Consider the following 288,358-nt stretch of genomic DNA (forward strand, 5'->3'; position numbering starts at 1 on the left):
CCACTTACAGAAGTGCTTCCCCATTCACCCACTCTGGTATTTGGTACAGGCTTAACTAACCTCAGAGCAAAAAGACTTGGAAGAGTTGGATCTCTTGTCAGAAGTCCCACAATCAGTGACTGGCAAATCTGGAATGTGGTTAAGACATCAAGGGTGTTATCTACTCTGCTACCACTGCCCTCCTCAGCTAAAAGATTTATCAATTTTCAGTTACTCTGGAAACTGACTCCACCGACTGAAACTCTAATACACAATTGAATGATAATGACTTTCCTAATACAGAGAAATGATTACCTAAGTCATAACCAAAACACCTATAAAGAAGTCAAATTTCCTGTTAAAACCTGGAGCCTCGCCCTGGCCGGTTGGCTCAGCGGTAGAGCGTCGGCCTAGCGTGCGGAGGACCCGGGTTCGATTCCCGGCCAGGGCACACAGGAGAAGCGCCCATTTGCTTCTCCACCCCTCCGCCGCGCTTTCCTCTCTGTCTCTCTCTTCCCCTCCTGCAGCCAAGGCTCCATTGGAGCAAAGATGGCCCGGGCGCTGGGGATGGCTCTGTGGCCTCTGCCTCAGGCGCTAGAGTGGCTCTGGTCGCAACATGGCGACACCCAGGATGGGCAGAGCATCGCCCCCTGGTGGGCAGAGCGTCGCCCCCTGGTGGGCGTGCCGGGTGGATCCCGGTCGGGCGCATGCGGGAGTCTGTCTGACTGTCTCTCCCCGTCTCCAGCTTCAGAAAAATGAAAAAAAAAAATAAAACCTGGAGCCTCAAGAAACACATTATATTTCCAGGATCAATTAACTAGAAAGAAAGGTTAATGTGATCTGGGTTGTGTTTCTTAGAACTAGAAATTATCCCTGTTGGAATAAGAGGGGGAAATAAGTGGCTGAATGTTGTGTATGTAAGCCCATAAGAATGCTAAAGGACTTTGAATACTGCAAAACTCAGGTACCACTGTAGCAGTGACACACTTGCATAGTGCTAAGCACTAGATTCATGGTCATTTACTTTGCTCATAATCTGAAAAGTCAAGTACAAATGGCTCTAATTCTCTGTGGTAGAAATATGAGAAAAGTACTGTGGGAGAATAGATTAAAGTGAATACATTGTGCCTGAGACAGATTAGACCTGAAAGTGAGTTCTGATTTGGGGCTTGACGTATGAGAGGATTTGCCCCAGTAGTGAGATTCAGCCAGTTTGCACAAGTTTGGCAGAACCAATAACTAATTTTTTGTGGAGTTTAGCGAACTGGTTGTTAAAATGGCACTTGTAATCATGGTTCTAAGGTGGGTTTTTTCAAAGATGAACATAGGGAGTCCCAGGTTCGATCCCCGGCCAGGGCACACAGGAGAAGCACCCATCAGCTTCTCCACCCCTCCCCCTCTCCTTCCTCTCTGTCTCTCTCTTTCTCCTCCCACAGCCAAGGCTCCATTGGAGCAAAGATGGCCCAGGCGCTGAGGATGGTTCCATGGCCTCTGCCTCAGGCGCTAGAATGGCTCTGGTTGCAACAGAGCAACGCCCCAGATGGGCAGAGCATCGCCCCCTGGTGGGCGTGCCAAGTGGATCCCGGTCAGGCGCATGTGGGAGTCTGACTGCCTCCCTGTTTCCAACTTCAGAAAAATACAAAACAAACAAAGATAAACATAGCATGTTCAGAGAAGTTACCTGTTCCTAATATATCAAACATAATGACTATTAGTCTAATCGGCCTACCTCTAAAGGAATGGGATCCTACTCCTACAGTGAAAAGATGGTGAGGATAAATCACACAGCTGACAATACTCAAATAAAAGTGAAGAAAATTGCAAGTGAGGACAACGCCAATTAAGAAGCAATATGGAAATATCTTAGTTTTATTTTTTTTGTCAGGTATTATTTGATATTTGTTCATTAATATTTTAAAACTTGTAACAATCTAGTTTTGTGTACCTTTTATGGTACATATTTAAGTATTAAATGCATGAAATGATAAACTACCTTTCAGTATATATTTTTTATATTTAAAACGGTCATGCCTGACCATGTGGTGGCGCAGTGGATGGAGCGTCAGACTGGGATGCGGAAGACCCAGGTTCGAGACCCTAAGGTTGCCAGCTTGAGTGTGGGCTCATCTGGTTTGAGCAAAAATTCACCAGCTTGGACCCAAGATCGCTGGCTCAAGCAAGGGGTTACTCGGTCTGCTGAAGACCCGTGGTCAAGGCACATATGAGAAAACAATCAATGAACATCTAAGGTGTCATAATGCACAATGAAAAACTAATGATCGATGCTTCTCATCTCTCCGTTCCTGTCTGTCTGTCCCTATCTATCCCTCACTCCGACTTTCTCTTTGTCTCTGTAAAAAAACAAAATAAAATAAAAATTTAAAACGGTCATTAGGGCAGAGGACCAGTTGTTAAATTATTTGAACCCCACCACTGATTTGCCTTACAGTAAAAGGGGATTGAAGAGGTCCCTGGAGGCAGAGGGTAGAAAGAGAGAGGTGTGTGAGAATGAGTAGGAAGATGCCATGAAACACACTCAGAGAATGGAGTACTTCAGAATTGCCAGAATGCAGGGAGAAATAACAAAAGCAGATGAGAAAAGAAAGGCTGTTTAGGGTCAGGTAATTAAGGGCCATTGTACTTATCCTATATTTACCAGCAGATTGTGTGAACCATCAGATGCTTTAAAACAGGTGACAAGAATAGATCTAAGTTTTAGAAACATCACTCAAGGTCCTGGTCGACCTGGCGTGTGGTTGTCCCAGGTGTGATTCAGTCAGTGCACACAGAAGCGACCATCTGCTTCACGCCCCCTCTCCTCTCTCTTCTCCTTCTGCAGCCATGGCTGAAGCAAGTGAACCCCGGGCACTGAGGATGGCTCCGTGGCCTCACCGCAAGCACTCAGCTGCTGAGCAATAGAGCAATGGCCCCAGATTGGCAGAGCATCACCCTATGTGGTGCTGGCTGAGTGGATCCCAGTTGGGCGCATGCGGGAATCTCTTTGCCTCCCTGCTTCTTATTCAAGGAAAAAGGAGAAACAAAAAAACAAGAAACATCACTCTAACCTTCCATTTAAAGACGGAATTCAACACATGACCTGGGGTCTCTTCTGTCAAGGATGGCACAACAATAAATCCCCTCCTGCATATTCTTCTAACAGTGTGAATTTGACACTCTTCCCATTGAGTTGTGGAGTATGTATCCCTTTCCTATGATCCTGGACAGACCTTTTTTTTTTTTTAAGCATGAGAGAGAGACAGACATACAGACTGGAAGGGAGATAAGAATCATCAGTTTTTCATTGCAGCACCTTAATTGTTCATTGGTTTCTCATATGTGCCTTGATGGGGGGACTCCAGCCACACCAGTGACCCCTAGCTCAAGTCAGTAATCTTTGGCTCAAGCCAGCAACCTCGGGGTTTTGAACCTAGGTTCTCAGCATCCCAGTCTGACATTCTATCCACTGTGCCACTGCCTGGTCAGGCCTGGACAGACCTTTCTGATAGCTCAATAAGAAGCAAACAGAGGTAGTGACTCCATTTAAATATCAGTTCTCTTGTGACACTTGCTTTTGGAATACCATGCTATAAGCAAGCCTAGGCCACAAGGATAGGCCACACGTCAGTGTTCACACTGCCAGCCAGCCTCAACCACTAGATATACAAGGAAGCCTTTCAGACTCCAGCTTCAGCCATTCACTATCTGACTTCATGAGAAGCCCTGAGAAAGAACTTCCTAATTGAGCCCCCTAGAACTGCAAAATAATACTAGGTGATTTTTGGTTTCTAAGACAGTATTTGGATGTGATTAGTTATGAAGTGATAACCAGGACACATGCATTTCTTGGCTCCCTCCCAAAACCCACTAAAAGGGCAGTAAATGAATAAAGATATAACCTAAAGGACAAAGAAAATACAAGAGGCATAGAATTTGAAAACTTAATTTTGGAGGGTCTAACATGTATGGACAGTAGCAGCTATCCTGGCAGAAGAGAAAGATATCAACAAAGGGCCTGCAGGAAGGGACACCAATGAAATACAAGAAACCTGCTCCTGGAGAGGCTCAGAAACTGGAGCAACAAATGTCTGGGAAGGCGAGGGTGAGACTAAAAACAAAATCCCAGTACTCAGATCCCCTAGCCCTACCCTATACAGGCAAGTGACTGTCCTTCTCTAGAAAAAAACAACTACAAGAGGAACATGCCCCAACCTCTGACACACATACACATACTGACTCCCTTTGGATTCAGTCTGTAGACATGGACTACTGTTTCTGGTCTGCAAGCTACCTCTCCATGACAGATCAACATATATGCCCAATAGAATCAAAATGCTTACTGAATTCTACCATGTTTTTATCGGAAGACTATCATTAAATGATCCTCTAATCTCAAGGCAGCTGAAAAGACCAACTGTGAAGGACCTCCAATGGCCCTGGCTCAGAATTTGGATTTTATCTGACTGGTCAGAAGTCAGAAACTGGTTTTAAGGCCCAGAACTATGCTTAAGATGCTGATTGGCCTGCAGTTTAAAAGCCATTCGTAAATTGCCAGTACTTAAGAGATTTCACATGTACAAATCTGGATTTGTGCCTTCTCTTGAGAAATCATAAAATATATCATCTCTGAGCAACATTTCAAATGCAGATGGCCTGCCCCTTTAAGAGTGTACTGAGACCTCCAGGTGTCACTTTGACTATTTAACATACTAATGATGTTTACATCAGCTTCTTAACCTCCTTTAGATTACCTGCTAGACTCAACCTTCCCCCAATTGACCCCCACTGCCCTCACCCTCATCAAAGTTTTCACTTCAGACCTAAGCAATGCAGAATCATTAAACAACTTTATAAATAGAAGAGGGCTAGGAATGGCTGTTTCAAGACACTAGGCAGCAGGAGAGAGAGAGGAAAGGGAGGGGAAGGAAAGAATGGGTGGGGAGGCGGCAGCTGGTCCATGTGGTTAGGAAATCAATGCAGTGGGATAGATAAAACCACACTAGGAAATTGTGGGGGAGGGACCAGAGTGAGGGGAGAACCTAGAGGCTTTGGTGTTGTTTAGACCCTCAATTCTGACTGTACCCAGAGCATCCTGAAAGTCAAAAGCCACAGGATAGCATCTCAACTCTCCCCAAGGTGAAGGGCAAAATCCAAAGCAAAGCCCAGAAAAGCCTTTTTCAGGGAACCTTCGGCTTCAAGGTGCATGTCCTGACCTGTGGGGTTGAAATAATCTCTTCATTAGGAAACTCATACAAGGTCAATCAATGAATGCGTAAGAACAAACAATGTTTTCTCCGGTAACAATTTTTTAAAAAGAATAAAACTCAAGGAACACTATTCAACTTTTAGATTTTGAATGAAAGCCAGCAGTCCCAAAGTGGCTTAAATCTTGAGGTGGTGCTGGGCTAGTATAGAACTACCACGTCTCAAGATTTTCTAATTAGATGACCTTTAAAAATAAAAACATCCTGTGCTGACCCACCCCTCGTTGGAGGAGCTACTCCCACTGGCCATCACACAATCTTCCCTAAAAAAGACTTTAGTTTCTTTTTTTGTTATGAAGCAAAAAGGTAAATGCCATCTGTAGATCTTCATTTAACTGGTAGCATGTTCCAAGCAGATATTTTGAAACATAAAAAGACTTGGCTTATATAGCAAGAACTTAAGTGACTTGGTTATACTTTGTGTCAAAGTGTCTCTTTAAAAAATAATAAAATTTGGCCCTGGCCAGTTGGCTCAGTGATGGAGCGTCGGCTGGGTGTGTGGAAGTCCCATGTTTGATCCTGGTCAGGGCACATGGGAGAAGCGCCCCTCTGCTTCTCCACCCTTCTCCCTCTCCTTCCTCTGTCTCTCTCTCCCTCTCCCACAGCCAAGGCTCCACTGGAGCAAAGTTGGCCCGGGCACAGAGGACGGCTCCATGGCCTCAGCCTCAGGCGCTGGAATTGCTTGGGTGGCAACAGAACAATGCCCCAAATGGGCAGAGCATTGTCTCCTGGTGGGGATGCCAGGCGGATCCCCGGTTGGGCACATGCCGGAGTCTGACTGCCTCCCTGCTTCTAACTTCGGGGGGGGGGGGATAATAAAATAAAAAGTAAAAGATTTTATTTATTCATTTCAGAGAGGAGAGAGAGAGAAAGGGGGGAGGAACAGGAAGCATCAACTCCCAAATGTGCTTTGACCATGCAAGGCCAGGGTTTCAAACCAGTGACCTCAGCATTCCAGGTCATCACTTTATCCACTGCGCCACTACAGGTCAGGCAAATAAAATTTAAAAACAAAAGTCTTCTAAACAATCCATAACCTAAACAGGGCACTGAGGGTAGGTGCATTTTTTGGGAAGATAATTTTTTTTTTTTTTTTGCATTTTTCTGAAGCTGGAAACGGGGAGGCAGTCAAACAGACTCCTGCATGCGCCCGACCCGGGATCCACCCAGCATGCCCATCAGGGGGTGATGCTCTGCCCGTCTGGGGCATTGCTCTGTTGCATCCAGAGCCATTCTAACACCTGAGGAAGAGGCCACAGAGCCATCCTCAGCGCCTGGGCCAACTTTGCTCCAATGGAGCCCTCGGCTGCGGGAGGGGAAGAGAGAGACAGAGGAAGGAGAGGGGGAGGGGTGGAGAAGCATATGGGCATGTCTCCTGTGTGCCCTGGCTGGGAATCAAACCCGGGACTCCTGCACGCCAGGCCGGCGCTCTACCACTAAGCCAACCGGCCAGGGCTGGGAAGATAATCTATTTTTAACATCATACTACAAGATATTTGAGCCAAGTACAACTTGGAAATAGCACTTTTTTTTTGTATTTTTCTGAAGCTGGAAACGGGGAGAGACAGTCAGACAGACTCCCGCATGCGCCCAACCGGGATCCACCCGGCGCGCCCACCAGGGGGCGATGCTCTGCCCTTCCCGGGCGTCGCTCTGTTGTGACCAGAGCCACTCTAGCGCCTGGGGCAGAGGCCAAGGAGCCATCCCCAGTGCCCGGGCCATCTTTGCTCCAATGGAGCCTCGCTGCGGGAGGGAAAGAGAGAGACAGAGAGGAAGGAGAGGGGGAGGGGTGGAGAAGCAGATGGGTGCTTCTCCTGTGTGCCCTGGCCGGGAATCGAACCCGGGACCTCTGCACGCCAGGCCGACGCTCCACCACTGAGCCAACCGGCCAGGGCCGGAAATAGCACCTTTTTAAAACTCAGGAAAAGTCAGGTCAGAAACTAAACGGACATGACTCTCGGTAGAAAGTCATGCTGGATGGGCGGGCCTCTGGCACTCACTCTTCCAGTGTTTCTGTGTACCACACCTCCCCCATGACCAGTTCACCACAGGCTGTCTTTCTCTTTTCTCTTCCTGGGAAGAACAAGGGCCATTTTTATAGAAGTTAAGACCTCTCCCAAGTAGTTTTTTACTGTGACAAAGCTTGACTTTGACAGAATCATGGAAATGGATAGAAGTGGGTTTTCTTCTTCTCAAAGTCCTTAAGGACAGAAGAAATAATCAGAAACAATAAACATTCCACCACTTGCTAGCAGTGTGACTTTGGAGTCATTCTCCCTCTATGATCTCAGCCTCTTTAACTGTGAAAACAAGATAATTATTGTGGAGGTTAAACAGGGTAATATGTAAGTATAAGGAACATGCAATCTGGCATTCTGCAATTACATCTGTTCAGATTCCTAATTGTTAAAAAATAAAGCTAATAACAATTATAGGTTTAAAAGTTTATTTTATAGACATGTCATAATTATATGATATAAACAGAAGTTTCATAAATTATTATACATAGTAATAAAGCATAAGCCATTACAGAAAATTTGATACAAAGATGTATATAAGTACTTATGAAGGTAATTATTAAACCTTCCCAGTCTGTGAAAATAAAAAGGAAAACCATTAATACTACCACAAAAGCAGTACTCTTACAAATGAAATAAATCTCCTCTTGATAATAGTAACTTAGTGCATCTGTAACTATCAATCAAAATTTGATTTTCATTAACTCAACATTTATCACTTAAATGCATATTTAAAATAAACAACCTTGGATAGCATAACATGTTTATTCTGTGCTACATACAAAACAAAACCACACAATAGTTCCTACTCTCTAAAAGCTCAAAGTCAAGTCAATTAATGATTGCAGAACAGACTGGTTGTGTGGGAGAGAAAAAAAAAATGACCTTCACATAGGACCTCAGAACACCTGGGTCTCATTCAGAGCCCCCACTCATATCCTAGCTCAGGGAAGTCATCAAACCTTTGTTAATCTGGTTGAAAAAAAAAGGGGGTGGGAAGACAATGATATGAATATTGTTTTCCATGCATTGTTGCTGGGTAAAGCATTATTTTCAAAAATGTCCATTTCATATCACTTTGTACTAGGTACTGTGTTAAGGGCTGAGATTGAGAAGGGCAAGACACATTTGGCTACAGGGCTCACAGTTCAGATAGGAGCCAGGGCAATGTAAGCACACACAAGGGCTGGGTACTGTCAGATATGTCATCAATCCTATGGAGCCCCTGTCCCTGTGAATAATTTTCAGGCATTGTCTAAGAGCTGGAAAAAAAAATTATTCTAACTTGCATTCCAAATAGTGAAACAAAAGGTTTTTTGTTTTTGTTTTGCCAGTTTTTGAAATTAGATCAGTGAGTGATTAAGGCTTGGTAAAAGTGCTTAAATGCCAGGCCCTAACCAAAGCCTACTGCTTCAAAACCCCTGGGGGCCTGGCAGTTCCCCAGTCAAAAACTCTTCATTTGAAAGGTGACAAATCAATGTTAAAAGTGTCATTAATGAAATATGAATACTGTACTTCTTAACAGTAAAAAAGGAAAGAAAGGTACAGCTAGTAGAATACAACTTGAATTCTTTTGTGTGATTTCAAATCCATCGAGTGTTACAAAGCCACTTAAAGAGTTATTAGTAGGCCCTGGCTAGTTAGTTCAGTCGGTTAAGAGTGTGGCCTCAGGCCCTGGCCGGTTGGCTCAGTGGTAGAGCATCGGCCTGGCGTGCAGGAGTCCCGGGTTCAATTCCCGGCCAGGGCACACAGGAGAAGCGCCCATCTGCTTCTCCACCCCCCCCCCCTCCTTCCTCTCTGTCTCTCTCTTCCCCTCCTGCAGCCAAGGCTCCATTGGAGCAAAGTTGGCCCGGGCGCTGAGGATGGCTCCATGGCCTCTGCCTCAGGCGCTAGAATGGCTCTGGTTGCAGCAGAGCAACGCCTCAGGTGGGCAGAGCCGGGGTGGATCCTGGTCGGGCACATGTGGGAGTCTGTCTGACTGCCTCCCCGTTTCCAGCTTCGGAAAAATACAAAAAAAGAAAAAAAAAGAGTGTGACCTCAGAACACCAATGCTGTAGGTTTGACCCCTGGTCAGGGCCTATATGAGAAGCAATTGATGAATGCACAACTAAATGAAACATGAATGCTTTCTTCTCTCTCCTTTTCTCTCTCTAAAAAAAAATTGTTTCATTTAACTTTAGAGAGGGGAAGAGGAAGGAAAAGAGAGACAGGAACATCAATCTGTTCCTGTATGTGCCCTGCCTGGGGATCAAATGAGCTATCTGGCCAGCGCTTAATCAAAATTTTTCTAAAAAATAAAAAAATAAATGAATAAATTACTAAAAAGACTTCTGGCAAAAACACAATGGAGCAAGATATAGCACTGCGGCAGTGCTGACCTCAGCTGCAGAGGGCTGTTACCTGCTGATGTTATTTGCAATCTGTTTTCAGGGGAAGAAAAGCTGCTCAAGTAGCTCAAGATTATGAACCATTGCTACTATTTTTAATATGAAACAACTAACGCTTAAATGAGAATTTACTGAATACTATTATAAACAGGAGAAACTGATATAGCAAAATTTACAGTATAAACCTTAAGGTCAAACTAGATAGGAGCCTGGGGTTAACTTACTGCATCAGTAGCATTTGGGCATTGGGCAGGTCGCCTAACCTATCTGGGCCTCAGTTCCTGCACCTCAGTAAAATGGAAATGACAATGCCTTGTTCACAGAGCTGCTGAATGAAATAAAAAACCACCACAGAAACGTTAATTATTGTTTAGTATTCATTTCAAATCTAGTATAATTGTAATGTTTGCAAAAAAACCCCACAAAACCTCACCAAAATTCATTGGCAAATTTTTATACTATATATAGAAGCAACATTTAACATTAAAAAGTTGCTTTGAAAAAGAATCCACAATTGCAAAGCAGTTCACATGGACATATCATTAAAATACTGTTACCTTAGGTACATCACTTGACTTTCTGGTTCTTAAGCATCTCTCCTGTAAAATCTTCTTGCCAGAAGAGGATTTGACCATATCATCTCTTGAGGCCCTCTTGAGGCCCCTTGCAGTTCGGGATCTGGGGTTCACCATGACATTACAAAATTTAACTGTTCCTCCATTCCCCTTACTTCCTTGCAAGATGAGAACAAGAAAGAAGAGAAAATTGAAGTCTAAAGCATTTCCTATCAAACAGAAATAAGATTAAGGACAAAATATTCAAAGTTTGGGTCACCCTGATAAAAGGCAAAATGACTAAGAAAAAAGATCTTGGAGACAGTACTTTCATAATAAACAAGAAAAAAATTAGTTAGTAGAGGATCTTTGGCCTACAAAGAATTATAATCAAGGAGAGAGTCCAGCCTAAACACATCAGGGCATCTGGGATAAATAAGCGGTCTGCACCCTCCACAAAGCAAGTCAAAACCATAACTCAAAAGAGAAATACCTAAGGAAAACCTACAACCCAAGGTTTTTAGGATCAAGAGAACAACTTCTTTATATATTTAAACGGTGTTGCAAAGAGTTGCTTTAATATATCACTGTATACTAGTTCCAAATCGCGAGGGAAAGAGGCATGGACTTAAGACATGAATTAAATGTTCGTTAAAAAAACATAAACAATAGGTTTGGGAGGGTTTGACCACTTTACCCGATACTACCAGAAGCTGGTGCATCCTCGGACCTGTAAAACTTAAATAAAAAAACTATCTGTACGGAGTAGGGCCCAAACAATTAGATACCTACCCAAAATACCACCCCCTTCCGACCTACAGGCGCTCTGCTGTTTGATCTTCACTCAACAAAAACAGGTTTCAGTTCGGCGAGAGGCCATGGTGGAGGACGTCCCAGCGAGAACACTGCTCCCGCCTATCCTCCAGGCTCGCAGTACCTCGGGGAACGCTGCCTCGGACCGAAATAACGGTGCCCCACATTTTTAGTTTTTTTAAAACGACCAACCCACCTTTTACCTTAAGAACGGCGGCACCCGCGCCATTTAAATTCCATATTCGTCTGACTGCAATGCCGACCGCGTCGCAGGGTCCCCAGGCGTTTGAGGTCCCCCAGCGGCCGCCGGGCAGCGGCGACGAACGGAACCGCGAGGGGCCGGAGGAAGCAGCGCCGGCCGCGGCGTTCCGGTGCGCGCGCGTGGCTCAGCCAATCGCGTGCTCGCCCGCCCCCCACGGCCACGGCGAGGCTGGCGCTGGGAAGAGGAAGAAGAACATTCGCCCTCCTCCTACCAGCGCACGGGCGGCGGCGGCGGCGGCACCGGGGTCACGAACTCTGACCTTTCACTGACAAAAACAATAACAACCCCCCCCCATCCCTGCGACCCCAGCGGCGCCCACGGGCCCGCCCCTGCTTCCACTTCGGCGTCTCGTCTCTCTCCTGCTGCCCCGCGAGCCTGCGGCCTCGGGGCTCCCGCCATCCGCCAACGCCGGGAGCCCGGCCTCCCCGCGCCCTGCCTCCGCGCCGGGGGTCGCCCGCCGCCGACACGGGACCAGCTTCGAGGCCGCTTTGGCGCCAAATCCTGAGGTAAAATTGAAAAAGGGCCGGGGCGGGGTCGGTCCGGCGGCGGAGGGGGCGGGCCTGGCGCGCGGACATGGAGGCGCCGTGGCTGCGGCTGAACTCGACCCTTTTACCTTTGCCATGGGGCGGTGGCGGCGCCGGACGCTTTGCATAGTGGGCCGGGCCGCTCCCCTCCCTTCCCCGCCCGCGCCGGGAGCAGCGAGCGGGCTCCCCCTGACCGGCCCGGCCGTCGCGAGGGTGGGGGAAGAGGGGGAATGGCCGCGGCCCCGCCTCACACTTGGCCCTTCGCCAGCGCCGCCATTTTGTTCTCGATGGAGATAGCTCTGGCTGGGCCGGACTTGCCTCTTCTTCCTGTCAGCCTCCTCCTCCTTGCAGTCCCTCCTTCCCTCATTCCCCGACTCCTCGCCCCTCCGCTGCTTTTGTGCCGTTGGTGGCCGCCGCGGCCCAACCGCTGTTTTTTCAGAAGGGGGGGTGTAAGGCGGTGCGGAGTGCGACTTCGTGAGCGACGGCTTTTCCGACCAGTTGGTGCCCAGAAGGAGGGCCGGGGCCTGTGGCTCCGCCCACTGAAGCTTTGCTGACTGGCTCCTGCAGGAGAGGGCGGTCCTCGTGGGTCGCTGGAGTCCTGGCGGGCGGGAGCCGAGGCCCGGGGGCGCGGCCTGGGGCCCTGGGGGCGCGGCCGGGGCTAGAGTCTGGGGCGTTCGGGATCCGTGCAGGGGCCTGGCGGCTTCCCCTGACCTGGAGCGCGTCGGAATGAGAAATGAAGAACTGTATAGCAATAAGGATGGGGAAGCATCTTGAATCCACGGCGCTGACTCGTGGGAAGGATTTTTTGGGATCTAGACACTTTTCAGGGCTCCTTCCCGTATTTCTGGCGCAGCCGCGGGCAAATCCTCTGAAGTTCAATTTCATAGATTGTAAAATGAGGAGAATGGGCGTTTTGCCAGGTCGGACCTCCCTTCTCAGGATTGTTGAGGTGCTGGACTCAGGAAATGGAGTCCAGGCTGCTTTGTGAAACCCAAAGCAATGTAAAAATGGTGTTATTGTTGAAAATCGTTAGTAGAAGATCCAGGAGTGAAAAGCTATAGTGTATTGAGAGCTTGAGAGAACACAGGTGAATCAGGTAATTCTCTTTTCGCACGTTAATTAAGTGCTTACTTGTTTAGTTTAGGGCACTGGGAGTACATCCAGAGAACCAGCTAGACCAGGCCTCGCTGCCCTCCTAGAATTGGGGTTGGGGGTGAATAGACAAATAAGGAGATGATTTCAGGGAATGATGAATTTCCGGGAAAGAAATGAAATGAAACTGAATAGTGTATTAAAGACGGCATTTAGGTTGGGTAGTCAGAAAAGGCTTCTGTAAGGAGGTGATGTCTGAACGGAGGAACCCAAGGAAATAACGTAATGAATAGAGAGAGAACCACAAGTGGTTCTCAAGGACCGGGAGGGGAAGCATTTGGTGTCATTAAGAACAGGCCGGCTGTTGGCTAGAGAATGGTTGAAACTAGTTGATTGTTTTTTTTCATTATCCCACTCTGTCTTCCAAGCTAAGGTCTGTGAAATATGACAAGGGTAACAGTCAACTTAATAAAAAAGAATCAAGGAAAATATAGTCGTTAAGTGAACTGCTGATGAATATGTGACTGGGGGAAAAGCCTCACAAAATCACTTCCAGATTTAAATCCTTCATCAGCCCCTTATGACCATCTTCAATTTATTATTTGCTGAGTCCCAGGAACTAGGTGCTAGACTGGGAATTGCAGAGATGGCTGAGACATTGATAGATCTTCTCAAGTATAGGAATGTGGTTCTGTACAGGAGTTGCCCCATACACACACACACACACACACAAAATGTTTTAAGCAAAAGCTAATTAGTGTGTTGGTTATCAGGGCCAACATTTACTAGCTGTGTGACTTTGGGTAAGTTAACTCTTTTGAGCTTTAGTTTCCTCATCTGGACAATAATAGGACCTTTCTTCTAGAATTGAGGATAAACTGAGTTAATATAAATAAAGAGTTTAGAAAAGTGCTTTGCATATAGTAAATACTCATAATTGGGGTTACTGTCACAGTGAAGCACTAGCTGTTAGAGATATCGGTCTAGTTAAAAGATATAAACAATGAAATTGTTAGGCAGTGTGGTATAGAGGCAAAACACTAGAACACTTGGGTTCTAGTTTTGACTCTTCTGCTTTTGGTTATTGGCATTCAGACCAAAAATTTATTTAGAAAACAAACTAGTGGAACTAACAAAAAAGTATGGATGGGGTGGTTCACAATTTACAAGTCTTGAACAAGCATTACATTGTTCAAGCCCCAGTAGAACCAGTGTAATTGTGGAGGTCCATTTCCTGCTCTCTATTTAAAAACCTTTCTAAGATGTTTCATCATTTCTTATCCCTGTACTCCTAGCCCCTTGTGCTATAAACATACTGATTTGCCTTTAACTTCCTTGGCGCTGTAGCTTACCTTAACCTCAGGCTCTTCCCTCAGCCTGGAATCCTCACATGCCCTCTCCCATCCCCAACTCCACACCCACACATACCCCACTCCTGCAGATCTCAGCTCATTCATCACTTCCTCAGCGTAGCCCTCTCTGATGCCCAGTGCCAGTTTAGATCAGATTCTTTCACTTAACTATGTTGTTTTTTTCTGTTATAACCTTTGTCTAACTTTTTAATTATACTCCATTATATGATTTTTAAAATATTTTAATTGAATTTATTGGGGGTGACATTGGTTAATAAAATATACAGGCTTCAAGTGTACAATTCTTCTATGTATACATCATCTGTATGTTGCATTGTGTGTTCACCACCCCAAGTCAAGTCTCCATCACCATCTGTCCCCCCTCTACCCTTCTCCACCTCCCTCCTGTACGATTGCTTGATATTTGTTCCCCCATCATATGATAAGCTTAATAAGAGCAGAAATTATTTTGCTCATCGTTATATTTTCAGCACTTAACAGAGTGCCTGGCACTATTTGTTGAGTGAATGAATAGATAATGTATGATATAAATTATCAAACCTTTTTGTGTGTGGGCTTGTTTGGCAATAAAATGTCTGTTATACCATTTGGATGAATTTAGGAAGTGGTCCCTTACAGATGTAGCACTGAATGGATACATGAATATGCATCAGATAACCCAAATGAATCTCTTTTTACTCATATGTTGATTTTATGGTTAGTTTTTTTCAAGAAAAGAAATAGCTAACTTAATGATTATTTGAATCTCAAAGTTACATGAAAGTTAATGAGTTTATATGGAATTCATTAATAAACAGATAGCTCAAATATATTTGTGTCATTTACTTTAACTGAAGAAAGAAAAGCACCAAAGTGATTTTCTTGAAATTAAAAAGGCTAGTCTTTGTTTCTCTATCAGTGGGGATAAGAGAACAGAAAGAAGCCTTTGGTAGGTTTGCAGGAAGTTGAGAACTGAAAGTCTCTGTAGCCATTGGTTTTGAATATTTATCTTTCCAAAGATAAATTGGTTCATATACAGAATTTTTGAAAATCACTTAATTGTTTTACCAAAGTTAAAGCAGACTTCAGAAAGTATGTATATATCAAGCTCTTCTGCTGGGAAGTCTGGTAAATAGAACATTTTTGCTGATATTTTATATATTAACTGATTTAAGAATAAAATGTTAAAGTATTATAAAACCAGTAACAGTCACACTTTTCTTTTTTTTTTTTTTTTGTATTTTTCTGAAGTTGGAAACCGGGAGGCAGTCAGACTCCCGCATGTGCCCGACTGGGATCCACCCGGCATGTCCACCAGGGGGCGATGCTCTGCCCATCTGGGGCGTTGCTCTGTTGTAACCAGAGCCATTCTAGCGCCTGAGGCAGAGGCCATAGAGCCATCCTCAGTGCACGGACCAACTTTGCGCCAATGGAGCCTCGGCTGCGGGAGGGGAAGAGAGAGACAGGAAGGAGAGGGGGAGGGATGGAGAAGCAGATGGGCGCTTCTCCTGTGTGCCCTGGCCGGGAATCAAACCCAGGACTCCTGCACACCAGGCGGATGCTCTACCACTGAGCCAACCCGCCAGGGCCAACAAGTCACACTTTTATTTAAACCTTTGGTTATGATTTTTTTTTTCTATCCTGTTACAGGATTTTTTTTGGTATCAGTTGTTTACTCAATAATTTTAATTCCTTGAATTAATTACCCAGTAACCAAAGAACTGACAGTTTAATGAAAAAGCTATATATTGTCTTACAACATTAAATTACTTATTTATTGCTTTCAACAGATTTTTTAAAAATGATTTTGAAATTTTGTTTTTATGAATATGCCTTTACAGGAAAAAGAAAAACCATACGTGTAATAACCTCATTTTATTAGGAATTTTAGGAAGTCTAACATTTGTCTCCAAGGAGTCAAGTAACAGTTCAGTGCCTGTTTCTACAACCTTGAGTGGGTAGCATCTTGGAGGCTTATACATTTCCCACTATTAAAATGGGATGGGGGAGCCAACACTGAGATTGGGGGCAGTAGTAGGGGTAACTTGTCCAAATGACATAGAGCAGTCATTTCAGCCGCCTGTCCGCCAGAAATTTCATGTCAGTCCACAAAAGAGTTAACCACCCTGATGTTGTATGAAGATTATAGACCTAATGCTCTTAGTTAAATTTGCTTATGTTCAGGGTAATTTCTGCCTTAGCTGTCTAAAAAATAATTCTATTTTCACCGGTTCCCAAGTGTAAAAACATTGAAAACCACTGACATAGAGAACAAGGCAGGTGGGCCTGTGTGTAGCAGAATCCCTTCAACCTTGGCACTGAAACAGTAACCTTTTGTGTCTAGCTGCTTTAGTGTCTCCACATATTAAAGGCTCTGATTTGGAGGTTCACCTTTGTTGATCTCTTACCTATGTACCATATGCTCCTTTACTACCAAAGCATCTCTTAAAACAGATACTAATTTCCCTTAATACTACATAGGAGGACTCTGTGAAGGACTCCATCTTAGAGTTCAAATCCAGCCTCACACCTGATGCAAAACTCCTCTGCCAGAGTTTAGATCTTTTCACTGGTTATGGGGAACTGAAATCCTGTTGACTTTTCCTTCATATATGATTATCATCTTTAACCTAATGGACACATTCGTGTTTCTGTCACACATTCCTTATTTGTTGAAGTTTAACTTGCTTGAAACCTAATGACTAGAGGCTAAGATTTTCTTTGTAATTCTGTCCCATCCTGTCATTCCTTCCCCATATCCTTGTCACTTTTTTCTGTTACCTGCTCACTCACCCCTGTCTTCAGGTGCCCTGAGTACTAGAGTGTTTTAAGCAAAAGGAGCTCTATACCAAAAGTCAGGACTGCCTAGGACCTGCAACTCAACTAGCAGAGCTCATAATGATGATGAGTAGTAGATAGGATGAAAGTCCAGCTCAGGGTGTTGGCATAGCATTATGTGGAGATTCATATCCCTCGTATCTGGGAGTCTTGGAACAGAGGGATGGGAAGTGAACTGTTAGGATGAGAAAGGAATAGGTGAGCTCAGACACTCAACTGTCTTTTCTGATATACTCCTGGACTCCAGGTAGCTTATAATGATGAAAGCCAATCTCAGGGACAAATAAAAATGATTTCTTCTACTGTAATAGGAGACCTGAAGCCCCTAAATAGGAGGTGAAACCTTTCATTCCATAATTATTTTTAAATTTTTTCCTTTGATTTGAGAGAGAGAGAAGCATCAATTCATTATTCCACTCAGTTCTTCCATTTAGTTGTGCACTCACTCACTGGTCAGTTCCCTGACTGGGGTTTGAACCTGTGACTTTGGCATGTTGGTATTACGCTCCATCCACTTAGCAACCTGGCCAGGACCTCATTCCATAATATTGACAGTAACTCCTAATTAGATTTTTTTTTAAGCGTGCACCCAAGAGAGAGAGATGAGAAGCATCAATTCGTAGTTTTGTCACTTTAGTTGTTCATTGATTGCTTTTCATACATGCCTTGACCAGGGTGCTCAATCCAGTGACCATGGGATCCTATCGATGATCCCATGCTCAAGCTGGCGACTTTGGGGTTTCAAACCTGGGACCTCAGCACCCCACTGGTCAGGCAGTAATCCCAAAGAGTCTAATTGCTGGAAATGTTAACATGTTGATAGAGAAGAATTTTGTTCCAAGTATAAAAGAGGATCTCATTATGTTCTTTTTGGATTAGTGGGAAGTGTGAAAAAAGGTATGGGGGCCTGGAAAATTGGGTGAATGCGGCTGAAGGGTGAGGTGGAAAAATGAAAAGCTGGCAGTGCTAGACTCAAACTTGAAGGCTTTATGATTTTACTGGGAACCACCTCATTTACTTTTATTGTTCATGTATTGATAGAAGCTATGCAAAAATAAAAATAAAAAACATTTCTTACCTGGCTGCCCACAAATGCACTTCAGTAACTGCCTGCCTCTGTGTACCGCCTTCATTTTCTTTCTCTCACCCTCCTCTATTGCTTCTGCGATAGTGCATCTTTTTGGTAGGTTGATTAGGTGAGTAAACTTGGACTTATGAAAATTCATGTTTACCAAGCGCATACTGCAGAGTCTAGGTCAGCCCTTGGCTGAAAAACCTGGTAATTAGAACATGTTTGTTGACTTATTTAATGCAATGCAGATTTTTTAAAATGAAGTTTATGTTTAATTTCTGAAGTAAAAGACATTTTTAAAATTTTTATTTTATTGATTTTTAGAGAGAAAAAGGGAGGGAAAAAGAGACAGGAACATCGATACTGTTTCCATAGGCAGTATCTGTACTTCGGGACAGAGGTCTAACCCAGTGGTCCCCAACCCGTGGGCCGCAGACCGGTACCGTTCCGTGGGCCATTTGGTACCGGTCCACAGAGAAAGAATAAATAACTTACGTTATTTCTGTTTTATTTATATTTAAGTCTGAACGATGTTTTATTTTTTAAAAATGACCAGATTTCCTCTGTTACATCTGTCTAAGACTCACTCTTGATGCTTGTCTCGGTCATGTGATACATTTATCCGTCCCACCCTAAAGGCTGGTCCGTGAAAATATTTTCTGACATGAAACCAGTCCGTGGCCTAAAAAAGGTTGGGGACCACTGCTCTAACCAACCGAGCTATCTGGCCAGGGCTAAAAGACAGCTTTTTTAGAAAGGAAAATTTTCAAATGAAAAGATAACATTGCATCAGAAGGCATATTAAGGCCCTGACCCGGTAGTTCAGTTGGTTGGAACATTATTTTGCTAAGCCAAGGTTGTTGATTCAATCCCTGGTCAGGGCACATACAGGAAACAACCAACGAATGAATGGATAAGTCAAGCAGCTAATCAATATTTCCCTCTCCCTCTCTCTCTCTCTCTAAGTCAATAAAAAATTTTTATGGCACGTACAAAAATGTTTATATGGGTAGGAGTCCTAAGAGCTCCAAACTAGAAACAAGATGTTTATTAGCTATAAAATGGATCAATTGTGGTGTATGTACACACTATAATACTACACACAATGAAAATGCACTAACTACTCATGGTTTTCACAAAAATAATGAGCTAAAGAAGCCAGATGCACAAAAAATATATTAGATAAACTCAAAAACAAGTAAAGTTGGTCCATGGTAATAAAAGTCAGGAAAGGAGAAGGAAAATACAGTAAATGACTATAGGGAGAGGGAGTATAAAGGAGACTTTAGGGGTGCTAGTAATGTTTTATAGATCTGAGTGGTGTTTACATTTGTGTTCACTTAGTGAATATTCATTGAGCTGTTTCATTTATGATTTGTGCACCTTTATTTATTTTTATTTTATTTTTTTTTACAGGGACGGGGGGGGGGGGGTGGATAGACAGGGACAGACAGGAACAGAGAGAAATGAGAAGCACCAATCATTAGTTTTTTTCGTTGTGATGCCTTAGTTGTTCATTGATTGCTTTCTCATATGTGCCTTGACCGCAGGCCTTCAGCAGACCGAGTAACCCCTTGCTTGAGCCAGTGACCTTGGGTCCAAGCTGGTGAGCCTTCCTCAAACCAGATGAGCCTGCACTCAAGCTGGCTACCTCAGTCTTGAACCTGGGTCCTCTGCATCCTAGTCCGATCACTGCGCCACTGCCTGGTCAGGTGATTTGTGCACCTTTATATTTGCATGTTGTACTTCAGTAACAATTTTCACTTTAAAAAAGACAGTAAAATTGCCTGGCCTGTGGTGGCACAGTGGATAAACCTTCGGCCTGGAGTGCCAAGGTTGCCGGTTCGAAACCCTGGGCTGCCCTGGCCAAGGCACATACAACAAGCGAGCAATGAACAACTAACATGAAGCACCTATGAGTTGATACTTCCCAATCCATGCTCCCCTTTCTCTCCTGTCTCTGTAAAATCAATAAATAAAGTATTAAAAAAAAAAAAGACAATAAAATTAATCTTACTATTTTAATCACTTTATTATGTAGGTAAAATTTTACTGGAAAAGTATGTTCAAGTGTCAAAAGAATCATTGTATTACTATCTTGGTGAAGCTGGATCAGAAATTTCTGAGAGCAATACTGAAACATAAAGCACATACATTATTAAGTCCTCAACAGTTGTCAGTAGATTCTGCAACTTTAAGTGAAACATAATGAAACCAATTTTACCATAGATAGGTAATTTGATATAAACAAGAGTTAAGTTTGGGCATCTCATCAATGTTACAACAAAATGACATTATTTGAGGGCCTGCTATATTTAGGAATTAGTGGTTGTATAAACGAGTTATTAAATGATATAGTTTTTTGATATGGGCAGTTTGTTCCCTAAGATAATTTAACTGGTCCCCTTTTACTTTTTAAAATCTTTTCCTGTTTTTTTTGGAAATAATTTTGAAGGGCACTGTGGTACAGATGGTATATTGTGTTCTTAGAGTCAAAGAGGCCTGAGTTAGAATCCTAGGTATACTTCTTACAAGCTGGAAAACTTGAAACAGTGATTAAACTTGAGTCTCCGTTTTTTTCTGTATGTATCAGGAGAGCTAACAATACCTCCTCAGAAAGTATTTTAAGGATTAAATGATGCCTAGTTTGATGTAAGGCACATTGTGGATTCTCAATAAGTCTATTGCTTTCCTTTCATCCATCTATCCCTTTCTCACACTAATGGAAATAAAGAGTTACACTTGAGCCCTTGGGAAGGAGAGGAAAATTATCTACAGTGTACAATGATTTTTTTTCTTTAAGGAAAATCTCCACACAGAAAGTTGTAGCGTTGCTACTCCACTGCTCCAGCCCCCACACATGTATATCATTGCTGTCCCTTTCTTATAGTCCAGACTTATAAGTTTCTTGTGGAGGGCAGAAAGTCACCTGACCCAAAAGCAAGTTATGTTGGTCTAAGTAGGGGCAGGGTTTCTGATGATATAAAGATGTATACTGCCCTGGCCGGTTGGCTCAGTGGTAGAGCATCGGCCTGGCTTGCAGAAGTCCTGGGTTTGATTCCCGGCCAGGGCACACAGGAGAAGCACCCATCTGCTTCTCCACCCCTCCCCCTCTCCTTCCTCTCTGTCTCTCTTCCCCTCCCGCAGCCGAGGCTCCATTGGAGCAAAGATGGCCCGGGCGCTGGGGATGGCTCCTTGGCCTCTGCCCCAGGCGCTAGAGTGGCTCTGGTCGCAACAGAGCGATGCCCCGAGGGGCAGAGCATCGCCCCCTGGTGGGCATGCCAGGTGGATCCTGGTCGGGCTCATGCGGGAGTCTGTCTGACTGTCTCTTCCTGTTTCCAGCTTCAGGAAAATACAAAAAAAAAGAAAAAAAGATGTATACTGAACTTGACCTTAGAGGCATTCCCATGAATCTCTTTTCTTTTGATGAACATTATACTAAATTATATTAAATCTGCCACTTGATTTCCATTTCCTGGTTTCAAGTCTTGAGCTATGTATTTCTCATTTTTTAAAATTCTTTCAGGTTATCTAGATTCTTTAGTTTTTATTTTCCCATGAGAATAAATAGAAAGACTGACAGTCACAGCATAACAGAATTTACATTGAATACCTTGGACCTATCAAGAATTCTGTACCCATGTACTAGTTTGCAAATAGTTATTAGGTATTGGGTTTTTGTTTGTTTTTTTTTATTTAGAAAATTAAATTTAAAGGGGTCACATCGATCTGTAAGAGTATATAGGTTTCACCAGACCAGGCAGTGGCGTAATGAATAGAGCATTGGCCTGGGATGCTGAGGACCCAGGTTCAAAACCCCAAGGTCACTGGCTTGAGCAAGGGGTTACTGGCTCAGCTGGAGGCCCTCGCTCTTGGTTAAGACACAAATAAGAAAGCAGTCAGTGACCAACTAAGATGCCACAACTACAAGTTGATGCTTCTCATCTCTCTCCCTTGCTGTCTGTCCTTGTCTGTCTTTGTCCCTCTCTCCCTCTCTCTCTCTTCTCTCTTCTCTCTTGCTCGCTTAAAAAAAAATGTTTCAGGTAAACATTTCTATAGTATTTGAACTGTTGATTATGTTGTGTACTCATCACCCAAAGTCAAATAATTTTCCGTCACTGTATATTTGTCCCTCTTTACTCCCCCCTTCCCGTAAGCACTTCACTTTTATCTATGTCTGTAAGTCTCAGTTTTATATGCTTCTGTGTGTGAAATCATATAGTTCTTGGCTTTTTCTGATTTGCTTATTTCACTCAGTATAATGTTCTCAAGGTCCATCCATGTTGTCATAAATGGCAATATGTCATCATTTCTTATGGCTGAGTAGTATTCCATTGAATATATGTACCACATCTTCTTTATCCAGGCCTCTATCAAAGGACACTTTGGTTGTTTCCATGTTGTGGCCACTGTGAATAATGCTGCGATGAACATGGGGATATTGGTTTATTTTTCAATATTTGTGAGATTTATCCTAGTTCAGTCCTTCCATTTTAACCAGTTATACAATTTAACAATGAATTCCAAATGCTGTGTCAGCATGTGATACATAGAAGTATAGATAAATTTCATGTGCATCTTATGTCAAAATGAGAAACCTAGTCCTGAATAGAGTATGCATTTAATAGTTCGCATTATTGCTTTCAAATTTATTTGATAAAGTGGCACCATTTCCTTTTACTGATAGTAGCTTCCATGTTTTACATGTCTGCTGTGTGCCAGTCATCTGCATATTTAAGGTCTAATCTTCACAGTAACCTCATGTGGTCTAGTATCAGAGAGATCAGCTTAGCACCAGAACCTGAGAACATAGTTTATTTGTTTAGATGAGAATTATCAAGACAGTAGATTTTTTGATGTTATATAATTATGGGCCATGTAATACATAAATATGTGAATAAATTGATTGTGAAGGGAAAGGCAGACTCACTCATTCCTATCAATAAAGACAGAGTTTCTTTGTCTCCGTGCTTATTTATTGCCATTTGTATACTGACTACTAAACCTGCCCCTGTGGGGAACATAGCTGAGCTGTCCTGGCGAATTACTGAGTATTCAGGTGTTTCTAGTCAGAGCCCAGCTTTCACTGCAGTAGCTCTACTTTAATAAAGAAACCCTGGTTGCAAAATTTGTTTAGCTGTACACATTATGTGAGTCTACAAGAGCTGATTCAAGGTCACCATAGTGTTCTCTGCTTCTTGTTAAAAGAGTAATTGTGATCTCATTGTATTTGAAAGAATTTGTTATAAAACCTACACCGGCATAGGCCAACCAATAATAGTTTTATTTCCATCATCCTGTGGTCTTCATTATAGTTTTTATATACTATGCCTTGTTGTCATAAGTGTGCTGTACCAGAAGAACATTCAAATTAAGTTTAAGACTACACCTTTATCCCTAATCTTTGTCACCACTTTGTAACTGGTCCTCCATGTATAGTCTTTCCTTCTCTGTCATCTGCACACTGTTGCCTAAAAGAGTTTTTGAAGATCCAGATCACTTCATTTTTCTGCCAAACCTCTGATAGTTCTCTGTTGTCTACAATGTCAGCCTCTCTCCTCTCCTGACCTCTCTGACTTCCCCACCAGTTTTCTGTTGTTTCTCAGATATGCCCTACTCCTTCATACCTGCCAGTTTGTATGAGCTGTCCTCTCTGCATAGTACTTTCCCTGTCTTCCTTCTCTTTGCTTGTTGAATTTCTACTCTTCCTTCAAGACCCAGCTCCTTTCCTGTAAAATTGTCATTGGCCCCCACAGGCAGAGGGAGATGCTTCTTCTTTGGACACTCTTCGTAGCATTTACATTGCATAGCTTTTCTTGGTTTCCTTGTAAAGTTCTTCAAGAAAAAGAACTTTCTCCTCCTCCTTCTCTTATTGTTGTTAATTCTCAACAGTCAGTTCATTTACTATTTTATAGCAATGGCATAAAAAGGATTGGTGATGATTGAACTTGATTATTTTAAAGCTACCATAGAGAAATATTCTATTGCAGTTTGGGTCTTTTCCAGGAGCCTTATTGTGTGTGGAAGCAATCTTCAGGAGTTAGGGAGCTGAACAGGTCAAGGACCAATCTTTGAAGACCTCAGGTTTTTGTACCAAGTACTGTGTTGTTTTGTCCATAGTGCTTATTAATATAGTGCCTTGGTGTATTGTAATCAGTATATGTTAGTTACTATCAGTATTATCATGCTTAGCTCTACCAACCACGAAGATTTTTTTTTAAGTGCTTTGTCTAGTTTGTAGTGTCAAAGCAATAGATTTTTTTCTTTTCAGACTTCAAATGCAAAGTTATATGTGCTAGTGACTGGTTTTTCAAACTATGTATGGACACAACAGACTTTTCCCTGGAGCTTCTCATTCTAGGGGGATGCCTCCTAATTGACAGCCATTGTTAAAGTGCTCTACCTTTCCTTCCTACTATGTGGTCTTTTTGTCTTTAGGAGTGCCTGTGGCTGTGGTAGCAGTGAGAGAAGCCTTCAGGTGAGAGTCTTACCCCTGACATTCTCTTTGTTTTTAACCTATGCACGTGAGTTAAATGTTTTCCCTCACTTTCTGATATCACCTGAGAATTTTGTTTTTACGTTGAGATATCCTTGAAGAAGCCTCTGTCTTTCTTATTTATATGAGGATAGACTGTGGTTTGTGACAATATATTTTCAAAAATGATGAAGTGGAAATTTTTTTTTTAATTAAGTGAAAGGCAGGGAGGCAGAGACAGACTCCCACATGTAACCCGACCGGGATCCACTCAGCAAGCCCCCTACCCTGCGATGCTTTGCCTGTCAGGGCTCCTACTGCGTTGCTTGGCTCCTGAGCTATTTTAGCGCCTGAGGCAAGGCCATGGAACCATCCTCTGCACCCGGGCCAACTTCACTGGAACCAATTCAAGCCATAGCTGCAAGAGGAGAAGAGAGAGAGAGACAGGGCGGAGGAGGGGTGGAAAAGCAGATGGTCACTTCTCCTGTGTGCCCTGACCAGGAATCGAACCCGGGAAAATATTTTTTTGAAATTATCCTCTCACTTACCTGCTGTCACAGGATTTAAATCTTTATTGATGCCCTGGCTGGTTGGCTTAGTGGATAGAGCATTGGCCTGGTGTGCGGACGTCCCGGATTCGATCATGGGTCAGGGCATACAGGAGAACGATCATCTGCTTCTCTTCCCCTCCTTCTCTTCCTTCTCTCTCTCCTTTTCTCTCACAGCCAGTGGCTTGATTGGTTTGAGCTGTCAGCCTCAGCACTGAGGATGGCTCTCCTGGTCTGAGCTTTGGCCTTAGGCTCTAGGGATCTGCCCCAGATGGAGATTTTTAGGTGGATCCCAGTGGGGTGCATGCAGGAGTCAGTCTCTCTGTTTCCCCTCCTCTCACTTAAAAAAAAAAAATCTTTATCGAAAATACTTGCTTTTCAGAGTTTCTCTTTCAACTTCTTTCTCTCACTGTTTTTCTTACTCTTTGTCTTTGCTTGTTTTTCCAGAAGATTTTTCTTACTCATTATCTTTGCTTGTTTTTCCAGAAGGTGCACATTCCTTCTTGTTCATTTTTAAGCAGTTTCAAAGCTGCTGTTGATGTTGCCTGAAGCTGTTTTGGAGGCAGAAAACCAAGAGTGAAATCAAGAATTGGAAGAATTCAAGTGTATAAAGAAAGGTTGCGCCTGACCTGTGGTGGCGCAGTGGGATAAAGCGTCGACCTGGAACACTGAGGTCGCCAGTTCGAAACCTTGGGCTTGCCTGGTCAAGGCACATATGGGAGTCGAAGCTTCCTGCTCCTCCCCCTTTCTCTCTCTCTCTGTCTCTCTCTCTCACTCCTCTCTCTCTAAAAAATCAATAAATAAAATATTAAAAAAAAAAAAAAGGAGAATTGCCTGTCAATCTCATTAAAAAAAAAAAGAAAGGTTGCTGCTCCAAGTCTTGAGTGTTCTAGATCAGGGGTCCCCAAACTACAGCCCGCGGGCCACATGCTGCCCCCTGAGGCCATTTATCTGGCCCCGCTGCACTTCCGGAAGGGGCACCTCTTTCATTGGTGGTCAATGAAAGGAGCACATTGACCATCTCATTAGCCAAAAGCAGGCCCATAGTTCCCATTGAAATACTGGTCAGTTTCTTGATTTAAATTTACTTGTTTTTTATTTTAAATACTGTATTTGTTCCCGTTTTGTTTTTTTTACTTTAAAATAAGATATGTGCAGTGTGCATAGGGATTTGTTCCTAGTTTTTTTTATAGTCCGGCCCTCCAACGGTCTGAGGGACAGTGAACTGGCCCCCTGTGTAAAAAGTTTGGGGACCCCTATTCTAGATGGTCCAGAAAATTGGTGTAGGAAAGAGAGCAAGAGGATGGTGGGGCTGAGAGCAAGATTTATTATAAAGTTGCAGTAGTGAGATAATGATAGTGGCACTGAGAAAGATAAGTAGAACAGTAGTGGAATAGAATAGAGAACCTAGAATTACATCCACACATGGAGGGAAGCCTGAGGTAACAGGCAGAGGTAACATTGAAGATTAGTGGGAAAAAGGATAGATTGTTTTAAAACTTTCTTCTCATCAAACTCAAGAATCAATTTTTAGCCTGACCTGTGGTGGCGCAGTGGATAAAAGCGTCGACCTGGAATGCTGAGGTTGCCAGTTTGAAACTGTGGACTTGCCTGGTCAAGGCACAAATGGGAGTTGATGCTTCCTGCTTCTCTTCACCTCTCTCTCTCCTCTCTGAAATGAATAAATAAAAAATAAAAATTAAACCATGTTTCTCTCACTACAATCTTTAAAAAAATAAATTAAAAAATTAAAATAATTACATAAAAAATCAATTTTTAGATTGAGAACATAAATGTTAGAGACAAAATTTTTTTTTTTTTTTTTTTTTTTTTTTACAGAGACAGAGAGTCAGAGAGAGGGATGGATAGGGACAGACAGACAGGAATGGAGAGAGATGAGAAGCATCAATCATCAGTTTTTCGTTGCGACGCGTTAGTTGTTCATTGATTGCTTCCTCATATGTGCCTGTGACGGGGGGGGGGGGGGGGCTACAGCAGACCGAGTAACCCCTTGCTGGAGCCAGTGACCTTGGGTCCAAGCTGGTGACCTTGGGGTCTCGAACCTTGGTCCTCCACATCCCAGTCCTACGCTCTATCCACTGCGCCACCGCCTGGTCAGGCAGGACAAAATTTTTAAACATTTATAATACATAAAATGGTACTTTAGACCAGGGTAGTCAACCTTTTTATACCTACTGCCCACTTTTGTATCTCTGTTAGTAGTAAAATTTTCTAACCGCTCACCAGTTCCACAGTAATGGTGATTTATAAAGTAGGGAAGTAACTTTACTTTTATAAAGCAGAGTTACAGCAAGTTAAAACATATAATAATAATTACTTACCAAGTACTTTATGTCAGATTTTCGCTAAGTTTGGCAGAATAAATCTTTATAAAAACAACTTACTATAGTTAAACCTATCTTTTTATTTATACTTTGGTTGCTCCGCTACTGCCCACCATGAAAGCTAGAACACCCACTAGTGGGCAGTAGGGACCAGGTTGACTACCACTGCTTTTGACCCTCGGGTAGAACAGGATTTTTATAAATAAAACATAAAAATACTAACTATAAAAGAAAATATTGTCTGACCTGTGGTGTTGCAGCATGGACCTGGAATGCTGAGGTCACTGGTTCAAAATCCCAGGCTTGCCTGGGCAAGGCACATATGGCAGTTGATGCGTCCTGCTCCTCCCCCCTTTTTTTCTCTTTCCCCCTCTTTCCCTCTGTCCCTCCCTCTGTCCCTCTCCTCTCCCCTCTTAAATAAATAATAAATACATTTTAAAAAATATTGACAAATTCAGCCTTACTAAATTTAAGAACTTGCCCTGGCCAGGCAGCTCAGTTGTTTGAGCGTCGTTTGATACACCAAGGTTCCAAGTTTGATCCCAGTTAAGACACATACAATAATCAACCAATGAATTCACAAATAAGTGGAACTACAAATTGATGTCTTTCTCTGTCTCTACTCCTCCCCCCTCTCCTTCCTCCTCCCTCCCTCTCTCTCTTCTCCTCCCTCCTCCTCCTTCTCTTCCTCTCCCTTCATCACTCTAAAACCTAAAAACTTAATTTTGTTTAAAGAACTTCTGTTCACCAAAATACCATAATGTAAACAGATGTGCTACAGAGTAGAAGATATTTATAATTTATGTAATAATGAAGAATTACTATTTAGAATATTTAGCTTTTCTAAGCTAAATGTGTTAGTTACTACTTCTGTGACCTAATATCTATAATCACTGGTTGTTAGCAATATCTTGTGAGGTTGACTGGTCCTGTAAATTTAGTGTTAAAGCGAGTCATAGACAGTTTTCTGAGTTACTAAGTTGTCTTTATCAAGCAGTCGGTCATCTATATATTAAATCCATTTCAACCTAAAACTTGAAGAATCAACCTTCCTCTTTTAGGGAAACCCAATACAAAAATATGCCATTACTCTTATTTCTATACTACTCAGTAATGATATTCCCTAATGATATTTCTGTGATATTCAAATTCATATATTCCTTCATCAAACTGCAGTTAATAACAGCAACAGATATGCTTAACAACACCTAAAAGTGATAAAATTAAATGTTGCAGCTGCATGTTTGGATTTTATTTCTAAATATATAATATACCTATTGTATATATTTATCCATTTTGTTTGAAAAAGAAATGGAACTCTAGACTTCATACATGTAATAATTGTGTTTTTAACAATAGTTAACTTTTCTGGTACATGTGAAGTGATGCTTTTTCCCTCTATTTCTATTAGTTGGAACCAAATTGTAATTAAGGGAAGAGTCTAGAGCAGGGGTCGGGAACCTTTTTGGCTGAGAGAGCCATGAACGCCACATATTTTAAAATGTAATTCCGTGAGAGCCATACAACGACCTGTGTACGTTATGCATTATCCAATAAAAATTTGGTGTTGTCCCCGAGGACAGCTGTGATTGGCTCCAGCCACCCGCAACCGTGAACATAAGCGGTAGGAAATGAATGGATTGTAATACATGAGAATGTTTTATATTTTTACGTTATTATTATTTTTATTAAAGATTTGCCTGCGAGCCAGATGCAGCCATAAAAAGAGCCACATCTGGCTCGCGAGCCGTAGGTTCCCAAACCCTGGACTAGAGTGTTTCTCTACGCTTTTTCTTCTGGAAACAAGGAAAAGTAAGCAAATAAAAGTTAAAAGTCTTAACTACTTATTAAAAAGAATAAATAACCAAAAACACTACCTCCTTTATTTCACACCATGTACTGTTATATGAAGATGAATCACTGACACTGGTGACCTTGTTTCTTGTGGCAGTTGGTACAGTACCTGCTCTTATAGGATTTTGACTCCTTGAAAGCAGGGACCAGTTATTTTATATTTGTCAATCACGGTTTCATGCTCCTATTTCTCTCTCATTACAATTTTGGTAATAAAATAATCTGAAGGGGAATTAAGATCATTGAAGGGGCTAATAGTGGATATAGAATAATGTAGAAAGTCACTAGAGAGTGAAAGATGTTCATAGAGATCAGTGATTATAAGACTTTAGGTAAGAACTATGGGAAAATATAAAATAACATTGCAAAATAGTCCAACTTGTGATTGAGGAAGGGCCAAGCGAATGAACTGTATGCATTTGTGTATATTATACACTCTTGTAGTAACATAGTTTTTTATATAAATACATACTGGAAATAAATACCAGAGCTTTGTTCTCCTAGTAACCATGGGACCTGTGCAGTCAATAATGAAGTTCTTATTTGTTCAGAAATTAGGTGCAAAGTGGAATCCCTTTATCCTGAATTCTTTGTGGCTAGAGTATTATAATGGAAAGGGTTTAGGGACCATTCAGGATAGCTATGTTTTATGACCTGAAGAGACTAGAGTGTCTGTTTAATTAAAAGTGCTACTACTCAAATGATCTTGATCAGGAGACTAACACAATTTTTTATCCTTATATGCTCTTTCTCAATTTTTACAAATGATCACACTCCCCCCCCCCTATTTTTGGAAGAACGAATTGTCTATTTTTGTAATTTAATGGAGACTTAAAAATATAAATTGATGATAAATTTAGGAATACCGTGTTCTTAGCCTACTTTAGTAATGTAATGTCCTTACTTCTTTTCTTTGTTATAGTATTTGCCTTTTAACTTAAGAGTGAGGTGTGTTAACACCTGGCCAGCATTCTCACAGTGCCACTAGTAATAGAAGTACGTTTAGTTGATGATAGCAATCTAGTGCTCTGTATTCAAAGTTGATCTCAGATAGCCACCTTCTTTTTCAGCCTAAGGTGACAGGGAGCTAAACAAAAGGGTGTGAGATTCCCACGTCCTTGAGAGGTGAAATAAGCTTTTTCAACCTGAGATCTGATCATTAAAGTTCCAAATTCTTCTTTGTCTATATTTACCAGAGGAAGTCTTGCTTCCAAATTGAAATGTTTCTATTAATTAATTTTGGTACCTGTAATTGAAGAAGTTAGTGCAGTATATCCAGCTACACTTAGCCTGCTAGCTCTGTCTTCTCTAGAGGGCAAAATATGCACAAAACAATACCAAAGATGAATTTTGATTGCTGATATTTTTCAAGTAGCCTGGTTTCTCCCCACCTGATAGAAGTTGCTGCATTTTTCCAAACAGGTTCTCTAATGATCTTGCTTCACCATGGCTACAAATATGGAGGGGCTGGTTCAGCACAGAGTGGGGACCCAGCAGGTGGCTGAGGTGAGTGACGGGCTAGCACAATAGCTGGCACCCTTGCTTTTGAAAGGATAAGTACATCAGTGTGTTCTGTTGTTTGAAAACAGTCCCAATGAAGTCAGCATGTGATTAAAATCCAAAGCAGGATGCTACCATGGAAAAAAATGAAAATGACAAGAACATTTACTCCTACAGTTCTTTGCAAGAGTAGGGTGACCTGGCTGCATATAATAGGTGACTTAAAAATTTCACCTTGAACTAAAAGAATCTGATATTTATCAAACATGTGAGTACAGGTTTAACTCCAAGGCTTTCTCTTATTCCACATTTGACACTTTGTTAATATTTTGGTATGGTGGAAAACCTGATTCTGTGCATTCTGCAGTCATTATTGACCATCTACCATGTACGTACTGGGGATTTTGCTCAGTGCATTCTCAGAACCTGGTTAAAAAGTAATTATAAAACAGGCTGAGAACTATAGCTCTGTGTGAGGAATGTAATACTGGAATTTTTATTTTTATTTTTAGATTTTATTGATTTGAGAGAGAGAAAAGGGATGGGGGCGCTGAGCAAGAAGCATTAACTTGTAGCAGTTGCTTTTCACATGTGCCCTGACTGGGCAAGCCCAGGGCCTTGAACTGGTGACCTTAGCACTCCAGGTCAACTCCCAGTCCACTGTGCCACCACAGGTCAGGTGGAAGTGGATCTTCAATGACAAGTAAACATTTGTCAGACAGACCTGAGGAAGAGGGGTGGCAGAAATCAGAAATCTGTAAAAGACATTAAATTACCTTGGTATGTTTAGGCAACTTGAGGTGTAAAGAAGGGAAATAGGGCCAGATCTTTTCACTCTGTACCGGGTCCTGTGTGTAAGGTCTTCAGCCATCAGTACAACCTTATGAGGTTGGTTTGATCATTATTCCCATTTCACAAGTGAGGAAACCAAGGCTTAAAGACAAGTAATTGGCCAAGGGCACACTGATCCAGTTCTGTTTCACTTTTTCCAAAAGCTTCTCCAGTAAACCATGTATCATACTACTACCAGGAACCATTAGGATTCAAATTTGTATTTTTGAACCAGTACTTATATTTCTAGGGTAAAGATGCAAATTTATCAAACAATGAGCATTTAAAGAAGAGATTTTTAAAAATAAAAACTAAGTACATCCATGCCCATTTAAACCAATAATAGTAGTGAGGAGATTTTCCAGATTTTAGATCAACCATTACCTTGAAAGCAACAGTGTAACTAATCATCCCCTTCCTCAAGCAAATAATGATTAATATTAACTAAAGATGATGATAGCAGATGGATTTCACACATTTTTTAGTATTATATTTTTATAAGCCTATCGGCTGTTAAAAAGTTTGTGGTTATTTGTTGCTTTAGTTTCTGATTGGGATAATTATTTGCGATTATTTTGCATTTAATACAGTTTTCAGTTGAGGCTGATTCAGAGACTAGTTTTAGCTCTCTTCCATAAAGAGGTCATCATTAATTCTTCAGAATAGTTTAGTAATCCATAGGGCTAACCTATAGTAACTTATAGGTTAATACATTTTGTGTGTGAATTCAGAAAGATTAGTAGCTAAAAATTTTTGTCAGGTACCTTATTTCCTTCAGGAAATGGAATTTCATATAGTATTAACTTAGTGCAGCTATTGTTTTCCCATCTTAAAAAATGTAGTTTTAGGAGATATCCAAAATAATAGAAGAGGAGGATGGAGGAAGGAAAAGAGAAGCAGATGGTCACTTCTTATGTGTGCCCTGACTGGGGATCAAACCTAGGAATGTCCATGCCCTGGGCTGAGGCTCCATCCATTGAGCCAACTGGCCAGGGCCTTCTTTGAAATTTTGAGCTAATAACTTTGAACTACATATTTTAATAACTACAATCATGTACCACTTAACAATGGGGAGTATGTTCTGAGAAATTTTTTTAAGCAAGAGAGAGAGACAGACAGGGAGAGAAATGAGAAACACCAACTTACAATTGCAGCACTTTAATTGTTCATTGATTGCTTTTCATACATACCTAGAGGGAAGTGGCTCCAGCTCAAACCAGTAACCCTTTGCTCAAGCCAGTGACCTGTGGGCTCAAGTCAGCAACCATGGATTATGTCTATGATCCCACGCTCAAGCTGGTGACCCCCCGCTGAAGCTGGTGAGCCTGTGCTCAAGCCGGGGACCTCAGAGTTTTGAACTTGAGACTTCTGTGTCCCAGATCGATGCTCTGTTCACTGTGCCAACACTGGTCAAGTCATTTTGAGAAATTCTTTTAAATTTATATATTTATATAGTTAAAGATTTTATTTATTGATTTTAGAGAGAGGATAGAGAGATAAAGGCAGGGAGGAGGAGTGGGAAGCATCAACTCATAGTTGCTTCCTGTATTTTTCCTGACTAGGCTAGCCCAGGGTTTTGAACTGGCGACTTCAGCATTCTAGGTTGATGATTTATCCACTGCACCACCACAGGTTAGGCACGTTCTGAGAAATCTGTTAGGTGATTTTGTTGTACAATATCATCATGTACTTACACAAACCTGGATGGTATAGCCTACATATTATGTGCACACCTGGGCTATATGTTACAGTCCAGTGATTTTTCAACCTCTTTCATCTCTTGGCACACAAACTCATTACCAAACTACTTCAGCAAACCAAAAAATTTATTTATTTTTTGCCAATCTGATAAAAAACTGATATAATTTTGATTCTTTCACACCAGATGGCTATTGTGTTTGCCATTGTCATTTTTTTATTTGACAATCTAAGGGGAAAGAGATCAGTGTGCCTGATTTAATAGTCAAGTATTGCCGGTTTCAAAAGTCATGCCGCACACCAGTTGAAAACCACTGGTATAGTCTATTGCTCCTAGACTACAAGTCTATACAGCATGTTACAAAATAACACAAAATTAAATCAAGAGAAAAGGATATAATCAAGAGAAATGGTAAACATGAGATGTATAAGGCTGCTGTAGGCATTAACACTCTTCTGTTTTACCAGCAGACTTTATAAGTAAAAAATGTATACTCTAAAATAATGATAGAAAGTATAGTAAATACATAAATCAATAACATAGTTGCTTATTATCATTATCAAGTATTAATTATTGTACATGTTGTATGTGCCATACTTTGATACAACTGACAGTTTTTCACCAGCATCATAACGAACATGAGTAATGCAGTCATTAGGCAATAGGAATTTTTCACCTCCATTATAATTACTTGGGACCACTGTTTTATATTTTTGGACCAAAATGTTGTCATGCAGTGTATGACTTTATATATGGGGTGGGCAAAAGTAGATCTACAGTTGTTTGTATTAAAATAATACAAATAAAGCCTGACCAAGTGGTGGCACAGTGGATAGAGCATTGTACTGGGACACAGAGGACCTAGGTTTGAAACCCTGAGGTCACTCGCTCAAGCACAGGGTCGCTGGCTTGAGCATAGGATCATGGACATGACCCTATGGTTGCTGGCTTGAGCCCAAGGTCACTGGCTTGAGCAAGGGATCACTCTCTTTGCTGTGCACCCCCCCCCCATCAAGGCACATGAGAAAGCAATCACTGAACAAATAAGGTGCCACAATGAAGACTTGATGCTTCTCATCTCTCTCCCTGTCTTTCTGTCTCTCCTTTCTGTCTGTCTCTCTCTTTGTCACAAAAAAAAGAAAAAAAGAAATTAATACAATATTTAATAAAGATTTTGTGCACTCCAGCTGTAAGCCTACTTTTGCCCACCCCTGTATATTAGAACTATTAAACAAGAGAACCTACAGTTCATCATTTCAGTGCTTAATGGTAATTGAGTGGGAATAAAGTATCTAAACTGAGGTGTTTTTAACAAGTCAGTTTTGGATAGCTGTTTATTTACTTTGCAAACAGTGAAGGAGCAAATCCCTTCTTTCCTGCTCATCAGCCAAAGAAGGCACACAGGTGAATAATAGGACTCAGTATTTGCTTACCAAGAGCTCTGTGTCACAGGGTCAAACATGAGATACGGGCCTCACTAGAGGTGTGGCTTTCTATAGTGGAAAGAAGACTATAGGGATTTGACAGATTGGGTTTAAATCCAGGCCCTCCCATTTGCTACCTGGGTGACTACCTTGGGCATAAATTTTCCCATCTAGAAAATGGGAGTAATAATAGTACCTATCTCATGGGATTGTTGTGAGACATCATTGAAATAAAAATATATAAAAAGCTGCCCTGCTTTTTTTGTTCCATTAGTGAAATGCAGTAACATTTTCAATTATGTAAGTTATTTTCTCTTGAGTCCCTAGATCAGCCTTTTTTGTATTCTACTACTGTGTGTAAAGTCATGGTGCACTTTTGACTGGTTACAGGAAAGCAACAAAAGACGATAGAAATGTGAAATCTGCACCAATTAAAGGGAAACTCTCCCAGTTTCACACCTATTCAGTGCAGTTCGATGCGGGATCACGCACAGATTTTTTAGGGCTCCTTAGGTAGTTATCCCGTATAGCCTCTACAGACTCATCACTGACTGATGGCCTACCAGAAGGGGCTTTCTCCACCAAACTGCCTACCAGAAGGGGCTTTCTCCACCAAACTGCCGGTTTCCTTCAACTGCTTATTCCACCGAGTAATGTTATTCCTATGTGGTGGTGCTTCCTTATAAACGCACCAATATTCACATTGCACTTTGGTCACGGATTTGAATTTAGCGAGCCACAGAACACACTGAACTTTCCTCTGTACTGTCCACATCTTGACTGGCATGGCCGTGGGCTGCTCCGCTGTATACACGGTGTTACGTCATCATCTGCGCATGTGCACATGCTGCCACATCATCCTACAGAAACTGGGAGGGCTTTCCTTTTATTTGATGCAGATTTCACATTTCTATCGTCTTTTGTTGCTTTCCTGTGACCGGTCAAAAGTGCACCATGACTTTACGGACACAGTGTATATAGACTAGGTAAATCACAGATTCCAAGGTAAAGTACAAAAGTTTATAATACAAGTTAACAAATTGATGTCCTGTAATGTGTTCAAATTTATTCAGTTATTCAAAGAGATGAGTAGACTCTGGAACCGGATTGCCTAGATTTAAATTCTGGCCTTGCCAATCAAGAAGCCAAACTAGGTGGCTTCTTTGTTTTTTGGAATTATTTATGAAGAATTTGTATCAATTTTTTAGTCAGATAATTTTTCATGGAAAGATGATAATTGAGTTGGGTTTTTATTTTAATACTCTTTTTTAAACGTCTGGCATAATTCAGTAGTAAAGCCATCTGGGCACAGGCTTTTCTTTTTGGGTAGTTTTTTGGTTACTAATTCAGTCTGTTTGCTTGCTATAGGTCTATTTATACAGTCTATTTCTTCTTGAGACAGTTTCAGTAATTTGTATCTTTTTGAGAATTTATTCATTTTATCAAAGTTATCTAATTTGTTGGCATACAATTTTTCACAGCATTTCTTTATAATCCATTTTATTCCTATAAGGTCAGTTGCAATTTCTCCTCATTCATTTTGGATTCTAGTATGGTAATTTGAATCTTTTTCTTGGTCACTCTAGTTAAAGGTTTGATGATTTGATCTTTTCAAAGAACTGGCTTTTGATGTCACTGATTTTTTTCCTCCATTGTTATTGTATCTTTTATTTCATTAGTTCCCACTCTAATCAAAACCACAATGAGATACAATTCCACATCCACTAGAATGGTTATAAATAAAAAGTCAGATAACAAGTATTGATGAGGAAGTAAAGAAATTGGAAATCTACATCACTAGTGGGAATATAAAATGGCTGGAGCCACTTTGGAAAACAGCCTGACAGTTTCTCAAAAAGTTAAATATAGAGTTTTGTATCCTGCAACTTTGCTGAATTTGTTTATTGGTTCTAACTTTTGTGTGTATGTATCTTTAGGATTTTCTATATGGATGGTATCTGTGAAGAGAGATTTCACTTCCCCAGTTTGGATGCCTTGTATTTATTTTTCTTGCCTAATTGCTCTTTATCTTTATTTTTTATTTTAGAGGCAGGGGGAGTAGCGGGAAGCATCAACTTGTAGTAATTGCTTCACATATGCGCCTTGACCAAACAAGCCCAGGGTTTCATGTTACATAATCTTTTAAATATGCTGCTACATCAGTTTGCTAGTATTTTGTTAAGGAATTTTACACAGTGTTCTTAAGGAATATTGATGTGTTTTCTTTTTTTGTGTGACAGAGAGAGGGACTGATAGGGACAGACAGACAGGAAGGGAGAGAGATGAGAAACATCAATTATTTGTTGTGGCACCTTAGTTGTTCATTGATTGCTTTCTCATAATGTGCCTTGAACGGGGGTGGGGTGGGCAGGTGGGTGCTACAGCAGAGTAAGTGACCCCTTGCCTCAACCCAGCGACCTTGGGCATCAAGCCAGCAAGCAACTATGGGGTCATTTCTATGACCCCACGCTCAAGCCAGTGACCCTGCACTCAAGCTGGTGAGCCCACGCTCAAGCCAGATGATCCTGTGCATCCCAGTCCAATGCTCTATCCACTGCGCCACCTCCTGGTCAGGCCCTTTTTTTAAAAAAGTAAAGATTTTATTTATTGATTTTAGAGAGAGTGAGAGAAAGGAGGTGGGGAAAGAGAAGGAAGCATCAACTCATAGCTATAGCTTCTCATAATGTGCCTTGACTGGGCAAGTCTGGGGTTTCAAACCAGCAACCTCAGCATTCCAGGTTGATACTTTACCCACTGTACTACCACAGGTCAGGCTGGTGTGGTTTTCTTTTGTCTTTATCTGATGCTGGTGTCGTCAGGGCAGTACTGGCCTCATAAGAAGTTTAGGAGTGTTCTCTTTTCATTTTGGGGGAAGAGTTTGAGGAGGATTGGTGTTACAGTGGTCATTCGTCTATCATGGGAGTTAGGTTCCAGAACCCCCACAATAGGTGAAAATCTGTGAAGTAACCACTTTATATTTATTTTATTATTTATATATATTTTAAGGCTTTATAAACCCTCCCCACACTCTTATAAACACTTCCTGTGCTCTTAAACACGTTCTACACTCTTAAACCTACGTAATTTTAACAACATATAAAATTCTATATGGGAAAATGATGAATTAGCTGTGCAGTTCTGTTGATGATGAAGGTGGTGATGATGAGATGAATGTACTGCACAGCCAAGAAGAGCATTACAGCTCATCTGCTGTACGCTATGTATTTTATTTTGATTTAATATTCTTTTAATGTTTTAATATTTTTTATATTTTCAGTTTTTTTAGGCTAGAAAATGCTTAATTTACTGCAAAAATAATTAAAATAATAAGTATATAAAAATACCTATATACTGCAAAATCCCACGACATAGCAAAAAATCTGCAATGCAAAATTATATATATACAAAATTTAAATATCCATGAAAAGTGAACCATGACATGGCAAGGGACGACTGTAATTCTTCTTTAAATGTTTGGTAGAATTCACTAGGCCTGATCTTGGACTTGTGAGGGCAAATCTTCTTACTAGTTATTGGTCTATTCAGATTTTCTGTTTCTTAATTATTCAATCTTGGTAGGTCATATGTTTCTAGGAATTTGTCCACTGTATCCAGGTTATCCAGTTTTTCAGGTATACTATTATCATACTTTTGTAGTCCTTTTTATTTCTGCAAAATCAGTAGTGTTTCTGTTTATTTTTTTATTTTAGAGAGAAAAGAAAGAGGTGAGGGGAAGAGCAAGAAGGATCAACTTGTAGTTGCTTCCTATATGTACCTTGACCAGGCAAATCCAGGGTTTTGAACCGTAGACCTAAGCATTCCAGGTCAACACCTTATCCCACCGTGCCACCACAGGTCAGGCATGTTTCTGTTTTGATTTTGAGGGTTAGACATATTTTTTGCCTTACCATTATGGATGAAGAAACTTTAGTTTTCTTTCAGTGCCTCACACTCCACATCTGTTCCCTTCATTTTCCCAATAAAATTAGATCCTCTTTGCATAAACTAATGTTTTATGACCTAATTATGACACTATCATGTACTTCCTGCTATCTCCAAAACAGTTGTACAATCCTCTAAATACTTTTTCTCATACAGATACATCAGAGGACTTTTTAGTTTCCTTTGTTCCCCCCTGTGAAAACATTCCTTCTAAAAGCCTTTTGACCTTTTTGTATAGTCCTTACTAATTGTTTCTTAAGCGTGCTCCACAACTGTCATGCGTTACATCCCTTCTGTGTTGGACTCTGTTTCCTTAAACCAGGGGTTGGGAATCTATAGCTTGCGAGCCAGATCTGGCTCTTTTGATGGCTGCATTTGGGTCGCAGACAAATCTTTAATAAAAAAAATAATATTAAAAATATAAAACATTCTCATGTGTTACAATCCATTCATTTCCTACCGCTCATGTTCATGGTTGTGGGTGGCTGGAGCCAATCACAGCTGTCCTCCGGGACAACACTAGATTTTTATTAGATAATGCGTAACGTACACGGGTCGTTGTATGGCTCTCACAGAATTACATTTTAAAATATGTGGCATTCATGACTCTCTCAGCCAAAAAGGTGCCCAACCCCTGCCTTAAACCCATGTTTTTTCCCTTTTTTTTTTTAATGGCAATAACATGCTCTAATAGCTTCCTAGGGAAGTCTACATCAGAGGTGAAGTATTCTTAGATCTTATATGTCTAAATATGCCTTTACACAGATATGTCTGATTGATATATAGTTTGGGAATAGAAATCTAAGTTGAAAATAACTTAAACTCAATTTTTTTTATAATATCTTTTTTTTTTTTTTTAACAGGGACAGAGAGAGAGTCAGAGAGAAGGATAGACAGGGACAGACAGACAAGAACGGAGAGAGATGTGAAGCAGCAATCATCAGTTTTTCGTTAAGACATCTTAGTTGTTCATTGATTGCTTTCTCATATGTGCCTTGACCGCGGGCCTTCAGCAGACCGAGTAACCCCTTGCTCGAGCCAGCAACCTTGGGTCCAAACTGGTGAGCTTTTTGCTCAAGCCAGATGAGCCCGCACTCAAGCTGGTGACCTCGGGGTCTTGAACCTGGGTCCTCTGCGTCCCAGTCTGACGCTCTATCCACTGCGCCCCCTCCTGGTCAGGCTTTAACTCAAATTCTAAGGCATCATTTTATTGTCTTGCAGCTTTGTATTACACTAGAGAAAGCCATTCATATTCTTGATTCTTGTAGGTTTGTGTGTGTGTGTCTTTATTTTTTTAATATATATTTAATTTAATTTTATTTTTTTGTGAGTTAGAGAGGAAGGGGGGAGGGAGATGAGAAGCATCATCTTCCCAGCTGTTCATTGATTCATCGATTGCCTCTCACACATTCCCTAACCAGGGACTCAAGCTGAGCCAGCTACTTTGGGCTAAAGCCAGAGACCCTACACTCAAGCTGGTGACCCTGCACTCAAGCAGGATGAGCCCGCACATAAGCTGGCAATGTTGGGCTTCAAACCTGAGACCCCAGCATTCCAGGTCAACACTTCATCCACTGCACCACCACCAGCCAGGCTGTCTTTCTCTTTTATTCTCTCTGCTTTTACCTCTCTACCCCTTTGTCAAGATCTTTTTCTTCATTCCTGTTTTTCTGAAATTTCACAATAATGTCTCAGAGTGTACTTATTTTTCATACATTGTATTGGCACTTAGTGAGTCCTTTCAATCTAGAAACTCATGTCTTCATGTTCTAGGAAATTGTTCTATATTAGTTCTCTGATAGTTCCGTCCCTCAATATTTTTCTAATCTCTTTCCAAAATTCCTCATTGATTGGATGCTGGATCTCTTGAACTAATCCTTCCATTTCCTCATCTTTTCTGTCCAATTTCCCACTTCGCTGCTTCTATTTTCAGGGAGATTTCTTGATTTTTTTAACTTATTTATTTTTTTAGAGAGGAGCCAGGGGAGAGAGAGAGAAGCAGGGGAGCATCAACTCCCATATGTGCCTTGACCAGGCAAGCCTGGGATTTCGAACCGGCGACTCAGCGTTCCAGGTCTTCATTTTGTCCACTGTACCACCATGGGTCAGGCAGGGAGATCTCCTGGTTTATATCTCTCTTCAAAACTTAACAGTTGCTTGGGTATTATTTAACCTTGCTGTGCCAGTTTCTCAAACTGACAAGTGGGGTAATCACTGTACTTATTTTAGAGTGTATTGTGAGAATAAAATTAATACATATTAAAGCATGACATATAGCAAATAGTAAATTGTGGCAAATAGTAAGTTCCTGCTGCTGCTGTTGTTTCTTAAAACTTTGTTTTCATTTTTTGCTAGCTTATTTTTTAATTTTAGAAATTTCTTTTATAGCAACTTTAAGAATTTTTTTAATAATTGAAATTTTAGTGGTTGTTTAGAATGATTACATAGACATTTTTCAACTTGAACATAATTCTAAATAGCTAAGAACCATATAAGTTGTGATTCTTTCCTAAACAGTTTTTCCAACTTAAAATTTGGAAGCAAATTTTCCTTTAGAGAAAGTCAAGTACCAGTATCTTCAAATGTTGATAAGCTGTTCCATCATAAGTCACCATTTAATATCATATGTGTACTCATATTTTCAATCTTTCACAATAACAAAGTTACTAGGAAAACTGGACTAGCACCACCCAAAGATGTAATAGAGTGCATGCAATTCTGACAGGGAGAGCCAAGAACAAGGAGTAGTTTTCTTTAGAAAACAATTATAAAACAACATGGGAATAGGAACAAGTTAAAATGTTCAAGGCATAGTAAATGCAGCACTGTAACTTGCCATTTAGTGTATGCTTTGTATAACAGGATATAAAAACTACCCTCGTCTATAAAATGTGAAGCTGACATGAAAGGCAATCCAAGCTCCTACATTCAGTATCCCACTATTTTCTGGTTGTGCCAAAAAGGAATCAATCAAATGATTTTACCTCTCAAAAATTTTTTTTTACACTTTAAAAATGGGATAAGATTAAAAATGTTTCTAGAACTACTAAAAAACTTGCAACAAATCAGTAAAACTATCCCTCTTCATTTTCCAAGAAGGGAGAAAAAGACCATTGATGAGAGCCAAGTTTATTGATTTTAATGAGACTTGGCTTCATTCCTGCTTCACCAGAGGCTGGACTCGCCTTGTTTTTAGTTTCTCTTTTTCTGCAGGTGAACCTTTATATAGTTTCTTGTTTAGACACTTCTGCCTATTTTCCCTTTTGTTTGTACTTTTTTTGTCTGCCTTTTTCTGCCTTTTTTGGGGGGAGCTTGTTTCCACTTTAGCAGGAGCATATTTAGCTGACAACCTTGCTGATCTTTTGGGCTTTTATGCCCCTGCTTCTTCCCCGGAACTGACTTTCCTTCCGGCATGGTAGTGGCCAGGTGGGAGGTGAGGGGCAGTCCTTGAGGGAGGAGCTAGTCTGGAGCCTGTGCCAGAGCTTTGGGGAAAGCTGGGCCTGCCCGGCTGCTGCGAAAATCTCGGCTGCGGGAGAACTAACTGGATGGAACCATATGACGATTTCTCCTTGTTTGATGGATGAATAGCTTAGCGTGTCTTATTTCTGTGAGGATGTTAACTGCAGGTTTTGGCTAGGGGAGATTGCTCTTTTTTATTTTCCTTTGCATTTTACATAGTTGCCATTTTATTCAAGTTTCTTGTCTATCCTTTCCTGTGGAAGCTTTCTTTAAATGGCTTGCGATTCTTTTTGTTGGTTCACATTTTAAAGGATGAAACACTTAAAACTAAAAACACAGAAGACTTTTTGTACACGGCTAAGACTTGTCAGCTAGTTTGGTATAACCTTAATTTGAGGTGATTAGATAGGCACCCACACATTTTGTTTAGTGGTGCCCCAGAAGTCACGATATGTTTCTTTTCTGGGGCTTTTTGGTTTTCCCAGGCAAATTCTTCAGTTTCCTGTCTGGGGGTATATGCCTTGTTGCCAGTATTTTTATTGTTTGTTTTAAAGCTGTAGCCTTCCTCATCTTAAAAGGAATGCTTTCAACAATTTGTTATTAGGTATGATTTTGCTATGAGCCTTTATTCTGTTTCTAGTTCAAAGAAAAGCTCTATTTAGCAGGTGTTGGATTTTATGAAACACTTTTTTTTTCATCTACTGAGATGCTCATAATTTCTCTCTTTTGATCACTTTAGTATGGTGAGTTGGATTCATTTTATAATGTTAAACACATCTTGTTCTGGGATTAATCTCAACTTACTTATGATTTTTACACACACATTTTAGATAAAGTTTATTAACATTTTGTTTAGGAATTTTCCATCTGTTCATGAGTGAAATTGACTTTTTTTTATGTTTTGGTATCAAGGTTATACTAGCCTAATAAAATGAATTGTGAAAAGGTTCCTTCCTTTTCTATTTTCTGTAATAATTTATATAAATTGGAATTATTTGGTCCTTGAATGCTTGTAGAACTCACCAGTAAAACTATTAGGACTTGGAAAGATTTTTTTTTTTAATATTATACATTTAAAAAAATTTTTTTTTAATTTTATTTATTCATTTTAGAGAGGAAAGAGAGAGGGAGAAAGAGAGAGAGAGAGAGAGAGAGAGAGAGAGAGAGAGAAAGGGGGGAGGAGCTGGAAGCATCAACTCCCATATGTGCCTTGACCAGGCAAGCCCAGGGTTTCAAACTGGCGACCTCAGCATTTCCAGGTCGACGCTTTATCTACTGCGCCACCACAGGTCAGGCAGGACTTGGAAAGATTTTTAACCACTGAATTAATTTATTTAATGGTGAAAGGATTCCTTAGATACTTTATTTGTAAATTGACTATTTTAATGTTACACCTTTTTTCTAAGAATTTTTGTGTTGCCTAAGTTTTCAAATTGATTAGTATATAGTTGTTCAGAATAACTTTATTTTTTAATGCTTGAAGAATCTCTAGTTATAGCCCTTTTCACTCTTAATATTATTTGTGTCATCTCTTTTTTTTTCATGATTGGTTTCATCAAAGTTGTTTTATCTTCAAATTTTTTATACTTTTCTAGTGTTTTTTTTTTTTTAACTGATTTTAGAGAGAAGGGAGAGAGCAGGAAATAGAAAGAAATATCTGTTTCTGTTTGTGCCCTGAGAGGGAATCGAACAGGCAATCTATGTGCTTCAGGACAATGCTCAACCAAGCTATCCGGCCAGGGCTACCCTCAACTAATTTCTGTCTTTATTTTTCCTTCTACTTTCTTTACAATTATCTGGATATTCTTTTTCTAAATTCTTAGAATGGATCTTTTCTTTTTTAAAATATTTTATTTATTGATTTTTAAAGAGGAGAGATAGAGAAAGGAGCAGCAAGTATCAACTCGTACTTGTTTCTCTTATGTGCCTTGACCTGGCAAGCCCCGGGTTCTGAACTAGTGACTTCAGCATTAATAGAGGTCTACTCTTTATCCACTGCTCTACCATAGGTGAGGCCTTAGGATGGATCTCAGCTTGTTGATTTCACAGCCTTTCTTCTTTTCTAATATAAGCACCGAACTGACATATATTATTGTCTTCTCAGTACAGCTCTAGCCACCAGTAATTATCTTTCTATTATTATAGGTTATTTTGCATTTTCTAGAATTTTCTATGAAAGGAATCATATATGTACCCTTTTATGGCCTGGCTTTTTTCATTCAGCATAATTATTTGAGATTCATCCATGTTATTGTATGTATCAATAGTTTGTTCTTTTTTATAGTAATTCATTGTATAGATACACAATTTCTTTTTAATCCATTTTCCTATTGATGGACATTTGGGTTGTTTTCATTTTACTATTAAAACTAAAGATGCTGTGAGCACTGTAATTGTGAGAACTCATTCTTTTATTTCTCTTGGGTAGATACCTAGGAATAGACTTGCTGGATCACATGGTAATTTTTCAGAAACTGCCAGGTTGCTTTTTAAAGGAGTTGAACATTTTATATTTCTGTCATCAGTGTACAAAAGTTCTAGTTGGTCTGTGTCCTTGTCAGCACTTGCTATGGTCAGTCTTTTTGATATTAGGCATTTTGGTAGATGTGTACTCATTTTTTTTTTTTTTTTACAGAGACAGAGAGTCAGAGAGAGGGATAGGGACAGACAAACAGGAACGTAGATAGATGAGAAGCATCAATCATTAGTTTCTTGTTGCGACACCTTAGTTGTTCATTGATTGCTTTCTCATATATGCCTTGACCGCAGGCCTTCAGCAGACCGAGTAACCCCTTGCTTGAGCCAGCGACCTTGGGTCCAAGCTGGTGAGCTTTGCTCAAACCAGATAAGCCCACGCTCAAGCTGGTGACCTTGGGGTCCCAAACCTGGGTCTTCGGCATCCCAGTCTGACGCTCTATCCACTGCGCCACCGCCTGGTCAGGCTGTACTCATTTTTCATTGTAGTTTTTATTTGCATTTCTCTAATGACTAATGATGTAGAACATCTTTACATGTGCTTGTTTGCCATCCATGTCTCATCTTTGATGAACTGTCTGTTAAATCCTTTGCCTATTTTTTTGAATTAAGTTGTATGCTTTTTTATTGAGTGTTTTTTTAATTTTTAGATTTATTCATTTTTATAGAGAGAGGAGAGAGAGAGAGAGAAAGAGAGAGAGAGCAAAGGGGCAGGAGCAGGAAGCATCAACTCCCATATATGCCTTGACCAGGCAAGCCCAGGGTTTTGAACTGGTGACCTCAGTGTTCCAGGTCAACGCTTTATCCACTGCACCACCACAGGTCAGGCTCTTTTATTGAGTTTTTACAGTTCTTTCTATATCTGTATATGTGTCCTTTGTCAGGTATATGGTTTCCAAGTATTTTCTCTTGGTCCTTTCATTCTCTTAACAGTGTCTTTTGAAGAGCAGATTTTTATTTTTATATTGATGGTCTAATTCACCAATTTTTAAATTTTATAAATCATGCTGTTGATGTCATATTTTAAAATCTTTATGTAACCCAAGACCATAAGATTTTCTCCTGTGTTTTCTCTGGAAGTTTTAATGTTTGTTTTATTAATTTGGGAGGTAGAGGAAGGAGGGAGATAGATAAGAGACAGGAACATCAAGCTGTTCCTGTATATGCTCTGACCAGGAATTAAACTGGCAACCTCTTTGCTTCGGGATGATGCTCCAACCAACTGAGCTTTCCAGCCAGGGCTCTCTAGAAGTTTTATAGCTCTCGGTTTTACATTTATAATTCTCTTTTTGTTATTTTTAATTTTTTTTACTTAATCACATTGTAAGCAGAATATCTGATCTGGTGTGTTACCTCTCTAAGTATTTATGTTCATGAATATTTTACCATAGAACTTTATAGGTTTTAAAATTTAACATAAATGGAATCACACTAAATATGGTATGTAAGTTGCTTTATTTTTTAATTTGGCTCAGATATACCAATGTATGTAGTTCTTTTTTACTATAATATAGAATTGCACATAGATTAGAGCTATTTAGCCACTTCAGTCTAGAAGCAAATTTAACTTGTTTCCATGTTTTCTTGAACATTAATAGTGCTACAACAAACATCTTTCTGTATGATGCCTCCTTGGGCTCACATGTGGGTGTATATGTCTATAGACTATGGAAATAGAATTGCTGAATAAAAAGTTATCTAGGTTGAATTTCATCTTCAAAGTTTTTGCTTTCTTACTTTTGGGGGGGGGTATTTTCTGAAGTTGGAAACGGGGAGGTAGTCAGACAGACTCCCGCATGCGCCCGACCAGGATCCACCCGGCATGCCCACCAGGGGGCAATGCTCTGCCCATCTGGGGCGTTGCTCTGTTGCAACCAGAGTCATTCTAGCGCCGGAGGCAGAGGCCATAGAGCCATCCTCAGTGCCCGGGCCAACTTTGCTCCAATGGAGCCTTGGCTGTGGGAGGGGAAGAGAGAGACAGAGAGGAAGGAGAGGGGGAGGGGTGGAGAAGCAGATGGGTGCTTCTCCTGTATGCCCTGGCCAGAAATTGAACCTGGGAATCCTGCACGCCAGGCTGACACTCTACCACTGAGCCTACCGGCCAGGGCCACTTTTTTACTTTTTAAACAAACTTTTAGCAATCCTATAGCCATATGCAAGTAGCTGGACCATTAATTAGTTCAGTGATTTATTCAGCAAGCATTTATTGAGAACTGTTAGGGTTTTTTAAGAAATTAAATTTAATGAGAACATGTGATGCCTCCTTCTAGGGGTTTTCAATTTCTTCATAACCAGTGCCCCCTTTTTATTGCAGTATATATATTTTAATGACTCTTTCACTATAACAAAATGATATTCATAGGAAATAAAATTATTCATACACAAATAACTTCAAAAAATCAATATACAGTAGTATAATAACTATATGCAAGATAAATAAAAGGAAAGCAGTTTGTTATAAAGTAATGTGTATTATCTGTAAATGATCAGACACAGCTGTCTTAGAAGATATAGTGGAGAGGTCAGATGGTTGTTCATAAATAAGATACGATTTTAAGAGTAGTAAGAAGGTGAAATTATTTTTGAGATAAAATATGAACAGTGCAACTGGAATGAAATTAGTGTTAGAATAAGAAAGACTAGTATTATTTGTAATATAGTAGAAAAAAGTAGTTGACGAGGAATTGTCAAAAGGAGAAAATGAGGAAGTATGATGTCCTTGTACCTTATGTAGAAGTATTCCACCAAAATAATTTCCTATGTTATGTTTTGGGACAGATTAGTGATGATCTGTCACAGAAAATATCTTTCTTAAAATCTCCCTGCATTCGAGGTATATACCTTTAATGCAGGGGTCCCCAAACTTTTCACATAGGGGGCCAGTTCACTGTCCCTCAGACCATTGGGGGGCCACCACATACAATGCTCCTCTCACCACCAATGAAAGAGGTGCCCCGCCCTGGCCGGTTGGCTCAGCGGTAGAGCGTCGGCCTGGCGTGCGGGGGACCTGGGTTCGATTCCCGGCCAGGGCACATAGGAGAAGCACCCATTTGCTTCTCCACCTCCCCCCTTCCTCTCTGTGTCTCTCTTCCCCTCCCACAGCCAAGGCTCCATTGGAGCAAAGATGGCCCGGGCACTGGGGATGGCTCCTTGGCCTCTGCCCCAGGCGCTAGAGTGGCTCTGGTCGCGGCAGAGCGACGCCCCGGAGGGGCAGAGCATCGCCCCCTGGTGGGCAGAGCGTCGCCCCTGGTGGGCGTGCCGGGTGGATCCCGGTTGGGCACATGCAGGAATCTGTCTGACTGTCTCTCCCTGTTTCCAGCTTCAGAAAAAAAAAAAAAAAAAAAAGGAGGTGCCCCTTCCGGAAGTGCGGCAGGAGGCCGAATAAATGGCCTCAGGGGGCTGCATGCAGCCAGCGGGCTGTAGTTTGGGGACACCTGCTTTAATGTCTGATATTTTTAAAAAATTTAAGACACCAGCCTGACTGGTAGTTGTGCAATGGATAGTGTCGACCCAGAATGCTGAGGACCTAGGTTGGAAACCCTGAGGTTACTGGTTTAAGTGCATGCTCACCAGCTTGTGCACAGGAGTTGCTGACTTATGTGTGGGATTACACATATGATCCCATGGTCACTGGCCTGAGCCTAGAGGTCACCAGCTTAAAGCTCAAGGGTGCTTGCTTGAGCCCAAGGTTGCTGGGTTCAGCAACGGGTCACAGGCTCTGATTGAACCCCCTGGTCAGGGCACATTTGAGAAGCAATCAATGAACCACTAAAGTGATGCAGCTATGAGTTGATGTTTCTCAACTCCCTTCCAGTCTCTCTGGCTCAAAAAAAAAAATTTTTAGAGACCTATTCTTCTATTGGTCTTAGGAAATAGAGAATTAGAAACAAAACCATTTTGTCCATCAATAAAACAAAACATTCAGCCCTGGCCGGTTGGCTCAGTGGTAGAGCGTCGGCCTGGCGTGCAGGAGTCCTGGGTTCGATTCCTGGCCAGGGCACACAGGAGAAGCGCCCATCTGCTTCTCTACTCTTCTCCCTCTCCTCCTTCTCTGTCTCTCTCTTCCCCTCCCGCAGCCAAGACTCCACTGGAGCAAAATTGGCCCAGGTGCTGAGGATGGCTCCATGGCCTCTGCCTCAGGCGCTAGAATGGCCCTGGTTGCAACAGAGCAATGCCCCAGATAGGCAGAGCATTGCCCCCTGGTGGGTATGCCGGGTGGATCCTGGTCGGGCGCATGTGGGAGTCTGTCTGACTGCCTCCCCGTTTCCAACTTCAGAAAAATACAAAAATAAATAAATAAATAAAATAAAACATTCACAAAAAGCAAGCATTTGTTATATTGTTATAGGAGGAGATAACATCTCACATTCATAGATTTAGTACCGCACTTGATTTTCTCAGAGAAATTGTCATAGAAATGCCCCATATTTATATAATACAGAGGTTGGCAAAGGTAGGTTTACCGTTGTGAGTAGACAAAACACACTTTATCCTTGTATTATTATTTATTGTTGTATTTTTTATTTGTATTACAACTTTAAACCTACTTTTGCCCACCCCTGGTATATTCATTGCCTTATGTAAGCCTCACAGTATCCTGTGAGGTCAGAGATAATCAACCTCGGTTTCACAAATGAGTAAACAGAGACTTAGAACAATTAAGGGACTTATCCAAAGCCAAACAATAAGAGCTGACATTTTATCTAAGTGTGCCTAACAGGATGATTCAGTTTAGATTTTTAGTTTCAGAAAATAGCCTAGTTTTAAAATATCATCAGTAGCAGTTCTTTAATAGGCAAGGAGGGCAAGGAGACTGAGAATTATTTTTCACAATAGAGTTTTATCTTATCTTACAGAAAAAAAATTTCCTTATTTTTTTCTTAAATGAGTAGAAGAGGAGTTTTTCTTTTTAAAATGAGGAAAAGAAGTATAAGGTGTAAGGTATTTTTCCCCGCCGAGAAGGAAGGAAGGGTCTGGAGCCACGAAGTGTGAAATAGTAAAAGGCTTTATTGAGTACAGAGCACGCTTCCCGCCTGATGAGGTTCCCTGGCCCCGAGGAAAGATGGAGGCCAGGGAAGTTGCAAGGAGTGACCCGTGTGAGGGATATTTAAAGGGTCCCTAGGGTGGTTGAGCTAATATGACATGGTGAAATCTCACTGGCTGGCAGACAGTCGCTTTTCTCCAAAGGACTCCTGGGAAGTTTCTTTTGGCATGCTTGGTTGTGGGCGGTCTTAGCCAAAGTTCACGGGTCTGACCTTTCCCCATTATCCACCGACCTTACATAAGGAATACTCATTATTTGGGTTGAAAATAAGATCACTCATGCCTTGGACTGTTGGCTCAGTGGTAGAGCATCAGCCCGATGTGTGTAAGTCCTGGGTTCGATTCCCAGTTAGAGCACATAAGCGACCATCTGCTTCTCTACTCCTCCCCCTCCTTCCCTCCCCCCTTACTCTCCTGCAACCATGGCTCAGATGGGTTCAAGCAAGTTGGCCCGGGGCGCTGAGGATGGCTTCATGGCCTAAAGTTGCTCGGTTGCTAAGCAACAGAGCAGCGGCTCTAGATGGGCAGAGCATTGCCCTGTAGGCAGCTTGCCAGGTAGATCCTGGTCAGGTACATGTGGGAGTGTGTCTTTCTGCATCCCTGCCTCTCACTTAATAAAAAAATAATAATAATAAATCACTCATGATACCAATTTCTAGCAATATTTGCAGGTTTTAAAAGGTAACTTTGGGCCTGACCTGTGGTGGCGCAGTGGATAAAGCGTCGACCTGGAAATGCTGAGGTCGCCGGTTCGAAACCCTGGGCTTGCCTGGTCAAGGCACATATGGGAGTTGATGCTTCCAGCTCCTCCCCACCTTCTCTCGCTCTCTCTCCCTCTCTGTCTCTCTCTCTCCCTTTCTCTCTCCTCTCTAAAATGAATAAATAAAATTAAAAAAAAAAAGGTAACTTTGGGCCCTGGCCGGTTTGCTCAGTGGTAGAGCGTCGGCCTGGTGTGCAGGAGTCCTGGGTTCGATTCCTGGCCAGGGCACACAGGAGAAGCGCCCATCTGCTTCTCCACCCCTCCCCCCCCTTCCTCTCTGTCTCTCTCTTCCCCTTTAGCAGCCAAGGCTCCATTGGAGCAAAGTTGGCCCGGGCGCTGAGGATGGCTCTATCGCCTCTGCCTCAGGCGCTAGAATGGCCCTGGTTGTAACAGAGCAATGACCCAGATGGGCAGAGCATTGCCCCCTGGTGGGCATGCCGGGTGGATCCTGGTTGGGCACATGCGGGAGTTTGTCTGCCTCCCCGTTTCCAACTTCAGAAAAATACAAAAAGAAAAAAAAAGAAAAGTAACTGTTTTGGAAACTTCTTTTTTAAATTTATTATAAAAATGGTATGACATTCTGAAAAAATTTAAAAGGAAAAGAAAGCCATATTTCCACCATTTTAACACATCTATCACTATTAATTTACTTTTTTACCTCTCTATATAAAATAACCATTCCCACTTCTACTTCTTTCACTCTTTATTCTCCTTAATATTAGTTTTCTCCATGATGCTTATCACTATCTAACAAACATGTATACCTGTTATTTAGCACACCAGAATGTAAATTGTGAAGGCAGGAGCTTTGTTTTGTTAGCTGTTTGTTCCCAGTGTCTCAAACGGTGCCTGGAATCATTAAAGTTGCTTCTGTCCTTTCTCTGTTATAAATTAACACTGATAAATATATGCTTTACCAGTCAAGGGAACTAATTGCAAACCAGCTGTTTATGGTTTAAACCTGAAATGGGATTTTTAAAAGACATTTGAAATAAAATATGTGAGGAAGGAAGGACAGATGGGTGGGTGGGTGGATGGATGGATAACTTGGCAGTTACCAGGAGGACTGGATAAATAGCTTTGTAGTTAGGAACTATACCCAGATCTTACTGAAGCGCCTGTCCCTTGAACCCACAAGTGGGTTCGCCACTTGTGGTGCTCTATTAAAAATGTGGTATTGCAAGGTCCTTTTATTTTCTTGAGCAAGTAAAGGAGACAAGATTCATATTCAAAGTTCTGCCTTCCTGAAGGGAGGCTTAGCCATTGCTTATATACAGTATTTGGTTAATTACATATTGATTGATTTCTTGGCCACATTTATCCTATTGAGTACTTGTTAGCTCATCTTGTTCTTACAGCTGTATCTGCAAAATACTGTTACATTTTAACATTAGGAAGAAATAACATTTAGTAAGAATGGCCCCGACCTTGAGACCCTTGTCCTACCTAACACTCCTGCTGCCAGTGCAAAGTCTCAGGCTTGTGCATCTGATTGACCCCCTGCCTTCTTGCAGACACCAGGCCTGCAAGTATCTGTCATTTTCTGCTTCTACTGGTGGAGGTGGGCTCTGCCTGATGTGGACCCACTGAGAGTGGGAATTCCTATGTTCCACAGAAAAATAATTTAGGACCACACATTGATAAAGTGTTAGATGGATTTCCCGAAGTAGAATTAGCAGGTCACAGGGTATGAACAAATTTTTATGACAAGAGGAGCAGCCGTATTGACCTCAACAGTTGAACCTTGGAGCTTTTTGCTTACTTGGATTAATCTTTCCTTTTATACATTATTTATTGGCTGTACTTAGTGATTAGAGTATTATGTTTCTTCAAACTTGAAAAAGTTGAGATGGAGCCGGACTGTAGTCTCCCTTTTATTAGTTTTTTTTTTTTCTGTGTGCATTGTAACACCTTAGTTGTTCATTGATTGCTTTCTCATATGTGCCTTGACCACGGGCCTTTAGCAGACCGAGTAACCCCTTGCTGGAGCCAGCAACCTTGGGTCCAAGCTGGTGAGCTTTTTACTCAAACCAATGAGCCCTTGCTCAAGCTGGCGACCTTGAGGTCTCGAACCTGGGTCTTCGGCATCCCAGTCCGACACTCTGTCCACTGCGCCACTGCCTGGTCAGGCTGTAGTCTCCCTTTTAAAAGAGGAGACTCATCTCTTTTTTTCCATTTTGATTAGTTTTTCTCTTGTGGGTTGGGTGCCTAGGTTTGTGCTAAAATTTGAAAAATGGATGATGTATTCTCTCAACTTAGATTTTTTTAAGTTAGTACATATACTGTACAAACTTTTAGCAGTGTGAAGAACTACTGTAGTTTTCTTCCTCTCTAGCCCCTCTCCCATCCTATATATAAAGTAAATATTCAGAAAACCTTTCTTTCCAACCTTCCCCCAGACTTTTGGTGACTGACCAGTATTTGCTTCATGTTGTTTGTCAGGGTGTTAAAACAGATGACTCTTTATGTCAAACAGGAGGCTACAGGTTGGTTTTAGTGGCAGGTGCTTTTGGCTGGTAGCCAGAGAATCTGGGTATTAGTTCCAGCCCCACCTCTAATTTACTGTGACTTTGGGAGCTCCCTTTTCTCTACAGCCTTATGGTAAAGGTGAGGCTTAAACACTTGAAGCTATTCCATGGCCTGTTACAGTGCTGTCTTTGCACTGTCTATGCTTATCTTCCTGCCAGAATAGGAGGCTGCAGGAGCTAAAACTTTGGCCCAGGGGTCCCCAAACTTTTTACACAGGGGGCCAGTTCACTGTCCCTCAGACCGTTGGAGGGCCGGACTATAAAAAAAAAACTATAAACAAATCCCTATGCACACTGCACATATCTTATTTTAAAGTAAAAAACAAAACGGGAACAAATACAATATTTAAAATAAAGAAGTAAATTTAAATCAACAAACTGACCAGTATTTCAATGGGAACTATGCTCCTCTCACTGACCACCAATGAAAGAGATGCCCCTTCCGGAAGTGCTGCGAGGGCCGGATAAATGGCCTCAGGGGGCCGCAGTTTGGGGACCCCTGCTTTGGCCTGTATTCACATGCTAAGTGGATGCAGTCAAATATTTGTTAAGTGATTTCAGTTCTTTTATTCTTGTGGGTTTTTATTTGTTTGTTTTTACAGAGTATATGTTGTTGACTTCCCTTTGAATGAACAAGGAACTTGCAAAGACCCCATATCTTTAAAAATATTGGTTTAATATACTGCGAAGTGAAAATGCTGTGTGCAGAATGTGATATTTTTGAGTTCTCCAAATCTCCCTTCCACTCCTTAATAGTTTAAAACTATTTTGGGTTGTTTGGACTCTATGGTAACATTCTTCTGAGCTCTAAGTTTCAGGAAAGGTGGTCTTTAAGGGGAAAGGCGGCGGGGGGGGGGGGGGGGGATTTAGCAAAGGCAACAATCTAGGTGAAGGGAGAACTTTTGTAAAGCAAAGTACATCTTCCCTTGAAGCAATTATTCATATTATTAGACAGACTGCTTCAGCAGCTGGTGAAACAGCAGGAACATGTCAATTTTGCTTCCTTAGTTACAGGGAGTGATAGTGTACTTGACCTTCAGCAGAGCAGGGTCATAGAAAGGACATCTTTAAACAGCTCTGTCTGGTTTTGGTGAATGGAATCTGCAGTGGCAGTTTGAAAGCAAATGCCTGTGAGTTCCCTCAACTAACCCCTGGCTATTTGGGTTGGACTCTCTGGTCTGGGAGGTTGCTGAGGGAAAATGTAAATAAAGCTGCAGGGATCCATTAGCATGGTAAGTAAGTGTAAGGGTCCTGAAGAAAACAAGACTGTGATATTTGAAACTTTTTCTCATTCTGTTTCTGTAGGGAAATCTTGTAATGCAGTCTATTACATAGGCATTTTTTTTAGAGCAGTTGGTAAAATAGCAGTGGATTTAGACACCTGTTTGAAGGAGTTTGTAATTTAGTGTCTATTGCTGTGTTTTGCACCTAGCAAATTATTTCTTTATAGGCGTTTATATACTGCTCACAAAAATTAGGGGATATTTCAAAATGAATATAAAGCAATAAAAAAAGCATTTGATTTTTTTATTAAACAAAAACATCAGAAAAGCAAACAAGAAGTCAAAGAAAGTTGTTCGATTGTGCAAATAAAATGCAAAACCAACTTTTATTTCATTTGTGAAAATGCACTATACAAAAGGCTGAAAGTACTGGAGTATCTGCATGTTCCCTGATCCCCTAATTTTTGTGAGCAGTGTATTTGAGTATGCTGGGTAAATTTAGATGGGACAAAATTGTTTGTTTATTGGTTTTTTTCAGAAGGTTAATCTGCCTATGAATACAGAGTTTGAACCATGTTGCTCTTAAACATTTCATTGTTTTATGTAATTGTAGGTGATGGTTGTTGATTTTGGATCTTTGCTTTTGTGCCAGGAAATTTAGGGCTGTAGTTTCCTCTTTTTAAGCATATTATCACCTGGAAAAATGGTTAATCAGTTTTGGTATAAATGAGGCTGATTTATAATGTTCAGCTTTGGTTCCTTCTTTGACTTTATTTATGCCCCTAAAGAAGAGCTGGAGTTATCAGTCATAAAGAGAAGTAATTCTTTAGGAACATGGCACAAAGGCATTATAAGGTTTTAATTTTTTGTGTGTGAGGTAAGGGTAAGCACTTTTAAAGACAGTTTCTGTGGATTCTTCCTTCTGTGATTCAAGTTGTAGCACAAAGAGGGTTTAACTCTGCCCATTGATCTTTCACTACATTTGTTATTTAATGGTCCTTTGAAATAAAAATATAAGGAGGATGTGGTACATTTCATTTCAGACTGGAAGTGTCTCCTACCTTAAACCCACTTCAGCATTTACATTGTTCATTTTTTCACTGGGAATGTTATGGAAAAGTCGGAAGTTTCTGATTGAGATTTGTAACATTCAGTCTGAGTGATCTGGTATTTTTCCCACAGAGTGTGGACTTTGTTTCCCTATTAATAACCTATGGAAATGTTGCAGCCAAAACCCATACTAAGTTACAGTTTAGAAACTCTTCTTTAGTATTTGCTCATTGGCCCATTACTGTCTGTGAACATTCTCTTCACTCTAGCTCAGAGGTCAGGAACCTATGGCTCCCGAGCCAGATGTGGCTCTTTTGATGGCTGCATCTGGCTCACAGACAAATCTTTAATAAAAAAAATAATGTTAAAAATATAAAACATGCCTGACCAGGCGGTGGTGCAGTGGATAGAGCGTCGGATTGGGATGTGGAGAACCCAGGTTTGAAACCCTGAGGTCCTCAGCTTGAGTGTGGGCTCATCTGGTTTGAGCAAAGCTCAGCAGCTTGGACCCAAGGTCACTGGCTCGAGCAAGGGGTTTACTCAGTCTGCTGAAGGCCTGCGGTCAAGGCACATATGAGAAAGCAATCAATGAACAACTAAGGTGTCGCAACGAAAAACTGATGATTGATGCTTCTCATCTCTCTCCGTTCCTGTCTGTCTGCCCCTATCTATCCCTCCCTCTGACACTCTCTCTGTCTCTATATTTAAAAAAAATAAAAAATAAAACATTCTCATGTATTACAATCCATTCATTTCCATGGTTGCAGGTGGCTGGAGCCAATCACAGCTGTCCTCTGGGACAACACCAAATTTTTATTGGATGATGCATAACATACACGGGTCGTTGTATGGCTCTCACTGAATTACATTTTAAAATATGTGGCGTTCATGGGTCTCTCAGCCAAAAAGGTTCCTGACCCCTGCTCTAATTGTTCATCTTTTAGCAAATGACTTTGTGTAAAACCACAGAAAATTTTCCTAAGAATTATTTCCTTTAAAAATGCTACCAAGACAATGTTATGTTATGATGGAATAGAGGTTCTCACTCCACATAGAAAATTTATGAACTTTCCCATTGACCTCATAAACCCAGGTATTATCAGTGGAAGCCAGTACTCCTTGGTTTATATAATAAACTTTGAAGGTAGGTGTTGTGCGGTACATACATACAGGATGTCTGTGTAGCAGACAGGCACAGAGTAGAGTAAAACAAAGAAAAGGCTAGGCAGAGTCCTAGGATCAAGTAGTGTAAAAAAAAAAAAAGACATTATTTGTTCCTAAAATTTAAGAATGTCCACTCACTAAGCAATCATTGTGGACCTAATATATGCCTGGCCTTGGGAATAAAAGAATTAGGAAATATACCCACCTGCCATCTGGGGTAGGCTTCAACAGGCAGTTACAGTTAGTGCCCTCGGGAGAGTGCTGTGATGCAGGAGCTCTGGGAGCTCACAGCAAGATGTGTATACCATCCTGAGGGATCAGGAAAGGCTGGTCAGAGGAGCAGGGCTTCTACATATTAAAAGTCTTCGGACAGTAAACATTTGTGTGTTTTCCTTACACACTAAACATTTGTGTTAGGCAAACATGTTAACTCTAGAACAGATATGCAATGGCACTGCTGATTTTACCCTTTAAGCACAATTCAGAAACCATGCCTTGAAGACCTGTGTCTAAACATATATACTTTTACATCCAGCTTGCTCATGATTTAGTTGAGTCCTTTGGACTAGCAGTTTTCTTGTCACAGTGCAAGTATTCTGGCCAGATTATTGTACTTGGCCAGAACACCTGGGTGTTTGTCAGGCATTTATCTTTCGGTGTGAACTAAAAGAACCTTTCTGTTGTAATTTGAGCAGGTTGAAGGAGTAGACAGTAGGATAAGGTAAGAGCCAAGATTGTTATCAGGCACTGAAATGTAGGCAGTAGAAAATGGAAAGCATATACTTCAAATAGTTGTAAATGCATCTAATATTTTAATGTCCTGTTACCAAATTGACTTTTTATCACTGTGCTAAATGATATTTAACAAGTGCTTCTGGGGAAAAAGTAATTTTTCACCTTGATGTCTGTTCATAATACTGAGCTCTAATCTGTAGCTGCAGAATTTTTGAGAGATCCCATCATAGCATCACTTTGCCTTCAAGCCAGATCATATCTAACTGCCCCTGGTGTGACTAGAACACACTTGTCTTTTTAAAGACCATAGGAGTAGGGGATCCCAAGTATTTTTCCATTAACCTGTCACTTCTCAAGTTAAGCATCTCTCTGCTGAATCCCAGGAATATTTAAGGCTGTTCACCCAGTCTAAATTTATTACTGAACTACAGAGGGCTCAATGCCAACATGACCCATACCCCTTCTTAGGCAAATTTGTATAGGTTTTTGGGCTTCTCATATAAAAGGAATTATGAAATCTGCAAGTGTATCCCTAAACAGGTGAGGAAGCCAGAATCCAGGGAGATTAAACTAGTGCAGACAAGGTTGCAAAGCTGGCAAATACCAGTCTCAGTGCCCAATCCACACCTCTTCTCCTGTAACCATCTATCCCTACCCAACTCCACCCACCCCGAGATAACGTGAAGAAAGCAAGGCCACTTTTGATTTGAATTTCCAAAATGACTAATGATGTTGAGCATCTTTTCGTGGACTTATTTGCTCTATGTATATATTTGGAGAAATGTCTATTCAACTCTGCCCATTTTTTGTTTTTGGTATGCTTATTATTAAATTATAAGGGTTCTTTATATATATATTCTCAATACAACTAACTCCCTTGTCATATATATGATTTGTAAATATTTTCTCCCATTCTGTGGGTTTCTTCTCACTTTGCACAAAAGTTTTCAATTTTGACAAAGTTCATTTTATCTATTTTTTAATTTATTATTTATTGTGCTTTAAGTATAATAGCTAAGAAATCATTGCCTAATTCAAGGTCATGAAGATTTACATCTATGTTTTCTGATTCTTTTTATATGATGTGAAGTAGGGTTTAATATTATTTATAATAAAATAAAAAGAATTTTCTGTTCAAAGAGAGCCTTGGTGAGCCTTACTAATACAGTTTATCATATGTAACAAAACATTTATACACTGTTTATAATTCAAGCTTTAGAAAAAAATTTTAGGAAGTTTTTGACAGTATTATTAACTACTGTGTGCTAAATGGAATTAATACTTGACATATTATGCATTAACTCTCTCATCAGTCCCACAAAGTAATAACAATATATCCATGTTGAATTTGAGGAAACCAAAGTCTAGAGGGTTTATGTGACTTGCTCATGGTGACAGTACGTGTTTCAGAGCCTGAGTCTATCTGATTCCATAGCCTATTGATTGCTTTAAAACTTCTTACAGGTAAAGTGAGTATCTAATTCAGAAAGTCGGCATATTATTCCATCAGTTAAGAATTCTAGCCTGACTAGGCGGTGGCACAGTGGATAGAGTATGGGACTGGAATGCGGAGGACTCAGGTTTGAAAACCTGAGGTCTCTGGCTTGCACATGGGCTCATCTGGCTTGAGCAGAGGCTAACCAGCTTGAGCGAGGGGTCGCTGGCTTGAGTGTGAGATCATAGACATGACCCCATGGTTGCTGGCTTGAGCCCAGAGGTCGCTGGCTTGAGCCCAAGGTCGCTGGCTTGAGCAAGGGGTCACTCGTTCTGCTGTAGCCCTCCCCCTTGGCCCCCCGCAGTTAAGGCACATATGAGAAAGTAATCACTGAACAACTAAGGAGCTGCAACGAAAAATTGATGCTTCTCATCTCTCTCCCTTCCTGTCTGTCCCTATCTGTCCCTCTCTCTGACTCTCTCTCTGTCTTTGTAAAAAAAAAAATTTTAAAAAAGCTAAATATAAAATTATAGAATTAATTTGCAACACGTACTGTCACCATGAGCAAGTCACATAAACCCTCTAAACTTTGGTTTCCTCAAATTCAACATGGATATATTGTTATTACTTTGTGGGACTGATGAGAGAGTTAATGCATAATATGTTAATTTAAAAAAAATTTTTTTACTTAAATGTTAATTATTATTATAATTATTTTAAAAGATTTTAGTTATTGATTTTACAGGGGCAGGGTTAACAAGAAGTAGTTGCTTCACTCTAGCTGTTCATTGGTTGCTTGTCGTATGTGCCTTGACCCAGCAAGCCCAGGGTTTCAAACCAGCAACCACAGCATTCCAGATTGGCACTATCCACTGTACCACCACAGGCCAGGCTTAAATGTTAATTATTAAAGAAGGATTTAATAAGTGTATTCTGATGAAGTAATCAGCCAGCCTTTTCTTCTTAATTACAAATAGTAAACAGAGCTAGCAAATATATGTAAATGGATTATAGAAAATATATTCTACAGGATTTGAGCCTCATCACACCTCCAAAGTAGTTTGTCTAGCCTACCTATGTCTTAGCTAGGAGAGAATTAATTTATATAAAGCATTTTGTAAACTGAAAATCACAATAAGAATATTGGATTCAGTTGTCTTTATATTAAGTCTATAATATATAGTGAAGTTTTTGTTGATAAAATTAATGCTTATGAAAGAAAATATTTTTATAACTTCCAGTAATTAATGAATCATGATATGCTTTATAAAATTAAGCTATAATTCACTTACCATAAAATTCACCCTTTTAAAGTATACAGTTTAGTTTTTGGTATGTTCACAAAGATATACAGCCATCACCTCCTTTTAATTCGTAACATTTTCGTAATCAAAAAAAACTTCATACCTTTTAGCAGTTCTTTCCCCTTCTGTTTTACCCTCAGTCCTTGGCAATCACTAATCTACTTTCTATTCCTATGGGTTTACCTAGTCTGGACATTTTATATAAATGGATTCATAGAATATGTGATCTTTTGTGACTGTTTGTTTGTTTTTTGAGGGGTGGGGAGAGGCAGGAAAAGAGAGAGACAGGAACATCAGGCTGCTCCAGTATGTGCCTTTACTGGGGAATAGAACCAACAACCTCTGTGCTCCAGGTCAGTGTTCCAGCCCAATGGAGTTCGACAGCCAGGGCTTAATATATATATAAGCCCTGAATATATATATATATTTTTTAAGACTGAATAATATTTCATTTTGTTTATCTGTTATTTGTACATGGACAGGTGGGGCACTTCTGCCCCTTGACCCTGGGGAATAATGCTACTATGAACTCGTGTGTACAAATACCCCTTTGGGGCACTGCTTTCAGTTCTTTTGTGCATGTACCCAGAAGTAGAATTGCTATATCATATGGTAGTTCTATGTGTGTTTTGTTTTGTTTTGTTTTTTACAGAGACAGAGCAAAAGTCAGAAAGAGGGTTAGACAGGAATGCAGGGAGATGAGAAGCATCAATCATCAGTTTTTCGTTGTGGCACTGTATATAATATATATATTATAAACAGAGAGAGGAAGGAGAGAGATGAAAAGCATCAACTTGTAGTTGCGTCGCTTTAGTTTATTGATTGCTTTTCATATGTGCCTTGACCCAGGGGGCTCAAACCAAGCCAGCGACCTTGGGCTTCAAACCAGTGACCTTGGAACCATGTTGATGATCCTAGCTCAAATCAGATGAACCCACGCTCAAGCCGGTGACCTCGGGGTTTCAAACCTGGGGCCTCAGTATCCCAGGTTGATGACTATCTACTTCACCACCACCTGTAAGGCACTTTATTCCTTCTTGTTGCCAAATAATATTCTAGTGCATGGATATATACCACATTTTACTTATCCATTCATCACTTGATAGACATTTGAGTTGTTTCTACTTTTGAGCTATTATGAATAACAGGATGTGAACATTTTTGTACAGGTTTTTGTGTGGACATATAATTTGCCTTCCTCTTGAGTATATATATACCTAGGAATAGAATGGTTGGTTCATATGGCAACTCAATGTTTAACCTTTGAGGATTAGCCATTCTATATTTCTGCCAGCAGTGTATGAGAGTTTCAGTTTCTCCACATTTATGTCAACATTTGTTATTATCCATCTTTTTTATTGTAGCCATTCTGATGGATGTGAGGTAGTATCTCATTGTGGTTTTGATTTGCATTTCCTTAATAACTAATGATGTTCACTATCTCATGTGCTATTGGTCATTTGTAGATTGTCGGGGAACTTTCTGTTCAACTTCTTTGCCCATTTTTAATTTTTTTGTCTTTTTAATAAGTTGTAATACTTTATATTCTGTATATGTGTGTCCATGTATCAGATATATAATTTGCAAAACTTTACTCCCTTTGGTAAGCTGTCTTTTCACTTTCTAGAAGGTGTCCTTTAAAGCACAAAATTTTAATTTTGATGATGTCCACTTTATCTAATTTTTCTTTTGTGCTTATGCTTTTGGTGTCATATCCAAGAAACCATCACCTAATCTAAGTTCACTAAGATTTATACCAATTTTTTCTTATAGTTTTTTTTTTTTTTTTTTGTATTTTTCTGAAGCTGGAAACAGGGAGAGACAGTCAGACAGACTCCCGCATGCGCCCGACCGGGATCCACTCGGCACGCCCACCAGGGGCGACGCTCTGCCCACCAGGGAGCGATGCTCTGCCCCTTCGGGGCGTCGCTCTGCCATGACCAGAGCCACTCTAGCGCCTGGGGCAGAGGCCAAGGAGCCATCCCCAGCGCCCGGGCCATCTTTGCTCCAATGGAGCCTTGGCTGCGGGAGGGGAAGAGAGAGACAGAGAGGAAGGAGGGAGTGGGGGTGGAGAAGCAAATGGGCGCTTCTCCTATGTGCCCTGGCCGGGAATCGAACCCGGGTCCCCCGCACGCCAGGCCAACGCTCTACTGCTGAGCCAACCGGCCAGGGCCATCTTCTAGTTTTATATTGTACTTTTAGCACTTACATTTAAATCTTTGATTCATTTCAGTTTATTTTTCCTTTTAGTGATTACACATAACAAAATTTAACATCTTAACTATATTTAAGTATGCAGGTTAGTGGTATTAAATACATTAATAATATGCAAACCTTCACCATCATCTGTCTTCATAACTCTATGTTGTAAAACTCAAACTCTGCCCATTAAACACTGATATTCCCCCCCCCTCCAGCCTCCAAGATTCTACTTTCTGTTTCTATGAATTTGAGTATTGGCACCTCACATAAGTAGTCATATGATATTTGTCTTTTCGTGACTGGCTTATTTCACTTGCCAGAATTTTAAGACTGAATAATATTTCATTTTGTTTATCTGTTATTTGTACATGGACAGGTGGGGCACTTCTGCCCCTTGACCCTGGGGAATAATGCTACTATGAACTCGTGTGTACAAATACCCCTTTGGGGCACTGCTTTCAGTTCTTTTGTGCATGTACCCAGAAGTAGAATTGCTATATCATATGGTAGTTCTATGTGTGTTTTGTTTTGTTTTGTTTTTTACAGAGACAGAGCAAAAGTCAGAAAGAGGGATAGACAGGAATGCAGGGAGATGAGAAGCATCAATCATCAGTTTTTCATTGTGGCACTTCAGTTGTTCATTGATTGTTTTTTCATATGTGCCTTGACTGTGGGGCTACAGCAGACCGAGTAACCCCTTGCTCAAGCCAGTGACCTTGGGTCCAAGCTGGTGAGCTTTGCTGAAACCAGATGAGCCCGCGCTCAAGCTGCGACCTCGAGGTCTCGAACCTGGGTCCTCTGCATCCCAGTCTGACACTCTATCCACTGCGCCACTGCTTGGTCAGGCTCTATGTTTAATTTTTAAAGGGACCTCCATCTTGTTTGCCTCGCAGCTGTACCATTTTACATTCTCACAAACTAAACAAGTATCCCAGTTTCTCTACACCCTCACCAACACTTTATTTTCTGGGGTTTTTTATAGTAGCCATTCTAATGGATATGAGATGGTATCTCATTGTAGTTTTGATATTTATTTCCCTAGACTAGTGATGGTGAGCAGTTTTTCATGTGCTTATTAGCCATTTGTATATCTTCTTGGAGAAATGACTATTCAAATCCTCTGCCCATTCATTAACTAGCTTGGGTGTTTTTTTTTTATGTTGCGTTTTAGGAGTTCTTCATATGATTTGCAAATATTTTCTCCTCTTCTGTTGGTTGCCTTTTTTTTACCATTCACAATGTCTTTCAATGCACAAATATTTTTATAAAGTTCAACTTGTCTTTTTTGTTGTTGTTGTTGCCAGTGCCTTTAGTATCATATCCATGAAATCATTGCTAAATCCAATACTGTGATACTTTTCTCCTATATTTTCTTATAAGAATTTCATAATTTGGGCCTTAAATTTAGGTCTTTGATCCATTTTGAATTAACTTTTGTATATGCTGTGTGTTAGGTAAAAATACAATTTCATTCTTTTGTATATGGATATCCAGTTTTTCCAGCACATTTGTTGAAAAGATTATCCTTTCCCCCATTGAATGGTCTTAGCACCCTTGTCAAAAATCTTTTAACCATATATGTGAGGGTTATTTCTATTCTCTTTTATTTCTTTGGTCTATATGTCTGTCTTTATGCCAGTATCACACAGTACTGATGACTAGCTTAGTGGCAAATGTTGAAGTCAGAAAGTGTGAGCCCTCCAGCTTTGTTCTTTTTTTTTTTTTCCTGTATTTTTCTGAAGCTGGAAACAGGGAGGCAGTCAAATAGACTCCCGCATACGCCTGACCGGGATCCACCTGGCATGCCCACCAGGGGGTGATGCTCCGCCCATCTGGGGCATTGCTCTGTTGCAACCGGAGCCATTCTAGCACCTGAGGCAGAGGCCATGGATCCATCCTCAGCGCCCAGGCCAACTTTGCTCCAATGGAGCCTTGGCTGCAGGAGGGGAAGAGAGAGAGAGAAAGGAGAGAGGGAAGGATGGAGAAGCAGATGGGCGCTTCTCCTGTGTGCCTTGACTGAGAATCAAACCCGAGACTTTGACACGCCGGGCTGATGCTCCACCACTGAGCCAACTGGCCAGGGCCTCATTGGTTGATTCTTGTATGTGCCCTGACCAGGGATCAAACCCTCAACCTTGGTATATTGGGACGACATTCTAACAAACTGAACTACCCCGCCAGGGAGAATGCTACTAATTTTTGTGTGTTGATTTTTTATCCTGCTACTTTCCTGAATTTATTTATTCTAACAGGGTTTTGTGTGGGTGTGGGGATATGTGTATGTTGTATCCTGCTACTTTGCTGAACTCGTTTATATTAATAGGGTTTTGTATGAGTATGCTTGTGTGTAATTATGAGTTTTTTATGTATAAAATCATATCATCTACAAACAATTTTACTTCTTTCCAATTTCGATGCCCCTCCCCTTTTTTTGTCTAATTGCTCTGACTAGAATTTTAAGTGCTATGTTAAGTAGAAGGGTTGAAAGGCATTCTTGTCTTGTTCCTCATCTTAGAGCAGTGGTCCCCAACCTTTTTTGGGCCACGGACCAGTTTAATGTCAGAAAATATTTTCACGGACCAGCCTTTAGGGTGGGACGGATAAATGCACAAAATAAAATTATGCGACCGGTGTAAAAGCTGTGGTATTTTTAAATATAATTGTCAAACTTACAAGACAAGCATCAAGAGTGAGTCTTAGACGGATGTAACGGGGAATCTGGTCATTTTTAAAAAATAAAACATCGTTCAGACTTAAATATAAATAAAACGGAAATAATGTAAGTTATTTATTCTTTCTCTGCAAACCGGTACTAAATGGCTACCGGTCCGCAGCCTGGGGGTTGGGGACCACTGTCTTAGAGGAAAAGCTTTCAGTCTTTCACCATTGAGTATGATGTATGCTGAGGGTTTTTCATACATGACTTTTACTATGTGAGGGTAGTTTTCTTCTGTTTCTAGTTTGTTGAATGTTTATCATGACAGAATGCTGAATTTTGTCAAATGCTTTTTCTGCATCGAGATGAAAATTTGTTTATTTCCCCCTTTATTCTGTTAACATGGTGTATTATACTAATAATGGTTTTATATGTTGAGTCATTCTTGTATTCCAGGAATAAATCCCACTGGTTGTACTGTATAATTCTTTTAATGTACTGCTGATACCAGTTTGCTAGTATTTTGTTGAGTTCATGGGCGGTATTGGTCTGTAGTTTTCTTTTCTTTTAAGGTTTTTTCTGGTTTTGGTAACAGAGTGATGCTGCCCTTTCAGGATAAGTTAGAAAGTGTTCCTTTTTTCCCCACTTTTTGAATAAGTTTGAGAAACTTGGTATTAATTCTTCTTTAAATGTTTGATAGAAATTATCAGTAAAGCCATAGGTCTAGGAGTTTTCTTTGTGGGTAGTTATAGGTCTGTTTACATTTTCTGTTTTTTCATGATTTAGTCATAAAAGGTTTCTGGGAATTTGTCCATTTCATCTAAGTTATCCAATTGGTTGGGATACAAATGTTCATAGTATTCTCTTATAATCCTTTATGTTTCTGTAGAATCAATAATAATGACCTCACTTTCAGTTCTGATTTTATTAATTTGAGTATTTGTTTTTCCTTGGTCCATCTAGCTAAAGGTTTGTTGATTTTGTTGATCTTTTCAAAGAACTAACTTTGATTTTGTTGAATTTCTCTACTGTTTTTCTATATTTCTTGTATCTCATCTGTGATCTTTATTATTTCCTTTCTCCTGCTAGCTTTGGGTTTATTTACTTTTATTCTAGTTCTTTAAGTTGTAAGAAGTAACATTGTTCATTTGAGACCTTTCTTTTTTTAATGTAAACATTTATAGCTGATAAATTTCTTATTATTTTATTGATTTTTAGAGAGAGAAAGGGAGACAGCAGGAGAGAGACAGGAACATCTGTTACTGTATGTGCCCTGACTGGAGGTCATACAGGCAACCTCTGTGCTTCAGGGCAGTGCTCTAACCAATTGAGCTGTCTGGCCAGGGCATATATTTTTCTTTCTTTTTTTTTTTTCTTTTTTTTTTTCTTTTTTTTTGTGGCAGAGGCAGAGAGTCAGAGAGAGGGACAGATAGGGACAGACAGGAAGGGAGAGAGATAAGAAACATCAATTCTTCCTTGCGGTTCCTTAGTTGTTTATTGATTGACTAGAAAGCCCGGCGGTCATACGAAATGACCGCTGTTCTAGATATTATAAATTGTAATTAAAATGATTTGTGCAAAGGTGTCTGCTAATTCAAACTGAATTACCCAGGGCAGGCGGCGAGGACGTCCCTTTGCTTAGTGCCCCACGGGGTTTCCCCCTTCTACTTGCTTAATTGCTTAAAGTAGAGTGCAATGAAGGAAACCACTGGCGGTACATTTCTTAAGAGCCACCACTAGCTCAATAAATAAAGGTGATTTAAATAATAAAATGTTAATTTACATGTCAAAGATCCTGGTCCAGGCAAGTCAATTGGTTTGTTTCCCATGGACGCAAAAGCACTATTAATGGATCGAATGCTATCCATGTACTGTTTGCTATTTGGATGCTGATTAGTCAATAATTTATTCAAGAGTGGTGGATAATTCTCAATTAGTGGAACTACAGTGTTTCCGTACTTGCAACATTGAGAAAATCCTTTCTTGCCACGGTCAAATCGATTAGTTTCTAACTTGAAGTTTAAGGACTGACAGTGTTCACATTTAATATTCATGTCACCAGAGGAATGCTCAAAAATTAAAGTTTCTCCGTTTGAAACTGTTTTAATCCTTTTTGCATTTCGGTCAGCATTACTCTGTCGTTTTTTTGCATTTCTCTCCTGCCTTTGTTCAAGGGACTCATTTTGTCGAGACAGGCTTTTTTGTCTTGCATCTGAGGCAAGCCTTGTTTCTCTATGCTCATCAGTCTCATTTTGCCGAGAAAGACGCATTTGCTCTGCAACTGAAGCAAGCCTTGTCTTTGTCTGCTCAGTGGTTTCTTTTTGTCGAGAAAGCCGTTTTTGTGCAGCTTTAGCTCCTTTTCTCTCCTCTTCAGTGCTGTATTTTCTAGGAGGCATTCTTAAAAGAAATTACGTTAAGATGTAGTTTTTATGTAAAACAGATGATTGCCAATGCAAACAAATGTTCACCTTCCCCCTGACACGCTCAATTTGCATTCAGCCTTAAACTGTTTCAAAAGCAGATGATTGCCAATGCAAACAAATGTTCACCTTCCCCCTGACACGCTCAATTTGCATTCAGCCGTGGCAATTTCACCCCATTGGCTAATACAGTTACGCAAGCAACCAAATAAGCTATCCGTGACAAACAGACACTTAAGCCGCATATAATAAAGATTTCTCATATGTGCCTTGACCCGGGGGGGCTACAGCAGACTGAGTAACTTCTTGCTTGAGCCAGTGACCTTGGGCTCAAACCAGTGAGCCTTGCTCAAACCAGATCAACCTGCGCTCAAGCTGGCAAACTCGGGGTCTCGAACCTGGGTCCTCCACATCCCAGTCCAATGCTCTATCCACTGCGCCACCGCCTGGTCAGGCCATAAATTTCTTTCTTAACACCACTTATACTGTGCCCCATAAATTTTTTTTTATAATAGTGTGGGGGGGGTTGTTGTTTTTATTGATTTTAGCAAGAGAGGATAAGAGGGCGAGAGAGAGAGAGAGAGAGAGAGAGAGAGAGAGAGAGAGGAACATCCATCTGTTCTGTATGTGCTCTGACTGGAATTGAACTGGCAACCAAGCTATCTGACCAGGGTCCACAATTATTTATATTATGTATTTCATTTATATTCATCTCAAGTTTTTTCTGATTTCCTTTGTGATATCCTCTTTGATTCATTGGTTGTTAATTGCCACAAATTTGTGAATATTCCAGTCTCCTTCTGTTGCTGATTTCTAACTATATCCTGTTTTGGTTGTAAAAGGTGCTTTGTATGATATATATCTTTTGAACTTTATTGAGATTCAGTTTCTTGCCTAACATGTGGTCTGTCCTGAAGAATGTCCAGTGTGCACTTGAGAAGATTATTTGTTGTTTCTGGGTAAATGTTCTGTATAATATGTTAGGTCTATTTTGCTTATTGTGTTAAGTTCTCTATTTCCTTATATAACTTTTCTGGTTATTCTGTCCATTATTTAGATTGCGGTATTGAATTCTCTAACTATTATTGCAGAACTCTATTTCTGTTTTTCAGTTCTTTTAGTTTTTGCTTACATATTTTTCTGATTTGTTGTTAGGTGTGTAAATCTTATAATTGTTATATCTTAATGCTGTATTGAACCTTTTGTTAATACATAGTGTCGTTTTTTGTTTCTTTTAACAGCTTAAAATTTAAAAGTCTGTTTTATTTTATATTAGTACAGCCACCTCAGCTCTCTTTTGGTTATTATTTGCATGCATATCATGTCTTTCTTTCATTTTTAGTCTGCTTATGTCTTTGGTTCTAAAGTGAGTCTCTTGTGGTGGTGCCATGAATAGTGTGGATCTAGAATACTGAGATCACTGGTTCAAAACCCTGGGCTTGCCTAGTCAAGGTACATATGATAAGAATAAATCAAATGAATAACTAAAGTGAAAGAACTATGAGTTGGTATTTCTCACTCCCTGTCCTTCTCTCTCTCTCTTTCTCTCTCTCTCTCAAATCAGTAAATCTTTAAAAAAATAAAATGAAAATAAAGTGAGTCTCTTGTAGACAGCATATAGTTGGATCATGGGTTTCTATACATTCTGCCAATTTTTCTTTTGATTGGAAAGTTTAATTTGCATTTAATTACAGATGAGAAGAAATTTATATCATTTTGTTATTTGTTTATATATAGCCTATAGCTCTTTTGTCTCATTTCCTGAATTTCTGTCTTTTGTCTTTAGTTGATTTTTTTGTAGTGAAATATTTAATTCTTTTCATTTCCTTTTGTATGTATTCTAAAGCTATTTTCTTTGGGGTTAATATGGGGAGTACATTTCATATCCTAAAGTTATAACAAAACTCTAATTTGAATTTATTTTATTCCCGCTTAACTTCAGTGACATGCAAAAACTTTTCTCCTTTAAATCTCTGTCCCATCAATTTTGGTTGTTTATGTCACAAAATTTTATTTTTATACATTGTGTACCCAAAACTTAATGTAATGATTCTTTTAAATGCATTAGTCTACTAAATGATGTAGAGAAAAGATTTGGAGTTTCAAAGTTACTATAATACTATATTTTAAATTAACAGTTTTTTTTCTTTAACCATATTAATCTCTTAATCATATAAGGAAAATATACAGTTCCAAGCCACCATTACAATAATACCAGCTTTTATAATTGCGCACATATTTTCCTTTATTGAGATCTTTATTTTTCCATTCAGCTTTGAATTTCTGTGTAGGGTTCTTTTATTTCACTTTGCAGGACTTCCTTGAATATTTTTTATGGAACAGGTCTAATGATTGTGAATTCTCTCTGCTCTTGTTTATCTGGGAACGATTCAATTTCTCCCTCACTTTTGAAGAACAGTTTTGCCAGGTACAGAATTCTTGATTGATGGACTTTTTTCCTTTTTCTTTTTTTTTAAATTTATTGATTTTAGAGATAGGGAAAGAGACAGAAATATCAATCTGTTTCTGTACATGCCCTGACCAGGGATCGGATTGGCAACCTCTGTGCATTGAATGATGCTCTAGCCAACCAAGATATTCTGTCAGGGCTAGATATTTTTCTTTGAGTACTTTTAGTATATCAGACCACTATCTTCTGGCCTTCAAAATTTCTGCTGAGAAATCTGTAAATAATCTAACTGAGGATCCCTTGTATGTGATGAATTGCTTCTTGCTACTTTCTAGATTCTCTTTTTGTCTTTTAAAAGTTAGACTATAATGTCTTTTTTACTTACTTGGATGTCATTGAGCTTCTTGAATGTTTTTATTAATGTTTTTCTTTAAAATTGGGAAGTTTTCAGTTCTTCTTCAAATATTCTGTCTGCTCTGTCTTTCTTCTTCTTCCAGATTCCCACAAAGCATCTGTTGCCTCAGTTGTTGTCTACAAGCCCCTTAGGCTCTGGTTACTTTTCAGTTTTTTTCTTTCTGTTCTTTAGACTTAGTAATTTCTGTCATTCTGTCTTCAACATCACAAATTCTTCTGGCTGCTCAAATCTGCTTTTAAGCCCTGGCCCATTGGCTCAGTGGTAGAGCGTCAGCCCAGTTTGTGGAAGTCCCAGGTTCAATTCCTGGTCAGGGCACACAGGAGAAGCGCCTATCTACTTCTCCACCCTTCCCCCTCTCCTTTCTCTCTTCCTCTCTCTCTCTCTCTTTCTCTCTCTTCACCTTCCGCAGCCTAGGCTCCATTGGAGCAAAGTTGGCTCGGGTGCTGAGGAGGGCTCCATGGCCTCCACCTCAGGTGCTAGAATGGCTCCAATTGCAACGGAGCATCACCCCAGATGGGCAGAGCATCGCCCCCTAGTGGGCATGCGGGTGGATCCAGTCGGGCACGTGTAGGAGTCTGTCTGACTGCCTCCCCACTTCTCACTTTGGAAAAATACAAAAAAAAAAAAGAGAGAGAGAGAGAGAAAATCTTCTTTTAAATCTCTCTAAATGAATATTTTATATCAGTTATTTTACTTTTCAGCTTCAGAATTGGGGGGGGTCAGTTTTTATTGAAGTTTCCATTTTGTTAATACATCAGTTTTTTACTTTTTCTACATCTTCCTTTAGTTCTTTGAGCATCATTTAGACAGTTCTCTGAAAGTCTTTGCCTAGTATATCTGACATATCTTTTTCAGGGATAATTTCTGTTACTTTATCTTTTTTCTTTGAATAGGTCATAATTTCCTATTTTTTGTTGTTGTTGAAAACTGGACATTTCAATCTAGTAATGTGTAGTATCTCTGAAAATCAGATTCTCTACCTTTCCCAGGATTTGCTGGGTTTTATTACTATTTTTGTTGTTGTTGTTGTCATCAGATGTCTTTATGCCAAGGATTATCCTGACATGTAAACTTAAGGCCTAAGGCCTTTTCAGACTTGTGTTTTCCCCTAGGCATGTACAGTCCTTTTCTAATTTCTTCCTTTATATGCAGTTGTTTTTGAATGTCCTAGTCTTTAATGTCTGGCTCCTAAAGAGGAAAAAGAGAAAAATGGAGAGATGGGGAGGTGGGAAGAAACAACCCAGTTCTTTAAGTCCCCTGGAATTCACTTCAGCCAAAGATGGAGGGGCTTGCAACAGTAGGGGGAAGTACAATGACAGCCTTCTCTGTGCCTGCACATCTGTAATCAGAAGCAGCAGGCAGCATATCTGGAGGACAAGGGTCCTTTTTGCCCACCTCGGCTGCCACAAACTGTGTGCAGGCTGCTGCAGGAACACAGTGCACAGCTGCTTTCTTCAGCTGGGTGGGGTTGGGGGATAGGTAGCTGCTGTTGTTCTGAGAGCTGAAATTGAACAAAATTAACTGCAGTTTATTGTCCAGGCCTACTCTTTATCAGGTTGAGAGCATCCCTTCTAGTCATAGTTGAATGTTTTTTACCATGGAAGGGTGTTGGATTTTGTGAAATACTTTTTCTGTATTCAGCAAGATGATCATGTGGCTTTTGTCTAATTCTTTTAATGTGGTGTATTAACATTGTTTGATTCATATGTTGAACCACTTAGTCATGGTGTATAATCCTTTATATGCTTCTGTTTGATAGTGTTTTGTTGAAGATTGTTACGCCTATGTTCATAAGGAATATTGGTCTGTAGTTTTCTTGTGATATTTTAGAGTTTGTAGGAGCACTGGTTCATGATATACTTTTATTCAAGGAAAAATACAATACCTGCTCATTTCAGGTGCCCAGGTGACCCCCTCACAACTTTGAGTCTTTTCTTTGATGAGTATTGACTAAGTTCCAGATCCTTGTGTTACTGATGGGGTTTTCTTAGCACCATCCCAGTAGGGCTGGGAGGTTGCCAGGACTCTTTTATAGGTACTAATCCCAATAGTTTTCAGTGCAGTGCCAGTTCTGTTTGCCATCTTCTACAGTTTTGTTAGAGCATTCCTTCAGAAACTGTCATCTTAAAGAAGTGATTTATAGCTAGCTTTGGAGACAGTGAAAATATCCAAAGATCATCTCTAAAAAGTCAATTTTGTTAACTTTTTGTTTGAAATAGTACAGAGTAGAACTGAAATTTTCTTTGTGGTTTTTTTCTTACGTTTACAACATTAGAAACAGCTATTTTATGGTTGTATTTTCTTTGTGCCATCCTGTATCAGTATCTCATTGATTCCTTTATCACCCTGGGTCCATACTCTAAAAATACACTAGTTTATCATTCAAAGCCACTGTGAAAGCAAAAGGCATTGCCCTCAGGCCACTGCTGGCATCTTTCTGAGCCCCTGTTTGATCCAGCCCACTTTTTTATTCACAGGTACCACGTACACAGACTTCTCGGCCAGAATCTCCAGGGATGACCAGCCCCTCCCCACGCATCCAGATAATCTCCACCGACTCTGCGGTAGCCTCACCTCAGCGCATTCAGGTACCTGCACCACTCCCACTTGGTTCTAGCTACCTGTCTAAGGGTTTCACTAAGTAGTTGTACCTTGGGCATCAAGTACAATACAACTTTTTTTTAAAAGATTTTATTTATTGATTTTAGAAAAGAGAGGGGCAGGGGAGCAGGAAGCATCATCTTGCAGTAGTTGCTTCTTATGTATATGCTTTGACTGGGCAAGCACATGGTTTTGAACTAGTGACCTCAGCATTCTAGGTCGAGGCTTTATCCACTACACCAGCACAGGTCAGGCACAACTTTATTCTTTAAAAAATAAAAGAAGAGGCCTAACCTGTGGTGGTGCAGTGGGTAAAGTGTGGACCTGGAATGCTGAGGTCGCTGGTTTTGAAATTCTGGGCTTGCCTGGTTATGGCACATATGGGAGTTGATGCTTCCTGCTCCTCCCCGTCCCCCCTCCCTAAAGTGAATAAAGTCTTTAAAAATAAATAAATAAATAAATAAATAAAGAAGTTAACATTTTTTTGAATTGTTTGAATTATGTACATAATAATAATACCTCAGGCCCTGGCCGGTTGGCTCGGTGGTAGAGCATCGGCCTGGCGTGCAGGAGTCCTGGGTTCGATTCCCGGCCAGGGCACACAGGAGAAGCGCCCATCTGCTTCTCTACCCGTCCCCTTCTCCTTCCTTTCTGTCTCTCTCTTTTCCTCCCGCAGCCAAGGCTCCATTGGAGCAAAGTTGCCTGGGCACTGAGGATGGCTCCATGGCCTCTGCTTCAGGTGCTAGAATGGCTCTGGTTGCAGCAGAGCAACGCCCCAGATGGGCAGAGCATCGCCCCCTGGTGGGCATGCTAGGTGGATCCCGGTCGGGCGCATGCGGGAGTCTGTCTGACTGCCTCCCCGTTTCCAGCTTTGGAAAAATACAAAAAATAAATAAATAAATAAATATACATATATTATATATATATATAATATATAATACCTCATAAGGCTTTTGTCAGGAATCAATAGTATATTGCTTGTAAAGTGCTTAGAATAGTGCCTGGCACATACTAATGGTTAGTATGTACTTAATTCTATGTAATAACTATTATTACCAGTATTATTGTTGTTATTAACTAATCAATACTCACTTATAGGAAGTTTAATCTTCCCCAAGGCTCTGAACCTGCCCCTGGCTCACTGAACAAAGAGAAGCTTTACGTATTGAAAGTATTGTAGGATCAACAAACTGAGGTTAAAAATTCAGTTATCTCAACAAGCTGAATCAAAAGGCCCATCGCCCCAAAAAAACCATGAATAGAGATAAATGGCAGAAAAAAACATTACTTATGAGTTTGAGAGAATACCAGAGTGGACAGGTATTTGAGTGAATAAGTAAAAGAATTGCTTTCATTTACAATTTTTTTTTTCTTTTTTTCTTTTTTTCTTTTTTTTTTTGTATTTTTCTGAAGCTGGAAACGGGGAGAGACAGTCAGAGACTCCCGTATGCGCCCAACCGGGACCCACCCGGCACGCCCACCAGGGGCCACACTCTGCCCACCAGGGGGCGTCGCTCTGCCACGACCAGAGCCACTCTAGCGCCTGGGGCAGCAGCCAAGGAGCCATCCCCAGCGCCTGGGCCATCTTTGCTCCAATGGAGCCTTGGCTGCGGGAGGGGAAGAGAGAGACAGAGAGGGGGGGGGGTGGAGAAGCAAATGGGCGCTTCTCCTGTGTGCCCTGGCCGGGAATCGAACCCGGGTCCCCTGCATGCCAGGCCGACGCTCTACTGCTGAGCCAACCGGCCAGGGCCCTGATTGTATGTATATATATATTTTCTGAATCATTTGAGAATTAGAGACATCATACCTTTTTGCCATGGATACTTCAGTACTTTAAGACATTCTCTTACATAATCACAGTAATAGTTATCAAAATCAGGAGATTTAATATTGAAACATGCCATTATTTAATCCACAGTCCATATATTAAAATGTATCAGTTATCCCAGTTAAATACTTTATAGCTATATTTTTCCATTCCAGGATATTTTTCCATTCCAGGATTTATATTACTGATTTTTAATAATGATAATTAAGGTGTGGCAATCAGTACAAGACCAAAATAATCTAGTTATGCAGGCCAATGGAAGGTGAACTGAAACAGACTCATGTTCACCAGTATTGTTATCCTAATGGCTGTAAAAGGGCTTTGGGGCCAAGTAGGAAAGGTGTCAGTTCACAGAGTGAGATTGGGAGGTAGCCTTGTAGCTGGGGTTGAGAGCTGTTGTTTTTTGGGATACAGGGTTCTAGCATGGGAATTGTGGGAGGAGATGGGGGATTAAGAAGAGTCATAGGAGAACACCACTTATCTGAGAATGAAGCTTGATTTGTGGCATTGAATCACAACAAAGCTTTCAGTAAATCTCATAGGTTTTCATCATGTACATCATTCCAGGCCCATGGTTTTCAAATTGTGTTCCTTATTGCTTCCCAGATTACATAAACATTAGATTCAAATTTTATTTTTTAGTCTATCTTTCAAAGTGATTATGATAGATTTAAAGAAAAATATACTTGGACATGTCATGTAACAAATGTGACACATTGGAGAGCATCAGTGCACTCACTTGTACTGCTGTGTTTATTCTCCTTGGAGAAGACCTTGGTTTAAAACTTCTCTTGCCACCTTTGTGTATTTTTTTTCCTTCTTTTCCAAGTTGAGAAGAGGGAAGGGAGAGAGACAGACTCCTACATGCACCTTGACTGGGATCCGCCCAGCAGCCCCCATCTGGGGCTGATGCTCTGCCCATCTGGGGCCATGCTCGCAACTAAGCTGTTTTTAGTGCCTGAGGCAAAGGCTCCACAGAGCCATCCTCAGTGCTGTGGCCAATGTGCTAGAACCAAGTGAGCTATGGCTGTGAGAAGGAGAGGTGCGAGGTGAAAAAGCAGATGGTTGCTTCTCCTGTGTGCCCTGACCAGGAATCAAAATTGGGATATCTACATGCCAAGCCAACGCTCTACCACTGAGCCAACCAGCCAGGGCCTCCACGTTTGTGTTTTTAAGGTTTTCCTGAGATAGTTTTCCATACTCCCCATTTCAAGTTAGTATTTTTCAGGAGAGCATCATTGTACTCATTGTTTGACCTAAGGTAATGTTTAAATTTGAGCTTATAAAATACATATATATTATAAAATAATTCTTTTAGCTACTTAAAATGTTTCACGTTTTACTAAAAGAACTTCTGCTGTTTATATATTTATTTTTTAATTTTTCAATCTTTATTACGATCCCCTGAGGAAGGCATCTTGGGCTCTTATAACACTCCCTTTTACCTACGTCTCCCTTTTACCAGTTTTTTTATTCCTATACATCCCTTCTTTGAGCTACCTGTACCTGTTCTCTGCCATTTCCACATCCACAACCATCTTATGTTTTCTTTCTCACTCTTATGTTCTAGTGGACCCCCTCAGGTACTGCTAGAAGCTGTTACTTTGTTTGTAGGCATTGAATGGCTAATAGTGCATGCCATTAAAAAAATCACACCAAACAGGGTACAGAGTAAAAGATGAGTCTACTTTTCCTCTTCTTCCCTGTTTCCTAAGAGGTAACCACTGTTACCATATTACTATTTTCAGAGACAGGCTCTGCATATGCACTAACAAGCACATATATAAAAACATACAGCATATATATATTTTTGTTTTGTTTGTATTTTTCTGAAGTTAGAAGCTGGGAGGCAGTCAGACAGACTCCAGCATGTGCCTGACTAGGATCCACGATCCACCCAGCATACCCACCAGGGGGCGATGCTCTGCTCATATGGGGCATTGCTCCATTGTGGCCAGAGCCATTCTAGTGCCTGGGTCATGGAGCCTCTAGTGCAGAGGTCATGGAGCCATCCTCAGTGCCCGGGCCAACTTTGCTCCAGTGTAGCCTTGGCTGCGGGAGGGGAAGAGAGAGAGAGAGAAGAAGAAGGAGAGAGGGAAGGGTAGAGAAGCATATGGTTGCTTCTCCTGTGTGCCCTGACTGGAAATCGAACCTGGGACTTCCACACACTGGGCCAACACTCTACCGCTGAGCCAACTGGCCAGGGCCTACAGCATATTTTTACATGTGTGTCAACGTTTTGCCCACATTTTTTTACACTTTACTCTTTTTCCTTAATCTCTTTTCCTCTTTTTCGTAAGTGGTGATTTGATGTCCCATTTCATGGATACTGCAGTTGAATAACCTGCTTAATTTAGCACATGTGAGAGTATTTCTGTACAGTTAATTCCTCAAAGTAAGATTGCTGGGAGAAAAGGCATGTCCATGTGTAAATTTTTTTATTGAGTATACAGTAGGTCCTCACTTAACATCATCAATAGGTTCTGCAACTTTAAGTGAAACAATGTGTAACAAAACCAACTTTACCACAGGCTAATTGATAGAAACAAGAGTTTAATTCTTACAGCATTTCATCAACATTTTAAGGAAACAACCTTGAATGTTGTTGGGGGGGGGGCACTGTAATTGACATACAGCATATTAGTTTTCAGGTATGCAACATAATGATTTGATATTTGCCTATATTGGGAAATGATTACCATAGTAAACCTAGTTATTATTTATCACCATACATAGTTACATTTTTTTCTTGTGATGAGAACTTTTAAGGTAACTTTCATACATACAATAAAGTATTATTAACAGTAGTCACTATGTTATACATTACATCCCCATGATTTACTTATTTTATAACTGCAAGTTTGTACCTTTTGACCAGCTTTACCCATAGCACTCACTCCAAACTGCTGCTTCTGGCAGTCATCAAACTGTGCTCTTTATCTATGAGTTTGTGGAGATTTTTTATTTGTTTTGTTTCTAAGATTCCACAGGTAAGTGAGAATATACAGTATTTGGACATTTTATTAATTTTTAATTCATGAGCATGTAATATCTTTCCATTTATTTATGTCTTTGATTATTTTTTTATTAGTGTCTTACAGTTTTCAGTATATAGATCTTTCACCTCCTTGGTTAAATTAATTCCTTGGTATTATATTCTTTTTGATGCAATTGGAAATGGGATTGTTTTCTTAATTTCTCTTTATGATAGTACATCATTAGTGTGTATAGAAATGCAACAGGTTTTTGTATATTGGTTGTCTGGCCTGCAACACTACTAAAGTTGTTTATTATTTCTAACAGTTTTTTTGATGGGGTCTTTAGGATTTCTTATATATAATATAATGTCATCTGCAAATAGTGACAGTTTTTCTTCCTTTGCAATTCGGACGCTTTATTTTTTCCCTTGCCTAATTACACTGACCAGGACTGCCAATACCATGTGAGATAAAAATGATATGAGTAGGTATCCTTGTGTTGTTGTTCCTGATCTTAGAGGAAAAGCTTTCAGCTTTCACGATTGAATATGCTGTTAGCTCTGTGTCCATGTGTAATTTTGACAGTCATTGCCAGTGTGCCTTCCAAAGAGGTTGTACCAACTTCTACCAGCCTGATACGAGAGTATTTCTTTCCCCACACACCCAACTGTATACTGTGTTTCATATGCTTTTTTAAAAAAAACTTTATTTTTCTATTATAGTTGACATACAATGTATTAGTTTCAGGTGTACAACCCAGTGATTAGACATTATATGACTTACTAAGTGATCATCCTGATAACTCTCACATACATCTGACATCATATATAGTTATTACAATACTGTTAACTATTTTCCCTATGCTGTACTTTATATCCCTGTGACTATTCTGTAACTACCAATTTGTACTTCTAATCCTGTCAACTTTTTCACCCATCCCCCTAGCACCTCTCCTGTCTGACAACTGTCAGAATGTTCTCCGAGTCTGTTTCTGTTCTGCTTGTTCATTTATTTTGTTTTTAGATTCAATTGTTAATATATTAGTATTTATTGCCATTTTATTGTTCATATTTTTTATCTTTTTTCTTCTTCTTAAAGATCATTTTAACATTTCATGAATATTGGTTTTTTTTATTGTTTGTTTGTTTTTTTTCTTAAGCTGGAAACGGGGAGAGACAGTCAGACAGACTCCCGCATGCCCCCAACCGGGATCCACCTGGCACGCCCACCAGGGGCAACGCTCTTCCCACCAGGGGGCAATGCTCTGCCGCAACCAGAGCCACTCTAGCGCCAGGGGCAGAGACCAAGGAGCCATCCCCAGCGCCCGGGCCATCTTTGCTCCAATGGAGCCTCGGCTGCGGGAGGGGAAGAGAGACAGAGAGGAAGGAGGGGGTGGGGGTGGAGAAGCAAATGGGCGCTTCTCCTATGTGCCCTGGCCGGGAATCGAACCCAGGTCCCCCGCACGCCAGGCCGACGCTCTACCGCTGAGCCAACCAGCCAGGGCCATGAATATTGTTTTGATTATGGTGAACTCTTTTAGCTTTCTGGGAAGCTCTTTATTTTTCCTTCAATTTTAAATGATAGCTTTGCTGGTTAGAGTAATCTTGGTTGTAGGACCTTGCTTTTCATTACTTTGAATATTTCTTACCAACCCCTTCTGTCCTACAAAGTTTTTCTTCAGAAATCAGCTGACAGTCTTATGGGAGCTCCCTAGTAGGTAACTAACTGATTTCCTCTTGCTGCTTTTCGGATTCTCTCTTTGTCTTTAACCTTTTGCCTTGTAGTTATGATGTGTCTGGTGTGGAACTGTTTCTGTTAATTATTTGGGGGACTCTGTGCTTCCTGCACTTGTATGTCTATTTCCTAACCCCCTGGTTAGGGAAGTTTTCTGTCATTATTTTTTCAAATAGGTTTTCAGTTTCTTCTCTCTCTTCTCCATCCAGCACCTCTATGATACAAATGTTGGTGTGCTTGAAGTTGTCATAGAGGCTCCTTATACTATCTTCATTTTGGGGGTGTTTTATCTGTTTTGATTGGATGTGTTTTGCTTCCTTATATTCCAGACAGCTGATTTGATACTTGGAACCATCTACATTACTGTTGATTCCCTCTAAATTATTATTATTTTTTTAAAAACTGATGGAGATTCAGAGATAGGGACAGACAGACAAGAAGGGTGAGATGAGAAGCATCAATTCTTTGTTGTGGCACCTTGTTCATTGATTGCTCTCTCATATGTGCCTTGTCTGGGCACTACAGCAGAGCAAGTGACCCCTTGCTCAAGCCAATGACCTTGGGCCTAAGCCAGCAACCTTGGGCTTCAAGCCAGCGACCTTTAGGCACAAGCCAGTGACCATAGGGTCATGTCTATGGCTCAAGCCAGCAACCCCGCGCTCAAGCCAGTGACCTCGGGGTTTCAAATCTGGGCCCTGTGCGTCCCAGTCTGACGCTCTATCCACTGTGCCACTGCCTGGTCTGGCCAAATTATTTTTCATCTCAATTAGTATAGCCTTCATTTCTGACTGATCCTTTTTTATGGTTTCTATATCCTTTTTCATGCTGCTGAAATTCTCCCTAAATTCCTGAGCATCCTTATAACCATTGTTTTGAACTCTGTATCTGGCAGCTTGGTTGCCTTCATTTCATTTAATTCTTTTGTTTGTTTGTTTGTTTTGTTTTTTTTAAATGAGAGGAGGGGAGATAGTAAGCAGATTCCCGCATGCACCCCGTCCAGGATCCACCTGGCAACCCCATCTGGGGCCAATGCTTGAATCAACCAATCTATCCTCAGTGCTTGGGGCCAATGCTCGAACCATTCAAGCCATTTGCTGTAAGAATGGAAGAGAGAAAGAAACGGAGAAAGGAAGGGGAAGAGAAGCAGATGGTGTCTTCTCACCTGTGCCCTGACTGGGAATTGAACCTTGGACTTTGGGTAGGCCCGCAATTTGGGTTGGGCAGGGTGTCAGGGAATCAATCACCTGGGCAGGGTCAACATTGACAGCTAGTTTGAGGAAACTCAGATATGTTGCCCGCCTGCTGGCTCTGTGAGTGGATGGAGGTATCAGAAAAGGAACAGTCGCCTCTGCCAGCACTTTTGTCTGGCAGAAAGCTGCCCTCCCAGCTCTTACATTGATGCCAGACAATCTGGTTCCTCCCTGTATGTCCCTGGTTCCTTTCAAGCTGCTGCCCCAGTGCTTGAGCTCAGAAGGAATGAGTCCAAGTAAGTCCACATGTGGGTCCTTTAAGAGGACTGCCTGGGATTCCTGCAGCCCTTCATTTTACTTAGCCACAATCCCTGTTGGTTTTTACAGCCAAAAGTTATGGGGAATTTTCCTCCTGGCTCTAGAACCTCATCTGGGGGGCCTGGTGTGGGGCTGGGATCCATTGCTCCTCAGGAGGGACCTCTGTAGCAGAGATATCCCTCTTGATTTTTAATCCATCACACGTGGGTGTGGGACCAGCCCATTCCACGTTGCTACCCCTCTTACCAGTTTCCATGTGGCTTCTTCAATCTCCTAGTTCAGGGGTCGGGAACCTTTTTGGCTGAGAGAGCCATGAACACCACATATTTTAAAATGTAATTCCGTGAGAGCCATACAACGACCCGTGTACGTTACACATTATCCAATAAAAATTTGGCGTTGTCCCGGAGGACAGCTGTGATTGGCTCCAGCCACCCACAACCATAACATGAGTGGTAGGAAATGAATGGATTGTAATACATGAGAATGTTTTATATTTTTAACATTATTTTTTTAATTAAAGATCTGTCTGCGAGCCAGATGCAGCCATCAAAAGAGCCACATCTGGCTCACAAGCCATAGGTTCCCAACCCTTGCCCTAGTTGTAGGACTTCCGTTCAGCCAGATTTCAGGGGGTTCTGAATAATGGTTGTTCTGTAGTTACTTGTACTTTTGATGTGTTTGTGGAAAGATTGGAGTACCTTGTTTACCTAGGCTGCCATTTTGACTGGAAGTGTGTGTATGTGTGTATATATATATATATATATATATATGCCTTTTAATCTTTATCAGTTTTCTAAGTGAAGTGATACATCATTGCTTTATAAATTTTGCATTTCTATTATTTATTCTGTTTTTGAATATCCAAGCTGCTACTCAAATTTTATATAATTATAATAAGAGAAGGCTCTTTTCCCCATCCTTTTCTGTACCACTTCCCATTTACTTTTCAATCAATAGGCTTCTTAAAATTTTGTCTTAATTTTATTTTGATTATCTTATTACATTAGATGTACTTTATAATCCAAAGGCAAGTATATATATCAAAATATTAGGTTTTTTCAGAACCACTGATCTGCAACATTTCAGATTAGTCAGTCAGCTAAGTATCTGTTTTATAGGAGAATTCATATTCATAAAACTTACAGGAAATAATTCTGGGCTAATTTTTATGGTATTGACTAATTATTTCTTGCACCTTTTCTGCTGGACTGCTCTATGTTGGTGTTTCTCAGAATTCTGTTCTGGGTCCACTTTCTCCTGTCTGTATTTTTCTAGGTGAACCCATGGCTTTTAAATGCCATTCTTTCTATGGTCCAGACCTCTGTTGTGAGCCCCATTTAGTTAAAAATATTTAAAATTTTTCTTTGAGACTTTTTTTTTGACCCATGTGTTATTCAATAGCGTGTTAATTTCTAAATATTTGGGGATTTTTCTAGCTATCTATTACTGCTTTTTTAAAGATGTATTTTGTGGCTCAGAATATGATGTCTTAGTGAATGTTCCGCACAAGCTTGAGAAGAATGTGTATTCTGATGTTATTATTTGGATTATTTTATAAATGTCAGCTATTAATAATGCTATTCTGGTCCACTATATCTTTATTTTCTGCCTGCTTTCTTATTAATTACTGACAGAGAAGCAGTGGCATCTCCAGCTGTAATATATACTTGATTTCTCTGTTTCTCCTTGGCAGTTCTATCAGTTTTTGCCTCACATATTTTGAAGCTTCACATATTTTGAATGCATACACATTTAGAGTTATTATGTCTTTTGGGGGAATTGAGCTATTATCATCATGCAATGTCCCTCTTTATTCCTGATATTTTCCTTGTTTGACATTTACTTTGTCTTTAAATTAATTTTTAATATAGACACTCCAGCTGTCTTTTAGTCTTAGCATGGTATCTTTATCTCTGCACTTTTTTTTTTTCTAATTCAGTGAGAGGAGAGGAGGCAGAGAGACAGACTTTTACATGTGCCCCAACTGGGATCCACCTGGCAAGCCCATGAGGGGCAATGCTCTGCCCATCTGGAATGTTGCTCCTCATTGAGCTTATCTTAGAGTCTGATGCCGAGGCCATGGAGCCATCATCAGGGCCACGGGCTAACTCGCTCCAATCGAGCCATGGCTGCAGAAGAGGAAGAAAGAGAGAGAGAGAGAAGCAAGAGGGGGAGTAGTAGAAAAACAAATGCGTGCTTCTCCTGTGTGCCCTGACAGGGAATCAAACTCTGGACTTCCACACACTAGACCAATGCTCTACCACTGAGCCAACAGGCCAGGGCCTATCCCTTTGCTTTTAATTTATCTGTGTCTAGGGTTTCCCATAGATAATTTATAGTTGGGTCTTCTTTTTTTAGCCATATGCTGACCATTCACATTTGAAGTGATTTTGGATATACTTGGATTAATTTTTTTTATTAAATTTTTTATTTTATTGTGTTAACATGGATTCAAGTGTCCCACTCAATATAACACCCCCAACCACAAGCCCCCCATTACAAACCCTTTGCCCACTTCCCCCTAACTCCCTCCCGCCCCCCTTTCCTCTGGGATTTGCTCTCCTGTTATCTGTATCTATGTGTTATATAGATATAATTTCACTAATCCCTTCACCTTCTCTGATCCCGTCCCCTCATCCCCCTTCCCTCCGACAGCTGTCCCTCTGCTTCCCCTACCCTGCCTCTGCCTCTATTCTGTTCCTCAATTCACCTTGTTCATTAGATTACTTGGATTAATATGAACACATATGTGTAACTGTTTTCTATTTGTTGCCAGAGGCTTCTTTTTCTGCCTTCTCTGGTTTTGATTGAGCAATTTTTTAAAATTTTATTATTTTTTTTTAGAGAGAGAGACAGGAAGGGAGAGAGATGAGAAGCATCAACTCATAGTTGTATCACTTTAGTTGTTCATTGATTGCTTCTTATATGTGCCTTGACCAGGGGGCTCAGGCCAAACCAGTGTTCCCGAGCTCAAGCCAGTGACCTCAGGGTTTTGAACCTGAGTCCTCAATATTCCTGGTTGATGCTCTATCCACTGTGCCACCACCAGTCAGGCTGATTGAGCAATTTATATGATCTCTTTTATTTCTTCTGTTAGTGTATAAGATACACTTTACAAATGTTTTTAGTTGTCCTAGAGTTTGCAATAAACACTTTTAACTAATCTAAGTCTACCTTCAAATAACACTATTCTGTTTCCTTTATAATACAGGTACAGTACCTTGTAACAGGATTTCCAGTTCCCTCCTCCCTCCCATTCCTTGTGACATTGTTGTCATTTATTTCACTTATCCACATGCTCTAATTACCCAGTACATTGGTATTATTAACTTAATTTAAACAATTATTTTTAGATGATTAAGAATAAGAAAGAAAAGATTTTTACTTTACCTTCACTTAATTGAGAAAGGGAGACCAACTTCATTTTTTTTGCAAGGGAGAGAGATGAGAATCATCAACTTGTAGTTGTGGCACTTTTCATTGTTCATTGATTTCAGTGGGGGGGTCTCCAACTGGACTAGTGACCCCTTGCTTAAGCCAGCGACCTGGGCTCAAGCTAGTGACCTTGGGATCATGTCAATGATCCCACACGTAGGCCAGGGACCCCGTGCTCCAGCTGACAATCTCAGGGTTTCGAACCTGGCACCTCATTGTCCCAGGTTGACACCCTATCCACTGCTACCCCACCTGTCAGGCAGAAACAAAATTCTTACATCTTTATGACAGGAAGTAGTTTGAAAATGGGAGCAAGTTGGCCCTGGCCGGTTGGCTTAGCGGTAGAGCGTCGGCCTGGCGTGCGGGGGACCCGGGTTCGATTCCCGGCCAGGGCACATAGGAGAAGCGCCCATTTGCTTCTCCACCCCCCCCCCTCCTTCCTCTCTGTCTCTCTCTTCCCCTCTCGCAGCCAAGGCTCCATTGGAGCAAAGATGGCCCGGGTGCTGGGGATGGCTCCTTGGCCTCTGCCCCAGGCGCTAGAGTGGCTCTGGTCGTGGCAGAGCGATGCCCCGGAGGGGCAGAGCATTGCCCCCTGGTGGGCAGAGCATCGCCCCTGGTGGGCGTGCCGGGTGGATCCCGGTCGGGCGCATGCGGGAGTCTGTCTGACTGTCTCTCCCCGTTTCCAGCTTCAGAAAATGGGAGCAAGTTGCCCACCTAGTTAGATTCTTTATCTTCCACAGATGGCAAGGTAAGACAACTTTCTCTTTTGTAGTTTGCATTTTGAAAAGATGGCTTCCAAGTCCTTGAGAAAACATTCCTAAGTTTTAAGACTGATAAGAGACTTATCTAACCATTATGAAGATTTACTTATATATGAAAAGGATATAGCAAGAAGTTCTAAAAGGAAAGGAAGAGGGGAGAGAAGTCTCTTCTCTTATTTTCAACAGGGAGAACTAAGCCTCTTATCTTGAATTTGTATTTGGCCTTATAAACAGGATGTGCCTAGATATAGTTTTCAGCATTTTTCTGTTTGGATGTCTTAAGCTTCATGGATCTCTGGTTTGATGGTCTTGCATTAATTTTATAAAGTTCTCAGTCATTATTACATCAAATATTTCTTCTTTATTCTTTTTCTGGTATTTCAGTTATGTGTATGTTACTGTATTTCCCCATGTATAAGATGATCCCATGTATAAGATGCACCTTAATTTTGGGGCGCAAAATTTGAGAAGAAATGTGTTATATAAAGTTATCGACCTCAAGTTTTATTCATCATAAAATTCATACAATTCTTCATCACTGTCAAAACTCCCATCCATTAGCTTGTCCTCATCTGTGTCTGATGACAAATCACTGTCTTCAGCAATGAGTGCAAAAACAAGTGCGAAAAAGCAGGAGATGCAAGTAAAAAAAATCTATAACCACTGTATAAGATGCACCCAATTTTTAGACCCCACATTTTTTGAAAAGGGGTACGTCTTATACATGGGGAAATATGGTATACTTTTAAATTGTTCCATAGTTCTTGGATTTCCTGTTCCTTTTTTTTTCTTATTTCATTTTTTTCCCCTTTGCATTTTAGTTAGGGAAGTTTCTATTGACCTATCTTCAGGCTCACTGATTCTTTCCTTGGTTGTATTTAGTGTGCTGATAAGCCATCAAAGCATTCTTTATTTCTATTACATTGTTTTTGAATTCTGCCATTTTCTACTTTCTGAGAATTTCCACTTCAGCTTACATTTCTCATCCATTTTTGTGTGTTGTCAACTTTTTTCCTTTAGAGGCCTTAACAGGATTAATCATGGTTATTTTAAATTCCTGGTCTCATCATTCCAACATTTATGTCCTATCTGAGTCTGGTTCTGATGCTTATCTTGTCTCTTCAGAATATGTTTTTCTTGCCTTTTGGCATGTCTTGTACATTTTTTATTAAGGATAGATATTATCAGCTATATTAGGTAATAGGAGCTGAGGTAAAGCCTCTAGTTATGAGAATCTGTGTTAATCTGGCTAGGAGTTGAGCTGTTTAAAGTTTGCTGTAGCTGTAGGTACCTGAAGCTTCAAATTCCTCTAGTGTCTTTGTTTTTGTCTTCCCTGTTGAGTTAGGGCTTCCTTTAGATATTCCTCCTCAGAGAGTCTATGTGTTGAAGCTCTTTGAGCTGTAACCTCTGTTATACTGTAGCCCTGTTGGTGTGATGGGAGAGGAAGCATTCTGTAATCTTGTGATGAAATCTCAGTTTTTTTGGTGGTCCTGTGTCCTTGGGATATGACCTTTACAAGTGTTTCTTAATTACCCCTACCCACCCTTCATGAGTCAGCAAGGCTAGAGGGGCCTAGAGTTTTCCCAGGTGGAATAAGACTGCGGTAAAGTCTTTCCCATTGGCGAATAGGCCTTGGTTATGGAGAACACTCTTGAGTTAATTTTACAAAAAATTACTTTTCTCCTTCCCCTGCCAGAGCCACCAGGGGATCTTTCTCACCTCTTCCCAGTGAAAACCAAATGGGGTCCCTGGAGCTAAGACTGTGACTCCCTATTAGTCCATGCTAAATATCCAGCAATTCATTATAATTATCATTTGCATGTCCTTCCAGTTTAGCTTCTGCTCCAAATAAGCAGATCTCAGACTTTGTGAATTTACCTCTGCAGATTTCAGGATGGAGTTTGCTTTGCCCAAAGAAAGTCATTGATTGGCTGCAGTGATAACTTCTTTGTTTTTTACATGTTGAAGTTGAAACTAGAAGCTTACTTTGAGCTCCAAGCTCATTTATCTGGTAGTTTACTGCATATATGTACTTGGATATCTCATATTTGGCAAGCCAAAACCAGACATCTGAATTCTTACCAACACATGCCTCTCTACCACCCCATTACTCAGGCTAGAAACCTGAGAATCATTCCTGACTCTTCATTCTCCAATCGTCACATCTTTACCTACCTGCACATGTTGTAGCTCTGCCCTCAAGTGTATATGTATCTCACAGTGATCCTCTTTTTTCCAGGCCCACTGTCAGCTTTCACTCTAGTGGCATGCCAACAGTTCCTCAGCTTCCACTTTTTTTGTTTTGCTATTTTTTTTCATCCAGCATCTAGGAAGATCTGTTTAAAATGTAAAGCATTTATCATTCCCTTAGTTAAAACACTGAATCTTTTTAGAAAACACTTTTATGTTATTATTATTATTATTATTATTATTATTTGTATTTTTCTGAAGCCGGAAACGGGGAGGCAGTCAGACAGACTCCTGTATGGGCCCGACCGGGATCCACCCGGCATGTCCACCAGGGGGCGATGCTCTGCCCATCTGGGGCGTCGCTCTGTCGCAACCAGAGCCATTCCAGTGCCCGAGACAGAGGCCACAGAGCCATTCTCAGCGCCTGGGTCAACCTTGCTCCAGTGGAGTCTTGGCTATGGGAGGGGAAGAGAGAGACAGAGAGGAAGGAGGGGTGGAGAAGCAGATGGGCGCTTCTCCTGTGTGCCCTAGCCGGGAATCGAACCCGGGACTCCTGCATGCCAGGCCGACACTCTACCACTGAGCCAACCGGCCAGGGCCTCTTTTATGTTATTCAGGGAAGAAAGCTGTGTCAAATTACATATATAGCCACGTAAACTTTGTAGGAATTGATTTAGTGGGGCTAAATGGAGAAGTTAACTTGTTTGATCATTGACTATGAGCAACACTATTCGTATGAGTTAAAATTTATATTTAAATAAGATTCATTTACCTTTTTTTCAGTCTGTTGAGATTTTTAAACAGCTTGGTTTTTTAAAGTATTGATTTTAGAGAGAGAAAGAAACATCGATTTGTTGTACCACTTCTTTATGCATTCATTGGTTAATTCTGGTATGTGCCCTGAATAGGGATTGAACCCACAACCTTGTTGTTATCAGAACAGTGCTCCAGCCAACTGAGCTACCTGGCCTAGGCCTGATTTCATTTACCATTTTTTGCATAGGTCAAAAACATTTTTTGTTTCTTTTTTTCCCCCTTAAGTGACAAGCAGGGAGGCAGAGTGACAGACTCCCGCACATGCCCTAACTGGGATCCACCCAGCAAGCCCCTGCTAGGGTTTGCTCTGCCCATCTGGAGCACCTGAGGTGCCGCCAGGGAACCATCCTCAGCACCCGGGGCCAACTTGCTCCAACCAAGCCATGGCTGCAGGAGGGGAAGAGAGAGATATAGATAGAGAGAAGAGAAAGGAGGAGGGGTGGAGAAGCAGATGGTGGCTTCTCCTGTGTGCCCTGACTGGGAATTGAAACCCAGGATGTCCATACACCAGGCCAACACTTTACCACTAGCCAACCAGCCAGGGCCTCAAAAACATTTTAAAACAGATTTCTTTTACTCTTTATTTTTAATTTAATCATCTCTATTATTTTCTGTTATGCTCTAATATACTCTGACCTGTATGATCTGACAAATTTTGTATATATTTGTATACATGTGTGTGTGTGTGTGTGTGTGTGTGTCTGTATGTTATGTAAGAGAGATATAAAATAGTAAAAGAAACTCAAAGACCTGATTTTAGGAGGGAAGATCCTCTTGAATAGCTCTCACTGTACTTTGAAATTCAAATTCCCAGCTGGGCAGCCCATATCCCTCTCTGGGCTCCTTGGGTCACTCTTAATTGTCCATGGGCTTTAGATCAACTCTGAGTTCCTTCCTCTTAGGGCTTTCTATATGTCAGAACATTTCCTATTTACTTCAATGGTTTTCCTTAAACCTTTATCTTCAGTCTTGAATCTTTTTTTAAATGCCACTTCCTCCCAGAGGCCTTCCCTTGACCTCTCTAAAGTTAAGTGCCTGTGTTATTCTCTTACCCCAACCTGATCTTTTCACTCATGTATCATAAACTGAAATTGCTAACTACTTGATGTTTATTATTTTTTTCATCTTTTCCACTAAACTAAAAGCTTCATGAGAGCAGGAACCATCTTTACAATGCTTCTAATCTAGCAAAACACCTAGCCCAGAATAGACCCCTGTAAGTATTTGAGGAATGAATGAAAGAGTGAGGTGAGCTGCAGTAGCAAGTTTTGATTTTACCTCTGAGAGAGAAAGACATGAGCTGAAAAGGCTAAGACAAGACTTCCCAAGTGAGGAGAGAGTATTTGAGGGCTTAGAGAGAGGAAGTACTTTAATCAAGGTCCTATTATGTTCTGGGCAGTGTACCAACTACTTTTACACACATCTTATCATTTCACTTTCCTAGTAATCCTTTTTTTATAGCTATGTAAACAGAGGCTCAGACAGCTCGTATAACTGCTCCACACCAACACAATTAGAAAGCCGTAGAGCAGCGGTTCTCAACCTGTGGGTCGCGACCCGGCGGGGTTGCCTAAAGCCATCGGAAAATACATAATGCATATCAGGTATTTACATTCCGAATCATAACTGTAGCAAAATTACAGTTATGAAGTAGCCACCAAAATTATTTTTTGGTTTGGGGTCACTGCAACATGAGGAACTGTATTGCGGGGTCACGGCATCAGAAAGGTTGAGAACCACTGCCGTAGAGCAAGCATTTCATCTGTGGCTCTAGCTGCAAAGCTCTATCTCAGAATCCCAAACTCAGGTGTTTATAGGACCAGGTGGCCAAGGTAGGGCTTGGGATGAACCAGAGAGCCTGTGCTCCATTTAAAGATCTAAAGAGGCGGCTATGCCCAACCAACCAATGCCGGGGGGGGGGGGGGGGGGGGGGGGGGGGGGGGGGGGACGACTTGGCCCTGGATGGCCAGAGCTTCCAGTTTATCAGGAAAGCTGTAGATATGGTTTTTATAGTAAATACTCTATTTTTAGATTTTGGCAAGCAGTTTTTTAAATTTTTTAACTTTGGGAAACCAAAACAAAAGTTATCCATTGGCTGGATTTTGCCTTCAGCAGTCCATTTACAGGCTTTTCTTTACAACAAACATGATGAGCCCAGTCTGGCTGGAGCTGAGTGTGGAAATAGCAGTGTGTCAGGTCACACTGAGGTTCTTTGAGAACAGAACTAGAGGGCCTTGGGCTAGTAGAAAACAGCTCTGCTGTAATGTGACAATGCATTTCTAAAATTTCCCACGCTATTCAAAATTGTGCAGTGGAAACCACAGAGTTTATGAGAACCTCTGTTGTCACATGACCTTTTTATAAGGACACCAGTCATTGGATTTAGGGCCCACCCTAACACCCTAATTCCAATGTGACCTCATACCAACTTTGATTACATCTGCAAAGGCCTTGTCTCCAAATAAGGTAACATTCACAGGTCCTGGCAGTTAGGACTTAACCATCCCTTTTTGAGGGAGCATGATTCACCCCATAGTACCGCTCCTCCACTCCTCCATAGGAGACTTAAATGTTAATGAGTCTGGATACATCCTCCCAATCTGGTTTTTCCTTGGTCCCATTAAACAGGCGTATACTTGGTCATGTTTGTTAGCAAGGTCTTGGTTTGCCTAATGGTCGGTCACCTTAGGGTTCCATTAGGTTGTTTGGGGTTTGTTTGGTTTTTTCTGCATACATGTTTAGTTTTTTTCATAGAGGTGATCTCTGAATGGAAGATGTAAATGTCTTGGGAGGGAAGAATAAAAAGATTTTTAAATGTTTGTAAATAATTCATTGAACTCATGTGAGCCTGAATCTTTGGGGAGAAAAAGGAAAATCTGGGCTTTGGGATATATTATATAGTCACCAACAGCAACTGTCTCTGTCTAGACCCAGTCACCCCCCCCCCCAATCTAGCCCCATACCTGCCTTGCCTCAACCAAGAGTACTAGGGAATAGAGAATAAAAGGAAGTAACATCCCAGTTACTTTGTGTGCTCGGTTGCAGCATGCATTTTTTCTGAACATGTGAAGGGCAAAGGACTTACTAGCCTTCCCTTGGTTATAGTTGGTAACTGAAGACCCGTCTCCATTACCCGTTTCATTTCTCAACAGGGAAAACAGTTTAGGAAGGAAGTAAGAAGTGATAGACTTGAAAAGGAAGGTCAGACATTTGACTCAGATCTCAATGTAATAAGGGCCTTTCAAAGACCATATGCTTATCTGTTAACTAAGGCACAAGTCCCTTCTGTGGAGTCTTGAGAGAAGTGTTTGTCATTCACTCTGCAGCCATTTAGTTGAGCATTGGGTAGGAAAAATTTTTTTAAAGAGAATTCTTTAATTATCTTTTTGTTTTATTTATTTATTTATTTACAGGGACAGAGAGAGAGAGTCAGAGAGAGGGACAGATAGGGATAGACAGACAGGAACGGAGAGAGATGAGAAGCATCAATCATCAGTTTTTCGTTGCGACACCTTAGTTGTTCATTCATTGCTTTCTCATATGTGCCTTGACCGTGGGCCTTCAGCTCCTTGCTGGAGCCAGCGACCTTGGGTCCAAGCTGGTAAGCTTTGCTCAAGCCAGATGAGCCTGCACTCAAGCTGGTGACCTCGGGGTCTCGAACCTGGATCCTTCCGCATCCCAGTCCAACGCTCTATCCACTGCGCCACTACGCCACCGCCTGGTCAGGCAAAGAGAATTCTTTTTAAAAGATTTTGTCTGATGTTTTACTGTTCCGGGGGACTCTAGGTATGCCACAGATAATAAGAGTGAAAGGTACTTCTTTTGCTTCTGTCTAAATCTGTTCTTCCTCAGCCTTAAAGATTTTTTGACCTGTAAGTTGAAAATGATGATTTACTGAGATTTGTGCCCAGCCATCAGCTAAAGGTTTGTTTTGCCTCTGCTGTCCCCAGTCTGCTGGTCTTTCTGGTCTTGCATTTGCTCTGCCCTCAGCTTGTAGCACGCTTTGCCCATCTCTGCGCAGCTTCCTTCCTTCATTCAGGTCTTTGCTCAGCATCACTCCCTCAGAGAAGTCTTCCTCAAGTTGCCCCTTGGCTACTTCATGGCACGCTCTGTCCATTTACCTAGCTTTTTAGTTTTCTCCATGGCACTTACACTGACTGATATTCTATAATATCAATGTTCATGGTCTGTTTCCCTTGCTAAAAGTTCAGCTTCACAAGGTAGGACTTGAGTGGTATTCATGTTTCTATCCATAGTACTGAGAACAGTGCTTGACACATAGGGTGCTCAATAGATGTGTTAAGTGATTGCATCTTTTTTGTCTGTGTCATTTTCTTTTGAACCAACCAGCATCATCTAATTTTCTGTATTGAACAGTTGGCAAAGCTCTGTGTTACATTCAAATTTCCTGCCCAACTGTGGAATTCCATATCACAAAGCAACATCGATAAAGATGTGGCGCAGATGCCAGACCTGCCCATAAATGTGCTACAGGGAACTGAGTTCAGCCTGAAATGCAGCACAATTCCACTTGCTCAAGGCTGTGCCACAGCAACCCCAAGACTCCTGTTTGAGGTGAGGGCCTGTTGGTATCCTCAGGGAGAAGATAGGCAGTGCTCTAAGCCAGGCACTTAGCCTGGGAGAGAGCAGGACATGGCCTGTAACAGCTTCAAAGAACTTTATGAGTGGGAATAAGAGAAGTTACTCTTGGCCAGAGCAGCTGTTTTAATTGTGATTGATGCATGCAGCAGCGACTCTTGGAAGAGGCGGTCTCTGACAGCTGGGCTTCTGAGTGGAGGGAGTCCCAGGAGGAATAAGGGTCAGGACTTCAGCAGAGTTAGCACCTTCACTGCTTCCACATGTACACTATTATTAAAGTCTTCTTTCCATGGGCTGGCCCTAGGGAGATAGCCCTGAATGAGGCGTGATCCCTGTCCTTAAAGACCTCTGAGTCAGAAAGTGGGAGACAGTGGTATATGTCAGCAAGGGACTTCCTGTAGTCTGACACCGCAAGGCAAGGTTATTTACAGGACCTTCCCTTCAGAAACAGCCCTTCTTGAAAATGGTCATTTCCAGGTATTTGTATTTTGTTGGTCAGCATTATTTCAAAAAAGTTGTTTACATTTTTTATTAGGCCCAGAACCAGAAAATTATTTTTTAAGTTAAACCTATCACCTACTATTTATTACTGTCTTCATTTTATTTCTAAAAAGGCTTTTCTTTTTCCAGTTTTATTGAGATATCATTGACATGCAGCACTGTATAAGTTTAAGGTGCGCAACATAATGACTTGACTTCCATGCATTGTGAAATGATACCACTGTAAATTAACACTCATTATTGCATGTAGGTTCAGAAAAAAGAAAAAGAATTATTTTTTCCTTGCAATGAGAACTCTTAGGATCTACTCTCTTAATAACTTTCAAATATACCGTTCAGCAGAGTTAACTGTACTTGTCATTACCAATGTACTTACCAATTCCCCTCTCCTTACCCCCAAAAGACATTTTAATCCTAAAAATAGTGGGATTGATACCATCCTAGAATAAAGTTAGCTTTATGAAAATTATATTCTGAAAAGTTCACTTTTGGGTTTTTTCTCATTTCACTATGCACTGGTGAAACTGCATCTTGGACCAGCATTGAATCCAGGACAGCATTTGGGCAGTCACCACTTTGAGCATCACCTGCAAAGTGCCTAAGTGGCACGATGCTCCGTGAGAGCAGCCTCCATGTTGTGTCTTGTAGATTGTGACAGACCAGCAGACAGGACAGAAGATTCAGATAGTCACCGCAGTGGACACCTCTGGATCCCCCAAGCAGCAGTTCATCTTGACCAGCCCAGATGGAGCTGGAACTGGGAAGGTGATCCTGGCGTCACCAGAGACACCCAGTGCCAAGCAGCTCATATTCACCACCTCGGACAACCTCGTCCCTGGCAGGATCCAGGTAAGTAAGGCCTTTTGACAGATTACTTTCCACACTTCTGCTACTAGACTTGTTCCTGACTCTAACCTCTGCCTTGGAGGCCAAATCCATCTCTGGAAGGTCCTTTGGGGACTGGCAAACATGCCAAGTTGCTGCCTTGGGTAAAGTAAAAAATCAGCTAATGAGGCCCTAGCCAGTTGGCTCAGTGGTAGAGCATCGGCCTGGTATGTGGAAATCCTAGATTCGATTCCTAGTCAAGGAACACAGGAGAAGCACCCCCTTTCCCCTCTCCTTTCTCTCTGTCTCTGTCTCTCTTCCCCTCCCACAGCCAAGGCTCCATTGGAACAAAGTTGGCCCAGGTGCTGAGAATGGCTCCATGGCCTCTACCTCAGGCACTAGAATGGCTCCAGTTGCAACAGAGCAATGCCCCAGATGGGCAGAGCATCGCCCCCTGATGGGTTTGCCAGGTGGATCCTGGTTGGGCACAAGTGGGAGTCTGTCTCTCTGCCTCCCCGCTTCTCACTTTAGAAAATTACAAAAATAAATGAATAAATAAATAAATAAATAAATAAATTTTAAAAATCTGCTAATGAATGGCAAGACCCAAAAGGCAGCCAGCTATAGTGCTTAGATGGGGTAAGAGTTGAGCTGGACAAAATTAGTGGTGCACAGGATGACTGTTACGAGCAAGCCGCACTGAGGCCACTTAGTTTTTAACCAAGGCCACATGGTGGCAGCCCTTACTTAGCCCAAGATATTTTAGGGATACTACTTGGGGCTGACCAGTCAGACAAAGACTGACTTGTTTCTAACTCTCACCTTATCCTTGTCAAGATGGTCAGGCTGGGTCCAGCTCTTCATTGTGTCCACATTTGCCCCTTTGAACTGCTGTTTCTGAAACCCTCTGCTCTCATCTCCATCTCTGCCCTGCTTCTCCCTGCTCTGGCAGGGTGGGGTGGGCACAAGGGCAGGAATAAGAAGGGGAAGAGCAGGGCTTAAAGGAAAGCAGAGTTGTTGGGAAGCACTGAATTTCCTATCTCAACACTTAAAGGAACAAGACACGTGAGGGCAGTGTCCCATTGTGGCCAAGCATGGAAAGTGTTTAGTCAGGGTCAAGTTAGATAGAATTTATATTTTTGTTTGTTTTTAATTTGTTAAAATTTTGTAGTAAAGTATAACAAAATTTACCATCTTAATCATTTTTAAATGTTCAGGTCAGTGGCATGTAGTACATTCACACTGTTGTGCAACTACCACCACCATTCATCTCCAGAACTCTTTCTTATCTTCCCAAACTGAAACTTTGTGCCCATTAAACACTAACTCCCATTCCATCCTCCCCACTCCACCCCCAGCCTCTGGCAACCACCATTCTACTTTCTATGAATTTGTCTGCTCTGGGGACCTCAAGTAAGTGGAATCCTAGAATAATTGTCCTTTTGTGAATGCCTTATTTTATTTATCGTAATGTTTCAGGATTCATCTGTATCATAACAGGTATCAGAATTTCTTTCCTTTTTAAAGCTAAATAACATTCTATTGTATGTATATACCTCACTTTATCTCTTCATCTGTTGGGGTACACTTGGGTTGCTTTTACCTTTGGGATGCTACAAATAATGCTGCTAAGAATCTATATGTTTAGGGGTGGACTTTCTACTATGGAGAAAATTAAGGATGGAAAGGATTTTTTTTTCTTCTGATAGAGCTGGGTTTAGAACACCAATATGCTCAACTTTCAGAAATGTGCTTTTGAGACACTGCATAGTGCAGTTAGTAAATACTGCCTCGTCCTTCCTTTCTCACAATACACTCTGATCATTTAAAGTCAGAATTCCTCACTGCTTTATAAAAAATTTTACTGATTGATTGATTTTAGAGAAACAGTGAGGAAGGGAGAGAGAGAGGTGGGGAGAGGGAAGCATTTTATATGTTGTTCCCCTTAGTTGTGCATTTATTGGCCGCTTCCTATATGTGCCCTGAATGGGGATCAAACCCACAACCTTGGCATTTCAAGATGACACTTTAACTAACTGAGCTAACCAGCCAGGGACTGCTTATTTAGACTACTACTTAATTGTGAAAGGATGGCTGTTGATCTTGCAGTGTGTTTTACATAATGATTTCTGAATATCCTCCAACCATACACATATATCATTCTAAGGCTTATATTTGGTACATTTTTTAATGGTGGCAGTTTTCACTTTGTCATGTTGGTATCAGTTACATATTCTTCTAGATGAGTAGCACTGTTTATCACATAGAAAGTCACCTACAAGTGAAAAAAATAGCAGGTTTTGGAGATCACCTGTTTTTGTTATTCTACTCCCAGCTGCCTCAATGAGAGACCTACTTCATTAATACAGTTTGATTATTTTTCTGCCAAATGTACCTTTCTGCATACTTTTAAGTTGTTTCATGGGTATAGAGAGGCAACCAGGGAGACCTTCGGCATTTTCATATCGAGTCTTCTGTGATTCCCCACTTAGCTCTGATAGGAGAGCAGATAAGTGAAAACCAGTGCTTGACCCTGGACCAACCCTTCCAGTGATGAGGTACAGTTCAGATAAGCAGCAGGGCCATTCTGGGTATCATATTAAGTGGTCACGTGGAACTTTTTCAGTTCTGCCCATATCATCTCTCCTGAGTATCAGGCAAGCATCTATAGAAGCTCTAGTTTCCCTCCCAGCTTATGACACCATTTGCCCTATGAGAGGTGTCCTGCTTAGAAACCCAAGATTTATAGTTAACCATTACTTTGCTTAGTAATCTATTTTTTATTATTATTGATTATAGAGAAAGAGGAAGGAAGACAGACAAAAACATCAATCTGTTCCTGTATGTACCCTGACTGAGGATTAAACCCACAACCCTGGGGTATTGGGACAATGTTCTAACTGACCAAGCTATCCAGCTAGAGCAGTTATCTAGGTTTTAATCTGAATCCTGCTTGTTTCCTGATTCTTCTTAGATCGTCACAGACTCTGCTTCTGTGGAGCGTTTGCTGGGGAAGGCTGATGTCCAGCGACCCCAGGTGGTAGAGTACTGTGTGGTCTGTGGTGACAAAGCCTCTGGTAAGTAACCCTAGGTCATGCTAGGTGCACATTATGGACCAATGTTATAGACCAAATCAGTGGGGGGAGGGTGGAGAGAGAACATTTTCTATAGGGTTGTAGGTTTCAGAACGTGAACCCCACTTTTCTTACTATGGTAATAATACATGTAAGCAAACCAGTTTGTGAGATTATTAGCCTCAAACAGGAAAGTCAGAAAACTATTTCTGTGATTTGTAAATCATGGTAGAGTAGTACTGAATATGTATTACTAAGAAAGTAATCATTTTCTTGAATCTAGATAGTATTTGCACAGTGCTTTACTATTTCACAAGATGTGTTATTTGTTCCTCCTTCATCCCATAAACTGTCTCTGTCATCCCTTCGCTGTAACCTAGTGTGATAGACTGCTGAAATGGAGGAGATGGACACATGTGATTCTGGCTGCAGTTTCAAGGTTAGGAAAGGCCCCCAAAGGCAGTCACATCTGTGAGCCTTGGAGGTTGAGTGTGGTTGTGTCAGGCAAAGCAGAAGGGCATTCCAACTGGTAGAGCCAGGACTCAATTTGAAGTCCACACTTACGGTGTCTTTGGGGAAAAGCTCCTGGACATATATGATGGGTACAAGGAGAATATAGATGATGTCTAGCCCAAAAGTTCAGACTTTGGCCTGCTGACACTGAAGACTGTAGAAGATAAGTGAGGCAGAGAGGAAGGAATGGAGAAATATTTAATAAATGTCCAGTTCCAGTGATACTGGTGCCACAGGCCTGAGTTCTGTGGTGGCTGCATGGTTCTATGTTATTCTGTGGTCACAAAATTCAAAGGGACTTTGGATGCTTTGTAGTTTTGTTTGTTTGTTTTAAGGAGTTTGGACCAAGCCTCTTAGGAAGAGAGTATCAGGCAAGCATCTATAGAAGCTCTAGTTTCCCTCCCAGCTTATGACACCATTTGCCCTATGAGAGGTGTCCTGCCTCTGCTCCCACCCCTTTCTTGATAAACCTAGCCCATCCTACCCCTTTGAAGCCCTCACCTTGCTTCCTCTGTCCTCATCCCCCTTTTATACAGACCTTGATGAGCATTTGTTGCTTTCTTAAAGGCCTGTTTTGTTTCTTAAAGGCCTGTCTTTCCCACCAGAATATGCTCTTTTTGTTAGAGCAAGACCATGTCTATTTCCCTACCTTCTTGCTCAGCAAGGAGAGATACTCTGCAAACTTTTGAACAAATGAATGAAGCATGAACATAAGGTAAAGGGCACAGGATCTGCTTAGCTTCCCTGTTTGTCCATCCCTTCTGGGGTATAGGAACAACCTAGTCACAGTGCCATTTTTTCCATATATTAGAGGCCTCTCTAAGGGCCAGAAAGCTCAAGGAAATACCTGCAAAGAAGGAAAAATAATGCTTACATAGTAAGATTCTTTTAATACAACTGTTCATATATATATATATAAAATTTATAAATCTTTTAAAGATTTTATTTATTGTTTTAGAAGAGGGAATGAGAGAGAAAGAGGAAGAGTAGGAGAAATGGGAAAGATCAACTTGCAGTAGTTGCTTCTTGTGTGTGCGTTGACTGGGGAAGTAGAGGGTTGCCATTTACCAGGTGTCATGTCACCTGTCTGGGTTTAAGTTTTTCAATCATGACCTCCCAGAGATGCTATAAAGATTGTAGAGAAATTATGTGAAGGACCTGGGCTCCATGTTTAATGACCAGATCTGTGGCTGTCCACATAGCACTGGCATCTGACACTATATACATTGTCTTAAGAACAGGACCTGTGAGCCTAGCCTGCGATGGTGCAGTGGATCAAGTGTCAACCTGGAATACTGAAGTTGCCAATTTGAAACCCTTGGCTTGCCCAGTCAAGGCACATACGACAAGCAACAAGCAAGCAATGAACAACTAAAGTGAAGCAACTATGAGTTGATACTTCTCGTTACTTCCTCCACCTCTGTAAAAATCAATAAATAAAATCTTAAAAAAAAAAAAAAGAACAGGGCCTATGACAGGTCACTTCTCTTGGTGAACTGCTTCATGCACTCCTTATCCTTTTAGGTCGTCACTATGGGGCCGTCAGTTGTGAAGGGTGCAAAGGTTTCTTCAAAAGGAGCGTAAGGAAAAATTTGACCTACAGCTGCCGGAGCAACCAAGACTGCATCATCAATAAGCACCACCGGAATCGCTGTCAGTTTTGCCGGCTGAAAAAGTGCTTAGAGATGGGCATGAAAATGGAATGTGAGTAGCAGTATAAAGAAGCCACATGAATTAACAAGGAGGGAGAAAGTGAACATGAGTCTATTAAATAAGGTTTCCAAATCTTGCTTTAAAATACTAAGAAAAACTCATTTAGGCCCTGGACAGATAGCTTGGTTGGAGCACTGACCTGAAGCACAGAAGTTGCTGGTTTACTGCCCGGTCAGGGCACATATGCTAACAGATCAGTGTTCCTGTCTCTCTCTCACTCTCTCCCTTCCTCTCTCTAAAATCAGTAAAATAAACACTAAAAAATATATATATATCCATTCAGGCTTCGTGTTTGTTTACCTCCTAGATCAGCTCAGTGCTTCAGCACCAACACTGCTGATGTTGTTCAGTTCCCGTGGTGTGTGGAAACCTATCCCCAGTAAACCAGGAGGCAGCACTGTGGAGTAGGGTGAATGCAGGCTTTGAAGTAAAGCTGATCAGATCAAACTACAGCTCTGCCACTTAGGAGCTGTGAGGCCTAGGGAAGACATGTAGCTTCTCTAAGCCACAGGAGCCACCTCTGTAAAATAGAACACCTTACCTTACTTAACATATTGGATCTGAGGTTCAATCTTTCTTTTAAAAGATCTTTATTTTCTCCAGTTGTTTCTGGCATGTATACCTTTTATTTTTCTTTTAAAATCTCATTTATTGATTTTACAGAAGGCAGGGGGAGCAAGAAGTAGTTGCTTCACTCTAGCTGATTCACTGGTTTCTTGTCATATGTGCCGTGACCAGGCAAGTCCAGGGCTTCGAACCGGCAACCTCCGTGTTCCACGTCAGCACTCTGTCCATTGTGCCATGACGAGCCAGGCATGCATATCTATTCTTATACCAGACTACTGAAGGGAGAAGTTGCTAGGTTGCTAGAAAACTGATACCACTAAACAGTTTGCAGAAGTCATGCAGGTTTGAGGTGGACGTTAGAATTGTTCCTCTACTATGTATGGCATTGGACAAGCTCTCTGTTAGAGACCCACTTGAAGATGGGTATTTCTCATCCTGGAGAAAGTCCCTTTTGTTACTAAATTAAAGTAAAAGCCCAGAGGGCTCTGTATGGCCCCACAGGGCTGTACAGATGCTGTGCCACAGTTCTTCGCAGGTAGTGCCCACCCTCTTGAGCTCTTTTTTCCCACCTTTAGATTTGATGAGATTGCTTAGCTCCGACCCTTTCTTTCCTTTGGCTGAGAAGTCCACTGTGAAAATTGAGCTTGACTTTCTAAGTAAGACCCCTTTAAATGAAGGATATGGTTTTTATTGATTCAAATCTCTCCTCTAAATATGAATATTTATGTTATGATTTAAGCTGTACAGAGTGAACGGAAGCCCTTTGATGTACAACGGGAGAAACCAAGCAATTGTGCTGCTTCAACTGAGAAAATCTATATCCGCAAGGACCTGAGAAGTCCTCTGATTGCCACTCCCACATTTGTGGCAGATAAAGATGGAGCAAGGTCAGTCTGGTTTTGACAAAGGGTAACACTACCATCAGCCTCTGTTCTGATCAGAGGAGGAACCGATGTCTCTCGGAAAGGGGGCATATACGGCTCCCCGCCTGCCACAGCCATCAGCCTTGTCTTGCCTCATCCTACCCTTTTTGGAGTTGCTCCAGTCAAATCTGTATAGTCCTGAGGATGGCTGATGGGTCAGAATTTTTTAAGGGCTCAGATTATGTCCTGTAGTTGGCATTATTCATATAGGAAAACAGTTCTGTAATTCAAGATTGGGACTTTTTTGCAGTTTAAACAAAAGGTCTAGTCCCAGATAGTGCCACAAGTTAATTTATATGTTCTTTTAAATTAAATCTATTGAATTGAATTTAAAAGGAACTGAGAGAGGGGAAAAAAAGAAAGCCAAATATCTAGAACTAGAGTTGAGAATACCTTGATGATATTCTGAAGATCAAGTTAATGTTATTTGGCAGAGCAGCCAGAGTCCACAGTCAGCATAGAAGCCCTGGGGGTATGCATCTCTGTCATTCTGTCTCAGGCTATAGACCTGGCTGTGTGCACATCTCATTGCAGAGAGAAGGGGGGTTGTTCAGTCACTGGCTGGCTGAGTCTAGTTAGAGCTTTTCTGGTGCTCAGCCCCACAGATGTAGAAGGGACAGGGAAATAGAGCATGATCATACTGTGCATTAAATGTTGGAAGCTACTCTGGGTTTCTTTATGTCTTAAATAGACAAACAGGTCTTCTTGATCCAGGGATGCTTGTGAACATCCAGCAACCTTTGATACGTGAGGATGGTACTGTGCTCCTGGCCACAGATTGCAAGGTGATCTTATGCCCTCTCCCTCACCCCTATGTTGCAGTGCACACTGCTTTTCTAAATGTGTGCGCCACCTTCTTGGCTTTCAGAGACCATGTTGAAAGCATGTCCTTCTGCTTCTCAATTTACTTCATGTGATTCAGCTCCCTGTGATTTGTTTTAGAAATGCTGATGGATTTTCAGAAAGTCAGTCAGGACTAGCTGGTCATAGTCATTATAACAGGGTCTAGAGTTCTATGGTTCTATTAAGACTTTTTCCACCTGATACACACATTGGCAAACTACTAGCATGCTGAAAAAATAGCTATTTATCCTAAGATGGCCTTTTACAGAAGCCTCTAGTTCCTTTATATTAGATGATCAGCAGGAGCAAGTTTAGCCAGGATTCTAACAGTTCTAAAACTGCTAGGGCAAATCAGTCATACGGAATTTAACTTGTTGAGAACAGAGATGTTTGTCAGTCTGAAAGAGAAACATCTGGCTCCTTTGAAGATAATGAAAGAAGAGGGTTTTATCCAGGCTATGGAATCCATTGTCTTTCTCATCTTGTTCCTGGTGTGATCCAAGTAATGAAGTAGCAGCCAGCCACAGCTGAGGTTTGATTTTCCTTCTCTAAAAGGAGTGACTCGGTAACAAAGCACTACTGGCATTGCTGCTGTCCCTAGAGCCATAGCTGTGCACATTGATGTGCACACTTGGTATATTAAAGAGCTTCCTCTTTGGGGAAAGAAAAGGCAAAAATGAGAACCATTGGTTGGCACAGAGAGCTGCCCTCCACCCCGTGATCTTCAGGCTGGCTTTGAGCTTCCTGTCTTTGGTCAGTGGTAGTATGTATGGCGTGGGAATTACAACTGGCTGATTGCTGTCACCAAGGAAACATTTGGACAGTTACTGACTGGCTAGTGGAGTGGGGAGGAAACTGAGACTGAAAGAAAAGTACGAATAACCTTAAAACTCCTGACTACCAAAGGTTTTTACAGCAACTGTTATGTTGTGCCTTTTTATTAATAACATGATTTTAAATGGCTATACCACATTTTATTTATCCATTCATCAGCTAATGAATACTTGGGTTGTTTCTACTTTGTGTGTGTTATGTATAGTGTTGCTATTAACATTTGTGTACAAGCTTTTTTGTGGACATGTTTTCATTTCTCTTATGTATATACTTAGAAGTAGAATTTCTGGTCATATGGTAACTCTGTGTTTAAACTTTTGAGGAACTGTCGGACTCTTTTCCTCAGTGATTGCACCATTTTACATTCCCACCAGCTCTGTTTGAGGGTTTCAGTTTCTCCACAGCCTCTCCAACACTTTGTTGTCTTGTCTTTTTTATTACAGCCATCCTAGTGGGTGTGAAGTGGTATCTCATTGTGGTTTTGATTGATATTTCCAGTGATGTTGGGCATCTTTTCATGACTTATTTGTATGTCTTCTCTGAAGAAATGTCTACTTAAATCCGTTGCCCATTGTTTAGCTGGCTTATTTGTTTTTTTAAGTTGTAAGAGTTGTTTTTCTTAGATATTTTGACAGCTAATTATCAGATGTATGATTTGCAAATACTTCCTCCCATTCTCTGGGTTGTCTTGTGTGTGTATGGGGTGGTCTTTTACTTTCTTCATGTCTTTTGAAGCACAAAAGTTTAAGTTTTGGTGATGTCTAGCTTATCTTTTTTTGATCTGTCATTTTATCACATGTGTAGGTCTGTGTAACTACCACCACAGTCAAGATATAGAACTAATCTATCACCGAAAAGATCTTCCTCCTGCCACCCCGATGTAGTCATACCCCTATAGAAGCTGTTTTTAAACCAACATTGTACATACTTCATTGGCCTGAGAGTCATTTGTGTGCGCCTGTGTGTATTCATCTTTAATCTTAATACTTTTTGTTTATAGGCTGAAACAAGCCAGGGAGCTCTGGGTACACTGGCAAATGTAGTAACCTCTCTTGCCAACCTAAGTGAATCCCTTAACAATGGTGACACTTCAGAAATGCAGCCGGAGGACCAGTCTGCAAGTGAGATTACTCGGTATGAATCCATGAGGGTAGAGGAGTCCCTCCTGACATTCATAGTCACTGCATTGTGAGGGTGGGTGGCAACAGCATTTTGACACCTATCCTTTATTTAATCAAGGATTGTAAAATTGTCACAATATCCCTGCATATCTGTCTCCTTTCACATTTTAAATATGGGAATATGGAAACACGTATATGATAAAAAAAAACAATCAAAATTGCTTTTCATTCCAAAGAGTGAAAAAAGACATTGAGTAACTCATTGGAAGAAGGGAGACATCTTCAGTGGACAGCTGTTACTTCTATCAGTCACTGTTTATTGTGCTTGAATATTAATAGCTCACCCCCTTTTCTCAATTCTGTCTTAACCTTTTTACTTTTCATGAATATTTTTTCCAGCTAGTAAGCCTAGAGCTTACATCTATTGGGATAGGTAGATACTACCTGACAAATAGTGTTAACTGGTTCCAGATGTCTGCAGCTGGCCTCTGAGGGTATTTCTTCACTGCAGCATGGCTCTTGTGTTTGCACCTTCCCTATGGGAGTGGCCATTCCTACCCATCTTACCAGGCCAAGCAGGCACACTTTTTTTTTTTTTTTTTTTTGTAATTTTCCAAAGTTAGAAGTGAGGAGGCAGTCAGACAGACTTCCTGCATGCACCCAACCAGGATCCACCCAGCAAGCCTACCAGGGGGCGATGCTCTGCCCATCTGGGCTGTTGCTTTGCTGCAACTGAAGCCATTCTAGCACCTGAGGTGGAGGTCATGGAGCTATCCTCAGTGCCCAGGCCAACTTTGCTCCTGTGGAGCCTTTGCTGTGGGAGGGAAAGAGAGAGACTGAGAGAAAGGAGAGGGGGTGGGGTGGAGAAGCAGATGGGCACTTATCCTGTGTGCCCTGATCAGGAATCGAACCCAGGACTTCCACACACCGGGCTAATGCTCTACCACTGAGCCAACCTGCCAGAGCCTAGGTGCACTCTTGACCACACAAGTGTGCTGGTTCTTATATTCACTTTTTTTGTTTGTTTGTTTTGGTTTGGTTTTTTGTATTTTTCTGAAGTTGGAAATGGGAAGGCAGTCAGACTCCTGCATGCACCCGACTGGGATCCACCCGGCATGCCCACCAGGGGGCGATGTTCTGCCCATCTGGAGCGTTGCTCTGTTGCGAACAGAGCCATTCTATTGCCTGAGGCAGAGGCCATGGAGCCATCCTCAGCGCCTGGGCCAACTTTGCTCCAATGGAGCCTCAGCTGTGGGAGGGGAAGAGAGAGACAGAGAGGAAGGAGAGAGGGAGGGGTAGAGAAGCAGATGGGTGCTTCTCTTGTGTGCCCTGGCCGGGAATCGAACCCGGGACTCCTGCATGCCAGGCTGACGCTCTACCACTGAGCCAACCAGCCAGGGCCCTTACATTCACTTTTGATCTGATAGCAAAACTTAGATCTGATCCAAGGAAAGAGTATGGGATTTGAGTTAAGGTAGAATTCTGGTTCTACCACTTAAAATGTGGTTAGTCTTAGGAAAGTTACTTAGCCTTTTTAAACCTTAGCCTTCACATCTGTAAAATGGAAAAAATTCTACCTTGGAGAGTAGTGGTAAAAAATTAAAAATTTCATACAGAAATAGTAATATGTAGCTTAGTGCCCAAGGTGATCTATAGACAATACAAAGAAGCTTTCATTGTTGGCCCTTCTCTCAGCAGGTAGAACTTAATTATCTTTCCCCAGTGCATTGTTTTTTTAAATTATATCTAGCTAGAGTTCATGTCCCCTAAAAGCTGTGGATTTACAACACTTACTTGCTTCAATTTTGCTCACAGGGCATTTGATACCTTAGCTAAAGCACTTAATACCACAGACAGCTCCTCACCTCCAAGCCTGGCAGATGGGATAGACACTAGTGGAGGAGGAAGCATCCATGTCATCAGCAGAGACCAGTCCACCCCCATCATTGAAGTTGAAGGCCCCCTCCTTTCAGACACTCACGTCACATTTAAGGTGAGTGTATTAAACATAATCACATGCCCCCAGCCTGCTGACAGAGGGGCTCTATACCAAAGCTGATCTCAACTTAAAAGTCAATTTGAACCGAGCTCATTTTCTTATTGTGGCATCTGATCAGGTTATTGTATTCTAACCCTTTGAGTAGTGAGATTTTTTCATGTTCGCTGACCCCAGGAGTGAGGGGTTTTTTTTTTCAAAAAATGAAATTAGTTCCAGTTACAGTTTTATTAACTTAAAATCATGTTTGTTTGATAACCAATTTATGGAAACAAGAAGAACATACATTTGCCTTTTTTTAATGTTGCCTTACACATTTTTAAAATAAATTGATCGTACTCTGGATGGTCAGAAGGCCAAAGATGTACATGAACATTCGTACTACTCAAAGGGCTAGAACTGTATGCCCATTATGAAGCATTTTCACACATCTTTTGTTCATAGTGGTATTTGGCGCTAAAGGTAACCCTGACAGGCTGATGTGGCCTTCTGATGGTGACCTGGCTCCAGTATGGACTGAGGCAGGTCCCTTTGTCTGCCCACTGGTCCTGACCACTTGCCCTCTAGTACTGTAGAAGGTGACTTCAGGTATTCTTGAAGGGTACTGCGAGGTCCTCATAGGTCTTCCTCATACTCCCCTCCACTAGCCTCACTTCTAAGGACACTTCCAGCTTCCCTGAAGCCCTCTTAGTCTGTAGGGCTCCAGATTGAATCTTCCTGTTCTCCCAGCGTTCTTTACTAGAAAGATCTGTTTAGTCACTTAGGAAGATTGGGTCCTTGTCCAGAGGTACCGAGGACACAGATCACCAGTGGGATTCAAGCTTCAAAGGCATTAGAGCTCCGTCAGTGAAGCCCCTGAAACCCGGGCCTGACATTTTGCTGGTAGGATCTTCTCCTCCTACCATCTGGACTTCTGCTCACCTCTCACTCACTGTTGCCTTGAGGCCACCTTCCAAATGTCTACTAATCCGAGAAGTTGACCTCTTTCTCCCCAATTTGATTTAGACTTTAACCTGTGACTCAAAATGGAGTGCTTTGGTTGAGGCAAGAGTTGAAAAGAAGTCCTTGTATGGGTAAGCTGGGGGGATCCCCATCATTCCACATTCCGAGGACCATCAAACCCTAGTTCACTGGGCAAGAAACCATGGGGAGCTGATACCAGCACCTCCTGCAGAGGACACAGGCTTCCTAGAATCGGTCCGCATAGGACCCTCAACATCAGAGATAGTGGCTCTGGCTGCTGTGATGTTGAAATGCAACAGGAATTTGTACTAACAAACCAGGCTATACCCTGTCCTTCCATCACCTCCTGTGCTCTACCTTTTCTTCTCCAGCTAACGATGCCCAGCCCAATGCCAGAGTACCTCAACGTGCACTACATCTGTGAGTCTGCATCCCGCCTGCTCTTCCTCTCCATGCACTGGGCCAGGTCAATCCCAGCTTTTCAGGCACTTGGGTAAGTGGCATTCCCCTCTGTAGGAGTAGCCTGGAAGATCTCTGAGAACCCTTCCAGTTTGTTCCTATAACCTAATTTTCTTATTAGTCAGTGGACTAGTAGCAGAGAACCATGGTTGCCACTTCTGCAGTGTTCCTCAAATCTCTATCAAGCCTCCTCCATGTGCTAAGGACTTAGAGCTAAGAGCTGGGGATAGAGTGGAATAGAGGCAGGAGTCATCCTAAAATCTGGAGACACATAGGAGCATGCTGTATCTGGGGGGGTGTCTGAGATAAGGAAATACAGTTTTGCAGTGCACCAGCCATGTTATCCTAAGTATAAATTACCCAAGGCAGGGCTAAAAGCTGACTTGGATGCCCCTTCTTCCCAGCCCCTCCTCGGCAGGGTTTGTGACCCTCTGTTACCATGCGTAGGTGTGGGGTATGTCTCCTCTCTTCAGTCTACACTCAGCTTAGTCCTTTGATTGCTGCATCCTCTCATGACAGAGCCACGTCAGGACAGCTTCAGATTTAGATGGCTGTATTAAATGATGGTTCAGTCATACCTATTGAAGTTTTTCATTACTTAAGTTCAAAGAATCTTTTTTAAGAGAATAGTTTATCCTTAGAGGAACTTAGAGATCCTTAGACAGTAGTGTTCTTAGAGAATGATCCCGTATAAACCATAGACCCTCAGCACATACTTGGTGAATCCACTTGTTTGGGGCATGCTGGGGTTTGGAGAAGTGCCAACTTGCACCTGCACTCACCCTCACCTCTGTGTACCCAGGCAGGACTGCAACACCAGTCTGGTGCGGGCCTGCTGGAATGAGCTCTTCACCCTTGGCTTGGCCCAGTGTGCCCAGGTCATGAGTCTCTCCACTATCCTGGCAGCCATCGTCAACCACCTACAGAACAGCATCCAGGAAGGTAGGGCCGGGATGTGGGGGAGTATGTCTCTGTCTAGGCTGGCCTGTTGCAATTTGGCTAGTCTTAGTGTCCCACACCATCCATAGGCAGAAGGAGGTTGAACTTTCAAGTAATAGGACCTTCACCAGTCAGAACATTTACATTTCTACCTGATTGGCTTTTTTATATATAATGAATATGAAAGATAGGGGAGGGAGGATAATTGAAAAAAGTTGGCAACTTCCTGCTACACAGTCATGTAATGATGTGTTCAAAATAATCACAATTTATGTTTTTATCTTCATTAACATGTATAATAGCTCATAAATCCTCACAACTCTGTAAAGTAGACACTGTCATCTCAGTGTTACATATGGGGAAAATGAGGTTTGGGTAAGGTCCCTAGCTTGTCCCAAATGAAATAGCAAGAAGAAAAGCTGAGGCATCAACCTAGGTCGTGTAGACCCTCTGGTCTAGGACAGTTACCTCACCCAGCTCCTTGTGAACAATGACTCTCTTCTAAGATCTGTGACAGCCACCTAACATTTGGTTGTCAGATCCCAGTGTGTCAGGACAGCCAGTGCAGTCTCTCCACATGTTGTATGTCCTCAACACACTGAAGACATTGACTAAGTGGAGCATTTCCAGGGTTCAAGACTAACACTGACAGTCTAAACTTGCAGCTGAAGGGAAATTCAACTGTATTGTAATTGAGCAGCCCAGGTGTTGACATCAAGTACTGTCAGTTACCTCATCACACCTTTGTTTTTGTAGTTATTCCTTTGGAATAGTTATAAAAAAGGTAATTTTGTTTTTAAACCCTGAAACATTTTATTGAATTTAAGTTAGATTAGTTCACTAATGAGCTTTGAGTTTTATTTTTAACTGAGAATAATACTGATACCCCTCAGCAAAAGATTATCTTAAGGGTAAATTAGATAACATATAGTTATTTTGACAACTAAAATGCCAACATTTCAGGTTGGCAAATATTTATTACATGCCTGCAGAGACTTAGAAAACCTAACCATTAATAAGGATGCATGTAATGATCTTAAGCATGGAATAAAAGGAATTACCAATTATACTACAGACCAGACATGCTGCCCAGGGTGGAGAATCGCTGGTCCAGGGGTTTAGTATGGAGGCCGAGTATGTAACAGTGGAATTGGGGTACATGTTGTCGTATCCCGTTCAACTGGAAAATAAAGATCTTAACCACCTTAAGATAACTGGTTTTTCATTAAAACATGAAATTATTCTTTTTCCCTCCTCTCACCCAAGTACTAACCAGGCCTGACCCTGCTTAGCTTCCGAGATCAGACGAAATCGGGCACGTTCAGGGTGGTATGGCCATAGACTTTTTCCTCCCTCAAAGAAGCTTGCGTTACTGTTCTTATCAACCTTTCTTAGGGAATCTGTGATGTTGATTTCTAGATAAACTTTCTGGCGACCGGATAAAGCAAGTCATGGAGCACATCTGGAAACTTCAGGAGTTCTGTAACAGCATGGCGAAGCTGGATATAGACGGCTATGAGTATGCATACCTTAAAGCTATAGTTCTCTTTAGCCCCGGTAAGATATGCGATGGTGGCGCATGACTGTTTTCCACCTATGTCCACTGATGTTTGTCAGCATGAATATATTGTGAAGTCTGCGGTATACAGAGCCCTGCAACATTGTGACTTAATGTTCTCATAATAGGTGTGCTTTGCTAGCTTACATATATTCTTTTAAATTCTTGCCTGTACAGTCCCAAAGAAATGGCTTTATATTCTGAATAGACTTAATCCATATCCTAGTTAAACCACTGGCCAAACAGGACTATAGCATACAAAATAGTTTTTTTACCATTCTGTATCCTTTTTGTTTTGATTTTTGTTTTGCTCTTTGCCAATTTTCAGGTTATGTTAGCATATATAAAACATTACAGATCGAAACTGCACAAGTTTACCCATAGTCTCTGTGGAGGGCAGTAGCAGCAGCTGCTACAGGGCACACAAAAAGGTGTGGTCACAGCAGGTAAAGAAGAAACAGCAGGACTGGTGGTGGAAAGAGATGGCTGAGACGGCCTCACTCACTTCCCCTTAGCTGTTAGGCTGTTACCTCGGAGCCTCCTGGGAGGTCACTTGGGAGACTGTTGACCTTAGCATTGTGCTCAACAGCTGGGGTTCTACACAGCCTAACCTTTCCCTTCCTCCTCAACCCTCCTTACATAAACAACAAAATAACTAATAAAAATAGGGAAAATTATGTGATATCTAGAAAATAAATTTCTAATTTCATGTGATAGTTTTAAAATCAATGTGTTTTTTTAAAGAGTAATGGGAAGTGAATGTCCAGAACTAGCAGCTGGGGCACTTCCTGGCCTTGGCTTAGCACAGGAAAATCCAGAGTTCTAACCATAACTTTCAGACACGATCAGCCTTCATAGTTCAATCTGCTGTACTTGAGAAATGTGTCAGAAGTTTGGTTAAAAATAAGCACTAAGAAATCTGGGCCCTGGCCAGTGGTTCAGTGGATAGCGTCAGCCTGGTATAGACATCCCGGGTTTATTCCTCCGTCAGGAAAAGCGACCATCTGCTTCTCTTCCCCTTCCTCTCCTTCTTTCCCTCCCACAGCCAGTGGCTCAATTGATTCAAGCATGGCCCCAGGCGCTGAGGATAGCTCCAGTGGAGCCCTATCAGCCTCACGCACTAAAAATACTCGGTACTTGAGCATCGGTCCCAGATGGGGTTGCCGGGTAGATTCCGGTCAGGGCACAAGGAGGAGCCTGCCTCAATATCTCCCCTCCTCTCACCTTAAAAAATAAAAAATAAAAATCTGTGAGGTTTTCCAAACAGAGGGCAATTTGGGGGCACTTTTCTCTTTTTAGATCATCCAGGTTTGACCGGCACAAGCCAGATTGAAAAATTCCAAGAAAAGGCTCAGATGGAGTTGCAGGACTATGTTCAGAAAACCTACTCGGAAGACACCTACCGGTGAGATGCACAGGCACCCACTCTTGCTCGGGGCAGGGAGGAGTGTGATTGGATCTATAGTTGCAAATATAAATTGTTAGCCTTCCCATTTCTAGCAGCCTGGTAAAGCCTCCATTTGATGACGCTTTAATTCTTAAATTTTATAGGTGGTAATGAAGTACAGAAAGTGCCAGTGGGGAAGGGTCAGGAATATCAGGCCATCCCAGTGTTGCTGGGTAACGGTGGGCATAGAGACCTTGGGTTGCTCCTCTGTGATTTGTGGTTAGAGTCGATGCTGTCTGGTCTCCTCTGGGCCTAACATTATGCATGAGGCTTGAGTCCTCATGGAGACACCCTGGTCCAGAACCGCTGGAAGCTCTGCCCTTCTGGTTCGCATCCACTCAAGAGGCAATGCTAGAATACTTGACAGAAAAGTTTTCGTTGACAGAAACCAGATCTGACCCCTGTAAAGCAGTGAGTGGGTTGTATAAAATAGTCATTTTATCCTTAGATAAATTGACTTTAGAAAATTAATTTGTATTATTTGTAATGGTTGGGCAGCAGGCTTTCTCATGCAGACTTGAACAGGAAAGTTCTGAAATTGGGCAGAGTGCTTAGAAGGCTTTTCAGCTGAGGACTGGAGGAGCTCTTGCACTTCCAACCCACTGGAGGCTACATGAATTTCTGGGGCCCTATCAAGCAAATTATTTTCTTTTCCCTCCCCATCCTGTCTCCTTGAAATACATGCTAGAGTAAGGGAAGGTGCCTGGGCTCCACCTTCCCCAATTTGCATCTCAAGCCCAGGGGAACCATTTCTCTGGTGTGATTGGGGATGGGGGGTTGTGGCTTGCCCTGCTAGCAGAGAACCTACCTTTGCTTTAGGCACACCTCCATGGCTCACAGGCAGCTTTGCCAAAGCCGGATCCATTTTCTATTGAGATCACTAAATACCTCATCATGAATCTAGAATAAATTCTTTAGCTTCAATACATACAGATTGACTGTCAAGTAATGCACTCAACCTGGAACGCATCCATCCAACCAGGCAAGGCAAGCTATCCCCTGAAGAGGCCATGGGCCTACTCCTACATAGTGTCTATAGCCAGAAGAGGCTAAAAATATTCCTCTAAGGGCTGCTGGCAGAGCCACAGCATGCTACAATCACCTTGACAATAGCAACTCTTTTGTCTTTGAAAGTAGATATTCTGAAAAAAATCCTGAGTCACTCCTTGTCCAGTCAGGGACCCAGGGGGAGAAGGGAGCAAGCGAAGTGATTTGGGACCAAAAATGAGAGAAGGGAGTCTTTCTCATAGAATTCAGAAACTTACCCAAAGACAGTTCCCTTAGGAACAGCCCTAGAATGGTTTACATCCTGTTTATACATTCATCTTATTTTTACATTCTGCCTTTCCCATCCTTATGCTTTTTTTCATACTGTTTGTTCTTCCTGAAATACCCTTATTTCTCCCATTCTTTGCATCTCTGCTGATAGACATTTTAGCCAGCCTCTAAGGCCCAACTGAGATGTAGCATGCTCCAGGAAGTCCTTCTTGATTTGCCTTTGCTGGCTTCCTGACACCCTACAGCTGGTCAATCCCTCCAGGTCTGTGGTGGTAACCCCTTACACCTTTGTGCGCCCTGCAAGACTCAGTGGTTGGATGAATGGATGATGGTGAGGGAATGTTGCTTGCATAATACGGAGATAAATATATAATTTTTTTTAAACAACATACAATGTTCACTGTAGAAAAAGATTAGAACATTCTGGAAAGCAAAAAAATAATAATTTAACTGGAAATACCACTGTCTAGATACCTGTTAACATTTTATGTACTTCCAGAAGTTTTTCATGTATGTGTAATTAGCATCATAAAATACAATGTTTTATAACCATTTTAAAAAATAGTGAGTATACATATTACTCTTCTTCATTTTCTGTGGCAGTGGAGATACTGTAATTTAAGATTTCCTGCTGATGAGAACATAGGTTGTTTCCTGATAGGCCAGCACTGCCGTGCGTGTTCTCACACACTGCTGTGTGTACTGGCTGTAGAATGGCTTAGACAGTGTCCTGTGACCCTCCAGGAGAGGATCATGGTGTGCCCTCCCAACCCAGAGTTTCTTCAAAACAAAAATAATTTTACTGTTTTATTTTAAATTATAAAGCTAAATGAATACTGGAAGATAGGGCAGTGCAGAACAAGTTTTTATATGGAATATCACTTTAACTCCCAGTAGAGGCCAACCATTAGCATTCTAGTGCACAGCCTCCTGAATACTCTTTGCTCATGTGCACAGAAATAAATATGCACAAGTGCCATTGTGCTTGTTTGCTGTTTCACAACCTCCTTTCAAGTTTTTATTCAGCTACATGTCATGGATTTCTTTCCTTATTAATGAACATAGATCTTTATTGTCCTCTGCAATGAGTATATATTGGTCCCATTATATAAGACACCTGTCCTCTATTAATAGATTTCCACATTTTTTTTTTGGTTGGGTTGAGGAGAGCTGTTATAAACAATGAAGGAAATATATTTGTACATACATCTATCTTTGCACTCACTTTTACTTCTTTTTCTCATGATAAACTCCTACAAGAGAAACTGCTGAAACCAGAAAAACGAGAAGTGGATAGTGGATGGATCTGTTGTTTGGTTCAATACTGAGCAGTGCAGATAGAGCCCCTGGGAGCCTGTCCAGGACAAAGTCCTGGAATCCCCCGTTCTCTAATGACCCCCCCTCTTACAGATTGGCCCGGATTCTCGTCCGCCTGCCGGCACTCAGGCTGATGAGCTCCAACATAACAGAAGAACTTTTTTTTACTGGTCTCATTGGCAATGTTTCGATAGACAGCATAATCCCCTACATCCTCAAGATGGAGACGGCAGAGTACAATGGCCAGATCACCGGAGCCAGTCTATAGTGCGCCCCACACAGCTGCTGAGGAGCAAAGGGTCCTCCTGGGATGGCTCAGAGACACAGAAAATGAAGTAGTAGTATTTTGGTATGTGCAAATATTTCCAGTATGTTCATTACTTCCTACCTGGTTTCTTCTTATCTTTTAATCCCTGACAATAGCAACTAAAAGACTAGTAGGATCCTTTCCTGCCATAAGAAATGTTTTAATGCCTTTTGATGAAGCAGCAGGTTTTGGAACAATCTTTTAACTCAATTTGTATTTAGAAATTCTCAAAGGGCAAAAAACAAAGTTTTATAATGTCAAGAGACTAGTATTAAAACTAAAAGAACCTAAGAGAACAGTATGTGTGTATATATAGTAAAAATGTCCTTGGAATTAATAGCTACTAATTACCAGGGTAATAACATTAGCACTTTCTAAGCACTTCTTTTTGATGCAGAAAGTTAGCAACATCTTGTCTATGCGCAGGGCAAATGGAAAATTGTATACATCTTGCCAAAATGCTAATGATTTTTGTGAAAATGCAATAGGGTACAGGAGACAATCATTTACTTTTAAAAGAAGGCATCATTCCTAATTGTGTGCACACTTTGGTGGTATTGAACTAAATTCCTGTGAGCAAATGAAAATGTGCTTATCTGTATCATGCAGAAAGTGGGAGTGTGCTAGCACAATTGGTGGCGACCCAGCCAAAAGCTTCCTCAGTCAGAGCTGATGCTTGTCAGGTTCCCTGACCTCTGGTCCTGGTCTGTGAGAGGCATCTTCTGATGACTGATTCTCAGAATTGGATTGTGACCAAACATTAACTGCCAATTCCTGCAGCAATTGACACCATCCCCAAATTACCTCCACCATTATGGACAATGAAGCCTTCTGACCAAAAAGTGCAAGTTGGGCATTTTGAACCCTTAATAGTAGAATTTCTTGAATACAATCTGAGGGTGGCTGCAATTTTCAGATGGAGGGATGTAGCCTCCCTAGAAGTGTGAGGGTTCCCCTCTGGGATTCTATTCCAGATGCCCCTTGAAAAAGGCCTGTTTTCCTGCAGTTCAATAATACTATGGGGGTGGGGTATGTATACAGGATCTTGCTGCCTGGTTAGGGCAGTGGTGGTGAAGCTGAATGGAAGGGTGCTCTCTTGACCTTAAATATCAGGGTTTTTCAGAATGTCTCCAGACTCAGCATCTCTGCTGGCAAGTCTTTTAATGGTACTGGCCCACCGTGCACTTTGATTCCCCCAGGTGTGTGCCAGCAAACCCTGGAGCATTTAGATGACGGATGCAGAAGCAGGCTGCCTGCTCCTTATAAAATAACCCTTAATTCCCAAAGTTATCTTCTTTTTCATAACTTGTAGCAACCATCGTTTACAAGAACTGAATGTGGTTATAAGGAAGTTCTATCTAGAGAAGAGCACCCATAAATACCCATGGAAGTGAGCTGCAGCGAGCATTTCCTATTTGGGAAAGGTGTTGTGCCCAAGACTGAGACAGGTACTTTGCATTTTCTTTTTGTATAGCCCAGAATAAGAAACTACAATGTAAGGTTAAGTTTGCATCTCTTAAATCTTTTGATCAGATGATATCCAAAAAGGTCACAGTGCACTCCCTGCCTCCTGGGCACTCTGGGTCTGGTTCAGGCCCTCAGTCATGGTGGGCACTTCACAAGTTGTGTGTGGGTGTTGGTCAAGCCAGCCACTGGCTTACATCATAACGGGATGCTTTATTCTGAAGTGTTAGCAGCACTTTATGAAAGTCATTAGTGAGAATTAAGTGGGAGCAGTCTATCCAGTTCTAATTCCAGTTTGGATCTATCATTTATAGTTCATGCCTTGGAAGCAAATTTTGAAGAATAGTGAGGTGCCCATTATAAAATAATGGAAAGGATTTAATCTTCCTGGCTTAAATTTTTGGTTTTCTAACTATGAAATGATTTAAATTTCAAAATTAAAACAAAAACTGGCCAAGACAGTGGAATTAAGGCAGGTCTATATCATTTCTGCTTGTGAAAGGTTTTAGCAGAGGGTATTTTGAAGCATGTTCATGCATCTTACACAGCGAATTGTCTATTTTTCTTTTCTTTGATTTTTAAATGTAAGCATGTCTGTTGATCACAAAGTGGCTCCCTAGAAATATATTGTGTCTCATCTTTCAGATTTAAGTTCTCAGTGTTGGTGAAAAGGCCCACTGGTCAGCTCCCTCATTCCCAGGGGCAGGCCCTGGGAATCCTATGTCTACTAGACTTTTAGATTCTGGTCAGGTTAGCCAGGACCTAGGCTGCAGTCCTGATGAAGCCACTGCTTATATGTTGGGAAGAGAAGGTGATAGCTAGCAGGAAAGTGAACACTTGAATAGGGAAGTGCCACACTCCAGCAAGATAGCCCTGGAGAAAAGTCAGTTTAGCTTAGGAAGTTGCTGATTCTTACCCAGTCCTTTTTCCTTGAGTCCCTTCACTGGTGGTGGCTGATCCCAGTGGACCATTTGGAGGTTTGAGCACTCCTCATTAGTTTCCCAGATCCGTTTGGCCTTACTGTGAAGGTACCTGTACCTTAAAGATCCTGTCCATACTACCTGAATTCTCCCTGCCCCAGATCATTTCAAACATTTGACAGCAGGTCTATTCCATTTCTTGCCAATCTAGTTAAAACAAGTAAGCTCAAAGTCAAGATTTATTGAAAGGGATTCCAAGCAGATATTTGGGCTCAACTTTCATGAGGCTTTTAACCCAGGTTAGTAGTTTCAAACTCTAGATTTAGTGAAGTAGACCAGCCCTATACCTGAATCTGAGGGAAATAAAGCAGGAGTGGGATTCTTTGCCATGTAGCCTATTCACACGTATCCTACTGCTGGCCTAGCCAGTCATCCCTCAGTGAGAAGAGGTGCACTGGCTCAGGGGGCGGGGGGACAGGCAGACACTGTTGCTCTGTAATGAAATGGACTCTTTCTAGTGGTATCTATATGTTAGACAGGCATTGTTGAAATTTCTTTAGTTCATTACATATAACCATAAAATAGGACAGGAAGAGACTTAGATAAAAACCAAATTACTCATGCAAATTAATACTTTCCGAGTTATGCCTGGAAAGTATTTTTAAGGCAGTGTGTTACCACCCTTCTAATTTGAGATTTCTGTGTGTTTATTGGGGGTTATTTATTGTCTATCTTTGTGGGATTCTTTTCTTGTTTGGTTTTATATTTAAGTTCCTGTATAGTCCCTTGTAAGATGTGTTATATAATATCCCTTGAGGGATTTTCTAGCTTGTCAGTGTCAGTATTAAATGTGGACTCTGTTCTGAGGTAGTTGCCACCAGTCGTTGTGATAGCAATGGACATGTCAAACCTGGGCTGCCCAGCATGGTGGCAATGCGCTCTCTAGAGTGAGCTTCCTTAGTGGGTTTGCTTATTTGGGCAACAGCCATGTCAGGGAGCCAAGAATCAGGACTCTAGTTGTATGTAGTGCTTTTATTATAGGGAAAAAACATCATAATCCTTAGGGGGTAGTTCCATCAGAAGAGTCTCACTCTCTGCCTGACAAGCAGCCCTTGGCTATGGATCTAAGTTCTATGACCTGGTTAGATTATAGAGTCCAGAAGCACGTGGCAGTCCTTTCCACTGGAAAGGGCCAGATGTTCAGTGGGGCTATAAGTGACATTTCAATTCTTCTCTGAGTCCAAGTCATGACAAGAGTCATCTTCTGACACTCACCTTTATCTTGGGAGGTCAGTGCCCTTTAGATCCTGGTAGGGTTTGAGCAGGCAGGACAGATGACCCCGTGCTTTTGTCCCACTTCAATTTCCTAGATTGTGTGGTTCTTTGAAAATGTTTTAACTTTGATGTGAATTTGCAATCAAGAGAGTAGGTTTGGGGTCTCTTGTACACAGGGCTCTAGACCTCCCCGTGTGCCTCCCACCAGTGTGCACATCTGTGTGTCCAGCCCTGAGCTCCCCTCAGCACATTGTGCATGTACAGATTTATAGGTTTGTATGACTGAGTGAATGTACATGTGTTTATATCTTCTATATATGTACAGTGTATATAGTGTATGTGTACATAGATGTATATTATGTCTCCAGACATGTAGCCACATATCCAAACTCTCCTAATGTTTTAAAGAGATCTATGATAAGAGTTGCTAAAGTAAATAGATGTGGGTGTTCCACGGTCCCTCAGCAGGATGGATTTGCTGAGATTTTAACTCCATTTTCCTTTGGGTAAGTCTGGCTGGGAAAGGCCACTCTGTACCAGGGAAAGTTCCAGTCAGAAAAGGTCCTGACAGGATAACATTGCTGTTTTCTCTAGAGTCAGACAAGGACTAGGAAGCCGGAATACAGTTTATCCTAATGTCCAAAAACTAGGTGAGGATCTTTAACTGTTTGTCAACATACCTATTTATTGCCTAACTGGAAGGAACTTGGTAGCTCGAGCTGCTGGCCTTCCCAGAGACTGGCTGTCACATGGTCAGTTTCAGAACTGTGTTATGAGGCCTGGCTCCCTCCAATGTAGCAATTTCCCCACTTGTTCTAGACTCAGTCAGCAGACGGTGGGCACTGCCCTGTGACTAAATGTTAGTTCCCATCAATCCAACGCCAGTTCGGGGGGGGGGGGAAACCTACCAAGTATTTTTTAAAAATAAGCATAAATGTTATGGCTGACTTTATGGCATATAAGTTACAAATTTTAAATTACTCTCCAACTATAGCATGTGAATGAAATCCACTGCCTTTTCTAAATTATGATTTTAAATTTTCAGATAAAAATTGCTTTTTAACATGGACATGTATGCCCTTACAGCTACAGATGCCAAATTTTCCTTGTCCAGGTCTATTCTGGTGAATTTTCCCCCTAAATCGGGCTTTAAACTGAGACTCAGCAATCGGGAGCCAGGCCCCGCCCAGCAGTAGTTACTCATGGACCTGGTAAGCATAGGGGCCTAACCGGTGGGAAGGTTGAAAGCTGGCCTGCTGAAAGAAATCACTGCATTACAGCAAAAACATAATCCACGGGTTGCTTTTTTTTTTTAATAGCTGTTGAAATGTTTGAAAACACTTCATTGAGACCATAGTACTCAGTGCCTTTTGTGAGACTGAGCCATTCAGCCTCCAGCTTCCCCATCTGTGATGTAAAGAAGCTCCTGCTGTTTCACTGGCCTACCAGCAGTGATTGTCACCTTTCCCCTGTCCTTTCCTGTTGTGACAATCACTATTGAAGGTAGCTTTTCCAGTTCAAGTAATACAAATGGAAGCTTGATAGTCTCGAAATGAATATTTAAAAAATTTCCTTTGGGGCTACTTTTCTTAGCAGCAATCTAAAAATAAACAGAGCTTTAAAAAAGTATCTTGGGGTAGGGAATGTCAGATATTTTTAATGCCCAGCTATACTTTAAGAAGCCAACAATTTTGGTGTCTTAAAATGTATACATACAATATAGAAAAAAGTGCTCAGCAGCACTTATCAATTGACAGACTGTGATAAAGCTTAATATTTGAATAACATTTGGAAGTAGACTTTACATGAAAAATGGCTTTTCTTTAGGAAAGTATAATCAGTTGTCATGTTAACAACCAGAGCATTCATGGACTCAAATGCTGCTGCCACATACAACTCAAGTGCTGGAATATTTTTCTATATCCTCCCAATTATCTTGTATAAACCAGTGTTCAACTAGTTTTATAACTAAAAAACTGCACATTTTTCATAGTACAAACCATAGTTTTTACCTGTAGTTTGGACCTGTTAAAATGTAGCTAAGTATATTACCAGGCCTTTTAAAAGACATCTGTTAAAGGAAAATTTGGATGTTAGATTTTCTTGGGACCGTTTCTGTAACCTCTGCCCTTACCAATATAGAAAGTATTGTTTATGCCATTACATTTTAATTCCAGGTTTAAAACCTGTTGAAAGCTGTAGCTTAAAATCAGCTTTGTTTATGTGATGGCATTTAAAAAAATAGCATGTTCTTTTTAAACTGAATTTTATATCTAATCAATGTCTTCAGTCTTGAAGAAGAATTTGCATTGTTGTGTTTGTATATAGAGTATTGCAGTGCATGAATTAGCTTTATGCATTTTATTAAATGCTGTCTCAATGTGGCATTATTGTTGTGGCTTAATACTACTACCTAAATGAGGTTTATACTATTAAAAGTTAATTAAAGACTAACGTGCATCCTGCTCATCATTTTTCCTCATAATAGTAATAACAATAATGCCTGACCGCCAGAAGCCCCCAGAGCGCTCTCACCTAAACTCCAAGTAGATGGTGAGGAAGTGTCCTGAACTCAGAACCCTATACTTCACCTTAGACTCAGCCAGAGTAACTTAGCCCTTTCCATTTGATGAGCCACTGGACTGACTGACGTTTCTGGAGCAGGGCCTGGGCTGCCAGATCACTCAGATTGCCATTAGAGACATAGCCAGGCCTCAGACCAGACAGGACATATTCTTAAAGTTTCAGAAGTCATCTGCCCTCTAATTTTCAGATTAGGATTCTGAAGTACAAAGTCAAGATTTCTTAGCAGAACCCACTGGCAGCCAAATAACTTTAAATGGTTTGGCCAGGTAGTACTCAAAATGAAAAGAAATTTGGTCACTTCAGCAGAACAAGGTTGAAAATCATGTGACAAACATTGGTTATGCAAATAAAATTAAGAAACATTCTGTCAATCATAAAATCCTCATAACCCCTTAATAATTTCTTACCATTTCTGAAGCTTTTAAACCCATCTTTTGCCTGACCTATGGTGGCAAAGTGGATAAAGCAGCAACCCTGGAACACTGAGGTTGCCAGTTTGAAACCCTGGGCTTGCCTGGTCAGGGCATATATAGGAGTTGATACTTCCTGCTCCTCTCTGCCTTCTTTCTCTCTTCTCCCTCTCTCTAAAATGAATAAAGTCTTTAAAAATATTTTAAAAAAATAAGCCCATCTTTTGGCCCTGGCCAGTAGCTTGATGGATAGAGTGTTGGCCTGGCATATAGATGTCCTGGGTTTGATTTGTGGTCAGGACACACAGGAGAAGTAAGCATCTGCTTCTTCTCCCACCTCCCCCTTCTCTCTTCCTCTCCCACATCCAATGGCTCAGTTGGTTTGAGCATGGCTCCGGGTGCTGAGGATGGCTCCAAGGATAGCTTCCCTGGAGCATATTAGCCTTGGGCGCTAAAAATAGCTCTGTACCCAAGCATCATCCCCAGATAGGGTTGCCAGGTAGATCCTGGTCAGGCTCATGAGGGAGTGTGCCTCACTATCTCCCTGCCTCTCACTAAAAAAAAAACAAAAAACACAACCACATCTTTTATTATTATTAAAGTAGGAAATGAAAGACAAAGGTTTAAAAAGCTAGTGCCCCCTAGTAGTGTTTATTTCCATGAATCATTATCTGCTGCCTATGATGAAATAGTTCACACAAACATAACAGGAATGCCGGACATTTATTTCTTTAAAGAGGGGTCTACTAGCTGGGTTCAGGGCAATCTTAGCTACCTTTCTGTGCCTGTGGACCATGAAGGGAAGAAATACTTCACCAGCTATGAGAACAGACCAAAAGGAACAAACTGAAAACACCTGGTGGCCCAGTGGAAAGCCTAGTCAGCTGGTGTGAAGGCCATGCTACAGTAAGCCAGGTTGGAATGGTTAGAAACATTGCAGGAACTAAAACCAGCACCCACAGGAGGGATTAGAATGAAGGGTAGATTTTTCTAGCCACCCTTCAAAATGGTGATGGGAGAGAAGGCACAATGAACAAAACTGAAGCTTTCGCCTGACCTGTGGTGGTGCAGTGGATAAGGCATCAACCTAGAAATGCTGAGGTCGCCGGTTCGAAACCTTGGGCTTGCCTGGTCAAGGCACATATGGGAGTCGATGCTTCCAGCTCCTCCCCACCTTCTCTGTCTCTCTCTCCTCTCTGTCTCCCTGTCTCTCTCTCTCTCCCTTTCTCTCTCCTCTCTAAAATGAATAAATAAATAAATTTAAAAAAAAAAAAAACTGAAGCTTTCCAGTTACACATTAGACCCCTCATGCCCACCACACCTCCCAACCCCCAAAAGCTATCAACCTAAACACAGATCTGGTACATAATCACAGTAAACTATAATATAAGCATCAAATGTAAAAAGAACCAGATTTCTCAATTTAATGGGACAGTCTCCAAGTTTCAAACAAAACACATTCTGGTCTTACATCATTTTCCACAGCCAACTACCTCTTAGGGTAATGCCCTTATTCCCATTTTATAGAGTGTGTTAGGCCTTGACCAAGGCTCTATCAGAGAGGAACTCAGACCTTAAACCTGCTCTTCCAAGCCCACCTTGTTGCATTCCATTGGGCAAAATCTGCTGGTCTCTGTTTCCACTGCTCTTGTAAGTGACCCAGGAGGGCTGTGGTGTTTCCTAAGGGCTAAAACCAGCAGTGGCAGCAATATCTGTGACCTAAGGAGGAAAGAACTACTAGACAGACCCTCAGTAACATCTCACCCTCTTACAAACATTAAAAGGAGAACTGAGCAAGACGGTTAACTGAGACACAGCCTCTAGCACCAGTCCCTCAGGAAAGGGCCACAAAGTCTTTTTTTTTTTTTTTTTTTTTAACAGAGACAAAGAGAGGGACAGATAGACAGGAAGGGAGAGAGATGAGAAGTATCAATTTTTCGTTGCAGCTCCTTAGTTCATTGATTGCCTTCTCATATGTGCCTTGACTGGGGGGGGGGGGGGGGTAACTACAGCAGACCGACTGACTCCTTGCTCAAGCTGGGTGAGCCTTGCTCAAACCAGATGAGCCCATGCTCAAGCTGGCAACCTCAGGGCCTCAAACCTGCGTCCTCCACACCCCAGTCCGACACTGTATCCACTGCACCACTGCCTGGTCAGGCGTGGGCCACAAAGTCTTGCAGGCAGTTACTTCTTTCATCTTTCATGGTCTGTAAACTTACCTAATGAGCAAGGGGCTGGCAGTGGCTGGCTCACCAGTGGGCACATTCCTAAGGGAGGCTGGTCTGTCTGCCGACCACTGGAGCCTCCTGCATCTCTGATGCACCCACAGACAGGCCCCTCAGGAGGAAATGGACAGTTGGCTTTAGTTTAAGTGAGCACTTTGCACTGGGATTTCTGAAAAATACCCAGAGAGCCTCAATAGAGGGACAGCAGCAGATGGCTCCAACCAGAATCAACCAAAGCTGCACTTGATTCTCCAGAGCAGGGTCTGAAAGAAGAGTTAAAACCAGTGGCGAACAGTCTGACCAGGTGGTGGCGTAGTGGATAGAGCATCAGACTGGGATGCAGAGGACCGAAGTTCAAGACCCTGTGGTTGCCGGCTTGAGTGCAGGCTTACCAACTTGAATGCTGGCTTGAGCCCAAAGGTTGCTGGTTTGAGCCCAAAGGTTGCTGGCTTGAGCAAGGGGTCCCTCACTCTGCTGTAGCCCCCCAGTCAGGGCACATGTAGGAAAGCAATCAATGAACAACTAAGGTGCCACAACAAAGAATTGATGCAACTCATCTCTCTCCTTTCTAGTCTGTCCCTATGTCCAAGGTGCCTTCCTGCTCCAAAGCCCTGTTCCCATACAGGCCTTCCTTCTTGTGCCTGTCAGACCAGATACACACCATGCTGCTGGAGTGATTAAGGAGCATTTTATTTTCATCTCCCTGGGAACAGAACCAGGGGCCTTCCTTGTGTTCAAGGTAACCTAGCCCACAGGCCCAGGGCCTTAGTCCTGGGCACTGGCTATCAGAGTTGCTTTGTACTTCCCTGTCATCTCCTTGGGTAATGGCACCAGGGCTGGGCAGGGTACCTGCCCTTCCACCTCACAGATGCACTCCCGCAGGCAATACTTCGGAGGTCCAAAGTGGGCTGGATGAGAAAGCTGCTTTTTCTCCTGCTCCTCTTTCTTGAGGGTTTCCCTGCCAAAAAACACAGACAGCAACAAGGTGTGGGCAACGCTGCTTTGGAAGCACTGGACTTCTTGGAGTGAACCCCACCATCAGCCAGGGAGACCTGGATCTCCTGAGTCTCCTCACATGTTCCTCATTCCACAGACCTATCCCTCCCCTCACCACAGGCAAGGCCGTTAATATCCGAGCAGTGTCAGGCCCCAGAGCACGTGTTCCCCTGGGAAGCACACTCACCCCAGGCCCACACAACAATAGAGAAACTTCAACCGACAGCCAGGGGCAACCCCACTTCTGACTCATGGGACACTCAAGATAGTAGAGGCCTGGAAATGCCTCCATTTCCCTTCTCAAAGACAGACATTCTTGGCTTCCTTCCCCTTCCTCCATGGAAAGAAAAGGGACATGTCACCATAGGCCCCAGGGCTTGATACCCATTATCCCCAAACGGGGACATGTTTCTAGCCACACAAGGCAAGTATTTTGGCTGCATCTCAGCTTCCCACTGACCCCAGGAGGGAGGGATGACCTTTATCCCCTCCTCACAGTGGAGGAAGTTCCAGCTCACAGAGGCTCAATGACTTACAGTCACACATGGTAAGCAGCAGAGCCAGTTGGAACAGACACTTCAGCCCACACTCCCTGATGAGTGGCTCGCTGTCACAGAGCCTGCTGCCTGGACACCCCTCCCAGCACATCCCGTTCCTCTCTCCAAGTTTCTGGTTTTGGAGACGTTTGTTCCCCTCCAGGTCAACCCCAGCAACTCACTCATTCTTCCCCAGGATTTTTCTGATGTGTTCCATTATCTCTTTATTGCTCTTGGTCTCCATATCCACGAGAACCTGCTCACCAGAATCTGGAAACGGGAAGTAAAGGGTGGGGGCAACCTCATAACTCAGAAGCATGCTCCTCAGCCTCAAATTGGTTGTGATTTGGGATTTGCTTTTGAAATATTTTTACAATAAAGTAAATATGTTTGTTTATATAACCCATACTATTACTACCTTTCTTTTTCCATATTTCTTTAGACATGAGCAGACATAAATTTTAAGCATTTACAAAAGCATACTACTTTAATCGAAATTCCATGTTCATGGACAGAAAGATTCAATATCGTTAATATGGCAGTCCTCCCCAAACTGGTCTATAGATTCAATTCAACCCCTATCAAAATTCCAGCGGGTGTTTGTGCAGAAAATGACAAATTAAGCCTAAAATTCATGGAAAACAAGGAAATGGAAGGATGTTCATTTCCCAATTTCAAATTTACTATAAGCTACAGTAATCAAGTCACTACTTAAGAACAGACTACTTTAGGCCCTGAATCCAGAAATAAACACTTATATTTAAAGAAATGATGCTGGGACAGCTGGATATCCCATGCAAATAAATGAGTTTAGACCTTTACTTCCCAGCATTGAAAAAAACAAGCAAACAAAAAAACCTCAAAATGCACCAGATCTAAATGTAAGAGCTAAAACTTCTATAAAACTTTTTTCTAAGTGAGAAGAGGGGAGATAGTGAGACTGACTCCCACAAGTGCCCCAACCAGGATTCACCCAGCAAACCCCCCACCCCACCCCACCCTACCCTATCTTGGGCCAATGCTCCAATCAGTCGAGCTGTTTTTAGCACCTGAGGCTAATACTCAGACCAACCAAGCTATCCTTAGCACCCAGGGCCAATGCTCAAACCAACTGAACCAATCAAGCCACTGGCTACAAGAGAGGAAGAGGGAGAGGCAAGAGAGAGGGTGAGAGAGAGAAGCAGATGGTCACTTCTCTTGTGTGCCCTGACTAGGAATCAAACCCAGGATCTATGTCCATAATGCTGGGCCAATGCTCTATCCACTGAGCAAACTGGCCAGGACCTATAAAACTTTTTAAAGAAATAGAAAATATAACCTAGGCAAAGACTTTCAGATAAGACATAAAAAATATGATCTAGGCCCTGGCCACATGGCTCAGTGGTAGACTGTCAGCCAGGCATCTGAAGTCCTGGCTTTGATCCTTGGCCAGGGCTCACAAGAGAAATGCCCATCTTCTTCCCCAGCCCTCCCCCCTCCCTTCTCTCTGTCTCTCTCTTCCCCTCCTGCAGCCAAGGCTCCATTGGAGCAAAGTTGGCCCAGGCGCTGAGGATGGCTCTATGGCCTCTGCCTCAGGCACCAGAATGGCTCTGGTTGCAATGGAGCAATGTCCCAGATGGGCAGAGCATCACACCCTAATGGGCATGCTGGGTGGATCCTGGTCGGGCGCATGCAGGAGTCTGTCTCTCTGCCTCCTCCCAGCTTCTCACTTCAGAAAAATACAAAAAAAAAAAAATCCACAGAGAAAAATCTGGTAAATTGAACTTAAAATTCAAAATTTTTGTATGTAATCTGATAAAGGACTTGTATCTCAACTATATAAAGAATATCAAAACTCAGTACAACAATCCAAAAAAAATTGGGCAAAATATTTGAACATTTAACCCAAAAAAAGCTAATAGGCATACTCTTACTCCTTAGGAAAATGAGAAAACTAAAACCACAATGAGCCTGACCTGTAGTGGTATAGTATATAAAGCACAGAGCTGGAATGCTAAGGTCGCCGGTTCAAAACCCAGGGCTTGCCCGGTCAAGGCACATACAAGAAACAACTGTTAGTTGACACTTCCCGTCCACCTTTCTCTCCTCTCTAAAATCAATAAAATCTATAAATCAAATAAAAATAAAACCAGAATGAGAGTGGTTAAAATTGTTGTTGTTTTTTAATGTTTATTTTATTGATTTTAGAGGGAGATGTAGGGAGAGAGAGACAGGAACATCTATCTATTCCTGTATGTGACCTGAGCAGGGATTGAATCAGTACCTCTGCGCTTTGGAACAATGTTCTAATCAACCGAGCTATACAGCCAGGGTTTAATTTTTTGACAGAAATAGAGAGAGAGAGTCAGAGAGAGGGACAGATAGGGACAGACAGACAGGAGGGGAGAAAGATGAGAAGCATCAATTCTTCATTGCAGCTCCTTCACTATTGCTTTCTCATATGTGCCTTGATGGGGGGGGGTGCTACAGCAGAGCGAGTGACCCCTTGCTCAAGCCAGTGACTCCACATTCAAACTGGTGAGCTCATGCTCAAGCTCAATGAGCCCGTGCTCAAGCTGGCGACCTTGGGGTTTCGAACCTGGGTCTTCCGCATCCCAGTCCGATGCTCTATCTACTGCGCTGCTGCCTGGTCAGGGCAGGTTTAATTTTTTTTAAATGGACAGAATAAAGTGCTACTGAGGATGCAGTGACACGAACTTTTAATACATTGCTGGTAAAACACAAAATATTAGCCAACTTAGCGAGTGATTTAAGACAAAAAAGAAAAATAGATTGGGAAGGAAGGAATAAAACTTTGCAAATGACATGATTGTGTATATAGAAAATACTAAGGAATTTATGCCCTGGCCAGGTAGCTCAGTTGGTTAGAGCATCACCCCAGTACGAGGTTACAGGTTCAATCCCCAGTCAGGGCACATATAAGAATCAACCAACGAGTCCATAAGTAAGTGGACCAACAAATCGATGTTTCTCTCTTTTCCAAAATCAATTTTAAAAAGGAATTTAGAAAACAAAGCTACAAGATATAAGTGGGTTTATAGTAAGGCTGCAAGACACAGTCCATATACAAAAGTTAACTGTACTAACCAAAAAAGAAAATGAAATATTTAAAAATAACATTTACAGTAATCATAAAACATACTCAATATTGTTAAAATGTCCATTCTCAGCTCTGGCCGGTTAGCTCAGTTGGTTAAGAACACTGTCCCAAAACAAGTAGGTTTGATCCCCATCAGGCACACAGAGCAACCAGTGAATGCACAACTGAGTGGAACAACAGATGAATGCTTCTCTCTCCCCTCTTCTCTGTCTCTTAAAAAAAGAAAATCCATTCTCCTCAAAATGATCTATAATGTAATTCCAATCAAAATCCCAGCAATCTTTTTTCTAGAAACTGCCAGACTATGAAGTTTCTATGAAAATCCAAAGAACCTAGACAAACTAAAATAATTTTTTGGGGAAAAAAAAGAACAAAGTTGGCCCTGGCCAGGTAGTTCAGAGCATCATCTCAGTACACCAAGGTTGCAGGTTCAATCGCCAGTCAGGGCATATATAAGAGTCAACCGATGAATGTATTAATGAGTGCAAGAACAAATTATTGTTTCTCTCCAAAATCAATCAACAAAATTTTTTTTTTTCTTTTTTTTTTTTTCCATTTTTCTGAAGCTGGAAACAGGGAGAGACAGTCAGACAGACTCCCGCATGCGCCCGACCGGGATCCACCCGGCACGCCCACCAGGGGCGACGCTCTGCCCATCCTGGGCGTCGCCATATTGCGACCAGAGCCACTCTAGCACCTGAGGCAGAGGCCACAGAGCCATCCCCAGCGCCCGGGCCATCTTTGCTCCAATGGAGCCTTGGCTGCGGGAGGGGAAGAGAGAGATAGAGAGGAAAGCGCGGCGGAGGGGTGGAGAAGCAAATGGGCGCTTCTCCTGTGTGCCCTGGCCGGGAATCGAACCCGGGTCCTCCGCACGCTAGGCCGACGCTCTACCGCTGAGCCAACTGGCCAGGGCAATCAACAAAATTTTTAAATGAATAAACTGATATATATAACATGGATGAATCACAAAAAGATGAATAAAAGCTAGACACAAAATACGTAACTGAGATTCTATTTATGTGAACTTCTGAAACAACACTAATCTATATATGATGAAATCGCAACAGTGGTTGCCTCTAGCAGAGGGGGAATTGGAAAATAGCACTAGAGAACTTTTTGGAGTAACAGAAATGTTCTTCGTTTTCATTGGGAAACTGATGACACAGATACATAACGGTCAGAACTCATCAATCTATGCACATTAGAGCATTAGACCTGTACATTTATTATAAATAAATTATACCTCAATAAAGTTAATTTTTTAAATACAAACAAAAATATGTACACGAAATTGTCATACCATCACCATTCTCTTTACCATCCATTTACCTTGCTGTGTTTTTTTTTCATGGCACTTTTTCTTTTTTCTCTCTTTTTTTTTTCTTTTAAGCGAAAGAGAGACAGGAACAGACAGGAAGGGAGAGAAATGAAAAGCATCAACTCATAGTTGCAGCACCTTAGTTGTTCATTGATTGCTTTCTCATATGTGTCATGACCACCGGGGGGGGAGGGGTCCTCCAGCCAAGCCAATGACCCTTTGCTCAAGCCAGTGACCATGGGGTCATGTCTGTGATCCCACATTCAAGCCGGCGACCTCAGGGTTTCCAACCTGGGTCCTCAGTGTCCCAGGCCAACATTCTATCCACTGCGCCACCACCTAGTCAGGCAGCACTTATCTTCTAACATACTATCTTGTTAAGTATTTTGATCATTCTGTCTCCTCCTGCTAGAGTATCATCTCTGCAAGAGCAGAGATCTTTGTATGGCTCCCTGGCACCCTGAGCACCTAGAAGAAGAGTACTTGGGTCCTAGCAGACACTCGCTACGTATTTGCTGAATGACTTGGCCATTCTTGGCAAGAAATAAAATGAGAGAACATTACATATTTTATTTCCCAATCTATACTTCATTTGATTCTCTTAACCATGTAAGGTGGATGTTTTCCTTTACTTGAGAAATAAAGCAATGGAAATGTTTCTTGCTCAGGGTTAGAATGAGAGCTGAACCAAAACATATAGTCTTATGACTTTTCTGGGCACTGAGCCCAATTTAACTGGTCCAGAGAGGACACACACAGACATATACTTTTTTAAATTGATTTTTTGAGAGTGAGGAAAGGAGAAGCGGGAAGGGGAAAGAGCGAGGGATGGAGAGGAAGGGGGGAGGTGAAGGGAGGAAGAGAAACATCGATTTGTAGTTTCACTTATTTATGCATTCTCGTATGTGCCCTGACCGGGGACTGAATCCGCAACTATGGTGTATAGGGACGACATTCTAACCAACTGAGCAACCCAGCCAGGGCTACAGACATATACTTTTCAAAAGAATGTGGCCAGCACTAAGAGAAGGGAATGGGGGTGGGCCAATCTGAGCATGTAGGGAAGGTTTCCTGGGAGAATTGGTACCCAAGATGAGTCTTGAGGGGTTAAAATTTTTTAATATACAAAGAAAGTAGAAAGGGGATTTCAGCAAAGGGACCTGCACAAGCGAAGGAATCAAGCAAGATGTGGCAAGAGAATTTGGAAAAATTAGCCTGTACAGGAGATGTGAGGTCAACAGGGGAGGAGGCTGGAGACGGAAGAGGTGTCCAGATCTCAACAGCCATTGAAGGCAAGATGATAGGAGCAAAGTTGGTTCCCAAGAGCTTGTACCGCAGATCACCTGACTGCTACGATAGAAAAACATGGATGGGAGGAAAGACAGTTCTACACCACAGCAGAGAGGCCCCACACTCACCTAAATAGAATCGAAGGAAGGGTGATGGTGTCATGTTCTTAAACATCATGATCTGCACCCAAGGGTTTTTGTACTGTATTTGAGGTATGTTGAAAAACACAAATTTCCTGCAAAAGAGAAGAAATGACACAAGAGTTTTTAACCCAAAATTTTGCATACCAGTGTATTTATATTTCTAGGGAAAAGGTCCAGAACTTTTATCAGATTCTCAGAGGATCCCGTCCCCCCAAAAAGGCTAAGAAAATCAGCTGTCAGGAATGCATTCATGTGTTCTCGGGACGTGGGTGCTCAGACTCCTGGTTAGTCTGCCATCTGAGGAAAAAGAAATCTGCATACCTCCCTCACACTGCACACTAAGCTAAAACTCATCACCAAAGCTATGGACTGTCTGATGGTGGTTATACAGGTGTTTTCATATGTAGAATTAATCAGGCTGTATACTTATAGGTGTGCACTTCATGTAGATAATACCAAAATTTAAAAACATAGAAAGAAATATGGGGAATACTTTTACAATCTACAAGTAGAAAAATCTTTAAACTTAGAAGGTTTAAAATATAAGTATACCTACATTAAAATTTTTGCATGGCAAATTTTACCAAAAATAAAATCAACATTTACCAAACCAAAGGAAAAATATTTGTAACACATAAAACAAAAGGCTAATTCCCATGATAGTTTTCTGCACACCATTAGTCAGATTTACTGGCCCTTTAGCTCAGTTGGCTAATTAGAGCATCATTCCGCTATGCCAAGGTTGCAGCTTCAATCCCCAATCAGGGCACATACAAGAACTAATGAATGCATAATAAGTGGAACAACAAACCTTTCTCTTTCTCTCTCTCTCTCTCTCCCACCTTCCTTCCTGCTCTCTAGTCAATTAAAAAATTTTTTTTTAAATTTACAGTTCAACAAGGACAAAAGGCAAAGGCCACAAATAGGCAGAAAGCCAAATAGCCTATCATCACGTGAAGATTCTCAGTATCTTGCCAATCAAGTCATGTAGATTAAAATATGTGTAATTGTTTTTCACCTCTTAGATGGCTAAAAGTTGTGTTTTTTTTAAGTTATAGAAGTGAGGAAACATTTCCTTAAAAGATTGGTTTAGCCTCTTTAGAGGTCAGTTTGGAACCAGCAAAATTCTAAAAGCATAGATCTTAACTCAATTTCACGTCTGCTTTTAGATATTTCACATTTGAATGAAGAGACATGTGTGAGGTTTACTACAGCATTATTTGTTACAGCAGAGGAACAGAAAACTTACACGCCCGTTCATAGAAAGCTGATTCGATCATTACAATACTGCATGGCTGGATCCCTCTCCACCTACCCTCCATCCTGAATGGCTAACCTATGTGGGCTGAGGAAACAGGATTCCTTCACTATGGATCTTGTTGAATTCAGCCAAAAGGGATCACTGGCCAAAGGCTGGAAGGAGGAAGTAGAGTCAAGGTGTTTATTTCCCTGGCTCGTCCCCTGGCTGAGTCCCAGGCTTCTGTCAGGCAGCCTTCTCCAACTCCCCCATACTTCTGCAAGCCTAGACCTGGCTCTTACACTGTTCCCTGTGGTTTCTTTTCCCCATCCTCTCCACACCTTAGTAAATAATCCCTTATTTAAAGACTCCCCAAATAATCTGAATTTAAATGCTCCCTTGCCACTCTGCCCCATACACCAGAGGGCAGAAAGGGCTCAGTGGTAGGCCCAACTACCACTTCCCAGCTGTGTGACTTTGGGCAAGTTAGTGCTGTGCTTCAGTGTTCATGCCAAGAAGACGGCAATGCAGGACTTCATAATTGGGGCAGAATCTGAGTTGAAACAAAAGAAAACCAGTGACAATTCCAGGGAAAACAAAAACCTTTGCAAAAACAAAAAGGAATAATAATAATAGTACTCTATTTGGCTCAACTGTGTATAGTGTTCACGAAATCATATTAATTTTTTTTTTTTTTTGTATTTTTCTGAAGCTGGAAACGGGGAGAGACAGACAGACTCCCCATGCGCCCGACCGGGATCCACCCGGCACGCCCACCAGGGGGCGACGCTCTGCCCACCAGGGGCGATGCTCTGCCGCAACCAGAGCCACTCTAGCGCCTGGGGCAGAGGCCAAGGAGCCATCCCCAGCACCCGGGCCATCTTTGCTCCAATGGAGCCTCGCTGCGGGAGGGGAAGAGAGAGACAAAGAGGAAGGAGAGGGAGAAGGGTAGAGAAGCAGATGGGCGCCTCTCCTGTGTGCCCTGGCCGGGAATCGAACCTGGGACCTCTGCACACCAGGCTGACGCTCTACCACTGAGCCAACCGGCCAGGGCCAAAATCATATTAATTTAAACACTGAATACTGCTCTATCCAAGATTCTGAAATGACTATATTAGGAAGAGGAAAATTGGGGGCAGGGCGTCAGACAGTACACGTGCTGAGGACGGGGAATGCCAATGGTAGTGAAAGATAAATCTTCATCTGCCATAGTAAATGACAAGATACTGAGTAATGTCTAAAGCTAAGAAAGAAAGAAGTAGCTCTCTACATAAGATATTTATATGGAGGTAAAACTAATTAAATGGTTACAGTGGAAGGTTACTGCCTCCAGGGGAGGAAGTGGAAATAGAGTGCTACATATAGCTTTGCAGGTCAGCATACAGGGCTAGAAGCTCAAAGGCTGAATTTACCTTCCTAAGCCTAAGCTCAATTCCCACCCCACTGCAGAATATCCCAACATCACAGAGGTCTGTACAAATTAACCAAAACATACCCATGTAGCAGTTTTCCACACTTAAAAACTACTAGGACAAAGACGGAACAGGAGCCCTGGCCAGGTAGCTCAGTTGATTAGTCTCATCCCACCACACCATGATGCAGGTGTGATCCCCGGTCAGGGTATGTACTAGAATCAACCAATGAATGCAAAAATAAGTGAACAACAAATCAGTGTTTCTCTTTCTCTACCTTCCCCTCTCTCTCTAAAAAGATTTTAAAAAAAGATTGAACAGGATCTTTAAATGGTTCTTGTTGAAGCATGGGAGGAAAGCATGGTAGGTTACCTTTAGTTGAGCACTGGCTATATATGCCAGACACCTTACTAGACACTTGATTCCTTTTGGTTTTTGGTTTTTGGTTTTTTGACAGAGGGACAGAGAGGCAAGAAGGAAGAGAGATGATAAGCATCAATTTTACATCACGGCTCCTTAGTCTCCTTAGTTGTTCACTGATTGCTTTTGCTTTCTCATGTGCCTTGACGGGGGGGGGGGGGGGGGGGGGGGGAGTGTTACAGCAGAGCGAGTGACCCCTTGCTCAAGTCAGTTACCTTGGGCTTCAAGCCAGCGACCATGGGGTCATGTCGATGATACCATGTTCAAGCCAGCGACCTCAGGGTTTCAAACCTGGGTCCTCCACACCCCAGTCCAACACTCAATCCACTGCACCACCGCCTGGTCAGGTGGCACTTGAGTCTTGAATCCTCACAGCAACCCTGAAATGCAGGGTTTTACAACTAAGAAGGTCAGAGAAATTAGGTTAGCTGCCCTAGGTCAACAACTAGTAAGTGAAAGGGTCAGGGCTGTGATTAGCATTTGGACTCCTTCCACACTGTTCTGTCATTATCCGGCCCACCTACATCCTAAGGCTCAGGGCTAGACACATTAGAACTCAATAAATGCTAGCAACTGTTGCTCTCCTGTTGCATCTTTTTTTTTTTTTTAAGATTTTATTTATTGATTTTAGAGAGTGGCATGATAAAAAAGTAGGCAGGGGTGGGGAGCTAGAAGCATCAACTTTGTAGTTAGTTTTCGTATGTGCCTTGACCAGGCAAGCCTGGGGTTTTGAACCTGCGACTTCAACATGCCAGGTCGACACTCTGTCCACTCTGCCACCACAGGTCAGGCTCTTACTGCATCTTAAAGGCAAGAACACCTGGCACAGGTGAATACGGACTGAGCCTTCAAGCACTGAACAAGGCAGCTCCTCACACCCAGCAGATAGCCCAAGGACTGTGGCTACCCCGGGGCTGTAGTGGAAAGATACTGAGAGCACATGAACAAGCAAAGGCCTTTGGGGCCAGAAAGTGCAAGTCAGGTAGGCCCAAACCCAAGGGCACGAAATCACAAAAAGGGCACAGGCAGGAAAGTAAAGTCCTTAACAGGGGTGGGATTCAGCCAGTTTGCACCGGATGGGCAGAACCAATACCTAATTTTTTTGTTGAGTTCGGTGAACGGGCTGTTAAAATGGCACTAGTAATCAGGGTTCTCTCTAAGGTGAGGCCTGAGCAGCCACCCAATGTGGAAATCACAAATTTACATTCCTTGCTTTTTTTTAACGTTCATCTGTGCAACAGCGTATTCTAAGCACCTATAGTAATGTTCATCCCGTCCATAGGTGAGAAAAATTTGATGAAACTATGCTTGTAATATTTATTCATTTCATAAAACTCATTATACCTTTGATGAAATATTACATTTTAATTCCCTTTTATTACTTCAGTAAACAAACATATAAGGTAAAGAGATAAAGTTTCAAACAACCAGGGGGTGACAGGTTGTCATTGGAAATACCTTAAATAACAGTTTTATTGTTTTTTATCAGGTATTATTTAATATTTTTTCATTAATATTTTAAAACTTATAATCTAGTTTTGTGTACCTCTTTTATTGTTCTTAGTTAATCTTAAGTATTAAATGCATGAAATAATAAACCAGCTTTCAGTATATAATTTTTTTATACTTAAAATGGTCATTAGGGCAGAGAACCAGTTAAATTATTTGAATCCCACCACTGCCTTACCACTAGAAACAGGAAATACATGATGGTTATTTGTACCCTATTTCTAGAGGGTATTAAAATACGTACTTGAGCAGGTGAGAATAGGCTTGCAGGCCTATTTTGATTGGCTGGCTACTTAAATACCAGAAAGTTACATAAAAATCCGAATTTCTGACTTCTGAAATTCTCCTGGGACAGACAGTTAAGGTGAAGCCAAGCAGTAAATGGCCCCTTGAGATAGGGGCAGGTTTTACCAGTTCACACAGGCCCATCCAGCCTGTCTCCCTCCTTAGCCTTGCTGCTGCCCTGAGATTCCTGGCGTGGATGTGTGCACAATGGGTTATGAAGGGTGCCTATTCACCCCTTAGACTAACTCTTCTAGGAAGCCCCTTAGACTAACTCTTCTCATCGCAGCTGATCCCATGTAAGCAGGTCCAAGTTCTTGGGTTTATAGTGGAGAGCAAACAGCTAAGAGGTTGCTTATGGCTATTCTGGGTCACTGTGCACTGAAGGCTCCTCTCCATGGGTACCACGCCTTCAGAAGAAGTTGCTCTCATGTCCCATTCTGATCCATTCCACACATCCAATCTCAAAGTTTCCACAGGACACGATTTTTTTCTTAGTCACTGTTGAAGTCCCAGCACACAGACAGGACAGGGCAGGGGGACTAACTCTGAGCAGGCACTCAATTTATACTTAATACCAGAAAAACCAAAGCCCAGCTGTTGTCTCAAGGTTCAATTCAAACCTTTCGCTTGTAAGCTTCCGTTCAATAACTCCCTACTCGACTCCAGGAGGAAACCACTGTGGAATTTAGGGCAGGGGCGCTGCCGCCACTACACTCCCCCAAAACTAAAAACACCTTCAAAGCCGCCACCACTAGCTAGCTGCAGTACCTCGGACAAGCACGTTATCTATCTGTACACTTTTCATCCCCAGAGTGTGGATAAGAGTGGGGTTTCTGTACAAACAAAATGAAAAGAATGCACAAGAAACATTCAGAACCGTGCTGCACGTATAAGAACTCAATAAATGCCGGAAGCTGTTACTTCTCTCAGTGCATCCCACATCGGCCCTGGGGCATTGGTTATCACCTTTTGGGACACTGAGGAGGAGCAACTCGCTCAAAGCAGCAGCGGATGAAAAGGGCCCCACCAAAGTCCGTCGCCCCTGGCTGGGCTCCACACCGACAGCTTGTCACCCTCCGCACTAAGGGCGTGGGAGACACAGGCGGTTAAAGAGACTGTGGCCTCCCCTCCTCTGCTCCCCACCTCAGCCGGCCGGCGTAGCCCTGCTGTCTGTCCTCTTCCCGCTGTGGAATCTGGAGCAAGCTGCTGCACAGTCTCCAATTGTGTAAAATGGGGCAATAGCACCAACCTCCGGGGACAGCCCAGATCTCCTCGTTACTAGCACATTACTCCAATCAGCCGGGTGGCCTCAAAGGCTCGGACTCACCTGGCGCCTTCGCCTAGCTTCCCGTGTGTGTTGTAGTTCACGGTCATGACCTTCACCGAGTCCTTGAATACTACGTTCCCCTGAGCCAGGTACTGCAGGGTGCGACGGATCGGGAAGCGGCCCTTCATGGGCATGGTGGCAGTGGCCCTGCCGCGAAGTGAGCGGCGATAAGTGACCACAGCAGGAGACGCCGCCAGCGGCGGCCCTCGCGCAGCTGCTACTCCGTGCAGTTTCCACTTCCCGCGCAGACTCACAGGAGACTGCTACCGACGGCCAGCGCTGGTGCCGCGGGGCATCTTGGATCTTGTAGTCCTGGCTGGCTGGCTGTGCTTTGAGGCGGAGCTTGGGGTCCGGGGAATATACACTTGCGCGTTAGACCACACTGCTACTGAAATGTTTAGTTTTCCTGTGTATTCGTCTTCTCCACCACAAGGGAAAATATTTTTAAATAGGCTCAAACTCAATTCTGACAAAATTACAGCAGAAAATAAATCAGGAGAGCTGAGTTTGGATACCAAGTTGGGGAATAACTTTCTGTTCAACTTCAAATAAATTAGTTTACCTCTCTCAACTTATCCAGTTTTGGTTTTTTTCCTTGAGTAAGTAAGAAGCGGGAGGCAGAGAGACAGGCTCCCGCATGCACCCCTGAATCCACCCGGCAAGCCCCCTATGGGGAGATGCTCTACCCATCTGGGGCTGCTGCTCCGTTGCTTTACAACTGAGCTAAGTTAGCACCTGAGGTGAGGCCATGGTGCCATCTTCAGCGCCTGGGGCCAACTTGCTTGAACCATTGGAGCCATGGCTATGGGAGAAGACGAGAGACCAAGAGAGATAGTGAGAGAGGAGGAGGGGTGGAGAAACAAATAAATGGTTGCTTCTTCTCCTGTGTGCCTTGACCGAAAATCAAACCCAAGACATCCACATGCCAGGCCAATGCTCTACCGCTGAGCCAACGGGCCAGGGCAACTTCCCAGTTTCAAAATGAAGGGTTTGAACTATTCAATTTCTAACATTGATTTAAAAAACTAATTTGCAAAAGGAAAAAGAAAACTTTGGGTATACCCTTTCTAGATTTAGCCACTTAACAGATATAGAACTCTAGGTTCATGGGAAAGGGGGGAAATCTTTAAATTTTTCACTTCACTGTTTTCCTGTATAGTTTCTGACCAGCAGTCAGTTCTAATTCTTATCTTTGTTTCTCTATAGGTAAAATAGTTTTTTGTTCTGGCTTTTTTCAAGATTTTCTCTGTCTTTGCTTTGTGCAGTTCAAATAAGACTTACATAGATAACCTCAGCATTCCAGGTTTACGCTTTATCCACTGCACCACCGCAGGCCAGGCTATTTTTCTTTTCTTTTCTTTTCTTTTTTTGCATTTTTCCGAAGCTGGAAATGGGGAGGCAGTCAGACTCCCGCATGCGCCCGACCGGGATCCACCCGGCACGTCCACCAGGGGGCGATGCTCTGCCCCTCTGGGGCGTCGCTCTGTTGCATCCAGAGCCATCCTAGTGCCTGAGGCAGAGGCCATAGAGCAGGGGTCCCCAAACTTTTTACACAGGGGGCCAGTTCACCGTCCCTCAGACCATTGGAGGGCCGGACTACAAAAAAAACTATGAACAAATCCCTATGCACACTGCACATATCTTATTTTAAAGTAAAAAAAAAAACGGGAAGAAATACAATATTTAAAATAACAAGTAAATTTAAATCAACAAACTGACTAGTATTTCAATGGGAACTATGCTCCTCCACTGACCACCTATGAAAGAAGTGCCCCTTCCAGAAGTGCGGCGGGGGCCAGATAAATGGCCTCAGGGGGCCGCATGTGGCCCGCGGGCCGTAGTTTGGGGACCCCTGCCACAGAGCCATCCTCAGCGCCCGGGCCATCTTTGCTCCAATGGAGCCTTGGCTGTGGGAGAAGAGAGAGACAGAGAGGAAGGAGAGGGGGAGGGGTGGAGAAGCAGATGGGTGCTTCTCCTGTGTGCCCTGGCCGGGAATCAAACCTGGGACCCCTGCACGCCAGGCTGATCTCTACCACTGAGCCAACCGGCCAGGGATTTTTTTTTCTTTTTTAAGAGAGAGATATCTTCTTGTTCCAGTTATTCATGCCATCACTGATTGATTCTTGAATGTGCCCTAACCGGAAACAAACCCACAACCTCAGCATATCAGGATTTAACCAACTAAACTACCTGGCCAGGGCCACCTGTATTTTCTTAATGAGATAGGAGTATCTTTTATCATAATCTTTAGGGGTTTTTTTTGGGGGGGTGGGTGGTTTTTTTTTTTCATAATCTTTAGTTTTGTTTCTATTTCTGAAATAGCTCTGGGGAGAGAAAAGTGAAAGGAGAGCCTTTTGTTATAATTTTTTTTTTTAAGTGAGAAGGGGAGAGGTACAGACAGACTTTGCATGTGCCCAGATCCACCCAGCAAGCCCCCTACCAGATGATGCTCTGCCCATCTGGGCTGCTGCTCTATTGCTCAGCAGCTGTTTTAGCACCTGAAGTGAGGCCATGGAGCCCTCCTCTGCACCCGGGGCCAACTTTGCTTGAACCATTTGAGCCATGGCTGCAGGAGGGGAAGATAGATGACAGGTAGGGGTAGAGAAGCAAATGGTCACTTCTACTGTGTGCCCTGACAAGAAATCGAACCTCGGGCTCCCACACACTGGGCCAATGCTCTATTACTGAGCCAACCGGCCAGGGCCACCTTTTATTATTCATAGCAGGCCCTTGATCATACACACAAATTTATGAGAATGAAGTGACTTTTAGAAAGCCCCTAGAGATGGGCTTTGCCAGGAGAACCATGTGATTAGTGTGTTGAAACTTGCAGCCTAATGCCCCCAATTCTGACTTTCAGGGAGGGAAGAGGGGTTGGAGGCTAATTATTAATGGCCAATGACTTAATCAATTATGCCTCTTTAAGGAAACCTCCATTATAAACAAAACAAAATACCCTAACCAAAGGGCTTGGGAGAGCTTTTGGATAGGTGCTGGGAGAGTGGTGTACCCAGAGAAGTCACGGAAGCTCTCCACCCCTCTGCCACACCTTCCCTATACATCTTTTCCATCTGACAATTTCTAAGTTGAATTCTTTTGTAATAAACTGGTAATCTAGTAAATAAACCATTTTCCTGAGTTCTGTTAGTCATTATAGCCAACTACCAAACACAAGAAGGGAATTGTGGGAACCCCCAATTTGTAAATGGTGGGTCAGAAATACCAAAAGCCCACACTTGTAAATGGGATATGAAGTGGGGTGGTCTGTGGGGTAAGCCCTTAATGTTGTGGGATCTGACAGTAACTCCAAATAGATAGGGTCAGAATTGAATTAAATGGTAGGGCACCCAGCTGGTGACAAAGAACTGGTCAGTGTAGGAAAAAGCCCATACATACATTGAGTATCAGAAATGTATCAGTGGAGTTCATAGAAAAGCAAAACTTTTACCTTTTCCTCAGATAACACAGGAAGGGTGGGGGATGGGTGAAGTGGGTCAAATGCCCTTTCTTCTGGTGGGATTAGGCTCTGGTAAGGTCTTTTCCCTGGTGGAATGCTGAGCTTAATTTACAAAGATTACCCTTCTGCTTCCCGTGCCAGAGCCACCAGGGGATCTTTCTCAGCTCTTAGCTGTGAAAACCTGGAGAGGTTCGTTAGGAGGTAAAACCCATGAAAATGTGGGACTTCCCTTAAACTGTAGCTCCCCAGTTTCTCACTCATGCTAGTCCACTCAGCCTCCAGCAATTCATCACAACGTTCCTAACAGCTATGGTTCCAGTGGCTTCTGCTCCAAGTAAGCAGACCTCATTCATCTGTGACTCTGAATTCACCTCTTTCCAGATTTTGAGGTGGCAGCTTTTTCTGAAAATTCAGTTCTCTGATGGTTCCAAGAAAGTCATCGATTTTCAGTTTGTCAAGCTTTTTCTTGTAAGGACTGGAGGGACAACTTTCAATCAGAAGCTATAACCAGAAGTCTATTCTGAAGTTTTTTATTTATTTTATTATTTTTTTTACAGAGACAGAGAGTCAGAGTGAGGGATAGACAGGGACAGACAGACATGAACGGAGAGATGAGAAGCACCAATCATTAGTTTTTCGTTACGCATTGTGACACCTTAGTTGTTCATTGATTGCTTTCTCATATGTGCCTTGACCGCGGGCCTTCAGCAGACCGAGTACCCCTTGCTTGAGCCAGCAATCTTGGGTCCAAGCTGTTGAATTTTTTTGCTCAAACCAGATGAGCCCGGGCTCAAGCTGGCGACCTCAGGGTCTCAAACCTGGGTCTTCCGCATCCCAGTCTGACGCTCTATCCACTGTGCCACCGCCTGGTCAGGCCTGAAGTATTTTTAAAACTGTGCTAGGCTACCAAAGAGTTTTAGGCAGATGAACTTTTGATCTTAAATGCCACAAGAGGCCCTGGCCGGTTGGCTCAGTGGTAGAGCGTTGGCCTGGCGTGCAGAAATCCTGGGTTCGATTTCCGGCCAGGGCACACAGGAGAAGTGCCCATCTGCTTCTCCACCCCTCCCCCTCTCCTTCCTCTCTGTCTCTCTCTTCCCCTCCCACAGCCAAGGCTCCATTGGAGCAAAGATGGCCCGGGCACTGGGGATGGCTCCTTGGCCTCTGCCCTAGGCGCTAGAGTGGCTCTGGTCGCGACAGAGCGACGCCCCAGAGGGGCAGAGCGTCACCCCTGGTGGGCGTGCCGGGTGGATCCCGGTCAGGCGCATGTGGGAGTCTGACTGTCTCTCCCCGTTTCCAGCTTCAGAAAAATAAAAAAAATAAAAAATGCCACAGGAGGCGCTTCCTATAGATTAAATACCCCATCCCACATTAGAAACATGAATGTCCATATATAAAACAGGCCAGGGCAGTTTGGGTTTCAGAGTCAGAGAGACCTGGGCTGGAATCCCAGTGGTATAACTCTGGGCCTGCTTACTTGCACCCCACTCATTCTTTCATCTCTACACTGAGGTTGTTGGGAAGATTAAATAAGTAATCCATGCATAATACTCAGCATTATGTCTGGCCCATCGTGAGCACTAAATATTATCTCCTTCTGGTTTAGTAATCTACACAGGTCCGGGAAAGGTCTGTTTCAAAGGCTCAAGAGATATCAATGTCAGAAACCTACTTAACAGCTCCTAGAGTGCCCATTCTTGCCACCTTCACGCCAGACATAATGCTTGTACACTCCCACTGTGCCAGACCCAGACCAAACCCTCCCTGCTGCTTTGAGCACAGTGGGTCAGGCAGACCAGGCTTAATTTCTCATTCCACCACTGACATTGTGACCCCAGCCAGGCTAATCTCTTTCAACCTGTTTCTTCATCTGTCAGATGAATACCCCACTAAGTACCTCACAGGTCTGCTGGTAAAACTAAATAATGTGTGAATATGTAGTAGTGCCGCCTGACCAAGTGGTGGCACAGTGGAGAGAGCATAGGACTGGGATATGGAAGACCTGGGTTTGGGCCCCGAGGTCGCCGGCTTGAGCATGGGCTCATCTGGCTTGAGTGTGGGGTCACTGGCTTGAGCGTGGGATCATAGACATGACCCCATGACCCCAAGGTCTCTAGCTTGAGCCAAAGGTCACTGGTTTGAAGCCTGAGGTTGCTGGCTTGAGCCCAAGGTTGCAAGAGGTCACTTGCTCTGCTGTAGCACCCCCTCCTCACTTGCCATCAAGGCACATATGAGAAAGCAATCAATGGGCCCTGGCCGGTTTGCTCAGTGGTTAGAGCGTCAGCCTGCGTGCAGGAGTCCCGGGTTCGATTCCCGGCCAGGGCACACAGGAGAAGCGCCCATCTGCTTCTCCACCCCTCCCCCTCTCCTTCCTCTCTATCTCTCTCTTCCCCTCCCGCAGCCAAGGCTCCATTGGAGCAGTTGGCCCGGGCACTGAGGATGGCTCTATGGCCTCTGCCTCAGGCACCAGAATGGCTCTGGATGCAACAGAGCGACGCCCCAGATGGGCAGAGCAACGCCCCCTGGTGGGCGTGCTGGGTGGATCCCTGTCGGGCGCATGCAGGAGTCTGTCTGACTGCCTCCCCGTTTCCAACTTCAGAAAAATACAAAAAAAAAAAAAAAAAGAAAAGAAAGAAAGAAAGAAAGCAATCAATGAACAACTAAGGCAGGGGTTGAGGACCTTTTTGGCTGAGAGAGCCATGAACGCCACATATTTTAAAATGTAATTCCGTGAGAGCCATACAATATGTTTAATACTAAATACAAGTAAATGTGTACATTTTATGTAAGACCAATACTTGTAAATTTTATTATTTTTTAATTTTTATTTATTTATTTTTTTTACAGAGACAGAGAGTGAGTCAGAGAGAGGGATGGACAGGGACAGACAGACATGAACGGGGAGAGATAAGAAGCATCAATCATTAGTTTTTCATTGCGCGTTGCAACACCTTAGTTGTTCATTGATTGCTTCCTCATATGTGCCTTGACCGCGGGCCTTCAGCATACTGAGTAACCCCTTGCTGGAGCCAGCGACCTTGGGTTCAAGCTGGTGGGCTTATGTTCAAACCAGATGAGCCCGCGCTCAAGCTGGTGACCACGGGGTCTCGAACCTGGGTCCTTTGCATCCCAGTCCGACGCTCTATCCACTGCGCCACCGCCTGGTCAGGCTGTAAGACCAATACTTTTAAAGTACAATAAGTCTCTGAATTCTTTTTAATAACATTGTTATGCTTTTGCTAACCAGTGATGAATAAAGTACTTCTTACCATTAATGCGACTTCCAGTGCTGCATGGTTTTGCTGATGGCTTTGTAGTCTGGTTGATATGTGGTGAGGTTAAGCTTCATGTAGGCGTTGAGACTTCCATCCGTTAAACGTGATCGTACGTTGGTCTTAATGTTCTTTAGATGTGAGAAAGACTGCTCACGTGCATACGTAGAGCCAAACATTGTCAGTACAACAATACCCACATGCTGCAGTGTGTGGTATGTGACCAGCACGTTCCAAGTTTTGATAATCAGCTGGTACGCAGGTTGAAGTTTTTTCATTTCTCCCCACTTGTGTTTGCTGGCCAACTCTGCTTGCTGTCATGCAAGTCTTTCTAAATCTTCATTCAGTGACCTGAACTTAATCACTCACATGTCTGAGGCCTTCAGGTCAGCAGCTTGTAGCTCAAAATCTCTGACAGAGACACCGGGGATGTAACTCAGGTCAGTGCTGTCCACTGCACACTAGCCTGGATGAGTGATGAACTTAAAAAGACCAGTGCACTCACGAAATTCTCCAAAGCACGCTTTGAATGATTGCCGGAGATTAGATGTGAAGCCTGCTAGCTGCTGGAGATCAAGATGTTGAGCAGGGTCACTTGCTGTGCATGCATCTTTACACTCTCCAAGTTTTTCAAAGTGTAGTAAATGACCTGTTTCAATGTCAGCGATGAAGAGTTCCAGCTTGTTTTCAAATGCAAACACTGCTTGTTGAAGGGATAAGGCTGTATTTCCAACGCCTTGCATTTTCACATTGAGCTGGTTCAGATGTTCAGTCATGTCCACGAGATAGAAGAACTTCAGGAGCCACTCAGTGTTAGCTAACTCAGGATGCTCAACATTTTTCATTTCAAGAAAAGTCCGGATTTTGCTCAGACAAGCCGCGAAATGGCTGAGCACCTTCCCTCTTGACAACCAACACACACTGCTGATCATTTAAAGCTCAGGCAACAATAAAGTTGACCACCCGAATGACCAGCAACATCACCTCACCAAGCTGCTCGCCACACATCTGAGCACAAAGTGCCTCCTGATGTAGGATGCAGTGAAAACTTAGGATGAGTCTCTTTTCATGTTCACGAAGAAGCGTAATGAATCTTCTGTTTTTCCCCACCATGCACGGAGCACCATCAATACACACCAAAATATTTATCCATCAGCAGATTTTTTTCTTTAGCGAACTCAGTGAAAGACTTGAATAAATCCTCCCCTCTTGTTGTCTCTTTCATAGGCAAAACAGCAAGACTTTCCTCATGTAGTGTGTCACTAACAGCATACCTTGCAATCACACTGAACTGGGATAAATGGTTTACATCTGTTGACTCATCCAAAGTGAGAGAAAAGAGTGGTGCTGCATTTATACCTGTTTGATTTGCCATCATGATAGTACAATCATGAACAGTTCTTGCCGACAGAGGCATGTCTTTTATTCGTTTGATTATCTTGTCTTTATCCGAAAAGTCGTCAAAAAGTTCATTGGCAACATCAAGCATGAATGTTTTGGTATACTCCCTATCTGTGAATGGCTTTCCATTTCTCAAATTGCTAAACCACCAGTAAAGCTAGCCAAATTCCAGTCACCTTGTTGGATCCAAACACGGAGTTGCTGCTGACTAGCTTGCACTCTGCACAGTAGCTCTTGACATGCTTTCTTCCTGCTGTCCCCCGCTGGATATTTCGATGTAAATATAGTATGGCGTGTGTCAAAGTGCCACTTTATATTTGACCATTTCATTGATGCAATTTTATCATTGTATATTAGACACACTGCAGAACCTGCTCTCTCCACAAAGGTGAATTCCTCTGTCCATTCCTGCTGAAAAGTACAATACTCATCTTTTTTTCTTTTAGCCATCTTCTTTGTCAAAAGGGTTTCTGCAATTAGCTAGCTGATTACTTGATTAAAAGGAGGGAAGTTTACTTCCTGACCTCACAACGACTTGTGTACATTACGCATTATCCAATAAAAATTTGGTGTTGTCCCGGATGACAGCTGTGATTGGCTCCAGCCACCGGCAACCATGAACATGAGCAGTAGGAAATGAATGGATTGTAATACATGAGAATATTTTATATTTCTAATGTTATTATTTTTTTTATTAAAGATTTGTCTGTGAGCCAGATGCAGCCATCAAAAGAGCCACATCTGGCTCACAAGCCATAGGTTCCCAACCCCTGAACTAAGGAGACTAAGTAGCCACAACGAAGAATTGATGCTTCTCATCTCTCTCCTTTCCTGTCTGTCCTTATCTGTCCCTCTCTGTATCACAAAAACAAACAAAAAATGTAGCAGTGCCTTGCACAAATGGCAGCCAAAAGATCCCTCAACCTTGCTAGGCCTATTTCTACCAGTGCAAAAATGGCTAACAGGATTGCAAATGGTTTTACACTATGCTGTGTAGAAGTTATTTTATCAACACTACACGAGTAACTGAGGACAAGGGCAGAACTGGAAGACACATTTATCCTGGAAAGAACCCAATGACCTTGATTCTGTCTGGAGACCTTAAACAGGTAAAACAAGAGCTAGGTCTATGTTCTGACACTCACAAGGTAAGAAAATGGGGAAGGTATATTACCTGGTGACTCTCTTGAAACATATGTGCACACAAACACACAAACCCCCAACCACTAATATCTGTTATTTTATTTTTTTAAAAAGGTTCCAATACAAGGCCCCAGAGTAGTGCATGCAAATCAATGACCTTCAAATTCTCCAGCATTGTCAGATGACCAGCATAATCTGCTCACACAGACTGTAACCTGGTAAAGAGACCAGTTGCTCACTTTGAGTCCCATAATCTAATGATGCAAATGTCCAACCTACCACATGGCTCATGACTCAGGTACATTTTAGTATCTGAACAGGTAAAACACATTGAGTGGCAAGTACATTAAGTGCTCTTACTGTATTAGGGAAAAATACAAACAAGGCATAAAAGGGAAAAGCCAAAGTCTCTTCTATATATAATCTGTTTCCAGGGAGATCTGCCAATGCAGTCTCCAGAACTTGCTCATATTCTGATGAGAGGGTACCATTTCCCTTGAAGGACTGGAAGGGTGAAATATTCACATGAGGCAAGAACTTGAAGTTGTGGTTGCAATTCATAGGCCATCTTTTCCCTGATGTTAACCCATCTCTGTAAACCCAACTGTGTGCCTGTGTATGAACTCGGGGAATGGTACTGCTGAGGGATAGAGAATTCTAACTCCTGTTGTGTCTGTGATTCCAGGAGAATATAGCCATGGAAGTAGTCAATGGAAGAATTCCTGTAAGGTAATAAAAATAAAAAGCATTTCTGTCCCCACATCTGGTCGCAAAACCCTAAGAGGCAAAAATATAATTTAAAACTTTTGTTAACTTAGGGGAAAAAATGGGGAGAAGTAAAGAGGAACAAATATACAGTGATGGAAAATGATTTGACTTTGGATGATGAGCATACAACGTAATCAACAGTTCAGATACTACAGAAATATTTACCTGAAACCTATGTACTTTTATTGGTCAATGTCACCCCTTTAAATGTAATCTTTTAAATAAAATTTAAAAAATAAAAAAAGAATTCTTGGAAGAGTAGGGCCATGGAAGAATTCAATCACATCAGAGGGTTTTAGTTTGGTTTAGGATATTCAGTGATTTTTCTTTTTTAGTTTTAAAAATGTTTATGTGTGGTTCTCAATGCTCTTAGTTACTTACTGATTGCTATCTATGGTTATTTCAAGGAAAGATATGCTTAGTAAACTAGTCTTAATTGAAATCACCAGCTAATTAAGAGAGATATATTCTCATAAGAAAAGTAATTATGATGAAAAGCAGCATTTAGGAACTACCTGCTTTTCAAGAACTTCCTCTTCTTCAGTCAGACATAAGTGACAGATTGAGCAGGGAGGAAAATGCAGCCATTCACGAAGCCATCCAGAATTACAGCATGAAAGGCATGGACCTCAAGGAAAAAACGATGCCTATACCAGGCAGCCTTTTCAATGCCTGAATGCCAACTTCCCAAAACTACTGGTTGGTACCAGCTGACTTTAGTAACCCACTCATGTTCCTTTGTGAACAGAACACAAATGCAAAGGGTCTTACACACACCTCCACTGACTCCCCATTCCCACGCCCCTATACACTACCTTTTCATTCAACCAAAGATCCAGTGGGTGCTAAAGAAAAGTAATCGTGTCAACACAAATACAGATTTTTAATTTTTGTTTGTTTTTGTATTTTCCAAAATTAGAAGCGGGGGAGAGGCAAACAGACAGACTTCCTCCCACATGTGCTCAACTGAAATCCACCCAGCATGCCCACCTGGGGGCGATGCTCTGCCCATCTGGGGCGTTGTTCCATTGCTACTGGAGCTGCTCTAGCACCTGAGGCTGAGGCTATGGAGCCATCCTCAGTGCCCAGGTCAACTTTGCTCCAATGGAGCCTTGGCTGCGGGAGGGGAAGAGAGAGATAGAGAGAAAGGAGAGGGGGAAGGGTGGAGAAGCAAATGGGTGCTTCTCCTGTGTGCCCTGACCAGCAATCAAACCCAGGACTTCCACACGCCAGGCTGATGCTCTACTGCTGAGCCAACCAGCCAGGGCCACAGATTATTTTTATATCACAATGTTTTTCAAACATTCCAAAATCAACAAGAGTCTTCCCAGACCGTTAACAAAATGAATTTTAGACCTCACACCAGTAACCGGTGAGAGTATGACCCAGAGTTAGTTAAAGGGTATAAAGTGACTAGTGGTCAGTTATTGTTCATTAATTAACAAGTGTAGTTGAAGAAACCCTACCCAGAGCTGAGCACACATGGGTATCATCATGTCAGATGTCAGTTATAGGTTATGTTGCTATAAACCAAAGCACCAAAGCTAAATTAACAATTTCCCTTTTTGCCCTTAGTTGGTGAAGAGGTCAAGTATTGTCGTGCTACCAGAATGGTTCTGGGTTGTGCTTCTTCAAACATTTGTTTCTTTTAACCATTTTTTTTAAAGTTTATTTGATTTTAGAGAGAGAGGAGCAGGGGGCAAAGGAGGAAGAGACACAGAGAGAATTGTTCCATTTATATGCATACACTGGTTGATTCTTGTATGTGACCTGACTGGGAATCAAATCCACAACCTTGGCATCTCAGGACGATGCTCCAACCAACTGAACTACCCGGCCAGGGCAAAGATTTGTTTCTTTTTTTTTTTTGTATTTTTCTGAAACTGGGAACGGGGAGAGACAGTCAGACAGACTCCCGCATGCACCCGACAGGGATCTACCCGGCACGCCCACCAGGGGACGACGCTCTGCCCCTCTGGGGCGTCGCTCTGCCGCGACCAGAGCCACTCTAGCGCCTGGGGCAGAGGCCAAGGAGCCATCCCCAGCGCCCTGGCCATCTTTGCTCCAATGGAGCCTCGGCTGCGGGAGGGGAAGAGAGAGGCAGAGAGGAAGGAGAGGGGGAGGGGTGGAGAAGCAGATGGGCGCTTCTCCTGTGTGCCCTGGCCGGGAATCGAACCCGGGACCTCAACACGCCAGGCCGACGCTCTACCACTGAGCCAACCGACCAGGGCAAAGATTTGTTTCTTAATGCTAAACATTGGGAAGAAAATATCTCACCAGTGCCCCAGGTCAGGACAGGATGAGCCAAAGGGAAGGCGGCTAATCAACAAGCCTTGGAAATTTTGAGTTAGCTTCTGACTTAGGGAAGTTTCCATTCTCCTGACAATGTTCTACAAAAGCTTCCTGATCACCAATTCCTAAATTATAGACTGTGCCCTCTCTGAAAATTGCCAGGTACAAGTAATTTTCCAAAGTTCTAGGTTTCTCCAGGGTCCAATGTTCCATAGTCAGAGAACAAAGCAACATTTGAGTGGAAACTGTTCTCCCAAATACTACTACCTTGATCAACCAAAAAGTTAACTCCTGATCAGACTACAGTCATATTCCAGCGCTGGGAGTTTAACTTTCTAAAAGAGACAAGAACTTAAACTGAGAAGAAAACAGACCCTGGTGAAACCTCATCCCCATTATCCTCTCTTAAAAAGAGGTCTGGGCTCCCTGGTTCTAAATTAGTACCTTCCTAGTAATACCTCCTCTTCCACTGCACAGGCAGGATGTGCCCAGCAGGGCGGAGGAGGCCCCAGTGAAAGGAACGCACAGCCTATCAGGGCAGACTTCTGCCAGAGGAGAGTAAGGTTTAAAGGAAAACCACCTGTCAGTCTTGGCTAACGGAAGGGCCCTGTATAAGGCTGCCCTGTAATACTGCATAATGACCAAAGACTAGGCAGGAACAAACGGACCCACATGTGCACAGCAGGACCAAACAGAAATGCATTTAGTTATATCTCAGTAGCAAAAATTTCAAGTCCCTTCTAAAGGGAAAACCCAATTTTAAAAAAAAAAGCCCAGGAGAAACAGCAAATGAATGCTGATTCTTCCTGTTTTAGTTCTCCATTTTATTACTCGACTGTAGTGGAAAAACCTCCAAGCGCACAGATTTCCTCTCCTACCATGCGTGCATCTTAATTCTCACCTTCTTCCTTCTCATCAGTCCCACACCCTTTCGTGCTCCTCGGCCTCCTGCAGGCCGCCCCAGGGTCAGTCGGCGCCCCCCTTCTGCTTGGCCAGCGTGCGCTTCAGCTCCCTCAGGTTCTCCGTCAGCACCTCCACCTCATCCAGGCGGCCGCACTGCTTGGCATCAAAGATGTACGCCTTGATGTTATCGATCTGCTGGAGAAGGAGCTCCTCCTCTATGGGCTCCTCGCCCTCCGGTCTGCTGTCACTTTCCATCTCAAAGGGGTTAGTACAGGTGGCTTCCTCAAAGGGGTTACCAGGAGCAGGAGGGCTTAAGAGCCTCTGGTGAGGACACTCATCTTCCTCGTCAAAGGGGTTGGGTGCTGGGCTGTCTGAGTTAGTGAAGGGATTCCCTACCACTGCCGACTCTTCCTCTTCTTCCTCGAAAGGATTGTACTCTTTGAGGATGTGGGCTGCAGGGCTGAAGGAAGGCTCCGCAGCAGGCGGGCTGGGAGAGTCCTCTGCTGTGGGGTTGGAGAAGTCTTCCTCCTCGAAGGGGTTTCGGGAGGGCGCCTCATGTTGCTGTGATACGGTGCTCTGAGGGAAGAATTCCTGGCCAAGGGCCGGGGGCCCAGACCACACTCTGACAGGCTCGACAGCTGAACTGGGTGAAGGGGTCTTGGGAGACGCACTGCTCTGAGCCAGGGAAGAGCCCAGAGCCAAAGCGTGAGCAGGGCGGGCGCAAGGCTCTGTGCTGGGCTCTGGCTGAAAGGGCCGGATTTCTCGGAAGTCCAGGGACCGGGTCTGTGCGTGCAGGGATGCTGCCTGGAACTGCTCCCTTTCCCGTTCCCACTCCCGTTCACGCAGCATCTGCAGCTGTTCCCGCTGCAGGTCCTCCTCCTCAGCCTGCCTGCGGGACAACTCGATGGCCTTCTCTGTCTGCTGCTGGTCGTACTCATCCTGCAGCTGCCGCAGGTTCTCCTGCAGTGTGCGCACTTCGTCTGTCCGGCCCGCGGCCTTGGCCTGCCTGATGAACGAGGTAATGTTGTGGATCTGCTGGAGGAGGGGGTCCGAGTCTTCGCTCTGCCCTTGCCTTCCCGACAGCGGGAGCCAGCCCTCAGCCTTTCTCAAGGGGGCATGGCCCCCTCGAAGGAATGCCACTTCCCCATTGGCACGAGATGGCAGGTCACTGCGTCTTTCTGCAAGCTTTCGCTGGGATTCCAGGGAAGCCTGCGGAGACATCAAAGCCAAGGAGAAGAAACAGTCACCAGGCCAACAGCCCATCAGCGGCCCTCCGCGGCCCTGCTATCCCTGCACCCGTGAGACACCAGCTGCCCCCCTCAGGACTAACACACTCCACTGCTAAAATCAAACCGTGCTTCTGTTTCAGACGGACAAACCCTGATTTTAAAATAGCAATAACAGTGAGTTAAGAGATAAAATTTTCTCAATATTAGATCCACTGACCATTCACTTGTCTAACAGCACTCATCTACACCAGAATCTCACACAGCATTAAATATATACATTATTTTTTGTTGAATATTACATATTCCAAAGTGTTCTACAAAGAACTCCCTGGTGTCTGCACCCTCTGCAGCCTGTAGCAGAGGGAGAACAGCCAGTCTCATGGTATTCTGGACAGAGAAAACCAGTAACCTCCAAAAGAAAAACAGGACTTGCAGAGAAAAAACAAACAATTCTGATTTCTACAGATGAGAGCGAGGCCAGAACAGAACAGAAGAAAAATGGAAACCAGAGAGAGCACAAGGTTCTGATTTACAGCCTCACAGGACCTCCTGGGAGCCTGGGGAGGCCTCTGTGCTCCAAAGTGCCCCGAGGGAGCCGACACCAGCAGCCCTGGGCTTCACTCACCTGTCCCTCCAGGATCTTCTTCCTTTCCATCTCTTGCTTCCTTTTCTTTTTGAGTTCCTCAAACTGTTCTTTGGTTGGCAGTGACATCAAACCAAGCAACTTCTCCTATAGGGTGTCACAGACAACTTTACACTTAAACCTTCCCTGTTTTACATTTGTCCACAGCACTTTTCAACAGACGCTATATATTTTAGTTGTTTCCTGTCTATCCCTGTCTCTAGAATATAAGATTCATGAGAACAGGAATGTTGTCTTTTTGCTCAGGGCAGGATGTTCAGCACCGAGAACACTGCCTGGTACACAGCAGGCACTCACCAAATGACTGTGGAATACAGTATAGCCACTAATCAAAGGAGAAAGGGCCTAATCTCTGTGATATAACATTGGAAAACTAAACCAATAAGACTATTAGTTCTCTCTATCATGGAGCCCAAAGGTGACTAAATGGGAGTCTCTGAGGGGCTTCTTAGGTAGTAGCACTCAGATCTAACCATCTAGCTTTAGTCTGCCCTTGAACAACCAAGCTGTTTCCTCCTAACCAATGGCCCAGGAAGGGTCCCTGAGGAGCTTATTCCAAGAAATGCCATGCACATGTTTGTCCATCAGGCAACACTCAAAATGACAAAAATGGGAATCAATCAAATGCCCAGTGAAAGGGAAATGGTTAAATAAAGGATGCTGCATATGTCAAAGCAGTACTCTGTAGCAGTATTCAGGTGAGAGGTATTTGAGGACAATGTAAAAAAGTACTATGATATAAAATGCAGTGATAAAAAGATATGAATTCGCAAATATACACTATAACAATTTATATAACAAATGCAAACAGGAAAAAAAACCCCAAATAATGCATGATGGCACTGGGGATATAAGATTAAAAGTAGTTTTTATTTTTCTCTGAAATGAGGCATAATGCATTTATAATCTTAAAAAATAATAAATGTGCACATAGAAAGAAAAGAAACAAGACATTGGTTTGCTCTGCCTCCTGAATGGTAGATGAGCAGGGGAGGTAAAGGGTAGGGGAGCAGTTTCTGCCACCCCAGGGGGGCTTTACCTGCACAAAAAGTGTAGCTGAGTATCTGATCATCCTCTGCAGCCGCAAAGTGTTTGGATGTGGTGGAGGGTCCTGGTTCAAACCTAACGTTAAGATCTTCTTACTGAATCAGAAAAACACATCAATGTAACAAGCACTGTCAGCCTCAGAAACAAGGGTGAAAGGTCTCAGAGTTGCCAGGCTTGCATGCTGGGAAGATTTGTGGAGGAGACAGATTAGTGACTCCACTGAAGTGTCCTTGAAGGCAAAGCCTGTTTCTTACCCTTTGGCTGTACCCAAGGTCCCTAACACAGAACATGGTGCATGACAAACACTTGGCCATCAAGAAACTGACCATACATGTTGGGGCAGCTTCATAGGTGAGTGACATGTGCAGCCACACAGGGTCTGGTGCTTAGTAGAGCCTTGTGCTTGGTTTTATATTCTGCTGTCACTCTTAAAATTGTTAATAATTTTGAACAAGGGACTTGCATTTTCATTTTGCTCTAGGCCCTGCAAATTACATAGCCAGACCTGTGTGTACAGGTGGACAAGGATTCTTCACCTCAGTTCTTTCCCTGGGTCATTGTACTTTCTACACTGCAAAGGGCTGATATAAACCCAACAAGCAGTCCACAGCTGAAAAGCAGTTGCTGACCTAAAGAAAGAATCTGGGTTTCCATCCTGATTCCACCACATTTGCTACTATGGTGCATTCTCTCACCTATAAATCGGGGATGATAATCCCTCCTTCACAGGGTAGCTTAAATAGAATAAATGAACTAAATTATATTTCCAGTGATATTCCTGGCACACAGCTGATGTTCAATAAACTCCTATTCCTTTAATAATAATGAACACTAGAAATCCTTACCCAAAAGTTACTGAGACGTGTTGCGTGCCAGAGCTGACAACTTCCTCAGCCTCCTCCTCACACATACTGCTGTCACCAGGACTCTAGGTAAACTCAAGCCTGCTAGATGCCCAATACCTCATTAAAGCAACACCTTCCTCACTCAAGGCAGCAGGTAAGACACCACCAAACAGCCCTCACCTTAAGGCGTCTATTAGCTCGTACACTTTCTGCACTTCCACTCGAAGGTCATTGGCGTGTTCCAGACTGTAAGTTGTCTCTCCAGCACTAAAGAGAAATCATGGAGATTGTTCTATTTTAGGTTTTTAAATTTTTTATTTTCAGGAAGTATACAGCCAGGATTAATTTTTTTCTACTGTAGAAAAATTATGAATTATTAAAGATTTAATTGCATGGAGATAAAATGGGCTTTCTTACGGTTTATATATAACATATCTATGAGAAGCTAAATTAGCTTACTGACTGCTGAATATTTTATATTAACTGAGTTTAATTTTCACATTATCAATTGTTCTTTTTTTTGTGTGTGTGTATTTTTCCCAAGTTAGAAGCAGGGAGGCAGTCAGACGGACTCCCGCATGTGCCCAACCGGGATCCACCCAGCATGTCCACCAGGGGGCAATGCTCTGCCCATCTGGGGCATTGCTCTGTTGCAGCCTGAGCCATTCTAGTGCCTGAGGTGGAGACCAAGGAGCCATCCTCAGTGCCTGGGCCAACTTTGCTCCAATGGAGCCTTGGCTGTGGGAGAAGAGAGAGAGAGGGAAGAGAGGGGGAAGGGTGGAGAAGCAAATGGGTGCTTCTCCTGTGTGCCCTGACCAGGAATCGAACCCAGGACTTCCACACACTGGGCCGACGCTCTACCACTGAGCCAACCGGCCAGGGCCATCAACTGTTCTCTTTTTAGAGGTTTTATTTATTGACTTTAGAGAGAGGAGGGGGGAGGAGGAAAGAGAAAGGGAGGAGGAGCAGGAAGCATCAACCTGTAGTAGCAGTTGCTTCTCGTATGTGCCTTGACCAGTCAAGCCGAGAGTTTCGAACCCACAACCTTAGCGTTCTAGGTCAACATTCTATCCACTGTGCAACCACAAGTCAGGCATATCACCAATTGTTTTCATGGCTAATATACTCACTGAACAATTTTTCAAAATTATTTAATATAACTGAAAGACAAAATTCTCCAATATATATGAAATAAGTGATTGTATATTAATTAGAATTAGAACACTTGATTTCTTTAAGAAAAAACATTAATGGTTTAATCATTAATTGTCTACACATCAAAGTTGAGAAAATGAATTCACTTGGAATTTGTTTCAATTTTAGTAGCAAATAGCATACTACTTAAAAACCATTCTAAGTCTCATCACACTGACTAGAGAGTATAGTGTAAGAGGACTCTAAAGGTCTAAGGCCTCACAAAGAGAGACATGGTTAATTCTCTCCAAGTTGCATTTCAAACTCTTGTATAGTGTGTCCGTAAAGTCATGGTGCACTTTTGACCAGTCACAGGAAAGCAACAAAAGACGATAGAAATGTGAAATCTGCACCAAATAAAAGGAAACCCTCCCAGTTTCTGTAGAATGATGTGGCAGCATGTGTACATGCGCAGATGATGATGTAACACCGTGTATACAGCGGAGCAGCCCACGGCCATGCCAGTTGAGATGTGGACGGTACAGAGGAAAGTTCAGTGTGTTCTGTGGCTCACTAAATTCGAATCTGTGACCAAAGTGCAACATGAATATCGGCGCATTTATAACGAAGCGCCACCACATAGGAATAACATTACTTGGTGGGATAAGCAGTTGAAGGAAACCGGCAGTTTGGTGGAGAAACCCCATTCTGGTAGGCCATCAGTCAGTGACGAGTCTGTAGAGGCTATACGGGATAGCTACCTAAGGAGCCCTAAAAAATCTGTGCATGAGCCCACACCGAACTGCACTGAATAGGTATGAAACTGGGAGAGTTTTCCTTTTATTTGGTGCAGATTTCACATTTCTATCTTTTGTTGCTTTCCTGTGACCGGTCAAAAGGGCACCATGACTTTACGGACACACTGTATATAATGTAGTACTCATTCCTTTTCAAAATAAGTGCTAATTAAATGGAAGCCACTTTTTATTTTGCAACACCATAGGGACAAACTCATGCTTAGGCCCTCTGAGGACTAGCTCTTAAGCTCATCACCAAAATAAACACAACTTAATTTGCTTTGGCCTACTTCCCCTAAACAATTTCACAATAAGATGCATAAAGTCATTTACTGAATGAGTTGGTTATCTACATCAGAGTAGAAAACACTTGGCTTTTCTCACTCAAAGACTACTCAGAGACAAGAGGAGCAACTGGAAAGCTGACCAAGGGATCCCCAACAGCCATACACAGCACAGCACTGTAGCCCAGGCCCATGCTCCTGGGTCTCATGAACAACTGCTCCCTACATGAGAAAAGCACTTAGACTCCAAATCAAGAAGGGAGGAGAGGGGGGGAACTCCGTTCAGGGTGGAGCAAGGGACATCATGGAAGGCCAGAAGTGGTTTAACTCCAGTCTCAAGAGAAACAACAGCAGTTATTGTTGATCTCAGAACTGTCCATTTGCAAATCTGTCATCCCCACCAGACTACTGAATTCCAAGTGCAGTGATTGTGGATTTTCATTTATTTATTTTTATTTTTACTTTTATTGAGACAGACTGACATACAGACAGGAAGGGAGAGAGATAAGAAGCATCAACTTGTAGTTGCATCACTTGTTTATTGATTGCTTCCCATAAGTGACTTGACTGGGGGGGGGGCCTCCAGCCCAGCGACCTTTGGGTTCAAGCCAGTGACCATGGGATCATGTCGATTGGTCCCACGCTTAAGCCAGTGACCCTGTGTTCAAGCTGGCAACTTCAGGGTTTTGAACCTGGGACCTCAGTGTCCCAGGCTGATGCTCCACCCACTGTGCCACCACCAATCAGGCAGTGGCTTTTCATTTTTATGTCCTCAGTAACTAGCACATGGGCCAGGCTTAATCAGTGTTTGCTGAGAAGAGAAACACTTTAGAAGATCTTGCAGCTATTAAACCAGCCTCAGCACTGGCCACTCAACTCCTCTTCTGAGGCAGCAGCAATTTAGGTTGAATAAGCAGAAAGGACTGCTGCGTTTCCATGTCCAATTTAAGTTTTTTTGAGGTTGTTACTCAATCTTTCAATATCATCTGGCAAAATGTTTTTCCACGTCCAATTTAAGTTTTTTGAGGTTGTTACTCAATCTTTCAATATCATCTGGAAAAATGTTTTTCCATGTCCAATTTAAGTTTTTTGAGGTTAGGACTGCTGCGTTTACCTATTCTACCATCTAGAAACAGTCCTGGCTGAAAAAATAATTGGTGTGTGCTATAACTTGAGGATCCAATACGGTTGTTTCATTATCTTTCACTGCATAGCCTGCAAAAAGAGCACTGGACTAGAACTGGGAAGACTTGGGCTTTCTTTCTTTTCTTTTCTTTTTTTTTTTTGTGTGGCAGAGACAGAGTAAGAGAGAGGGACAGATAGGGACAGACAGGAAGGGAGAGAGATGAGAAGCATCAATTCTTCATTGCAGCACCTTAGTTGTTCATCAATTGATTTCTCATATGTGCCTTGACCAGGGGGCTACAGCAGACCAAGTGACCCCTTGCTCGAGCCAGTGACCTTGGGCTCAAGCTGGTGAGCCTTGCTCAAACCCAATGAGCCCATGCTCAAGCTGGTGACCTTGGGGTCTCAAACCTGGGTCCTCCACATCCCAGTCCAACACTCTATCCACTGTGCCACTGCCTGGTCAGGTGGGCTTTATTTCAAATATTCAAGTCATGTAGAAAATAATAAGGTTGACCCAAATCTGAAATCACTTCCCCTGGTCACAATCATGTCAACCAACTCCACTTTCTTCAGAACAACGATCACATCTGGAGTTAGCTTGTTCATTACTTGTTCACTTCGATCTGGCCTGTGCTCCCACAACAATGAAGCCCCATAGGAGAGCGCAGTCTTCACTGTCCGTCACTGCAGCCCCAGAACCTAGATTAGTGCTTGTACTATAACTAGTGCTTGAGAGAGTAAGAGAATAAAATGCACTAAAAGCCCTTTAGAACCAGCCTTTTAGGGGAAGCAGTAGGAGTCAGACATGTGGAAATGTGCTCATAAATGGTAGTTCCCCAACTGGCTAGGGAGGTCCACTGACCCACAATTGTGTCTGAGGCACAAAGGAAACAAACAACAGGACTGAGGGAGAGGAGCCCCTCGGTAGCATTTCATGAGGAAAACACTGAGTGCTCACTCAAACTACCAGGAACACAGCTCCCCTGCGGGTGTCCATGTGGAAGACAGTCCTGCTCTAATGTCAAACCAATGTGTGGGATAGGAGGAGGGGTGCTGATTCCAGAAAGCTCCACGGAAGAAAGGAGGAGCACGAAACAGGTTCTCCAAGCCAAGGACTCTCCATTTCGAAGAGGTATATATCAGGGTCACCTGGGGTTTTCCTTCCAACCTACTCAAAGACAGCAGATTGAAATTCTTGCTCAATGAACTGCAGGTAGAAAATGGGTCCTTCCCTGTTGTTCTTTAGAAACAGTACTCTAGGCTAAGGAACAGAAAGAAGAAGACTAGGGTCTAGGAGTGTAAATATAAGGCAGGAGGGGCCCTAGGACAATGGTGGCTGAGAGGGTTCCAAAAATAGGGTTTGCTCCTCTTCCACTGTCTGCTGCCAGGGGCTGTAGACATCCAGTTGTTAGGATGGAGGGAAACAGGGACAGGGTCTACAATGATTCCCCTACTTTTTGCTATTCTTTTCCTACTTCTTTTCCTCTCCCTGAGGGCTGGGAAACATTGGGGGAGGAACAGGGAAGGTAAGATGAGCCCCAAAGTAACAGTAGAGGTAGGAAGAGATATAATGGAAAGGGTGTTTTTTTTTTGTTTGTTTGTTTGTTTTTTTCATTTTTCTGAAGCTGGAAACAGGGAGAGACAGTCAGACAGACTCCTGCATGCGCCCGACCGGGATCCACCTGGCACGCCCACCATGGGGCGACGCTCTGCCCACCAGGGGGCGATGCTCTGCCCCGCTGGGGCGTCGCCATGTTGCGACCAGAGCCACTCTAGCGCCCAGAGCCACTCTAGCGCCTGAGGCAGAGGCCACAGAGCCATCCCCAGCACCCGGGCCCTCTTTGCTCCAATGGAGCCTTGGCTGCGGGAGGGGAAGAAAGAGACAGAAAGGAAAGCGCGGCGGAGGGGTGGAGAAGCAAATGGGCGCTTCTCCTGTGTGCCCTGGCCGGGAATCGAACCCGAGTCCTCCACACGCTAGGCCGACGCTCTACCGCTGAGCCAACTGGCTAGGGCTGAAAGGGTGTTTTTGCCGCAAAATAACTGGGTTTAGTCTTCCATGTTTTGTAAGTCAAAGATTCACAGACTCAGGAGCCAGGAAACTCCTTCAGGACTATACAAACAAAAAAAGTTCAGTTTACGTATAAGACCCACATTGGGCCTTGAACATGGTCACTGACATGAAGGAAAAGCCACACTTACACCCTTTGTTTTTTGAAGCCATTTTACAATATTGCCGCCATAAATGTCCAAATAAAAATATAGGTTTGGTCTAAACAAGGCACATCTAATTCTAGATGCATCACCGCAGAAATGACAGAAGGACAACACAGACTTAAAACAAAGGCAGACAGTCCTCAAATTGAGGATACTGGATGCCATAATTAATTCTTTTCCTGCAGGTTAGGTAAAGACTGCTGGGGTCTGATTTTAGTAGTAGTACCTCAAATTCTAGCTCATATATTCAGAAGGAGCATGCTCTTAATAAAAAGTCAGCAAATTTTTTTCCACGAAGAGAGGCATTGAGCTTGACCAGGCGGTGGCGCAGTGGATAGAGCATCGGACTGGGATGCGGAGGACCCACATTTGAGACCCTGAGGTTGCCAGCTTGAGTGCGGGCTCATCTGGTTTGAGCAAAGCTTACCAGCTTGGACCCAAGGCCGCTGGCTCGAGCAAGGGGTTACTCGGTCTGCTGAAGGCCCACAGTCAAAGCACATATGAGAAAGCAATCAATGAAGAACTAAGGTGTCGCAATGAAAAACTGATAATTGATGCTTCTCATCTCTCTCCGTTCCTGTCTGTCTATCCCTATCTATCCCTCTCTCTCTGACTCTCTGTCCCTGTAAAAAAAAAAAAAGAGAGGCAATGAGCTGTGACTGCTAATGAACATGGGGTTTCTTAGTAGGATGATCATAATGTTTAAAAATTAATACAGTGGTGATGGGTGTACAAATTTGTGAATATATTAAAAACCAATTAACTGTACAGTTTAAAAGAGTGAATTTTATGGTATGTAAATTATATCTTCATTTTTAAAAAGCAGGTAGAAAGCTAGATTTGCCCATGGGCTAACATTTGTCAAGTCCTGCTCTAAAGTCCTGACACCTCAGTGGCATCTACCCAGCTGTGAGCAGAAGGCACAGTGCCCTTGCTCACCTCCAGATGCTGCACTTGGCAGTGGTGCCTACTGTCCGAGACCTCTCCCAGACCTGCTTAATCAGAACAGCTGGGACCACCTCAGCATGGCTGCAGAGGACTGTCACAGTGCCACAGAGACCTGGCAGAGTCTCTGCAGCAGCCATAGAGGAAAAGCACAGACACAATTAGGATTTTCACTGTCAGTTTCTGAAGCTCTGACCTAAAATGCCAGAAAAGAGCTACCACCACGGAATTAGAAAAACAGAGGAATAGCTTACTTTAATGATGCTGCCATCCTGATGTATTCAGGAGCTTTTTGGTCAACTTTCTCCATACAAAGTCGTAATTTCTAAGAGCAAAAAAGAAGAGGTAAGTGATGCTCTCAGGTACAGAAAAGCCTATGCTGCATCAACAGAGATATATTTAAAATGTGTAGTTTTCTAAAATATATAAATGCAGATAGTGGTTTTTTGTTTTCTTTTTACAGTTGTGATCAACTTCCTGACTTACAGACCTACTTTACAAGTAGAAAATCTTGCAGGAAGGAAACAGGAGCAAGACCTTCCAGAACACAAGCCAGAGTTTAACAAGGCAGAGAAAAGGAGTTAGTTGCTATATTTTTTTTAATTGATTGATTTTAGAAACAGGGAAAGGGAAAGAAGGAGAAAGGAAGGGGGTTGGAGGGAGGGATGGAAACACTCATGTGTTGTTCCACTTAGCTGTGTATTCACTGGTTGCTTCCTGTTTGTGCTGTGACTGGGGATCAAACTCGCAACCTTAGTGTTTTGGGACAATGCTCTAACCCACTGAGCTAACATTCTTTCTCTGCTAGGTGATGCAAGACACCACCAGCACAAGGCATTGCCAGGGCTTACTTAAAAAAAGATGAAAGCAAAATGCACAATGGTAATTTACAAAATGAGTTATCAGGTCATGGACTCCATGGATAATGGCTACATCTGCAGCTCAGCACTGGGCTTAATTAACACCATTTCTAGTAACATTAGCATTTTTATGGTGATTCCAGAAACACAGCCATCATGACCTGCAGAACTGCTAACAGGGACCATTCAGTGATCATCAAACATACATCCCTGCTCTGCTCAGAGTGTTGCATGACTTCTTCCTCTGCCAGGGCTCATCTCCTCCTCCCCATGTTCTTCCACCTCCCTGCCCTGCCTCCTCAGCTTGCAGCTCTCACCCGGCCATTAGGAGGCCCAGCCTCTCTGCCCCTCAGTCCCGTGATTTTGCACTACACTACATTCCTCTCAAAGTAGCATCTACTAAAGATGTCTGAGGCCACTGGTGATAATGAGAGCTGAGGCATCTAAACAGACTTAAAAGGGGAAGCTCTAAACCTATATGGGTAATTACTCAAACTTGTAAAGACTGAAGCTTCCAAGGGTCACAGGGCTCTTCTGACCAACTGTTCACCACCAGCCCCAGCTTCTGCCCTCACCTACAGAAATTGTCCACACCACATGGCACTACCCTCTCTCCTCTTGTCCCTGGGCCACAAAAGCCTCCCACCTCCATTTTCAAAAGGGCAAGAAAGTGAGGGCACAAGTTTGTGGCAACACACCCAGGATGACTCAGTGGGTCACCCAGGGCCCTAACCAGGAAATCATACCATGGTCCTCTAGCAGAAACTAAAAATGAGTCATAGGGACAACTTTCCAAATCATTCTCCAAAATCTGCAGGCATGTATGTAACGAACAGTCAAATCTGCCTCTCAAATCAGACCCAGAACTGCATAGAGTAAGTCACCTCGTAGAGCTTCACAATGTCAGGGATGTGCTCCTTCTCGTCAATCTGCTGCTCTCTCTTGAGCAGTGTGTCCTTGCAATGTGTACAGCAGCGGATCCGGTCATCATCTTTCTCATCCAGGACAGAGCTGACACTGCTCACACTGCTGATGCTGCCCCGGCGGGAGCCATGGACACTGTTGGGTGACTGGCTGGGGCTGGTGTGGGAGGTCAGAGAGTCCTTGCTGGCACTGGTGAGCTTATCTGTAATGCACAACACAGGACAGGCAGCAGTGAGCCCACATCCTCCAACCACCCCACTGCCTACGACAGGAGGGGAGTCCATGGGTGCTCATGAGGTAAGAGCAGGCTCTGCTTATGGGCAAGAAGCACCCACATCTCTGCCTTCCTGGGGTGAGGTTCTCTGGTGAGAAGGATGCCCATTGCCAGCCAGGAAAGAGCCAGACTGTCTTTGAGGTTCTGAGGACAACCCCTAACCTAGCCTTACCATCTACTGCCCCTTCCATTTGCCACACCTCGGATATAATCCATGTTCTCCCTGGACTGTCCTGACAGCCTTCCACACTCCTGAAATTCTGACTCTTACACTTTCCAAAGTTCAGCTCAAACGCATGTTCTCTAGGAAGCCCTCCCCTTTTCCTTGAGGCAAAAATGACCTGCCCTTCCTACCAGCAGTTCTTACCACATCACCCCTCATGGAGAACTTTCCATTTTTCTGTGACTCTTTGAGGGCAGAAACTGTCTTATTCATACTTGTATCTCTACATATACAACCGGGCCACTTCATAGCAGCTGCCCAGTAAATGTTGGTTAATTAGCTCAAGAGAGAGGTGAATAGTTTCCAAAAAACATAGCTTATAAAGTCTCAGGTGAGACAGGGAGTCAGTTGGTCTCAAGGACAAAGGGACAGTACCAAGGTAATGTGTGCCTGGTGGATGTCAGAGCTTGGCAGAGGAAGCATCTGCTTCTGCCCCATGCTGTCCAGAGCTCCACAGCCAACAACACACACAGAGTTAGCAGAACTCTCCAGGGTTGCAAAACCACCCACATCCTGGAATTGGCCGAAAGCCCATAAAATCATCTTGAGCAACTTTTAACTAGCTGAGATTCAGAGTTTTGGACATCTGATTCCACCTAACCTTTGTAGCCTCATCCCCACAATTCCCAAACATGTCCTCCACATTCCTCCAACTATCCTGTTTGCTCATTCACTAACCTTCCACAGGGCCTTTCCAAATTCCATGCCTTTGCTGTGCTCTTTATCCAGGACACCCTCCTGCCCCATCTCTTTGTAATCCTAGCTGTCTTTCAAGACTCTTCTGAAGAAAACTTTACCTCCCAATGCTAAGTATCCATGCTTTTGCTCTTTCCCCACCTCCACAACACTGTCTCTCGTATTGTGACATTACAGTCTGTTCTATATGACAGTGATTGTGTCTTTCATCTCAAAGGAAAGGACTGCTTGCTGTTGATTTTTCAAGACCTCTCCTACAGTCTCCTCTCAAAGCCTCACCTGCCACTTGTAAGCAAAGCTCATAAAGATTTAGTCAGTTTTCCTGGGTGCCTGATGCAACTTCTCTCATTGTACTTATCTCTTGTGTGTGTGTGTGTGTGTGTGTGTGTGTGTGTGTGTGTGTGTGAGAGAGAGAGAGAGAGAGAGAGAGAGAGAGAGAGAGAGACAGGAAGAGGGATAGATAGAGACAGACAGGAAGGGAGAGAGATGAGAAGCATCAATTCTTTGTTGCAGCACCTTAGTTGTTCATTGATTGACTTCTCATATGTGCCTTGACCGGGGGGCTACAGCAGACCGAGTGACCCCTTGCTCAAGCCAGCAACCTTGGGCTCAAGCTGGTGAGCCTTGCTCAAACCAGATAAACCCATGCTCAAGCCAGCAACCTTTGGGTTTCAAACCTGGGAACTCCACGTCCCAGTCCAACGTTCTATCCACTGTGCCACCGCCTGGTCAGGCTATACTTATCTCTTTATAAAGCAATTATTTGTTTGTGAGTCTATATCACCTGCTAGATGCTAAACTCCTTGGGGAAATGCCTTATAGACCAGAGGTGGGCAAACATGACTAGTAAGCCAAGTCCAGCCTGCTGTTGGTGGATCTTGAGCTAAGTATAGATTGTACATTTTTAAAAGGTTGTTTTAAAAAAAAAAAAAGAAGAAGAAATGTAACAGAGACCACATGTAGCCCACAAAACCTAAAATATTTACTATCTGATCTTTTATGGAAACACTTTGCCAACCCCTGTCGTAGACTATTGTATCCCTGACCCCTAGCATAGTGCCTAGCCTGTACTGGGCTACATAGAATCAACAAATGAATGAATCACGATCCCAAATGCCATTAACATAAACAAAAAAGTTCAAAAAATCACCCAGCAGTGATTAGTAAATGAGCTAGGCTCAGGAGGAAATTAGGGTCCAGGGCCCCACCTCCATGTTACCTACTTGCCAAGGGAAGGCTGATGAACTCCATACACTTCTTGCACATAATAGACCCACAGAGGCGACAGTGGTGGCGGCGGTTACGGATGCTAAACTTATTCCCACAGTCTGGGCAAAAAGGGACATCCTGGTCATTGACCCAAGGCACCACGGACTTTTCTATTGCTTTGAGAAAAACAAAAAGAAAGCCAAATAAGTAAAAAAGCAAGCTATGTAAAAAATAGATTTGGTCAGAGAGAAGGATAAACAGAATAAATGTGAGCGAAGTTCTTAGGATTACCTCGGATCTTAGCTGATTCAGTATTCGTTCTGTCAAATGCAGTGAGCTGACAAGAAAACAATGACAAATGGAATTAATCAGGTGATGGATACACTTCCCACAGGCAAAAGGCATCAAGCAGAAATGACCACATCCACATTTCTCAAGTTTCATCTGTCATCCTAACCCCACAATCACAAAAGCAATTTCACATGGGATAATCTAGAAGGCACCTTCCTTTCCATGACCCATTTCTAATCTCTTTACTGTCAGCTAGCCCGTTAAGCCAGTGTTTTTCAACCAGTGTGACGCGGCACACTAGTGTGCCGTGAGACATGGTCAGGTGTGCCATGGGGAAATTAAACATGGGTCCCCAAACTACAGCCCGTGTGCTGGATACAGCCCTCAGAGGCTATTTATCCGGCCCGCCGCCAGCCACCTCCATCCGAACATAAACATTCCCCTCACAATCCCTCCAGCTATCAGTGACAGGAAGAGTGGAGGCACAGGGAACACTCACTGACCAATCACCTTCTAGGATTCATCCTGCACTAGCGATGAACCAATAGTAGGCCGCCTCTCATCCACACCCAGGAAGGTCCCCGCTCGGGCTGCCACACACTTGTCATTGTATGGCTGAGGCGAGTAGTTGAAGCTGCTACTCCTCCCCATGGTCCCAATTTCTAATCCTGGTCAGGACTGGAGGTAAATGTTGCCACCACTAGATGAAGCCTCAGCCTCAGCTGGTTATGTCTATCCTGATGATGTATATAGATATTTGACCTTTTTCTTTTTAAAAGAGGCCCCCGCAGAGGGTGATATACAATGCATCACAATGTTATCTAACTTTAAAGCTAAAGTTTGCTGATCTTCCTTTGGACAGTTTTTTGGTTATCTGTTGCCAAGGAGTTCCCCATTCTGGCCAACAAAGCTATTTTGACATTGCTCCTGTTCTCAACCACATATCTGTGTGAGCTGAGCTTCTCAAGCTTGACTGCGATAAAAACTAAAAACAGAGAGAGACTGAGAACTGTTGAGGAAGAGCTTCGTGTGTGTCTTTCTACCATTCCTGCCAGGATATCCCTTTTGTGTTCATCGAAACAGGCCCAGGTTTCACACTAAGTGAGTATTAATACATTTAGAAACTATATTATTAACTATATGTATATATGTACTGTGTTAGAGTGTCATTTTGTGTCATTTTGGTAGGTGGTGTGCCCCAGGATTTTGTAAATGTAAAAAATGTGCTGCGGCTCAAAAAAGTTTGAAAATCACTGCATTAAGCAATAACCTGGGGTAAGCTAAGATGCAGAGGGGGTGGCTCCTGAAAGCAATGGAGAACCTCCGATTTCCCACAGTCCTTCTTGCACAATTATACTAGCCACATATTTCCTGCAAAGTACACATAAAGAACTGTACCTGCGGTTGCTACCATGCCCACCACACAATCTGGCTTATACACAAGAAGCATTTCTAGGGTCAAAGTAAAAGAGAGTGATCGTGGTGTGAAACACGCACTCCTATCCCACAGAACAAAACGGCGCAGCCAAGATGCTCCTACATTTGAGGCTGGACCCAGCTGAGTTCTCCTTACAGACTTAGTCACCGGCTTCTCTGTATGCCAACAAATGATATCACACACTATGCCCTATTCTGTGATTATGCCTGGGACACCAGAAGAGGAAAGAATCTGAAGACAGAAAGGTTTTCCAGCAGCCAAGTGGGCTTTGTAGAAAGGAAAAGGGAAACTGCATAGGCAGCAAGTCTGTCGACCTGGGCTATTCCATTCAGTAAAACCAGCCAAGCTAGAATTGTTTACTACATGCTCTGTACTTACAGAGCATGCTCTCTAAATGAGGCATTTCTCTGCCAATATCAGATACTGCCCACATCAGTTATATACAATACACATAATACATGCTGCAGGAATGTGTCCCCCCCCCCCCCCCAGTAAATTTATACTTGCAGAAAAATAGTGTTTTAACAATGAACTTTACCTTCTCCAACCTGATTATTAACTTATTGACTTCAACAACATAGTGGTCAATCCTGGCAGCTCGGTGTTTTTTGAAGTCAGAAAGATGGCTTCTCACAGCACCTAGGAGAGGAGGTAGGGAGATAAATGACTTGTCATTTCTCTGAGGAAGCCTCTCTACCTTACTGCTTATCCTCAATAAAATTTTAAAAGCAAGTAATAATTCTAGGATTTTAGAGTCTTATTAAAAATCCAAAAACTAGGAAAATATCCATGTATCTTTTCTTCTCTGACCAGACCCTTAACATCTCCCATCCAAGTACTAACCAGGGCTGACCCTGCTTAGCTTCTAAGATCAGACCAGATCGGGCGCTTTCAGGGTGGTATGGGCTTAGACCAGACTCTTAACATCAACTTAAAATTTACTTTCAAGTTCTTAGGGGGTGAATGTAAATATTAACTTCTAAAATTTGCCATTCACTTGACCTTCCCACAACTTGTGACTTCCTTTAGTTGGTAAAGCAGGCAAGTTAATCAACAAAGCACTCTGATAATTTAACATTGGTAATCATGAAATAAACTATCAAAAAGCTAATAAGAATGCAAATGCTTGAAATTTCTTTCATGTTCCTAACTGGCTTTCAGCTGTAACTCTCATAATTACATGTATATAATATTATTTTTAAAGCCATTTTCTCCTGCTATGATGAAAATTGTAGCCACTAGCCACATGGTGGAGACTGAACACTTGAAATGTGGCCTGTGGACCCTGGCCAGTTCGTTCAGTAGATAGAGCATCAGCCTACAGTACAGATGTCCCAGGTTTGATCCCCAGTCAGGGCACATGAAAAGCAACCATCTGCTTCTCTCCCTCTCCTCCCCCATCTCTCTTTCTTCCCTTCTCGCAGCCAGTGGCTCAACTGGTTTGAGCATCGGCCTGGGCACTGAGGATAGCTCAGTTGGTCCTAGTGTTGGCCTCTGGCACTGAGGATAACTCAGTTGATTACAGCAGTGGTCCCCAACCTTTTTTGGGCCACAGACTAGTTTAATGTCGGAAAATATTTTCACAAACCGGCCTTTAGGGTGGGATGGATAAATGTATCACGTGACCGAGACAAGCATCAAGAGTAAGTCTTAGACGGATATAACAGAGGGAATCTGGTCATTTTTAAAAAATAAAACATTGTTCAGACTTAAATATAAATAAAAAGGAAATAATGTAAGTTATTTATTCTTTCTCTGCGGACTGGTACCAAATGGCCCATGGACCGGTACCAGTCCGCGGCCCAGGGTTTGGGGACCACTGGATTAGAGTATTGGCCCCGGGTGGATCCCGGTCAGGTTCATGCGGGAGCCTCTCTACCTTCCCTCCTCTCACTTAAAAAATAAAAAGGAGCCTGACCTGTGGTGGCGCAGTGGGATAAAGCATAAACTCGGAACACTGAGGTTGCCGGTTCGAAACCCCAGGCTTGCCTGGTCAAGGCACATATGGGAGTTGATGCTTCCTGCTCCTCCCCCTTCTCTCTCTCTCCTTCTTTCCCTCTCTCTCCTCTCTGAAAATTGAATAAAGTCTTTAAAATAAATAAATAAATAAAAATAAAAATAAAAAGGAAATATGGCTTATGTATGGTTGAAGAAATCACTTTTCATTTATTTTATTTTATTTAAATTTAATTAAAAATTTTTATTACTGATTTGTGAGAAAGAGAGAGAGAGCAAAGGAGAGAGTGAGGGAGGAGAGAGAGAAGCATCAGCTCACAGTTTTGTCACTTTAGTTGTTCATGGATTGCTTCTCATACATGCCTTGACCAGGGGGTCTCAAGCCATGCCAATGACCCCTTACTCAAGCCAGCAACCCTGTACTCAAGCTGGCGAGCCTGCACTCAAGCCAGATAAGCCCATGTTCAAGCCAGTGACCTCAGGGTTTCAAACCTGGGACCTCAGCATTCCAGGTTGATGCTCTATCCACTGTCCTACCACTGGTCAGGCCATTTTACTTAAATAGTTACATATAGTTAGTGGCTATTGTATTGGACAGTACAATTCTAGGACTTTCTTCATCCCAAAAGACACACTGTGCAGTGGTACTATAAGAATATGGTAGATGACCCTGGATAAATACTTCCCTTCTTAGAGCTCACTTCCTCACCTATAAATGGCAATGAATGTCATTATGCATTCTATATCACAAGGCTTTTGTGGAAGGTGAACAATAAATATGAAAAGAATAAAAAAGCACTGTGGAGGAATCATTATTTATCTACTGCACAGAGAGAAAATATTATATTCATCAGTGTTATCATTCAAAAAGGACATGTAAGACTACCTAGTTCAACTCTGTATGGCATGATCTTTTTGGTAATAGCTTTATTGATATTAGTTGCATACATACAACTCACCGTTTAAAGTATACAAATCCAATGGTTTTTAGTATATTTAGAGTTGTGCAACCATCACCAAAATATATTCTAGAATATTTCCATCACCCAAAAAAGATAATTATTTTGAAAGTAAGTATATGACACCATAATTATGTGTTTCAGAAAATGCAAAAACCAGTGCCTCTCAGGAGCCCGGTAACATCCTATGTGAGAGGAGATAGTCCAGTCAATGGAATTTGTGCCTGGGCTTATGTCACAGACCTGGATTCCTACCCTGGGCAGGTCCCCATGGGGCACAGTAAGGATTAAATGAGAGCACACATGGAAAGCATTTAATGTAGTGTCTAATACAAGGAGGATGCTCAGCTCACTCTTGATCATTTTCTCTCCCCCACTAAAACATAAGGTTCACAAGCTTAGACCATTCTGGTTTACTAATTCCTCCTCAGCCAACTCTTAAGACATTACCTAGAACACAGAGATGTTCAATAAACATAATTTCTTACCAAGCTCCTGGGGTTCCCACATGTAGGGATCAACCCCTCCATAACTGAAAGACTCATATCCTTGGGTGCCTGACTCTGCTTGGTCATCTCCTTCTCGTTTCAACAGCCTGTTCTTTGCTTTTTTAGCCTTCTGGACAAGACCTTGAAAAATGGAACAAATACCATAAATGATTCTATTAAGGACATCCAATAAAGAATAGAGGAAATCTCAAAATAAAACAGTTGAAGAAATAATTGTAAGCGTCAACCTGGAAATGCTGAGGTCGCCGGTTCGAAACCCTGCGCTTGCCTGGTCAAGGCACATATGGGAGTTGATGCTTCCAGCTCCTCCCCCCTGTCTCTCTCTCTCCTCTCTCTCTCCCTCTCTCTCTCCTCTCTAAAATGAATAAATAAAATTAAAAAAAAAAAAAAGAAATAATTGTGCTTTATATAAAAATGCTCAAGAAAATTTTGGATCCCCAATAAAATGCAATAATAAGCATTCAACCATTATACTACAAATACAAGTGCAAGTTGGTTTATGTAGTGAATATATAGCTTAATTACTGCTCATTATCAAATGAAAGAGGCCCAATTAAATGGAAGTCTTAAAATCAAATTCAGTGAGGGAACCAAGGTGGTAGTCTCTTCCACATCTTAATTGGGGAGGTGGTTACATGATTATATACATTTTCCAAAACTTACTGAATGGTACACCCAATTTATGTGTAAACTGTACCTCAATTAAAATAAAGGGATTTTTGTTGTTGTTGTTAAGTAAGAGGAGGCGAGATAGTGAGACAGACCCCTGCATGCACCCCAACCAGGATCCACCCAGCAACCCCTGTCTTGGGACAATGCTTGAATCAACTGAGCTATTTTTAGTGCCTGAGGCTGACCCTCAGACCAATGAGCTATCCTCAGCACCCAGGGCCGATGCTTGAACCAATTGAGCCACTGGCTGTGAGAGGGGAAAAGGAAGAAAAAGGGGAGAGAAGCAAATGATCACTTCTCTTGTGTGTCCTCACTAGGAATCGAAACCAGGGTATCCATATGTTGGGCTGATACTCTCTCCACTGAGCCAACTGGCCAGGGCCTAAAATAAAGCTTTTAAAAATTAAATTCTATGATACTAATTTATTTACCCTAGGGATTCCTGAATAAACACTTCCTGTTTACCTCCAGGATGAGATTCAGCAAAACTATCATCCCCAGGCTGCTGTTCTCTATAATTCTTAACTGTACATAGAGTTCTTTTTCCCCTATCACTTATCAAATGTATGTGTTGAGGATACTGACAAAAAGCTTCAAGAAATAGAGGCTCTGGCCAGATGGCTCAGTGGTAGAGCGTCAGCCTGGCGTGCAGGAGTCCCAGGTTCGATTCCCGGCCAGGGCACACAGAAGCACCCATCTGCTTCTCCACCCCTCCCCTTCTCCTTCCTCTCTGTCTCTCTCTTCCCCTCCCGCAGCCAAGGCTCCATTGGAGCAAAGTTGGCCCGGGCGCTGAGAATGGCTCTGTGGCCTCTGCCTCCGGCGATAGAATGGCTATGGTTGCAACAGAGCGATGCCCTGGATGGGCAGAGCATCGCCCCCTGGTGGGCATTCCAGGTGGATCCCAGTTGGGCGCATGCGGGAGTCTGTCTAACTGCCTCCCCATTTCCAACTTCAGAAAAATACAAAAAAAAAAAAAAAGGTTCAAGAAATAGATATGTGACCTAACACATAACACAAAAAGAACTAGACTTGGTAAGAAGAGAAAATGAATGTTTCCAGAATCGATTCCTTATATTTACCAGGCACAAGGCAGGTGGTAGCCCTACTTATAAATGAAAACATGACATCAAAGAGGGGGAAAAAAGATTACAGAGCTTATAGGAACCAGGTTAGACTGGAAACCTCATGTCTGAAATAAGAGCCCCAGTTCTCCCCAGCTAGCACTGATTTGAAAACTGTGCTTCTGCAGAACAGGGGGTCAGCCACCCGAGCTGATGTGGGAAGACTTGCTGTTAAAATGAAACAAGTCAACTGGTAGGAAAAAGAATTCTCAATTCTAAGCTGCTGTCATTAAATGTTTTTAAATCTTAGATGACTGCTATCCATCCTTTTCTGCCACTAGAATCCAATAGAGCCTGACCAGGTGGTGGCGCAGTGGATAGAGTGTCAGACTGGGATGCGGAGGACCCAGGTTCGAGACCCTGAGGTCGCCAGCTTGAGCGTGGGCTCATCTGGTTTGAGCAAAAAGCTCACCAGCTTGGACCCAAGGTCGCTGGCTCAAGCAAGGGGTTACTCGGTCTGCTGAAGGCCTGCAGTCAAGGCACATATGAGAAAGCAATCAATGAACTAAGGTGTCGCAACAAAAAAACTGATGATTGATGCTTCTCATCTCTCTCCGTTCCTGTCTGTCCCTATCTATCCCTCTCTCTGACTCTCTCTCTGTCCCTGTAAAAAAAAAAGAATCCAATAGAAAATATCAAATTTAATATAATGTGCTCTAATTTCTTTTATTTATTTTAGAGAGGAGGAGAGAGAGAGAGAGAGAGAGAGAGAGAGAGAGAAAGAGAGAGAAGGCGCAGGAAGCATCAACTCCCTTATGTGCCTTGACCAGACAAGTGCAGGGTCGAACCAATGACCTCAGCATTACAGGTCCACGCTTTATCCACTGCACCACCACAAGTCTCTTTTACATTTAATAGATCAATATTTCATGGAGCTCCTATGATTTTGAAGTATTCTGTCACTTGAATAACATAAGAAAAACTCCCACAGCTTTTCAAATGTAAACATAGATATGGAGGGGCTTGGCAGGCAGAGGGGTGAAATGAGTAGTTATAGACATATCATTGTTAGACATTCAGGCTAATAAGCAGATTTCCTGATTATCAGTCAGTCTGGGATGGCTTTCTCCCACTGGAAAAATAAGGTCCACCAGAACTAAAGGGCACCCTCTAAAATACATTAAAGCAGCCTTTTTTAACAGAGGAGAGGGAAGTACCTGATATAACAAAGGGTCTAGCAGACAGGAAACTGGAGTTAGCAAACACCAATTCCTTTTTACAAACAAGACTAAACTGTGTGGAGTTAAATAAGCAGTACATGCCATTTAACCTTTAGGAGGCATAGAAAAATGGCCTGGCAACCTTCCCACTGAGGGTGTAGCCCTTCAAGAGAGGCCAATTAAGAACAATCCCATATGTTTTAAAAACACAAAGCAGGAGCCAAAGCTAACTGTCAATCACTTTTTCCTGTAGGTTACTGTAGATGTGCTAAACTGGGGCCCAAACCCACTGACTGGCCACTTATTAATAATGACAAGTTTATATTTTCTCATTTAAACTGCCTCCAAAACCTGAAACCAAGGTATACTCTTTTAGTTTTAACATTTCATTTGCTTTAATTAGCAATGTCATAAAATTTCTAAAAAATCAAGACCAAATGAAGAGGTGATTTGCTTTTCGAAGGACTTCTCAAAAATCCTTGATGTCCATTTTTAAAACTTTACTTTCCTGCCTGACTTGTGGTTGCACAGTGGATAAAGCGTCAAGCTGGAATACTGAAGTCACTGGTTTGAAGCTCCAGGTTTGCCCAGTCAAGGCACATATGAGAAGCAACTATTTCTCACTCCCCACCCTTCTCTCTCTTTCTCTCCTCTCTCTAAAATCAATAAATAAAATCTTAAAAATAAAAATAAAATTTTATTTTCCTGATTATGAAACACAGATAATTATACCATAATTAAGAATTTCTTCCTGATGAAAGAATGCTTAACACAATCTCTTAGTTCTTCTGAGGTAGAGATGGGGGGGGGGGGGGCAACGACAAGTGCATACTTTGAAGTTTCTTTCACAAAGAACAAAATATCCACTCTACTTAGTATTCTCTAAATAGAGTCCCATATCAATTATTTCCTAAATAACCTTAAACATTTACCCTCTAATAAAAGAGGCATTATAAAAGGAATCTAAGAACATTCTATAACCTCTCTATTCACTGGCATCAAAGTCGTAGTGATGTCACAGTACCCAATTCAGTGGACACTCTTTGAAAATCATGGAGGCCCTTTAGATGTCCAAAGTAAACTTAGATAATGTTTGTTTGTTTCCAGGTGCAGCACCTGCTGTGACTGGAACACAGGGCCTCATATCATGGCGTGTGGAAAGAGCAGCACTAGACTCAGAGGTGACAGAAGACCTAAGTTCAAAGCCTAGTGCTGCCAATTTCTGTGTGACCTTGGCTAAATTATATATCTCTGAGCCTCACTTATCTCTTAAATGAGACCAACCACTTTCCTGCAGGGTTGCTAGGAGAATCAAATAAAATAACATATGTAAAAGAACTCTGAAAACTGTAAAATGCAAAAGTTGTTTGTTTTTTGGTGGGGGCCTTCTAAAGCTATGCCTCTGCACCAGCCTCTACAGCCAGAATCCACCTGGTCCATCACAGCCCTCAGGGTGTTTTTTTTTTGGGGGGGGGGGGACAGAGACAGAGAGAGAGTCAGAGAGAGGGACACACAGGGACAGACAGAAAGGAAGGGAGGGAGATGAGAAGCATCAATTCTTCATTGTGGCTTCTTAGTTGTTCATTGATTACTTTCTCATATATGCCTTGACCGTCGAGGGGGGTGGGCTACAGCAGAGCAAGTGACCCCATGCTCAAGTAAGCAACCTTGGGCTTCAAGCCAGTGACCTCTGGGCTCAAGCCAGCAACCCTGGGATCATGTCTATGATCCCACGCTCAAGCCGGAAACCCTACACTCAAGCTGGTGAGCCTGCGCTCAGCTGGATGAGCCCGCAACTCAAGCCTGGAAACTCGTTTCAAACCTGGGTCCTCCGTGCCCCAGTGCAAAGCCCTATCCACTGCGCCACCACCTGGTTAGGCATAGCCCTCAGGATTTTGAAAATGCATTATGTTGTCATGTTTCTAGGTAGAACTTGTAAGTATTGATGCTTTCAGCAACTCTTTTTTTTCTGAACTTAAAAATGTGATATATAGAGTGTGACTATTAGATGACAGGATGCATGTGACTCCCATGTGTGGAGGCCAAAGTACACTCAGGGATAGACGATTATTCCTTTCTCCCACCCAACAAAGATCTGTGGATAGAGCATCCAGACCTTTTGTCTCATTGCCTTCAGAAATGTAAGCTGAATCACTAAAAAGTGAGTTCCACAGCAGCAGCATTGTATTTAGGAATTAGAATCTCAAGTCCAGGAAATGAACATGATGTATAGTCAAAATTATTTTTAAAAATTCTTTCTGCAACTCTCTGAGTACTTGGAAGGTCAAAAAACAAGTTTTAATTTTTTGGATGGTTTTTCTTTGCTTTTTAACTATGACCCTCCTTTTCCTGGACTGCAGGGGACAAGGTCTAGTTGAAGAAAGATAGTCTAAATTTGTGACAAGTAAATGAGACAATAATGTGCCTCCCTCTACTTTCATAGCAAAGGAAAGGAATTCCATTCCAAAATACTCTTGGGCTGGCAATTAGATAATTTAAACAGTTTAGCAAGAGATAGCCAAGTACAGTAATTGTGATTATTAGGTTCAAAGCCTAGCTCTGCCTAATTGTGTGACTTTAGGCAAGTTATTGAATCTGTGTCTGATACCCTCATCAGTAAAATGGGGCTCATAGACACACAGCTATTATGAGGATTAAATGAAGTTAATACATGGAAAGACTTTGAATAATACCTGGCACATGGTAAACACTACATATATGTTGTGACAATTATTAATTTATGATTATCATGTTCTGGTGGCAACATGGAAGCTGATGAAAATTATTCCATGAATTAAAGCTCCTGCTGACAAATGGAATAAGCAAGATCTTCCCCTCTTACTTTTAATTTGTCCTTTGACATCACGGTCTTCCCCAGAGTGCTCTTCTTCATAATGTGACTGAAGCTGATAGAAAGACTGCAGGTCCTTCAGGCACAAAGGGCAGAGGAAGCCCTCTCGCACTTCCCCTGGGTCATCCAGAGAAGCCATGGGAGTATCCCTTCAACCCCCACAATGTAGGGGCCTCATGCCAAGAGTCAGTTTGATTCCTCCACAAGGAATAGGGCTCCTGCAGCATTAGCTCAACCAAGCAGCACATAGATGATGGGGAAGTGGCATCATGGCCTTGCATTGAGTTTTCCTTTCTGGAGTAAAAGAAGCCTTGAGAAAGAAAAATAAGAGAGAGGGGAAAAGCCAGTCAGGCAAATTAGCAACAACTGAGAATTTTCTTTGTTCTTTTCACAATTCTATAAAGGTCCTTAATGTTTGTTTAGTAAAAATTCGAGAACATAAGCTGCTTTCTCAAATCGTTAAGACAAAAACACAAAACCTAAGAAATGAGAACATCAACAATGGCAACAAGTGAGAAACAGATTTTAGAAGATGAGAAAGGAAAATTCAACATCAGCAAACACAATACTAAGGCAATTCTCTAACATTTTGTTCTAAATGGTCCAACTTCACAAGTTGTATACCACAGGGAAAATGTCTGAAGTACTTTTCAACAACCATTAGTTTTCTTTGACTGTACCTTGATAATTTGTTCAACCACATATATTGAGCTCTTGCATCTGTGTCAAAAATGCAACTATAAAAAAGAGATTGTATCTGCTGCCATAATAAAACCCAAACCAAACCAAACAAAAAATCTGACCTTCAGTCTAAGAAGGAGCATTAGAAACCTAGTGGTCAAAAAAAACCCATCTATTCTGTGTCTTATATTTGTAGAGCACTTTCTCTCCAGTGAACTTACTAGATTTTATAAACCAGTAAGTGACAGCTGATTGGGAAGTCTCATGTTCTCACTGCTTCAAAAAGAAAAGGATTTGATGCTTAAACAATTTAATGTTTAATAAGTTAACATTTCCAGTTTTACTGGGCCCTGGCAAAGTCACTTACAATGTCATCTCAGAAAGACTCCCAGACATAAAGAGAACCCAGACAAAACCATTTCACAAAAGCAGAGAAATTTCTCCCCAAAAGCATGAGGCCAGAAACCACAGTAGACAGTGAGGGGGAATGTATGACCCTCAGCTTTGGGTGGACTTGCCAATATGGCCACTGAGGACAGACTGCCTGGTCCTCAAAGCTGAAGGGTGACAGAGTGACAGTGACCCAGAAAATAAACAAGTGAAACACCAGGTCCCTTTCCCCCCCCTCTAGGCTCAGAGACCGAACGATTCTATACAAACAGATCTCAGCCCCTTTACAAGGCGGTCAATGAAACAGCAGTTCCAGTTCTCTCCCCAGCCAATGGTTCAGCTGACAGCTGTAACTCTGCCAGTCCCCTTCCTTCCTGTGCACTCACCCCTAACAACCGCAAATCAAATACATACACACACACACACACACACACACACACACACACAGCCTTCACATCTCAATCAAACCTCAGTTCCTCAAAGAAATGCCTCTTATTTAAGGGATTCTCCCATTTGACAGCCCCTGCACTGTTCTCAATTTATAGTCACAAGTATATAAAGTGGCTGAATACTTAAGACTGTGAGCTCTGTGAGGGCACAGACTAAGTCTGTTTTTCTCACCACATCCCCTCGGTCTAGACCAGCGCCTGCCACAAACCACTAAGAAATTCCATAAAACTCTAAGATCATATAAGCAAACACACACCATAAACCAAAGAAATCTACCGCAAACCACCATGCCAGGCCCTACAACCACAGCGTACGCAAGCCTTTACACTAAACCATGCACAAATAAAAATAAAAACTCTCTACCTTGCACCTATACCTGCGGCCTGCATGCCAGGCGGCCACCGACTGGTCAGACCACACAGCGCACGGCCGCACACAGCCCGCCTCAGCACGACAACGCACACGTCGCAAAACCACACACTGCACGGAAGACTCAATCCCAGAGCAGACAAGACAGCTTCACACTACGCACAGACAGCGCTGGAAACGCTACCAACAACTCCACACAAACTCAGAGCCCACACGCCTTAACCGCACACAACCAGAGAACCAAACACCACCACCCGGGAGACAACCGGCCACCCATCCCTCAGTCGCACAACCCAACATACGCGGTACACGCCCGCGTAACCACACAACCAAAGGGAGCCCCCTCAAGGCAAGCACACACGAGCGCACCGTACGGCCCGAAAGCCACACTGCCCACCCTGCACACCACACCCACCACCGCCGCGCCATCCCACTCCCGCTCGGTTCCGTCCGTCTCCGTGCCCTAGGGGAGTCGCGCCCCTGGCCCTCAGGCCAGAACCGGCCCTCTGTACCCGATGGGGCTCTAAGAGGCTCGCAGGCCTACCCAGCCCGCGCCCCAGGATCTGGGCCTTCACGGTTTCTCACACAGCCGCGTAGGAGATCTCCATCCGCTGCTCGGCGCTCGACAGGAGCGCCTGCGGCGGCGCCGAAACCCGAAAGCAAGAGCTGGCAGGCGCCCGTAGAGCGCCGAGTCTTCGAGAGCGCGAAGGGGGCGGAGACAGATTCGCACAGCGCTGGGCGCCGGTGGCTTCATCACAGGCGCGTAAGAACCAGCCGGCTGGGGCGCGGTAATTTTGTGATGTTTGGACGTCCCAGGAACTTACGTCCGATCGTTAAAGACAGCCTCTTCCTTTCCACCCGTTGTAGGAGTGGAGAAACAGACGTGCTCCTGCAGTAGTTCTTTAGCTCTAGACCTACTTGTGCAATGAATGATGAGGCAGCAGGGGTGGGGATTAGGATCTTTAATACCTCCTAACCTACTCCCAACTACAGTTCTTTTATTTTTCTGAAGTGAGAAGCGGGGAGGCAGAGACAGACTCCCTCCCTCATGCGTGGGACCGGGATCCACCTAGCAAGCCCCACCAGGGGGCGAGGCTATAGAGCCATCCTCAGCGCCCAGGCCAACTTTGCTCCAATGGAGTCCTCCACACGCTGGGCTGACGCTCTACCACTGAGGCAGCCAGGCAGGGCTACAGTTCTAAATTAATTCGAGTCGGTTAGAGTTCCTGAGACCTAGAGACAAAAGGAATATTCAGGAGACTTGGAGGATGTGGAAAGATCCATATTAGAACCACAGGAGAGCCGAACTTAGAAGGAGAAGGAGTATCCATCCAGACTGTACAGTATGGTCAAATCTGTGGCATTTCCCAATGCAAATCGAAACCACAATGGGGTGGGGTGGAATTAGAAGTGGTCAAAAGGTACAAACTTCTAGTTATAAGATATACAAGCGCTAGCAATGTAATGTGTAATGTGATAACTATAATTAACACAGTATGATAAGAGTAAACCCTAAGAGTTCTTTTCTCATAAAGAGAAAAAAACCTTTTTGTCTTATTTTAATTTTCATTATATATATATATATATATATATATATATATATATATATATCAGAAGATGGATGTTAGCTGAATCTATTGTGGTCATTGTTTTATAATATATATAAATCATCATATGTACATCATGCTGTCTGTTTTGTGTGCAACAGAGACAGAGTGAGACAGGAAGGGAGAGAGATGAGAAACATCAATTCTTCGTTGCAGCACCTTAGTTGTTAATTGATTGCTGTCTTGAGTGCCTTGAGGGAGGGGGCACGCTACAGCATAGCGAGTGACCCTTGCTCAAACCAGCAACCTGGGCTTCAAGTCAGCAACCTTTGGGCTGAAGCCAGCGCCCATGGGGGTCATGTCTATGATCCCATGCTCAAGCCAATGATCCCGCATTCAAACTGGTGAGCCCACACTGAAGCCAGCGATCTCAGGCTTCCGAACCTGGGTCCTCTGTGTCCCAGTCTGACACTATCCCCTGCGCCACAGCCTGGTCAGGCCATGCTGTCTGTCTTAAACTTAGTGAAGGATCTCAATTATTTTTCAATAAAATAGGGGGGGGGCACTATATATGGTGTGATTCCCACATGGACAAAAAACAAACAACAACCAAAAAACCCACAATGACATATACCTCACACCTGTTAAGAGTGGCTGTTTATCAAAAACACAAGAGATAACTAGTGATCAAGAAGATATGGAGAAAAGGGAATCCTTATGCTCTGTTGGTGGAAATGTACATTGCTGCAGCCACTAGAGAAAACAGTATAGAGGTCTCTCAAAAGATTAAAAATAGTACTACTGCCTGGCCAGATAGCTCAGTTGGTTAGAGCACTGTCCCAAAGCACTGAGGTTGCTGGTTCAGTCCTCAGTGAGGGCATATACAAGAGCAGATCAATGTTCCTGTCTCTCCGTTTCTCCTTTCCTCTCTCTTTAAAATCACTGCAATAAACATTTTTTTAAAATAGAACTACCATATGATCCAGCAATTCCACTTCTGAGCATTTAGCTGATGAAAATGAAAACACTAATTCAAAAAGGTATATGCCCTCCCCCATGTTCATTGCAGTATTATTTACAATAGCCAAGCAGTGAAAACAACCTAAATGTCCATCAATAGATAAATGGATAAGAAGATGTGAAATGTATATAAAATAGAATATTACTCAGCCATAAAAAAGAATGAAAGCTTGACATTTGGGACAACATGAATGGACTTTGAAGGCATTTTTATGCTAAGTGAAATTAAGTCAGACAGAGAAAGACAAATACTATAAGAGCTCATATGTGGAATCTTAAAAAACAAAACAAAAATCTGAGCTTATAGATACAGAAAACAGACCCATAGTTGCCAGGAATGAGATGGAGGAACACTGATTCTACTGGGCCTCTATCATCTTCCATTTAAGGACATGGGACTCCCAGCATGGGGAGCATTGAGATTTTGCAAGGCAATTGCCAGTGGAAGGGCAGTGAGCTAGGTAGGGGTCCAGAGACCTCAGTTCTAGCCCTGGCCATTCCTTACTGTGTGAGTTTCAACAGGTCTCTTCCCCTCTCTTGGCCTCAGTTTTACCATCTGTACAGATAAAATGGATTCCAAAGACTTTCAAACTCTTTTATTTTTTCAGTCTGATAGCCAAAAAAGTATTTTTGTTTAACTTTACAGTTTTAACTTTACAAGGTGACTCCCTTTTGTGTATTGGCACAAACAAGAGACTTGTCGACCTCTCAAAAACAAAACAACAGGCCCTGGCCGGTTGGCTCAGCGGTAGAGCGTCGGCCTGGCGTGCGGGGGGACCCGGGTTCGATTCCCGGCCAGGGCACATAGGAGACGCGCCCATTTGCTTCTCCACACACCCCCCCCCCGCCTCCTTCCTCTCTGTCTCTCTCTTCCCCTCCCACAGCCAAGGCTCCATTGGAGCAAAGATGGCCCGGGCACTGGGAATGGCTCCTTGGCCTCTGCCCCAGGCGCTAGAGTGGCTCTGGTCGCAGCAAAGCGACGCCCCGGAGGGGCAGAGCATCGCCCCCTGGTGGGCAGAGTGTCGCCCCTGGTGGGCATGCCGGGTGGATCCCGGACGGGCGCATGCGGGAGTCTGTCTCTCCCCGTTTCCAGCTTCAGAAAGATAAAAAACAAACAAACAAACAAAAAAATACAGACCTAGCTTTGCTGCCTTGGCTCCCAGTAGCCAGAACTTAGGGAGTGAAAACACCTTAAATGTCTGGAGCTGGATAAATCTCAGAACTGGCCATGCATGTAGCCTGGTAATGAATCTTTTATTAAACCATCACAATTATGCATGTCATTTAGGAAAGCTAGTGTCACATTCACCATTTCATTTGCTCAAAAAAGTAACAATGTGGCCTGTAGATTGGGAATTAATTCTGGAAATCATGATGGATCAGCCACTGCTATTCTCTTGATACTTTTCAGAATGATGGTGGCGCCTGACCAGGCAGTGGCACAGTGGGTAGAGCATTGACCTGGGACGCTGAGGACCCAGGTTTGAAACCCCTAGGTTGCCAGCTTGAGCGCAGGGTCACCAGCTTGAGCCTGGGATCATAGATGTGACCCCAAGGTTGCTGGTTTGAGCCCAAAGGTTGCTGGCTTGAGCAAGGAGTCATTCACTCTGCTGGAGCATCCCGGTCAAGGCACATACAAGAAAGAACAACTAAAGTGCCACAACAATGAGTTGATGCTTCTCATCTCTCTCCCTTCCTGTGTGTCTGTCCCTGTCTGTCTGTCTCTCTCTCTCTCTCATGCCTGCGTGCATGCTCCTGTCCCCCCAAAATAGAATGATGGTACCAAAGACCTTCCTGTATGCTTTAGAGTTTATAAAAAACTTTTGTCATTTAAATCCTTTGAGAAACTCTATTGCTAGTGATTTACTGAGTTATTTACATATGTCAGTCTATGTGCTTTACATGTCTTAACTCTAAATTGTCATACAACCCTATGTGGTACAAACTAATATTGTTCCAATTTTTTTGAGTTTCTTAAAAATTTTATTTATTGGGATCAGAGAGAGAGAGGAAGGGAGAGACAAACAGACAGAAACATCGTTTTATCTGTTTCCTGTATGTGCCCTGACCAGGGATCGAACCAGCAACCTTTGTATATTAGGGTTATGCTCTAATCAACCAAGCTATCAGGCCAGGGCATTGTTCCCATTTTATAGATGAGGAATCTGAGTCACAGAGAGGTTAAATGACTTGCCCAAAATCACACAGCTGGTAAGTGCTGAACCCAAAGTCATCTAGTCTTGAGACTTTCACAACCCCCATTTTTCCTTCCTCTGTGAAGACCTGATCTTTGAGCCTTCCTGCATCTCTAAGGATTTTCTAGGATCCAACCATGTACTTGGTATAGAGATAGAGAGTGTGAGGACAGTCAGGCAAGATGGTTCCAGTCTTCAAGGAGGCTACAGATGGCAGGGGACACAGCCACTCATAAGCCAGTTAATTTAAGAGAGAACAAGAAGTTTGCACATATGTGCAGATCCCTGGCATCAAAGCAAAGGCTGATGACATCTCCTGTTGGAATTCAAGGAAAGTTTCCCAGAGGAGGCAGCACATGAGCAGAGCCCTCAGGTAGAGATGATTAGGGGCCTTCCAGACCAGAGTAACAACAATGCAGAGACATGGTCATGGGGAAGGACACGTGATCTTTGAGAAACTTAGAAGACTTCATTCACACTTAGAGCGATAAGGTTAAGGCACTCCTCCTTTTTCCCGGCACTGTAGGGAACCACATCCAATGGTAGAATCTTGGATAGCTGGCTCTCTTCATCTTTGTCTTCTACCTTAGGGTTCTTTCTGTCTCTCTGTCTCTCTCTTTTTCTGGCCCTTGATTGTCTAAGTTCACCCCTAGCAGCACAAGATATTTTGGCATCACATTGTCATCCCTGAGCAGGAAAGGAAAATCAGGATGTAGGTAAGTGTTCGTCAGGGGAAGGTGTGAGTCACAGCATGTACCTCCCCAAAGATCTGGCTTCCCTCCAGGCTGACCCAGGCCCTAGTTTTCCAGGCCTCTGCAAACTGCTGCTGTGTTCATCAGCAGGCAGGCTGAGGGGGTAGGTAGAGGTTGGCATACCCTATCCACTGGCACAGGGAAGCAAGAGTAATGACGGAAGAACTGGAAGGACCACAGGAAGGCAGAGCCTGGTCTAGAGAATTGGCAAAGGGTGTACCCAGCTGGGTGGTAGCCAGGGAAAGCAGGTGGCAGCTGCTCAGGGTTAGGAAGGAAGCATAGAACGAAGGAAGAAAGAGAGGCAAAGAGGGAATGGAAGGAAAGGAAAGAGAGGGAGAAAAGCAAGAAAGGAAAGAAGGAGAAAAGAAGGACAAGAAAATGTTTAGAGGTAGTCAGACATCATGGTTATAAGCACGGACTCTAGAGCCAGTCACTGCGGTTTGAATCCCAGTCGTATAGTTGTGCAATCCCAGGTGAGTCAACTTAAATTCTCTGAGCATTCGTTTCCTCAGATGTAAAATGGGTTAATAATAGTTCCTACCTCCTAGGCTGGTGGATTAAATAGGTTAATATTTGGAAAGTGCTGTAACACCGCCTGCCACATAGGAAGGACTATGTAAATGTTTGTTAAATAAAGAAAAGGGGAGAGAGGTGTCATTCAAATGCCTTGACAGTTGTGTCAGGCTGAGTCAGACACTGCCATAGGAGGTGTGAGGATCCAATATGGCATCATGGAAATATCTTTGAGAGTCATGACCCTGCCAGACGGGAACTGAGAATGGAATCAAATAGTAACTACATTCATTGAATCCAGTGGGGCAAGGAGGTGCAGAGCGGCAACCTCAACAGACCTGAAAAATAGGAAATATGAGATTGACTTGGGGGCATATGAACTGCAAGGCCACCCAATTTGCAAGTCATGGGCTGGCATCTCCTTTGACAAAGCAGTGCCACTGCCAACCCATAGGGGCCTTTGGTGAATGGGAAGGAGTCCTCTTCCTTCCAACAGATGCAGCCCCATGCCAGGACTCAAGCCTCGTGCTTGATGAATGAGTCACGAACTAGATTTCTGCTCCAACTCACGCCCTTGATTGTGCTGTACACACCTACAAAATGGTCCCAAGACCAGGAACAAGATTAAGGGCCCAGCACGGTCTTCAGGTCATGAGAAAAAAATCACACTGGTTGTCTGCAGCTTCAGATCTCATTCCTCTGGTCTAACTCTCTGGAGATAGGTATGCTCAGCCAGCTTAGAATAATTCCAATCCAGATTTGTATACATGGTATTTTAGTTATTTAAGGCATTTAAGATAACTGGAAGTGTAGAGCATCTAACACATTAGTCTTGTGACACTAGTTTATGTTGGGCAGATAAAATATATTATGCTCACTTTATTAAAGATGGCGCTGCCCACGTGGATGCCCATTGCCCAGGTGATAATATTAGTTGCCCTTCTTGCTTGGGATGGGTGTGATTATACTAATGTGTTTTGGGGGAGGGCTTTCATGCCAAAAGGTTTTAAAAGGAAGAGAGATCATGTTGTTCCAGGGAAGAGGGATTACATTCTAGGAAGAGCCTATGGAGGCAGGGTAGGGAAGCCATGTGGAGGAGGCAGCCAGAAAGGTGGATTAGGAGAAGCAATGGGGAACAGAGGTGAACAAGGTTGGTGAGGTAGAAACTTTTGATTCTAGGAAACTCGGATGAGTCAGTGGCTTTGGGAGCCCTGAATGGAAAGGGAAGTGTTTCCAACTATGTGTATTTTCTCACCTGCTGGGTGCAGGCTAGGATTAAAAGTAATGGCCCACCAGTTCTTGGCTCCGTTGTTTCATTATCGTCTGTCCGAATCAAATGCGAGCCTGCACGGGCCAGGCGGCTCTGATGGTGGCCATGGCTACTGGCTTTACAATGGATAACTCAGAAATTGACTTAGACCTGAGATTTTAAGTTCATTCAACAGCCTATGTACTGAGCACCCGCCTACATGGGCATCTGAGCTAAATCTGACAACAGTTCTTGCCCTCATGCAGCTGACATTCTAGTGGAGAGACACAGACAATAAAAAAATATAATGAAAAGGAGGACAAAAATAAATTGAAGAAAACAATATCATAAATAAAAGAAACTCTATTCATTGCAACAATAATACACTATAATATGATAAATGCATAATAAAAACATTTGTAATATTTTATATTGTAATTATGTTTACATACCTATTAATTTTTTTTTTGTATTTTTCTGAAGCTAGAAACGGGGAGAGACAGTCAGACAGACTCCCGCATGCGCCCGACCAGGATCCACCTGGCACGCCCACCAGGGGGCGACACTCTGCCCACCAGGGGGCGATGCTCTGGCCTTCCGGGGTGTTGCTCTGTTGCAACCAGAGCCACTCTAGCGCCTGGGGCAGAGGCCGAGGAGCCATCCCCAGCGCCCTGGCCATCTTTGCTCCAATGGAGCCTTGGCTGCAGGAGGGGAAGAGAGAGACAGAGAGGAAGGAGAGGGGTAGGGGTGGAGAAGCAGATGGGCGCTTCTCCTGTGTGCCCTGGCCGGGAATCGAACCTGGGACCCCTGCACGCCAGGCCGACGCTCTACCACTGAGCCAACCAGCCAGGGCCTACATACCTATTAATTTTTAATAATAATTGTAAGAAAAAAGTACTCATTCAGTAAAACTAAATATCAAACAAAACCACTAATTTGGAGTGATATTTGGATGTATTTATCATTTTCTAATTTAAAAAATGTCTGTTTTATGCAACTATTTAACCAAAATATGTTATTAATAGATATGGTTTGAGATTAGATTTCCACTTTAAAACTCGAATTTTGGGAAAATACTTGTAAATAAAATTATATGTATTTGGCAATTATTAAATAGATAATGAATTAATAAAATGTGAATTGTGCTTACCTGTCTATGATTGAATATTCACTGAGAAAGAAATGATCGTGAGTCTACAATGTCTTATATGCTGTGTCGTGTTTCAATAAGAAGTACACAAAGCCATTTGTGCGCTCGGTATATCGCGCTGTCTCTCAAGGTCTCCTGTGTGGAGTGCATGCATCTTATAATCATGTATCACTGCACTGTACTGATCCTTGACAAATCGTCATGTCAAATACAAATATGTCACATCACAGACAATGGATCGACTCTGCATCGATCGAATACGGACATTTACAGATTAATCTTCCAATATCAAAAAGGAGGACATGTAGGAGGACACTTTTCGAAGGACTTACAAAAAGACTATCCTCCCTAAAGGAAGACAATTGGTCACCTTATAAATAAGTATATTATATAGTACAGTATATTAAAAAGTATTAAATACTGTAAAAGAAAGAAAAAACTTGAGCAAAGAAGATAGGACATGCCAGGTCGCAGTATCTAGCAGGGTAGTCAGAATAGAACTCACTGAGAAGGCACCATTTAAACAAAGACCTGAAGACAGGAATAAGCCATGTTGACCTCTTGGGGAACAACATTCCATGTAAAGGAAACAGCCAGTGTGAAGTCCTCAAGGCATGGAAGTGCTTGGGAGATTAAAGAACAAATAATGAGGCCAACACCCATGTACATAGCAGTACTGTTCACACAGCCAAAAGATGGGAACAACCCAAGTGTCCACCAATGGGTGAATGGATAAACAACATGTGAGTCTATTCATATAAGGAAATATTACAACATGGTTGGATATTTTTTTATAATGCTTAGAGAAATAAGAGACACAGAAAGACAAATACTGTATGATTCCACATACATGAAGTACCTAGAATAGGCAAGTTTATAGGGACAGAAAATTGAATAGAGGTTACCAGGAGCTGGGGAAGAGGTGGAGGGGAAGTTGGTGTTTAATAAGTACAGAGTTTTTGCCGGGGATGAGGGGATAGTTTTTGGTATAGATAGTGGTTCTGGTTACACTACAGTGTGAATTTATTTAATACCACTCAATTGTACACTTTGGAATTGTTAAAATGATAAATATTATGTTGGGTTCATTTTACCACAATAAAAATTGGTGATGAGACCAATGTAGCTAGAACAGAGGGAGTGAGGGAAGGAGTTAAAGGAAGGTCCAAGAGTTCCATGGGAGTGGTCAGGTCCTGGACATTGTAGGGACTTTGGCCTTTACGCTGAGTGAGGTGGGTGCCAGTGGAAGGTTCAGAGTAAGGGAGGAACAGGATCTGACCCCTGGCTTCTGAGTTGAGAAGAGATGCAAAGGGCAGAAATGCAAAATGTGATCAACACATAGTAAATACTTAGTATCTGTTGAAAGATTGCATGTTGAGTGCCTGGAAGGGAGCACAAACTGTCACAGTCATTGCCTCTGGGGAAGGGAGCTGGTGTAGGAGGGAGACCTCCTTCTCACAGCAAGCTCTATACTCGTGGGCTGTGTGTACAGGGTGAGCAGACGGCTGTGCAAAGCCTAGCCAGCCATCAGAGGGCGCCATATGGCCACATAAGAACCATGCAGACAACTTAACTTTTCCAAGCCAACCTGGTTCTGTTAGTTCATGTCTGATGCCTTCAGAGGCTCCCACCTGCTGTCTAGCAGAGGAGGATGAGCACCTCAGCGACCTGTGGTGGGAAGTCAATTCCCCCTGCCAAGCCCTTGCACTGCTGAATCGATCCCCCTTTCTCAGGCAAGGAGGTGCTTATCTGAGCAGTCAATGACAGTATAGAGCTCAGATTGCACGGCACTGGACTGGCCTCGTGCCTTCAATAGAGCTCATGGGTTCTTTTCTCTTGGGGACCCAACCCCAAAACCTGCTTCTTCCACAGTCTTTCTATTGGAGTAAATGGCACTTCCATTCAGCCAGGTGCTCCAGCCAAAAACCTTGAGGTCATCTTTGATCTCTCTCTTTCTTATACCTCACTTCTAATCCATCACCAAGCTTTTGCTTTGAAATGGATCTAAAGTATGCCCACTTCTCCTCACCTTGCTGCAACCCAACCATCTGGATGACTGCCGTAGCTTCCTCCCTGAAATCCCTGCCTCTGCTCTCACCCACCCCCAGCCTTTGCTCCCTCCTGCTCAGCACCCTCCCATGCCCCCCACCAAAGTCCTCACAGTGGCCCACAGAGCCTTGCATAACCTGACCCCTGTACCCCTCCCCAGGGCTCAGTATGCGGGCTCAGTGGCCTCCTGCTCCTGCTCTCACAGGTGGATGCTCTATCTCCAGCATCTGCTGGTCCCGTGCATGGGACAGTTCTTCTCCCAGATTCCTAAATGCCTGTCTCCCTCACCTCCTCAGGCCTCTGCACAAATGTTACCTCATCCTGACCATACAATCGAAATAGCACATCCCAGGCAGCCCAGAGCTGGGGTCCAGATGAGACAAACTGTCACTCTCAAAGCACTGGCTTCCTTTTTGTACTCCAGGAACCCCATTTACCTCTCCTTGTTCCTGGCTGCTCGCAAGCACCCCACCCCCTTTACCTTCTGTGCCCATGCCCTGGATTAGTTTTCCTCATTACCTATGCATATATGTGCATGTTTATTGATTGCCTCCCTCTGACGAGGATGCTAGCTAGCTACATGAGACTGGGAACTTGGTTTCATTTGCTGCTGTATCTGCAGACTCAAACTATGCTAATACATAATAGGTCCTCATAAATGTTTGTTGAAGGACTCATTGAAACAATGTGTGATCTTGGGGAAGTTGATGTATCTCTCTCAGCCTCCATACAGAAACGGGATGATAATCATCCATACCTCGCAGAGTTGTGGTGAGGATTGAAATTGTGCATATAACACAGGTCACACGGTTTCTGATGGGCAGTAGGCAATCAATAAAGGTCAGCTGTTGTCATTTTTATGACGCCATGGACGCAATATTAAATAAGATAATGCTAGATACTGTAACAAACCAACCCCAAGATTTTGATGCCATAACTTAACATATAGTGACCAGTGAAGGTGTTTCTGCTTAATGGGTCGGTGGGTAGAGAAGGAGGTAGAGAAGACCTATCTCTATGCAATCATTCATTCCCTTGGTGATTGCAGAACAATAAAGCCAGTGCCATCTTCAGCGCATGGCTCCGAGGCCACCCAGGAGTTGATTGTTGTCCAGCCAGGAGATGGAAGAAGAGAGAATGGAGAAAGTCCATCCGCTTTCAACCTCCTGAACCAAAGCATCAGTTTCTCATACCTCCATTGGCAAGAACCAGTCACACAGCCCTTCCAGATATAAAGAGGGCTGGAAAATGTCATCCCTGGCTGAACAGCTACATCCCACAACAGATCCATGCCACACAGAGAAGCACACGTTTCTGGTGGGCAGCTAGCCATCTCTGCCTCAGATCATTTTTCAGATGAGGTCTATACTCCATGAAAAAAGTCTCAGCCTTGAGCCTCTGCCAGGCTGTTGAATCACCAACTTTAGCAGGTTGGTGTGGACAATGGTGGATATTTTGAGTTGTCTCAACCTATTTTAGGGCTGGACTTCTGCCCAGTACCGTCCTGCCCTATAGATCAGACAATCCAGCATATCTCACCACAAGTGAACTTTGTGAGGAGCAGAAGACACCAAAAGTGATAAACAAAATGATGAAGAGTCTGCGAGAAGCCAAAATTTACCCCACACATCTAGGGCTCCTCCCAGTGACATTGTAGGTAGCCAACAAACCTCATTCCTCATCATCTTTTTCTCTTTTTTAAAAAAATTAAAGTTTATTTTATTTATTTTAGAGAGAGTAAGGGAGAGAGAGGAAGATACAGGAACATCCATCTGTTCCTGTATGTGCTCTGACTGGGGAGCAAACCGGCAGCCTCAGTGCTTTGGGACGATGCTCTAACCAGCTGAGTTATTTAGACAGGGCATCTTTTTCTCCTTTTACATCATTATCATCGCTATTGAGTGGAAATCGGTTGCTCTTTCTTGGCTGACATACAACCCTCTTTCTACTGGTAACAGCTTCATCTCCTTGGGAAACCACCCTCCCTGTCTCAGTGTATGTGGGTCAGGTAGTTTCCTTAATGCTGTGCTACAGAATTTGTCATTTGAATCCACAATTTTCATATGAGATTTAATACCCAACTAGGTCCTGCCTTTGAGTAGCCTCCCATAGTCCCACTAGCCTTTCATCTCAGCAGAACCTCTTTCCTTCTCTAAAGGCCCTGTGTCTACTCCTGGTAAGCCTCTCAAAATGATTGGTGCACAAGACATCTTCTGAGAAAAGAGAGGTTTCCTCTGGCCAGGCACTGGCCCACAGAAACTGAGAGCTAGGAGGTTTGTTTGGAGAGAAAGTAAACTATTGCTGTGTCACAAATACCCCTAACTTTGGTGACTTAAAATAAATACCCCTAACCTCAGTGACATAAGTGTTTATTTTTGCTTACAAGTCCACAGATTGGCTAAGCAGTTCTGGTCTGGTTTAGCCCTCTCACACATCTGAGATCAGCTGCAGACCAGGTATACAGCTTTGCTGATCTTAGCAAGGGTTTCTCACATGTTTGGGAGTTGACAAGTCTAGAATGGCTTTGACTGGGATAAATTAAACGAGCTGTCCTCCATGTGGTCTCTCATTTTCCAGTAGGTCAGCCCAGGTTTGTTCACTAAAAGATAGCAAGCAGAAGCATACATACTCTCTTGAGACCTAAACTCAGAACTATCATACTCACAGTTCTGGAGGCTGGAAGTGTCGGCAGGGTTGGTTTCTTCTGAGGTCTCTCTCCTTGGCTCCTAGACAGCTGTTTTCCCCGTTTCTTCACGTGGTCTTCTTTCTGTGCATGTCTGTATCCAAATTTTCTCTTTTCATAGAGACACCTTATAGTGTTATTAAGGCCCATTGTAGTGACTTCATTTTAATTTAATTACCTCTTGAAAGATTGCATCTCCAAATACAGTCACATTCTGATATCTCAGGGTTTAATATTTCAATATATGAATTTTGAGGAAACACAATTCAGCCCATAACAGATAGGGACTGTGGCCATTTTGTGCTCGATGTACCACAGACACCAAACTATATTTTGAATAAAATGATGACCCTTCAAGGTGTGTGTTAGTCACCAATGAGGAGCTGAGACTCAGAGAGAGTAAGTGACTTGTGGAGCCAGTATGGGAAGCCTTGATCCTCCTGACTGAAAGGCTCTCTCACATTTTCTTTCCCCACAAAGGGGCCTGGGACAGGCCCCAGGCTGGACATAGTTCATCAGGAAAACAAATTGTTATTTTTTTTTCTTTTAGTTGAGAGAGAGAGGAAGGGAAATAGAGAGAGGGAGGGCTAGAGGGAAGGGAAAGAGAGGGAGAAACATCAACTTGTTGTTTCACTTTTGTACCCACTGATTGCTTCTCATATGTGCCCTGAACTGGGCTCAAACCAGAGAACTTGGGGTTGAGCTGGTACCCTGGGATGGAACCAATGATCTCAGTGCTCCCAGATGACATTGTATCCACTGCACCACAGGCCAGGGCCCAGTTGTTCCTCTTGAACAAGCTGACATGGAAAACAGGGTGAGGGCCTAACATATGGTGCCTTCAGGATTCTCCCTCCCACCCTGCCTCACAGCAGAGCAAACACAGAAAACATCCAGTTATCCCTTCTCTTTCCCTGAAAGCATGCAAGTTATTGTATTCCTTGGCACTGTCAACCTTAAATTTAGGGTGCTAGGTGCACTGTATGCCCTCCTAACCCTCCCAGACAAAGGTGGCACTTCATCTATTGTGAGTTCCTAGTTTCCCAGGTCTATTACTCCACCAGACTGCGAACTTCTCAAAGGAAGACTGCTGTCTTAGTCTTGTAGCAGTCATGTCTTAGCTGTGAGAACTTGGGCCAATTATTCAACTTCTCTTTGAATCAGTTTCCTCACTTGTCAAATGGGGACAATAAGGACCTTCCTCAAAGAATTCTGTGAGGATTGGATGAGTTAATAACATATGCAAAGCATGTAGAACAGTATCTGGAACAAAGTCAGCACTCAATAAATGTGCGCTATTACCTATATTATTTTTGTTATCATCCCAGTGCCTTACATAGGACCTGGCCCAGGAATTATTTGCTGAATGAGTAAATTGTTAAATTATAAAAGACCTTCAAGTTCACAAGCAGAAGACTAGTATATGAACGTAGGCAAAACTTTAGCTAGGACAAAAATAGGAATATCATCAAGCATTTTAATTACAGCCTCCTCCACACCTTGGTGCTGTCTGGCTGCTGCCTTCACTGCCTTTGGCTCCTATTTTTGTTTGGTCTGGGTGGCACTTGGAGGATCAGCATTTGGGTCATTGCCTCTGCCTGCATTCTGAGCCCCTGTGCCAGGCCTAATGGCCTCCCACCCCCTCCCAGCTGCCTGCTTTAAATAACCTCCTCTTGCTAATAGCTAATATGAAGCCTGGAGCAGAGTTTATGTAAGCTGGCCGACCTCTTAAAGTCCCAGAAAATCTTACCAGAGTAGGAGCATGAGACTCCTCTCACCAGCAGGGGACGTCCAACATTTGTCTTCTCCTGAGAGACTAAAGGGAGCTCTGGGATTTATGAAGTTGGTTCCACACCCTCATATTGATCTGGAACACAACCTAAACATCAGGATTTTTAACACTCCCTATGTGATTCAGATGTTCACCGAAGATTGAAAATCATAGCCCCAGAGCCTCTGTTTTCCTCTACCAAGAGCTGGTGGGCTCTTTGTAGGTGTTATACACTGGTCTTCTCTTCTTGATCCACCTCTTATAGATGGTGGCAGCATTTCCAGGCTTCTGGTTGTCCCCGTACCTCCTATACAATTTCCCCCTCTCTACAAACTGCCTATTATTTACCTTGAACACAATTCACTTTTAAATTTTAACCACATTCTAGGTAGATAAGAAATTATGGGTTGGATATATGTGTCTGTTTTCTTTAATATGCATTTAAATAAATGCTAAGTTATTAAAACTTAGACCCATGTACAAGTCGGAATCATATCTTTTTTTTTTTTTTTTTTTTTGCAGAGATAGAAGTACACACCTGGGAGGGACCAAAGGGGGGTCACCCGTGGGTGTGAGGGATCAGGGAATAGAGATGGCCTCCTGGGGCTGCACATAAAAGGAGGCAAGGGGATCCTCTCCCCAGTCAAGGACAGCACGTGTCTGCTGAAAATGCTTAGAATACCTCTTGGAGAATGAATAACCCAAAAACTAGTAAAAGCAGCTATCTCTGGATCTTCCAGATCTTTTTTCCACTTTTAAAAAGAAATTATAAAATAAAAAGACTACATTAACAGAAGGAAGTATCTAAGCTGAAGATGCCAGTGCCAGAGCTCTAATCTTAGCTGATAGTGTCCAACCCTATCCAAGCAGGAGAAGTGCAGAGTTGGGGTGGGAACACCCAGTGTTTTGGTCACTTACCTCAGTGTGGGACACAGGCTTCCTCAGGTCTCAGCCAGGGTATGCCCAGAAAGCAACCTTTTATCTGAGTTTTGGCCCAGTAGGTGCTTTCTGAAGACATGTTGGCTGTTCACCCTATCTTTAGGTGCTGGGTCCTATGAGACAGGCAGGCTGAGTGTGCCCAGGGCAAGTAGAAGGCCAGGAAGTCTCCAGAGGAACTAGAGGAAGCCTCATGGGGGAAACTTTGCAGCAAGCTCACAAGGTCTAGGGGTCCAGAGGATAGAGCAAGGACTCACAGGACATCATGGGCAATCACAGGGCACTAGTCTCAGCTCAGAGAGAGCAAATGCTTTCTTCCCTGCAGAGCTGTGCTGGGTAGGAAGGTCATTCCTGAAAAAATAAGGTCCCCATCCTTTGAGGCGTGCAAGCAAGGACTAAGAAAATGTGTCAGGGAGAATTTTCCTACCCTCCATTACCTTTAAGGCTCTTTTTTTTTTTTTTTTTTTTTTTTTACACAGAGACAGAGAGAGAGTCAGAGGGATAGACAAGGACAGACTGACAGGAATGGAGAGAGATGAGAAGCATCAATCATTAGTTTTTCGTTGCGCGTTGCGACTTCTTAGTTGTTCATTGATTGCTTTCTCATATGTGCCTTGCCTGCGGGCCTTCAGCAGACCAAGTAACCCCTTGCTGGAGCCAGCGACCTTGGGTCCAAGCTGGTGAGCTTTTTGCTCAAGCCAGATGAGCCCGCGCTCAAGCTGGCGACCTCGGGGTCTTGAACCTGGGTCCTTCCACATCCCAGTCCAACGCTCTATCCACTACGCCACTGCCTGGTCAGGCCCTTTAAGGCTCTTTTAATACTGAGCTTCTGTGATTCCAACTCTCTGACATGAGTCCTTCCTCCTCCTCCCTTGCTGATGGGAAAAATGTGAGAGAGGCTAGGAGGTATTCTCCTGGTCCAGGCCAATTTCCCTGCCTCCCAAAGAAGAAACTAGGTAGGTGGGGAGCCCTACAGTGGACCAACTAGGGAGGCCCTCAGAGTCATTCAGCATCAAAGGTCATTGTCTGGTATAGACGTAGGGACTTGGCTTTGCAGAAGTGCCTTTAGGAACAGAGGAGATGGTAGGAATCCTTGCTACCTCCAAGCCAATGCATCTCAATAGTGAGTTGGCACCTCGGGAAGTACAGTGGCCTCTTGGACAATTTGGATCTTCAAGATATAAAAACTGCAATGAATTTAGTTTAATTTAAAATACATTTTAGCCTGACCTATGGTGGCGCAATGGATAAAGTGTCGACCTGGAATGCTGAGGTCGCCGGTTCAAAACCCTGGGCTTGCCTGGTCAAGGCACATATGGGAGTTGATGCTTCCTGCTCCTCCCCCTGTTCTCTATCTCTCCCTCTCTCTCTCTCTCTCTCTCTCTCCCCTCTCTCGCTAATAAAAATGAATAAATAAAATCTAAAAAAGTAAATAAATAAAATACATTTTAGCCTGACTGGTAGTGGCACAGTGGATAGAGTGTTGACCTGGGATGCTGAGGTCCTAGGTTTGAAACACCGAGGTCACAGGCTTGAGCATGAGCTCATCCAGCTTGAGCACAGGGTCCCCAGCTTGAGTGTGGGATCATCAACATGATTCCATGGTTGCTGGTTTGAGCCCAAAAATCACTGGCTTAAAGCCCAAGGTCACTGGACTGAGCAAGGGGTCACTAACTCAGCTTAAGACTCCTGATCAAGGCATATATGAAAGGCAATCAATAAACAACTAAAGTGATGCATCTATGAGTTGATGCTTCTCATCTCTTTCCCTTCCTCTCTCTCTCTCTCTCTCTCTCTCTCTCTCACACACACACACACTAAAAAATAAAATAAAATATGTTTAATAGTTTGTAGTTTTGTGATGGGTGATGACACTCATATGGCCCAAATCCAAAAGGTAAGCAAGATCATCTAGTGAAAAGTACATTTCCCTTCCATACTTGCTCTCCATGGCAACCATCAATCCTTAGTGTCCTCCAGATATAGTCTGTAAACATGCAAACACATACACACATCTCATAAAATAGGGTTTAATTACCTAATAAATATAGAGGTTGGGGTGGGGGTGAGGACGTACAGGCTAGGGAGTTAGACAGGCCTAGTTTCTAATCTAATGCGATTAGATTAAGGCTATTGAGATAGGGAGATTATACTGGATTATATAGGTGGGCCCTAAATGTAATTGCAAGAATCCTTACAGAGAGGCAAGAAAGTCAAAGAAATAAGTGCAAGATGTAAGAAGAGGACCGTGGAGAGTTTTGTTTCACAGAAAGGGGCCTGTTGCACTCAGTTGCTCAGCCGCTGTCTGAAAGCAGCAGCCTGTCGAAAACCAGTCTCCATGCAAATGTTGTGCTTCCTTCAGAGCTCAGCAGCTGAGCCAGTCTATGACACTCCCCATCCTTGAAAGCTTAGAGACACATTTTTTGGCTACCATAAACCACAACCTTATTGTTCTCAACCTACTACAAAGAAACTAACACACAGAAAAGTTAAGAAACTTGCCAAAGTCACACAGCCTTTAGGTATTGTTGCTGGGATTGGAATCTAAGTCAGGGGTCCCCAAACTTTGGCCCCCTGAGGCCATTTATCCGGCCCCCACCGCACTTCCGATAGGAGCACCTCTTTCATTGGTGGTCAGTGAGAGGAGCATAGTTCCCATTGAAATACTGGTCAGTTTGTTGATTTAAATTTACTTGTTCTTTATTTTAAATATTGTATTTGTTCTTATTTTGTTTTTTTTTTACTTTAAAATAAGATATGTGCAGTGTGTATAGGGATTTGTTCATAGTTTTTTTTATACCTGGCCCTCCAACGGTCTGAGGGACAGAGAACTGGCCCCCTGTGTAAAAAGTTTGGGGACCCCTGATCTAAGTAGTCTGACTCTAGAGTCCAATGCAATTTCACCATAATTTTAGAATGCGCTCCTCGTGTGCCTTTGAGTAAAATCTTTCTCAAACTGTTTTTGGAATCAAGTAGAGTATATTTTAGAAGAAGGTTAATTAAAGCCTGACCAAGCGGTGGCGCAGTGGATAGAGCACCGAACTGGGACACAGAGGACCCAGGTTCAAAACCACGAGGTTGATGGCTTGAGCGCAGGCTCATCCGGCTTGAGTGTGGGATCATAGACATGACCCCATGGCTACTGGTTTGAGCCCAAAGGTCACTACCTTGAGCCCGAGGTCTGCTGGCTTGAGCAAGGGATCAATAGCTCTGCTGTAGCCCCCTCCTTCAAGGCACATAGGAGAAAGCAATCAATGAACAACTAAGGAGCTGCAACGAAGAATTGATGCTTATCTCTCTCCCTTCCTGTCTGTCTGTCCCTATCTTTCCCTCTCTCTCTGACTCTGTCACACACACCAAAAAAAGGTACAGGAGAGAGCTCTGATGATTAACTTGAGGACAGTGCCATGTCATGTTGGGGTATTTAAAGAATTTTAGGACAAAGCATTTATATAAAACAATAGGAAACAACAGTGTGAGAGTGTGTGTGCATTTAAATGTATGCAAATATGCAAATACTGAGGCAACTACTATTGGAATTTGTATTTACCTCTGGGCACTCAACATGCATCCTTTCAGCTGATACTTACTGAGGTTTTACTATGTGCCAGGCAATCTTGGCATTTTTCCTTTCTGCATTCCTTCTCAACACAGAAGCCAGAGGTCAGGTCCCGTCCCCCTAGTGCTTCCCCATGTGGCCCTGTAAGACATGGTTTGCACCCTCTTCTTGGGAACTATGAGTAACAAACTATCTTTTTTTTTTTTCAGAGACAGAGAGAGAGTCAGAGAGAAGGATAGACAGGGACAGAGAGATGAGAAGCATCAATCATTAGTTTTTCATCGCGCATTGTGACACCTTAGTTGTTCATTGATTGCTTTATCATATATGTCTTGACCATGGGCCTTCAGCAGACTGAGTAACCCCTTGCTCAAGCCAGCGACCTTGGGTCCAAGCTGGTGAGCTTTTGCTCAAACCAGATGAGCCTGTGCTCAAGCTGGCGATCTCAGGGTCTCGAACCTGGGTCCTCGGCATCCCAGTCCGACGCTCTATCCACTGCGCCACTATCTGGTCAGGCACAAACTATCTTTTCAATGGCAGTCTTTCCAATTGTTGGCCTCACCATAACTGAATAATAAAATATACATTTTAAAACACTGCCCCACTTCCATACTTGAAACATCACCCCTCAGTGCCTGTAATGTGGAGGCCTGACAGTCCAGATTCACCCTCGTATACTGTGTGAAGTGAACATATCAAATGAGCAGCCTGCAAAGATGATTGTGAAGCAATGGCCACTGGTAGCACAACCCTTTGTCACCCCCTCCTCCCTTCCTCATCCTCACCAGCAGTGCCCAGGGCTAACCACCTTCAAATTGTGGACTGTGGCTACCTCTTCAGAGGGATATTGGGAAGTGGGAGTTATAAAAAGAGATTTTAATTATTGCTCTACATATCTGTATATTACATATATTTTTAATGATACTCTATTAATTTATTACTTGAATAAATTTAAAATATTAAAAATGATAGACTTAAAGGGAAAAGAGAAAGAAAGAAGCATACTAAGTCAACAGCTATGTTTTGGCAGCAGTGGGGTAGGTGAGGGCTGCCTTTTTCTGGCTTGTCATTGGTTTTTTGAAGTTTGACTCTAAATAAAAGACCTCTTATTCAGACTTGTTGGCACTTACTGCTTTTGATGCCAGTGTCACGTCCAGTGAGCTCAGCTCCTGCTGGCTTCCTTCTCCTCTCCCTAGCGGTTTCCAGGAGTCTTTCATCAAAACACAGTTACAGCAATCATTGATCTCTGCCTCACACCTGCCCCCACTCATCATGAACCTCCAGGAGCTAGAAGCATCCTGTGACAGCTGCCCTCTCAGAAAGCAACACTCAAGTGAGCCCCCAATTATACAATTAGTTCACATGGGTTCAAATACTGGTTTTGTCACGTATTTGCCATGTGCTTTTAGGCAAATGGTTTAAACTCTCTGAGCTTCCATGTCCTCGTATGAAAAATGGGAATAAAATAAGATATATCTATCTCATAAGATTGTTGGGCATTTGAAAGTATATAAGACAATTTGACATAATTCTTTGAGTAAACATTCAGTTTCTTTTCTTTTTTTTTCCAGAGACAGAGAGAGAGTCAGAGAGAGAAGGACAGATAGGCAGGAAGAGGGAGAGATGAGAAGCATCAATCATCAGTTTTTTGTTGTGACACCTAGTTGTTCATTGATTGCTTTCTCATATGTGCCTTGACCGTGGGGCTACAGCAGACCGAGTAACCCCTTGCTCAAGCCAGCGACCTTGGGTCCAAGCTGGTGAGCTTTGCTCAAACCAGATGAGCCCGCGCTCAAGCTGGCAACCCTGGGGTCTTGAACCTGGGTCCTCCGCATCCCAGTCCGACACTCTATCCACTGCACCACCGCCTGGTCAGGCAACATTCAGTTTCAAATGTAAAATTTTGTTATTATTAATCACCCTGTTCACTTGTTTTCTAAATTAACACTTATTGAGTGCTTACTGTGTACCTAGCCCTTTGCTAGTGCTCAGAGCTGTAAAGCAGAGATTAAACCAATTGTTCTTTGTATGTCAGAGGCTGGTTAGGAGCCAGTGACAGCAAGAACTTGCTAGTGTGAAAGGTTAGTAGATTTCAGTAATGGAGGATGGGGGACTGAGGGACACGACTCTTCCAAACAGAGGAGAACCTGGTTCAGAAAACATTTGGACTACTGAGACCTTTGCAGCACTCTAAATCACCCTGGCAGGGTGCTTGGCAAGAAAAAAGGAGAATAGAAGTATTTTTCCAGATAACGTTTGGCGTGTCTGAGAGGAGCCACATGAAATTTGTAACTTTCCTGAAGAGGCAGATGACTGGCGGGTTGATTCTCAAGCCCAGCAGGTCCCAGCCTGGCAGGATTGGGACAGACAAGAGGTTGATGAGAAATAAATTGGACAGGTGCTGAAATTTCTTTTTTGTCAATAAAAGAAAGTTACAATTTGAAATTGGTTGAGTGTCTCCAGGAAGTGGGAGAAGGGGCTGTGATGGAAAAAATTCTCAGCTATAACAACTCCATTAGCTGCAGGCACCCAGGGAAGCCAGCTGCTCAGCTGGGACCCTGGCTTCTGCAGCAGGTGCTGGAGCTAGGACCATGTAGCAGTTGATACAATGAGGCATTTCAAATGCAGAAATCTAACCTGGTTCCAGAAGACAGGATGAGACCGGTGGTTCTCCAACTTGAGTGTCAGAACTCCGTGGAGGGCTTTTACCAACAGAAATTACTGGGTCCAAATCCCAGAGTTTCTGATCCAGTAGGTCTAGAGGTGGGGCCCAAGAATTCACACTTCTTACAAGTTTCTGGATGATGCTGGACCATACTTTGAGATTCACTGCTCTAGATGAAACCCAGAATTCTGGGGCCATGTCCATCCAGCTCTGGTTGGTGGAAGCCCAGAAGAGTTGCATGATATAATGTAGGAGTCACAGAAGACTTCCTGAAGGAGGAGGTACCTAAGTTAAGTCTGAGCTTGGGATTTCCCAAGTCAAAATAGAGGCAGAAAGAATTCCAGGGTAAGAGACAATATTGTGTTGGCTGAAAAGAATAATAGTTTTATCTGCACAGTATGACTGGAGTGTGTGGGTGATGGGAGCTGAGCCAGGAGCAATGGCAGCATCCATTTCTCAAGGGCCTCAAATCACAGACTAAGGAACTTGGCCTTTGTCCTGGGGGCTGAGGAGTGTTGTTGAAGGATGTCAGCCTGAAGGTGTAACATGATCAGAGCTGACTTTTGAAATAATTCATTTTCAAGGTAAAGGAGTAGGTGTTCAGTTATCATTATCTATCCCTTCCTTTCAGATGAGGAACCTAGGGTAGGAGTAGAAATAATTTGCCTAACAGCATGGTGTGAGAATGGCCGAGCCAGGGCTCACCCTGGTTTGCCTGACACCAGTGTGCACTTCTACCCACCACCCCCACGGGGTTTGGAGCACAGAAGACCCAGGGGTCCTAATCCTGGCTCTGTCCAAGCTCCTTGGGACCTCAAATTGTGATCCTCCCTCTCTTGGTCACTAGGAGGACCAACTCGTAGAGCATTACAGATTGTTTACCGTAAGTGCAGCTCAGAAAAAGTCTGCAGGTTTGGGGCTGGGGAATCATGGGGGTGGGTGGGAAACGGTGCCATCTCAGAGGGTCAAAGCTGCAGCTCTGCACTGGCAACACTGTCCTCAGAAGTGTGATGTTCCCTGAGTCATTGCCCAGACACAAAGGAACTGCAACCCCTGCCCGCTTCCTGCCTGCTCCCTGTCAGAACTGCCACTCCCCTCTTCTCTAATGAGAGCTCTTCTCGGTAGAGGCAGCAGGAGCCCAGCCCCACTTTCTGACTCGGCTCTCAGCAGGTGCTAATGAGGAGTTTGGAGAGCTGTGAGATCACTAGGACCCAGGGCCTTGAGGAAGATGATAAAAGGGGGCCTCATTAAGGTAAGATCCAGGAAGCAGGCAACCTGACCCCACAGAGGAGTCCGGTACCTGGTACTCTCCCGGCAGACTTTACAAAAGCAAGACGTATACACTTATGATATCCCCGCCCCAGCAGGCAGGCATGCTGCTCCTTTTACTTTCAAACCAGTGGTTCTTGGCCTTCCTGAACTATAGACTCCCTTGAGAAACGGATGAAAGCTCGAAACCCTTCCCCAAACAAGAATTAAAGGCAAACTAATAAAGTAATAATCCCCAAAGCTAGCATTTATAAATAATGTACTATGTGCCTGGCATTGAGTTAAATGCCTCATTTAATCTTCACAACATCCTAAATTTAGCTATCTCTGCTTTGCAGGTGGGAGACTAAGACATAGAGAGGTTGTTAGCTGTTGGCAGTCACACAGCTAGTTAGTGGTTGAGCTCAGACTCAGACTCAGGTCTGCTGGATTCTAAAACCTGCCTCTTAACCAGTTTACAAACACGTACACATGAACAGAACTTTGGAGGCAATTTTTGGACATGACATATTCAAAAAGACTTGAGAAGCATCCTTTCTGACTGCTAGGGACATAACTCAGCCCTGCCCTTCCAAAGATCTCACAGTTCAGTGGGGGCAGCCATGCTCCCTGATGGTTGGTGTTGTAAAGCGGAAGCTGGAAGCATAGAAGAGAATCATCCAACCCAACCAGGGGTGTTGGGAAGGATATCCCAGAGACATTAACTCATTAAGTCACAGGGTTTTAAAGGACTACTGAAGAAGAGCATTCTTAGTAGACAGTGGTGGGGACAAAAATGGTAGAGGCCAGAAAGGGTGTGATATGTTTGGGGACACTGCACAACTAAGAGAAGTGACAACGAAGGGTAGAGCATGAGAGTTGCGAGATGGCAGATAACAAGGCTGAAATGTCAGGTTCCATGGCAGTTAGTGTGCTTTTGGTCACAAGGTAAGAAATCCCGTCTGACCAGGCGGTGGTGCAGTGGATAGAGTGTCGGACTGGGATGCAGATGACCCAGGTTCAAGACCCCGAGGTCGCCAGCTTGAGCACGGGCTCATCTAGTTGGAGCAAAGCTCACCAGCTTGGACCCAAGGTTGCTGGCTCAAGCAAGGAGTCACTCGGTCTGCTGTAGCCCTCCGGTCAAGGCACATATGAGAAATCAATCAATGAACAACTAAGGTGTTGCAACGAAAAACTGATGATTGATGCTTCTCATCTCTCTCCGTTCCTGTCTGTCTGTCCCTGTCTATCCCTCTCTCTGACTCTGTCTCTGAAAAACAAACAAACAAAAAAATGAAGAACCACAAGGTAAGAAATCCCAACTAGAAGTGGTTTAAACAGAGTAAATTCTATGATACTATATAACACGATGTCTAGAGGTGGGGTGGCTTCAAAGTTGATTAATTCTATGTGGCTCAATGACACTGTCAAGGACTCAGATGTATCTGTTTTCTGCTCTGCCATCTCCAGTGGGCTGACTTCTATCTCAAGCTTGCACCCTTAGGGTCAAAAAGTGGCTGACAGAGTACCAGATACCACTTAAGAACATTATGACATTAAGCAGAAGAGGAGGAATTATTTTTTTTCCCATGGTGACTTTATTTTATCAGTAAGGAAACCTTTCCCCAAAGTCCCCATCTTTCCCCCACTGGCATCCCATATTTCACTAAGCAACACAAGCACCCCTAACCAGATCACTGGCAAGAGAATGGAATTTTCCTGATTGGCTTAGACCCATTGAGATTCACCTTTTCAGAGATGCACGGATGCTTGACACAAAAACGAAACCAAGAAGAAATGCGAGCAGTGACTGTTGAGATGGCAGCTAACAGTGTCTGCCACAGGTACTGAACACGAAAGGCTCTCATTACGAAGGAAATGAAAGGTCATCAAGATCTTAAGCAGGGTAACATAGTAAAGTTCATTTTTTGTTTGTTTGTTTGTTTTTTAAATTCTTTAAATTTTTTTTATTTTTCTGAAGTTGGAAACAGGGAGGCAGTCAGACAGACTCCCGCATGCGCCCTACCGGGATCCACTCGCATGCACACCAGGGGGCGATGCTCTGCCCTTCTGGGGTGTTGCTGTGCCGCAACCAGAGCCATTCTAGCACCTGAGGCAGAGGCCATAGAGCCATCCTCAGCGCCCGGGCCAACTTTGCTCCAAGGAAGCCTTGGCTGCGGGAGGGGAAGAGAGAGACAGATAGGAAGGAGAGGGGGAGGGGTGGAGAAGCAGATGGGCGCCCCTCCTGTGTGCCCAGGAATCGAACCCGGACTCCCACACGCCAGGCTGACGCTCCACCACTGAGCCAACCGGCCAGGGCAGTAAGGTTCATGTTTTGAAACAATCACTCTGGTAGCCAAAAGGAAGCATATTAAAAGTCAGGAGACGCGATGGGGAAATAGAAACAATAGTAGACCAGGTAAGGAGGGAGAAGAGCTGCCCTAGACTCAAGGCCGGGGCAGTGGACTGGAAAGGAATAGGTAGGGGAATTTTTTTTTTTTTTTTTTGCATTTTTCTGAAGCTGGAAACAGGGAGAGACAGTCAGACAGACTCCCGCATGCGCCCTACCGGGATCCACCTGGCACGTCCACCATGGGGGCCACGCTCTGCCCACCAGGGGGCGATGCTCTGCCCATCCTGGGCGTCGCCATGTCGCAACCAGAGCCACTCTAGCGCCTGAGGCAGAGGCCACAGAGCCATCCCCAGCGCCCGGGCCATCTTTGCTCCAATGGAGCCTTGGCTGCGGTAGAGGAAGGCGCGGTGGAGGGGTGGAGAAGCAAATGGGCGCTTCTCCTGTGTGCTCTGGCTGGGAATCGAACCCGGGTTCTCTGCACGCTAGGCCAACGCTCTACCACTGAGCCAACTGGCCAAGGCGGTAGGGGAATTTTTAAGGTGCTCATCACTCTTGTTTTTAATTTCCAAGTTTTTTCTTGTTCCCTGACTGATTCATTTCTATATCATCTTGTCCTTGTTTTATGAATGCTATATTTTATTTTATCTGTCTGAGGAAAATAATTAGATGTTATTTTCTTTATTTTTTTTAACATCTTTTTCTGTTTTCAGAATTATCTCTGTTTCATCTGGGACCCTTTTTTCCCCTTTATCTTAGTCTCTTGTGTGGGTTGCACATTTTCTTGAAACAATGAGATCATCCTTTATTGTTTATTCAGGAATAAGAGGAGTTAACTTATGTGATTAATCAGCCATCTTCAACCAGCAATCTCCTGAAATATTTAAAATATAGAATCAAGAGGAGTTACTGGGTTAGAAAGAAGCACAGGTGCACAAGTTCTGAAGAGAGAAGCATTCAAACTGTCTTTAAAAACAAGCTTGAGTTATTAACACTGATATTTGCTCAGTATCTGACCCTCTCTACAGAGCTCTGTGAGGAGAAGATCTGAAACACACAAGACCTTGTTAGGTACATGAAGAGAGACAGCCTATTCTTGGTGACTGTAATTTTAGGAATTGCTTCCGCAGCTGTGACTTATTAGGAAACTGTCTACACAGGGTCAAACCTCTTAGAAGTCAAATACATGGTGTCAGGAAGACTGGAGTCATTAGTCATCTGTGGGTTGCTTGCCTCATCTTGGACAAGTCATTTAATGCTTTGATCTCAGTTTCCCTATCTGTAAAATGGGATAACTGTCATACCTGAATTGCCAAGCTGTTTGTGAGAATAAAATGAGACACTACATGTAATATGCCTAGCATGGGCATTGTATGTGATCAATAAACGTAAGTTATTACTATTATTGTGGTCAGTGCTAAGGCACCATTCGCTCCTCAAAGGCTGAGCCCATTGAGAAGGTAAGCCAAGCTCTCTGTTTGGCTCTTCGTTCATAGCAGGTGTCAGGAGAGGAGCAGAAGAAGCCCTTTCTCCTTCCAGAGGTTGCCCTGGGCTTGGGTTTGAGGGGTTCATAGGAAGTTGGTGCTGTGGTGAAAGAGGAAGGCTCTGTTAAGAAGCAGTGCCAAGTAAGAGTAGAGAAGGCTGCTGGGAAGGCAAGACAGAGGCAGAATTTAAATCTCAAAGTGAAATTAGATTATGGACTGTCACAATCTACAATGTAATGGTTAAGAGCCTTGGTTTTGAGATCATATAAAAATGGGTTTTAATCTTGGCTTAGCAACTCACTAGCTGTGTGATGTTCAGCAAGTGTCTTCTCTTGTCTGAATCTCGGTATCCTCATCTGTAAAATGGGAATAATCTCAATATTTACCTGACAAAGTTATCATAGGGATTACATGTGATAACATATATAAATTTTTGAGTTCGATGGGCCGCATACAGTGACTGCTTAGTAAATATAGCTGCTATAATAACAATATTTCCCCTTGGTATTAATGGAGATAAGGAGGTTATTAAAGTCTTCCATGATTCTGAAAGCCAGACTGGCCTCTGTTTTCACTATGATACTATTGTTATGACTACTAGTAAGGCCGTATCTATCAGGGGCCCTGGCAGTAAACAGCTACCCACTGCAAGAGGTACCTAAAAAGAGCTTAACGATGAAACTTTTTATCCTGAGGAGGGCAGAGGTAAGAGAAACACATGAGACAGTGCAGCACCCCGAGGCAAGCAACAGTAGGAAGCCCTGCAGGATGAGAGGCCGGAACCCAGAGAGGGCTGGCACTATCAGGACGGGTGGCCCCGCAGGAGCTGTGGCCTAGGAGGAAGGAAGCCCAAACTTCAGTAGGAAAGGAGAGGAGCAGAAGCACCCCAACCTTCCTCTCCTCCCTGCTCTGATGTCCTGAACCACACTGAATCTGAAGGAACAGGGAAGCCGCATGGGGCATTCTGTAAAGATCAGACTGCTGGATATACACAGGTCAGAGAAGGGATCTTGTGGGGCAAACAGAGGAAATCCCAAAAGCCAAGGAAGTTGATACCTATAGTTCACCAAGCAACAGCCAGAAGTAGAAGAGGGCTCAATTGGGCCTTAAGAAATGTTATTGACAAGAGCAGTTATAGCTTTGGAGAAAGGGGTGACAAGGAAACTATAATAGACAGTGACTGGAGCTCTCCACAACATGCCTCTCTAACCTGGGCCGTGACCCTGGCAAGTAGTTGGCAGGAGTAAGGTGGGAGAAAGGAAGGAGTATTCCCCACTTGAAAACATGCTAACATAGTGTGACATTTATAGACTGTGTTAAAACTTGTTTTTTTCTTTCACCCAACCCATGGTGGCGCAGTGGATAGAGCATCAGCAGTTTAAGTGTAGGGTCGCTGGCTTAAGCATGGGATTATCAACATGATCCCATGGTTTCTGGCTTGAGTCCAAAGTCACTGGCTTGAGCAAGGGGTCACTGGCTCAGCTGGAGCCCCCACCCCCCAGTCAAGACACATATGAGAAGCAATCAATGAACAACTAAAGTGTCACAACTATGAGTTGATGTTTCTCATTTCTCTCACTTCCTGTTTCTCTCAGGAAAAAAAAACCGAAAAATAAACTTGTGTTGTTTTAGAAAGAAACACAAATGATAAGAACAAATGGAATTTATTGGTTCATGTAACTGAAAAGCCGCAGATATAATGTATGACTGGATCTATATGCTCAGAGTCCCCAGACATCTGTCTCTTTCCATCTCTTGACTGCCTTCGGGTTGGCTTCATTCCCAACCAGTTTCTTTCCCTGCACTTGCGCTTGCAATGGTCTCCAGCAGCTCCAGGCTAACATCTTACCAGTTTTGCATCCTACCAGTGAAGGGAAAGAGAGAGGTACTTGCCAAAAATTCCAACAGAAGTCCTGTAGCTGGCACTCATTGGCCTGGCTTGACCCGCACCCAAGCTAATAACTGTGGCAGGAGTGGGGAGGTGGCCTGGGTTTAGCTCAGAGATAGGGAGTAAGGAGCCTTCATCCGGGCTCTGCTATCTGAGCAAAGCACTACATCTCTCTGTGCAGAAGTGATCTTATCATAGGTAATTTAAGATGATGTCATCAAAACAGGTAAGCCATTATCTCATGTACCTCCTAGTAAGTATAAGCAATGCTGGAAGTAGAACCTTGGCTAGAGCACAGGCTCCGGAACCTGGAGGCATAGGTTGGTAGCTGAGCTCTGCCATGTCCCAGCTGTATGGCCTTGGGCAAGAGAGTCTCTTCATGTCTTAGTTTCCTTGTAGGGATAATTATAATGGTTACACCATGGTGTGAAGACTGAATAAGTCAAAGTACATAAAGCACTTAGCAGAGTGCCAATCACACAGGAATGGTAACCATCAGTTCTTACGATAGTGTACAACAGCGCTTCTCAATCTTGGCCTCAGCACCCCTTTATGCTCTTAAAAGTTATTGAGGACCCCCAAAGAAGTTTTGACTATGTGGATTATATCTATTGATATTTCTCATATTAGAAATTAAAATGAGAATTCTTTAAATGTTTATTTGCCCATTAAAAAATAGCTAACCCATTATGTGCTAAGATAAATGAAATCTTTTTATGGAAAATATAGTTTCCAAAGAAAACAATTTAGAGAGAAAAGTGGCATTGGTTTACATGTTTACAAATGTTTTAAATGTGTGGCACCTGGATTCTCTTATCTGCTTCTGCATTTTTTTTTTGACAGAGACAGAGAGAGTCAGCGAGAGGGACAGATAGGGACAGACAGACAGACAGGAAGGGAGAGAGATGAGAAGCATCAATTCTTCATTGAGGCTCCTTAGTTTTCTTAGTTGTTCATTGACTGCTTTCTCATATGTGCCTTGACCAGGGGGCTACAGCAGAGCAAGGGACCCCTTGCTTAAGCCAGCAACCTTGGGCTTCAAGCCAGTGACCTTTTGGGTTCAAGCTAACAACAATGGGGTCACGTCTATGATCCCATGCTCAAGCCAGCAACCCTGCGCTCACGCTGGATGAGCCTGCGCCCAAGCCGGTGACTCGGGGTTTTCAACCTGGGTCCTCCGCATCCCAGTCCGACGCTCTATCTACTGCACTACTGCCTGGTTAGGCTGCTTCTGCACTTAATCAACAGATTCAATTTTGGTTGAAGTAGATGAAGAAAACCTGGCCTCACATAGATATCTGGTTAGTAAAGTGAAGACCCTGTAGCTCCCCTGAAAAGGGATCCTAGGGAGTAGGGGGAGGGAGCAACACTGAGAAGCGCTGGTGTATATAATGTATGAGAGCCAGCATTCTATAGCTGTTCAGCTGTCTGGATATAAATCGAAATGTGTGGGCAAATCACCTAACCTCTCTGTGCCTGTTTCCTCCTAAAAGAAGGTTAGACTTACTACTTATGGAGTGGTTAGAGCAGTGCTTGGTACATAGTAAGTGCTCAGTAAACATGCACTGTTCTGATTATTAGCTATGAGTCTGGCACTAGTAGGGTCATTCTTTTCTTCCTAGGCCAGGCATCTCTTCAGTGACAATGTTTAACCTCTCAAGAATGGCCTGTGTTCCATGCTCTTCAGAGCTGCCCTGAGACCCTGTGCGTCTCCCAAGGAATACTCGGCTAAGCCCAGTATGTGCCCTGTGCCATCTCTCTGACCATAGGCCCAAAGCAGCTGTGCCTACATGTGCCTGCCAGCCTTTGGCACCTTAGCTGAGTGTACCTGTGTTGGTGCCGGGAAGCTCTCCTTCCCAGCAGCTGGTGATTAAGAAGTCACTATCCATAATGGACGAGGCCTAATCAGTCTGCCAATAATTACCAGGCCCAGAACATGGCTGTGATTCAGGAAAGCTGATCCCCAAAGACTAGAGTCACTTAAATTCTGGCATTGACCACAGGTCCCCTTGGTAACCCATAACTCTCAGCACAATTTCACCATTCAGCTAATTGATGTTCTCCAAGGCAGTCAGCTCATACCGGCCAATCGAAATGGGCTCTAATTGCCAACATCCTTCAGGTAAGAAGCCCCACATGTTCTCATGCCACCCAAGAGGCCCAAGCAGGAACTGAGTCTCTTGACAAACCAGTTCTCTGATTGCATTTAATTAATCAAAATAAGATTTATAGAAAGGATTAATTAAAGAACCTATTAGAGGAAGGCATGGTGTTGGGATATTTTACAGCAAAGCAGGACAGGCGGCTTTGCTGAATTCATGAGAAGCAGCTCCTTGAAGTAATGTTCTCCAACTTTTTAAAGCTGCCTGAGTGAGGAAAGCACGGGTAGAGAAAGACACTGGACTTCGAGTCTCACTGAACCGGGGTGAGCCCAGTGGTGCTACCCGTGCAAGACATGCAGCCTTAGGCAAGTCTCTTCACCTCCCTGAGCCATAAAGTGAGGGTACCAATGCTGGGTGGAAAGTCCCTTGCACAGGGCTCTGCACATAGCAGGTTCTAGGTGACATAGTGTGGAGATGCACCTGAAGAGGGCTGCTTGGTGTCTTCTGAAGTGTTTTAAAAGGTAGAGTAATTGGGTAGATGTTACACTCATTACAACATAAGCTGTCAGCTCTGTGCCCTCCTTGGGACCAGCTTCACAGGTTTGTGGTGACAGCATGGTACCCTACTACATCTGAGTTTGCCCCACCAGGTCCCTATCAGGCAGACCTGGTTGCAAATCTCAGCTCCACCTTTGCTCTGTGGCCTTCATTTATACCCTCAACAACTGTTTACTGAGAACTTGCCCTGCACCAGGCACTTTCCTCAGTGCTTGGGGCAGGAGGGGTCTATGCTACATGGAGCACAGAGTTTGGGGAAGGAGGAGCCACTTATGAACAAATCACCCAAGAAGACTGTGGTGGGTGCTGCTGGTACCTCATTCTGTCTTCTCAGCTCTCACCTTTGCAGTACACATAATGTTATGCTGAGATTCTTCACCTAAGAGCCTTCTTGTTGTCAGGGCACAGGGCAAGCTGGAAGTGCCAAGGAGTCAACATCCTCAGGAGCAGCCCTCAATGCCTGATCAGTGGAAATCAGAAGAGAATTTTCAGCTTCCTCACTCTGTGGAGTGGGATGATTCTGAAGCCTGTTCTACAGTTTGCCAAGGAATAGCAACTCTCTAATGCAGGCATGGCCAACATACGGCCGGATCCGACCTGCGTGATGAATTTATGTGGCCCGCGATTAAATTTTTAATATTCTTCACACAAGACTATACTTTCAGGGATCATTTCTATAGTTTGTTAATATTCTCCACACAACACACTTGGAAATGAAATAAGTGGTACTTTTAAATCGTTATACATAAACTATGATATCTTCAGTAATCTTCAGCTCAACTTATATTTGTGAACAAACTTTTTCTTTAATGAATCTAAATAAAAGTACAAGATCAAGATTGAATGATTTACATTTGGAGGCTGTGTTAAGAATAGCTACTACAAGTATAGAGCCAGATATTAAAAAAATAATAGTCGATGTACAGCGCCTCAACACGTCACATTAGTTTTTTTTTGTTAATTTTTTTGTTTGTTTGTTTTTACATAGGCAGAGATAGACAGGGACAGACAGGAACAGAGAGAGATGAGAAGCATCAATCATTAGTTTTTCGTTGCGCGTTGCGACCTCTTAGTTGTTCATTGATTGCTTTCTCATATGTGCCTTGCCTGCGGGCCTTCAGCTGACTGAGTAACCCCTTGCTGGAGCCAGCGACCTTGGGTCAAAGCTGGTGAGCTTTTTGCTCAAGCTAGATGAGCCCACGCTCAATCTGGCAACCTTGGGGTCTCGAATCTGGGTCCTTCCGCATCCCAGTCCGACGCTCTATCCACTGCGCCACCATCTGGTCAGGCTTGTTAATTTTTTTGTACTAAATTACTTATATTTATTCATAAACAAATTAAATAATAAAATTTTGTTTACTTAAACAAATCATTTTTGTATTTAACATTTAAAATTTTTAATATTTCGTCTAGCCCGTGAAAAAAATTTTCTTTCTCATCTAGTCCGGAGGCAAAAACTGTTGGCCACGCCTGCTCTAATGCATGCCTCATTCACTATCTCAGGATCTGATGCTTGGGAAACCCAGTCTAAGACAGATCCAATTACAAATTGTGATAGCTGCAAGACGGGAGATGGATACAGTGCCACATCCCATAAAGTGTTGTCTGAAGTGACAATTCAGGAGGAGGAAAAGTTACCTGTGTGAATAACCAGGATTCAGCAGAGCAAACAGAAATTGTTTTGGAAATGTTAAATGAAAAGGGTGAACACAGCCTGACCAGGCGGTGGCACAGTGGATAGAGCGTTGGACTGGGATGCGGAGGATCCAGGTTCGAGACCCGAGATGGCCAGCTTGAGCGCGGACTCATCTGGTTTGAACAAAGCTCACCAGCTTGGACCCAAGGTCACTGGCTCAAGCAAGGGGTCACTCAGTCTGCTGAAGGCCCATGGTCAAGGCACATATGAGAAAGCAATCAATGAACAACTAAGGTGTTGCAACAAAAAAGAAACTGATGATTGATGCTTCTCATCTCTCTCTGTCCCTATCTATCCCTCTCTCTGTCTCTGTCAAAAATTAATTAATTAATTAATTAATTTTAAAAAATGGGTGAACACAGCAAGCATTCATGAGGCCTTGTACTGTCATGGCCTCACAGGTGTGTCAGAATCTATCTGTTCTGTCAGACATGTGACCTGACTGGCTGACACCTGTCTTGTACCAGTTGTGGAATATTTTGACTATTGCTCTTGGAATTAGACACTTATGAAATTATCAAAAGGCTTAGGGAACAGAACTATAGAATGATACCACAGAAGCTACCTAACAGGGAAGTTGTTTCTCTGTTTCCAATTAGAAAAGTGGGAAATGGGGAGGTTGCCATAGAGATTATTGAGTTCAAAAACTCACTACTTGGGCCTGACCAGGCGGTGGCGCAGTGGATAGAGCATCGAACTGGGATGCGGAGGACACAGGTTCGAGACCCTGAGGTCGCCAGCTTGAGCACGGGTTCATCTGGTTTGAGCAAAGCTCACCAACTTGGACCCAAGGCCCCTGGCTTAAGCAAGGGGTCATTCGCACTTGGTCTGCTGAAGGCCCATGGTCAAGGCACATATGAGAAAGCAATCAATGAACAACTTAAGGTGTCGCAACAAAAAACTGATGATTGATGCTTCTCATCTCTCTCCTTTCTTGTCTGTCTGTCCCTATCTATCCCTCTCTCTGACTATCCCTCTGTCTCTGTAAATAAATAAATAAAAACTCTTTAAGAGTTTTCCTTTAAAAAAAAACTTACTACTTGGAATACAGCAATAAAAAGGAAGAAACTACTAAAACATGGTGCTATATCATGAACAAACTTCGAAAACATTATGCTAATGGCCAGAAGCCAGGACAAGAAACCACATATTATATGATTCTATTTGTATAAAATGATAAGAAAAGGCAAATTTATAGAGAGAAAGTAGTTAGTGGTTGCCTGGGGCTGAGAGTGAGAAGAAAGATTACTTGTAAATGAGCAAAGGGATCTTACTGGGGGTGTGAAAATATTCTAAAACCGATTTATTTATTTATTTATTTATTTATTTATTTATTTTTATTAAGTGAGAGGCGGGGAGGCAGAGACAGACTCCTACATGCACCCAGACCAAGATCCACCCAGCAAGCCCCCTACTGAACAATGCTCTGCCCATCTGGGGCCACTGCTCTATTGTTCAACAACTGAGCTATTTTAGTGCCTAAGGCGAGGCTATGGTGCAATCCTCAGTGCCCAGAGCCAACTTGCTCAAGCTGTTTGAGCCATGGTTATGGAAGGGAAGAGAGAGAGGAGAGAGAGAGAGAGGGAAGGGGGAAGGGTGGAGAAGCAGATGATCACTTCTTCTCTGTGCCCTGACAGGGAATCAAACCCGGGACTTCTACACATTGGGCTGATGCTCTACCACTGAGCCAACCAGCCAGGACCCTAAAACTAATTTATGATGACTATTGTACCACTAGGTAAATTTACTGAAAACCATTGTACACCTGAAATAAATATTATGATATGTGAATAAAAATTTTTAATAATAAAAATAATTTGTAGGCCCTGGCCAGCTGGCTCAGTGGATAGAGTGTTGGCCCAGTATATGATCATCCTGGGTTCGTCCTTGTTCAAGACACACATAAGAAGTCACCATCTGTTTCCCTTCCCCTTTCTCTCACCCTACTCTCTTCCCCTCTCGCAGCCACTGGCTTGGTTGGTCTGAGCGTTGGCCTCAGGTGCTGAGGAGAGCTCGATTGATTCAAGTACTGGCCCCATATGGCGGTTGCCGGGTGGATCCAAGTCAGGGAGCATGTGGTATCTGCCTATCTCCCCAACTCTCACTTAAAAAAAAAAAGTAATTTAGGTCGCCGGCTAGAGCAAGGGGTTACTCAGTCTGCTGAAGGCCCATGGTCAAGGCACATATGAGAAAGCAATCAATGAACAACTAAGTTGTCGCAACGAGAAACTAATGATTGATGCTTCTCATCTCTCTGTTCCTGTCTGTCTGTCCCTCTCTATCTCTCTCTCTGACTCTCTCTCTGTCCCTGGAAGAAAGAAAAAAAAAGAAAAAAAGAAAAAAAAAGTAATTTGTTTAAAAAGAAAAGAAAAAAGAAAAGAACATACTACAGTAGCTGTGAAGCTGGCCAGAAAGCTTCTATCAGCAACTGACTCTAGATATTCCCAGAGATGGACTTTGGACACCAGAAAGCAGATGATGCAGAAACAACATACATCACGACTGCCTTGCTTTCCAGCAGAAATAGTCACAGCAGCCTTCCAAATCTCACATGGGAGCATCTAGCTGCAAAGGAGTCTGGGAAATGTAGTCCTTGCTTTCCAATTCCCACAGTACAGAAAGACACCCTAAGAGGTAACATGGGGAATATAAGAAATAGGAGAAAAGAGGGCCCCAGACAGAGGGAATGACATGAAGGAAGACCCTAACGTCTGTTCAGGAAACAAAAAAGAGGCCAATTGGATGTGTCATGGTAAGAAGCTTGAATTTCATCCTAGGTGAGATGGAAGCTACTGACAGGTCTTAAGCAGAGTAGTTGCCATGATCAGATGTGTACTTCAATAAAGTCCCTCTGGCTGTGTGTAGAAAATGGGTTGGGGGACAACAGTGGAAGCCAGAGACCAGCAAAGAGGCCATTATGGTCTTGAGATGAGGGATGGCGGTGACCAGAAGCGAGGTGGTGGCATAGAAGCTAGAAGGACATGGGTGAATTTGAGACATATCTAGCACATTGTAAAAAATTGGATGATAGGGATTAGAGGCAGAGAGACACAACCCCCAAGTTTCAGACTCATGATCTTAGAAAAACCTTACTTCTTTCTTGGGTTAACTTTTTTCTAAAGTTGGGCAACTATGATGGGTAATTCATTCATTCAACAGATATTCACAAATCATTTTCTATGTATAGTGGATGTAAAAGTGCTTTTCCCAATGTCTGGCCCCAGAGGAAATGCTCAGGAAAAACTTTTTTTTTCCTTTATCCTTCAAAACTCAACCCTAGCGTCTCTTTTTCCAGGAAGGATTCCTCAATTCCACCCCAAATCATACTGTTTTTAACACTGCTAAGCTGTGGTAGAGTGCCTGCGTGGGGAGTAGGCTGAACCAGGGAGAGGGGATAACTGGAAAGGCACAGGCCTGGGCTAAACAATGGGGGAGGTGGGCGGTGGCAGAGAGGGAGGGTCCAAAACACTTCCGATGTCCATGTTAGCAACTCCAGGATCATGTTATTTCTTTCCACAGGGCCTTTGTTAATGCACTTTCCTTCTGCCCAGAATATCTTTCCTCTTATTTATCCTTTGACTCAGCTTGGATGTTTCCTCCTCCAGCAAGTCTGCTTTGCCCAACCATCTCTCCTCTGTGCTCTCCTTGCCTTCTTTGCTCACCACATTCAATACTTCTCACACTAAGTGGCCATCATCTGTTTGCTTGTCTGTCTCCCGAAAGTCAGGCTGGGGAACTAACTAGAAGTGACCTGAAGCTTTCAACATCCATCCAACAAATATACTGCTCACAAAAATTAGGGGATATTTCAAAATGAATACAAAGCAATGAAATATCCCCTAATTTTTGTGAGCAGTATATTTATGGAGCACCTACTCCATGCCAGGCCCTGACCAGGATAGCTTTGATAAAGGCAGACACATATGGAAAAGGGAAGATGAGAAGGATTTCAGTGGAGAGAGAACAAGGGAGGGGCATTTGTATTAGTCATAATTGAGTTTAGTAACAAATAAAGCCTAAATCTTAGTGACTTATTAATACAACACAAGTTTATTTCTTGCAAATGAGAAGTCTGATCTGGTGATGCCAGGGTCTGGAATCTCTCTGTCACATGCTCTGCCATTTGAATATGTGGCCTCCCAGGCTTCTGTATCAGAAATAAAAGAGGTGATGGAGGTTTAGGGGCTCTAAACTGCCTTAGCCTAGCAATGACACCCTTCTTTTCAGAGCCCATTGACTAGGACTAGTCATATGACTCCACCCCAACTGTAGGGAGGCCACAGAAATTCATGGACTATCTCTGCCACAGCCTCCTAGGCTAAATGAAAGTCCTGTGTGTGAGAGGGGTTTGGGAAGCAGTACATAGACTCTAGGATTAAGCCACAATGCCTGGTATGGACCCACAATAAAACCCACTGACTGAGGTTTTGGTTTTTTGCTTTTGTTTTTCTTATTTTTTTATGATTGGTTTTAAGTGTCTTTAGATGGCCTCTTTGGTTTGCCCCAGTCTCCACCACTCCCTCTTGTCCTGTACCCAGCCTGCCTCCCTTCCTGGACCCAGAAGGCCTCTGGTTTGTGTCCCCAACCATAGCCCTTGCCTTCATTTTGCCTGCTAGATGACCCAAACTGTTGATTCATGCCACAGAACTATATAGGTTACAAACCTGAGCCAGACCAGCACTCTCACCAAACCAGGCATATTCAAGGCAGGGTCCTAAGCTGGCTTCTCAGACCCATGGCCATCCACCTCAGACTCATCCATCTTAGCCAGCTTTGTGTCTTTCAGCAAGCCCTTCCACTTCTTCAGGCCCAGTTTCCCCAGGTGTTAAATGGGCTCCAGAGTCTCCATCTACCTCCCAAGCTTGTTCTGATATGGGGGCAGTGGAAAAGACTTTATATCCCCCAGGGCCCCCGATTCCTTCTCACCAGAGCTGGGAAGCTCTAGTCCTGTCCCCTCTCAATGCTGAAAAGAAAAACCCCTAACCAGCCGAGGCAGAAGCACAACCACAGAGCTCCAAGTTTGTCTAGATGTGTGTTTTATTATCATTAGAATGATTATCACTGACAAGGGGAAGGTGTCAAGCAGGTTATATAGAAGCCATACATCCAGATATTCATATATTCCCACACACATTTATTCCATGGCTACCACACAACACAGTACCACAGGGGGACTCCACCTAAAATGCTTCCCCCAAGCAGAACACAGCTGTGGGTCAGGTGCTGCCACTCACAATCCAGATCACTGAAGAAGGGAAGGAGACCTTGGGTTCTAGGGACAAAATTTACATGTGGCAAATCCAGACACATTGGGCAGGGAATAGAAGCTAGATTTGGATATCATCACTTCAATTTCACCCCACCCTCACTGGCTGCTTGCCCCAGAGGCACTCTGCCGCTCTCTGAAAATTCCTTAGAAGACACAGAAGGGTAATCTTAGTCAGGGCGAAGGCTGGGGAGCAGGCCTGCAGAATGGGTCTCTGGGATCTTTCCCCTTACCAGCAATGCAAAGTGGAGTAATATGGGGTTTTAACTCATAGGATTTTCTCATATCCCTGAAGGAGGGGCGCAAGGCCAGGGGTTTGGGTGTGTGCATACAGGGGGGCTCAGGTTTATGACCAGGGATCTTAAGGCAGAGGGAAAGAGGGGGTCACAAAGGGATATGGCACACAGGGCTCAAGACATTCTTAGACTCCAAACTCGACTTTTTACAGGAAACTGGGCTCACTCCTCTAGGGGCTCCCCAGCCCAGGCCGTCCGCCGTCCAGGGTGCTGCCGCTTTTCCTCAGGCTGCTGACCCCTGCTCAGGTCATCCAGGAGCCCCAGCAGGAGGCTGGTTTGACCACAGGCTTCCTGGAGTCCACATAGGCCTCCCAAGGCTCTCTTGCCTGGATGCTGGCGTTTCTTGGGCATCTGCTCTCCCTCCTTCTCCTCATCTTCTTCCTCTTCTTCCCAGCCCCTTTGGGCCTTAGAATTCACCAGCCGTCTGCCTGGGTGCTGCCTCTTGGTGAAAGTATACCCCAGCCAGGAGGAACGCCGGCCAGGGTGCTGCCGCTTCTGTTGGGCCACATCCACTGACCACATAACAGCATCCTCCCGCCGGCCTGGGTGCTGACGTTTGTGGGGTCCCACAGCCTCTCCTTCTTCCTCCTCTTCAACTCCCTCTTCTGCCTCCTCCTCCCTTTTGCCTGGATGCTGACGCTTAGAGAGCCAGTCAGGTAGAAAGATCTGGGAGTCTGTGGAAAGAAGAGGCCAGTGAAAGAACCCTGAGTGCCCACTCCAGCCATCTTCCAGTCTAGGCAGAAGTCCCTGCAGCATTCACCCAGAGTTATGGCCTTGCATCTGTCTCTCAAGTCTCACAGATACACTCATACAGATGGTCAAAGGCATGACTTCTGGTTCCAATCCCAACTCTGCCACTCCCTGGCTGTGTGACCATAAGCAACTCACTTAACCTCTCTGAGCTTCAGTTTTTTTCTGTGTAAAATGAGGGGTAATAAAGTACTTATCTAAGAGGTTGTTAAGAAGATCAAATAGTGTGATAAGGTGTTTAAAGTGCTTAGAACTATGAGTGCCTGGCATATTTTAGCCTCATAAGTAGTAAACACCCAGACTTTCTCCCAAGCATTGAATCTTCCCCACTAAAGATATGCTCTCTGTGAAATATCCTTAGGGCTGAGATGCAAAAGGAATGGTCCCAGGAAAGGGTCAACTCATGACCTTGCCAAGGGTGTGGCCAATGAGTTTCTGAGCAAGAGGCTGAATGACCAAGTCGCTCCCTCTCCTCTGATCTGGGTTTCCCCCAGCCCTCTCCTGGGCCTCCTCTCGCCAGGCAGCCCGAGATAGACCCGCCTCTCACCTGATTCGCGATTTCCCTGGTCCCCTGGCAGCCGCTCGAGGTCCTTCGGAAAAAGGAGGAGGCGCTCCGCCCGGCGCAGGAGGTCGTCCAGGCTCGGGGGCTCTGCGGCAATCGCCTCCTGCTGAGCCACCTCGGGCTGTGCTCGGCCTCCAGGGACACCCGTCAGAGCCAGGGTCAAAGCCATGGCGAGCAGCAACCAAGGGCCAGGCATCGTGGTGTCTGGAGTCGGGAGGACAGAGAGCATAAGCCCGCCGCGCCCCCTCCCTGTACGTTGCATCTCCCCCTTTCCCGTCCCAGCGGGTCCTCGAGGCCGAGTAACAAAGCATTTAAACACTCTTCCGAAAGCAGGACTACTTGTCACCTTGGTGGAAGGGGGGGGGGGCGAGGGCAGCAGGAGGATCTACCTCGGGCTCTAGATGTCCTCACCCGTGCTTGGAGCGCCTGTTTGCGCGAGCCAGGAGGCCGTGGGAACCCCGCCGCCACCGCCCCTGAGCAGCGCTCCCTGACCCTGGGGCAGCCGGCGCAGACTCGGCAGAGGTGTAACCACGACTGCGGCGCCGGCCCGACGGCCACGGTGCTCAGTGCCGTGTCTCGGGCTAAGACTCTCCCCGGGGTTCCCAACGCAGCATTCTTATCCCCACGCTCCTTTGCCAATGTTCCAATTCCAACGCCACGCTCTTGTTTCTAACGCTAAGGTTACATGACTAAAGTCGCTAGAGATCGAATTCTGACCCCAAAATCCTAATTCCCACGCTAAAATTCTATTTCTAGCGCTGAGACTGAGATTCTAGGCTAAATTCGATTCTAACGCGAAAATTCACTTCTAACGTCGGGATTTGGATTCTAATTCTCAGGTTCTCACGCCGACTCCCAGACTGCCTCGTCGCGCCGCCGCGTCCCGGCAGGCAGGGGTGGAGTGGCGAGTCTTCCATCCGACGCCCAGAATCCAGGACGTGAGTGCACAGGGGTGACCGCCACCGGTGCGCCCGCGCCAGGGAAGAACCGGAGCAGGAACGCAGCGCCCCACCTGTGCGCTGATGCAGCCGCTTCTCCCGGGGCGCACTGGAGCGTGGGAGGAGAGGCCCTCTGTCCCGGACGCCGCCTGAAGGGGGAGAAGGACGGAGGGGGTTACCTGCCTGGCGCGAGCTCCGTGGGACCGGTCCGGGATCCTGGGCCTGAGAGTCCGGAATTTCGGGGTCTGGAGGCGGTGGATCAGAAGTCCTGGAGCGCTCGCAGGACCCCTGACGCCCGTGGCCGCTGCTCCGCCGGGCCGTTGCTTATATCCGCGCGAGGCAGCGGCGCCGGTGAGGTCAGCCGGGAGGGGTCGCGGCCACCGGGAAGGGGCGCTGACGGCAGCGGGCCCCGCGGGTACCCCGCCCGCCCGCCTGCCAGCTCCGCCGGAAATCTGGGGCGGGGGCGGCGAGACGGGAGGGAGAGCGAGCTGACCCGAGCTGCAGGACGGGGTGCTGGTGCGAGGTCATTTCTGCACCCAGCTCTGAAGGTCTGTTGTCTAAGAGAACACACATGTAGGAACAGAGAGACACAGAGAATCACACAATTAAAGAGACACATGGGAGAGGATAGGAGATAAAGACAAAGACTGAGAGATGCATACATCTCTATGAAAGAAATATAGATACAGAGCAGACATACAACACACACACACACACACACACACACACACACACACACACCCCAAAGAGAGAGAAAGACACACAGAGACAGAGAAAGGAAAAAAGGAAGAAGAACGGGGTAGAGGGAGAGGGAGAAATTAGGGGACAAGTGGGATCTGGGCTCTGATCTTGACTGTCACCTTTGGCAAATGCCTCCCACTCTCTGGGTCTCTTTTTTCCTCATCTATACAGAGGGGGTCATTCTTCAGAATGCCAAAACTGGCGGTCTGTGGACCACAACCAGTTTATAGACTGTTTTGTGTGACTCCTACAGTTTTGTTTTTTTTTAACCTGAATAATCAATATATAAAAACCAGGAAAACTCAGGAAAAATTCTGACTTATGACTTCTATTGGAAAAGAGTGGACCTACACTTCTTAACAAAAGCCCACTGGACCTGAGCCTGCATACTCTCCACCACACTCTTCACCACTCCCTACTATCTCCCATTGTGTTGTGCCAATCACCAAGAAGGGACATTGGAGTTTGTGGATCCTGGACCACAAATCTGTTAGGATCTATCCTACCCAAGCAAAGGAGGAGAGGGACTGTTGGCAGGAGAAAAGCATAGATGCCAAGAAGCTTGTCCCCCAATCTCTCCCCAAAGTCACATTATACGTTGGAAGAGAACTCTGCCACATCTAGTTCTGGGCATAGCCTCCAACCTAAAGCATTTAATGGTTCCCTTGCCAGTCCTGGAGGCACAAAAGTTAGCCAGGCCCACTTAGAAGAAACCACATTTTAGACAGATCATCTGTGAAGGCATCTTCTACCTCTGGGCAATCCTAACATTATTCTGCCTTCACATTCAATATTTCTTCAGCCTAATAGTTTGAGTATCTGCTGTATACCTAGACCATGCTAGTGGTCTGGCAAGGGGTTCCAAAAGCATTTAATTATTATTCCTTCCCTTGAAAGCCATCAACTTCTTGGCATGTTCACCACCTCATTGCATCCTCACATTAGCGGGTAAGATAAACAAGATAGACTATTAGTCCCACTTTATTGATAGGGACACAGAGACCTAAGGAAGCAGAGGGACTTTGCAGGTTAGAGAGGGAAAGGAACTTTCAGATCACCAGCTAACAAATCCTATTCTTGTTTTTAGATGAAAAAACTTGTGTCCCCAAGTTCAGATGGTTGGCTGAGGTAGATTGCAAATCTGAAACCCTGCCTTGCTCTCCCAGACAGACTCCAGAATTTGAAGAACTGCCGACCTAGCTAAGCATTTAATCATACAGACAGATCTGTTATTTTCACATACAGTGGTGGAAGTATAAATTGATACAACCTCTTTGGGTGGCAACCTGAACATTTAACACGCATACCTTCCACAAGACAATTACAAATTCATCTTACAGACACACATGCCTACGCATGAGGATGTGTACACAGAGTATTCGGTGAAGCGTGGTTTGTAGAAGCCAGAATTGGAAACAGCTTGGATATATGTCCACCAGGAGGTGTCTCTTTAAATCAACTAGGGCCCATAGAAAACTATGGGGTATTATTGCAGCTTCAGAAGAATGAGGCTATTTCATATGTATACATATGGAACAAATTCCAGGAAAAAGATAAAAAAGCAGAGTGGAGAATGATGTGCACATCATGTAGGTGCATCTTTGTGGTGGTGCGGGAGACAGACTGGTATGTTCTAACGCAGAGACTCTCTGCTGGGGTGCACAAGTACAGTGCAAAAGGGGAATGGGGGAGCTCAGGTAGGGGAGGACAGTGCAGAGAGTCTTGCTTAATGCTGTTTGAATTTTTTTTTCTATGCATTACCTAACCACAAACTAACAAACCAACAAAAAACACAACCGAATCTCTCTGAGTCTGAGGCTCAGGAGTGATAAGTGTGGATGTATATACAATAGCTGCCTGGGCCCTGGCCGGTTGGCTCAGTGTCAGAGAGTCGGCCTGGCGTGTGAAAGTCCCGGGTTCGGTTTCCAGTCAGGGCACACAGGAGAAGCGCCCATCTTCTTCTCCACCCCTCCCCCTCTCCTTCCTTTCTGTCTTTCCCTCCCGCAGCTGAGGCTCCATTGGAGCAAAGTTGGCCCAGGCGCTGAGGATGGCTCCATTGCCTCCACCTCAGGCACTAGAGTGGCTCCAGTTGTAACGGAGCAAGGGCCCCAGATGGGCAGAGCATCACCCCCTAGTGGGCGTGCCAGGTTAATTCCAGTCAGGCACATGCAGGAGTCTCTGCCTCCCTGCTTCTCACTTCAGGAAAAAAAAAAAAAAAAAAGCTGCCTGGTAGAGAGTGAGAGTGAGGGGGCTGGAACATTGTCCCCTGGTGCATTTCTGTAATCAGAGATTTGAGTTGCCTGTTAGGAGGAGAGTTCCTAGACAGTGGAGGAGGAGGAAAGGGAGTTCCCACAGAACTCAAGGGACCAGAAAGGATGGATGGTACATTCATATGAGGTGTCCTCAGCAAGCCAACCCTCTCCTACCCTCCCTCCTTCTTCTCTTTTCCTGCTCTTCCTTCCTTCTTTCCCTCAGGAAATATTCACTGAGCCCCTAGTAGGTAACAGGACCTGTTCTAGACATTGGGCACTGTATTAACCATGTGTTTCTGATGTGTTGACCTCTGGGTCTTGCTGACTCTGGAGAGACTGCCTCTTTAGCCAATTCCTAGAGATAGGGAAGAACTCAGCTGGAAGCATCTTTCATATGCAAACAAACCAACCAAAGCCACAATGCTACCGCTCTCTAGGTACCACCTTTTTGTCCTAATCACCCAGGGCCAGGTTATTAATCAGACTACTAGGGACAGTCCCTATGCCCCAGAGCTCACTGAAATTATTTAAATTAGCCGCCTTGCCCATTCCTTCCTGCAGAAACCACAATAAAATTTCTCATAGGTCTTTCCCCCCAGTTCACTGCTCCCTCTGCCTCCTGATGGACCCTGTGGCCCTCCGTGGTGTGGTTTGTTCCCTTCTCTAAGGAACTCTGAGTAATAAACTACCTTTCCAATAGCAGTTATCTCCTGATCAATTGACCTCACCACGCCTAAATAATACTAACATCTACATTTAAAACAAGGAGCTAAAAGTCTAGTCACTATGTTGCAAATATATATTTAAATTAAGTGAGAGGTAGGGAGGCAAAGACAGACTCCCATATGCGCCCCTACCAGGATCCACCCAGCAAGCCCCCTACCCTGCAATGCTTCGCCCATTCGTGGCTGCTGCTCCGTTGCTTGGCAACTGAGCCATTTTAGTACCTGAGTCAAGGCCATGGAGCCATCCCCAGCACTGGGGCCCACTTGCTCCAACTGAGTCATGGTTGTAGGAGGGAAAGAGAGAGATAGAGAGAGAGAGAGAAGTAGAAGGGGTGGAGAAGCAGATGGTCGCTTCTCATGTATGCCCTGACTGGGAATCGAGCCTGGGACTTCCACATGTCGGGCGGACAGTCTACTACTGAGCCAACTGGCCAGAGCGCAAATATTTTTCTAACTTCTTTTTGTTTCCTCTGACAATACAAGTGTGTCTGTACTGTAAGTTGCTTATCAGATTAATACAGTTATGTTTTATGATTTTGAAATGACTAATGGGATAATTTAATAGTAAGTTTGTACATTATTTTTTTAAAGATATTATTTATTGATTTTAGAGATAAAAGAGAAAGAGAAAGAAGGGGGGAAGGAGCAGGAAGCGTCAACTCACAATAGTTGCTTCCTGCATATGACTTGACTGGGCAAGCCCTGGATTTCAAACTGGTAACCTCAGCATTCCGGGTCGATGCCCTACCCACTGTACCACCACAGGTCAGGCTGTACACTATTTCTAACTCTCAGGGCTCACCCCCACCCCAACATACACACACACATGCACACATATATTTCTGCAAAAGGTCTGTTGAGTTTCTGGGTGGGCTTTGATATTTCAGATCCAGCCTCCTCTGAGTTCTCTCTCAAAGCCTCTATGCCAGGGGTCCCCAAACCTTTTACACAGGGGGCCAGTTCACTGTCCCTCAGACTGTTGTAGGGCCGGACTATAAAAAAAAAACTATGAACAAATCCCTATGCACACTGCACATATCTTATTTTAAAGTAAAAAAACAAAACGGGAACAAATACAATATTTAAAATAAAGAACAAGTAAATTTAAATCAACAAACTGACCAGTATTTCAATGGTAACTATGGGCCTGCTTTTGGCTAATGAGATGGTCAATGTCTGGTTCCATATTTGTCACTGCTAGCCGTAACAAGTGATATGACACGCTTCCAGAGCATGACACCGGAAGTAGTACTGTACGTGAGCACTGCCGCCAGATACAGTACTCCAGGAGCACAGGATGCATGAGGCTTCCAGATGGGCAGATGCATCCTGTGCTCCTCTCGCTGACCACCAATGAAAGAGGTGCCCCTTCTGGAAGTGCAGGGGGGGGAGATAAATGGCCTCAGGGGGCCGCATGCAGCCGGCAGGCTGTAATTTGGGGACCCCTGCTCTATGCTCACTGTTCAGAAATGTCCTCCAGCTATTTTAGAGTCTTTATCAATCCTGAGCTACAGAAGGACCCAAAACAGCCCCACCCAGTTTATCTTTTAATTTTTATGGTGTTTTTAAATTAAACTCTTTATTTTGAGATCATTATAGAGTCACATGAAATTATAAGAAATAATACAAAGAGATTGTGGGTTCCTTTTACCCAACTTCTCTTTTTTTTTTTTTTTATATATATTTTTCTGAAGCTGGAAATGGGGAGAGACAGTCAGACAGACTCCCGCATGCGCCCGACCAGGATCCACCGGGCACGCCCACCAGGGGCGATGCTCTGCCCACCAGGAGGCGATGCTCTGCCTCTCCAGGGCGTGGCTCTGCCGCAACCAGAGCCACTCTATCGCCTGGGGCAGAGGCCAAGGAGCCATCCCCAGCGCCAGGGCCATCTTTGCTCCAATGGAGCCTCGGCTGCGGGAGGGGAAGACAGAGACAGAGACGAAGGGGGGGGGGGGGGTGGAGAAGCAAATGGGCGCTTCTCCTATGTGCCCCGGCTGGGAATCGAACCCGAGTCCCCCGCACAGCAGGCCGACGCTCTACCGCTGAGCCAACCGGCCAGGGCCTACCCAACTTCTCTTAATGGTTATATCTTACAAAACTACATAGTACAACATCACAAGCAATATATCAACACTGATACAATTCTCTGATCTTATTTAGATTCCCCTAGTTTCACTTGTACTTATGTGTGTGTGTGTGTGTGTGTGCATGCAAGTACACATGCAGTTTATTCTATGCAACTTCATTATGTGTAGGTTTTTATATATCCCACATGGTGGCTTTTTTAATTACAAAAATATGGTACCTTTTATATACTCTTTTTTTTTTACAGTCTGCTTTTATTGTCAAAATAATGAAGGATGTGCTCACTTTGGTAGCACATATACAAAATAATGAAAGTTTTATCTTCTCTAAGATTATAAAAATTATCTCAGGAATTCAGAAAGATGAGTCCATGTTGTGCTTTTCCATGGAAACCTGCTTCAGAAATCTCTCTAATCCAGATACCCCCTTACTCATCAACTTCGTTGATGCCAAATGCCCTGGAAACTTTGCAGTTCTCACTTCAATCATTGATTTGTTTCCTTATTCAACAAGTATTTCCAGTATACGCACTGGTGTCAAGCATGGTTCCAGACCTGGGGCACACAGTGGGTATGAGTCGGGGGTGATGTACAAGATAAAGAAAAGGTAGGAAGGGATCAAATCTTATGGGCCTCGTTGCCATGGAGAGTAAAGAGTTTGGATTTATTCTCAAGACAATGGGAAAATAGAGGGTTTAAATCGAGGAGAGAGATGTGGCCTGTTTTAACCTCTCAGAGCCTCCCTTTGGCCCCTTGGTTAATGATGAGTATACAGTTTCAAGAAAGAAATAGCCCAGCTAAGTGAGAAGCCTCTAGGAAACCCTTGCCCCTGCCCCCGTCGCCCTGCTCTGTCCACCTCTCAGGCTCTCCTCCCCTGCCTGCCTGGGAAGTGAGTGTGCTCCGCCAGGCTCAGCACGAGTCTGCTCTCACGCCGTGCGCCTTCCCCAGGTCTCCTGGTCCCCTGCGTTGTGCCTGGCCCTATGTGGATGCCTCCCAAGTCAGCTTCTCCACAGAAAACTGCACAGTCCTCCGAAGGGGCCCCTCCCTAGCTGATTCCTTTGCCAGCTGCAAGTGAGCTCAAACACAAGCTAAACTGGCATAAGCAAAATAAAAAAGGCTGTAGTGCTAGCAGCACGTGACCAACAGCATATACTTGACTGGCGGAAGGTATGGCAGAACTTAAGGCTCAAATGGTGCCATGAGGAGTCTGTTCTGTTTCTCCACTCGTGATCTCTATTTTCCTCTAGATAATTACATTATCAGGCTGGCTGTCCTCAAAGGTGGAAATGTGGCCATAGCTATCGCCAGGATCACATTTTCCCAGCTGAATTATAGTTGTCCCTCGTCAGATCACGGTTCACTTTTCACGGTCTCACTGTATCGCGGATTTTAAAATTGTATATATCTAATTTTGTATCGCAGACTTTTCATTATATTGTGGGATTTTGCGGTATATACGTATTTTAATACATTTATTATTTTTAATTATTTTGCAGTAAAATAAGCAAAATAAGTGTGGGAAAGGTTTATAAGAGTGTGGGGAGAGTTTATAAAGCCTTTATATATTTATATAATAAAATAAATATAAGGTCTCTACTTCATGAATTTTCACCTATCGCAGGGGGTTCTGGAGCCTAACCCTCGTGATAGACAAGGGACCACTGTACCGTAAAAGCAAAAGAGTCCTTCTTTTTCCCAAAAGTCCCACGGTTAGCTCTCCTTGGCCCAGCCTGAGTCACATGCTCATTCCTGGACAGGTCCCTATAATTCAGATTGGTCAGCCTGACCAGGTGGTAGCACAGTGGATAGAGCGTCAACCTGGGGCACTGAGAACCCAGGTTCGAAACCCTAAGGTTGCAGATTGAGCGTGAGATCATAAACATGACCCATGGCTGGCTTGAGTCCAAGATCGCTGGCTTAAGGAAAGGGTCGCTGGCTTAGCTGGAGCCCCCCAGTCAAGGCACATATGAGAAAGCAATCAATGAATCACTAAGGTGCTGCAACCACAAGCTGATGCTTCTCATCTTTCTCCCTTCCTGTCTGTCTCTGTCTATCCCTCTCTCTGCCTCTCTCTAAAAAAAAAAAAAAAAATTAAAAACTAGAGGCCTGACCTGTGGTGGCACAGTGGATAAAGCCTCGACCTGACACTGAGGTCACCGGTTCAAAACCCTGGGCTTTCCTGGTCAAGAAACATGTGAAAGATGATGCTTTCTGCTCCTTCCCCCTTCTCTCTCTCTCTCTCTCTCTCTCTCTCTCTCTTTCTCCTCTCTGACTCATAAATGAATAAATAAATTTAAAAATTAGAAAAAATAATAATTCAGATTGGCCAACTGTAGGACTGGAGGGTGGAGTCAATTCCATCTGAACAGCATGGATTGAGGGACTTCTCTTAAGGCATACTAGAAAAGAAACTGAATAATGAGCTGGTAAACAACAACTCAGGTCTCCTATGTATCTCCTATGTGCCCATTGCATGGATAAAAAAACCAAGATTCAGAGGGGAAAGGCTTGACTACATCCTTCAGTGATTTACTAGTAGCAACCACCTCAAGACCAGTGCCCTACCCAGTGTCCTTCCTTCACACTGCCTGGGTCAGGGCTTTCTTTTATTTATTTATTTATTTATTTATTTATTTATTTATTTATTTATTCATTTTTAGAGAGAGAGGAGAGAGAGAAGGGGGGAGGAGCAGGAAGCATCAACTCCCATATGTGCCTTGACCAGGCAAGCCCGGGGATTTTGAACCAGCGACCTTAGTGTTCCAGGTAGATGCTTTATCCACTGCGCCACCACAGGTCAGGCCAGGGCTTTCTTTAAAGGAACCAAAAGCAATCAAACTCTGCTGGAAATGGAAGACTGGATTCTACCTTTCGCCCCATATCCTGTCCCCACCCCCAGGGATCTTGGTCAGGTCTTGGTGGCAGTAAATTGCCAATAAGAATCATCATTTTTGAAAACTTTGGGGAAACTTGCCCCCAAATAACATTAAATGTTTGAGAAATTAACCTCTAATGAGGGGTTTCAGACACCATGATGGGAAGGAAGTGCTATTTGGGTTCCAAGAAGACTACTTTGATTCCATGTATGCCACCTTTGGTCACCCCCCAGCTTCCAGCAAAGAGCCAACTCAGTCCACTGCCTCCATACATGTTTACTAAGTGCCAACCGCATGTAGGCAATGCAATAGGTATCAGGGAATAAAGGGGAGAGCAAACCTCGCATCATTCCATGCTGCTTGTAGGATCAAATCCTTAGCCTGACATTTAAGACCCTTCATAATTTTGGCACAGTCTAGGATTTTCTCCTGACGGCACTCCCCTAACACCATGGCCATATTGCCCCCCAACATCAACCAATGAAACCCATTTTACAAACATTCTATGAATTCTACACCTCGTTTGTGCCCCTCTCCTTATCCCCTGCCACCTGTGAACCACTTACTCATTCTTAAGAGCCTATTGCAAGTGCCCTTTCATTCATCCATTCATTTGCTCATTTAATAAACATTCACTGAGTAGAAATGTGTTGAGTTTTAGGGTCATTAAGAGGATCCAGACAGAAACATTGCTTTAAAGCTGTTAGCAGTCTGGGAGGGGAGAAAGATGTGTCCACATAAATTGCATTACAACCTGACTCTGGTGGCACAGTGAATTAAGTGTTGACCTGGAATGCCAAGGTCACTGGTTCAAAACCTGGGCTTACCTGGTCAAGGCACATATGAGAAGCAACTACAAGAGATGCTTCCTGCTCCTCCCCTTGCCTTTCTTCCTCTCTCTGTCTAAAAATCAATAAACAAAATCTTTAAAAAAAAAAAAAAAAGATCAATTGCATTACACTGTACCCAGGATGTGGCCATAGATCCAGCCTCTGGGGTGTGGGGTGGCTGGTTGGACATGTCTTGAGTTAATTTGGATAAAAGGGCATGCCAGAAGGCTTTATATGACCACCATGGCTAGAACAGGTGCCCATCATACTATCTTTTCTTTCCCAGCCTTTATTAAGTGCAAATCAGTATGTTTTTATTCCTTTCTTGTTTATTATCTGCCTTCCACAGCAGAACCTCAATTTCATATGGACAGCTGTTTGTTCCCTTTAATTTATCCAGTTCCTGGCACATAGATGACATCTAATAAAGATTTGTTAAATGAGTGACTACATCAGTAAGTACATTCAGCCTAGAGCAAGTGAGCCTACGCTGCCTGGTCCAGTCTTTTGAGGTGAGAGAGAGCACAAGGGTAGCCTCTTTCTATCACCTCTGGACACATACGAGAAAGGCAAGATATTTACCAGGAGGAGGAACAAACTAGGGAGCAGTCTTAGAAGCACTTAAGGAGAGACCTGAAGGTCAGAGCAATCAGTGAAAGCTTCCTGGAGGCAGAGGGGCAGAAGCCAGGCCCTAAAGGTTGGAAAGAGTCAAAACAAGCAGAATTAGAAGCAAATGAGCTCAAGCTGATCAAGGACTTGCTGCCTCTCCATTCCTAAGCAGAGTTGCCTGGTCCGGGTCTCCCCTCGCCGGAGCAGCCCGGTCCAGAGATGGATAATATCCAGGGACCGTTGAGGATGCTCACTCCCTGTGAGATGCCAAGCAGAGTCTGCCCCTGTCTGGTCTCAGGGACAAGCCAGGCTTCCACACTCACAAGCTGAAGCCATGAGCCCTCACCAACCCAGACCCTGTGCCTGCTATGAGATCTTAAATTCATGCTGAGGGGCCAATTGCAGGTCTGTGTGGTCCCGATTGCTTCCAAAGAGCAATTTTCTGCCCCGCTGGAGATTACTGAGAGGAGCTCATGCTCAGAGAGGGCCCTGGAGGCTGTCAGGACACCACTATCCCACAAGGCTGGCATGGAGCTGAATGTATAGGAGCGATTTCTGGACTCTGTTATTGATGTATTCAGATGGCATGGGCATGTGCACATATGTGTTTGTGTACGTATCTCTGCATGTGTGTACATATGCAGTTTGTATGGTTTTTTGTTTGTTTTGTTTTGGTTTTTTTACAGAGACAGAGAGTCAGAGAGAGGGACAGACAGGGACAGACAGGGACGGAGAGATGAGAAGCATCGATCATTAGTTTCTCGTTGCGTATTGCGACACCTTAGTTGTTCATTGATTGCTCTCTCATATGTGCCTTGACCGTGGGCCTTCAGCAGACTGAGTAACTCCTTGCTCGAACCAGCGACCTTGGGCTCAAGCCGGTGAGCTTTTGCTCAAACCAGATGAGCCCGCACTCAAGCTGGTGACCTCGGGGTCTCGAACCTGGGTCTTCCACATCCCAGTCCGACACTCTATCCACTGCGCCACTGCCTGGTCAGGCGCAGTTTGTATGTTTTGTGTGCACACATTTATACATATCTATGCCTTGATTGTACATGCGCACATGTGTATCTGCACTGTGGGTCTGTGTCTATATGATATGCCCAGGTATACAGACCAATGTGCACATGTATGATATCTGCAGCTTAGTTTGGGGCAGGGTCTAGTGATCATCTTCAGTCAAGTTGGTCACTGGTTACCCCATCTAGTAAGAAAACATGGCTGCCTAACCTGTGGTGGCGCAGTGGATAAAGTGTCAACCTGGAACACTGAAGTCGCTGGTTCGAAACCCTGGGCTTGCCGGGTCAAGGCACGTATGGGAAGCAACTACTATGAGTTGATGTTTCCCATTCCCCCCTTCTCTCTCTCTCTCTCTCTTAAGAAAAAGTAAAAAACATGGCTCTAGATCTAATGTTGCGTCCATGAATAGGATATCTCAGTGCCTCCTTCATAACATACCTGTTTACTCTTCCAATATCTGTTCTCTGCTAGTTAGTCTGGTAAATTAGCATGTATCACTGTAGCAGAAGGAATCCTCTTGAGAACAGAGTGTGTTTTTATCTCCCACAGAGCTTAATACAAATTGGGTGCTGAGGAGAAGATGAATTGGATAGGGACAACAGAGGAGGACTGGTGTATAGAAGCCAACTCCTGGGTGCCCTCAACACATTTTCTCACTTAATTCATACAACCCTATGAAGTCAAGATGATTCCGCCTATTTAAAAAAATGGCAGCATGTATCATAGAATTGTATACTTAAAACCTATATAATCTTGCCTGACCTGTGGTGGCACAGTGGATAAAGTGTTGACCTGGAAATGCTGAGGTCGCCGGTTCAAAACCCTGGGCTTGCCTGGTCAAGGCACATATGGGAGTTGATGCTTCCTGCTCCTCCCCCCTGTCTCTCTCTCTTCTCTCTCTCTCTCTCTCTCCTCTCTAAAATGAATAAATAAAATTAAAAAAAAAACACCTATATAATCTTATTAACCAATGTCACCCAATAATTTAATTAAAAACAATAATATATAATTTTTTTTTTTTTTCTGAAGCTGGAAACGGGGAGAGACTCAGACAGACTCCCGCATGCACCCGACCGGGATCCACCCGGCACGCCCACCAGGGGCGACGCTCTGCCCACCAGAGGGCGATGCTCTGCCCCTCCAGGGCGTTGCTCTGCTGCGACCAGAGCCACTCTAGTGCCTGGGGCAGAGGCCGAGGAGCCATACCCAGCACCCGGGCCATCTTTGCTCCAATGGAGCCTTGGCTGCGGGAGGGGAAGAGAGAGACAAGAGAGGAAGGGGGGGGGGTGGAGAAGCAAATGGGCGTTTCTCCTATGTGCCCTGGCCAGGAATCCAACCCGGGTCCCCCGCACGCCAGGCCAACGCTCTACTGCTGAGCCAACCGGCCAGGGCCTAAATAAATCAATTTTATTTTATAACTACAAAATAAGTAAATAAGTAAAATAAAGAAATGAAGGCTCGCCTGACCAGGTGCTGGCAGAGTGGATAATAGCATTGGCCTGGGATGCTGAGGACCCAGGTTTGAAACCCTGAAGTCGTCAGCTTGAGCATAGGATCATATAGACCCCCTGGCTGCTGGCTTGAGCCCAAGGGCACTGGCTTGAGCAAGGGGTCACTGGCTTGGCTAGAGCTCCCTGGTCACAACACATATGAGAAAGCAGTCAATGAACAACTAAGGTGTCACAACTATGAGTTGATGCTTTTCATCTCTATCCATTCCTATCTCTCTCTCTCTCTCACTAAAAAAAAATAATTAAAAAAGAAAGAAAGAAAGATAGAAAGAAAGAAAGAAAGGAAGAGTCAGAGAGGTTATGTGACTTATTTAACTCAAGTATGTGTTATTCCAAAGCTTTTTCTTTTCTACTCCTCTGGGAGGAAATGACCAGTGGTGACACAGTGAATAGTGTCAACCTGGGATGCTGAGTTCCCGGGCTCAAAACCCCGAAGTCACCAGTTTGAGTAGGGGCTCACCAACTTGAGCATGGGGTTGCTGGCTTGATGTAGAATCATCAACATAATCACAAGGTTGCTGGCTTAAGCCCAGGGTCACTGGCTTGAGCAAGGGGTCACTCGGCTAGAGCTCCTGGCCAAAACATATATGAGAAGCAATCAATGAACAACCAAAGTGATGCAACTATGAGTTGATGCATCCCGTCTCTCTCTCTCTCTTTCCTTTTTCTTTTCTTTCTTTCTTTCTTTCTTTCTTTTTTTTGTGGCAGAGACAGAGAGAGTCAGAGAGAGGGACAGATAGGGACAGACAGACAGGAACAGAGAGAAATGAGAAACATCAATTTTTTGTTGCAGTTCCTTAGTTGTTCATTGATTGATTTCTCGTATGTGCCTTGACTGGAGGGGCTACAGCAGACTGAGTGACCCCTTGCTCGAGCCAGCAACCTTGGGTCCAAGCTGGTGAGCCTTACTCAAACCAGATGAGCCCACACTCAAGCTGGCGACCTCGGGTCTTGAACCTGGGTCCTCCACATCCCAGTCCAATGCTCTATCCACTGTGCCTCCGCCTGGTCAGGCTCTCTCTCTTTCTTGCTACAAAAAACAGTTAATGTGTTAGGATGGTGATGAATACAGAGAAATTTTTTTTCCTTTGTAAAATTCTCTTTATGTTTTGCTTACATCTTCTCCCCATTAAACTAAAGGAACTTTTAATTTTAGTAGAAAGTATTCTGAAGGAATAAATACCTGAAGCCACTCTTCAACCCATTATTTAACGTCTCAAAGCTCATAATAGAAGAAGTGAGGCTCTGACTTTGAAATATGTAGCTTATCTTTGGAGCATCTCCAGAGGATATGTGTTAATTCTGATGAGAACGAAAGTGCTTTGGGTGGGCTGGGGTACAGGCAGGTGATGCACAGCTTGCCGCCTGTGTGTACCAGTCACTGGCAGATCAGACACTTCCTCATCCATCAGACCCACTAGAGATAACAAGCCCCCACCCCTGCCATTGTCTCTCTTATTACAGGAGAAAAATGAAAACCAACTCCAAATCACCTTGGTCATTTAAGTATATTTATCTTGTTGTCAGCCATAAGTAGGCTCTATCCCAATGTTCTGGGCTAATTAGAGCTTGTCCTCAGAGTATATGGAGTTCACACCCAAATATTGCAAGCAGGAGAGGAGGTATTAATCTGCTGCTAACATTGGGCCATGAGTCAGTCTGACAGCAGGTGGAAGAGGAGGGGCCCAGTGGGTGCTGACAGAGACTTTCAGTCTGGCCCAACAAGATGTTCACTGCCCCTCCTGAAAGTCCAAATGTTCCTTCTCATGGCTCCATGAGAACCCACTTTGGGTCTAGAGTGGATGCCATAGTTTTTTGGCTGCCTGTATCCACCTTTTGACTTCCAGTCAGCAGAACCCCTTTTTCCTTCTGGGGTATTACCTTATCCCTACCCTGTGTGGCCTTGATGGGACGCCAGTCACACTACCCCACCTCCCAGTACAAGGGATCAGCATGTGGCCCAAGTTTGGCCTATGGAACCCACTTCCTCCTGGGACTTAGACTCTTGGGTGGGGAGATGCCAGAGTTGGGGGTGGGGCATTTATGTTGGTAGCAGCAGCACTGGGAAAAGATGATTGAAAAGTCCCTGCTGCCTGGACCCCTGAAAGACCTTCTTGGCCTTGAGCTGTCAGTCTTCCTGTGGAATACATCTCTTTTTTTTTTTTTTTTTTTTTTCATTTTTCTGAAGCTGGAAACAGGGAGAGACAGTCAGACAGACTCCCGCATGCGCCCGACCGGGATCCACCCGGCACGCCCACCAGGGGCGGTGCTCTGCCCCCCAGGGGCGATGCTCTGCCCATCCTGGGCTTCGCCATATTGCTACCAGAGCCACTCTAGCGCCTGAGGCAGAGGCCACAGAGCCATGCCCAGCGCCCGGGCCATCTTTGCTCCAATGGAGCCTTGGCTGCGGGAGGGGAAGAGAGAGACAGAGAGGAAAGCGCGGCGGAGGGGTGGAGAAGCAAATGGGCGCTTCTCCTATGTGCCCTGGCCGGGAATCGAACCCGGGTCCTCCGCACGCTAGGCCGACGCTCTACCGCTGAGCCAACCGGCCAGGGCTTCTTTTTAAATTTTTTTTTTTTATTTTTTTTTATTTTTTCATTTTAGAGAGGAGAGAGAAAGGGAGAGAGAGACAGAGAGGGAGAGAGAGAGAGAAGGTGGGGAGGAGCTGGAAGCATCAACTCCCATATGTGCCTTGACCAGGCAAGCCCAGGGTTTCAAACCGGCGACCTCAGCATTTCCAGGTCGACGCTTTATCCACTGCGCCACCACCTCTTTTTCAGCTAAGTTAGCTAGAGCTGCGCTCTGTTGTTTGCAATTCTGACTGATAAGGCCTCTTCCTTTGTACTGCGACCTCATGAGATTCTGGCTGTGATTTCAGGAAAGAAAGATGGAGGGAAGGAAGGAATTGGAAGGGGAATACTGAGGACTGGGAAGGATAAGGGTATATAATTGGGTCAAATGGATGTCAAGAGCAACAAGAAAAAAATCCCCACTTCGGGGCCCAATCATATCAGAAGTATTTTCTATAGGATCATAAATCATTCACACAAGAAATTTGGAAGGCGTCAGCCTGGCGTGCAGGAGTCCCAGGTTCGATTCCTGGCCAGGGCACACAGGAGAAGCACCCATCTGCTTCTCCACCCCTCCCCCTCTCCTTCCTGTCTCTCTCTTCCCCTCTCGCAGCCAAGGCTCCATTGGAGCAAAGTTGGCCCGGGCGCTGAGGATGGCTCCATGGCCTCTGCCTCAGGTGCTAGAATGGCTCTGGTTGCAACAGAGCAATGCCCCAGATGGGCAGAGCATTGCCCCCTGGTGGATATGCTGGGTGGATCCGGTTGAGCACATGTGGAAGTCTGTCTGACTGCCTCCCCCTTTCCAGCTTTGGAAAAATACAAAAAAAAAAAATTTTTGGAAGAAAGTCTTATTTCTGTTTGCATAGGCCACTATTATTTTTGTCTGGTCAGCCTCCAGTCCCCTTTCTTCTTATAACAAGAACTTGGGTTTACAAAGGATAACCCATCTCCCCTTCCCTTGAACCTGTTGGTTTGTGTGGGGCTGGCACCACCTTGGGATTAAGGCCTGGCCAGCCAGGGTATGAATCCACCCAGCTATAGGGATTGGTTCAAGGACAGATGTCTGGCCAAGTTGTACCAATGAGACTTAAACATGGAACTTTTACTGAAGCTATGTGGGAAGAGGTCTTCTTTTCATGCTGTGGTTGTGGAATATAAGCCAAGAACCACAGGGGCCATTTTCGCCACCTCATGGGAAGATTCTGCTTGTGAATGTTGTCACCATAAAGTTAATTAAACCATGAAGTGAAAAGTAACTGGTGTTTTGTGACATTGTTTGGACATGTCACTGGATGGAGATAAGTTCCTTTTTTGTTTAAGTCAGTTTTGACTGTCTTTTCTGTCACTTGCAACCTAATAACTAACAAATGAAACTCAAAGAGGTGAAGGGATCTCAAAGTTGGGCTATGGCTCCTCCCAGGTCAGGATGGGAAGGAGGAGCCACTTCACAAACCAAATTCCCCTGCTTTAGCTATCTATGCCTTACACTCTGAAGTATGCCAGTACTTGAGCACCAGTTCAGCCACTAATTCACTGGAAGCCTTAGGTACATCACTTAACATCTCTAGGGCTCAGTTTTCCTTTTGTAAAATAAGGATGATAATAATGCTTAAACACAAATAATAATAAAAGTTTTTCAGTCTACTAATTGTTTACTACATGCTAGTCCTTATACAAAGTGTTTTCTTTGCGTTATTATTATACATTAAATCCTCACAAAAATTGAGTGGTTGTAAGTATTATGTTTATTTCCATTTTACAGAAGAGAAAGCTGAGACCCAGAAGGTTGGGCAACTTGCCGAGGTCACCAGGTGGAAGACCAAGTCTTTGACTCTTAGCCAAAATGTTACACAACCTCTCAGATGTTGAAAATGCAGCTGGCGAGGAGGGGGCAGGGGGCAGGGAACTTTGTCCTGTTTGCTGGCTCACCGAGATCCATCTCCTATTTGAGCTATTGTGGACCTTACAGGGGGAGCTCCAATTCCGCCTGAGAAGTGTCCTTATGGGGAAGTGACCCAAAGTCTCATGAGTCTCTGAGAGGACAAAGCAAGGTCAAGGTCATTCACAAAGTCAGGATCATGGGACTTGGCCTGGCCCTGTGGACTACATCTGACCTGGACCTTCAAAAGATGAGTCATTGCCCCTAGTTCAAAAAAGGCAAAAGACAGGCCAGAAAGCTTTTAAGAATAATAATATTTGGCCCTGGCCAGGTAGTTCAGTTGGTTAGAGCTTCATCCCGACACACCAAGGTTGCAGGTTCAATTCTCAGTCAGGGCACATACAAGAATCAAACAATATATACATAAATAAGTTGAAGAACAAAATCAGTCTCTCTCTCTCTCTCTCTGAAATAAATAAATAAATAAATTTAAAATACTGTTTAAATTTAAAAATTGTACTGTTTAAAAAGGACAGGCCTGCCCTGGCCAGTTGGCTCAGCGGTAGAGCGTCGGCCTAGCGTGCGGAGGACCCGGGTTCGATTCCCGGCCAGGGCACACAGGAGAAGCGCCCATTTGCTTCTCCACCCCTCCGCCGCGCTTTCCTCTCTGTCTCTCTCTTCCCCTCCTGCAGCCAAGGCTCCATTGGAGCAAAGATGGCCCAGGCGCTGGGCATGGCTCTGTGGCCTCTGCCTCAGGCGCTAGAGTGGCTCTGGTCGCAATATGGCGACGCCCAGGATGGGCAGAGCATCGCCCCCTGGGGGGCAGAGCACCGCCCCTGGTGGGCGTGCAGGGTGGATCCCGGTCGGGCGCATGCGGGAGTCTGTCTGACTGTCTCTCCCTGTTTCCAGCTTCAGAAAAATGAAAAAAAAAAAAAAAAGGACAGGCCTGACCAGGCAGTGGCGCAGTGGATAGAGCGTTGGACTGGGATGTGGAAGACCCAGGTTCGAGACCCTAAAGTCACCAGCTTAAGCGCGGGCTCATCAGGTTTGAGCAAAGCTCACCAGCTTGGACCCAAGGTCGCTGGCTCAAGCAAGGGGTTACTCGGTCTGCTGTAGCCCCACAGTCAAGGCACATATGAGAGAGCAATCAATGAACAACTAAAGTGCCACAATGAAAAACTGATGATTGATGCTTCTCATCTCTCTCCATTCTTGTGTGTCTGTCCCTATCTATCCCTCTCTCTGACTCTCTGTCTCTGTAAAAAAAAAAAAAAAAAAAATCAATAAAAAGAAGGACAGCCTGACCAGGTGGTGGCACAGTGGATAGAGCGTTGGACTGGGATGCAGAAGACCCGGGTTCGAGACCCTGAGGTCACCAGCTTGAGCGTGGGCTCAAAAAGCTCACCAGCTTGGACCCAAGGTCTCTGGCTCGAGCAAGGGGTCACTCGGTCTGCTGAAGGCCCCCGGTCAAGGCACATATGAGAAAGTAATCAATGAACAACTAAGGTGTTGCAACGAAAAACTGATGATTGATGCTTCTCATCTCTCTTCGTTCCTGTCTGTCCCTGTCTATCCCTCTCTCTGACTCTCTCTGTCCCTGTAAAAAAAAAAAAAAGGACAATAATGCTTGAAGCAATTGAGTGAATGAATCAAAGAGGTAGTAAATAAGTGATTAAATCTACTAATGAGTAAGTGACTCCGTGAGTGACTGAGATACAAGTCAACATATGTTGCTCTGTGCAGCTCCAGGGCAGCTGGGAGGAGACAAGACAAAAATAATATAAACAACTAGAAAACAATTTTGTGCCTGACCTGTGGTGGCGCAGTGGATAAAGTGTTGCCTTGGAATGCTGAGGTTGCTGGTTCAAGTCCCTGGGCTTGCCTGGTCAAGGCACATACAGGAAGCAACTACTAAGAGTAGATACTTCCCGCTTCTCCCCCTCTTTCTCACTCTCCCTTTCTCCCCTCTATCCAAAAATCAATAAATAAAATAAAATTTAAAAAAGAAAACAATTATGTGCTGAAACACATGGTACTAACGATGCGTTATATATAAAGATGTCTCTAGGGACTGGAGATGTCAGGTCAAACTTGAAGTGAGACTGATGAGGTTCTTAAAGAATGGGTAATATCAGAAAAGCTGGAGAAGAGGGGTGGTTAGGGCACTCAGGAGGAGACACCAGGTGTAGGTGGAGTGGAGCTGCCCAAGTGTAAGACTCACTCCTTCTTTGTGGACCTATCTAGGATTTACCATCTCTGATGCCTCCATCATCACTTAGCCAGGATTCACTTAGCCAGGGTCAGATAGATCTAGGGCATAAATTCTGAGGGGAGAAATCACAAGTAAGAGTTGCTCTTAACTCTAGCCCACAACTGGGGCAGAGAGGTGGGACAAAGCCATCTGTCATCACATTCTGCGTCTGGCCATGTTAAAGGCCAAAACTGAGCACATCTCCAGGGCTGCTACTCTGAGGACCCAGATGGCTACTGCAAACAGATTTTCCTTTATTGGTTTTGGGGCCAGAGAACTATTCAGGACAGTCACGAATGATGCTCAGATAAGCAAGGGCTTCTGAGGATTGGAGCAGGGCCACAGAAAGGACTCTGGAACATCATAGACCTGGTTTTTACTCTTAAGCCCACCACTATTTTGTTATGTGACTGTGGGCAACTAATACTACCTCTGAACTACCAGGGCAGTAAAACATACCTCACAGGCTACCACAAAGAAATGTAGAATGTGCCTGGCATCATGCTTGCCTGAAATAGAGTAAGTACTTGGTAAATGACACTTTTTTATTTCCTGACTTTTCTCTAATGGACACTTTGCTCATCAGAAATAAATATAGCTTGACCAGGAGGTGGTGCAGTGGATAGAGCGTTGGACTGGGATGCAGAGGACCCAGGTTCAAAACCCCAAGGTCGCTGGGTTGAGCACGGGTTCATCCAGCTTGAGCCACGGGCTCACCAGCTTGAGCGTGGGATCACAGACATGACCCCATGGTCACTGGCTTGAGCCCAAAGGTCACTGGCTTGAAGTCGAAGGTTGCTGGTTTGAGCCCAAGGTTGTTGGCTTGAGCAATGGGTCACTGACTCTGCTGGAGCCCTCCAGTCAAGACACATATGAGAAAGCAATCAATGAACTAAGGAGCTACAAAGAAGAAGAATTGATGCTTCTCTATCCCTTCCTGACTGTCCCTCTCTTTGTCTCTGTCACAAACACACACACACACACACAAAGAAACAAATATAGTTCATTTAAAAAAATTAAAACAACAAAACTGTGTCTGCTTATGCTCTGGAGAGAAAGAGTGTATTGGTAAGAATCTTGCCAGGAAATTCATGACATCCTCAAATTGGATAGTTTGAGGATAATTTAATAAAAGGACTATTTATGAAAGTATGGGCAGGGTGCATGAGGATAGTGCAGTACCCAGGGAAGGTGAGAGGAGACTGTGCCGCAGACCAGTGCGGCTAGTAATTCTGGGTCCCGAGCGAGAACAGTGTGGAATTAAGAAAATACATTCACTGAGAAAAGAAGATGGGATCAGGAGGCCTACTCAATGCTGATGGCAATATCAGAGAGAGCGAGCCCCCCGTCTTTGCTTTATTATATAGCATAGACAATTAAAGCCTTTAATCCAATATACAAATAGGGAAGTCTCTGATACAAAGCCGCTCATCTGAGGCATAAATTGGATTTCTTCATAAGAGTGCACCACCCTACATCATGCCACAGTCAAGGGTATGGAGAAAAGCTTAATGTTGAAAAGATCTTAGTATTAAAAGATCTTAGTATTAAGAAAGTGGGAAAGACTCAGTCCCAAACCAAGCCTTAGGCTGCAACGACCCTGCCAGCCTACAGCCTGTCTCCCACTTATGCCTTTTTTATATTTTTAAAATTTAGCTCATGTGCTGAGATTTGCACTCATCTGATTTCCCAGATTCTAACACAGAGGCAGATAGGAAAAATACAGAATAAACAGAAGATTAGCATAGCCAATGTTAACAGATACCGAAACAAGTATCTTAATACATTACAGGGATTAAAGCCTTTAAGCAAATTCTTAGTCAGTATAACAGGATCTATAATAGAGTCTTTGCTGTTTTGAATGTCCTTAACATGTTCACCAAGTCCATGCTGACACATCATCATTCCGCATTCCCTGCAAATGCAAGCCAATCCCAGTTCAGTCTATTAAGAGCTGTCACAAGGAGCAGGAATCCAGAAAACACATCCAGGAAAAGTCCAGGAGTCCAGCAACACATCCAGGATCCAGGAAAAGTCCACATGGCACTGGAATTGTTGTCACATTTTTACACTTTGCAGCTAGAGTCCAAGTCCCAATGACCACTGCTTCTAGCTGGTAACGATTCAGGTAGACTGGAAAAGCCATCTGCAGGCATGTGTGGAAATGGTGTCCCTGTTCTCTTCATCCTGGAGAGATGAGACTAGGGGACCCTTTCCTGGAGTTTTGCAGCCGTGGAGGTGGTGAGGAGAACCTTGGAATACACTATGCTGGGTTTCAGAGGTAAATTTGTCTAAATTAGAAGCAGATCCCAGCCTAAAATAGGCATGGGGCATTGAGGCAAGAGGATTAAATAAAGCATCAGAAAATAAGACAATCAGCCCTGGCCGGTTGGCTCAGTGGTAGAGCGTCATCCTGGCATGCAGGAGTCCTGGGTTCAATTCCCGGCCAGGGCACACAGGAGAGGCACCCATCTGCTTCTCTACCCCTTGCCCTCTCCTTCCTCTCTGTCTCTCTCTTCCCCTCCCTCAGCCAAGGCTCCATTGGAGCAAAGTTTTCCCGGGCGCTGGGGATGGCTCCATGGCCTCTGCCTCAGGCACTAGAATGGCTCTGGTTGCAACAGAGTGATGCCCCAGATGGGCAGAGCATTGCCCCTTGGTGGGCATGCTGGGTGGATCTCGGTCGGGCGCATGTGGGAGTCTGTCTTACTGCCTCCCCATTTCCGGCTTTGGAAAAATACAAAACAAAAAAGAAAATAAGACAATCAATACTGACGTGAGATGGGGCTGATGGTCCTGGGCACCTTTAGCCTTCAGTGGCAAGTCCCAGCAGGCTGGACAAGGGTAGGTTCACAGGTGGCTGGAGCAGGGTTGGAAGAGACTGAATCTTCCCTTAGAGGAGCAAGGGAGTAGCCTACCTTCCAGTGTCCCTTTTTCTCACAGCAAAGGCATGTCCCTGGTGGGGGCCAAGAAGTAAGGCAGCCTTTAGCTCAATGACCTTCCTTACTACTCTTGAAGCAGAGCCCTGATGGAGTCCTATGAGGCCCCTTCACGGTGTTGGAGCCTTTAAGGGTGTATGCCAAGAACTGGTATTTTGCCTGATCTCTTTTGGGCTTTGTCTGCCTCTTGGTCATTATAGACCTTAAAACCTATGCTCAGAAGATCTAACTGAAGGGTTTGAGGGTCCTTATCTGCCTATATAAACTTTTTCCGTATATCTAGAGCTATTTGGAAAAAGACAAAACAGCATTATTAGCTGGATCAAATAAAAGAGGGTAGAAGTTTGCAGGAGAAAGATTTGGCATCTCCTGTACATCAGCATTCAAAAAAAAATTTTTAAGTAAAAAGCATGATAAAGTAGACTTGCAGGAGTTCCAGGATATGACTCCCCCCTTTTTTGTATTATTTACAATTGACCTTTAAGCATTTGTTGAGCACACTTTATAATATTTTGACTTCAAAGATTATAAGAAATACTTTTCTTTATTAACTATTAACAAAATATAGTAAATGCATTTTCTTTTTTCTTTTTTTTTATTCTTCTGAAGCTGAAAATGGGGAGGCAGTCAGACAGACTCCCGCATGTGCCCGACTGGGATCCACCCGGCACACCCACCAGGGGACGATGCTCTGCCCATCCAGGGTGTCGCTCTGTTGTGACCAGAGCCAGTCTAGCGCCTGGGCCATCTTTACTCCAATGGAGCCTTGGCTGCGGGAGGGGAAGAGAGAGACAGAGAGGAAGGAGAGTGGGAGGGGTGGAGAAGCAGATGGGCGCTTCTCCTGTGTGCCCTGGCTGGGAATTGAACCCGGGACTTCTGCATGCCAGGCCAACGCTCTACCACTGAGCCAACTGGCCAGGGCCAGTAAATGCATTTTCAAGCAGTGTTCCCATACTTATTAAAACATTTCCTTAACATTAATTAACAGGCCATTTAAAGAGTATATATTAAAGCTGGAAAATTCCAGTGTGACTTTCATTATTTTCCTATAGTAAAAAAAGAATCTTTACACTTTTATTATGCAAATCAATGCTGCTTCAAGCCTTTCAGCTTGCAGTTTGGAGCAGCCTGGCTAAATTAGCAAGTCTTTAGGATCCACATTCCATTTTATTTAAATTTAAATGAGCATGCTCTACTTATTCCAATTAAAATTATATATCTGTAGAAATGAAATCATTTTATTTTTTCAATATTAGAGCCGGCATTTCCAATTTTTGCATGCAAGAACTTAATTCAGGCCTTAAAAATAGACACATTTAGACATTAAACAAAGACTTCACATACAATCACACAAGGATTTTAGAGATTAAAATGTGGCCTGATTGATCTTACATAGGGTTATTTTAATAGGAACATAATAAGGATAAATATCAAACAGAAATCTCTCTCGAAAAGTCTCAAGGCGACTGTATGAGATTTCTCTTTAGCAACATTCAAACAGGCACCCCCTTCACCCTCTTTCCAGGCATGGAACAGAAAAGAAATAAAATGATTTAAAACAGTAAAGAAAATTAGATAATAATACAACTTTAAAAAGCATCCCAGTCTTCTAATCATTCTCAACAGAGAAAGGAATGAGAGCATAGTAAAATAAGCCTTATACAATTGCTCTTGTGAAGTGAGTCTCTCATCCAGAATCATGGTGTCTCATCAATTGTTCAGGAACCCACCGAGGAGCCTCAGCAGACCTAGGAAAAACACACACATATCCTTGGCCCCATAAGAGAACAGAGTCTGGCCCTTGCCAGATTCCTGTGAGCAGGTCCCTCCATTGCACTTCAGGGAAGGCTTTCCTTGCAGGGTTCCAGAGTTTCTCTGCTGCTGAATGACGCTGTACATCAGTATTCAAAAAAAATTTTTTTTTTCACTTTTCTGAAGCTGGAAACAGGGAGAGACAGTCAGACAGACTCCCGCATGCGCTCAACCAGGATCCACCCGGCACGCCCACCAGGGGCGATGCTCTGCCCACCAGGGGGCGATGCTCTGCCCACCCTGGACGTCGCCATGTTGCGACCAGAGCCACTCTAGCGCCTGAGGCAGAGGCCACAGAGCCATCCCCAGCGCCCAGGCCATCTTTGCTCCAATGGAGCCTTGGCTGCGGGAGGGGAAGAGAGAGACAGAGAGGAAATCACGGCGGAGGGGTGGAGAAGCAAATGGACGCCTCTCCTGTGTGCCCTGGCCGGGAATCGAACCCAGGTCCTCCGCACGCTAGGCCGACGCTCTACCGCTGAGCCAACCGGCCAGGGCAGTATTCAAAAATTTTAAAGTAAAAAGAGCATGACAAAGAAGATTTGCAGGAGTTCAATGGTATAATTCCCCTTTTTTTATTTTTTCTAATTGATTTTTAAGTGTTTGATGTGCACACTCTGCAATGCCTTGACCCTGGGGATTGTAAGGAATTCCCATCTTTAGGTGAAGTCCAAAAGTCTGACAAAATGTAGTAAATGCTTTTCCTACATATGCAGGAGCATTGTCAGTTTTAATCAGTTTAGGAAATCCAGTAATAGAAAATACATACAAACAATGAACTATAACATGCTTAGCAGCCTGTCCTGTTTGGCAGAGGCTACTATAAATCCAGAATAAGTGTCCACTGTAACGTGGACAAAGGACTGTTTGCCAAGTGAAAGTATATGAGTAACATCCATTTGCCAAAGCTATCCTGGTAGGAGTCCTCGAAGGTTAATTCCAAACGAAGGGACAGATTGTAGTATAGGACACCTTGGACAGGATTTAACAATCTGCTGTGCTGCCTCCCAAGAAAGTTGAAACTGTTTATGCAGGGCTGCAGTGTTCTGGTGATGAATAAATAGTATGAGACTGAATTGCTTGATCTGTCATGGTTGCTCCAATAATTTTCTTTTGGGTAGTTTGATCAACAAGGGTATTCCCTTGTGCTAAAGCTCCAGGGAGCATGGAGTAAGCTCGAATATGTCCTATAAAATATGGAGCTCTATGTTGACGTACAAGTCTTTGAAGAAGGAGAAATTGCTGAAATAGTTCCTCATCAGCAGTTGTCCCTAATATAGCAGTCTCTATAGTGGAAACAACCATAAGTAAATATTTGCTGTCTGTATACAGATTAAAGGAGGAACATGGCAAATGCTGAAGAGCCATGATAATGGCATGCAATTATTGGGAACTGAAATATAAACAAGGTGTTTTTATATCCAGGGGACAGGTGCTGGGCCTAACCACCCATCTCACCTGCCCAGTTAACAAAGAGCTATACCTGATTATTGCTTATCCCACTCACGTTCTCCGGAAGAGGCTGGAAGCTAGTTTCTTATTGGTGTAAAGTTAGATCTAAATGGTATGGTGAGGGTTGTCTTGGAAACAATTGAATTGCTAATGGACCATGTTTTTTCCCTGAATAAAGATGGATGAGCTTCTGGGGGCATCCATTGCATCAGCTTAGGAGCAATAGAAACTGTTAAACGTGCAGTCCTCCCAAACCCATCTTTATGTATATATCTTTAATTCTGTCATTTATTTAATTCCATACTTTTTCCCGTTCGAGGACCTCGTAATAGAATTGTCGTGGCTGGACCACGACATGTAATTCTACTCTTTGAGCTGATTTTAAGGCGACTGTTTTAGTAAAAACTTGTCCACTGATTATTAAGCCTGCTATTCCTGAGCTGGACCCATCAGTAAAGATGTAGGTGCTTCAGGAATGGGCTCATTAACAATTGTCTTAAGAAAGATAAAGATAGTAATTAATGAAAATTGAACTATTTTATCAGCTGGGTAGTGAGAATCAATTTGGCCTTTAAAATTTGCAAAAGCAATTTGCCATTTTGTGGAAGTTGTCCAGAGCCATTATTGTTGATCCTTTGAAAAAGGAACAATAATTTGAGGCTCAAAACCTATAAACTGTAAGAGTCACCTACGTCCCTTGATAATCAAGGAGGCGACAAGATCAAAATACGAAGATAAAACTTTCTTAGGAGTAACAGCTAAATGAATTTATTCAATAGGACCTGAAGCTTGCCACAATAGTCTCATTGGAGTGTAACTCGAGGGACAAATTATAAGGCAATTGATTCTTCAGGATTTATGCATTTTAGCTGTACTTGTTGCAAGGCTGGTTCAGTCGAGCCTCTGAGAATATGAGAATATCAAAAAGTGGCTTCAGTTCCCCAATAGTTAATTTCAAGGAAGGTCTAAGCCAGGGGTCCCCAAACTACGGCCTACAGGCCACATACAGCCCCCTGAGGCCATTTATCCAGCCCCCGCCACACTTCCAGAAGGGCACCTCTTTCATTGGTGATCAGTGAGAGGAGCACATTGATCATCTCATTAGCCAAAAGCAGGCCCATAGTTCCCATTGAAATACTGGTCAGTTTGTTAATTTAAATTTACTTGTTCTTCGGTTCGAAACCCTGGGCTGGCCTGGTCAAGGCACATATGGGAGTTGATGCTTCCAGCTCCTCCCCCCCCCTCCTCCTCCCTCTCCTCTCTAAAAATGAATAAATAAAAAAAATAAATAATTAAAAAAATAATAAATTTACTTGTTCTTTATTTTAAATATTGTATTTGTTCCCGTTTTGTTTTTTTTACTTTAAAATAAGATATGTGCAGTGTGCATAGGGATTTGTTTATAGTTTTTTTTTTTAGTCTGGCCCTCCAACGGTCTGAGGGACATTGAACTGGCCCCTTGTGTAAAAAGTTTGGGGACCCCTGGTCTAAGCCAATTAATGTCTCCTAATAATTTCTGGAAATCCTGCCCTGGCCAGTTAGCTCAGTGGCAGAGCGTCGGCCTGGTGTTCAGGAGTCCCGGGTTCGATTCCTGGCCAGGGCACACAGGAGAAGCGCCCATCTGCTTCTCCACCCCTCCCCCTCTCCTTCCTCTCGCAGGCAAGGCTCCATTGGAGCAAAAGTTTGCCCAGGTGCTGAGGGTGGCTCTGTGGCCTCTGCCTCAGGCGCTAGAATGGCTCTGATTGCGGCAGAGCATCGCCCCCTGGTGGGCATGCTGGATGGATCCCGGTCGGGCGCATGCGGGAGTCTGTCTGACTGCCTCCCCGTTTCCAACTTCAGAAAAATGCAAAATAAGTAAATAAGTAAATAAAATAAAATAAAAATTTCTGGAAATCACTTAAAGTTTGCAAATGATCTGTCCTGATTTCTAATTTTTGTGGACGAATTTGTTGTCCCTCAATAATTTGTCCTAAATAAGAGAAAGGTAAAGATTGCTGTACCTTTTTAGGAGCTATATAAAGTCCTAATTCCTTCAAAGAATATTCTAGTTGTTGCAAAATGGTCAACAGTGTCTTTTTTTTTTTTTTTTTTTCATTTTTCTGAAGCTGGAAACAGGGAGAGACAGTCAGACAGACTCCCGCATGCGCCCGACCGGGATCCACCCGGCACGCCCACCAGGGGCAACGCTCTGCCCACCAGGGGGCGATGCTCTGCCCATCCTGGGCGTCGCCATGTTGCAACCAGAGCCACTCTAGCGCCTGAGGCAGAGGCCACAGAGCCATGCCCAGCGCCCGGGCCATCTTTGCTCCAATGGAGCCTTGGCTGCAGGAGGGGAAGAGAGAGACAGTGAGGAAAGCGCGGCGGAGGGGTGGAGAAGCAAATGGGCGCTTCTCCTATGTGCCCTGGCCGGGAATAGAACCCGGGTCCTCCGCACGCTAGGCCGACGCTCTACCGCTGAGCCAACCGGCCAGGGCCAACAGTGTCTTATCTGGACAAGCAATAAGAATATCATCCATATAATGAATTATGTATGCCTTAGGGTGCTGCCTTCATACTGGAGAGATAGCTTGAGCAATGTTGGGTGGATAAAATGTATTATGCTCACTTTGTTAAAGATGCCGTCGCCCAGGTGATATTAATGTGTGTTGGGGGCAGGCAGGATCATTGTAGCCTGGGGCTTGGTTTTGGGATTAAGCCTCTCCCACCCGTTTTGATGTGGGGTGGTACAATCCAATTATGCCTCAGAGAAGTGACTTTGTACTAGAGACTTCCCTATTTTGTTAAGGGTTTGGATTTCTACACTATAAAATGGGGATGGAGTGGGAGCTTGGGTTCCTGGTTCCTGAGATTAGCAAGAGAGAGCAGAGGAGAACAGAGAAAGGCCACGTGGAGTAGGCCAGGAGAAGCAGCCAAGATGGCGGAGTGCTGAGTGAGATGCCAGTTTGTGTAGAGTTTGTATCGGGGATAAGGAAGGAGATGGGGAACTGAGGAGAATAAGGCTGGTGAGATAGAAACCTTTGATTCTAGGAAACTTGGATAAATCAGTAGCTTTGTGAGCACTGAATGTGATTGGGTTCTGGAGCCCAATGTGTATTTTTACTTGCCCGCCGGGTGCAAGCTAGAATTAAAGACTATGGCCCACCAGTTTTTGGCTCCGCTGTTTCTTTGCCGACTGTCGGAATCCAGTGCGAACCTGCATGTGAATGGCCCCGATGGCGGCTCCTGGCTTTACAAGCAACATATTTTTGGCACAAGGTAGGACTGTTAGCCATACCTTGAGGCAAAACTCTCCACTGCTATCACTTTATTGGAGTCTGGAAATTAAGTGAAGGAACACTGAATGCAAAACGCTTGCAATCATGAGGGCTTAAAGGAATAGAAAAAAGCAATCCTTCAAGTCAATAATTACAAGGTGAAAATTCCATGGAATGGCAGTAGGAGAAGGGAGTCCCAGCTGGAGAGAACCCATAATTTCCAGTCTTATTTATTGCTCTCAAATCTTGTAATAGCCTCTAGTTTCCTGATTTTTTAAAATAACTAATATAGGCATATTCCATGGTCTATTAGATGGTTCAATGTGCCTGTAAAGCCAGTAGCCAGGGCCGCCAGCACAGCAGCCCAGCCCATGCAGGTTCGCATTGGATTCGGACAGTCGATAAAGAAACAACGGAGCCAAAAACTGGTGGGCCATAGTCTTTAATTCTAGCTTGCACCCGGCGAGCAAGTAAAAACACACAGTGGGCTCCAAAGCCCACTCACATTCAGTGCTCACAAAGCTGACTTTTCTGAGTTTCCTAGAATCAAAGGTTTCTGGATCACCAGAATTATTCACCTCTGTTCCCCATCTCCTTCCTTCTCCCTGCACAAACTGCACTAACTGGCCTCTCACTCAACACTCTTGCCATCTTGGCTGCTTCTCCTGGCCTCCTCCACGGGACCTTTCTCTGCTCTCTGCTCTCTCCTCTAATGATAATCTCAGGAACCAAGAGAGCAAGCTCCCATTCCGCCCCCATTTTATAGTGTAGATTCAAAATCTTTAATCCAATATACAAAATAGGGAAGTCTCTAATACAAAGTCACTTCTCTGAAGCATGATTGGATTGTACCACCCCAAATCAAAAAGGGTGGGAAAGGCTTAATCCCAAAACCAAGCCCCAGGCTACAATGATCCTGCCTGCCCATAGCCTGCCCCCAACACACATTAGTATCACCTGGGCAGCGCCATCTTTAACAAAGTGAGCATAATATATTTTATCTGCCCAACAGTGCCCAAGCTATAACTGCTCTTGTACCAATCGAGCAGCTGCCTTAAGTTTCTCCTGAGAAAGGGGCCATTGGTCTACCCATACAGGATTGTCTGATTTCCAAGTAATTGGGTCTGCACAATGCATTATTGGGGTAGCAGGAGCTACCAAGGCCCCTATGCTAAATTTTGATATCCTAATCCACACCTTCTGGTATTGGGTGCCACTTCTATGGGGGTGAAAATTCCCCGCTGTTCTTTCCCTAGTCCCTTAGTGGGCAAAAATCCTTGACCAAGCATTTGAGTACTGACTAAACTATTAGGACTGGCAAGCAACGCCCCCATATTTTTCAAAACATCTCTACCCCACAAATTAACTGGCAATCCAGGGAGCACATAAAGCTGAAAAAAAAGTCCAGAATGACCTTCTTTATCTTCCCATTGTAAAAAACTAGAGCTTTGTTGAGGGGATTTACTCTGCCCTCCACCTTGTAATTCTGTGGCTGCTGCATAAGTGGACCAGAAAGGAGGCCAATGTAGTTTAGCAATAACAGATACATCAGCTCCAGTATCTAAAAGTCCTTTAAATTTACGCCCTTGTATTCCATTTCAGGGCGTTCCTGACCTATTTTTTGAATCCAATAGGCAGCATCAGTGGAGCCAAATCCTTGATTCTCTTGGTGTCCCTTTTGCAGGGTTTGGCCTTGTCTTAAAAGAGGTAAAAGGATTAATTGAGCAATTTTCATGTGAGGGGAGATAGTGTCTGTATTCCTCAAAGTGTGAGCCATTACTTTAATGTCCCCTGTATGATCCAAATCTATTACTCCAGGGAGAACAAAAAATTCTCTCATAAACTACTTCTGCCTAAGAGTTCTACTGTGTTACTGGGAAGTGGCCCAAAAATTCCAGTGGGTATAGCTTGAAGTCCCATCTCTGGAGTTAATATGAGTTGGGAGTTGGGACTGAGATCCAGTCCAGCACTGCCTGTTTGCCTGGGATAGTTGGGCAGTGTTTGGCCTGCTGGAATCATAATTTGCTGAGGAAACACCAACATGGCCCCTATTGTTCGATGGGGACAGGGAGGCCCCATTGTCCGTTTTCCTGAATTATCTGCCTTTCGGTAGTATATTTAGACTTACACTCATCCGCCCAATGTTTCCCTCTCCTACAACGTGGGCAGAGGTCCAGAGCCTTAAGGGCTGGCCATCCTTGAGGGAGAGGCCGAGACTGATATGTGGAGGGAGCAAGGAAGTTTTCAGCAAAATACCCCAAACCCCCGCATCGGAAACAATATCCACGGGCAGAAGTACTTCCCTGACCTTCCTTCTTTCATTTGTTCTGCCCTTTATCAAAGTATCGTCCTGGAAATCTTGCCTTAATGTTCGTAGTAAAAGCAAGACCTTGCATGTATGAAGTCCCAACATCGGTGCATATTCTGATATAGTCCTTTATATCTCCTTTCTTGCAGTGAGGCTGGAGTGCAGTCTGACAAGCCGAATTAGCATTTTCATATGCTAAATTTTTAATTAAAATCTTTCCTACATTTTTATCCTCTACTATTCTTTCAATTGCTTGAATTAGCCGTAAAACAAATTCTTAAAATCGCTCGCCTGCACCTTGTCTAATTTTACCAAATTCATCTGTTTTGGCCCCTGGAATAGGCAGGCATTTCTATAGCCTTTGTGGCTATCTGATTAATTATATTATAAATAGTTAGTTGATACTCTAATTGAGTTGCCATATGGGCACAGTGTCCTTCTCCAGTTAACATCTATAGTAACAGCAACCTCCTCTTACTGATTTTTCTCATCCTGCTCCACGGCCTTCTCATGAAAGTCTGACTTCCACAGCAAATAATCATCCCCGGAGAGACAAGCATGAGCAATCGCCTTCCAGTCATTTGGGGGAAGAGCCTTTGCACTAATAGTATCTAATAAACCAAGTGTAAAAGGAGCAGTAGGCCCATACTGAGCACAAGCAAGTTTAAGCTCTTTCAGAGTTTTAAAAGGTACAGGTTCATGTTCTCGCACTAGTTTCCCCTTATCGTCCTGTCTTTCTACAACAGAAAAACAGGTAAGGTCATTTATTATTTCCCCTATATTTCGAGCCTGGTCTATAGATTGTTGGAGAGGAGATTTCCCAGATTTTGAGCTATAGACTCTGGAATCAGCCTGATAAGGGTACGGAGGAGCAGAGGGTTGAACGTAGGAAGGAGCCAAGGGCAGTGGAGGCCCCACAGTTAAGGCAGCCATAGCCACAAAATTTTTATCCCCCGAGTCATCCTCAGACTCCAAGTTGTTCTCATATTCACATCCTTTTGTTTCCAGCTCACCCTGATACTCTTCAGACAATTCGTCCTCATATGGAAACATTTCTACAAAAAGGCCCGTTACTTTTTATCCTAACTGTCCCATAATTTATTACTCCTGACTATACTCTCCCCCAAAACTCACTGTGCACACTTGGGGAGTTCCATCACCTGCCTTTAGTTTAGTTTCTCGTACCCAGGCCCCACGTTGGGAGCCACTTGCCACGGACCAGCACAGCTAGTAGTAATTCTGGGTCCTGAGGGAGAACAGTGCAGAATTAAGAAAATAGACTCACTGAGAAAAAAGGATGGGATCGAGAGGCCTCTTCAATGCTGATGGCAATACCAGAGAGAGAACCCCTGGTCTTTGCTTTATTATATAGCATAGACAATTAAAGCCTTTAATCCAATATACAAATAGGGAAGTCTCTGATACAAAGCCGCTCATCTGAGGCATAAATTGGATTTCCTCATAAGAGTGTACCACCCTACATCATGCCACAGTCAAGGGTATGGAGAAAAGCTTAATGTTGAAAAGATCTTAGTATTAAAGGATCTTATTATTAAGGGAGTGGGAAAGGCTCAGTCCCAAACCAAGCCTTAGGCTACAACAACCCCACCAACCCTACAGCCCGTCTCCCACAAGACCGGTTAGCACCTCTAAGCCTAAAGGGGCAAGAGGAGGCAGCAATTACCAGAACCCAGAGTAAAAGGGTGTTGGATGGAGAGGGTCTTGAGGGAGTTGTAAGGTTCAGTTAAGGGACCCCACAGAGAGTCCCCAGAGGATTAAATACTACAGCCTCTTTTTTCTCCCACCCTCTGATCTCCTCTGAGACTCACCATTGCCCAAACCCAACCGAAAATCAGGGACTAAGGAGCCATTGATAAAGGTTGTTTTCCCAGACATGGAGCAGGGTAGGGAAGGTTGGAGAGTGGATCTGGAGGGTCAGATAGATCTAGCACAAGGGGTTTCTAAATGCTCTGTTCATAAATAACTTAAAGCTAGTCCCCATAAACATGTTCTCAAGCCCCCTCTGCCACCGTCTAGGCCCAGTTTTACAACCAGTGTTCCACAACGCAGAGAGAGGAGTGCAGTGATGACGACATTCTGGTGAACAATAAGCTTGATCTTTTCAGGTACACAGCCTGGGGTGGGTATGGGACATTAAGATGCTGCCTGCTGTAAGGGGACGGGTGTGGCTGGATGACATGTGGAGGCACCCTGTGATTGATGAGCTGATGAATTCAACAGGGAAATTAAAAGAAATTAAAAAAAGAAAGTTTAATAAATTCTGGCTGGAGCCCTCCCTACACCATTACTGATAGTCATTTTTCAGTTTGTATCCAGAGAAGTCACAAATGGATTCACTGCAGCTAACAGGATGATGGAAGCTTGACTTCAAGCTTCCTTTACAAAGTCCTGGCGTGTTCACTCTGGGCTTGGGATGGAGGACTGAGTGTTGAGCTGCCTTAGCTGAGTCATAGCCAACCAGGCTGGTGCCATCTTCTAGATCAGGGGTTTCAAACTCGCGGCCCGCGGGCTGCATGCGGCCCGCTGAACAATTTTGTGCAGCCTGCAGACTAATCCACGAAGTTCAAAATATTTTGGATAAAATTAAGTAAGCCTAGGGGCCTACTTGTATTTTTCATTTCTCTAGCATCCTAGCTAGATATTAGCTTAGTTAACAGCAGTTGTGATGCGAACTACAGTTTCTGGTCGTTTTGTGACACTGAATAAACTGCATGTACGATTGTGCTTGTTGTACTGATTTTTTTTTTGTTTTCAACTGCAGTGAGAAAAGTGTTGCGTAACAGTTGCCTTTTGTAGACCTAGTGCGGCCCGCCGAACGGCTGTGATCTTGCTCTGCGGCCCACATGCTGAGTTGAGTTTGAGACCCCTGTTCTAGATGGAATGAAGCGAGCAAGATGTGGGATGCTGCAAAGGTGGTAAAAATGTCACATTCAGCACACACAGATGTACACATGTGAAGACTAATATGGGGACTCAGACATACATACGGATGCATATGCAGATACCAAAGATGTATAGACACACAGGAACACTCAACAAGGATACACATGGACACACAGAGTCCTAGATACAGAGATAAACACATTCAATGACACACACACAGGGCTGTGAGGACTGAATGAGACAATGATACCAACTTTCAAGTAAAAGGTTTGATAGGCAAGACACCCACATCTGTTGCTTCTGTAAAACCAAAAAGGAAAGGAAGTCCATTGACAACATAATGAACTAGATTTTAAACAAAAGAATGTCTAGTGGTGAAGAAGGGACTTCCCCAGGTCACAGCCAACTACACATGGGTCAAGCCCAAAGTGGAGCTGCAATTACAACTCACTTACCACCCCCTTCATCCTCTCCATGCCCAGAATCCAGTCTTTTGTAGTCAATCCCCTCAACCCCATCCAACCTCATCTCTAGTGCTCCTCTTCCCATAATCTCAGCTCCAATCCTACAGTTTGCCCACTTTCCTAGACACACATGTTGTTCCTGCCACCAAGTCTTTATCTGTGCCATCCCTTCCACTGAGGCTGCTTACCTTCTCCCTCTGACTCTACAAATCATATCCCTCCTTCCACCACTTGAGTCCTACTTCGAAGCCTTTCCTGACATCAGTGACCTCTCTCCATCCTGCTCTATAAAGTTATGAGTTTTCTTATACTTCTTCACACCTGAAGCTCAGAGAGGTAAAGTGACTTACCTAGGATCACATACCTCAAAAGTGGTAGAGCTGGGATTTGAACCCAGGTTTATCTGAATCCAAAGCCCAGTCTCTTTCTGCTATCTCACTAAGGTCTGAGAGAGTGGGGTTACATTTCATGCATATTTAATGATTTCCAGTGTTTATTATTATAAGCAATGCTGCAGTGAACATCTTCATGTTTTAGCTTATGTCTTTAGCATGAATTCTCAGAAGTGAAATTAATGGTAACAGTGTGTCTTAGCTTATTATAGCAGTGTCAGGTTGCTATAATAAAATACCACAGACTGGGTAGCTTACAAACAACAGAAATTTATTTCATACAGTTCTGGAGGCTGGAAGTCTGAGATCATGGTGCCAATATAGTTGGGTGAGGGTGCTATTCCAGAATGCAGACTTCTCATTATGTCCACAGATGATGGAAGAGGGCAATGGATCTCTGTGGGGGTCTCTTTAATAAGGGCACTAGTCCTATTCATGAGAGCTTTACCCTTATAACCTAATCCTCTCAAAGGCCCTACCTTCTAATACCATCACATTGAGTATTAGGATTTCAACATAAGAATTTGGAGGAGGACACAAACATTCAGACCATTGTGTGGACAAGGCCCACTGGGGGTGAGGACGACAGAGACACAGAGACCCAACTCCGGGGACCAGGCTCAGTGACTCGGATCCGCTTTATTCAGGAAGTAAGCTAGCTTATATACACAGGTTCAGCCTATAGGGTGTTATAGCATGTTCTTCAAAACCAATGGCTGAAAAGATCAGGGAGCTACCTGGTTAGTGCTGAGTCACTTCCTTATAGCAGGCGAGCTCCCTCCTGGTTGTGCCTAGGAGGGTTTCAGGTGCTGGAGTGTTCTCACAGCATTGCATCGGCCACAGCTGCTAGGAATGTGCTCTGCACTCTACCTACACTATTGCAAGGTGTAGGAGCATTCATTCATCCAACTGATACTTCTTATCACTTCCATTGCTACCAGTCTGGTCCATACCATCATTATTGTGCATCTGGATGTCTGCAGAGATTTCTTAACTGTACATACTACTTCCCCACTTCTCCCTGTGGTAATTGAGAATTAGTCCCAATTATTCACCCCTTCCTACAGCCACACCCTTGCCATGACTTCACCATGGTTAGAATGGATTTTCCTGCCTCTTAACTTTGGCCTTGGCCCATTAATTTGCTCTGGTCAAAGAAACAGAGCAGAAGTGGGCTAGTTCTAAGTCTGAGACTTGCCTTCTGTGCTTTTGTCATAAGAACATGCCTCATATCACCCACACTGCTCCTGGGAGAAGGACGAGAGACATGTGGATCAGAACCACCTCAACTGCACACCTGTCAGAATAAATAATCATGTTTTAAGCCACTGAATATTGGGGTGATTCATTATGCAGCATTATTATGGCAATAGTTAATCTATCCTCCATATACTGTCAGAGTTCTTTTTAATCTTTTTTTTTTTTACAGAATTTGTGCTTTGTGTGCTATAACCTTTTACCATTAACCTGCCTATCCACACCAAAGCCTTGCCACTCCATGGCCCATGACACCCAGGAATGAACTGAGAGTATGGGACAAAGAGGTAGTTAATCTGACCATAGTATGCCCAGATCTCTTCCAAGTTCATTAGGGTTGACCATGACTAACATGGTCACAAAGAGGAAGTGGGAGAAGCCTGAAACCCTCACCAGAAGGGGAGGAGGAGGAGCATATCTCTAGCACTTGACAGGTCTCATTTTACTCTCCCAAATATCTCACTATGGGTCTCACCATCCCCATTCACTCAGGAGGAAACAGAGGCTCAGAGAAATGTGATGACTTGCCCAGGGTTGCAAGGTGAGGACGTGGCAGTAGTGGGATTGGAACACTGTCTGGTCTGTTGCCAAAGTAATTCCTACCCTCCATGCCTTGGCTGGCCTGACCCTGGCTTATCAGATGGGACCTTTACCTATTACCACCCCCTCTGCTTCTGGTTGGCCTATACATATGGCTACTTATTTATGGCTGCGTGACCTCAGGCAAGTGACAGCACTTCTCTGGGTCACTAGATGGTAACCTCTATGAGGGCAGGGACTTTCTTTTGCTTATTGCTCTATCCCTTCACCTGAAATAGCCTGGTACTTAATAGGTGCTCAGTGAATAAATGACTAGGTCGGTGTGTCTATCTCTTCATCAGAATGCAGGATGTTTTCTATGAAACACTGGACAAAATGGTGCTTGAATTTGGAGGTTAGTTTGATAGCCCTTGTGTGTAGGGAGCCCCAGGAGTCAGACTGCTTTGATTCCAGCCCAACTGTGACCCAGGAAAAGTGACTTAAATGTTCCTCAGTTTCTCCTCTATCAAATTGACCTTGTAGTGCCTACCTCAGGGATTTGGTAGGGATCATTTGAGATGTATGTGCAAAATGTCTGGTCATTGCACAATCAGCGCTCAATAAATGGGTCCGTTATCTGGACTAGTGGTAAATGTTTAAGCTAACTGACCAGCAGAAGAGATGACTGACCAGAAGCCTCAAAACCCCTGGAGGATAAGGTCTGTGTCTCCATCCAGGCCCTGACCTGTCACAGGGACAGTATGAGTGGCCAAGTGTCCTGCTCTGGGGAAATGAGGTTGAGGATAGGGTGAGAGCAGATTTCTAGTTCCTTTATTCCTGCTCTGAATTAAGTGCCTGCTGAGCTGCCCTTGAAAAGAAGGGAGGCAAGGGTTGTAGGCACTTATGATGAGCAGAGAGCTTATCTAGGCAGGTTGGCCATTGATCACCTGGCTTCCAGCTCACTCTAGCACCAAAGGAGGAGGGAAGGGGAGCATGTGTGTCCCCAGGAGCTGCATAGGAGTGTTCAGGTGTCAGCAAAGCCCTGGAGTGAAATGGAGCATGGCAAAGGAGATGGCCAGGGCACTCCTCAGTGTGTATTCAGTCATGAGGGAGGGCAACAGTTAAAACACAAGGAGCATCACCATGCAAGGGGACAGTCTTAACCCTACCAAGATTGAAGTACAAAAAGAAAAAAAGATTGAAGTTCAGAGAGGGAAAATTACTTGCTCAAGGTCACACAGCTGGCATAAAAGATATGACTTTTAGTCTAAAAACCAAACATGCAAAATTGTCACTCTCTCGATTGAAACTTCATTTCCCAAGCTCCCTTTCTGCCAAGAAGTAGAAACTTAACTTGATCACTTCAGAATCTCCCCATCCTTATTACTCAGTCCTCATCTGGAGTTCCCATTGTTGGGCAAACAAGTGTGTTAAGTTTGCTCGCTTGTACTTTGCCTGATTGGTGCTTGAATACCGGTTGTGTTGTCTCTGTAAGGCTGCAGGTGCTTGCCCTCAGGGCAGCCATTTGTAGATTGATGATTGCCTGCTGCCATCGGAAGGGGCCATTTTTTACTTTTGTTTTCCAAAGAAGAGGTCCTCCCCCTCTCCTGTCCTGTTTTGCTTGTGAGGAGAGAGAGAGAGAGAGAGAGAGAGAGAGAGAGAGAGAGAGAGAGAGAGAGAAGTGGTTTTTGCTTGCTCCTTCACCATTGCAAGATTCTAATAAACATAATGGCCCACCATCCTCCTACTCCACAGTTCCTTTACTATCTGCCCAAATTCACTGTGAACCTGCATGGCCACAGTACCTGGCCTTATTATACCCATCTATACTGGTGTTCTATTGTTGCATAAGGAATCACCCCAAAACTTAGTGGCTTAAAACTATAACAATCTATTATTATTCTCTTGGACAATTCTAGGAGCTGACAGGGTTCAGCTATGTGGTTCTTGCTCAGCTATGTGCTGTTGCAGTCAGACAGTGGCTGAGGTTGGAGATATATTGAAGGCTTTCTCAGTCAGCAGCTAATGCTGGCTGTTGGCTGGGACCTTCACTGGGGCTGGGGCCTAGAACACCTATACATGGCCTTCCTAAGCCACCTGGGCTCCCTTACAGCATGGTAGCTGGGTTCCAAAAGCAAGTGACCCAAAAGAACCAGGCCAAGGTTGTGTCAGCCTTTACAATGATCTTATTTGTGCTGCTGTCACCTGCCACACTCACTGGGAGGGGAGGTAAGTCCTACCTCGTAATGAAAAGAATATCAGTATCCCTTTGCAATATGAGCCTATGGGATAGGACACCTTGTGGCCATCTTGCAAACATGATCTGCCACACTATCTCTCCCTGAACTAGCCTTGTCCCCGCATGTTCTGCAGTCATTGGTCTACAGTCTGCAAGCCCTGGGCCCTCACTACCACATGCCCTTGCCTGGGCCTCTTGGGCCACATCTATGTCTTTAGTAATATGAAGATAATTTGCTGCTTCTCACACTAAACTGGAGCACCAGTGACCTCATAAGGCCCCCTCAGGGCCCTCTGTACCCCACTTCCATTTCTTCCACTCCTTCACCAGGCTGGAAAGAGTGGGATATGGGGCCCATAGCAGTGAAGTTTCAGACAAGAAACAGATGACCCAAGATGTAATAAGCATTCAGTAAATGTTACCTTCTGTTCATATGATCATGATAACTTACTGTGGGAGCCCTGGCCAGATAGCTTGGTTGTTTAGAGCACCAGCCCAAAGCACAGAGGTTGTGAGTTTGATCCCTGGTCAGGACACATTCAGGAATAGATTGATGTTCCTGTCTCTCTCTTTCTTCCTCACTCGCTAAAATCAATAAATTAAAAATAATAATAATAAAAAATTACTGCGAGAACACAGAGGAGGGAGAAATGACTTCTGCCCAAAGTGTAGGAATAGTTAGGATAATTCTAACAGAGAAGGTGACATGGATTGGATTTTATCAGCCAGAGAAATGAAGAGGAGGAACAGTCAAGGGACAGAGTACTGAAAGTGCAAAAGGAGGGGGTGTGAGGGCTACAGAACTCCCATTTGTGAAACTCAGCCAAGGAGGGGCCTGAGACTGCAGGCTGGGCTGGTTAGGAAGGCCCCACCTGCAAGTCTTCCCAGGTGTGTGAGCACAGAGCAGGGGAGGGCAGGCTGGGGAAGGAGCCCTTTGTGCAGCTCCATTTTGGCCCCGTACCTTGCCACCACCCCAGCCCTCCCAGGGTGGGCGTTCACAGCTCTAGGACTCTGGTGAAATGAAGCAGGTAGGCGCTTGCTCTTCAGAGCCCTTCTGGCAGGGAGGGGGGAACCACACAGAGTGTTCACTGTGTCTTCCTAGGTTGGCTGAGTCAATTAGAGGCTTTGTTAGGAGGTAGCAGAGCGTGTAATGATTCTCATTGTTTCGGTAGGAGCCTTGTGTTTAACGTAGATAACTCGACAGCTTGTTCTGACGGAGTCCCGCTATCTGGGCACCCGTATACTCCCTGCCCATCACCAACTCCTCCCACTCTCTGCACGGTCTGCACTGGGGCTCCTCAAACTCCCTGAGTTTCCATCTCGGTAAGTCTGGGTGGGTCCCACGTGATTCTGATGCTGGTGGCTCAGAAACATACTTGAGAAGCTCTGATGAAGAGATAGTTTAGAATGAGATCTCAAAGGACCTTGAATGACACTTAAAGGAGTTCTATTTGTCTGACTCTAGTCTACCTCATTTGTACTGGCTTGATGTCGGGCTTTGTCTTGGCAAAACACATTTGTTCTTCCAACAAATGTTCATCAACACCTGCACAGGGCCAAGCCTTGCTCTAAGAACCATGAAAGGGACAGGTACGGGAATAGGAACCCGAACTGTGACAGAGAGCTGCTCTCGGTGCTGCCCCAGCCCAAGACATGCAGGGACTCCCCCTGCTTCTCAGAGGCGGGGTCTTTAGGGCTGGGCCTGGAGGAATAAATGAGAGTTCGCCAGGGAAGAAAACAGGAGGGGGGGATAGGGGTGGGGGGAGGGAGGCAGTTTGGACTTTATTCTTTTCCCACAGGGTTTGGTTTATCCCATCATGGTGGCCCTCCTTGTGCCCTGGCCTCACAGAGTCCCATGGTGGCCCAGGGACTCTCTTTTCTCCTGGCTCTCTAAACTTACCATTGCCATGCCCCCTCCCCTCACACAAATTCAAAGGCTTGCTGCCTTGAGTCCTGGGCAGAGTGGGAATGTCAGGATGACAGCCTTTCTCATTGTCACACGATTAAGCGTTCCAGCTATAGCACAGCCCTGTGAGGGGACTTTTTCTCTTCGTTGGGCTTTACATTTTTTTTTTCCATGTCTGGCTCTATTATTCTCATATTTAATTAATGTTCCACTTGACTAATAAGATAGAACAGAAGCAGCTGGGGTTGCCTGAAGGCTGGGGGCTGGGATAATTACACATCTTAGGAAGGAGGGGAGAGCTTCAAGGGGCTAGCAGCCTTACAAGGGGGAGGTTAATGTGGATGGAGGCTCAGCCACACTGCAGGGAGGAGGGAACCCAGCAGGGTGAGCTCAACCCATCGGCACCTTTACCCTGGATGTACCCTTCTTAGGACCTGTCTTTCCTCCTCTTAAACTCCTACCAACTCTGTGGTCTCCTCATTCTCCCACCTCCTACACAGGTGGGGCAGTGGTTCTCATAACTGAGCAGGAGCCAGAGACACCCAGGATGTGTCCTTAAAAATGCAGTGGATGATCGCCTGACCTGTGGTGGCGCAGTGGATAAAGCGTCGACCTGGAAATGCTGAGGTCGCCGGTTCGAAACCCTGGGCTTGCCTGGTCAAGGCACATATGGGAGTTGATGCTTCCAGCTCCTCCCCCCTGTCTCTCTCTCTCTCTCCTCTCTAAAATGAATCAATTAAAAAAAAAAAAAATGCAGTGGATGGGCCTGACCAGGCGGTGGCGCAGTGGATAGAGCGTTGGACTGGGATGTTGAAGGACCCAGGTTTGAGACCCCGAGGTCGCCAGCTTGAGCATGGGCTCATCTGGCTTGAGCAAAAACTCACCAGCTTGGACCCAGTGTTGCTGGCTCCAGCAAGGGGTTAGTCTGCTGAAGGTCCGCAGTCAAGGCACATATGAGAAAGCAATCAATGAACAACTAAGAAGTTGCAACACGCAACGAAAAACTAATGATTGATGCTTCTCATCTGTCTCTATTCCTGTCTGTCTGTCCCTGTCTATCCCTCTGACTCTCTGTCTCTGTAAAAATAAAAAAATTAAAAAAATTTTTTTTAAAAAGACTTAAAAAAAAATGCAGTGGATGGAAGTCCAGGAATCTGAATTTGGCTGGTCCAAGTGCTTCTGATACAGGCAAAACTTGAGCAAACTTTGGGAAATCATAATTTGGACAATAAACTCAATTGACCTCTTTTATAAAAGGGGAATAGTCATAGTCCACCCCAGAACCATGTCTGCCTGGCCTCTGCTGCCCCCAGTGCTTGACTCCAAGTGAGAGACCAAGAAGCACTTGTAGCGTGGTTTTCTCTGAGCAGCTGCAGTGGGCAGAGTCTTAGGGAAGAGGCTCAAAGGAATTACCTGGCTCTCCCCTCCTATACTGTTTGAATGTTTTAACAGGAGCCTGAAAAGTAATATCTTTTAACATTTTAAAAACTTGTTAAATTTTCTATTAATTTGATAAATGACCAGAATGACCTTCTTAAAGAATTGAATAGAGAAAGTGTTCTCTTCATAAAGCTTTTGTAAGTACAGAGAGTATGGAATCTAATTCAGCAAGGCCTGGGGACCCTGTGCACCACCATCCCTTGGGAGTTAAATGTCCCCCTCTAGGCCTCCTGAGTCAGAGTTTCTGGGGCTGGCACTGTCCTTTCTAACAAGCTCCCCAGCCACTGTGTGGTAGGTGGTCTGTGTCCACCAGTGCTGAGAAAAATGCGGCCTCGGACTAGAAACATGTATCTGAAAGACACCCTGAGGGCAGAGACAGGGCATCCCCCTTCTTTTGTACTTGTTGCAGCTCTCAACTTCAGCCTAGGCACATGGGAGCTCAGAAAAGACTTAGTGACGCCCTGGCCGGATAGCTCTGTTAGTTGGAGCATTGTCCCAAAGCTCAGAAGTTGCTAGTTTGATCCCCAGTCAGGGCACATACAAAAACAGATCAATGTTCCTGTCTGTTTGTCTGTTTGTCTATCTCTCTCTCTCTCTCTCTCTCTCTCTCTTTCTCTCTCCCTCCCTCCCTCCATTCCTCTCTCACTAAAATCAATAAATACAAACAAACAAGCAAACAAAAAACTAAGAAAAAAAAGACTCAATGATGAATTAAAAGTGTACTAAGGATCAGAAAGAGGCAGTGACATCCCTGAAGCCACACAGCAAGCATATGGAAGATAGCAGAGAAGGGTGGTTAAGAGTCTAGGCTTGGCCTGACCAGGCGGTGGTGCAGTGGATAGAGCATTAGGCTGGGATGCAGAGGACTCAGGTTCAAGACCCCGAGGTCGCCAGCTTGAGCGTAGGCTCATCTGGTTTGAGCAAAGCTCATCAGCTTGGACCCAAGGTCACTGGCTTAAGCAAGGAGTTTCTTGGTCTGCTGTAGTCCCACGGTTAAGGCACATATGAGAAATCAATCAATGAACAACTAAGGTGTCGCAAAGAAAAACTGATGATTGATGCTTCTCATCTCTCTCCATTCCTGTCTGTCTATCCCTCTCTCTGACTCTGTCTCTGTAAAAAAAAAAAAAAAAAAAAAAAAAGAGTCTAGGCTTGGAGACAGACATACCTTGGTTAAAAAAAAAAAAAAGAAAAGCCTGACCAGGTGGTGGCACAGTGAATAGAGCGTTGGACTGGGATACAGAAGGAACCAGGTTCGAGACCCTGAGGTCACCAGCTTGAGCGTTGGCTCATCTGGCTTGAGCAAAAAGCTCACCCAAGGTTGCTGGCTTGAGCAAAGGGTTACTCAGTCTGCTGAAGGCCCAAGGCACATATGAGAAAGCAATCAATGAACAACTAAGGTGTCACAATGAAAAACTGATGATTGATGCTTCTCATCTCTCTGCATTCCTGTTTGTCCCTATCTATCCCTCTCTCTGACTCCCTCTCTGTTCCTGTAAAAAAAGAAAAAAAATAGTCCTTCCTTTGATCGGCTGTGTGGCCTTGGGTAAATGCTTTCATCTCAAACAGGCCAACCGGCCATTTATAAAATGGGGCCATTCATCCCTATCTCAGAGAGTTAGAGTGACATAAAATAGGTATGGAAAGAAAGTTTGCACTGCACCTGGCTCCTGCTAACTTGCAGCACATGGAAGCTGCTATTGTTATTATGGGTACCATTGTATCAACATCTTGATTATTAAGCGGCTGCACAGCAGGGACTAACTATATCAGCCCTGGAGCTACTGGCCCCATTAATTATCTGAATCAACTTGGACAAGTCACTTCACTTCTCTGGGCTTTAGTTGTCCCATCTGTACAATAAGGATAAGGATAATAACTAAGCCTATCTCATACAGCTGGTATGAGTTGATATTTGTAAAGCTCTTGATGTCACCTAGGACAGAGTGAACCCTAAGTGAGTGCTGGCTGTTATTATCAGCAGCCTGTTGCACTCCGGGGATAAGGAGTGCCTGTCTGCTTCGCTCCTCATCCCCAGTCCCTCTGGAAGTCCCGATAAAAGCTGTCTCCATAATGAATGTACCTCTCAGCCAAGCACGGCTGTGACCGTGCAGCTCTGACGAACAAGGCCTTGGCGGCAGCACCAACATCCACACAATTAAGCAGCTTGATGGTGCTGAGGAGGTGGATGACAGCTGACTGACTGGTATTGATTTCCTGGTAGGGCCACAGCCCAGGCCAGACAGGGGCTTCTGCTGAGACAGGAGACAGTGTACAGAGCTGGAAGAAGGGGAAGGGTCTGGGATTGAAACCTCCAGGCCAGTGTATCCTGGAGACCGGGCAGAAAAGTCCCCTTCCCTCCAGAATGGTCATATATGTGACCATGTTTCATGATTATGTTGGTGTAACACAGAAGCTCACATTTAATAATCAGTGAGCATCATTTAATGTTCAACCACAGATGCAATGACAACCCATTTTATAGATACTGAGGCCCAGACAGGCAGAGGTACTGATGCAAGATCATTCAGCTGAGATTCCAGCCCAAGTCTGTCTGATTCCAAAATCTGTCCCTGAAACCACCACCATTTTGGCTTCCATTTATTACTTGGGTATGTTCCTTTCTGGGCCTCAGTTTCCCCATCTGTAAAATAGCCATGGAGGACTGGATTGGATGGTCTTGGAGGGCTCATTCTGCATTTTTGTTTATGGTAAATGAACTAACTCTTCTGGGGCTTTTTAGAGTCAGCCAGAAGGATGAATAGGGGCCAATCTGTGAGCTGAGAATGAACCCTGGTTCTTCTCAGAGTCTGTCACTCCCGCCAGGACCTAACATTTCTGAAGCACTTACCATGCGTCAGGCGATGTTCTAAGAATATGAATTATTTTAATTCTTACTTCTCCCTAGGCCCTCTACCACTCCTATTTTCCAAATGAGGAAACTGAGGTATAGGGAGATCGAGGCACTTGCCTGTCTAGATGCTGTGGGTGCCTCACCCAGGTCCCCTTTACTGGCTAATGCAGTGAATCATCTTACAACATCAGGGTGGTTAACTGTTTTGCGGACCTGCACACAATTTCTGGTGTACCAGAACAAGTCTGCGGACCAGCGGTTGAAAAACCCTGGGCTAATGCACCCATCCCATCGCTGCTATGAGCTTTGGCTGCTAAAGAGCACAGCTGCCCCCTTGTCCTTGGCTGATGGGAGCCACTTCATCCCAAAAGTCCTCTCCACAGGGAACAACCCTTGGGTAATGATTGTCTGAAAGTGTAAGCACAAAAGGCTGGCCCCATTACAACAAGGAATCTGTTTTGGGTTAAAATCTGTCCCTCCAGAAAGTATATATTGAAGTACTAAGCCCCAATATCTCAGAATGTGACCTTATTTGGAAGTAAGATCATTGCAGAGGTGTTTAGTTAAGGTGAAGTCATACTGGATTATGGTGCACCCTCAATCCAGTATGACTGGTGTCCTTATGAAAGGGAGAGGGAAGACACAGAAACTGAGATACACAGGCCATGTGACAATGGAGCAGACTTGGAGAGATACATCTATAAACCATGCCAAAGATTGCTGGCCACCACCAAAAACTAGAAGTGGAAAGGAAGGACCCCCTGCCAACCCCTCACACCCCCACGCAAGTTTCAGGGGGGCATGGCTCTGCCAACACCTTGCTCTCAGACTTCTGGTCTCCAGAATCCTGAGACAATAAGCTTCTGTTGCTCAAGCCACTCTGTTTGTGGTACTTTGTCATAGCTGCCTTAAGAAACTAATACAGAGCCCTTGGGGACCCTTTGCCACAGGTGGGACTACTCCATAGTGTTATTCGTGCTTCCGAGTGTCCCCCGTCCTCCTCCTCAGGATCAGGCTGAAGCTAACCTGCTATCAAACTGACATCATTGCCCAGCTTCTTCCCTGTCCTGATCTGTTTTCCTTAGTTCCTTATAGATGCCTCCTCACAGCTAATCCTCCCCAACTGAGGTTCTATTTCTAGGAATCTCACATGGTTCAAGGTCACCCAGTTGGCAAGAGGCAGATTTGGATTTGAACCCAGGCAGTCGGCTCCAGAGTCAAAGCTTTTGAGAACCACAGTGCTCTGCCTCTGAAATGAGCAGGATGAGATGGTTGATGGCATTGCTACCCACCCTGCCAACCCTGCCACCCCAGTTTAGAGAGGTGCCATGCCTGGCACCTCCCTGCCTCTAGAACAGGACCCTGGTTCTCCTTAGGAGGAACCCTCCTCCATAATGAGTCCTTGCATTTCCTAAGGCCTGACTCCACTTCCTAGCTCCTGATGTGGGCAGTAGCCCAGGCCTGACCAATCATAACATTCCACCCCTCACCCCTACAGCGACTGGCTCAGGGATGAGCACATGACCCAAGTCCATCCAGCGAGTTTCAACCTCAGGACTACTCTTTAAAGCTGTTGGGAAAAACTACTTTTCTTTCCTCTGAGGTTGCAGAGGGAGCAGGAATGAACCTGGAGATGTAGGTGGCCTTTCTGTTATTTGGAGGAAGGAAGCCCTGAGAGGTAGAGAATCAGGGATTCCTGGCACTGTCCAGAGTGGCCGGTTTGAAGTTTAGGTCACTGGACTCCTCTGCTTTCCTTCTGCAGCTGCCCATACTGCCCAGAGTAAAAAGTAAAGGCCTTTCCAGGACAGTCAAGAGCCCACAGAATTCAACCCTGTGACTCTGGCCTCTGCTCCTCCTGCCTCTCACTCACTTCTCTCCAGCACACCACTTCCTGCTCACATCTCAGAACCGCCACACCTGCTGTTTCTCCACCCAGACACTAGCTCCATGACTCACTCCCTCTGTCCACTCCAGCCTCCACTCAGCTGTCACAGCCCTAGAGAGGCCTTCCTGGGGCACCCAAACTGAAACAGCAGCCGCCTCACTTGCTCTCCCCTTACCTGGCTTTATTTTTCTTCACAACACCGATCATTACTGACACTGTTAATTGCCACTGGCTAGATGTCTTGGTCCTAAACGCAATTGTTATCTTCATCCTGAATAATAAGCATGCTGTTATTATATACTGCTACTGATGGCTAGCGATATAATAAAATCACAATACTGTGTCCTTGGATTACTTTTACATCTGTGTGTACATGTCTAGCAGCCCACTGGAGAACACGGCAGGGGCTCAGTTCTATGCTCTCTGTCGAACATGAGGCTCCATATTGCTGTAGTTAGCTAGCTTCCTTCCTCTTTATAAGTTCATGCCTTGGCCACTTCTCCCCACTGTCTGCTTCCTTAAAGGAGACAGAAGGCACAGAAACTGCCAGAGAGATGGATCACGTGAGCGCTGAAAGTTCTGAAAATTGGTAGCTCTGGATTTGATGTCAAACTCTGCCCTTTGTTGGCGGTGATAAAGGGGTCTATTTCAATTATCTATTCCCGAGTAACAAATCTCTGAAAAAACGTCCTGGCTTTAAACAATAATGACCATTTTATTATTTTCTCCTGAGGGTTGACTGGACTCAGCAGGGTGGGTCTTGCTTGGGGTTTTTCATGCAGCTGCTATTAGAAAGCTTGAGTTATTCCAAAAGCACCTTTACTCATATGTATGCTCATACACCTGGTGGTTGTTGTTGGCTGTTGCCTGAGAATTCAGCTGGAGCTGTCACCTGGAAAACCCACATGGGCCTCTCCACATGGCTTGAACTTCCTCACAGCATAGAGGCTGAGTTCCAAGGACGAGTGTCCTGAGGCAACCAGGTGGAAGCTGTTACCGTCTGTGACCTAGCCTTGGAAATCACATAGCACTCCTTGTGCTGCAGTCACGTCAACCCTGATCCAAAGGCAGAAAACATGGACCCCACCTCTCGATGGGAAGGCTGTCTGTGCATGTCACACCGCTAGGGAGAGCACATGGAATGGGAGAGGTACCTGTGTCCACTTTGGAAAGTATAATCTGCCACAACGCCTTTAGAAGCTAAGCCATAAAGAGAAATGTGGGAAGCTATGTGATATTATTTTTTAATGTGAGGAATGATGAGGTCTCTGCCCCCCTCCCGGAGATGTGTGCCTCTTCTAAAAACATTCAGATTAGTGAAGCCACAATGTCCACTAAATAAAACAAGTCTATGGCTGGCCTCAGCTGAAAGGCCATGGGTTTGTAACTCCTGCCCTGGACACTCACTATAGCAAAGGGGATTCTCACCTTCTATATGCCAGTGACTGCGCTGGACTCTTCACGTGAACCACAATCGTGATGCCCACTTTACAGATGAAGAAACTGAGGCACCAAATGGTGACAGGTCTTGCTTAGAGTAAGAGAGTTAGGAAGTAGTAAATCCAGGCTCCTGCCCTGGTGGGTCTTCCCCTAAAAGACCCACTTCTCTGAGCTGTGAAACGGTGCCAACTGTAAAGTGCTGTGCACATATTGGGAGTGATTTGACTCTAAGATTTAGGGAGAAGCAGTGAGATGACCAGGAGTTTGTTTTGAGGTCGGAGAGGTAAAAAGCAGACATGGGGCAGCAGGATGAAGCCGGAGAGGGGGGAGCCTCTCCCTGCTACCCCAGGAAAAGCTTTGGAAAGTCATAGCCGGAGGGACACGCTGCACTGGTAGGTGAGGGGTCTGGACCAACAGGATATGAGCAAGAGGGGGTGGCTCTTGAGGAAATAAAAAACCTAGAGATGGAGCTGATTGTAGGGAAATGAAGGGTGATGTGGCAATTAATGGCAAAGTGACGGTTACTGATGAAGTGACTGGGGCTGTGAGTTGAGAGTCCCTGGGTGAAGCATTGACTGTCTGAGTCCTGGGGGAGGGACAATGATGCCACCATGTCCTAAAGTGCCTCTCACCGAGAGTAGAGGTTGGTTTCCTGCCCCAGTTACTCTGCCCAAGCTCTTCCATGTGAACATCACCCACCGTCTCCCACATCAAAGCCTTCGGCAGCCTCCTTGCTGGCCTCCCTATTTCCTCTCTCCCTGACAGTCTGTTCTCTACATGACATCCAGAGTGTCCTTCTAAAGCAGACCCTGTTGCCCTGGCCAGTGGCTCAGTGGATAGAGCATAGGGCCTGGCTTGTGGACATCCCGGGTTCAATTCCTAGTCAGGGCACACAGGAGAAGCAACCATCTGCTTCTTACCCCCGCTCTCTCCCCAGTCTTTCCTGCTTCCCCTCCTGCAGCCAGTGGCTTGATTGGTTTGAGCATTGGCCTCAGGTGCTGAGGATAGCTCGGTACTTGAGCATGGGCTCCAGATGAAGTTGCTGGGTGGATCCCAGTTGGGGCACATGTAGGAGTCTGCCTCACTATCTCCCCCTCCTCTCACCTAAATAAGTAAATAAGTAAGTAAATAAATAAATAAAGCAGATCCTTTCACCATCTGCTGAAAACTCTCCAGTGGTTTCTGGTTGCTCTTAGAATAACATTCAGAACCCTGTGACCCTGTTCTAATCTTCTGTGTGGTCTTCCTACCAGCTGGTATCTTCTAATTTACTTGTTTAATGGTTATTGTCTGTCTCTCTTTCCAAGCTCCAGGACAAGTTTGGCTTGGTCACAGGCATAACCCCTGGCACATAGTAGGTTCTCAGTATTTGCTGAGCGCTCCTCTTACAGGCTTTCTGTTTCTAAAAAGACAACTTTAACAGTTGCTCAGGCAAAAAAACTTTGGGGTCACTCTTAACTCCTCTCTTTCTCTCACACCCCATGGTCAATCGTCTGTATAATTATATTGGTTCATCCTCTAAATTTAAAATATATTCAGAATCTTACCTTTTGCCCCATTATCACCCTGACTGCTGCCTCTCACGAGCTGATCAGCCTCCCTTCAATCTCCCTGCTTTCATTCTTGCTCACTGTGATCTATTTCTTATCTGGCTGCCAGATGGTTCTTTTAAAACCAAAGTCAGGCCTGACCAGGCAGTGGCGCAGTGGATAGAGCATAAGACTGGGACACAGAGGACCCAGGTTAGAAAACTTGAGGTTGCCAGCTTGAGCACAGGGTCACTGGCTTGAGAGTAGGATCATAGACATGACCCCATGGTTGCTGGCTTGAGCCAAAGGTTACTGGCTTGAAGACCAAGGTCGCTGGCTTGAGCCCAAGGTCACTGGCTTGAGCAAAGGGTAACTTGCTCTGCTGTAGCCCCCCAGTCAAGGCACATATGAGAAAGCAATCAATGAACAACTAAGGAGCTGCATTGATGCTTCTCATCTCTCTCCCTTTCTGTCTGTCCCTATCTGTCCCTCTCTCTGTCTCTCTCTGTGTCTCTGTCACAAAACAATAAAAAATAAAACCAAAGTCAGATCATGTTCCTTCACTTCTCAGAACCCTCCTGTGGCTCCTTGTTTTGTTTTAAAGAGAGTAGAACCAAAGTCCTTACATTGGCCCACAAGGCCCTGTACCTCCTGCTTCTGTCTCTCTACTCTGACTTCCCTCCTACCACTCTCTTCTTTGCTGACAGCTATGAGGACATCTGTTATCCCTTTAAAACATCAACCTCATTCCTGCCTCAGGGCATTTGCACTTGCTATTCCCTCTGCCTGGAATGTTCACCCCAGATCTCTGCTTGGCTCACTCCTCATCTCTTTCAGGAGTGACCATCCTGTATGGAATATCACATGTGCAAATACTCATGTGCCAATCACCCTGCCCTTACCTTCTTTATTTTTCATCACAGCAAATAATCATCACTGGACACATTATATATTTTGTTGTCTCCTTGTTTTTATCCATCTGTCCCACCAGATTATAAACTCCAGAAAAGCAAAAACTTTATCTCCTATTCATTGTGATGCCCTCAGCTTCTGGAATAGCACCTAGCACATGGTAAATGTCACTAGCGGCCCTGGCCGGTTTGCTCAGTGGTAGAGCGTCGGCCTGGCGTGTGGAAGTCCCGGGTTTGATTCCCGGCCAGGGCACACAGGAGAGGTGCCCATCTGCTTCTCCACCCCTCCCCCTCTCCTTCCTCTCTGTCTCTCTCTTCCCCTCCCGCAGCTGAGGCTCCATTGGAGCAAAAGATGGCCCGGGTGCTAGGGATGGCTCCTTGGCCTCTGCCCCAGGCGCTAGAATGGCTCTGGTCGCGACAGAGCGACGCCCCGATGGGCAGAGCATCGCCCCCTGGTGGGCAGAGCATCGCCCCCTGGTGGGCGTGCTGGGTGGATCCCGGTTGGGCGCACGCGGGAGTCTGTCTGACTGTCTCTCCCTGTTTCTAGCTTCAGAAAAATAAAAAATACAAAATAAAAAATGTCACTAGCTAGTTATTAAATGAATGAGTTCAGGCTGTAGCTATCTAAGCAAGGTACATTGGAGGTCTGGCCAGGATGGAAGCTATCAACATGACTTTAAAAAAAACCACTCATACATTCACAATTAATAAGCAAAACAAACATGTAAGCAGACAACAAAAATAAACACCCCATTCACTACCCCACAATTTTTTATTTACCATCCCTGAAGTGAGAACCTGGTATAGAGATGCCTCCCCTTTTTGTCCTCCAGCACCTGTGGTCCTGTCTTCTGAAAAGACCACCTCTCCTTGCTTTTCTTTGGAGACCATCCCCTTACCCAATATTTGTCTAAGGGGGTTGGGTGAATGGATGCACCCTTCATGGCAGAGGTGGCCTGTGACTCAGACTGTGTCACCCAGAGTTGCAGCAGATAGTTCCTGGTTGGGCACATGACACAGTCCAGGCCAGTTAGAATAACCCCTAGAGATATCTGGTGGAATTACTATGAATGAGGTTCTCTTTGCTTGATGGTTACCAGGATGTTTAAGGGGTTTGCCAAGAACTTCCGAGTAGTCATCTTGCCACCAGAAGAACGAATTTGCCAGAGCATGGAACCATTATGGAGAGAGACAGAGCCAAGAGATGGAGAGTGGTAGGTAGGTACACGTGGTATCACTGGAGTCCCTGGTGCATCCATGCCTAGAGGCTTCCTTCTCCTTTTTAGTTATGTGAGAGAATAATTTTTTTCTTTTTTTCTTAAGTCAGTTTGAGGTGGGTTTCTGTCACTTGTATCCAGAAATCATGACTAAAACAATGGCTTGAGGTATTTCAGAATTTCTGACATTGTCATACTGCCTCAAACCAGGCTACATCCCCTGTGAAAATTTATTCCTCTCTCTAGGCCTTTGCTCAAGCCATGCCTCTCTCCTGGAAGGCCCTCCTCCTTTGCTGCCAAATCCAACCTGTCTTTAAGGCTCCATTTTCAGAAGCTTTCTCTAATCACAGCCACTGCGACCTCTCCAGCTCTGGCCTCCCCTTGTTGTTGGACTCTGAATCAGGAACAGTACCAACTCCTCCCCCTTTATCACCTTTCAGCTTCCTTCCCCTCCTCCGCTCCAGGATCCCTAGGCTCCCCTTGACCCCAAGGTCCTAGCAGGGGATTGATCCAGGCCTTAAAGACTCAGGTCAACTTTGTAGTTCTGCTTCCCCCTGGTGGTAAAAATTAAAATTGCAGTTAAACTTGGAGTCAGGCCCCTGGAAGGGGCAAATGCTCATTCTAGCCTGGGTTGTTATATTTTTATTTGCTAAATGTAGCAACCCTATTCGACCTTCTGAAATCCTTTTCATAGAAGCTCAGATTTATTTTATTTTACAGAGACAGAGGGACATATAGAGACAGACAGGAAGGGAGAGAGATGAGAAGCATCAACTCCTCGTTGAGCCACCTGAGTTGTTCAATGATTGCTTTCTCATATGTGTCTTGACGGGGCTGGGAAGTGGGGGGCACACAGCAGAGCAAGTGACCCCTTACTCATGCCAGGGACCTTGGCCTCAAGCCAGTGACCTCGTGCTCAAGCTGGTGAACCCTCGCTCAAGCTGGATAAGCCTGCACTCAAGCCAGCAACCTTGGGGTTTTGAACCTGGGTCCTCCGCATCCCAGTCCGACACTCTATCCACTGCTCCACTGCCTGGTCAGGCGAAGCTTGGTTGTTTTTGTTTGTTTGTTTTGTTTTGTTTTTAAAGACAGACCTTTGGAGTTACATAGTCTGAGCCCCCGGTGGTAACAGGACACCTCTGAAGGGTACCAGCCAATCACAGCTGTGAGGGAAGAAGGACTCATTTCTCAAAAGAGACCAGAAATCTGGGTTTTAGAAAAAATCTTCCAATTTCTGAATGTTCACAACTAATTCCAGGTTCATATATCACCATGCAGGTCAAACAAAATGTGTCTGGGGGCAGAGTTGTCAGAAAAGCAACAGCCAGTTTTCGATCTCTGGCACAAACTCTTCCATTTTATAGGCAAAGAAACTGAGGCCCAGGGAGTGGAATGGGGTTGCTTAGTCACAAAGCTAGTAAGCAGCATTTTTAAGGCTGAATACTATAGCTCTCTTTGATCCCCACCCAGTGCTTGAGCCTTTTCAGAGTCCTTTTGAGCTTCTCCTGTGTACCCTGGCCGGGAATCGAACCTAGGACTTCGACACGCTGGGCCGACGCTCTACCGCTGAGCCAACTGGCCAAGGCCCCAATCTACATTTTTGCTAACAGTACACACAAAGATTCTCATTCTCTGCATTTCCACCAGCATTTGTTATCTCTTGTCTTTTTGTCGACCTATTTTAACCATTTAAAAATATATAGTCAGTAGCATTAAGTACATTCACAATGTGTGTAGTCATAACCACTATCTCCAGAAATTTTCTTCATCCCAAGCAAAAACTTCATATTCATTAAGTAATAATCATTCATTCTCTTCCCCCTCTCTGTCTCTGGTAACCACTAATCTCCCCATCTATATGAGTTTGCCTATTTTAGATGTTTTATATTGGTGGAATCATATATGACTTGTTCTTTTGTATCTGGCTTATTTTACTGAACATGTTTTCAAGGTTCATCTACACTGTAGCATATGCCAGCACTTCATTTCCCTTAAGGGTGAATAAAATTCCATCATATGTATATACTGTATTTTGTGTATCCAGTTATCTGTTGATGGACATTTAGGTTGTTTCTTTTGACTATTGTGAATAATGCTTCTGTGAACACTGATATACGTATCTGTTTGATTCTCTGCTTTCAATTGCTAAATCATATGGAAATTCTATATTTAACATTTTGAGAAACTGCCAAACTGTTCTCCACAGTGGCTGCACCATTTTACATTCCCACTCGCAATGGGTCCCAGTTTCTCCAATTCTCAACAACATTTGTTTTTTATCTGTTTTTTTTGTTGTTGTTGTTTTGTTTTGTTTTGGATAAAAGCCATCCTAGTGACTTTTATCCAAAGTGATATCTCATTGTGGTTTTGATTTACATTGCCCTAATGACTAATAATGTTGAGCATCTTTTCATGTGCTTGCTGAGCATATATCTTTTCTTGGAGAAATGTCCAGGGAGGAGTCTTTTCTAGTTGAGAGATGATGTCGGCTCAGACCAGAGAAAGTGCAGGGAAGGAAAGTGACTGCAGTGTTTAGGGCTGGAGCAGTTACTGAGATGGGAAAGACTTCAGGGGAAACAGGCTTACAATGAGGAAGAGGAGTTTGATCGGATTCTAAGAACCCTAGAACCTGAGAATTGAAGTCTTGGAAAGAATTTAATGCTTCAAGAAAGTGAGCAGAGGGAGAAGAGAGGTTTCCTATCATTTATCACCAGGTTGCTTGTCAGAATCCTCTATAGACACTCCCTTCATTCTGTGAATTCCTGATCAGCTAGGATTGCCCCCCCAATCCCAATTCCTTGCTTGTTCCTAGGGTGCAGGTCCCCTCTATAGCCTGTAGGTGACATTGTAGGTCCAGAAATAGAACTGTTATTGGGTGAATTCGGGATCCAGGTCTAAGAATTGGAATTTTCAAATAATTGAATCTAAGCTCCCGCGGATTTGAAAATTCAAGACAGCAACACCACACCTAAGCTTTGCAAAGAGGAGGTCCCAGTGGGTAGCTGGTTCCAAGAGGTATTCACCCCTGTGGCATATACATGAGTTCATTCATTATCAATCAATTAACCAGTTATTCATTGAGCACCTACTGCATGTCTTATGCTGTGAGCTATGTTACATGCTGTGGATTTAGAACATATAGTACCTGCCTCAGAGGAGTTTGGAGGCAGAAACAACAACAAACTAATTTTAAAAAGTAAGATAATTACTGGTTGTGTTATCAAGGAAATATACAGGATTATGTGATGAAGATAATGGAGGGAGAGAATGAGGTAAAGTATGGTGGAGGCCTGAAGACTGAGAACAGGGCTGCACACCTCTGGCTGGGACAAAGAGAGGATTCTCTTGGTTTCCATGGTTGCACAGCTAACCACTCCCAGAATCACTATTTGAAGTCAGGTCTGTCTGACTCTGAATGGGACTAACTATAGGCATTTGAGAGGACTGTGTGAGGTAATATATATGCAAAGCCCTCAGCTTTGCATAGTGTCTGGTTCTAAAACATGGGAGCTACCCTATTGTTCCTCAAATAGGAACAGGGTTATAAAAGCAACCTCTGGAACATACCTGCCTTTCCTGTCTCGTAGCTTTGCAAGGAAGCCAATGGAGAAAGTTTAAAGGTGCTAATAAAACATACTCTATCTGCATTACCAAGATAGCAACTTGGGGGCAAAGGTGAGCTATAAACTCCAGGCTTCTTCAACTCTCAGGGGAAGACAAACCCACAGCCAGGAGACCAATGTCTGAGAGCCCTGCCCTGCTCCCCAGGAATATGAGTGACGGGGAAGCAGGAGGCCAGGGCCCCTAGGGCCCAATAGAGGCGCTGGCACTGAGCAGCTGAACTTCTGACGTGTGTGGCATAATAGTCCCTGTGTGTAGACACCTGCCTTCTGCATCCCAGGGAAGAACCATGCCTTTCTCCCCAAGCTGTGGTTGAGCACTGGCTTATCTCTCCAGACCTCCTCTAGATACCCTCTGCACATACACTGACACACTTACATACACACTCATACATGTATACACTCAGATTCTTGTACTCATCAATAGACACATGCTCATATCTTACACACTCAAATATTTTTATCCACATACTCACTCATACATTCACTCACTCATGCACCTATAATTACACACACGCCATACAATCAGTTATACTTACATAATCATCTTTAAATGCACATTCAACAATATAGTCACACACTCATATACCTCATATACTCAAGCATATATATTATATCTTCTCACACACATATACACTCAAGCATTTATACATATTCCACTCATACCCATATTCATTCACAAACATATATTTACATGCACAAACTCAAACATTTACACATGCTGATATATTTGTGCACACTGGCTCACATACATTTAATTAACTCACACTCATCACATACATACACTCAAATATTCACACACACATTCATACAACACACAAATAAAACAACACACTTACACATATGCACATGCATTCACACACCCACAATGCATTGACATAAGGAACTCTAAGCCTATAGAAAATTTTGGCCCTGGCCGGTTGGCTCAATGGTAGAGCATCGGCCTGGAATGCAGGAGTTTCGGGTTCGATTCCCGGCCAGGGCACACAGGAGAAGCGCCCATCTGCTTCTCCACCCCTCCCCCTCTCCTTCCTCTCTGTCTCTCTCTTCCCCTCCCACAGCCGAGGCTCCATTGGAGCAAGGTTGGCCCGGGTGCTGAGGATGGCTCTATGGTCTCTTCCTCAGGCACTAGAATGGCTTTGGTTGCAACAGAGCAATGCCCCAGATGGACAGAGCATCACCCCCTGGTGGGCATGCTGGGTGGATCCGGTACGGCACATGCGGGAGTCTGTCTGACTACCTCCTCGTTCCCAACTTCAGAAAAATACAAAAAAAAAAAAGAAAATTTTATTAGAGTTTATTTGAGACAAACTGAAGGCATACCCAGAGATAAGATCTCAAGGGATTGAGAAAATACTCTGGAGAATAGTAGTTTTGCAGTTCTTTTATGCATTTGTAATCAAAGGAGGATTACATGAACCCCACTGGCAATAAGTTAAGGAGGCAGGACAAAGAAAGGAAGGTAAGTCACTATGATTGGATAAAAAGTAAAATGGAGAGATACATACATTTTTTTTTACATTGCTGGGTACAGGATTTACAGTAAATGGGAATGGTATACAGGCACCAAGATCATTTGCTCCCTTGAGGGTGGTTGTGCCTGTAAGGGGACTGAAAAAAAGGATTACTCTGACATTTCTTTCTTTTTTATTTTTTAAAGATTTTATTTACTGATTTTACAGAGAGAGGGGGCAGAGTGAGGAGTATCAACTCATAGTTGCCTCACGTTTGTTGTTCATTGCGTGCTTGTCATATGTGCCGTGACCAGGCAAGCCCAGGGTTTTGAACCATGACCTCAGCATTCCAGGTCTGCACTCTACCCACTGCACCACCACAGGTCAGGCTACTCTGACATTTCAAAGGTGTGTTAACCTAGATGCACAAAAACTATGGACAGGGCTTGCTTAAGGCAAAGACTGACCTGAGATATGACTGCTCACCATGACCTGCCCAGTGAGGAATTTATGATCAGATCACCCTGAGAGGTTACATTTGGTCATTGAGCTTGTAATTTTTACTACATTGCTTCTTTTTTGTTCACAATGGCATTCCCTTACAGACATATATTTCACACAATCATACACATGCACAAACGTTCATATACACTTTCACACACATTCACCAACATATTTTTTTACACATGGGTGTACACTTATACACACTCAAACATGCATACATACTCGTACTCAAACTCACATATTTACACATACTCATACACATAGGCTCATATACTCATTTACTTACTCATACTTAGATACACTCACACAAACATTCATGTTCACATTTGTACAGTTATATATTCGTTCATAAACCAAGGAGATGTACTCAATTGTCTAAGCCAGCAATTTCCAACCTTTTCATTTCGTGGCATACATAAACTAATTACTAAAATCCTGCAGCATACCAGAAAGTATAATTTTTGCCAATCTGACAAGAAAAAAAAGGTAAACTTTTTATTCATTCACACCGGACAGCTATTACTAAGTTGGCTGTTGTCTTTTTTTTATTTGACAATCTGAAGGAAAAGAGGTCAGTGCCCCAACTAAATAGTCAAATATTGCATGTTTTAAAAATTCTTTTGCACACTGGTTGGAAATTGCTGGTCTAAGCAATCAGTAGCATCCAGAAGACACCTGCTTTGTGTTTGTTTCTGTGCCACCTATGTCAAACGATGAGAGACTGCCCAAGAAAGGGAGAGGGGACGCTGCAAGGCTCCATGCCCACTCATCTTTCTGAAATAGTATTCTCCTCAGGGAGCAGCCTCCCCACTGCCCACCTTTGGGGACTGTGAGGCCAGTGGCAGTGGCCATGCAGGTTCACACTAGATTCGGGCAGATGGTAAAGGAACTATGAGCTGAAGGATGGTGGGCCATTCCATTTATGAGTCTTGCAACTGCAGATAAGCAAGCAGGCAGGGAAAACTGCCTCTCTCTCTCTCTCTCTCTCTCTCTCTCTCTCTCTCTGATGAGCAAACAGGCTGGGAAGAAGAGACCCCTTCTATGGCAAACAATAGCAAAAATGGCCCCTCCCATTGGTGGCAGGCAATCCACAATCTACAATCTGCCACCCTGAGGACAAGCACCTGCAGCCTTACATAGACTGTACACACATGGTGCTGCCCCATGCTCATTCACCAATCAGGCAAAGTACAAGCGAGCCAGCCAGCCTAACATACTTGTTTGCCCAACAGGGACCTGAGAAAAATCTTGGCTGAGAGGTCATGGAGCAGGGACCAGACTCACTGGAACTAGCCATAACGGTCATGGATTCTAGGCAAGGGCCGGAATGTGGTCTAATAAGTAGGAAGAGACAGAGGAACAGAAAGTCACAACAAAAATATCCTAGGGAATCTTAGAACCCCACTCTATGCAATAATTTAATGCCCATCCCCAACTGTTACAACTTTGTACAAATAAAAGAACATTTTTAGAGGGCTTCTTTTTGGGGTCAGAGACCGTAAATCTAATGGCCCACAAACTCAGTTTTGCCTGACCTGTGGTGGCGCAGTGGATAAAGTGTGGACTTGAAATGCTAAGGCCACCAGTTTGAAACCCCGGGCTTACTGTATTTCCCCATGTATAAGACACTCCCATGTATAAGATGCACCTTAATTTGGGGGCCCGAAATTTGAAAAAAAAAATGTATTACATAAAGTTATTGAACTCAAGTTTTATTCATGATAAAATTCATACAACTCCTCATCACTGTCAAAACTCCCATCCATTAGCTTGTCCTCATCTGTGTCAGATGACGAATCACTGTTTTCATATATTGCCTCATCCTCAGTCTCACCTATGGCATTTGAAATGCCACCCTTCTACAACCACTGTATAAGATGCACCCAGTTTTTAGACCCCAAATTTTTTGAAAAAACTGTGCTTCTTATACATGGGAAAATATGGTACCTGGTCAAGGCACATACAAAAAGCAAGTACTATGAGTTAATGCTTCCTGCTCCTTCTTCCCTTGTCTCTCTGTTTCTCTCTCTAAAATCAATAAGTAAAAAAATCTTTGAAAATAAAGCTATCTCAATCTACAGACTTTTGGGGGGGCTGCACATTTTTAAACGTTTAAATTTGAAGTCTTTGGGAGAGGGGAGAGCACTTCCAGAATGGTGGAGTAAGGACTTCTGAAAATTCACTCCTCCATAAATTCAATATGAACACTGGCAAAATCATCAGGTTAACATTTTAGGTAATCTGAAAATTAACCAAAGGCTTATATTAATACAAGAAACTTTTTTTTTTTTTAACAGAGACAGAATCAGAGAGAGGGAGAGATAGGGACAGACAGACAGGACCGGAAACAAATGAGAAGAATCAATCATCAGTTTTTCGTTGCGACACCTTAGTTGTTCATTGATTGCTTTCTCATATGTGCCTTGACCATGGGCCTTCAGCAGGCCGAGTAACCCCTTGCTCAAGCCAGTGACCTTGGGTCCAAGCTGGTGAGCTTTGCTCAAACCAGATGAACCTACGCTCAAGCTGTCAACCTCGGGGTCTCGAACCTGGGTCCTCCACATCCCAGTCCAATGCTTTATCCACTGCCTCGCCTCCAGGTCAGGCCAAGAAACATTTTTTTTTTCTGTATTTTTCTGAAGCCGGAAATGGGGAGAGACAGTCAGACAGACTCCCACATGCGCCCGACCGGGATCCACCCGGCACGCCCACCAGGGGGTGATGCTCTGCCCATCCTGGGCTTCGCTATGTTGTGACCAGAGCCACTCTAGCACCTGGGGCAGAGGCCAAGGAGCCCGGGCCATCTTTGCTCCAGTGGAGCCTCGGCTGCGGGAGGGGAAGAGAGAGACAGAGAGGAAGGAGAGGGGGAGGGGTGGAGAAGCAGATGGGCGCTTCTCCTGTGTGCCCTGGCCAGGAATCGAACCCGGGACCTCTGCACACCAGGCTGACGCTCTACCACTGAGCCAACCGGCCAGGGCCCAAGAAACATTGAAAAAAAAAAGGTGGAATCTCAGAACTATGAGTTTTGTGGGATTTTAGCTTATATCCTATCCCATTCCCCTGACCCAGCTCTGCAGTAGCCTTGAAAACCAACAGTTTTATGATTATCATAACCATAAAAACCAGGAACTTAGCGGCCACTGGAGGGGGGAAGAAGGGTTTAGAGCTCCCTAAACTCCCTGGAGAGTTGTCATTAATTGACTTGTCTGGAATGTCCTTGGAAACATGCACTCCCAGAGTTTGTCTTTATTTGACCTGACTCAGCTCAGTCAGTGTGAACAGCCTTTTCCCTGGGGGTATTTGTCAAAAACAATCAGCAACAATAGTTTAACATAGAAGCTGCCTGAGGCAGTGATAACAGATGGAACAAAAATTAAGCTTGCCACACATTTTAAGAGAAAAACTGGGGAACGAGATGTCCACAGTGGGTTTTGAAAAACTCCAACACATTTTGGGGAATCTGGAAGGCCATGCATATGAGGAGAGCTGTGTACTTGCCCAGGAAATGCCTGAGAAAGCCCTAATCTCTCACCACTGGCTGACCTTGAAGCAGAAAGTAAAAGCTAATGTAGTGTTTGTAAACTGCCTGATGGAACATTGAAAGCATGCCTGTAAGGCCCGTAGCCATGGCCACCACCACAGCCACCTTGCCAGTGCAGGTTCACATTAGATTCAGACAGACCGTAATGAAATAACGGAGCCAAGAACTGGTGAGCCATCAGTTTTAATCCTAGCTTGCACCCAGCGGGCAAGTAAAAACACACACTGGGCTCCAAAACCCACTCATTCAGTGCTCACAATGCTACTGATTTATCCGAGTTTCCTAGAATCAAAGGTATCTACCTTACCAGTCTCATTCACCTCTGTTCCCCATCTCCTTCTCTCTGCACAAACTACACAAACTGGCATCTCTTTCAGCACTCCGCCATCTTGGCTACTTCTCCTCTTCTCCATGTAGCCTTTATCTGCTCTCTTCTCTAATGCTAATCTCAGGAACCAAGGGAGAGCAAGCTCCTGGTCTGCCCCACTTTATAGTGTAGAAATCAAAACCTTTAATCCAATATACAAACAAGGAAGTCTCTGATACAAAGTCACTTAGAGTGGGAAAGGCTGTCTTAAAACTAAGCCTTCGGCCCTGGCTGGTTGGCTCAGTGGTAGAGCGTCGGCCTGGCATGCAGGAGTCCCGGGTTCAATTCCCGGCCAGGACACACAGGAGAAGCGCCCATCTGCTTCTCCACCCCACCCCTCTCCTTCCTCTCTGTCTCTCTCTTCCCCTCCTGCAGCCAAGGCTCCATTGGAGCAAAGTTGGCCCGGGTGCTGAGGATGGCTCTATGGCCTCTGCCTCAGGCGCTAGAATGGCTCTGGTTGCTGCGGAGCAATGCCCCAGATGGGCAGAGCATCACCCCCTGGTGGGCGTGCCAGGTGGATCCCGGTCGGGCGCATGCGGGAGTCTGTCTGACTGCCTCCCCATTTCCAAATTCAGAAAAATACAAAAAAACCCAAAAAAACTAAGCCTTCAGCCCTGGCTGGTTTGCTCAGTGGTAGAGCGTCGGCCTGGCATGCAGGAGTCCCAGGTTCGATCCCCGGCCAGGGCACACAGGAGAAGCGCCCATCTGCTTCTCCACCCCTCCCCCTCTCTGTCTCTCTCTTCCCCTCCCGCAGCCAAGGCTCCATTGGAGCAAAGTTGGCCCGGGTGCTGAGGATGGCTCCATGGCCTCTGCCTCAGGCACTAGAATGGCTCTGGTTGTGACAGAGCAACGCCCCAGAGGGGCAGAGCATCGCCCCCTGGTGGGCATGCCGGGTGGATCCGGGTCGGGTGCATGCGGGAGTCTGTCTAACTGCCTCCCCGTTTCCAACTTCAGAAAAATATAAAAAAAAAAAAATTGCTTCTCGGCCTTTTGGCTAAGATCAAGTGTAGAAAAATACAACAAACAAACAAACAAAACAAAACTAAGCCTTCGGATATAACGACCCTGCCTGCTTACAGCTTATCCCCCACACCCAATACAAACTATAAGCAATCAAACATATCATATTTAAAAACTTATTTGACCAACAATGCCCCAACACACACAGAGCCTCTCATTAAAGGCTAGGAGACTTATGGTTCAAGGCATTTAAAGAAACCTCTGTCCGATCATCAGCTGACCACTGAGCTAACTTAAGCAGACTGTAGTGGCCACATAGGATAAAGGCTACAGACTTTACAGAATTCATTTAGGAAATTTACTAAACAAACAGCAGCAGCTGAACAATAAGCATCAACAAGTCCTGAAGATGGAAGAAATCGGGTTTCTAGAATTGCCACACTATATTATTTAAAATATTAAATCTTCAACAGAATTATAACACACAAAGAAATAGGAAAGCATGACCCACACACAGGGAGAAAAAGCAACGAATAGATACTGTCCTAGAGGAAGACCAGGCCTTGGACTTACTAAATAAAGGCTTTCTTTTTTCTTTTTATTGATTGCTTTTAGAGAGGCAAAGAGAAAAAGGAAGAGAGAGGGAAGCATTCATTTGTTGTTCCACTCAGTTGTGTATTCATTAGTTGTTGCTCATATGTACCTTGACCTGGGATTGAACCCACAATTTTGTTGTTTCAGGACAATGCTCTACAACTAAGCTACTCTTTTTTTATTTTTTTATTTTTCCGAAGCTGAAAACAGGGAGGCAGCCAGACAGACTCCCGCATGCACCCGACCAGGATCCACTGGCATGCCCACCAAGGGGCGATGCTCTGCCCATCTTGGGGCGTCGCTCTGCTGCAATCAGAGCCATTCTAGCGCCTGAGGCAGAGGCCACAGAGCCATCCTCAGCACCCGTGCAAACTTTGCTCCAGTGGAGCTTTGGCTGCAGGAGGGGAAGAGAGAGACAGAGAGGAAGGAGGGGGGGTGGAGAAGCAAATGGGTGCCTCCCCTATGTGCCCTGGCCGGGAATCGAACCCGGGTCCCCCGCACGCCAGGCCGACGCTCCACCGCTGAGCCAACCGGCCAGGGCCCTAAGCCACTCTTTAACTGTGATAAGGTGCCAAGGAATTGCAAAAATTGTTAACATTAGTATTTTAAAAGGAAGAGTCAGGCCCCCTTACCCCTCCTCTCTGAAAAGAAAAAAAAAAACCATAGAAAGAGATTAAAGGGGCAAAAATTAGTAACTAATCATAGTTCTCTGAAAGGACTGAGGCCACTACTTGCTAGACAACAAAGAAGATAAAACTTGATCTGAAAACTTCCTCTTCCCCATCCTTAAGATTCTTTAGAAGACAATGTTTACATATCTTAATTAAAAATTCCTATACTGCTTTTAACTCTTCCTCCCCTTCTGGAGTCCTAAGAGTGACATATATCTCTAGACCCATGATGGTGAACCTATGACACGCGTGTCAGCACTGACACGCAAAGCCATTTTTAATGACACGCGGCTGCATGCTGCCGCATACCAGAGAAGTATGGGCCACATGCCGAGAAGGACGTTTCATCCTCGACTCCTGCACGGCCAGGTGCAGTAGCCGAGGATAAAACATTTGCTGTGGTGTAGACACTCTGTGCTGGAGGTCTGTAGGCCAAAACAACAGAACTCCGGCACAGAGCGTCTAGTTCTGGGACTTCCGGTTAGGCGGTTAGGGAATCTTTGACCTCACTTCCAGCCGGCTGAGCAAGGAGCCACGGAATGCTGTGGGGGATGCATCTCTGGGGGCCTTGTGATTGCCATCACCAGCAACCACATAACCACAGCAACCATCATCCAATCTATTGTTCTGGGGTGTCGTGGATTTCTAATTGATCATCTTTGCTGAGATAAGTGAGGGAGGGGCCAGGAGAGGCGAGGGCCTGTGCTATGGGTGCCGTTTCCTGCCATTAGAAATAGCGGTAACCATCTTAATTTACATAAGATGCAACTTGCAGAATTTTAAGACAGCATCTGGGCTCAGGTGTTCGTCAACTTGAGGTCAAAGCTTGAGAATCTGGAAAGGTGCCGCTTGGAGAATCAAGAGGAGTGCCACTATGAACAGGAAATTTGGAGTGCCTGGAACCGATTACCAAACACTTTTAGCACCCTGAAAAATATAGCAATGGCTTTACTCACAATTTTTCCCTTTATGTACTTTTGTGAGACCTTATTCTCAACATTAAATATCAAAACCAACAAAAGAAACAGATTGACAGATGAAGTTAGTAGCGCTTGCTTGGGCTTGAAGTGTACAAAATACCAACCTTCAATTGAAGATTTAGCCAATGAAATTCAGCAACAAAAAAGTCACTAATAGGCAGGTTAGTTAAAGAATTCCCCTTCCCCCTCACTTATCTTAGTTCACAGCACCCCACACAAGTTAAATAATATCAAGACCAACAAAAGAAACTGACTGACAGACGAACAAAGAAGTCACTAAGCAGGTAAGTTAAATAATTAGTTTTTGGCTTATTAAATACAGTTATATATTACAATTATACATTTTTGTTATTTAAACTATAAATGTCGAGAAATTATGGTTTTTTTTCTCGAAGTGACATATCACCCAAGTTATGCTCGGTGTTTGGCAAATTTTGACACACCACGTTCAAAAGATTGCCCTTCACTGCTCTAGACAAAGGGATCCCAAGCTCACTCCCCTTGCTTGAAAAACCTGCATTCTGTAACATTTTATATGCTTTTTAATAATCATCCCTTTTAAAATCTTTTATACGTATAAAAACTTGTAAACTAACAAGCTAGCCCCAACACTTTAGCAAAGGTAGTTTCATTTAGCTTCTCTCCTTATCCTAAGCTAACCATTTCGTTGTGGCAACAAAGATGGGTGGTAGACACTAGAAGATTTGGGAATGTCTTTGCCAGGTACGTAAAACAATTATCACTACTGTGTTATCTTGTGGTCTTGATGTGTAAGAATACTTTTTCCTTTTAATAGATCCTATAGATAGATGTAAGCTTGTTAGTAATTGGCTATTGTACCATGCTCCCTCCTTACTCACCCCAACCGGTATGTAATTTGGGCTTAAAATCAGCCACAGAATGGTAGGGACTTTCTACATGATTTGGGATTGTGCCCCGTGTAGCTAGCCGGCTAATTAATAAATTCCTCAAAAATTCATTTGGACTTGGTGTCTCTATGTAACCCGCGGATTTAAGTACACTACTTTACAACATAATGAATGGCACAAAATTTATGGCAACATCAGGGTGGTTCTCTTTCGCAGACTGGCATCTCAGACCAGCAGTTGAAAAACCACTACCCTAAAACTGTCTCACCTGCCTTAAGGGACTGATGCTGTAGTTATTGGAGACTTTTTTAAATTGTGAGGAGAACTTCTCAGAGAGAGTAGGACTTTGACTCCCTCACCCTCAGTCCCACCCCATCCATGGGGAGACATGAGGGTGTTCTTAGCTGAGGTTAGGTGAGGCATTCCAATAGGACCACTTGGAAACTAAATATGGGCTCTTGCAGGGTGGGGGATGCTGGACTTAGTCTCTGATTCCCACTTCAGCAATCGAAAGGATGGGAGAAGGAGCTTCAGAGAGGTGGCTGAACAGGAAGGAGGCCTCCCTCCCTGAGGCCGTCAGAGGAATAAGTAACCAATTTCCCAGTCTCAGATTTCAGGATTTCAGATGTGGGCCCCTCAGGAGAGCTAGCCTAATTGTGCCCCAGAGGACACCTAGAGAAGTGATGTGACTCCAGCACAGAGATTCAGTGTAATTTGTACACAGTTGTAGGGAGCGAAGAACAAAACAGGAGCTGAGGAGAGAGTCACCAGCAGGGGGTGAATATGTTACCCACATTAAAAGGTAAGATGCACCTGACCAGGTGGTGGCACAGTGGATAGAGCGTTGGACTGGGATGAGGAGGACCCAGGTTTGAGATCCCAAGGTCGCCAGCTTGAGTGCGGGCTCATCTGGCTTGAGCAAGAAAAAAGCTCACCATCTTGGACCCAAGGTCACTGGCTCAAGCAAGGGGTTACTTGGTCAGCTGAAGGCCCGCGATCAAGGCACATATGAGAAAGCAATCAATGAACAACTAAGGTGTCGCAACGAAAAACTGTTGATTGATGCTTCTCATCTGTCTCTGGTCCTGTCTGTCTGTCCCTATCTATCCCTCTCTCTGACTCTCTCTCTGTCCTTGTAAAAAAATTTTAAATAAATAAATAAATTTAATAAAAAATAAAAGGTAAGATGGAATGTTCTTGGGGTTCTCCAGAATCTATGAAAGCACCCCCCAAGAGGGATCAGCTTTATACATAGATCAGCACCACCCTGCAGTAGAATCAATCAAGTAAATGCTTTCCTGCTCCTCAACATCTCCTCCCTACCTCCTGCCCCAACCATGCCAGGGGTTAGAAACCACCTCAGCAAGATGGAGGGGGAGGCTTTAAGAGAAAGAGGAGAATCCACCTTCACTCTAGTAGGGGGCAGGGCCATCTGTAACTTTTCAAAAAGTTAGGAGCTTTGGCTGCTCCCCAGACTGGATATTTTAACTTCTGAACTGAGGCTATGTCTAAGAAAGTAAAATAGATGCCTGACCCACGTTGGCACAGTGGACAGAGCATCGACCTGGGATGCTGAATTCCCAGGTTTGAAACCCTGAGATCACTGGCTTGAGCACAGGCTCACCGGCTTGAGTGCAGGGTCTCTGGCTTGAGCACGGGATCATTGACGTGATCCCAAGTTTGCTGGCTTGAACCCGAAGGTCGCTGGCTTAAGTCCAAAGTCACTGGTTTGAGCAAGGGGTCACTGGTTTGGCTGGAGCCCTCAGGTCAAGACACGTATGAGAAGCAATCAATGAATAACTCAAGTGAAGCAACTATGAGTTGATACTTCTCATCTCTTTCCTCCCTCTCTCTCCTTTCCTGTCTCTCTTTCCCCCTAAAATAATGGTTGAAAAGAACAATATATATATATATATATATATATATATATATATATATATATATATTTTTTTTTTTTTTTTTTTTTTTGTATTTTTTTTTTTTTTTTGTATTTTTTGTATTTTTCTGAAGCTGGAAACGGGGAGAGACAGTCAGACAGACTCCCGCATGCGCCCGACCGGGATCCACCCGGCACGCCCACCAGGGGGCGACGCTCTGCCCCTCCGGGGCGTCGCTCTGTTGCGACCAGAGCCACTCTAGAGCCTGGGGCAGAGGCCAAGGAGCCATCCCCAGCACCCGGGCCATCTTTGCTCCAATGGAGCCTCGGCTGCGGGAGGGGAAGAGAGAGACAGAAAGGAAGGAGAGGGGGAGGGGTGGAGAAGCAGATGGGTGCTTCTCCTGTGTGCCCTGGCCAGGAATCGAACCCAGGACTTCTGCACGCCAGGCCGACACTCTACCACTGAGCAAACCGGCCAGGGCCAACAATATATTTTTTTAAAAAGTAAAATAGAAGTTTTTTTCTGGTTATTAACCTGGTATATTTGTCAGGACTCTCCAGAGAAACAGAACCAATAGAATATGTATATATGTACAGTCATGTGCCAGTTAACAACAGGGCTACACTCTGAGAAATACGTCATTAGGCAATTTTATCATTGTGCAAACATCACAGAGTGCACTTACACAAACCTGGGTGGTACAGCCTACTGCACACCTAGGCCATAGCCTATTGCTCCTGTACAGCATGTTACTGTACTGAATACTACAGGCAATTATAACATAATGTTAAGGATTTGGGTATCTAAACATATCTAAACACAGAAATTATACAATAAAAATACAGTATAAAAGCCCTGGCCAAATAGGTCAGTTGGTTACAGCATTGTTCCAAAGCAGAGATGTTGTGGGTTCGATTCCTGGTCAGGGTACATACAGGAACAGATTGATGTTCCTCTCTCTCTCTCTCTCTTTCTCCACTCTTCTCTTGCTAAAATCAATCAATAGATAAAAAAATTTTAAAATACAGTATAAAAAATAACGTGTGTGTATGAACGTGCATTGCAGGGGCAAAGGGTTACTGTGGAGGGAAGTGCCAATTGGAGAGAGAGTAAAGGTCAGAGGGAGGGAGGGAGAAATTGAAGGAAGGAAAGTGAGTTTGTGCTCATGAGTATGTGTACATTCGCAGGTGTACAGGTGGGTGCACAGTGGATGGAGAGCACATTTTATTTAAAAACTACCGAGAACTAGCAGTAAATTCAACATTGTAGTCAGGTTCAGCCTTTTCTTTCAACATTACAAACAAATTTTTTGCTTATAATCATTATGATCTTATGAGACTTTCATATATGCAGTCTGTTATTGATCAAAGCATTGTTATGTGGCATATGACTGTATATATATTTATATATGTATCATGTTGTGTGTGAGAGAGAGAAAGATATATTTATCATAAGCAGTTGGCTCATGCAATCACGGAAGCTGGCAAGTCTAAAATCTGTAAGCTGGGCAGGCATGCTAGAGATCCAAGAGAAGTGAAGTTTCAGTTTCAGTCCAAAGGCCATCTGCTGCGGAACCAGGAAGAGCTGATTTTGTAGATAAGGTCTGAAGACTATCTGCTGGGGAATTTTCTCTTGCTTAGGGTAAACTGGTCTTTCTGTTCTATTTAGGCCTTCAGCTGATTGGGTGAGGCTCAACCACAGTATGAGGGCTATCTTCTTTAATCAAAGCTCACCAATTTAAATGTTAATCTCACCCAAAAACACTCTCACAGAAAGACTCAGAATAGTATTTGACCAAATATTTGGGCACCCAGTGGCCCAGCCAAGTTTTTACCCAGGGACAAAGGTAGAGCTTCCTCCATTATATGCATTTTAAAAAGATAATGGGAAACAAAATAAGTTTTTGTGGTTCTACTTGTCAAACAAACTCAAAAAAAGTCTAGAGACTTTGGCTAGAAATAAATGATGAAGATTTATTCAAGGATCTAGTATGTACCGTCTGCTAAAAGGGCCTAGAAGCAATGACACCCCAGTAGCAATGAACACACATAGTGTCCAGATTTGGATTCTAAATATCATTCTCCACTAAAAGGAATATGGGTTCCATGGATAAATGGCTGATTCTAGGGCTAGAGTTAAAAAGGTGAGGGTGGAACATCTTGTGCCAAAGTGTGAGGATATGCTCAAAGAATGATAGTAACATGTCAATGAACATGGGAACCAGCTAAATCTGAGATAATCTTGAGAATCAAAATAAATAGACAGTAACAGATTATAACTCACTGAATGAAACAGAACTCCATGAGTCTATAATGATATGAATAAATCAATGAATAAATAAATATTGTATGAAGATTATAGACCCAATGATTATAGATTCTATAATCTTCATACAACATCACAGTGATTAACTCTTTCATGTACTGAAACAAAATTTCTGGTGACTGGCATCAGTTCTCAGACTGGCAGTTGAAAACCACTTGTCTCTGCCTGAAAGGGGGTGGCACAGTGGATAGAGCGTTGGACTGGGACGTGGAGGACCCAGATTTGAAACCCCAAGGTCGCTGGCTTGAACGTGGGCTCATTTGGTTTGAGCAAGGCTCACCAGCTTGAGCTCAAGGTTGCTGGCTTGAGCAAGGGGTCACTCGGTCTGCTGTAGCACCCCCGTCCCATCAAGGCACATATGAGAAAGCAATCAATGAACAACTGAGGGTGCCGCTACGAACAATTGACTCTTCTCATCTCTCTCCTTTCCTGTCTGTCTGTCCCTATCTGTCTCTTTCTGTCTCTGTCAAAACAAAACAAAACAAAATAAAACCACTCTGGGTATCACTTAATTGTGTTTGCAGTTTGCAAACCCTAGACAAGTGGTTTTCTTTTTTGTGTGTGTGACAGAGACAAAGAGAGACAAAAAGAAGGACAGATAGAGACAGAGAGACAGGAAGGGAGAGAGAGGAGAAGAATC

General features: G+C 43.7%; 4 protein-coding genes and 1 long non-coding RNA gene across 20 annotated transcripts; 1 reads left to right on the forward strand and 4 right to left on the reverse strand.

The window, feature by feature from the left end:
- The first annotated feature begins 11,440 nt into the window (after positions 1-11,440).
- On the forward strand, positions 11,441-118,234 carry NR2C2 (nuclear receptor subfamily 2 group C member 2). Of its 7 annotated transcripts, none has more exons than XR_010727337.1 (16): positions 11,441-11,780; positions 30,797-30,880; positions 72,527-72,637; positions 93,652-93,852; positions 96,803-96,905; positions 98,940-99,119; positions 100,435-100,582; positions 101,310-101,403; positions 103,296-103,429; positions 105,232-105,409; positions 106,747-106,868; positions 107,637-107,776; positions 109,193-109,330; positions 110,631-110,736; positions 113,467-113,722; positions 114,993-118,234. XR_010727337.1 is itself a non-coding variant. In XM_066245656.1 (16 exons), the coding sequence occupies exons 3-16, from the start codon at positions 30,821-30,823 to the stop codon at positions 113,639-113,641; spliced, it is 1,890 nt and encodes a 629-aa protein (XP_066101753.1). In that variant the 5' UTR covers positions 11,441-11,780; positions 24,591-24,630; positions 30,797-30,820; the 3' UTR covers positions 113,642-118,234. The 7 variants fall into 7 exon arrangements, 6 of the variants coding, with proteins under 6 accessions (XP_066101753.1, XP_066101755.1, XP_066101752.1 ...); XM_066245656.1 differs by adding an exon at positions 24,591-24,630 and having other exon boundaries at positions 113,467-118,234; XM_066245658.1 differs by lacking the exon at positions 30,797-30,880 and adding an exon at positions 24,591-24,630 and having other exon boundaries at positions 113,467-118,234.
- Positions 118,235-121,039: 2,805 nt separating this feature from the next.
- Positions 121,040-121,983, reverse strand: LOC136314597 (uncharacterized). Its single transcript, XR_010727338.1, has 2 exons — positions 121,630-121,983; positions 121,040-121,392 (listed from the first exon to the last, which is right to left on the reverse strand). It is a non-coding gene; the product is annotated as an uncharacterized lncRNA (long non-coding RNA).
- A 1,246-nt stretch (positions 121,984-123,229) lies between these two features.
- Positions 123,230-136,394, reverse strand: MRPS25 (mitochondrial ribosomal protein S25). Its single transcript, XM_066245661.1, has 4 exons — positions 136,134-136,394; positions 129,929-130,035; positions 124,275-124,362; positions 123,230-123,518 (listed from the first exon to the last, which is right to left on the reverse strand). The coding sequence occupies exons 1-4, from the start codon at positions 136,265-136,267 to the stop codon at positions 123,326-123,328; spliced, it is 522 nt and encodes a 173-aa protein (XP_066101758.1). The 5' UTR covers positions 136,268-136,394; the 3' UTR covers positions 123,230-123,325.
- Positions 136,395-145,487: 9,093 nt separating this feature from the next.
- Positions 145,488-177,400, reverse strand: RBSN (rabenosyn, RAB effector). 6 transcript variants are annotated; one of them, XR_010727357.1, is made up of 13 exons: positions 177,081-177,400; positions 174,767-175,085; positions 168,951-169,091; positions 166,086-166,186; positions 164,110-164,155; positions 163,833-163,994; positions 161,377-161,618; positions 159,887-159,957; positions 153,311-153,397; positions 152,278-152,380; positions 151,221-151,325; positions 149,365-150,575; positions 145,488-146,125 (listed from the first exon to the last, which is right to left on the reverse strand). XR_010727357.1 is itself a non-coding variant. In XM_066246099.1 (12 exons), the coding sequence occupies exons 2-12, from the start codon at positions 174,912-174,914 to the stop codon at positions 149,430-149,432; spliced, it is 2,352 nt and encodes a 783-aa protein (XP_066102196.1). In that variant the 5' UTR covers positions 174,915-175,085; positions 177,251-177,400; the 3' UTR covers positions 145,488-149,429. The 6 variants fall into 6 exon arrangements, 5 of the variants coding, with proteins under 5 accessions (XP_066102196.1, XP_066102193.1, XP_066102194.1 ...); XM_066246099.1 differs by having other exon boundaries at positions 145,488-150,575; positions 177,251-177,400; XM_066246096.1 differs by having other exon boundaries at positions 145,488-150,575; positions 177,210-177,400.
- A 37,801-nt stretch (positions 177,401-215,201) lies between these two features.
- TRH (thyrotropin releasing hormone) lies at positions 215,202-218,207 on the reverse strand. 5 transcript variants are annotated; one of them, XM_066244816.1, is made up of 3 exons: positions 218,072-218,207; positions 216,940-217,158; positions 215,202-216,316 (listed from the first exon to the last, which is right to left on the reverse strand). In XM_066244816.1, the coding sequence occupies exons 2-3, from the start codon at positions 217,148-217,150 to the stop codon at positions 215,805-215,807; spliced, it is 723 nt and encodes a 240-aa protein (XP_066100913.1). In that variant the 5' UTR covers positions 217,151-217,158; positions 218,072-218,207; the 3' UTR covers positions 215,202-215,804. The 5 variants fall into 5 exon arrangements, with proteins under 5 accessions (XP_066100913.1, XP_066100914.1, XP_066100912.1 ...); XM_066244817.1 differs by having other exon boundaries at positions 218,076-218,146; XM_066244815.1 differs by lacking the exon at positions 218,072-218,207 and adding an exon at positions 217,761-217,852.
- Between the last annotated feature and the right edge of the window lie 70,151 nt (positions 218,208-288,358).

The sequence above is a fragment of the Saccopteryx bilineata genome, chromosome 10 (assembly GCF_036850765.1).
Source record: "Saccopteryx bilineata isolate mSacBil1 chromosome 10, mSacBil1_pri_phased_curated, whole genome shotgun sequence".
In the NCBI taxonomy this organism is placed as follows: Eukaryota; Metazoa; Chordata; class Mammalia; order Chiroptera; family Emballonuridae; genus Saccopteryx; species Saccopteryx bilineata.

What these genes read in the sequence shown, in the direction of transcription:
- RBSN (XM_066246099.1), bottom strand. Translation starts at nt 174,914, where the DNA reads ATGGCTTCTCTGGATGACCCAGGGGAAGTGCGAGAGGGCTTCCTCTGC. An exon ending in CATCAGCCTTCCCTTGGCAA is followed by an intron (nt 161,619 to 163,832) that starts GTAGGTAACATG and finishes TGTGCATTACAG; the next exon opens with ATAAGCTCACCAGTGCCAGC. An exon ending in ACATTGTGAAGCTCTACGAG is followed by an intron (nt 159,958 to 161,376) that starts GTGACTTACTCT and finishes TTTTGCTCTTAG; the next exon opens with AAATTACGACTTTGTATGGA.
- NR2C2 (XM_066245656.1), top strand. Translation starts at nt 30,821, where the DNA reads ATGGCTACAAATATGGAGGGGCTGGTTCAGCACAGAGTGGGGACCCAG. An exon ending in GGACCCAGCAGGTGGCTGAG is followed by an intron (nt 30,881 to 72,526) that starts GTGAGTGACGGG and finishes TTTTATTCACAG; the next exon opens with GTACCACGTACACAGACTTC. An exon ending in CCTCACCTCAGCGCATTCAG is followed by an intron (nt 72,638 to 93,651) that starts GTACCTGCACCA and finishes TGTGTCTTGTAG; the next exon opens with ATTGTGACAGACCAGCAGAC.
- MRPS25 (XM_066245661.1), bottom strand. Translation starts at nt 136,267, where the DNA reads ATGCCCATGAAGGGCCGCTTCCCGATCCGTCGCACCCTGCAGTACCTG. An exon ending in AAGCTAGGCGAAGGCGCCAG is followed by an intron (nt 130,036 to 136,133) that starts GTGAGTCCGAGC and finishes TCTCTTTTGCAG; the next exon opens with GAAATTTGTGTTTTTCAACA. An exon ending in CTTCCTTCGATTCTATTTAG is followed by an intron (nt 124,363 to 129,928) that starts GTGAGTGTGGGG and finishes TCCCGTTTCCAG; the next exon opens with ATTCTGGTGAGCAGGTTCTC.
- TRH (XM_066244816.1), bottom strand. Translation starts at nt 217,150, where the DNA reads ATGCCTGGCCCTTGGTTGCTGCTCGCCATGGCTTTGACCCTGGCTCTG. An exon ending in CCAGGGAAATCGCGAATCAG is followed by an intron (nt 216,317 to 216,939) that starts GTGAGAGGCGGG and finishes TTCTTTCCACAG; the next exon opens with ACTCCCAGATCTTTCTACCT.